Source organism: Mesoplodon bidens (assembly GCF_964165515.1).
Source record: "Mesoplodon bidens genome assembly, chromosome: 4".
Lineage (NCBI taxonomy): Eukaryota > Metazoa > Chordata > Mammalia > Artiodactyla > Ziphiidae > Mesoplodon > Mesoplodon bidens.
The window spans coordinates 31,134,756-31,378,548 of record NC_138160.1 but is presented as its reverse complement, the minus strand read 5'-3'; the positions used below and the strand labels follow the sequence as shown (position 1 = coordinate 31,378,548).

Genomic DNA, 243,793 nt, shown 5'->3' with positions numbered 1-243,793 from the left:
AAATGGTGTGTGGAGGAGGGAGAACCATACACCTTCCTGGTTAAATTCACTTTCTAAATGAACGTATGATAAATTTGCTTGCTGGTCATGAAATCTATTGGGTTGGCCAAAAAAGACTTACCTGTCTTCACGAAATAGACTACAGTTGTTAAAAATTGCTGTGTGCTTCAGTTTACCTGCTAACAATTCAAATACTCAACATATTAATAGAATAAGCATATACTACTTTCCTCTAAAAGTTCAGAATTTCTTCTCCTAGAGATTACTAAATTCTATTTTCTGCATTTGTATCTTGGTATGGATTTTTAAAAAACGACCCATTCATCAAAATAATAACAAATAATTTAAATAAGAAAATATTAAATTTCATATTAGTATAAAAAGTGAAGGCATACTGAGAAAAGTTCATTTCAAATATAACCTCTTTTCAATACAAATCAATAAAACATGGTACAGCTTACTACTTATCAACAAACTATAGATTGAAATTTGTAAATTCCCAATACACTTCAAAATTTTGATTTTGTACAATTGACTGCCAAGGCCTTAACTTATTTTAGTGTTAAGACCTAAAATCACATTTGAGAAATCTACTTTTTGAAAACCTTGGTTTGTATATTTAAGGGTTTCATCAATTATATCAATATTAATATATTAATAGCTAAAATATTGGAGCTTAGAATAGATGGCAAATTCCTGAAGACAGCAATTCATCTATGGCCAAGCTAACAGAAGCAATACTCTAAATAGGATCCCCAAGTATATATACTCCAAGGATCCTTAAGAACTGGTTTACTTTCAAAAAGTATCATCTCCTTTAATGCTTGATGTTCAATTAGCTTAGAGTAGTGAGATGCAATTACTCCAACTCCAAATTTAAATCCTTATTATAACATTTAATTTAAGCAGATTACTGAATCCTGCTGAGCGTGTTTTCCTTATCTACAAAATGGGGAAAAAAGATTTAACTAGCAGAGTTTTTGTAAAAATTAAAAGACACCATGGGGACTTCCCCGGTGGTGAAGTGGTTAAGAATCCACCTGCCAATGCAGGAGACACAGGTTCGAGCCCTGGTCCAGGAAGATCCCACATGCCGCGGAGCAACTAAGCCCATGTGCCACAACTACTGAGCCTGTGTTTCTAGACCCTGCATGCCCAAACTGAAGCGCGCGTGCCTAGAGCCCATGCTCCGCAACAAGAGAAGCCACCTCGATGAGAAGTCCATGCACTGCAATGAAGAGTAGCCCCCACTCGCCGCAACTAGAGAAAGCCCGCACGCAGCAACGAAGACCCAACACAGCCAAAAACAAACAAATAAATGTTCCTTAAAAAAAAAAAAAAGACATCATGCATCACTGAATGTCGGCATTCAAAACCGGCTATTTTTTTTTTTTTTTTTTTTTTAACCCACAACTCTATTCTTTAAAACTCTAGAGGCTGGGTTTTACATTCTACTTTTCCTAACTGGTATATATTACTCTTATTGATATATCATTGTTGTTTTCAAAAGCCACCTCAAATCTTTTGCTGATAAAACAAACTCCAAAGGTGAAAAAACCCAATCTATAATAGTTTTTCCCCACGTAGTTCATAGTAAAAAGGAAGAGGAAACATGCAATTAAGTGGAAGAAAAAGAAGAATGAGAAAACATTTCCTTCAAGAAAATGTTCTGAAATAATTCCACATAGAAAATGGATCCTGTAAAGGTATTTTCATAGTGGTTTAATAGGTGTTCACAAAAAGATATTTTATGGCAATGTCACTCTTCCTCACAAATTGAGTATCTTCATTTATTGGCCAATTTCATAAAACTTAACATTCTAGAGGTCAGATTTTAAAAAGCTGACTTAAAAATAGTACATATTTTTAAAAAGACTTAACTTTGAAACAGACCTCATCCCCTGTAAATTTTAGGCATTACTATTTCTCAGCATCAACTATGCAAATCAACTAATTAAATACCCACCTCCCCATCTGTAGTAACAGATAAACGACAACTGCTCCCAAAAGATGTATAAAACATTTAGAATAGAAAATGAGTAAACATCTCAACTAGTAAAATTACTCCTTTTTCAGCATTAAAAAATAACTTGTGAAAAATGTAATGTTATTATGAAGTGTCATAGTCATCTCAATTCTAGTTTGAAAATAACACATGGCATAATTTTAACTAAGAGAAATGCTAGTTTTCCAAAATAGCATGATTGTTCTTTCCCGAAGACTGTTACCTTTTCCCAAGATTTAAAAAATAAATATTACCATCATGACATTACTAGAAAGAAATTGAAGCATACAAGGAATAAACTATAGTTTCTTTTTATATCAAAATGTACTCTTGAAAATGTGTTTGGCACAGTGCTAAATCATATATAGTTAATACTAAATATTGCAGGATACAATAAAACCCTGGAATTAATTGTTTACACCCTCTTATGGGAATGAAAATAATAGATACCAATTATTCAGAAGTCAGCCTATACAAACTGTATAAACAATATTTTATGTTTTGTTCTGAAAACCAGTGATATAATAAATTTTACATAAAAGACTGCAAAATAATATAAATGGATTTAAACAGATCTTTACAATAAGAAATTCAAATGGAAACAGACAAGTAACAAAGAGAAGTAAAAAAATTTATTGCAGTATTCGCTCCACCAGATTGCCTGGGGATCCCTTTTCTTGTATTGTTTTCAGGGTGACCTAATACATCAAAATCTACATTTACAAAAACTCCTTCTGCAGATAGGTCATAGATACTGCATGCTTTTTTTTTTTTTTCCAACAGAATAAATTATATATCCAGGAGATTCTGCCATTTTACAGCCTGGAAAAAACAATGCTTCCCTGGAAACTGGGCTAAGCTAAAGAAAGCCATCCGCTGCTAGGTTAAACTCCAAGAACACTTTATTAAGAACATTAACAGACTAATTTCCAACATTCACTTGTTTATTTTTTAAACAGAAAGTTTTTTTTCCAAGATATAAACAATTTTTGTTAAACTATAATACAGTGGGAGTAAAAATGAACTGAGAATCTGTTTCTGCTGCACAACAGCGAAGGGAGCTCCCACAAAAATGTTTTGCCCAACATTTCCTTCTTTTGTTCCTGCATCCCAGGTTCCATTCTTACTCTTCATAAAACTGATTTTTTTTTTTGCCAGAATGTTGATATTTCAAGTTTTTCTGCCTTTAAAAAAAAACTCCTGTAAATTTGGCTGCATGTACAAATTCATTAGCTGGAAGTCCCGTCCTTGGCGGCATACAGGGATCGTAAAGTCTGAACAACTTTATTAGTCAGCTTATTAGCACTCGTTAGAGCAATTTTTTTGTAAATAATGTCTGACTCTTTAATAGTGTCTACCCAAGGCACCAGTTTGCGGCCATCACGGCGCTTAGCCTCAGTCCAGGAGCCACTGTAGGAGCCTGCCATCCACTGAACACTGAAGCCATTGCTGGTTTTCTGTACTACTCTTGCAATTTGTGGTCGATCTTTGTACTTTGGACAGCAAATAGCGATGACATCCATGACGTCAACACTTTCATTCATCTGTGCTGCCAACTCCGTAGAGTCTGAATTTCGTTTTGACCTTCTCAATGACTAAAATATTGGGAGGGGGGAAAAAAGACCAAGTGTTACACAAAATAATTTTAGTGAAATTATTGTTTTTATTGCTTTTAATCCCTTGACGCCGGGAGTTGGGATTTCCCAGCACACTTCCATTGCCGGCAATGAGACGCACCGTGACCGCCAGCGCCAAGGGGTTAACATATACTTGTAAAACCATGTAACTCTTAATTTGTACCCGTGTCTTTACTCTTATTGATATATAAAATTATATATACATATGAACCATAAAGCTACATAAAACTTATCAACAATAAAAAAGGATAACACACATTAATACAATCCAAAGAAAAATTAATAACCCTTTATGCTGGATAAATCTCATTTCTGTTTTTTCTTTTTTATTGTCTTTTATGTTAAACTTTCTACAAAAGGATGTATAAATGGATAAGTAGAGAATTTCTATCTACAAAATGTTTTCTCTCATAAGTATTACATTACTTGGTGTACATTTAATAGACTGACATATATAAGCACATAAAAATCATTTTACGTAATACGCTGCGAAATACGTTGACTCCTCCTCCGCCTCACCCCTGAAGTGCCTCCTCCTCTATCCTCCCCATCACTTTCATCATCTTCTGTCTCTGCTGCTGCATTATTTTTAGGGCTGCCTCCTCCAAGCAGCGAGGTAATTGCTTTGTTCCGAGCATTTGTGCTAGCTGACACCTCCCCTTCTTCTTCCTCTTCATCAGGGTCCAGATGTTCCATGAGAAGTTTGAACTACAAAAATTAGATATTAATTTAGAATTTTAAGTATATTTTTTCAAACAAGACTGACAAATTCCTAAACGTTTCCTTTATTTAAAAATTTTTTCCTAAATGTTTTCCATGGCAGTTGTTTGGTGTGGGTGAAAAAGACTTTAGCTATTGTCCAAGTTGGGGGCTGGCAAACATTTTCTGTAAAGAGCCAGATAGTAAGTATTTTTGGCTTTGCAGGCCAAAATGCAATACAAAAATGAATGGGCATGGCTGTTTCAATAAAACTTTATTTTACACAAACAGGCAGTTGGCCACCATAAGCCAGATGTTGCGGACCCTGATCCAAGTTATCAAGCAGCCAAGTGATTACTAATTATTGACAGACTATTAAACTTTTCTGCCCCCCATTTTCTGCTCTCCACCAAGATAAGAGGATACAACAGGAAACAAAAAATGCTGAAGAATTTTAAAGAACTAAAATAAATGGCAAATTTAGAGTATAAGGTTTGCAGTCTATGAATAATATGAAAATCACTGTGTACATTACATTCTTGGTCAAAAAAATCATTATTAGTTGTGTTCAACTACCAGCTTTAAGTAGATTAAAATTAAAGACTTTATTTTTACTTTTTAGGACAATCTCGAAAATTTTTTTAAAACGTTAAAAAATTTTTATTCTGGTAAAATATATATAACATAAAATTTACCATTTTAAAGTGTTTAATTCATTGACAGTAAGTATATTCACACTGTTGTACAATCATCGCCACAGACATTTCAAAAGCTTTTTCATCATCCCCCAAAGAAACTCAATCTGTACCCATTCAATACTCCCCCCCCCCATTCCTGAGACAGTGGATGCAAGAAGAACTACAATCCTGTAGCCTGTGGAATGAAAACCACAACCACAGAAAAGAGAGACAAAATGAAAAGACAGAGAATTATGTCCCAGATGCAGGAACAAGATAAAGCCGAGAAAAACAACTGAATGAAGTGGAGATAGGCAACCTTCCAGAAAAAGAATTCAGAATAATAACAGTGAAGATGATCCAAGATGACCCTGGAAAAAGAATGGAGGCAAGGACTGAGAAGATGAAACAAATGTTTAACAAAGACCTAGAAGAGTTAATGAACAAATAGAGATGAATACAATAACTGAAATGAAAAATATGCTAAACGGAATCAATAGCAGAATAACTGAGGCAGAAGAATGGATAAGTGACCTGGAAGACAGAATGGTGGAAATCACTGCCATGGAACAGAATAAAGAAAAAAGAATGTAAAGAAATGAAGACAGCCTAAGAGATCTATGGGACAACATTAAATGCACCAACATGTGCATTATAGGGGTCCCAGAAGGAGAAGAGAGAGAGAAAGGACCAGAGAAAATATTTGAAGAGATTATAGTTGAAAACTTCCCTAACATGGCAAAGGAAATAGCCACCCAAGTCCAGGAAGTGCAGAGTTGCAGGCAGGATAAACCCAAGGAGAAATATTCCAAGATACACAGTAATCCAACTGACAAAAATTAAAGACAAAGAAAAATTATTAAAAGCAACAAGGGAAGAACAACAAATAACATACAAGGGAACTCCCATAAGGTTAACAGCTGATTTCTCAGCAGAAACGTTGCAAGCCAGAAGGGAGTGGCACAATATATTTAAAGTTATGAAAGGGAAGAACCTAGAACCAAGAATACTCTACCCAGCAAGGCTCTCATTCAGATTCCACAGAGAAATCAAAAGCTTTACAGACAAGCAAAAGCTAAGAGAATTCAGCAACACCAGACCAGCTTTGCAACAAATGCTAAAGGAACTCCTCTAAGTGGGAAAGAGACTAGCAACTTAAAACAATCTTGTACATATACAGACTGCTATATCAAAACCTCATGGGAACAGCAAACCCAAAAGCTACAACAGATACACACACAAAAAAAGAAAAAGCAACCCAAACACAACACTAAAGATCCCGTCATCAAACCACAAGAGCAGAGAACAAAAGAGGAAAGAAAGAAGACCTACAGAAACAAACCGGAAACAATTAAGAAAATGGCAAAAGGAACACACATACCGATAATTACTTTAAATGTAAATGGATTAAATGCGCCAACAAAGACACAGGCTCACTGAATGGATACAAAAACAAGACCCATATATATGCTGTCTACAAGAGACCCACTTCAGACCTAGGGACACAAACAGATTGAAAGTGAGGGGATGGAAGAAGGTATTCCATGCAAGTGGAAATCAAAAGAAAGCTGCAGTAGCAATACTCATATCAGACAAAATAGACTTTAAAACAAAGAATGCTACAAGAGACAAAGAAGGACACTACATAACAATCAAGGAATCAATCCAAGAAGGTATAACGATTGTAAACATATATGCACCCAACTTAGGAGCACCACAATATATAAGGCAAATACTAACAGCCATAAAGGGAGAAATTGACAGTAATACAATAATAGTGGGGGACTTTAACACCCCACTTTCATCAATGGACAGATCAGCCAGACATAAAATCAGTAAGGAAACACAAGCCTTAAATGACACATTAGATCAGATGGACTTAACTGATATTTATAGAGCACTCCATCCAGAAGCAGAAGAATACACATTTTTCTGAAGTGCACATGGAATATTCTCCAGGAATGACCACATCCTGGGCCATAAAGTGAGCCTTGGTAAATTTAAGAAAACTGAAATCATATCAAGCATCTTTTCTGACCACAACGCTGTGAGATTAGAAATAAACTCCAAGAAAAAGACTATAAAAACACAAATACGTGGAGGCTAAGCAATATGCTACTAAACAACCACTGGATCACTGAAGAAATCAAAGAGGAAATAAAAAAATATCTAGAGACAAATGAAAATGAGAGCACAACGATCCAAAACCTATGGGATACAGTAAAAGCAGTTCAAAGAGGAAAGTTTATAGCAATACAACCTTACTTTGGGAAACAAGAAAAATCTCAAATAAACAACCTAACCATACACATAAAGCAACTAGAGAAAGAAGAACAAACAAAACTGAAAGTTAGTAGAAGGAAAGAAATCATAAAGATCAGAGCAGAGACAAATGAAATAGAGACAAAGAAGACAAGAGCAAAGATCAATGAAACTAAAAGCTGGTTCCTTGAAAAGATAAACAAAACTGATAAACCTTTAGCCAGACTCATCAAGAAAAAAAGGGAGAGGACTCAAATCAATAAAATGAAAAATGAAAAAGGAGAAGTTACAGCTGATACCACAGAAATACAAAGGATCATAAGAGACTACTATATGCAACTGTATGCCAATAAAACAGACAATCTGGAAGAAATGGGCAAATTCTTAGAAAGGTACAGTCTCCCAAGACTGAACCAGGAATAATTAGAAAATATGAACCAATTACAAGCACTGAAATTGAAACTGTAATTTAAAAACTCCCGGGCCTCCCTGGTGGCGCAGTGGTTGAGAATCCGCCTGCCAATGCGGGGGACATGTGTTCCAGCCCTGGTCTGGGAAGATCCCACATGCCGTGGAGCAACTAAGCCCGTGCACCACAACTGCTGAGCCTGTGCTCTAGAGCCTGCGAGCTACAACTACTGAGTCCATGTGCCACAACTACTGAAGCCCGCATGCCTAGAGCCCATGCTCTGCAACAAGAGAAGCCACCACAACGAGAAGCCCGTGCACTGGAACGAAGAGCAGCTCCTGCTTGCTGCAACTAGAGAAAGCCCACATGCAGCAACAAAGACCCAACACAGCCAAAAATAAATAAATAAATCTATATATTAAGAAACCCCCAAATGATCATCTCAGTAGATGCAGAAAAAGCTTTTGACAAAATTCAACACCTATTTATGATAAAACTCTCCAGGAAATGGGCACAGAGGGAACCTACCTCAACATAATAAAGGCCATGTAAGACAAACCTACAGCTAGCATCATACTCAATGGTGAAAAGCTGAAAGCATTTCCTCTAAGATCAGGAACAAGACAAGGATGCCCACTCTCACCACTTTTATTCAACATAGTTTTGGAAGTCCTAGCTACGGAAATCAGAGAAGAAAAATAAATAAAAGGAATCCAAATTGGAAAAGAAGACGTTAAACCATCACTGTTTGCAGATGACATGATACTATACATATAAAATCCTAAAGATGCTATCAGAAAATTACTAGAGCTCATCAATGAATTTGGTAAAGTTGCAGGATACAAAATTAATACACAGAAATGTGTTGCATTTCTATACACTAACAATGAAAGATCAGAAAGAGAAATTCAAGAAACAATCCCATTTACCACTGTATGAAAGAGAATAAAATACCTACGAATAAACCTACCTAAGGAGGCAAAAGACCTGTACTCCGAAAACTATAACATGCTGATGAAAGAAATCAAAGAAGACACAAAGAGATGGAAAGATATATCATGTTCTTTGCTTGAAAGAATAAATATTGTCAAAATGACTACACTACCCAAGGCAATCTACAGATTCAATGCAATCCCTATCAAATTACCAATGGCATTTTTCATAGAACTAGAACAAAATATCTTAAACTTTGTATGGGGACACAGAAGACCCCAAATAGCCAAAGTAATCTTGAGAAAGAAAAATGGAGATGGAGGAATCAGGGTCCCTGACTTCAGACTATACTACAAAGCTTTAGTCATCAAAACAGTATGGTACTGGCACAAAAAGAGAACTACAGATCAATGGAACAGGACAGAAAGCCCAGAAATAAACCTACCCACCTATGGTCTATTAATCTATGACAAAGAAGGCAAGATTATACAATGGTGGAAAAACAGTCTCTTCAACAAATGGTGCTGGGAAAACTGGACAGCTACATGTAAAAAAATGAAATTAGATCATTCTTTAACACCATACACAAAAATATGCTCAAAATGGATTAAAGATCTACATGTGAGACTGGACATTATAAATCCTCCTAGAGGAAAACACAGGCAGAACACTCTCTGACATAAATTGTAACAATATCTTTTCTGATCCATCTCCCAGAGTAATGGAAAAAAACCCAAAAATAAACAAATGGGGCCTAATTAAACTCAAAAGCTCTTGCACAGCAAAGGAGACCATAAACAAAATGAAAAGACAACCCACAGATTGGGAGAAAATATTTGCAAATGATGTGATCGACAAGGGATTAGTCTCCAAAATTTAGAAACACCTCATGTGGCTTAATATCATCAAAACAAATAACCCAATCAAAAAATGGACAGAAGACCTAGACATTTTTCCAAGGAAGACATATGGATGGCCAAGAGGCACATGAAAGGGTGTTCAACACTGCTAATGATTAGAGAAATGCAAATCAAAACTACAATGAGGTATCACCTCACACCAGTCAAAATGGTTATCATCAAAAAATCTACAAACAATAAATGCTGGAGATGGTGTGGAGAGAAGAGAACCCTCCTACACTATTGGTGGGAATGTAAATTGGTACAACCACTATGTAGAACAGTATGGAGGTTCCTTAAAAAACTAAAAATAGAGCTACCATGTGACCCTGCAATCCCACTCCTGGGCATATACCCAGAGAAAAACATGGTCCGAAAGGATACATGCACCCCAATGTTCACTGCAGCACTGTTTACAATAGCCAAGACATGGAAGCAACCTAAATGTCCATCAACAGAGGAATGGATAAACAAGATGTGGTACATATATACAATGGAATATTACTCAGCCATAAAAAAGAATGAAATAATGCCATTTGCAGCAACATGGATGGACCTAGAGATTGTCATACTGAGTGAAGTCAGACAAAGAGAAATATCATAATGATGTTGCTTTATGCGGAATCTAAAAAAAATGGTACAAATGAGCTTATTTACAAAACAGAAATGGACTCACAGACTTAGAGAACGAACTTATGGCTACTGCAGGGGAAGGGTAGAGGGAATGGATAGTTAGGGAGTTTGGCACTGACATGTACACACTGCTATATTTAAAAAGGATAACCAACTAGGAACTACTGTATAGCAAAGGGAACTCTGCTCAATGTTATGTGGCAGCCTGGATGGGAGGGGAGTCTGGGGGAGAATGGATACATGGATATGTATGGCTGAGTTGCTTTGCTGTGCACCTGAAATTATCACAACATTGTTAATTGGCTATACTCCAATACAAAATAAAAAGTTTAAAAAAAAATCTAAAAAAACCCCACCCAACTAACCATTCCTGCCCCCACCTCCCCCCGTAACTTCTGTTCTATTTTCTGACTTTCTGAATTTGCCTTTTTTTGGGGGGGGCGCTACACCACAGCTTGAGGGATCTTAGTTCCCTGACCTGGGACTGACTGAACCTGGGCCCTCGGCAGTGAAAGCGCAGAGTCCTAACCACTGGACTGCCAGGGAACTCCCTGAATTTGCCTATTCTTAAAGACACTTTAAAAGCACAATTTATACACTCACATACTCACTCACATACTTCTTAGGTGGGTCTATATGTAACAGATACACAAATATATACAAACACACACACACACACACACACTTGTACAGCTACTGTAAGAATACATGAAAAAGTAGTCATATTGGTTGCCAGAGGGAAGAGGAATAGAATGGCTAAAGAAGGCAGGAGGATGACTTTTCATGGTTTTTCCTTTGATGAAATATAAACCATGTAATCCACTGAATTAAAAAAATACATATATGGGCACAGCTTTTCTCTAAAACTTGCCTAAAAACTTTGCTTTTCACTAAAATAAAGTTAGTGGTGGGCTGGTATTTCCTAAGAAAAAACAATTGTAGTGCAATTGTAGTGGGTGAAATGGGAAAGATAAGCTTAAAGTAACTCATTAAAACTACATAGACAAAAATAATGAGTGATGGGTCGCGAAGCATACCTTCAATGAAAGGAGGTAGCTATCTGTCTCAAAAGAATTTACTTTTTAAAAAAGCCATTATCAAAATGAAATATATTTTGGTTTTACTACTCACATCTAGATACTGTTTTACTATACTCCTCTTCACATCTTCAGTGATTTTGGAATTAGCCATATCACTCCGCAGGAAGTCCAGTGTTTGTTTGGGATGAAAATGAACTCCTGTTTTTCGGTTTATCGCTTTATCATACACTTTTGCAGATTCAGATGGAGAGTATTTCTGAATTTTACTGTTTTGGGAAAACAAAACCATTAACTTAAAAAAAATTTTTTAGGCATTTACATTTAAATTGCTTCTAGTTAAATTTTATTTAGTTATAATTAAACTGTTTGTTATACAGATTTTAACCAGTGAAATTGTATACAAAATAAATATGATTTTAAAAAGGGAAGTAAAGACACAAAATCAAAAGATTAAAAAGAATAATATTCTCTTGTTTCTATCAGTATTTGTCTTGAATAGAGGCATCATTTAAATGAAAGTAGTTTCTCATGTCTATTTCTTAGCACCATGATTGTGACTGTAGGACAGTTTTAACATAATTACTCAATACTACCTAACTGGTTTACCTCCTTCTACTGTTTTGTGCCCCAACTATTCATTCTCTACACAGTGACCAGAATTATTGCTTACAAACCTGTTTCACATTATTAACAACTGTTTCAAAATCTTTCCAACTCCTTAGCACTGCCCCAAGACTTTACAAGGTTTTAAATTATTCCGAATTACAGGCGTATCTTGGAGATGTTGCCGGTTTGGTTCCAGACCATCGTGATAAAGCAAATATTGCAATAAAGCAAACCACATGAATTTTGTTTCCCAGTGTGTATAAAAGTTACGTTTACACTATATTATAGTCTATTAAGTGTGCGACAGCATTATGTCTAAAAACATATGTATCTTAATTTAAAAATATTTTATTGCTAAAAAATGCTAACTATCATCTGAGTCTTCAGTGAATTGTAATCTTTTTGTAACAGCAATCAAAGGTCACTACAAAATATAATAATAAAAAAATTTTAATACTGTAAGAATTACCAAAATGTGACACAGAGACACAAAGTGAACAAATGCTGTTGGAAAAATGGCGCCGACAGACTTGCTTGATGCAGGATTGCCACAAACCTTCAATTTGCAAAAAATGCAGTATCTGCGAAGTGCAATAAAACAAGGTATGCCCGTGGCTGCCAATATTTAACATCAAGATAGTTCTCATTAAAATCTGGATTATCTAGCTTCTCTTGAAAAGATGGAAGCTCTGGCCACATTGTTCCCACTCTCTTCCATGGCAACAAGCTGATGAACATCTGAGTAATATCTAAACCCTTCAGAAGAAACATGTTCTTTTCATTTTGCCACTGACCTACCAGGTCTACTTTACTAATTTCATTATCTGTCCCTACGAACATGTGACTTCATAGGGTTTCAATGAATGTGAAAAATGTCCAAAATTCCATGGGTACAGGCAGAAGACAGATACCTACAGTGATTGACAATGGGTAAAATTATAGGGCAGTCTAAGTTATTAGTACTTTTCTATCTCTTACTTGATAGTGTACATTAAAGACTGCTGGACTGTTAGAACTTAGCCTAGTTGGTCTGCATCTATTCTTCATTCATAGTTCTTTTTTAAAAAATAAATTTATTTATTTTAGGCTGCGTTAGGTCTTCATTGCTGTGCGCAGGCTTTCTCTAGCTGAGAGCGAGCGGGGGCTACTCTTCGTTGCAGTGCGCGTGCTTATAATTGTGGTGGCTTCTCTTGTTGCAGAGCACAGGCTCCAGGCATGCAGGCTTCAGTAGTTGTGGCATGCGGGCTCAGCAGTGGTGGCTCGCGGGCTCTAGAGCGCAGGCTCAGTAGTTGTAGTGCACGGACTTACTTGCTACGCAGCATGTGGAATCTTCCTAGACCAGGGCTCGAACCCATGTCCCCTGCATTGGCAGGTGGACTCTTAACCACTGCACCGCCAGGGAAGTCCCCACAGCTCTTTAAAAACTTAAATTTCTTATCTATTTTTAAGGTTAGCCTAATTCTCTAATATCTTTTTAAAGATATTAAGGATTTAAGTCCTCTAATTTATAGTTCATAATGCATTATCTCCAATTAGAGGAATAGTTTTCCTCTCTTCAATAACAGAATGGACAAATTATGGTAGATTATACAACAAAATAGTATATAGCAATTGAACAAACTCCTTTTTTAAAAAGAGCATTTTTAATATTCAGCATGCAATCAAAACTGGGTTTCACATTTGTTCATTATTTGAACACAGCAAGTTTTTTCTCTCACTGCTTATGCAAGCTTACCTATCAGAAAATCCACAGAGATTCTTCAAATGTTGTTTTAACATCAGAAGCAATAAAATACCCTGGGAGACATTTGCAAACTCAATTAAAGGAGCTGAATTTTCTGGCAAACATTTCATCACTGAATTTATATCATCTTCTGAATCTGAATCTGAATCTGAATCTACACGTTTCCGTGACTTCCGAGGCCTGCAGACTTCTTCTTCACTCTCGCTTGACTCATTTTCCTTACCAGGAGATGATTTTCTCTCTTTCCTTTTGTCTTTTACCATAGACTGAAAAAAAAGAGGAAATTATTCTGTCTGAAAAATAATAAAACAAAAATACCACTACAACTATACATATGCTCCATTTAACAGCTTCAAAAGTATCCTTATATTAATATTTTATATATTGAAACCCTCTGATTTTCCATAAACAACTGGGGACGCTACCCTTGGGGGAAAAAATTATGCTCCAAGACTAAATGAAATTCACTCCTTCAACCACTGTGCCACCCTCCCTAAACCATTCTGAAATATCATTCAAAGGGAAAGAATCTCCTTATAGTAATGAAAGATAAATTAGTTATAGAAGTAACAATTTGATATACAGGTAAGCCATTATAGAGGAAAATAAGTAATTATAATTTTTTTTTTTTTTGCGGTACACGGGCCTCTCACTGTTGTGGCCTCTCCCGTTGCGGAGCACAGGCTCTGGACGCGCAGGCTCAGCGGCCACGGCTCACGGGCCTAGCCGCTCCGCGGCATGTGGGATCTTCCCGGACCAGGGCACGAACCCGTGTCCCTTGCATCGGCAGGAGGACTCTCAACCACTGCGCCACCAGGGAAGCCAGTAATTATAATTTAACTGGGAAAATATAATAGGCTTGAATTCCCCCAGCTTCTATCAAACTCTCCCTTTTAAGAACTTTTCAGCAAGATAATGTGCAACTTTCCTTAAATACTTAAATTCTCATTTTTTGTACTTTATGAAACTGTTAGCTTTTAAAAAGAAACAAAGTCAGCTGGTTTCAAGGTGGAAAAGACCAGATTACAAAGCAATATTCAAAATGTAACTGCTAAGAAATAAAACAGGAGAAACAGATACAAGTATATGTACAACAGTAAGTGAAGTAAAATAAGATAACATGATGGATCAAGTTCCTGGGAAATTATTAACCTCTCAAATTTTAATGTGCATATTAAACAACTAGAGATTTTGTTAAAAATGCAAACTCTGTTTCACCAGGTCTAGGGTGGGGTCTGAGGTTCTGCAGGTCTAACAAGCTCTCAGGTGAGGCCAGTGCTACTGGTCTTGGTCTGCACTTCAAGTAGCAAGGGTTTAGATACTTCTGTAATTCCAACCCTTAGGTATTAAAAAGATCTCCCTGATTTACGAGTTTGACCAGGCTGAGTTTTGAGCACTACGATATTGTAAAATGAGATATATACTTATATCATCAGGTACATGAAAATACTCCAATTAATTTACAAAGAATGTAAATTACTGAGTACACCTACTTTGTACCCAGGGCTATATATACCAGGTGCTTTTACAATGAAACCAATTATATTTCCTTCTTAAAAACCATGAAAGAAAAGATACAAAGTTTACAACAAAAAATTTAGTGAAGATTTTGGGCATACAATGTGCCAACTCCATTATTATGCTGGTGTTCAGGGATAAGGAAATCAATAGTATAAATTTTCTGTGTTTCCTTGTAAGTAAGCTACTTATATTTATTCTGTATTTCTTCAAGTGTACTACTATTATCTACACCATTACCAGATTTATAAAATAGCAAAGTGTTTTAAAAATGGGGTTTAAACAAATATATGAATGAACACCAAACACTTAAGGTCAATGCTTGAAGTGAGATAAATAAAGAAGTGGGATGGCTTATCAAGAGAACAATCCACGTGTGTGTGTGTGTGTATGTGTGTGTGTGTGTGTGTGTGTGTGTGTATAAATTCCACCTAAATGATCTGGAATGAAATGGTTTTAAGATCTTTCTTAATGGAAATGAAATGGCAACCCACTTCCTCTCCCCAATTCAAGCACTACCCAGATTTCAGTTAAGTTTTAGAAAGACTTTATATACCTATGAAAAGAATAAAAAGAACAATGAGAAACAAAGCAGTGAAAATAGCATGCCTGTACTTTGAAAGATTAAGAATAGTAATGTGTGTAACTTACCTCCTTGAATGACTGCAGTAGGTTACTACCAGAAACTGAGAGTGTAATGTCTATATGATGCATTATAAACAACGGCTCTTCCTGTGTCTGGTATGGAAAACAGGCTAGATTGTCTGCTATATACAAGAGCATATTCACTTCTGTTTTCTGTAAATTTTAGAAAAAAAGGTACACATGTTTAGTGGATAATCTAGAAATCCATCACAAAAGCCTTTTTAGAAAAAATATTACAGGGCACTTTCACCTCAGTTAATGTTTCAGAACGAGAGAGAGAGAGAGAGAGAGAGAGAGAGAGAGAGAGAGAGAGAGAGAGAGTTGGGGAGAGGGAGAGGGAAGGAAGAAGGGAGGAGGTGGAACAGAAACGGATTTTACAGAATAATCTTAAACCCATTTTAAGAGATTTCATAATGACTTAAACCATGGTACCTTAAGAAGGGAAGGGGTGAACTTTTTTAGTGCACCCAAGTGGGAGTCCCTGAAGTTTTCTTATAGAGTATATAGAATCTTTATGATAAATCCATACCACATCAGAAAGTATACATATGAATTCATAATTATTTGTCATTGTGCCTCTAAAAGTTTAACCCATATGGAGATCAGTTACACACAGTTACTATTCTGCCTTCAAAAGTAAGTGGTAATTATAGTACTAATATGTGGGTTAAAAAAAAATCAAAGTTCATGTACTCATAAAACAATTGTCAGTTTCCTATGTGTACATAATTTAGAATATCTGAGTCATTCTGACGGTGTTACCACAGTTTCACACCAAAAAACTCTAATGCTGGCAAATTATGGTTACTACTAGTTGTTTGCTTTAAAAGAAGTAACAAACTGAGATTTTCAGCATTTACATGATGATACAGAATATAAACAGAAAGACATGTTAATATTTAAATTCCTTTAAAACATTTATAGCTTAAAAAAATAGGCAATTAAAAAACACTCCTTCCTGCCATCTCCCTTATCCTGCTGTCCAAACAACATAAAATACAGTTATCAGCAGTAGTAATAACAAAAATCCCATAGGACAGATGGAATGAACTTGCTATTAGTATTCATGAGACCCCCACGTTTTTATTTTTAAATATGTATCAATACCTACATGTTAAAGTTGGAAAAATACAGACAAGCCACCCTCATCTCCTTCCTGAAACGTTCTTCCTTAGTTTTCTCTTCCTAGCTCTTTGACTATTCCTCTTCTATCTCCTTCTCAAACCAACTCCTTTTCAAACTGCTTTTAGCAACATTCTGTTCTTTTAGGTGCTTAGGACAAAAATATTTCAGTTATCCTTTGACTATTCGCACAGACTCTCATTTAATTTACTCCTTCCTCACAACGTTTCTTCTTTCCTTTCCTACTGTCCATTCTTTTCTTTCCAACTTTCACCGTAACAGGTCAATCCCTTATTACCTTCAATGTGAACACAATGCTAAAAAATCTGTGTTCCTAAAATGCTCTCTGTCACCTGTCCTCATCACTGAATTTAACACTTTCAACAGTTTTCCACTGTCTACAAGATCCTCCATTAACCATGCCTCATTATGATCTTGCTGCTCCAGTTAAATAACATCTATTCATTATTTCCCACACATTCTTTTTTTAAAAAATATTTATTTATTTATTATTTATTTATTTTGGCTGCACCAGTCCTGGTTGTGGCATGCGGGATCTTCGCTGCGGCATGAGGGATCCTTAGTTGCAGCATGCATGCAGGATCCAGTTCCCCCACCAGGGATTGAACCTAGGCCCCCCACATAGGGAGCATGGAGTCCCACCCACTGGGTCACGAGGGAAGTCCCTCCCACACATTCTTATCTTTGTACCTTTATTCATGTTTTTACACCTGCCCTGCCTTAAGAGTAGATCCATCTTATCCCCTAGGCCTTCAGTGATTTGTTCCTCCTCTGACATCCACTGTGTTATGAGAGATGGATTTCCAGTTTAGCATTTCACATGCTGAGGTGACAGAGCATCCAGCTAATGGTATGTAGCAGGCAATGAAACCACGTAGGAATGAAGCTCAGAAAGGAGATAAAGACTAGGGCAGTATCCATACAAACCACCCGGGACTCAGATTATGCTAATCTTAACTGTTAGTTCCTTTATTTAGTGTCCTATCCCTCCAACTGGAGGTAAGATCCAATCAGGAAAAGAGCACTATATCATTTTGTACTCCTATCTAAATATCTTACACACAGTGAAAGCTTAATACTGATGACAGCCCTGATGATGACTAAATTATAGTCCAAGTATTTCTAAAATAGAAGTTTGTTATATTTATTTGTTAGATAGTATATCCAAAAATTCCATGTTGTACTTAAAAAGAAGAGGTCTAATAAGACATCTACATTCTGGTAATTTAAATTTTACTTTATTGAAAAAATCTGGTGTTGGAACAGCAACAAAGTCAAGCTATCAAGTGATTAAAATAAGAAAAAAATATTTCTTTTTTTTCTTTTTAAAGCTTTACACAATACACTAATTGGTAAGCTCTATGTGGAAAGATACCACATCGGTCCCATTTACTATTTTATCTTCATCTCCTAGCACAATGCTACCATAACGCAAATAGATACTGAATAAATATTGATATAAAATGAATGAAAAAATTAAGAGATAAGCTTAAAGAACAGGATGTTTTATTTTCTTGCCTTATGGTCCTGGCCCATGCAACTTGTCCAATAGCCCCCTTAAGGGTCAAAATTGTAATTACACAAAAGTGGGCTCTTCATTAAAGGCGGTCAGGTTGAACAACCAGGGATCTCAGCAGCCAAAACCCTATTAGAATAGTTACTCTAACAGCATTCAAGTCTGACAGAAACAAGCAAAATTCCACTTCATCCATCTATCTATCTATCTATCTATCTATCCCTGGAAGTGACAGATTAGTAATGTAGCTTATTTAAAGGTATGCTTAAAGCAATTGCTATCAAAGTTTATAAGACACACAGTATGGAAACACAATTATACTTTATCCCACAATTTTACTTTATCCCTCATTGTGTTTATTCTCATGCAAAATTTCCCCTTCAATTTTGACTGTAGACCTTGCAATTAACATAGACCTAAATAAACACACTTAAGATAGCCTCTGTTATTTACTAAAATGGTAATATTTTTAAAATGTTAACTACTTTAGGCATAAAATTTATAGAACACTTATTTTCTTAAAATAATAAGTCTTTAATACTTACTGCTGTGTCATCAAACAGGTTGAGTAAAGAAATTAGAAAGGCTCGTCTGTGTTGGCGGTTTCCACGGATCATGGAGTAAAGGTGTGAACACAAAGCACTAGAGGACTCATCTTGTCTGAAACCTCTTACAGGATCTTTTAGGCATGTATTGATTGCCTGTTGTACCTGGTAAGACATCTTCATACCAGCCACCGCTTTCATCTGAAATCAATAAAAGCCTTAGTTTTGCCACAGAAATTAGAAGAGTCAAATTAAAAATATAATTTTGAGTATTATAGTTCGAGGCAAACTTCATTATTTGGTTTTCTTTAAAATAATAAAAGTCATAGAATGCAAGTGCTGGAAGGAATACTGCAGATCATCTACTGCAATCTGTTCATTTTATAGAAGAAACAAATGGAGACGCAGAAGAGCCATCACTGCCAAGATACACAGTAGGGACTAGAACCCATGCATCCTGATTTTTATCCTGCGTGCGTGCTGTACTGTTACCTCTAGCTCAGTCTTAAGAGTTAATTTTAAACTAAACACCCTGGGGGACAAACTTAGTTGCATGTTTAAAAGTAACTACTAAGCAAAATATTTTATTCTAATATGAATCTGAGCAGAACATTTGCTAAAGAAATGGTTTACCAAAGAATGATGTTTAAATTTAGGTTGCACAATTTAAAAATACATACATGAATAAATCCAGCATATTTTTTGTCTATTTCCACAAGCTGCTGATCAGCCTTGTTCCGCATAGCTGGTTCTGGGTCTGTGCCCATAGCAATTAAATAGGGTACACACTGGAAATAAAAATAAAGAATTCATAAGACATCACCGTAGTAAAAGCTCTATATGTATCTTGACATATGTTAAAACTTGCTATATATCTGGGACATATGAATTTAGCTTTATAGGCCTTCCTATAAATGCCATGGTTTAGTGTTTTTTAAAAAACTATTCATCTTCCCTTAAATCTTTCCCTTAAAGCAAAAAAGCACTGGAGTATCAGCAAGAAAATGATGTGGTGAAATTTAAGCAATTTCAGTGTGATTTTAAGGTTCTTTAAAACTAAAGGGCTCCCAGACTAAGAATATCCACTTAAGATTATGATATATACTACAAATGTATAATTCAATAATTTCTCAAGCCTGACTGAATTTTCTATGTAAAGATAGTTGAGGGGAAAAAGTAATTTGTCTTCCATACTCAAAACTAGAAAAATATAAATTTTTTCTCACAAAGTTGATTTTAAATATGGCTTCAACGGTCAGACAGTTGGATAGCTAGTAATTTGGTAACAGCCATACTCACTGTACACTTCTAAAAGTCAGGAAACTCCACTACTATGTTAAGTGAATCTGAATTAGACAGAGGTGAGGAGGTGAGAGAAATAACAACAAACAAACAAAAAACTTTAAAAAAGTAGACACAGCACTAACTGAAATGGGTCATCACCAATTAAATCCTGAATTGGGGTGGGGTGGGGGGGAGAAGTCCACAAAGAATATTATTAGCTTAACTTACAAAATATGAAAATGAACTATATATTAGATAATATTGTATCAATGTTAAATTTCCTGAATTTGATGATTGCATTATGATTTTGTAAGAGAATGTCCTTGTTCTTAAAAAAATATACGCTGAAGTGTTTAGAGGTAAAGAATCATGATATGTGAAACTACCAAATGATTTGGAAAAAAGTGTACATATGAAGAGAGAGAAAGCAAATGTGGCAAAATGTTAACAAATGGTGAAATATAGGTGAAGAGTATAAAGAAGTTTATTGTACCACTCTTGCAATTTTTTTATAATTGTAAAATTTAAAAGAAAAGCTTAAAAAAAGAAGATATAATAAAAGCACAACCACCTGAGACCATTTAGAATACCAGCAAAGAGCCCTAAGTATCTAAAAAATTCAAGAGTATCAACATAGTACTGTATACTTTATTAAGTAATCTTGCCCTGAATCATGAAGAATAGGCTAAATACACATTACTGTGTTTTGTTTCCGGACACAGGGAAGAACACAGCATAACAACATAGAGCATATTTTAGAAAAGTTCCACAAAACAGAGCCAAAATAAAAATCTTGAGGGTACAGGCTTTGGTTATCTAACAAATTTACTTTTGCCCCCTGTGGCACTCTCCTGAACATGTCAGATGGTGAATACTACAACATCAGAAATAGCTGCCAATCCCTTGTAGTACTAATATGTCTTGAGTACATCATCTAGTCTACATATCGGTGTTTTGAGGTGTTGGGTACTTGATATTACTTCCAGTTCAAGATGAAGAAACTGAGTTCAGATTATATAGGTTATTCTTCTGTGGACTAAAATCCACCTTGTTTAAGATAGATTATACTCTTAACCCCAGTTACATTACATATTTGACAGTATATACGATTGGTTCTTAGAGATAAGAGTAAATGTCAATTAAAACATATCTATCATTTCAGAAGAAATAATTTGGAGTACGTATTCTACAAATATAAATTGGAAGTTTGTTTAATAGAGACGTTATGAATATATGGGTATTTTGCAGTAAAGACAACCTAAAAGATGGACTAAAACTTGTATTCTTAAGAGTTTGGGAAAAAAAAAAATCAACAACTAAGAGGAATAAAGAACTACTTATTTTCTAATCACCATGTCTTCAAATGGCAACAAATCTGGCTCTTTTGCTAAGTGCTGCTGCTATAAAACATACTTACCTGAACTGGATGAATAAGACCTTGGTTTAGAGTCAATGCAATGACATTTAGGGCAAAGTGGCGTACACTTGATTGGGTGTGAAAAAACGCCTCGAGCACCTGTTTGAGGTAAAGCTGCATGATGGAACTACTCATCCCTGAGGAAACATCACCCATTTCTTTTAAATCTTCCTGTTTTGCAACCTTCTTCCCTACAAAAGGAAGTAAACATACTAAGAACGTGTATATTAACTTTACTAAATACTCTAAATTAGGCCACAACCAAAAGCACAAAATGTTATAGCTGGCCCAATGGTTCTCAAATTTTTTTTTTTTTTTGGTGGGGTATCTGTTAGAGACTCCTTTGAGAACCTGATGAGAACTATAATCTCTCTCCCTCCATCAAAATGTTAACGTCTGCACATATATTAAATTTTATAAACTACTTCAGGGAGTTTATGAAGGATTCTTCTTTAACTGAACTCCTTTACCTAAAATTCCTTATCTATTAGATATCTGGATTAAAAAAGAGTCATAGATGGTATGCTAACTGCAGCTACACTGTGCATGTTTGAAAGTATGTTTTTACTTACAGTCTCTATCTGCCTGCTGCATACGTGTGTCTTCTTCTTGTAGGTAGGTCTGGAGGTTTTTTAACACCTGTATTTTTAAATTTACTGAGGAGTTTTTATCAGATAAAATATTATTGTATAGATTTTTCACCTCTTGCTCAAACATTAGACTTGGATGCTGAATAAAGGCAAATCCTAAAGAAGAGAGAAAACAAAAATTCTCTTGATATATTCATATTAAAATTAAATATAACATTTAATGAAAATGTTGATAAATTATATAAACAGCTCCTTATTTCAAAAATTAAAACTTAAAATGACTGGAAGAATATGCTGGTGGCCTTACCTAGAGAAGTATTAGAGCAGGTACTTCTTTCCCCATGAATTAAAAACAAGAAATTGTATTTCAAAGGAGAATTTCACACAAGAGGAAACCTTGAGGAGGGAGCAGGGCCTAGTGGCTAGGGGAGTGGATTAGGAGTCAGGAGTCTTGGGTTCTATTCCTGGCTCCACCACTGACTTGTAGTGTGACCTTAGGTGAGTCACATAATATCTCTGTGCCTCAATTCTCCATCTGTAAAATGGGGACAATAATATTTACCACCCACCTAACTCAATGGGATATTTTCAGGATTTAAGAGGTAATGTCTGCAAACATTTTTTAGATCCCTAGCAGAAGGTACTACCTTGGAGCTATTAAAAATATATATATTGAAATATATTCATTTGATGAAATGGAATAATTCTAAAATAAAGCTTAAAATCTTCTACTTATTTCTCATAGGTCATTATAATTGAAGCCACAATGCTGAATTCTACAACCACAAGCTAATAAGCAGCAAAATAATACTGTCCATGTTTATTTGTACAAAATGCTTACTTATGTGAGATAAAATGAAGATCCTTGATGATAGCAAGTATTATGGATGCCAAGTAACAAACTAAATTCAAAGCACAGAGTGATCAGATAACTAGCCCAAGGTGACACAGGATAACTATGGCCCAGGCAAGATGTCTTTTATTAACAAGTCTAAAGGCACTATTTTCTGGACAGTGCTGCAAGTTAAAATTTACATTCTTTGTTCTCTGAATTAGATGTAACACTATTAGCTTTTGCCACTTTATAGAATGTATGTCCAGATTGAATATTCAAAGGTATACATTTGACTTAAAAGATAATACTCGGGCTTCCCTGGTGGTGCAGTGGTTGAGAGTCCGCCTGCCGATGCAGGGGACACGGGTTCGTGCCCCTATCCCGGAAGATCCCACATGCCGCGCAGCGGCTGGGCCCGCGAGCCATGGCCGTGGAGCCTGTGTGTCCGGAGCCTGTGCTCCGCAACGGGAGAGGCCACAGCAGTGAGAGGCCCGCGTACAGCAAAAAAAAAAAAAAAAAAAAAAAAAAAAAAAAAAAAAAGATAATACTCTATCAATATAACTCTCTAGTAAGTGATATCTGAATTTTTACTATATTTGCTATATGTAATTTTCTGAAAGAGATGAAGAAGGAATAAGATATTAAGATTTAAATTTATTGAAAGAAATCAGTAAACATTTAATGAAGTTTGGGTGACTTAGAAATATCAGCAACTGTCCATGCATATTAAATTATAAACCTTGCTAATGCTGCCAAAATAAAATTTCTAAATAAGTTGTTAACCTTACTGAGTAGCTTTACATGTATTTGTACAAAACAAAACAAACAACAACAACACGAAAACCTGGAGAGAGTGCTCTTCTAATTTTTTTACAGTGCATTCATTTCAGGTACTTTAATTCTACCCTTCTCATATTTCTCCCATATACCAATATCTTTCCAGATAAGCCACAAAGACCTAACTTTCTGCAAAGACATGTATTTATTACATCAATGATCCCTGAACAGTAATACAGGAAAAGTATACATCCGAATTGTTCCTGTGGGGTTGTTTACCCTGTGCTTCTAAATAAATAAAAGTTTGGGTAGACTGCCCATTGTTTTCACCTTAGAAGAGGCAGACACATATAATGACAAAACTTTGCAAAGAAAAAGAACAATTTAAAAAATATGCAACAGCACTAATTCTTCTATATTACCTTTCTTTATTAAAGTATTTTAATGAATGTTTCTATGAAACCCTATGAATTAGGGGTAGAAGAATGTATTGTCGTCTCTATTTTACTAATGAGGAAACTGACAAATAGAAGTTACATGACTCGCTCAAAGTCAATGGAACCCAGTTGTTTTAATCCGCAGACTTATATTCAAGATACCAGATCCTACTTTAAACAGAAACATACATAAGTAACTCAACAATTTAAATTCACAACATTTTAAAATTTGTTCAACCTCTCAAACAACTAAAAAATATGAAGAAATTTAGACTTATCTTACCTAGACCAATGATAGCTTTTGTTTGTACTTCTTCATCTGAATGCTTTGTAAAATACATCAATAGTTCAAGTACCTTATCCTTTATGTTAACCTAAGGTGGGGGGGGGGGGAAACCATGTTAAAGTGTATAAGGAAGAGTTAACTTAGATTGGTTTTCAACTATAAAGGAAAAAAATACCTAAAAGCAAACAATGAGAACTTCCACATGTGAACTTTACTAAAGAATAATTCACCAATACATTTATAAATCCATGAATTTTAGAACAGTGGCATTCATTGAGAATGTTAAAAAAAAATGAACTGCTGCTGACATAAGCAGTGTGCCTACTAACACAAAGCTGATATAACTTGTGTAAACTTATCTTATTATGGACCGGTAACAAAGAGTTCATGGATCAGATGCCAGTCTGAGGACCATGCTTTGAGTAGCACTGTTTCAGAATTAAACCAGACTACCCTAATGCCGCCTTCATCCTGAGTCATTATAGTCATTTTCAATGCCCACGGTCACACAGTTCTGTTTTTAAAGCATACTAAATAATTAATATTAAGATCTTTACCTTACTGTTGCCTTTAAAATCTTCCAGATCAAAATCAAAATGCCGACATAGTGCTCCAACAGTGAAAAGGGATCTAAGAAGTGCTGGTTTGTTTGTTAGCAGTGAAGTGTTATTTGGGTCTTCTTGGTGCTGACTTTTTAATTTTGAAATGGCACCTAATAAAATAAGTAATATTTACTTATAACAAACCCTGTATCCTTAAATTGTTATGTTCAAATAATTACTGCTAATAAATTAAAATTAAATTTTACTAACGGTTCTAAGTATTAAACGTCTAGAAATATAAGGGCATTCCATTGAGCCTAAAAGAATTAATGTAAGAAAAAAATGATATTTAAATTTTATTTTACATAGTAGGCAAAAAACTTACCAACATTTACTTATAAGGAGATAAATTTCTGAAGTAATCATACTGGGTTATTAAGAGAATGTAAGACACCAGAAAATATTGCTTCTGAGAGTAGACCGGAGAGGACAATCATCACACCTCTTATAATTCCCTTGATACTACCTTTTATCAGATGTGTTAAAAAGGAACTGTATACACTGCAGGATCTAGCAGAATAATTTTAAAGCCCAGGCACTGAACTTACCATAGTATCTATTGAAACAGGCCCACACAAATTTAAAATTTTGTGTCACTTTATTTACAACTGCCCCAAGACAGCTTACACAATGTTGCACTACCTAAAAGAGAGAAAATGTTACTGTTTAGACAAAAGTTAAAGACAAAGGTAAAAACACATGATTAAGTTATCATTTGTGAATTATACACTGATCAACACAGAGACGTAAAGTGAATGCTTACAGTCATGCCATATTTGATGATAAGCTTCATTAGATCTTCTTCAATAGTGGCAAGGAAAGTTTCACTCGGATGCTCCATCAGTGGTACAACCAGCTCTAGGATTTTTGCAACATTGCAGATAACCATGAAATCATTTTGTGTCTATAAGGATAAAATTAGTGCTTTATGAAAAACAAAATCTGAAAACAAACTATATACAGCTTTACGTAGTTGGGAGGTTTGGTATTATTTATATATATGTATATTTATATAAAGTTTTTTTTAAAAAAAACCATTATTAGGAAAGAACTTCTTTAAAGAATGAAGGGAAGAGCAGCAGATAGTGACAGGAACCTGGATTCTAGCTCTGTCACTAACTTACCATGTGATCTTTGGGTCACTTAATCACAATGCTACAATTACTCTTTTTCTTCCTAAAATGCACTAACAGTCAATTCTGAACAATGGGGTTTAACTAACAGAGTATTTTACCAAGACTGGTATCGTTTTCAAGATCAGTATTTTTCAAACTAGGGTATGTTAACTCAGTAGTTCTCAATTGAGGGTGACTTTGCCCCCCAACGGATATTTGGCAATATATGGAGACACTTTTGGTTGTCACAACAGGGGCACGGGGGTGCTACTGGCATCTGGTGGATAGAGGCCAAGGATACTGCCAAAAATCCTACAATGCTCAGAATAGCTCTTGACAACAAAGAATAATCCGGCCCTAAATGTCAACAGTGCTGAGGTTGAGAAGCCCTGTGTTAACCCTTCTATGATAGATGAAAATGTGGAATCCCAGAACTAGGTATAAGGCTCCTTTATTTTAAAATTTAAAATATGATATTACAATTATTTTTTAATTTTAAAAGTTTTAAAGCTGATTAAAAACTAAGCGGTTTAAACAATAGGTAGAACATTAAGAAGCAAAAAAACCAAAAAACAAAGGGGACTTCCCTAGCGGTCCAGTGGTTAAGACTCTGCATTTCACTGCAGGGGGCGCGGGTTTGATCCCTAGTCGGGGAACTAAGATCCCACATGCCAGGCGGCACGGCCAAATAAAACATCTTAAAAATAAATAAATAAAGTAAAAGCTAGTGATTAAAAAAAAAAAAGGTATTAAAGGATTTACAGTAAAAAGTCTCTTTCCTACCCTTGTCCTCCAGTCACCCAGTGGTGTCCCTGCCCATAGGCAAATAAAGTTACTAGTTCTTTCTTTCCTTTCCTCTTCTCTCCCTTCCTTCCTCTAAGGTTTTAACATATGTTTTTTTAAATCTAGCCAAGTTATCATTCCTTATTCTTTTTTTTTAAAGATTTATTATTTATTTGTTTTATTTATTTATTTTTGGCTGCGTCAGGTCTTAGTTGTGGCACGCAGGATCTTCGTTGAGGCAGGTGGGATCTTTCATTGTGGTGCGCAGGCTTCTCTCTAGTTGTAGTGTGCGGGTTTTCTCTTCTCTAGTTGTGGTGCACAGATTCCAGGGTGCGTGGGCTCTGTAGTTGTGGTGTGTGGGCTCTACAGTTTGTGGCATGCAGGCTCAGTAGTTGTGGCACGTGGGCTTAGTTGCCCTGTGGCAATGTGGGATATTAGTTCCCTGACCAGGGATTCAACCCGCATCCCCTGCGTTGTAAGGCAGATTCTTTACCACTGGACCACCAGGGAAGTCCCTCATTCCTTATTCTTAGCAACAGGTTTTTAACACTCATTTTGAACTCTTTGAGCTTATTATTACCTCACTGGTTAAAAACTTTCTGACCTTACATTCATCCTTCCTTTCAGGATACACAGAGGATTAAATAAAAAAATAGGCTAAGGTGAATATTTTATTTCTAAGTAACACAGATATCCTATTGTTCTCTGCCATCTCCCACTCCCACCTCCTTTAAGCAACAGGGGATGAGTTAAAGTGGGTGTAGGGATAAATCAGTTTTTGTCAAGTAAGATAAATTCATTTGAGAATCACTGCAGAAATTTTATTTAAAAATATGTAGTAAAAAATTTTTGAAACATAACTGGCTTGAAAAATCAAGTAAATGAAGTATCTTAAATTCTGGAAGGAAAATTTAAATGAAGACGTAAATCATGAAGGAAAAGAGCTGTAGAATATAAGAAATATTTGAAATGAATATACATAAGATAGTTCAGTATCTTAAACATTTAAAGAGTTTTCAAAAAAAGGTCCACAATTCAAAGGTAAAATGGGCAAATGATAACAACAGTCAAATCACAGAAAATCAAGTCCAACTGGTTAATATCATAAAAAAGATGCTCAACCTTCTTAGAAATCAGGGAAGGGAAACTGAAGCAACAATGAACTATATTCTTTTACACCTGTTAGACTGGCAAAGAGTACAAAAATGACACAGATTGTCATTTACTGGTTTCCAAAGAGGCTATGAAACATGTCCACCAGCAATCTGGAAAGATCTATTCAAAACCAAAACCAAAACCAAAACTAAAAAAAATTCCTTCAATCTGGGAAGTTAATTCTTCAGAATCTATCCCAAAAGAAAAAATGCACCAGTATTTAGAAGTATATGAATAGGAATGATTATTAAGGAATTGTTTGTAGTGGCTATCAATAGGAAACAATGTAAATAAATACCTGCCAAGATGGGAAATGGTTAAATAAATCACAGGACGTCCATAAGATGAATAATATGTAGCCATTCAAAAGGATGAATTAAACATATATCAGTTGTTTTGAGATTAGTAAAAATGCCTAACAGATATGTATATAACATGACCTGATTTTTTAAAAAATCTGGTCAACCATTTGTATATGTGTCTATGTGTGCGTACAATTATAGAAACATGGATAAAGTGGCAAGGATATTCCAGATTGCTTATCTTGAGAAGAGGAGGAATAAAGATGGGGATAGGATATAAAAAACAAAAACAATTTTAAAATGTGTCTGTTTTATTTATGAGATGGCCTTATTTATATAAAACTTTACATTGGTGTATATATAAAATATGTATATATGCATAACAAATTATACAAAACGTTTTCAAAGTAACCTTGCTTTAAAAAAATATTGACTGAAACGAGGACAATTTACAAAGGTTCCATTATAGTTCAGATTCTAGAGGCAAGCCATGGTGTTGAATTCTAGTTTTGGGACTTGTTAGCTGTGTGACACTGGGCAAGTTAGTTATATTCTCTAAGCTTTTGTTTCCTTATCTGTAAAACTGAGATAATAATGGTACCGACTTCACAATGTAAATGAGATAATGTATGTAAAATTCTTCAGTGTTTGGCACTGCGCTCAATAAATATTATCTATTATTATTAGCCACAGATTACATATTAATCAATTTATTTCTGGATCTAACACCAAGATCTAAGCCCTGAAGATAGAATTAAATGTTGTCTTAAATGTTGTTTTCAGAAGTACTATATATTGTTTTTTTAAATAAATAAATTTATTTTATTTTATTTTTGACTGCATTGGGTCTTTGTTGCTGCACACGAGCTTTCTTTAGTTGTGGCTAGCAGGGGCTACTCTTCGTTGCGATGTGTGGGCTTCTCATTGTAGTGGCTCCTCTTGTTGCGAAGCACAGGCTCTAGGCATGCAGGGTCAGTAGTTGTGGCTCACGGGCTCTAGAGCGCAGGTTCAGTAGTTGTGGCACACGGGCTTAGTTGCTCCGCGGCATGTGGGATCTTCCCGGACCAGGGCTCGAACCCATGTGCCCTGCACTGGCAGGTGGATTCTTAACCACTGCGCCACCAGGGAAGCCCTATATATTGTTTTATATATTGCTTTTAATGTATTTATCTTCTGGTACTTTCCTCAGTCTTTAAAATTTCTCAGGACATCCTGAAGATTTTCACCTAGAATTTGTTAACTTAGATTGCCAAAAAAACCTGACCGTGGCAACAAAACAAATTTAGTAAACAGTTCAAATTAGCTCCTTAGGAACACTGGGAACATAGTAAGTAAAAAACGATTTACATTTATAGGTTTTTAGAGTATTTTAAAATTTAGTGTTATAATAAGCCACTTAACTCACCACACTGTCATGTTAAGTTGCTAGATTATCTTACTCAAGTAATATTTAATCTTCACATTTGATTTTAGGAAAACATAGTATGTGTAATATTAACTTAAAATAACAGCCTAGCATCTCTGATGATCCTAGGTCTTCCCATATTCAATATACTGATATGTTATAAAAATAAATAAAATATATCAAAAATGACAAATGAAAAGCAAAATCAGAATCCAAAAGACAGTAAATTTCTCAGTGACAGGAACTCTGTATCATTCACCTTTTAAGTCCTAACAATAATTACAACGGTTATTAAGCATTACTGAGGATTTAGCTTGAGGAGTTCACAAAGAAATGGGACTTGAACTTTATGTATAATACATCAGAAAAATGATGTTTGTAGATAACTTGCCACAAATATTAGAACATACATTTGAGTACATAACCCAGTTGATCTGTCAGTGAAAATGACTGTCATCTGTCAGTGAAAATGTGGATGACACAATGTGAATTTTAAATTTAAAATATTTACTACATGGTTTATATAAGAGAAAAATAGGACAGCTCTAATACTTACACTACATTTAGTGGTAAGATATGGCTGCATAGTCATGGCATGTTTAACCATGAGCTGGGGTCTTATTTTGCTGAATAAGAACAAAGTGGTTATGCAAGCTACCAATCGTCCAGAATTCACACCTTTATTGTCAGAGTCTGGAAAAACAAACAGAGAAATAAGACACTAAAATATGACAAGGCAATGGAAATTATACAGAATATTATTTAAATTACTCAATACTATCCCCTGAATAGATTCAGTACATGCCTGAATACAACAGATTAGCATTTCTTATGATGCTAGACTTCCTGCATTTCATTTTTTCTTTGTTATATAATATTACATATATTAAGGATAAAGGACAAGGAGGCTGCACTAGGGAAGGCAAGTTTTACACTGAGGGGAGTAGGACTGAAGTTAAAAAGTAGAATGAAAAGTTGGGAAGTTTAGAGATGGAATTTTCAGAATAAACATGGTGTTGATTATATCTAAAACTGGATGGAAATGAGTATGGGAAAGAAAATTAGCAAAGGAGGACAAAGACAATTTAGCTGAGGTGATACTGTGTTTAAGGGTACTGGGGAAAAAAAGAGATGCCGTGGGAGAATAATGTTAGAAGACAGGAATGATAAGAAGGTGGGCCAGTGCTATATTAGAAAAGTAAACAAAATGCTGTTCAGGTGAGAGGAAAATGTTGCTAGTTAGGAGATAAAATGTTTCTTGGTTCTCAGGAGTTTTTAGAGGAGATTAGAAACTTTTTAACATTAAGTGACAACAGTATCACCCTTAAAATCTAGGATAGGGAAAAGTAGGGGAAACAACAAAATATACAAAGAAAAAGAGGTAAACATGGAAAATGAAAAAAAAATTAAAGAAAAAAAACTGCAATAAAAATATAAAGAATATCAACAATTTTACCATAAATGATACCTCTGTATAGAGGCAACTGGCCCCCAATTCTGAAAACTGACTGAGGCTGACTATTGTTCCTCATTAACGTACATTAGGGGATGGGAAATAATGTTAGTCTTGTGTGCTTTTAAGCAATAGATATCCATTATGACTTTTATAAGTTTTATATAATTATTTATATTTTCATTAACTTCAATTTTGTGACAGTGTGATAAATAATATAAAATATTAAATATTTAAGGAATTTCACAATTAAAAAAATATTAACAGCTTTCTAGGTCAAGATTAAGCACATTTTATATAATAATTATAAATGATATTAGGTATATACTAAAAATCTTTTAAAAACATTTTTATAATAATTAAAACAATTTCATTTTGATAAAAATTTTATATAATTTAAAAGATATTGAACAGTTTTTGGATGAGTGCATTTAGCTAAATACATATTAGCCCCTGGACTTACTTTAATTCCTGTTCATTATGACATCTAAAATTATGTGCTATTGAAAGATATGTGGAAGAGATAAGTCCTATGCTTTTATTGTACTGCTCTAGATAATATTACTCAACCATAACAATATAACCTAGGATTCAACACCAAACAAAAAACAGATTTCATTTAAAAGTGAAGTAGTTAATTATTAGGCTAAGCAGAGCTAGAGGCAAAAATGAGAAATGTGCCCAAAGTATTTTAAAATATCTTATAAAATCAACTTAACGACCAATATATAAAATGTCTTACCAGCTAGAGATTCCTCATATTTAAGAATGTGCTCAACTAGGTTATCAACAAGTTGAGTACAAGCTTTCTTCACAGGTTTATATGAGGAATCCTCTTCGGACTTCAACAACTATATATGTATATATATAAAAAAAAAAAATCCCAGTATAATTATTCATTAGACAATAATAATATAAACGCATTAAATGTGTCCATAAGTAATAAGCTTTTCAATTGGTTATTAACAATTTAATACTGAAAATGCAAATTAATAAACAAAAATATGTAACAAATATTTAAAAATATCTTATAAACCAGTAATTTATAGATACTTTCAAACAATTTTAGTATGAAGTTATTTAAATTGCTATGTGTAGGACTTAAGGTAGAATATGAGAGACATGAGAACGGTGACCTTCCCTTAAGAGTACCACTCAATGTTAGTTGGAATGATTTTAAAGAATGAGAATTCCATTCCTTATTATTTCAAGTTCTTTGATGTCTCAAAAAAGTATATTATGGGTTAATTACATTTTAAAAATAATTGTAACTACATCTGAATTGCACCTTATAATTCACAATTATAAAACACAAGGCTGGATTTCTTCCCTGTGTTATCTCTTACCAAGTTATTAATAAACAATGTTAGAAAAGTGTTACGAATAATGATATGAGGAAAAGAGATCAGTCTAACTATAGCCAAAAAATAAAACCAATCCAATCTTTCATAATAATCAGAGGTCAATGGTAAAGTCATCTAAGGTATATCTGTTTTGTTAATAAAGAATAGCTAATACAATTCTGGGGCTATTAAAGAAACTGAAATGTTTAATTTCTGTCAAGAGTTCCAGTGCTGTCCAATGTAACTTTCTACAATGATGGATATGTTCTATATCTGTGCTGCCCATTATTGCTGCTACAAGCCACATGCAGCTACAAAACACCTGAAATGTGGATAGTATAACTGAGGAATTAAAAGTAAATAAAAATTCAAGTTAATTTAAATGAAAAAACACGTGTGGCTAGTACAGGACAGCACAAGTTTAAACTTTCACTACAATATGCATGGCTGATTAAAACTGATAGCAATCAGAATAACATATCACACACATTTCCCCTGCTCCCTCCAATTTAAAGAAATAAATCAAAGCAAGGAAACTTCAATTTACCCAGTTACAACTCTGAACAGCAAATTCTCCTTGTTCTGCTCTATAACTCAACCTTAAGCAGCTATTAAAATTATATGCTAGTCTGGTCTTTTTCAGGCAGGAGTAGAAAACAATCTCCTCACCCGTTTTTTCTTTCTGCTCTCCAAGACATCAAGTATACATAAAAGTATTAACCATAAATTTTAGTTCATGGCATTGCCAATACTGGTTATGTACCCTTTTACTTATAAATATAATGATGCACTATGAACCTAACTCAAGGATATTTCCAATAACTTATATTTCCCAATGTGCTCCTTCCTTTATCCTATCTTCCTGTTTAACTTTCAAGGTACCACTTATCAGAAATTTTACCATTTCTTTGCTTTAAAAAAATTGTCTAAGCTAAATACTGTTTATAGTTCTGCTGGATTTTCAACTTTCTGAAAGGTATCATACTGGATGTAGTCTTCTGGGATGTGCCTTTTTCACTCAACATGTCACTAACTGTAATCCAGGTCGTTGCATGAAACTATTCATTTTCACTGCTATACGACAGGCCGTTGTATGTCTATACTGCAGTTCATTTATCCATTCTTCTGAAGATAGGTTAATTAAAATTTTAGTGGCATAATGAACATTCTTGTCTCCTGGTGCACATATGCAAGATTCTCTTGGGTATATACCTTGGCGTGGAACTACTGGGTCATAGGACATATGAATGTTCAACCTTATGAAATAATGCTAAATTTAAAAACTTTTGTTGTAATATTTTCTCAGCACCAGTGTTTAAGAGATGCTATTTAATCCACCTTTTCTCTGTCATTTGTTATCACCGAACTTCAACTTTTGCCAATCAAATGGGTGTAAAATGTGGTCTTGATTTGTATTTCCTATATTACTTATGAGGCTGAATACCTTATAGGCCATGTGTGCTATCTCCTCTATGAACTGCCCATTCATGACTTTCTCCTGTTTTCCTGCCAGGACTCCTGTCTTATACTGGTTTGCAGGACAGGAGTTCTTTACATATTTTTAACAATGATCCTTTGTTAGTTATATGTGTATCAAATATCTTTCCCAGTTTGTGACTTGTGTTTTCTTGATTCATAAATGTTCCTCATTTTAAGGCAGTGAAATTTATCAATCTTTCCAGGTTAATGGCTTTTGTGACTTATGAAATTCTTCCCTAAGAAAAGTCAAAAATATATTCACACATATACTTTCTTCTGTAAGTTTTAAAGATTTCCTTTCATCTATATGGAATTGACTGCTGAGTTGAAGGATTAAAAAAAAAAAAAATCCTTATGGATAGCCACTTGGCCCAGTCTCATTTATTGAAAAATCCATGCTACCTTAATTACTGTATCTCTAAAAATAAGTCCTGATATTTGTTAAGGCACATCAGTGTCCCTGCATTTTCAGAAATGACAATTATTTTCAGCTCTTTACTTTTCCATATACATTTTTTAATCACTTTGACATGTTTGATGAATACTTTTTGTTCTTGATTTTGATGAGATCTTTTAATATCTTTCCATTTTGCATGATTTTCATTTTAGGTTTTATAGTTTATTCTCTGTCAGATTTTATTCCTAGTTTACTAGAAGTTGTCATTCAAGGGTATTAAATTTTATCAACGATTTCTCCTGTATCCTGACATGATTATTTTTTGTTTAACGTTAAATCATACACACCTGTGATGTTGAACCAGCCCCATGATATGCATGCATAGATATATGTATATATGTGTGCATATGTATATGTAAACATATACACATCTCTATCCATCTTTTTGATGCATTTCAAAGTAAGCTGCAGACATCAGTGTATTTCCTCGTTTTTCTTTTTTTTTTTTTTTTTTCGGTACACGGGCCTCTCACTGTTGTGGCCTCTCCCGTTGCAGAGCACAGGCTCAGCGCCCATGGCTCACAGGCCTAGCCGCTCCGTGGCATGTGGGATCTTCCCGGACCGGGGCACGAACCCGTGTCCCCTGCATCGGCAGGAGGACTCTCAACCACTGCACCAGCAGGGAAGCCCTCTTTCTTCCTTTTGAGATAAAATTTACATGAAATATATACAAATCTTCAGTGTATACTCGCCCGGTTTTGTTAAGTGTATTCACCTATATAAGTCAAACTCCCTATCAAGATAAAGGACAGTGTTTCTCCATCTTTAACTTATATCAGAATCATCTGGAGACTTTGTTTAGGTGGGCCCCTACTTCAGAGTTATGGATTAATTAAGTCTGGGGTAAAGCCTTAGAACTTCACTTCTAACAAATCACAGGTAATCTTGATAACTTTTAGAACCACTGGTACAGATTATTACCATCGCCCCTGAAAGTCCCCTCATGTTCCTTTCCAGTCAATCCCTGGCCCCCTGCAACCACTCTTCTGATTTTTTTCCAATATAGATTAGTTTAGCCTCTCCTAGAGCTTCATATAAGTGGAATCATAATATGCATTCTTCTGTGTAAGGCTTCTTTCGTTCTGCATGTTTTTATTATTTACCTATGTTGCTGTATGTATCAATAGTTTGTTCCTTTATGATATGGTATACTATCACGTTGTATGGATACATCAGGGTTTTTTTAACCCATTCACTGGCTGATGGAGACAGAGACAGTATTTGACTGTAAACTCAGGCAGGAGAAATCAAGCTGCACCTTCAACACTTTGCTTAGAAATCGCCTCAGCTAAACATTCAGTTTCATCACTTGAAGGTCTACCTTTCACAAAACACTGGAACAGAAACACAATTTAGCCAAGTTCTTTGTCACGTTATAACAAAAAGTCACTTTTCTCTGTTGACTGATAGCATGTTCCTCATTTGCATCTGAGACCTCATCAGAATGGCTTTTAACCATCCATATTTCTACCAACATTCTGTACATGATTATATATATGCTTTAAAGAGAAGGAAGCTTTCCCTATAGCTCTTCTCTTTCTGAGCCCTCATCAGAATTGCCTTTTAATGTCTTCACAGCAATATCAGTTTTTCTCTAGTATGCACCTCAAAAATCTTCTGGTGTCTACCAACTACCCAATGCCAAAGTCACGTCCACATTTTTAGGTATTTATTTCAGCAGCACCTCACTTGTTGATACCAATTTCTTAGTATGGGCTGCTTTAACAAATACCATAGACTATGTGGATTAAACAATAGAATTTATTTCTCATAGTTCTGAAGGTTGGGAAGTGCAAGATCAACGTATGGTTGGTTTCTGGTGAAGATCCTCTTCCTAGCCTGCAGAGATGGCTGTCTTCTTGTTGTATCCTCACACAGCAGAGAGCAGACAGGTAATTTCTCTCATGTCTCTTCTTAGAAGGACACTAATCTGATTCATGAGGGCCCCACCCTCATGACCTAATTATCCTCCAAAGGCCCCATCTCCTAATACCATCACACCGGGGATTAAGCTTCAACATTATGTATTTTGGAGACACGAACATTCAATCCACAGCATTCTTTGAAGAATCCTCTTGAGGAAGGAGTTCCATGCACTACTGAAAATTTATACTGTTAATCCTTTCTCCAACCTTCCCTAAAGGAACCTACAGTCTTTTACCAGGTTAACTGTGCATTGGGGGAAAAAAATTATTAGACCTTTAGGGATTACCAGACACTGGCTCTGAACTGACACGAATTCTAGGAGACCCAAAACATCACTGTGGCCCACCAATCAGAGTAGGAGCTTATGGAGGTCAGATGATCAATGAAGGTATAGCTTAGGTCTGTTTCACAGTGAGTCCAGTGGGTCCCCAAACCCATCCTCTGGTTATTTCACCAGTTTCAGAATGCAAAATTAGAATAGATTTATTCACAGGCTGACAGAATCCCCACATTGGTTCTTTGATCAATGGAGTGAGGGCTATTGTGGTGGGAAAGGCCAACTGGAAGCCACTAGGACTGCTTCTACCTAGGAAAATAGTAAATCAAAAACAATACTGTATCGCTGGAGGGACTGCTGAGATTAGTGCTACCACCAAAGACTTGAAGGATGCAGGGGTTGTGATTCCGACCACATCCTTATTCAACTTGCCTATTTGGCCTGAGAAGACAAATGGATCCTGGAGAATGACAGTGAATCAGCATAAGCTTAACCAGGTCGGGACTCCATTGCAGCTGCTGTACCAGATGATGTATCAGTGCTTGAGCAAATTAACACGTCCTCTGGGATCTGGTGTGCAGCTACTGATCTGGAAGATGCCTTTTTCTCATCCCTGTCAAAGGCCCACCAGAAGCAGTTTGCTTTTAGCCGGCAAGGCTGGCAATACACTGCACTGCCCTGTCTCAGGGGTACATTAACTCTCCAGCCATACATTATAATTTAGTTTGCATGTTCTTGATTATCTTTCCCTTCAATAAGATATCACACTGGCCCATTACATTGATGACATTATGTTGATTGTATGTAGTAAGCAAAAAGTAGCAACTACACTAGACTTATTGGTAAGATGTGCGTGTCAAAGTGTGGGAAATAAATCCAACAAAAATTTAGAGGTCTTTTACTTCAAAGAAATTCCTGGGGGCTTAGTGGTGTGGGGTATATTGAGATATTCACTGTAAAGTAAAGAATAAGATGTTGCATCTGGTCCCACCTATAACCAAAAAGGAGACTCAATACCTAGTGGGTTTCTTTGAATTTTGGAGGCAACAAATTCCTCATTTGGGTATATTATTCTGGCCCATTCACTGACTGACCTAAGAAGCTGCCAGTGTTGAGTGGGGCCCAGAACAAAAGAAAAGGCTCTGGAATAGGTCCAGGCTGCTGTGCAAGTTGCTTTGCCACTTGGGCCATACGATCTAGCAGACACAGTGGTGCTTGAAGTGTTAACGGAAGACAGGGATGCTGTTTGGAGTCTTTGGCAAGCCCCCGTATGTGAACTGCAGTATAGGCCCTTAGGATTTTGGAGCAAAGCCTTGCCATCCTCCATAGAAATAGCTCTTGGCATGCTACTGGGCCTCAGTAGATACTGAATGCCTAGCCATGGGCCACCAAATTATCATGCATTCCGAGCTGTCATGAACTGGGTGTTTTCTGACTCACCAAGCCATAAAGTTGGGTGTGAAAAGCAGTACTCTATTATCAAATGTAAGTGGTATATACATGATTAGGTCAGAGCAGGCTGAAGGGCACTTGAAAAAATGGCCTAAATGCCTGTGGTTCCCACTTCTGCTATACTACCTTCTCTCTCCCAGCTTGCACCTATGGCCTCAGCTGACCATGGGGAAGACCCTAGGGTCAGTTGACAGAGGAAGAGAAGACTTGGGCCTGGTTTATAGATTGGTCTGCACAATATGCAGGTACCACCCAAAAGTGGATAGTTGTAGCAATACAACTCCTTTCTGGGACATCCCTGAAGGACAGTGGTGAAGAGAAATTTTCCCACTGGGCAGAACCTGAAGCTGTGCATCTGGTTGTTCACTTTGCTTGGAAGGAGAAATGACCAGATGTGTGATTATATACTGATTCATAGGTTTTGGCCAATGGTTTGGCTGGATGGTCAGGGACCTGGAAGGAACATGATTGAAAAGTTGGTGATAAGGAAATCTGGGGAAGAGGCATGTGGAGACATCTCTGAATGGGCAAAATCCATGAAAATATTTATATCCCACATGAATGTTCACCAAAGGGTGACCTCAGCAGAAGAGGATTTTAAAAATCAAGTGGATAGGATGACCTGTTTTGCAGATACCTTCTCTGAGGATATCAGCCTCTTTCCCCAGCCACTCCTGTCATCACCCAATGGGCTCATGAACAAACTATCCATGGTGGCAGAGATGGAGGCCATGTATAGGCTCAGCAACATGGACTTCTACTCACCAGGGCCACACTGGCTATGGCTACCACTGAGTGCCCAACCTGCCAGCAGTAGAGACCAACACTGAGTCCCTCATATGGAATGATTCCCTGTGGTAATCAGCCAGCTACCTGGTGGCAGGTTGATTACACTGGACTGCCTCTATCATGGAAGGGGCAGCATTTTGTTCTTACTGGAATAGACACTCTGGATACAGATTTGCCTTTCCTGCATGCAATGCTTCTACCAAAACTATCTCCTGTGGACTTACAGAATACCTTATCTACCATAATGGTACTCCAAACAGCATTGCTTTTGATTAAGAAACTCACTTCACAGCAAAAGAAGTGCAGCAACAAGCCCACGCTCATGTTCCCGACTATTCTGAAACAGCTGACTTGATAGAATGTGGAATGTCCCTTTAAAGAGTCAGTTACAGCACCGGATAGGTGGCACTATCCTGCAATGGCTCAGGCAAGATTCTCCAGCAGGCTCTTATGCTCTGAATCAGCATCAATACATGGTGCTGTTTAGTCCATAGCCAGGATTAGTCCAGGAATCAAGAGGTGGAAATTTGAGGGGCATCACTCACTATTACCCCTAGTGACCCATTAGCAAAAGTTTTGCTTCTGTTCCAGCTACTTTATGCTCTGCTGGCTTAGAGAGAGGTTCTAGAGAGGGAACGCTTCTACCAGGAGACACAACCATAATCCCACTGAACTGAAAGTTAGTACTGTCACCCAACTACTGTGTGCTCCTCATGCTTCTGAATCAACAACAAAGAAGGGAGTTAGGGTCTGGATGGAGTGATTGATCCTGACTAACAAGAGGAAATTGGAGTACTACTCTCTAATGGAGGTATGGAAGAGTATGTCTGGAATACAAGAGATCCCTTAGGCCATCTCTTAGTATTATACCAGCTGTGATCACGTTACCAGTTATAGAAATAAGGACTTTAATTGCCATGAGTATTTCCTACTTATTTTGTCATGAATACATTTGTGTGTGTGTACATGTGTGTGTATTGTGTGTACAGAGGTGGGGGAGAGGGAAAGGGAGAGAGAGATCGAGAGGGAAAGTGAGAAAATATCTTTCTTCCCCCCCCACCTTATTCCTTTATCACATAACATAAAGTGTACTGACTTCATATCATAGTATTTAAATGTTGTTAATCTGACATCACAGTACTTAAATTATGGGATATCAAGAAGAGTAAACATCACTCAAGGACTTCTTCTGGGGAATGGGTTAATGCATTTTTGGTTACATGCATGATAGTTGTATCATGTTAGGTAGAATCATGACCTTGTTATTGTCTTTATTTGGAGATTTAGTATGGTTTAAGGAGATGTATATGGGTACCAAGTTAACAAAGGGTAGAACTGTGACGGTTAATTCTAAGTGTTAACTTGACTGGGCCAAGGGATGCCCAGTTATCTGGTTACACATTATTACTGGACGTGTTGGTGAGTAAAGGTGATTCTAAATGAGATTAGCATTTGAATTCGTGAACTCAGCAAAGGAGACTGCCCTCTCCAATGTGGGTGGGGCTGAGTAGAACAGAAGGTAGAGGAAGGGAGAATCCAACCATTCTCTGAGTACTTGAGCTGCGACACTGGTCTCCTCTCACATTTGGACTGGGATTTATGCTATCAGCTTCCGTGGTTCAGGCCTTAGGACACAGACTAAACTACATACTAGGGGCTTTTCTGGGTCTCCAGTTTACAGACAGCAGACTGTGGGATTTAAGAACCTCCATAATGACATAAGCCAATTCCTTCTAATAAATCTTTTCTCTGTCTCCCTTTCTCAGTATCTTGTTGGTTCTGTTTCTCTGGAGAAACATGACTAATACATGTCCCTTCTGAGTCAATCCCTGGCCCCCTGCAATCACTCCTCTGATTTTTTCCAATACAGATTAGTTTTGTCACTCCTCGAACTTCACATAAATGGAATCAGAGTATGTACTCCTCTGTGTAAGGCTTCCTTCATTCTGCAGTGTTTTCATTAACCGTCTATGTTGCTGTATGTATCAGCAGTCTGTTCCTTTAAGATGTGGAGCACTATCAAATTGTATGGATATATCGGTTTCTCTATTCATTCACTGATTGATGGCAATAAGAGTATTTGATTGTAAACTTCAAGAAGTAGATCTTGTTCTGGACTACAAAGGCCAGGAACAGATGAAATATAGTTTATTCAAGTTTTTTCATTGCCTGCATTTTCTTGTAAACTAAAAAAAAGGCTGTAGTCTTAGATCATAAGCGATGACAATGAGTGGCTCTGTAAAATTAATTTTGTGTACCCACCATAGGCTATGATAGTGGTTTAAATTAACTGAACCACTTTTTAGAAATAAAAAAAATGTAAGGACTTTCATGATAGAACTTTTTCTTTCACATACTACTGAAAAAAATCACAAAAAAGCTATGAATTCATTAAGTTATAAGGGAATTGAATTTCCATACATTTACAAAATGTGTATATGTAGTTTAGTGGACAGAGTTTGATGCCTGTGTAAATATGAAACTATTTCATGCAGTACTTCAAGTTTCCCTAGGAAATCATATTCCATGAATTGGGAATCACTGATTTATACAAAGCCGACCCAACATAAAAATAATAATGAGAAATATCTGAAATTGGACAGAATGGAATGTGTGTACATGAATCCATGTGGAAACAGTAAGGGTGCTAATTATTTTTGATTCAAGAATTTCAAACAATTCCAGTAGTCTCTTCTTTGTATCCTTCCCAGCTTCTCTTAAAATTTATGCACAGTGCTGTTACAACTGCTAAGACTGGTTATATCTCCATCAGATGTATTTATATAAATATTTTTTAGTTTTCTTTATTTCATTAAACTAAACTCTGCTGGTCTAATGACTGTATCAGAAAGTCACAATGTCATTTTGGTAAACTAAATTGTTGGCAGAAACTAAAGTAGGAAAGCAATGAATAGGGAGCAACAGAAAGCAATGAACTAAAAGTGGACTAGAGAGTAAAGATATAAAGAATATAAAACTACTGCTAAGAGGTTATAAATCTAGTGTTCTCTTTTCTACTTCCAACTTGCTAATAACACATAGGGATATTATCTTAGATTCTTTTTATTAATACTAACTAATGACATTTCTGATAGCTATACTTAATTCTTACTTTAACATTTATTACAATTATCACATGAAACATTGTTGTAGAGCTTTCTAGAAATTATTATGCCCCCTTTGGAATGGCTGACATAAATATAACTAAGATGGTCATAAGGCTCTATAATATAGAGCTAATTATGTGACTTAGGAGGGAAAGGATGTCAAATATATCATGTAAAATTATAAAATGGAAGATGATTGATGAAGAGAGTCCAAGATATTACAGACTGGATAACAGAGGCAAATACCATGAAGATGTTTAAAAAAGGCATCTTAAAAAATTTTTAAAAGCAACATATTACTACATACTACCAGAGGGCTAAAGTTAAAAAGAATGACAATACCAAGTACTGAGGATGTGGAGCAACTGGAATATTGCTGGTGGAAATGCAAAATGGTTCAGCCATTTTGGAAAAACAGCTTGGCAGTTTCTCACTCACCACATGACCCAACAATTACGATCACAGGAATTTACCCAAGAGAAATGAAAACACCTACCCCCACAAAAACTTGCACACAAATATTCATAGCAGGATTATTCATAACAGTCCAAACTGAAAACAACCCAAAAGTCCATAAATTTGTGAATAAAGGAATTATGATACATCCATACTATTGACACTACTCAGCAATAAAAAGGAATAAAACATTAATACACCAGCAACATTCTGCTAGTTAAAAGAAGTCAAACACAAAAGACTACATGTTGTATGATTCTATTGATATGAAATTCTACAAAAGGGACAACTGTAGTGACAAAAAGTGAATCAGTGTTTTCCAAGGACCAAGGGGAGAGGATCAAACTACAAAGAGGCACAAGGAAGCTTTTAAGAGTGATATTCTTTACATCACTGTAAATAATTATTAAAGTTAATAAAAATGTACACCTAAAATTGGTGAAAATTTTTGCATGTAAATTATGTCTCAATGAAATAATTCTGATTGATTGTTAAAAATATTGCTAGGGTTTCCCTGGTGGCGCAGTGGTTGAGAGTCTGCCTGCCGATGCAGGGGACGCGGGTTCGTGCCCCGGTCTGGGAGGATCCCACATGCCGCGGAGCGGCTGGGCCTGTGAGCCATGGCCGCTGAGCCTGCGCGTCTGGAGCCTGTGCTCCGCAACGGGAGAGGCCACAACAGTGAGAGGCCCGCATACCGCAAAAAGAAAAAAAAATTGCTAAATACAGTTTTATTACTAAAAGTATTTTTAAAAATAAAAAAGTAAACAAATAGACTTAACAGACAGTAAATTGTTGACATAATCGAACAGAAAAAATTACTTCATGATAGACTTTTAATGGTATATGTTTAGTGAGCTACAGATAAAAAGAAATGCAAAAAAAATCCTAAACTGTATCCAGTAATCTTACTGTTAATATAGTAGGGCAAAGCAAATAGGAAATTATGTCCATTTCCTTGGAAATAAGATTTTTAGCCTAAAGGAAATAATAAAATCAAAGAAGCAGAATCTCATAATCTTAAATTTGAATTAAAAATATCAATATAAATTCTTGATTTATTTTTTTCTTTCTAAGAAATATGTATCTTTTAGCTCTATCCTCTGAAAAGCCCCAAAGCTATGATAACCCGTTAGTAATGAACATCCACAGCACCCAGATTATTCCCACCAAAGGGATTCAAGGCTCTTTGGAAAAACGGTTGATTTCAGGTTTGGGACAGAAAATGTATAAGTTGAGTCTAGGGCATCTTGTAGAGGCAGAAAGTAATCAGGCTACAAAAGAGTAATGAGTTTATACCAAAAAGATACAAGATCCATTTGAAGGGACTACCACTGGGCAAAGATGGGACAATTTGAGCTCCAAAAAGAATTATGATTGCAATAAATTAAAATACAAAGATACAAAAATCTTTTAGTTCACACTGATATTGACAGGAAAACTCATTATTCTGAAACTTGATTAAGTAATGGAAAGAATAAAGTATTTCCCCTGCCCTTCCTGTACAAACTATATATTACAGTAGCCAAATATTACGACAAATTCCTCTTTAAAGAAGAGTCCTTGCTAATTAATATGGAATAAATAAAATAACTAGAAAAAATCAGTATTTTGCAACTTCTAATGAAAATAATGAATCTACGTAATGATCATTTAAAACCAGTCCTGAAAGACTGTATAATAGATGTACCAGGCAATCAAAATCACTGAAAATGTAACAAGCAAACATTATGTGCCTCTTGATGTGAGGCAATAATATTTACCATTGCCTGTGAAGTATTTCTGTCTATACTCCTAAAACTGAACTTCAGTATTAGTAAACCTCTAGATCTAACTTAAGAGTTTACAGAAAAAAATGGTGGACAGAGGAACAACTTAAATGACACCAGAAAGAAGAGGTCTATGAAATCCAGAATGTGGGACACTCTACAGGAAAACATGTAAGTGGCATGAAAAAAGGAGTGAAGGGTTGACTATTATAGACTAAGACTTAACAGTCATGTCAACCAAAGCAACTGCAAACCAACTATAAAAATACATTTTTGAGACAATCAGGGAAATGTGAACATCGACTAGGTATTAAATATTAGGAAATAATTTTATTAAGATTTATTTTGATATAGATGATAAAGATATTCTGGTTATTTTTTAAAAAGTCATTTCTGTTAGAGATCAATACTAAAGTATTTATGGGTGAAATGATACAAAGTATGGGATTCTCTTTAAAAGTATTACAGCCAAAAAAAAATTTTTAAAAAAAGATGGGGGAGGGATAGAGATAAATAAGATATTAGGAAAGTGCTAACAATTTTTGAAGCTGGGTGATGGGTACTTCTATCTATCTGAAAATTCTTAAATAAAAAAATTCATATTTCAACTTATAAAATTTTTAAAGAACACTAATTGTGGTTTAATCCTGTACTACTATAGGAAATTCTACATATTTTATAATATGTCAAATAATGTAAATATATATTTAATGCAATCTATATACCTATTTATAGATCTCATGTCTATCATCTAGATTAAAGGGATAAAAAAATTATCTAGAAGGATGGGAAGACAGAATATCAATATTAGTGATTTAGAAAACTTACTTGTAGCAAGCAATTGAACAATTCATTAAACAGGGATATTAACCAAAACATTCAGCCTAATATATTGAAGTAAATTTTCCCTACCACAAAGTATATACTTAAAAAATAACTGAAAAACTTCTTTTAAATCATAAAGTCTACAAAAACTCACATTTTGAAGAAGTTGCTCAAACCAGTCATAGCCAGTATCTCTGCATGCTGCAACCTGAGGGGAGAAATATGGTGAAACTATCAGTCAGAAATTTACTTTAAAATATACTTTTGCTATGCTATAGCCTCAAGTATATAAATATCTAAAGTCCTAAATTAAAAAAATTATTTTTAGAGTAAACTATTTTTTCAGTGAGCCAATAATTTACCATGTTAAAGGACTTTATTCTAAAAATATCTTAGAAGACATTCAAGAAATTAGTTTAATGCATTGAAATTTTAAAAATGGTATACATTCTGAATGGTATTATTGAATCACACACTATCAGAAAAATCTGTAAGGTCTAAAAACAATAAAAATGGAAATGTTTGCTTCTTATTTTCCTTCGAGATAGAAGATTTAAAGACATCAGTGAAACAGAGTTGATCATGTAATCCATAATATAAAATTTCTTATGTTCAAAACATGAACAGTATTCTGGGTCAAGAAAAATTGTAGCTTATGTGTATAATTAAACATAATGAAACTAATCTTAATTCATGTTTTCTGAAAAAGGTAGAAATTACTATCTCATTTCAGGCTGCCATCCATGGGTTATTGTTATCTTTTTATCCACTTCTCCTTTCCCTTTCAGTTTTCAATCATTGGAAGAATCTGGAGAATTTTAGTATCAGCGCTTTAACTCAGTGGATGCCAAAAAGTGGGGCTAGGTGAAAACAACACTCTCATCTTACTTGCATCCCTTGAGTACATCCATAAATATAAAGGAAGGGATGTAGTAGAGAATAACCAAATATCTTGTCATTGTCTCTCCCTTTGTAAGACAAGGCAGACCTCAATGAGGTTTGCATCCACAGGGACCACCCTTGTTCCAGTCCTTCTTACCACATCAGTGATATTTAAAATTTTCCTTGTCATTGCTTCTTTGTCATTGTGTGGAGTTGGAGTAAACCAGAGTTTTTGGAATGTTTCATTTACTAATTTCTAGAAGAAAGAAAAATTTCAAACTAAGTAACTACAACGAATGTGGCAAAATTCGTAACCCCCTATTCTCATTAAAGCCCAAAACAGATTAAAAAAAAATCTATAAATAACTAAACAAAACACAAATTACCAGAAACTATTGGTATGACATCCTCAGTTTTTTTTTTTTAAATCAGCAATTAACTTACAAAAATTATAACCTTTTTCAACTTGGCAATGATTTTAAATGGGTAATACGATGCCTAGTATAGAACTTCTGGAGAGTACACATTCAAATGCTTTTAATCAAACTAAAAACACATTTTTTTTCTACTTTTGGGGGAGAAGTTGTTAAAAAACAAAAGAAAAAAACCCCCAAAAGAAATATAGGGACAATCATATATACATAAATTCACTAATGAACTCAGGATTAAACTTTCAACAAAGTACTTACTAATTTAGAAAACCAAGCACATACCATTTGAAAATCAAAATAAATTTAATTTGATAATAAACTTCCTATATACAATGCAATCTCTACAATGATATTAAATATTATAATTGCTAAATTGGTTGGGTAAGATCAGAATTTATTAATTAATGCAAGATATAGAAATAAAAATACCTAAGTATGTCTTTTTCTTGAATTTATAATCTAAAATGATGATTCACTTGTAAAGTTTATATATATGTAAATTAACAAAATTTATGTAAAATAAACATTTAAATTATCTAAAACATTAATTAAAAAATGAATTTTAAAGTAGTCAACGTTTTTATCTCACCTTAATGCCCTCTTCATCATTCACTCTGCGAATCATTTTTACACACATTTCTGTAATTTTTGGAAATGTTGGTTGTTCAATACAGATGTCTCTTAGAATCTTTATTACCCTTTTTCGGACACTGATACCAGTATCCTAGGAATAGAAAGGTATTTTAAACGTCAGAAAAATTGAGATGCTTAGGTGTGTGAAATTTGATAAAATGAAATCAGAAAATACCAACAAGCAGTATATACACTATTTATTAACATGGTAAACATGGTCTATATATTTCCTTTTTATATGCTCTTTTATTAATGTTACTATAAATTTAAGTTATTTTATTATGTTGTCTTTGCTTTTAAAATATAATATCTAATACATGGAAAAATGTAAAATAGCACTGAACACAAGACTAGAGTATAAGCTTGCCAAAATTAAATGGGATAACAAACATGAAACTTTTAGGACAGTGTCTGGCGCTTAAACAGCATATGAAGTATATTTAACAAAAATGTTTAACCTAACTCTTTCAAACCACTGTCACTATATTATGATTTATAGTAAATATAAGAAACAAAGGAACAGATTAAATGAAACAAAACCATGAGGAAATAACAATATTGGCTTGGCCATTTTATTTTATTTTTATTTATTTACTTTTTAATGATATTTTCCTTTTTTAAAAAGATTTTTTGATGTGGAGCATTTTAAAATTCCTTATTGAATTTGTTACAATATTGTTTCTGTTTTATCTTTTGGTTTTTTGGCTCCAAGGCATGTGGGATCTTAGCTCCCTGATCAAGGATGGAACTTGCACCCCTGCATTGGAAGACAAAGTCTTAACCGCTGGACTGCCAGGGAAGTCTCTGGCTTGGCCTTTTTAAATTAGTCAATGTGGATGTGTGTAAAAAAGAGCTAGAGAATACTCTAAATAAAACAGAGATGAGGGACTTCCCTGGTGGTGCACTGGTTAAGAATCCGCTTGCCAAAGCAAGGGACACAGGTTCAAGCCCTGGTCCAGTAAGATCCCACATGCTGTGGAGCAATTAAGCCTGTGTGCCACAACTACTGAGCCTGTGCTCTAGAGCCCACGAGCCACAACTACCGAGCCCGCATGCCGCAACTACTGAAGCCCATGTGCCTAGAGCCCATGCTCTGCAACAAGAGAAGCCACTGCAATGAGAAGCCCACGCACCGCAATGAAAAGTAGCCCCCGCTTGCCACAGCTAGAGAAAGCCTGTGTGTAGCAACGAAGACCCAACGCAGCCAAAAATAAATAAATTAATCTATATATATAGAAAAAAAGGTGAAATATTGTGGTGGATACTTGGGTGTTCACTGTACTATTTTTCTTTAACTTTACAAATTTTCATAATTCAAGCATTTTTAAAATAAATAAAAAGCATTGAACACTTATTGTGTAAAATTATTTCCATTATGCAATTTAGCAATTGTGAAAATATTTTAGGATACATTACTAAGGCAGACACTGTCAGAGTTCATTATATCTGAAAATCCTGAGGAGTTTGTCCTTCACTCTTGAAAAGAGTGAGGCACTAAAATGGAAAAAATTATTCCACTCTTTCCTTAAAATTCTTTGTTTCCATCAAGATTTTATGCTAGCTGAAGATGAAATTATCTGTAACTCTCAGTCCCACTGTATTCTAATACTGGGCTAAAGGTGATAAAATAAACTCTTGTCATTTCAGAAATACCTAATCCTGTACCTAATGCATCTCTGTTGAGTTACAGAAGAAGTCAATATGTCCGCAGTGGGTGGTATGAAAATTCTACAGATACTTTGTAATGCCAATGTTTCATTTTTTCATTCTTTCATTTTCCAGGGAAGAATTCAATGACATAGAAGAAAAGAATATCTTAGAACAGTGTTTATTAAGTTTGGTCTTAAGACTCAAATGACTTTCTTGTTTAACTTGCAGGTATCTGAGCTTGTCATAATTCAGCTTTAAGGAAACATGTGAATATATAATGGCCAAAAATACTGTCAGACACCAAAGTTCTATACCTAGTTCTCACTGAAACAATTCTTCCTGTTTATATATATACATATATAATTACTCTAGATTCCTGTCCAAAATATTTAACTATGCCATGTAGCTCCTATCATTTACTCATTGTAAACTGGTATAATCAAAAGGCAAGAGTAAGTGTAAAAAGGAATCCAATTTTTGCCAATGATTTGTTTTACAATATTGAGCAGCCCTCCTCTTGAAATATGTCCTTCTTTAGAAAGTTGCTATAGTTTACAGATTAGGTAATATAAATACATAATTGATATCTACATTTCTAGCTTAACATTTTTAAAAGTGACATTAGGAAGGCAAAATTATACTCATAAATGACAATAAAAATGACGTAACAAACATACCAATATTCTTTCAATCAGCATATCATAATACTGCTCAGCAAGCTGAGGTCGACAAAGGACAAATCGACCTAGTAATTCTACTGCTGCTTCTCTGACACTAGTGGAGTTATCCATCAATCGTCCATGAACTCCTCGCTGCATATCCAGCTAAAGAAAAATAAAGCAAATGTAATTTATACTAAGTAGAACTAATATCTTAATTTGAATAGAAAACTCAAATAAAAAGAATCATCTGTGCTCCTCTTTACCCTTGCTAGAATACTGGGGTCTACAGCAACAACCTCAGATAAACACTTCATGGCTTTTGTTCGAACGGCAATTGCGTTTTCACCAAGAACTCGAAGGATCTGCCAAGCAAATATTGACATTTTCATCAATTTTAGAACACATAACATTTAACAAAATATAGAAAGAAAACATGAAAAGAGATTAAAATAAATATCATACTCACTTTCCTTTAATTTTTATATAAGTGAGTAAAAGATCTGTTATCTTACTGATCCAAAGCTTTAACTTAAAACATAGTAAGGCATTCTATGCTTTACGGACTTTCCTTTATCCAGGCATTCTCAATTAAACCTGTTTTTTATTGCTATGTTGCATCTGCAAGAACCTGTAGCCCCACTGAAACCTTCCTATCTGTAACTTTAATCAAGGATATTTAGTGTCATTTAAATAATAACTTGAAATTGAATATTTTTATTACATCCATCACTCTACCTATATACCATCACTCTACCTGTACCATACAGATACATATCCATTTATCTGTAAAACAAGAATCAGTAGGTAAAAGACATGCAGAACAAAGATATTTTAACAAATATGGAACACAGAAACAAATGTTACTTTCATGATTTTTTAAAATATCTGTTCTCAATAATGATAGACATCCTACTCAAACGCAAGTAACCAGAATTAGAAAAATTAATTTCATTGTATAAGGAATTCTGGTCCAGTTTACCTGTGTCAAATAAATATCAAAGCTCTGGGCAAACGGCCTCATAGAGGCCAAGTATCGAACAATCAAACAAGCATCATCATAGTCCACAGTATCAGAGTTCATCCTGCAACAAAAAGTCATTAAATTTTAATTTATTTAATTATTTTGTAAAGTAGGTAAATAGATATCAAAGAGATAACTGAAAAAGTAAAGATGTTTTCACTTTGGATCTTACTTTAATGTGCTGAACTGAGAAGGTGTGGTTTTGATAATGCTTCTAAGGAACTTTTTCCGATTTTCAGCTCGATGCATAATTTGACCAGTTGTCTCAACTTCCTTTGCATGATGTGTTCCTTCAGATGATTCTTCATCTTTTTGTGATTTCATTGCTTTTTCTGTTTCCAGAGTTGTATCACGGAACCACTGGGCTATATAGAATTTACGAGAAAACTGGAAAGAAATTTGGTGAGATCTGAGTTTGATGAAATCAGTAACAAAATTTCCAACCTACTGATAAAGTGCTCACAATCAGGAATACAAATATCAAGGTTTACTTTCAAAAAACTTCCATCAGATAAAGACAGATTTTAAGAAAGCCAGAACATTTAGAATATCTAAATGATAGAAAACTTATTATTTTACTTTGTCCTAACAGTTATATCAATGATGCCAAAAGATAATTTTATAAACACAACTGTATTAAGTCTACAATACTACTATAACTACTTAACTAAGGACGGTATCACACAACGAGTCAGTAAAATTAGAGAGATGATGGGTCAACTAGAAAAGTTTAGAACACATGGATAAAATGCTGAAGGTAGAAGACTATAGTTATTTTCAAAATTTCACCTTACGTCTTCAAGAAATACATAGCCAATTATTATTGAAATACATTAACACTAAGGCACACCTATAATCTGTTCCTTTTAATCTGTTCCTGTTTTTTTCACTTTTATTGAGAACCAATTGACATACATCACTGTATAATCTGTTCCTTTTCACAAGGACTGAAAACCTGCAGTAGTTGGCTGAACAGCTTAGTTATCTCCAACCTCTTTAGATGCATATCCCATCAATTAAAAAAAAAATAAAAAGTGCCCCAATATAGTGTATAAATTTTACATATAAACTTCTTTTACTAATATTCTGGATACCTTATAAAAAAACAGAATTAAGGATTATAGCTAACAATAAATGTAGACGTAAAATTCTAATATTCTTTTTATATGTTAACAGATCATCTCATGCACCACCTGGACAAATGATCTCATTTGGTCTCAAAGATAACCTATGGAAAGATTTCCAAATATTTCCCATGTCACACAATTTTCGTAAACTATCTACAATATCTGTACCAGAATTCCATTTAAGAAAAATCATTCCATAATCATTATTTTCTGTTTAGACTATCATGCACCTGTTTTAAAAATCAAGATTCCAATACAACTTTCCTCTTCACAACACTTCTCAATTTTCTTGCAGAACAAGTTTGAAACAAACATGTAAACTCTCCAAAAAAAGGGGAGAACAGAATCCTACCACTAGTGAAGGATCAGTCTCAGTGTTTTCATCCAAGTAATCAAGCAATGCTTTTTGTAACTGCTGGATTTCATCTTCTCCTCCTGAAACCTACAAAATAAACCAAGTGGTAACGAAACAGATATTACTAATGTTCTTTAACAAATCATCCAGTGGCGTACACAAATTTGAGGGGAAAATCTGATAAATGATAAAAATAAAAATATAAGTATAGGAAGAAACAGAAGAATACTATTTTTGAAAAACATTATATATTGATAGCTGAAGTGTATTAATAGCTGAGGTTAGCCTTTATTTTTATGAACTACATGTTAACTTTCTTTAAAGAAGCTCGTAAGTAGCTGACATAATAATTATTAGAACAACATGTATGTAAATCTTCAGAGGTAGGAAGGTCCTAGCACTAGTTTTCTGTTTGGTAAGCGGTAACTCCAAACTTTTAATCTAGCAAATGGAAACTAATTATTGTCTGAATTATTATGTGTTACAGGTGTCTTTGGGATATTATTTTAAAAAAACATTCTGAAAGGGAAATATTTTTATTTGCAATTAACATAAAATAGTACTTTATTTCATGTAGGATATTAAATATACAGTAGGTATATTTGAGCTGTGCATTTGACCTAGAATCAGAAAGGGACTGAGTCTTTGGTTCTGTCAAGAACAATACAGAAGCAGAAATTAACTCTGAGTTGACATTAATGTCTGTAGCTTATTCTCTGGTTTACCATGTGAAATGCCAAATATATGGTTTAGAATATATCTAAGTAGAAAACAAAGATTAGAATAACCTATGTTCTTGGAGTATAGTGAAATGGATACATTCAGAAATTAGTCATGGAACTGTAAACTAGTACACTATAAAGTTCCAAAGGCTTTTCGAAGTATGTCATAAGAGTCATAAAAATATTTACCAAGGATCACTCCCCTCAAGTTTTACAGTGTACGATACATGGCCGTATGTGGCAAATAAGAGGTCCTAGGTCTACTCTCAGAAATACTGAAAATCACCTAGTTACCATTCTTCAATGAAAGGAATCAGCAATACTTGGAGAAATGGCTGATTCCAGGGCTGGCACAAGGAAAGTAAAAGATGAGTCTGAAACATCTTGTGCCACAAAGTCCTCTAGGAAAGATGGGAAGATATCAAAAAGATACAAAAGGCAGTTTAAAGGGGCTCCCACTGGTCAAATCTAGTTCAATTTGAGTGCTACAATAATGATAGCAACAAATGATAATCTATCAAATACGACAGGAATGGTAATATTCCATTAAATGGTAGTATTATATTAATGGTAATTTCTTGCTTTTTCATAGCTGTGCTGTGGATATTTAAGTGAGAGTTCTTGTTTGTAGAAAACATACACAACGCAGTGGTTCTCAAACTTCAGCATTCAACAGAATCACCTGGAGGGTCTGTTAAACCAGACTACTTGTCCCCACCACCAGAGCTTCTGATTCAGTAGTTCCAGAGAGAGTCCTGAGAATTTGCATTTCTAACAAGTTCCTAGGTGACGTAAAAGTTGGTGCTGCTTGTCCAGAGAATCACACTTTGAAATTCAGGGGTCATGGGGGCATCCTGTCTGCTCAAAATGGTTCAGAAGAAAATAAAAATGCATATACAGATACACATGCGTGTATATTTTGAAAAAGAATGATAAAGCAAATGTCAACCACTAAGGGATCTGGGTGAAAGATTAATGGGAGCTTTTTGTACTATTCTTAAAACTTTTCTGTAAGTTTAAAATTATTTCAAAATACAAAGTATAGTAACAAGAAAAAAAAATTAGAGGCATTTGTCATGGCCAGCAATGGATATGGTTATGGACATTAAAAAAAGAAAAAAGAGTAGAAAGAAAATGAAAACATTGTGCATTGTGCATGGTAGGATTAGAGATTATTTACCTATCAATTTTCTTAAGTAACTTTTAGTACTACTACCATCTCGTCCATAGTTTAAAAAAAAAAAAAAAGGTATTGTTAAACCAAATAGAAAATAGCATCATGCATTCATAACAGTAGTTCACCAAAAGTAAATTAAGGATTATATAAATCATCTGAAAGTTCCTGTTACACATAATTCACCCTACGGTATAAATTTTCTCAGTGGAGCTTTTGAAAAAGCCCATTTTTAGGAGTAAGATTTTATTCTGAATCTACAAAATGAAATGCAACACTAACATAAGAATATCTTTAAAAAGTACTTAACTATTACTTATCCCCAAAATTCAATTTCTTTATCTCAATACCTGTTTTAAAATTCGTTCTATAGACCCTTGATCCATTTTGCTTGTAACAGCATCTTTCCTCAGTCGTGCAGCAACAGTTCCAAGGTAATCAAGAGATGCCACTCTTAAAGCCATCTCTGTTGACTTGTTACTGAATTGATGAACCTACACATGAAAAATAATTTTGTTTTAATTTAACCAATTCATACTATTTTTAATAGCAACTTATAAATTCCAAATCTATGTTGTATTATTTGAAATTTAAACACTTTTTTCCCCTGTGATATTGTTCCACAAAGTAATTGACTTTTTAAAAATTTTTACTCTATTTTATTTTTTTGGTTTCACCCCAGAGTGTATGGGATCTTAGTTCCCTGACCAGGGACTGAACCCAGGCCACGGCAGTGAAAGCCCAGGATCCTAACAACTAGGCCACCAGGGAACTCCCAGTAATTGCCTTTTGAGCTTCTGGAATTTTTAACATTTTCATTAAAAGAATATATCTATATCTATATCTATCTATCTATCTATAAAATTAAACCTTCCGAAGAACATAGTCACTTTCTTTAAATGTAGGCTAAACTCTATAAAATGGGATTATTACTGAGTAAGAATTTGTTAGGCTGGAATTCTGATGCCTATGAAAAATTATCTTGGTTTCAGAATAGTATTAAGTTTTCCAGCTGACAAAAAAGTAAGGTCCCCAAAACTTTGTAACAATTGCAGAAGTCCAAATGTAGTCTAAAGATAAAAAGAAAAATCACAATAGTATTTCTTTGCATTTCCCTAATACAATATTACATTAGGACTAAAACGTGTCATGTTTTTAGAAATACTCTTAAAGATGACAGAGTTCACATTAATCAGTTTCATGCTTTGAAATGAATTAACTACAATAACTTATGACTCAGTGTTGAGATGCTTTTAACTAACAATACCTCCAAACAAAACAAAACAAAACAAAAAACAACAACAAAAAAAAGTTTTTTAAAGCACTGTTACCTTATGTAATGAAATGAAAGCACTGAAAGTCACAACATCTCAAAGTTTCTACAAGGTACTGACAGTATTGTGTACAGTTATGCACATGCAAAAATAGAGATGCAATGGTCATATTTCCTTACACATTTTTAAAGAATTCATCATCTGTGAATCAGAGTACATCCTCATTATGTTGTCTTCTAGTAATCTAATAATCTTTAAATGCTATACTCTTACCAACAGTCTCCCTAACAAACTAAGGAGTAGTTCAGCAGCTGGCCATTCAGGCTTATTGACTGTTGAAAGAAGGTCTTGAACAAAATTTTCAAATAGTGGTCTGTAATCTTCTTCACCTTGCTTACTACCACATCTGTTCAAAGATAAATAATGGAAAGGCTGTGAATTTAGAAGACATGTTCACCAATATGACTAAAACTTTGTTAACTAAGTTTTCCTCTTCTCTCATATCTAAACATGGTATAAGACAGTACATTAAATAAAATATGGTTTAAAATGAATCTGTTTCTCAATCTTCATTTTTTCCCCTACTACAAGGAATTCATTTATTGACATTAACATAATTTTCTGGCAAGTGTAACACATTTTAACTAATGACCACTGTCTTTCTATGAGATTACTATAAATTCTTATAAAAGTTAAGGAAACTTCTCTCCCCAAACTTTCCTATTCAATTAGAAAGTCCCAAAATTCACTGAAAAAAAATTATAGAATTTCAATCTAGAACTTTAACTTTGGTAGTTCAACATATGAGCAAGTTCATAAAATTTTAGATTTTTAATATTCTAATTTCCTCATTTTAAAGATAAGGAAATCAGGGGTCAGTGAGATATAGTCGAGGTTCAGATTATGGCAGGAAGTTGGATTAATCTTTTACATAAAATAAATGAACTATTCTCTATATTGCAAAAATAAAAATCAGATTATGTTAATTTTACTCACTTTTTAAGGAAGATGGAAAGGAAGTTTTGGGCTGTTCGCATGGCTGTTTCATAAGAATTGGTAATGACAACATCTTGGTCAACCTAGATTGAGAAAAATGAATTTATACAGATGTAAGAAATAACCAACATACAAGTTATTTCAGTTGCTATAGCCATGTTATTACTGAATATAGGGGCAATACATTTAAATACTAAAAATCTTAACTATTATATATAAAAAGAGAAGCTACAATTAGCCTACTAAATATATTTCAATACTTCATAAAAACTAAATAAAAATATTGATAGAGTCCATTTTTATTTATTAAAATATGTTAAGAGTGACAAATGTGTTTAACAAATGAAATATCAACAGTTGTTTATCATGATCAGAACAATTTTGATTGAAAATATCAACACAAAAAGAATTTCAAAAAAAGTTGGAAGCTCCAAGCTTATGGAATGCTAGAATATAATACTAAAAAAATTCAACTCCTTCATTAGAAATTTAAAGACCAGGATATAAATAGTTAATTCAAATTTGTGGAAACCCAAAAAGTGAATAAATATATGAAAAAGTTCACTAGTAACCAGAAAAATGCAAAATAAAACATGGTATCATTTCATACTAACCAGACTAGGCAAAATCAAAATGTAAGAATGTAAACTAGAACACCACTTTAGTGAGAAAACTGACAAGTTCCAGTGAAGTTAAAAGTGCATGTACACTATGATTTAATATTCTATTTCTAAGTATATCTAGAGAAACTTTTGCTTCAAGTTGTTGTATGTCATATATGATGTGTTTAACCTAAATCAAAAAGAATCTAGCATTAGTTACATGTATTAAAAACAATGGTGAGTGAAAAAATTAGCTGTAAATATGTCACTATATCATTTATGTAAATTAAAAAATTCTGTATCAAATTTATACAGAAAAATAAATAAATAAATGGATGAAGATAAACATTCACCAATGGTAAGGAAAGAAAAACTGAAAAGAGAACAGTAAGATTAGGAGAAGGGGAGAACAGGGACCTCAACATTTTTGATATTCATTTTATACTTTATTAACCAGTCACTTTATTATTTATTATTATACACACAGCCACGACTATAACAGAATTAGGAAATAAAATTATCCCTCTTTCTTTTGAACTTCTTTGAGGTAAAACTATAAAACTTAGAAAAATTTTAAGTGTTGATGGGTAAGAGCTACAAAACCAAAAGCAAATCTTAGCTATAAGTTACTCAATAGTGAGGGCATAAACTCATTTTCTGCATGAATTTAACATTAATTATATTAACGATTATTTACTGTATGTGATTATAGATACTACATATTATAATTATAATATTATTCACTTTCACGTTCAATATCTCACTTGAGTCTTACAACTTGTAATAGTAGGCTTGTTAGGTATTATCATTCCCATTTTATAGCTGAAGAAACAAACTCAGATTAAAATGATTTGTATGTTTCATGACTGGTGGATATAATAGTCAGGACAAGAACTCAAGTCTCCTAAAACTTAGTTTAACGCTCTACAACGATCTGTAAGCCCAGTCATGAAGGCCTAATTAAGAACTTCAGTTTTATAACAATGGCAGAGAATATAGCTGCTTCCTCCTATAAAAATACAGTTATAAAACTTACAAATGATTCCTTACTTTTTTATTTGAGTCCTCTTCTGAATTAGAGTCCTTCTCTGATGATGGTAAGTGTACCACACACTGAATTAGTTGTAAAACCAGTGCTGTAACCATCTGAATATACATAGGCTCTCCATCCATATCACTACTGTTTAACCTTTAATGGAGACGAAAATACTTAAATCTTACAGAGTATGAAGAGAATTTCATTTTACATGTCATCTATGATCTGAAAGTTTCAGGATGCTTTCTTTACCAATATTTCTAGGCATTGTCTTTACTGCTTATAATAGTGTCCTTCAGTCTAATTATTTCTAACTTATCAAAAAACCAACTAAATGCCTATGCATAGGTAATTAAAATAGTCAAAGGAAAAATGCAGTATTTAATATAAAATTCTATACTTTATATATGTACTGCAGATATTCTGAAAAATATCAATATTTTTCAAAATGATTTTTAAAATGAGAAGTCTTCAGGATTTCCCAATGCCCAGGCATTCTGGTATTCATTTTCTTATTAAAATCTGCTACATAGGGGCTTCCCTGGTGGCGCAGTGGTTGAGAGTCTGCCTGCCGATGCAGGCGACACGGGTTCGTGCCCCAATCCGGGAAGATCCCACATGCCGCGGAGCGGCTGGGCCCGTGAGCCATGGCCGCTGCGCCGGCGTGTCCGGAGCCTGTGCTCCGCAACGGGAGAGGCCACAACAGTGAGAGGCCCGCGTACCACACACACACAAAAAAAATCTGCTACATAGTCAGCTCCTGATCATATGTTAGAGTATGCGTGACATAGAATATATTGTATGCTATAGAATATTTTATGACATAGAATATAAAATATCAACTTTTAAATCTTTTTGTTTAAAAAGATAGTTAAAAACGTAAGAATTCCTTTAGATGTTGACAGCTTTTCTTCAGGTTTTAATGGACAATAGATGTTTATCAATACACAGTCTAAAAAATTAAGATAAAAACAATTATTTTACAGAAGACAGCCTTCAAAGCAATCTAAATATAACCCTATATGCTAGGTCAACACATTTAATCAGCCAGGAATATTATAATGATAGTTATGAAAATGATGATGATTACCTATGCCAACAAAGGTAATAATGCTGACCACAGCAGTGGATAACATTCCTTAGTTACTCTGTGCTTAGTGATTAAGAGTGTTTAATCATCATGTCTATTTTCTATACTTCTGTTAGAGTAATTTTTCAGCTCTCTTTTTAAAATATTATGTAACGACTTACTACTGTATAAAGGATTAAGTTCAAGTTCCTTCGTAAGGCTTATAAAATCCTTGAACTGCCTCTGACTCTGGAGCCGTATTTCCTATTGCTCTTCTCACAGGCCAATAGTTCTTAACCAGGGATGATTTTGCCCTTCAGAGGACATTTGCCAGTGTCTAGTGAAAATTTTGGTGATCGTAATTTGAAAAGGTGCATTTCTTTTGGTATCTATTAGAGGTCAAGGATGCTGCTAAGCATCTTACTATGTACAGGACAGCACTGCAAATAAATTATTATCTGGCCCAAAATGTCAATAACGTCAAGACTGAAAATTCTTGCCCCAGATCTTTACACTTGAGAATCACTGAACTTCTAAGTCTCTAAAATGTGCATTGTTATTTCTCACACCTAAGGTATTCTTCACGCTGTTCTGAGACTGAATTGCCTCTCTTTTATTTGATCATTAAAATAAAAATCAGACAGAAATGATAAAGAATTAAAATATGATGGCTACAGTACAATGGAGTTCTTCATTATACTTGGACTTTGCTATAGTTAGTTACCTGAAGTTCCTTAAGCTCCTCTTGCTGGTAGGTAATCTTGCAAGTGACGTAAAAATTTCTTCCAAAATTAACTGCCTATGTTTTTCATATCTTGAGAATACCTATTTAGTAATTATAAGATTCCAAATTAAGTTTGTTATAATTATTTGAAAATAAACAAAAATGATACTATACCATGTGATAAAAAATATTATCTGCCATTTAGAATGAAAATGTTTTCATCATTTTCGATGGCAATGACTTAATTTGCTCAACTTTTCTATCATTAATTATGACATTCTTGTAGAAGTCATAGTATGCTAGTTTCATCTAGAGGAATACGATATCTTGGGTATGAAACGTAAGCCAAGATTTAAATGATTTAAAATAATTGATTTTATAGTAAATATTAAGAAATTATTAACTGAAATATTTTAAAATATTTATAAGTGTTTGAAATCTAAGGCATACTAAAATAGTCCTCACGGAAAACTCAAATCTGCATTAGTTTTTGCACATTTGGATTGAACGATACCACTGTTATTTTTCTGAGAGATAACTAAAAACGTGAACTGATTATACTTACTGCAGTGACTAACTTAATGGCACACAATTGTAATTCACTGACATTTTCCACAAAAAATGGTGTTATTCCCATTGATGATACCTGCACAGACACAGACAGTAATCAGTACACATCTGTAATAGATTTCAGGACCATTCTACCTTACTAAATCCCAAAGCATTCATAAACTTCTGGAAAACACTGAGAGCATTTTCTTTTCCCTCATCAATCAGCACCTAGTTTCTCCTTTTGTTCCCTTTCACCCTCAAGCAAATTAGCACAGACCTTCCTTCATAGCTGCCATTCCTCTGATTTCTAACTTCTGGATTGATAAATGTCACAGGAATGTAAAAAACAAAAAATAGTTCACTGTTCTGGAAGAAGCATCCTGACACATTTTAAAGGAAATGATCATTTATCTTTCAAATAATTTACAGTTTAGAATTTATACTACATTCACCTGTCTTCTGCCCCAAATGTTTCTTTTAAAACTGCCCTAGACTCTTATTTCTTCCATTTAGATTTAAAATACTATGAATGGAAAAAATTAACATAGTGCTGGTATTATTATTGAGTGAGAGAGGTTATACTGAACTCAGTTAGGTCCCTTATTCTCCTTTATTTTTTTGGTCTAGAAATATGGAAAATGCTTGAAAAAAACTTACCTGAAGAATTGTTGTGTCTGTAAGGAGCTGTATTTCTAGTAGTTCTGATAAGCTGCTAACAATGTCACAAACTTTATTATAAAGCATTACTATTACTCTTTGCTTATGGGTAGAACATTTAGCCCGTTTTGCCTTTGAACTTAATAAGCCTCCTAAAATGAAAAAAAATTCAAAACAAGGAATATATCAACTTTTAATAATGTTTATTAAAAAGTAATAAAACTGCTTTCTGAATTAAAAGAACACACCTTTCCCCCCCCCATATAAAAGTACAATCTGGCAAATAAAGCTGTCTATTTATTAAAAGAGAAAATTATTCTTTAGGGAATATTCAGTTAGAAAGTCAACATTCTTATAACAGATAATTCATGGTACATTTCAATGGCTATTAAATTCTTGTATCTTAAGGATTACTTTATTTCTATTTTTTTCCACTGACTGGAGCAGGATATTAAGATTATATTTCCCTTGAAATCAACTTGCAATAATTAAACAACAGGTAATTAACGGTAGGTATTCGTGATCCACGTTTACCTTCCTCTCTTTAAATGTATACATGTTAACATACATGACTAATTTATAAAGATTATAAATAAGAGAAAGAATTATATATCTTTAATCAATCCATTTTGTAGATAATATTTTGGATAAAATTTGGGGGGAGTGATAAATGGAACCAGAAGCTACTATTATCTGGGAAAATCTCAGACCAGTAGAAATTACTTCTTATTATATGTAAGTAGTTGCTAAAGAAATTATTACTGAACAAGTACTGGATTAAAACAAGTTCTATATTCTAGTCAAATGTAAGTCAGTGTTTATTACAATTTATATAATCAAACAATTTTGGTGCCATTTTAAGTCACTGCATTCTGACCCATCCGACGTGGTAAAATTATATAACAGGTAATTTTGATATTATACTAAAAAACTATCAGTATAAAAGGGCGAACTAACCTCCATGAGGATCTAATCTGTAAACAGGATCATACTGAGGATAAAGTGTATTCTGCAAATGAAATTTAGTGTACTGTATAACTCTTTCGATTACATCCTCAATATATACAGCTTTTGGCATGTTAGGGGATGTCATAATGTTGATAGTCGTAAGACAGGCATCTGCTGATTTTGTCACTCTCTCCATAATAAGGTCTCTCCATAACCTTTCTTCTTCTTCAGTATCATTATTCTATAAAACAGTAGATTGTTAATGAAATGGAAATAAACACATTTATAGGTTAAAATATTTTTTAAAATTATAATATATTTGATTTTCACAGTTGAAAACTTGGTGAGAGTTATGGTGTGTGTATATTTAAAGAATATCAGGAATGAAGTACAAATACTTATATTACATTAAGTATGATTTTTGTTTCAATGTTTTCAAACATAATGTACTCTTATCTCCTAATTTCACCACTAAATGACATTCCAATAACAAACTTATAGTTAGGTTTATCTTCTGTGTAATTTATGCAAATCTACGATTTTAGCTAAAGATCATAATTATACATAAATCATTTTGTGTTTGGGGTTAAAAACATTATGATAATATTAAAGCTTTTTAGTTCTGCTTGCTCTTGTGAGACAAAAACAAAAATTAACAACAAAGGATAGACCCTTATTTAAAAGTAGTAAAATGTTATCGACTCAATCACTCCTAATAACTGTTTTTCAACAATACTGTATTTTTGAAACTGAGATTAAAAAGTGGTGATTATGTAGACTACTGAAAACATAATTTATTTTCTAAAATAGGTAATTCAACAACTGACAGACTATATTTTAATTTACACATCAGCAACCTGCATTACAATTGGGAAAAAGTGCTTTTAATCTTACTTTTAAAGTGAAAATTCTTCTATCACATCCTTAGTTAGCAACTTTATGTTCTAGGAATACTTGTGTATGCATGCTATTCAAAGCTTATAACATTGGGAAAAGGAATAAATAAAAGTATAATATTTGTAAAACAGAGAGGGGCTTTCTAAATCACTAATGCCTAAAAACTCTTATCTCTAACTTTCTTTCATTTTACTACTTACATACCTACTTAAAAAAATAAATAACTTTTCTTTGATATTGAAATTGCCATTTCAAAGAGTCAGTTTAGGAGGTTCATCACTCGTATCAAACATTAAGGCTTAAATGCAACACACTAAATAGTGCTCAGGTTTTCAGGAATGAAAATAATTTCATTAAAACTGAGTCAGCCAGTTCTCCAGAACTGTAGATTCTTCATATTTACCACAATTTCTTGCCAAAGTGTTTTAAATAAAACTTGTAGTTAATATGTTGCCACTATAGGTCCTCTAATCCCTTAGTTTCTATGATTCAAAAACTAATTTAAAAAGGGCACTGGAAAAATATGGATATATTTAATAAAGCATAGAAATACCACCTGAGATTATTTCTCTACATTTTTAAATTCCATGTAGATCACTTAGCACTCCTGTGGCTTCTGCAAACATCAAGAACATTTCCCTCACGAGATATAATCCAGTGCATGTGCTAAATACATATAGTATGTATGTACATATGAGAATGGAAGTATTATCTACCAAAACTGTTAACAGTGGTTACTGCTGGATGAAAATTGAACCTTTCTGTTTTTTGTGTTTTGAAAATTTTCTATAATACACTACTTTTGTAATCAGTCATTTAAAAATAAAGAAATTTCATTAACTCAAAACATTCCCAAATCCTTATCTCTTACATTAAATTCCTATAAGCATTAGTGTTTGAATTCATTAATGTTAGACACCAAGATCAATTCAAATGCACATATGACTTTGAAAGTCTGCTATAATGCTAGGAAGGTAGATCCCAGTTCATAAATCATTATACCACGTTGCCACTGCTTTTGATAAAACATACTAAAATGTAACGACAGTTGCAGTTAACATTTATTGAGAACTTATAATGTGCCAGACATTGTTAAGCAGGTTACATGAATTAATTTATTTAACATCCTTTCAACAACCATTTGAGCTAGATATAAAAACAATACATAAGGATTAACATTTTAGGATACATTAGGAAATCACCATAAGGTTTCCAGCTATTTATTTCTCCAGGGAAGGTCAATGAAAAGAATTACTACCTACTAACATTTTATAAATGAAAAGACATTTTAAACACTCATCCACTTACAAAAGGATTAAGATTAAAGAATGGTCTTTTGAATTGAATGAATTTACATCTGTTACTATTCTTATTTGTATCAAAGCTGTGAATTGATAATGTGTAACATTAATTTTAAACAGCTAAAAATCCAATTCTAACTGCAAGGCTAAATGTGAACTAGTAAATGTGGTAACAAGCTCAAATTAATGAAATTTGGAATTTTCCCTATAAATCAAATTCCATATGAAAAATGTTACATCTTAACAATAGAAAGGGTAAAATTAACAACATGGATCTTAAACTTACATGATTTAACAAAGTGGAGAGCTTTGACCCATCTTGAATATTCTTCTCCAAGATATTTAGGACTTTCACAGTTTTGTCAGTGGAAAGCTAAAATTGAAGCATAAATTCTTTCATCAATCATTGGTAAATGTAATAAATTATTCAAGAACTATTCTGTACAATTATTCCCTTTGGCCAATGGAATATACAGCATTAACACCCTCTTAAAGAGTGGAAAAATAAAACTTTCCTACTTAGATCCTCTACTAAAATGATTATGTAGAGAACTTAATTACTTGTTTTCGAAAGACAGATAGCAAACACAGAATGGGCACGTATGTATGTTATTAACTCAAATCTTACCACATAGCTAGTTAAGACTGAATTTGTTCTGATGTCTGGTCCTTTGCTCTTATGACAGTGACACTGAACATGCATACGAACACACAGGCACAAACACACACTCTCTAAACATTTCATCTGTTGAATTAATTATAACATGGTTTCCACACTACAATGTTATTTAGCGGGTGTCTTAAAATCCCAGGTAATATTTTGAATAACAGAAGCCTGAATCTGAGAATGAGAAAAGTTACAAATGTGATAACACTGCTTTATTTGGTAGAAATTTTTCTTATTTTTAAAATATCTGTTTCATTTCTTACAAATAATGTTTTCTATATTTAAAAAATTAATAGTTGATTTAGAGGTTCTGCGAGGAAGCAACTGTTACTCATTCCCTTGATTGAATAGGTCTCCTTTTAGACTCTTATCATGCAGCTAGGACACTTACTGGAATGAGCCAGGAGAGTCAAATGGGAGCATCAATAGAATAACCTGACATTAAGTACATTTTGATTATTCCTATGCTGGCTTCCAGAAAAAATTTCCCCCAAATATTGCTTTAGATAATTTCACAACAGATTAAACTACTGAGACTTTTGGTAAACTGTCCATGCTTTGAAAATATTCAGCAAATTCACCTTTTGAAATAGAAATATTAGCTACATGTAACTATAGAACTTATGAAATAAAACCTAAGATTGGCATTGGCACTTCAGAAAACTGAAGCCATATTCCTGTATACAAAAGAAAACAACATGTCCCTCACTGCACACAGTAACAGAAATGTGAACTAATAGTACATTAATTCTTGGTTAATTATGTGATATGTCTGTATAGCTTTAAAAACCAAACTCAAGGAACCTTTGTGCATGGTTGGTAGGAATGTAAATTGGTGCTGCCACTATGGAAAACCAGTATGGAGGCTCCTCAAAAAATTAAAAATAGAACTACCATATAATCAAACAATTCCACTTCTGGGTACATATCTGAAGAACACAAAAACAGTAACTTCATAAGCTATATGCACCCCCACGTTCAGTAGAGGATTATTTACAATAGCCAAGACATGGAAGCAACCAAAGTGTCCACTGGTAGATGAATGGATAAAGAAAATGTGGTGTGTGTGTGTGTGTGTGTGTGTGTGTGTGTATTCAGCCATGAAAAAGAAGGAAATCTTGCCATTTGCAACAACATGGATGGGCCTTGATGGCATTATGCTAAGAGAAGTAAGTCAGACAGAGAAAGATAAATGCCATTATGATCTCACCTATATGTGGAATCTAAAAAAAAAATAATTCATAGATATAAAGAACACATTGGTGGTTGCTAAAGGTGGGAACTGGGGGTGGGTGAAGTTGGTGAAGGTGGTCAAAAGGTACAAATTTCCAGTTATGAGATAAGTAAGTCCTGGGAATATAATGTACAGCACAGTGACTATAGGTAATAATACTGCGGTTTATATTTGCAAGTTGCTAAGAGAATAGAACTTAAAGGTCTCATCATAAGAGAAAAACTGTAACTATGTGTGGTGAAGATGTTAACTAGATTTACTGTTGTATCATTTTGCAATACATACAAATATTGAATTGTTACCTTGTACACCTGAAACTAATATAAATGAATACAAAATGAATAAGTGATTATATCTTAACTTTGGAAAAAAACGTTCAAATATTTCCCAGTCTACTTTAAAACTCAATAAATAAGTTTAATTTGTTAAGAGGATAAATTCTTCAGGTAAATATAGTCTTCTATTAATTCTTTTACTATTCTTGGAGAACAAATCATTATCTCTACATTATAGACTAAGAAACTTAAGACGAGTAGATAATTCTATATAAGAGGAGCCTGATTAGAAGAGGAGGAGAGAGGATTTGTCTTGAAATTATATTTGCATAGCAATCATGCAGTGGTTTAGGGGGTGACTGGTAGCTCATAAAGATTATGGGAAGCTAGGCCTTGATGCTGCACTATTGTTTAAAGTTATTATTAATGAAAAAATATTCTGCTATTCCATTAGTGTAATGAGACTACTCAGCAACACAGAGCTCAGAGGAAAGACAACTCACGAAAGTCATTATAAAGCCTACAGCAATGAGGTTCTGTACTTATTAACAATTAATGTGTTAACAGACATAGAGAACAGACTTGTAGTTGCCAAGGGGGTGGGGGAGTGGGGAAGGGAAGGATTGGGAGTTTGGGATTAGCAGATACAAGCTATTATATATAGGATGGATAAACAACAAGGTATAGCACAGGGAACTATATTCAATATCCTGTGATAAACTATAATGGAAAAGAATCTGAAAAAGAATATATATAGATGTATAACTGAATCACTTTGCTGTACAGCAGAAATTAACACATTGTAAATCAACTATACTTCAATAAATAAACTAAAAAAACCCCCAACAATTAATGTGTTAAAACCGTGGCTTTACTCTTTCACCAATGTAAATGGCTAAAGGAAATGTCAAAGAAAAATTTAGTGTATTTCTGCATTTAAATCATCTAAATACGTAAGACAATGAAAAAAATAAACAGTGACAAAAATCCAGGACTATGCCTCTTTCAATGCAAAAAATGATTTTCTTTCGAATGATTGCAGAATATTTCTTTGATTCAAGCTTTGTTGTTTTTTTTTTTCCTAAGAAATAATTCTGGGGACTTCTCTGGTGGCACAGTGGTTAAGAATCTGCCTGCCAATGCAGGGGATACAGGTTCGATCTCTGGTCTGGGAGCTGTAGAGCAACTAAGCTGTGTGCCACAACTACTGAGCCTGCGCTCTAGAGCCCGAGAGCCACAACTACTGAAGCCCATGCACCTACAGCCCGTGCTCCTCAACAAGAGAAGCCAGTGCAATGAGAAGCCTGTGCACCACAAGGAAGACCCAATGTAGCCAAAAATAAATAAATACAATAAATAAATTTATTTAAAAATAGTAATAATAATTCTGTTACACTCTCAGAAGGCAACCATGAATTTTCTTTTCATCATTACTTAATGTAAACTTTGCAATTTACCTTTAAAACTTTAATTTCAATTAAGTTATAAATTTTACTTTAGTAGATACCTTATCCATTATACCCATTGCTTTAATTTTAGCAGATTCACTGCCAAGTTCGTTAAGCTGATGTTTTCCTAACAGCAGTTCCTGAGGAATTTCATCATCATCACCTGAAAAACCAATCCAAACACACAGTTTAGGTAGAAGAAACAGCTCAAAATAGAAAGCTTTACTTCTTAATAATTTCTGGATATACAAACAAACTAAAATAACATCCTAGGATGCCTCTGTAAACCTCAAGCAAACCCTGAAAGGGGGCAGAGGTTAAAATTAGAGCTCTGACTAAGATGGGAAGATGAGATATCTTATCTTTACTACTTTATGACCCTTCTCAACCAAACTGTCTGCCCCAGGAGGCTGACCTGTATGGACTACATCAACAGTCTCCCATGCCCTCTGGCTTCTGTTTGGGTTCAGCCAGTGGGTTGCCCTGTCAGAAGATCAAAGAGAAGGAGAGTGAGGTCAGGGTATTTATATCCCTGACTCCTTCCTTGCAAGGTCTGCTCACGCTGCCTATGTCCTCTGACCAAAAGATTACTTCTTTTTTCACAGCAACCTATTCTACAACTTTTTTTCCTTTTCCTATTGACTGAGTTCTGTTGATTTCACTTTACCCTTGTTCCTTTGGGTGTAGGGATGGTAAAAGTTCCAAGTCTGGGTTTTGGCTGTATTCTGCCCCCATCTTTGTAATCAGTCTCTTTGTAAATAACTCCTTCTCAAATTATCCTAATTTGAGAGTGCCATATGACATCCTGTTGGGATCTTAAATGACATGGGAGACAGTTTCCCAGCACAGAATTGGAAAGCTTTAGAAATGATGAGACAGATATTTCAAATAATGGGGAAATGCATTAATGATTCTTAGGCAAGTAACTGTCACAAAAACAAATACTTTTAAAATAAAGGGTAATATACCTTTTAATGCATTTTCAAATAGATGTACTAATATCAGAATTATTGTACGCCATCTAGCTTTTGTATAAATTAGTGTTTGTATCTACTGAAAGTGGCATAAAATTGTTGAGAGTAGCTCTAAACACTGTAAGCAGTGTTTATTATAATCCTAACACCTTTAGATCTATAGATATGACCTTTACATATTACCGTAAATGTAATATTACATTAATCCTACTGTATTCTGATTGTTTTTCTATTTTGTTTTCCATATTAGATTCTGTATTATTTAAAGCCAGGGGTTGGGGTATTTATCTCTGCAGCTCTAGCACTTAACATACTACTGACAAACAGTAATTATTTAATAAATATTGGCTATTAGAATAAATAAAATATGTTCCTATTTCTGCATCTTTGCTCATATTAGTACCCATCTTATCTAGGGCCCATTCAAGTTTCACCTGCATAAAGGCTTCCCTAATTATTCTAACCTACTGTGGTAGCTGCACTCTCAGGACTCTTAAAAAAACACTATCAACACTTAACTAATATTTGATTTTTATATCAAAGTTTTCAGTTACTTGATAACAGACTAGACTTGACTCCACAGCTAGGTTTCAAGTTTCTTAAGAGCACAAACCATGCCTCTGTATCCACTAGGGTAACTGGCAGAAAGCTTAACACATAGGTAAATAAATATATCTTAAATTCAGTTTATATTTAGAGGTAAATAAATATATTTTAAAATGATTTTACCAAATGCAGTAAAATCCATATCTTCTAAGTTATCCAGAATATTCTCTATTGAGGCTGTGAATCTCTTAAAAGTTGAAGAATCCATCATTTCTGGAACAGAGGAAAAAAAAACCCAAAGCTTATTATCCACATTCCAAGTAGAAAACTGAAGTTGAAGACTATGAATAAAGACAAACTAAAATGTTACCTTCAGGTGTTAATTTTGGTTCATAAGCTTTCCGCTTCTTCTGTTTTTCTTTTTTCTTCATTTTTCTAGCAACTAAAATGAACAAAAAGAAATACTGAAATGCAGTAATTACAACTTAAAATATATGTATTTGTTTCACTTTCTTCCTGAACATTAAATACTTCAACAATAATCATTGCCAATCCAAACTTTTGTCTTGATTAAAAATTAGTTGTTAATTAGTCCATAAAAAAGGTATGAAAATTCTTCAAAGTTAAAGCCCTAAATTTAAAATCAGTTTATGTAAGAAATCCGTTGACACTGATGAATTACCCTCACTAAGGCTGGGAGGAGGAGAATAATCTTCCATGTCAGAATCTGACGGGCTTCGGTTTCGATAACGACCACCTGAACTCCTTCTTCCTTCATGAGAATGGCCACTTCTCCTATGATCCCCAGAGCTTCTTCTGTCACGCTCTTCATATTCCCAAGCTTTATCATCATCTTTTTTATGTCGTTTCCTAGAGGCTAGAAGCAAATCCCCATGACAAATAATTTACCTCATTTAAAAGACTATTAAAACTTGTACTTTAAAAATGAATTACATGGAAGAAAAAATCTTCATTGGGTGGGTCTAGGAAATTCTGAATCATTCTGTTTAAGCAGAAATATAAATTATGGTACAGAAATGGTATCACTTATTTTAGTATTTATCTAGATTTTGAAAATTTTACATGAAATGGGTTTGCTAATAAATGTAGAAAGGAATGTTCTGGGAATTAAACCACAGTGCTCATTTCAAAGAGGTATTCAGTGAGTCAGTAAACATAATATCTGAACTTCAGGGTTAATTAAGACATATAAAACAAACTTTATCTAGAGTTTGGATAAAAACCAGAAACACCTTTAAGCATTTGGATTGTTGATGGGGAGTGGGGTTTGGAGGAAAAGTAAACTTTTGAGAAAGTGTTACAGAATGTGGGTAACCATGCATACTGTCAATTAACAGCCAAGTTAAGCCCACAACTCTGCTATAAATTCAACAAACTCTGATAACCTAACATCGCAAACTACAAAGACAGAATAAACCTGTATAGTTGTAAATACTCACATATTGAATTCAGTTCTCCAACAACATACTTGCTTAAACCCAAGGAGACAACTTGTAAGCTTATGCGTGCTAGGTAAGCATATTTATGTATGTTACCTTCAATCCCTTCCCCATTCTTCCAGAGGTATAAGCATTCTGCTAAAATCATCAGTACTGACAGGAGCCTCTAGGCAGAACTGGCAAACAGATCTCATCTGACACATCAACTCTGATCAACTGGTAGTAGCTGCCTAAAGCATAATGTTGAGAATAATTCTGAGCCCCGAGACAAAGCACCATATTTCAGCAAGAAAGACTGATTAAAAAATGCCTGTCCAGTGAGAACTGGAGGGAATACAAGTGAAAAACATTTACTATATCTGCTCTAGAGTATAAGCACTACCACATTAAAACCAGGATAGAGAACTGATATGTTCTACATCTTGGGATCACACACTGGTTGTTGGAGTGACCACTTGTTGCTGACAGTGAATTACTTTCTAGTCTGTTAATCTGAATCTGACTCCCTTGCTTTCTTGTGACTCGCTTCTATTCTGAATCCTTAACTATGATCAGTACCCAAGTAATTAAGACAAAACTCTTGCTTGAGTCCCTAGTCCCCCACTTGGCTTAGATTTAAGGATGCCAACCTTTGGCCCATGCACTCTATGCTTATGCCGATGTCCCTTCTGTGTGGGTAATGTGTCTATACCTTGGCTAATCTTACCTTTATATGCTGCCCTAGCTATTCCTATTCAAGAATCTACTGACAGCATGGCAAAGATAATTTTGTTTCTTCTTCTTTGCGGTCATAGGTTTGGCATAGCAAGAGGACGAATGTAAATGGATGTATTTAAATCTTCAGTGATTTTCTTTATAATTAGGCAAAAATTTGACTATGAAATATATGAAGGAGAGGCAGGATTTCCCCCCTTTTATGATTAGTGTACCCCGGAATATTCTCTTAGTGAGGGGTTGTCTCATATACTAATAAAAGTAGGTGTGTATGCATGTGTCAGAGAAACAGGTCATTTATGTATAGCATTCACTAAACTTTTTTTCAACAATTACCGAAATACCTACTTTGAGAAATGACAACTAACAAGCAAACTTGTTCAGAAGGTAGTATTCTATGACCTCAAATATGACTTAGTTAGTCTTTTTGAATTTTAATTAATTTCATAAGAAATCTATCTCAATCCTTTAATTCTATGAGTAGAAAATGCTTGAAAAATCTTATAGTTAGCAAGTACATACAATATGCTGTATCGGTGGTAATTTTTATAGGTCTTGGAGATTTTTTTTCACATTCATTAAACTAAGCAATTTGAAAGAAAAGGGATGGCAAATTAAGGGAAAAAAGAAACACAACTTCTATGATACACTGTATGCTGCAATAAGCTTCTATCAGGATCCCAATTCATTATGACTAGTCTGTTCATTCTCTATATGTCTTGTTACCCTGGAAGAAGCAGGGGAAGAATTCAACAGAAAGGTATGTAAAATATGACTTCGGTGTTTTCCACCCTAACCCTTTCCAAATTTCACCCGTATGTCTCTTTAGCTTCTTATATCTCCCCTCCTTCTTCCCCAGCAACCCAGAGACTTTGTAATTGTGCTATGACTATCCAAATCTTTGTGGCCCAACTTTCAAAGTTAACCATCAATAGTTCCCCCTATCTTTCAACAAAACTATTTCCGTAGTTTTAGATTTTTAGGAAACCAGCTTGATTAAACTGCAATAAAATTTTGTTTCAAAAAGGTCTCTCTCCCTCAAATCAGGATAATGCTTGCTACTTATGTTCTCATAATATTTTTACATTTTGCATTGTACTCTATCTTTATTACATTGTTTTTGTTGTGGTATAATGGCTATTTGGTTGTTTATGTCAGCTTCTTTCGTCACTCATTTCAGTGGCCTCAGAGTCAACTTTTCTATAGTTACTTGTACAGAAATAAACCCCCCCCAAACCAGGGAACTATATTCTAAGGTCTCTTGAAAAACCCAGAGAAACTTCCGTTTTTCCTATCAGGGGCTGAAGCTCAGGTTCCCTAACTAATATTAGCTTTCAATATTTTGGGGCATAGATCCATGGCTTTTAAGATGAAATTATGTGCTCCCTTAAGATGAGACAATATCTCTCATCACAGAAAGCAAACAACAGAGGCTGCAATGAGGACAAACATGAGGCATGTGTGGCTCTCTCCTCTATTTTACATTTGGTGGGCTTTTTCTGATTATGCTACCCTTTTTACTTAACTGTGAGGTAGCTACAAAATTCTCATCAGCTTAGCAATGCAGGCAGCCACTCTCAATTAACTGGAGTTGAAGTGTGATTTGAAATCAGTCTGCAATTAAGGAACTCCTTTTTAGTTATCCCCTTTAGAAATGGGTGAGGTATCAGGGGAAAGGAAGGAAAGTGAAGCAGAGGCATGTATATAAAGGGGAGTGAGTTTCTAGGACACCAGATCTCCTTCCTCCTCTCTCTTTCCAGATCGTATGTTCCCGTATGAACAGAATGTTTGATTATAATAAAAATATTAGCTTTAGCCATTGAAATATACTGCATGTAAACACATCTCATGATAATACAAATTATAACACTAATACATATAATTAAATGTCAGATTAATTTTGCCATATTTTATTTCAATTTTAAAACTTTGTTCAGATTTGTTCAGTATTCATAATCTACTGCTCATAGCTCAAGAGCTCACAATTTTGAGAACATCAGAGTAAATGAACATAGATTAAAAACTCTGGAGGTGAAGGGCTTCCATCAGCGATATACATTTTAAAATGGCAGCATGCATCTGTCCTTCCTGCCCTTGCTTGTCACACCTCAATCTACGGACACTAGGTGGAAAAGGTAGAACACACTGGCAGTCTTCCCACTTCTTTTGGTCATAATGACTAAGTCAGTTGGCACACAAGTGAAGATCTCTCCCATAGTCTGTTTCCACTGAATGCCGTTTAAGTCAAACAAGGTTGCTGACCCCTCTTGGCTAGGCTCAATTCTCTTGCTCCAGTAGAAGGAAGATAGGGATAAAAGAGAAGAACTTTTTCAGTGGACCAGTAGGAAGACAGGCGAGGTATAGCAAGTCTAGTGCAAAGACAGGTGATCACAGTGTTGTAGAGAGGTAGCTGTGTAGTGAAGAAGCCAGCTCTGGAAAACAGTGAAACAAGGGAGGAATTCCAGGACACAGCTGGGCAAAAAGGAGAAGCCAGGTCCAAACCACACAGATAATTGGCAATGTGGCTAATCCATTCACAAGTTAGTGATAGTATGGTTTAAAATATTTCTTCATCTGGCTATCTCCTACGTGTCCTTCAAGACTCAACTCAAGTGTCACCTCTTCCAGTAAGCGTTCTCTGAACCCCAGTATAATTTTGATGCCAATCCAATGTGCTCCCACAGCACCCTGGATTTACTATTATCATTGCACTCTTCTCACTGTACTACAATTGTTTACATATTTCCCCCATTAGACTGAAGGCTCTTCAAAGATAGGGGCCACATCCTATTTGTTATATTTTTATTCTCACTGCCTAGCATATAGTAGGAGCTCAATAAATGTTTGCTAAATGCATACAGAGGCATACCTGTGTTATCTGACACTAATTATAACTCATTAAAAATTTTTTTCTTGGTGCCAACTGATCTCATCTTTCACACATTTTTAAGTATAAAGAAAAAAACTTGCTATACTATATTATTAAGAATTGTGATCACTGTACTCTTGCTAACCCCCCCAAATTAAAATGAAACAAACATATCAATCTGCTTTTTAATTCTAAAGTAATAATAAAGTTATATGATACTTACATTCAAAAGCTTCATCACTATCATTATCTTCATCTGAACTGATTTCAGCGTATTTTGGTTTTTCATTAACTGTGCTACGCTTGCGTTTATTCATTTTCACACGTTCACAAAGTGGCATGGTGGATTCAATTTCTGCCAGGAGTTCGGGGGGTAATTCTTTTAACACTGATTGATCTATACTACCTATTAATAAAAGGTAAGAAAAAATATAAATCTGAAGATAAAAGGGAAATTTTAACTAAATTAAGCACAATGAAAATAAAATACTAATATTTATGTAAGTTTTCTAAGTCACCTTTGTATTTTAATAAAACATGTTCACATTTACAACTGTAACAGTCTTAACCTTAAACTGATAATGCAGCTTTTAATACATGTATCATCATATAGCAACTTTAAAAATATATACTGATTATCACAGCAATGGAGGGTAGTTATATCATCAATTTTTGCTACAATTAGTGCCTTCATTTGTCTTCATTGACTAAAAACTTTCTGAAACTAGAGATCCACTTGCATTATAAGGTGTATTTGTAGTTGGGGGTATATCTCACATTCTTGGTAACACCCAGATTTGTTTTATAGAGGCCTGGAGCAGTTAATTTGAAAGCAATGCTATCCATCAGTACAGATGAGAAGAGTTGAAGACACTTATCACCTCATTCTCTTCTACTTAACACCTGCTTCTCATGTGCTATCATCCTGGTGGCCACGTGCGGTGGCTGGGACAAGAGTTTTATATGCTTTTACCCATCACTGTCTATTTGTGAGGCACGGTAATGCCTTTACTGTTACGGAAAATTTCCTCAAACAGATAAATCAAAATATGCATTTAACTGAACATAACAGGAACATGAAAGGCAAGATAAATGGAAAACAATACTTTAATATATAAATGTCAGTAACTGAAAAGAGTAAATTCAAGACTGTTATGAAATAAATTCATATTTTTCCATGGAAGAGTAAAGACAGGATAAACATATATCAACATAATATAATTAGAACTATTAATATAATATTAACTATTTAATCCTACACACATATACACAAACAGCTGCTATGAAGAAATAAATCCATAACATCCTGTTGAGAGCTTAAAAATAAAGTAGAACTACAAAAAGTTATTTATTCAGGATAATTTGTCCTTGATGACTACTAAAGATGACGATTGAAACTTACCCATTCAAATCTTTGAGTAGAAGTATAAAAATGATGTCTTATCTGCTAAATTTTAAGAACTGGGAGCAAAGAGTACCTTAGTGGTTTACAGCAGGAAGTATTAGTACCTATAATCAACATTAAGACTAGGACATTCAAATGATAATAAAGAATAAAAATAAATCATTCCAAAAATAAATGGGTACTGATTAAGACAATTTAAAAGCCTCAAGAATATACAATACTAATAATTTAAGAATATGAAACATAAATTATTAATCTCAAATGAAGAATAATCCTTTCTTTATTCATCATGAAACTTTTATTCAACATCATGAAGGAGTTATTTCAGTAACTGTTAACCTCTATTCTTCTAAGGACACGCATAGCAACAATTTTACCCAACAAAGATGTAACATTCGTGACTAGTAATATTCTAAAGACTTCATTGCTTGAAATTGTGACACATTCATGTTCAGTTTAACTTATCTGTGCCATTTTCAAATCATGTTACATTTCTTTGTTCTGTCTTTCTTAATTTAACTGTATCTTATCAGTGAGCTCCACTTTTTAGAATATTAGTAGAGGTAAAAAATCAACTTTAGCTTTGGATCATCAGTATCTTCAAACCCCAAGGTAAACACACTCTTCATCTCATTTAGAAGTCCTTAATGCTCTGAGCACCTCTAACTAAATATGTGGTTTTTTGATGCAAGGATCATGTCTTCTAGTATGTATCTTCCCCTTTCCACATGACCTATAATATTAAGTATGTATATATAGATGGTCAATAAATGATTTCTGACTCTTTGCTTCACAATTTCTTATGTTCACTTACAGATTACTTCCTGTATAATTTCAGAATTGCTATATTTTATACAAATGAAGACAGTTCCAAATTTTTTTAATGGAAATTCTTTTTTGTACTACATGAAATATAACCTTTTGGGGTCTATAAATATGGACAACCCAAAGTATTTGGCTTTTAGTTCACCATGAGATTTTTTTTTTAAGAAGCAGATTTATCTAACTGTTATGTTTTGCTTAAACTTCCATTCACAAAGATATGCTGACTTGATAAAATATCAAAGAATTATTCTGCAGATAAATATACAATAAATAATCAAGGGTTAAGATATGTATGGGTACTTGCACTCTCTTTACAGTGGTTTATTATATCCCAAGAACAAGGACTCTGCTCTCTTCGTTCTCTCTTTAAAAAAAAAAAATCAGCACAATAGCCAAATATAAAAATTTATGTCTTATATCTGATAAAGCAGGTAACGAAGTTTATTCATTGTAGTTTACCATTTCTTATTCCCTAAATTAAAAATAACACTATCAGATTTAAGAGCTCTACTATTCTGTACATCATTTTAACCTCTGTACAACTCTGAAAGTTATGGCGGTATAATTCAAAGACCAACTGTTCCACTTCTAAAGATGACCAACTTAAAAAAAAAAAATCCAGCAGTGGTTAATGTCTCTCAGCATACTGTCCTCCAAAAGTGGACTGCCTCATTTTGAATAGAAATATCTCTTCCACGGTTTTATGTATTTTCTGTATTTCTTCCTTTTCATAAAACACTTTATAAATTGACTCAGCCAGGTCCCTTGATTATAAAGGGTAAGCAATAAAATGCTTGACATTCCTATACTCACACTCAGGATCTTTAATACATGAAAGTTTGGATAACTGACTCAGCTTCAACAGAAATGAATAAAGGTGAGTACTGCAAATGATCCCTAGAACATATCTGGTTACATTCTTTTCCCTGAATTAGGTAGGAAATAGTCCTTTAAATAATGCAAATACAGTGTTTAACTGGCTACCTCTTAATACGTTGATAATTTTCGAGATTATTGTTGTTTGCTGAGCTATTTGTTCTTAAAACCTTCAGACTGCTAATACTTTATGATTATCTTTCTCACCTCATTTCTCTCATCCCAGCTACTTTATGCTTTAAATCAGGTTGTTTGAAATACCACAAAATTTTAACTTACTGGCTTGAGGGATAATGCCATTTAGTCACAATTTTGTTTGGCACCACACTTCTGTAGATATATATTCCATTAGATACAGTGTATCTCTGTTTTCTGGCTCTAATAAAGCTAAAGAATACATTTAATTCTAGATGTGTTACATTTTAGCAACCTTAGTTTTCCAGTATAAATCACTCATACTAGCTAGCACATTTATCAGATTATTAAAACCAGAAGTCATCAAAAGACTTAAAAGTCCCAAAGAGTCACTGATTTGATAACACTGTGTTTTGTCTGTTTCTTTAAATGGGGAAACAACCCTGAGATTAAAATAAATCACTTCAATCAATGAACTCTTTAGGACTGAAGCTTCAGACAATGGAAGCCAGTCCTGTTCAGAAACAAACCAAGAAACTCACATAAACCTCCAAATTTGGTAAGTCATAAAAAAACCTTAAGTAGGCATAATGTAGTTCAGTGACAATCCTTCCAATAACCTAGCACAAATGGATCTTTTACTTCAATCAGGGGCAAAAAGAAAAAAAAAGTTCAGAAGTGCAGGTTGTCAATCTGCCCCTCTTGGAATCCTAAGTTAATATGGTTTGAAGACACATATTTTTTGGTGCAAATGGTTTCTAAATGCAAGTCAACTTCTTTATTTGCAGCCACTGATAGGAAGTGCATTCAAAGAGTATGAAATGCTGATGACACAGCCTTGAAAAAAGTTAACATTTGGGAGGCAGAAACAAAGGGAGGCAACGTGAAGAGAAGCCGAAAAAATGTGGGGCTTAACTATGAGACCAGAACATTGAATGTTCCTTCCACAGGCACCCCCAAGGTTACCTAACCTGATGCAGAACAAGGGGGGAAGAGGAAAACTGTGCACTAGGAGCCAAAATCCAAAGTGAACATAGGGACACTGAGTATTGATGAATAAAAGTTTTGAGGTCACAGAACACTGACCTTAGACGAAGAACTCTGACGTGTATTTTATCAATTATTTGGAAAGAGCAATAGCAAACTAGGAGAAAGGAGATATTACTTTTTGGTGCTAAGGCTCCTTGGTTGAGTGAAAATGAGGGGAGTGAAATTTACATCTTCTACAGTAGATGTTAACAGTCATCGGGATAATAAGGGGGAGGGATCTGTTTATAACTGAAGAGGAAAGAGGGGATCAGGTAGTCTACACCCTCTAGAAGAAGAGGGTCAAGAAATAACTGAAAGGTATGCTTTTTTGTGATGGTTCAGGATAAAAAGAAATGATGCATAATGATAATCAGGTTTAAAGTTGTCATAATTTTGGTAAAGAGGCAGAAATCCTAAGCATTAGCTAGAAGCTTGTTCAGGATTACATTTTTTTTTTTAATTTAAAAAGAAAGACTAGTTATTCATTTGTGGCTATGGAGCAGTCATCAGGGTCAAATTTGAAGCTATACTCTTCCTGATGGTCTTTGAGAAATACTCCTGAAACTAATGTAAATCATCATTATATAATCACTATATAAAGAATGCTGTAACCTAAGAACTGGCAAGTCTCCCTTTAAATTTTAGCCAGCAATTTTTCAAGTTGCAGATTGTGACCCATAAGCAAGTTGTGGAATCAGTTTTGCAGGTGTTGACTCGCAATGTGTTTAAAATGAAGTAGAAGATGTTAGTGTTATGCCTGTAGTAAAGGTAGGTGTTGTTATTATGTGTTTGTATGTGCATATTAGGTCACAACATGCATCTTATTTGTCTTAGGTCACAATCAAAAAAGTCCGAAAGCCTTTAAACTTTATGGTTGCCATATTTCTCAAAACAGGAATCAATTCAAATTGAAAGGTCCTTCTAACTTAATCTACCCAATGTTTCTTTTTTTTTTTTTGGCCATGCCAGGCAGCTTGGGGGATTTTAGTTCCCCAACCAGGGATTGAACCCATGCCCCCTGCAACAGAAGCGTGGAGCCCTAACCACAGGACCGCCAGGGAATTCCCAGCCCGTTGTTTCTTAAACTACAGGTTCAGTGAAAAATAAACTATAATTTAAATAATATACTCAAATCAAATTGATTCTACTCATTATAAGCTGATAGAATATTCACTACCTTGTATCAGAGAACTTAATTATCTACATTTTTAAGTCTGATATAAAAGTTGCCAATACTACACTTTTGAAGCCCTGTTACAATAAAACCTTGGATTACTCAGAAATTACTCTTTTAATTATTTTTATGTAAACCTTTCTAAAAAAGCACTTTATGCATCTTTTTTTTAACAAGACAAGTTTCTTGACTCATGATCATCATTGAAAAGATCAAGTTTTCCACTATGCTTTACATGGCAATGCCTTTAGGAGTTAACTGCTATGCATAAGACTGTTCGAAATGATATAAAATGATCTATGCTTCCTTCTGAGTTCTGTAGGTCTGCTTGCAATTTGCTGAAATGTGTACACTCAGATTCTGCTAACAGTGTAGAATATATAACACACAGCAAATGGTGTTCAAATCCTTCAACCCATTTATACCATTCTTGGAAATTTATTCCAAGAAAATTTGTATAACAAAAGGTTCTATGAAGAAAGATGTTTAGATCAGTTTTATCTATTGTAATATCAAAATGTCCAACAATAGGGGATCACAGTGGAAGAGTAAATCATATTAAGTATAATTATGAAAAATGTTAGTACAGAGATAGTAAATGTAAAGAAAATAGAATGCAAAATGATAGGTATACTACACTGCACCTTTGTAAAAGATATTTGTAACAGGAGTTGAAGGAAATGAATGCTAATATACCAACTTGAGATGAATTTTCCTAAAGAAATAAAAGTTATACTCTATGGAAACAAGAAAAAGGTCAATGATTATTTGTGAGATTAGGAGGTATTTCATGAACACAGTGGGTTTTCAACAGAGATGACGTGGAGTGAGGTGGAGGATGGAGAACAGGGGACAAGCACTAGGAATTGGTAGCCATTTTAGAGCATTCCAGCTCTGTCTGCTCTGGACAGAGCATGATATTCAATAGGGAGAAAAAGTAGGTAAGCCCATAAAAGTAGGTGGGGTTTAGATGTTACAGTCTTTTTGAGGAGGGACAGAATCAGAATGTACTTTAGAAATGTTACTCTAGCAGTAATTTGTGGGATGGACTGGAAGGGGAAAGACATTAGAAAGGAAATCTTCTAAGAGATATTCAACATGTCTCAGGAGAAAAGTAAGTAATGCCATGAATTTAACCATTTTCGAAAAGTGGTAATGTTACTATTATATACTTATCATGCCAAACTTTAGAAAGGAATATTTAGCTCAAAATAATATTAACTATTTAACATGTTTAAGATCACGAAGAAACCAGAAAATATGAAATCAAGGACAACAAAATTCACTGTTGATATGTTATTTAAATATTTTAATCAATTTGATCAAGTATTAAACTATGTTTATTAGGTATTCAACTAACTACTATTACATTAGGTTGAATATGTAGAGAATTTTAGCAACATTTATTTTATAATATTCTAGAAAAACAACACTAGGAATGGCATATTTTCTTATTATTTTCTTATTGTTTTTACTACTAATGGCTGTAAAACAATGTTTAATTTTAACTAATCTACTCTTACCTTACTTCTTCCACATTGTACTCTAAATGAGCCAAATGTTTTTTTTTTTTTTTTTTTTTTTTTTTTTTTTTTTTTTGCGGTATGCGGGCCTCTCTGTTGCGGCCTCTCCCGTTGCAGAGCACAGGCTCCGGACGCGCAGGCTCAGCGGCCATGGCTCACGGGCCCAGCCGCTCCGCAGCATGTGGGATCTTCCCGGACCGGGGCACGAACCCGTGTCCCCTGCATCGGCAGGCGGACTCTCAACCACTGTGCCACCAGGGAAGCCCGAGCCAAATGTTTAACTTCTCTAAACTTGTAGTGCTTTTTCCTTCTACCCTTGTGCTAAAAACACATGTGATTCCTTATTCCTCTGGATTCATATACACCTTTTTTCTTAAGAATATTACACTGTCACTGTATCTTTAGTTACCCATATCCTCCATGAGATCATAAGCTTGATAAAGTCACAGACTTGTGTTCCAGCTGCATCATCTAGCAGAGTGCATGGGATGTTGAAGATGGCCATAAATATTTATTGAATGATTAGTGTAATCATTAGAATAAATTTGTGAGATTTTTCAAGAAATTTTTCCAGCTGAAAATTCTTTTTTAAATCCTGAAAGCAGTTCTTAGTTGTTCTATATTGACAATTATAGAGAAGTTATCCACAAAATGAAAAGATGGGAGAGAAGATTTCATAATTGACATGCAACAAGTATAAAATATTTAAAGGTAATTTCAGCCTGTATACACTTGTTATATGTTTATATTTAATATATCAATTACATATTAATATACTAATAACATATATAATTCTACTACATAAAAACTAAGTGCTCAATATTAAATATCCTGGCAAAAATATTATATTTGGCTAATTTCATATTACATTTATAAATATTGGATAAAAAATAGGAAAATAATTCAAAACTCTATCTAGATCAGTCTTTTTAATACTCAAATGATAGTGTGAAATACAAATTTTGAGTCTCATTTGCTACAGAATAAGGAATCTAGTTATCAGATGCACCTATATAAAATTTCAATTTTATATTTATATTATGTTCAGCAAACTAAAGCCTGTGAGTCAAATTTGCCCTATCACCTGTTTTTGTATATAAAGTTTCATTAGAATACAGTGACACACAATCATTTACATATTGTCTATGCCTGTTTTTGTACTACAATGTTAGAGATAAATGGCCTACAAAGCCTAGCATATTTTACTATCTGGGCCTTTACACAAGAAGTTTGCCTACCCCCAATTTATATCCTGTTATACTTTATTCAATATGAAACAAAGTGCCACCCACCCTGCAAGTGCAGTCACTATATATTTATATTCTGCACAGTTTAGGCCATTGCAAATTGGTTTATTTAATGAAGACAAAATACCAAGGAGTTGGTTTAAAGCAACTGAAAGAAAGAACACTGTTACAAATGAAGAATGCACAAGAAGAGATTTAAAGAAAACTCTTGTTTTAAGCATCATGGTTTTGATACTGTGCAGTTGTCAAATTACCATGAGGAGGAACTACAAAAGGAAACATTTTTTTTAGAAGTTTTTAATGTAAATGACAATTTACTACTACCTAATATAGAAACTAGAAGCAGGGATCATAAGATCCTTTCCTTAATATATATACACAGTGAGAAAAAGAAATGATAGAAGCACAACCTAACTTGCTTCAAGGAACTAGAAAAAGAAGAATAAAGTAGAAAAAGAAGAATAAACTAAGCCCAAAGTTAGTAGAAGAAGGAAGGAAATAACAAACACCATGGCAGAAATAAACAAAAATGACACTAAAAAGAGAATAGCAAAGATCAATGAAAGTAAGACTTGGATTTTTGAAAAGATAAACAAAGTAGACAAGCCTTTAGCTATGCTTACCAAGAAAAAGAAAAAAAGACTCAAATAAATAAAAACGAAAGGTGAGACATTACAACTGATACCACACAAATACAAAGGACTGTAAGGGATTACTATGAACAATTATACACCAACAAATTGGACAACCTAGAAGAATGAATAAATTCCTACAAACATATAATCTACCAAGATTAAATCATGAAGATATAGAAAATCTGAACAGACCAATTATTAGGTGACTGGTCCCAAAAACCTCCCAACAAAGAAAACCCCAGGACATATGACTTCACTGGTGAATTCTACCACACATTTAAAGAAGTAATAACCAATTCTTCTCAAACTCTTCTAAAAATAGAAGAGGAGGAAACACCTCCAAGCTCATTTTACGAAGCCAGCATTACCCTATACCAAAATCAGACAAGGGCACTACAAGAAAAGAAAATTACAGGGCAATATCCGTGATGAACAGAGATCCAGAAGTCCTCAACAAAATATTAGCAATAAAAAGATCACATACCATGATCAAACGTGATTTATTGCAGGGATGCAAGGAAGGTTCAACATCCACAAATCAATCAATGATACACCAGGTTAACAAAATGAGGATAAAGATCATGATTATCTCAATAGATGCAGAAAAAAACATTTGACAAAATTCAACATCCATTCACAATAAAAACTCTCAACAAAATGGGTACAGAGGGAATATACATCAACATTATAAAGGCCACATATGACAAGCCCACAGCTAACATTATACTCAATGGTGAAAAGCTGAAAGCTTTCACTCTAAGATCAGGAACAAGATAAGGAGGGCCACTCTTGCCACTTTTATTCAACATAGTACTGAAAGTCCTAGACAGAGCAACTAGGCAAGAAAAAGAAATAAAAGGCATCCAAATCAGAAAGGAAGAAGTAAAACTGTCACTATTTGCAGATGACATGTTATTATACACAGAAAACCCTAAAGACTGCACCACAACTGATAGAATAAACAAATTCAGTAAATTTGCAGGATACAAATTCAATATACAAAATTCAGTTCTTTTTTGATACACTAACAATAAACTATCAGAAAGAGAAATTAAGATAATTCCATTTATAACTGCATCAAAAAGAATAAAATATCTAGGAATAAACTTAACCAAGGAGGTGAAAGATCTGTATACTGAAAACTGTAAGACATAGTTGATGAAAGAAACTGAAGAAGACACAAATAAATGGAAAAATATTCCATCCTCATGGACTGGAAGAATTAATATTGTTAAAATGTCCATACCACCAAAAGCAATCTACAGATTCAGTGCAATCCAATCCCTATCAAAATTCCAATGGCATTTTTCAGAGAAATAGAACAAACAATCCTAAAATTTGTGTAGAACCACAAAACAGACAAAGAGTCAAGCAATCTTGAGAAAGAAGACAAAGCTGGGGGCACCACAGTTACTGATTTCAAACTATATTACAAAGCTACAGCAATTAAAGTGGTATGGTGTTGGCATAAAAACAGAGACATAGATCAATGGAAGAGAACAGAGAGTCCAGAAATAAACTCATGCATATATAGTCAATTAATTTACCAAAAAGGCACCAAGAATATTCAATGGGAAAATGACAGTCACTTCATTAAATCATGTTGGAAAAACTGGACAGCCACATGCAAAAAAATGAAACTGGACAGCTATCTTACACCATACACAAAAATCAACTCAAAATTTATTAAAGACTTGAATGTAAGACTCAAAACAATGAAATTCCTAGAAGAAAACATAGGCGGTTAGCTCCTTGACATCGGTCCTGGCAATGATTTTTACCAAAAGCAAAGACAACAAAAGCAAAAATAAACAAATGGGACTACGTCAAACTAAAAAGCTTTTGCATAGCAAAGGAAACCGTCAATAAAACAAGAAGACAACCTACTGAATAGGAGAAAATATTTGCAAATCCGATGCCTGATAAGGGGCTAATATCTAAAACATATGAAGAACTCATACAACTCAATATGTAAAGTAACCAAACAATCCAATTAAAAAATGGGCAGAGGATCTGAACATTTTTCCAAAGAAGACATACTGATGGCCAAAAGTATATGAAAAGGTGCTCAATATCAAATCATGAGGGAAATGAAAATCAAAACCATGAGATATCACCTCACACCTGTTAGAATGGTTATTATGAAAATGACAACAAATAAGTGTTGATGAGAATGTGGAGAAAAGGGAACCCTTATGCACTGTGGTGGGAATGTAAATGGGTGCAGCTATTATGGAAAACAGTATGGAGGTTCCCTAAAAAATTAAAAACTACCATATGATTGGGCAATTCTACTTTTGGATATATATCTGAAGGAAATGGAACCATTATCTCAAAGATATCTGCACTCCCATTTTCATTGCAGCAGTATTTATAATAGCCAAGACATGGGAAAAAAACCTAAGTTGTTTAGCTCATTGATGGGTGAATAAAGAAAATGTGGCATATATGCACAATGGGATATTATTCAACCAAAAAAAGAAGTTAATCCTGCCATTTGCAACAACATGGATGGACTGTGAAGGCATTATGCTAAGATAGATAAATAAGTTAGAGAGGGAAAGACAAATACTGTATGATCTCACTTATACGTAGAATCTAACAAAAACAGAATTCAGAGAAGCAAAGAACAGATTGATCTTTGCAATCTGTAGGAGGTGGATGAAATGGGTAAAGGCAGTCAAAAGATAAAAACTTCCAGTTATAAATAAGTTCTGGGAATGCAACGTACAGCATGAGATGATGGATGTTAACTAAACTTACTGTGGTAATCATTTCACAATAAATACATATAGTCAGCCCTTCATATCTGTGGATGGGGAACCTGCGGATATAAAGAGTTGACTGTATGATACCATTTTATATAAAGGACCTGAAAGCATCTGTGAGGGGTCCTGGAACCAACTCCTTGTGGATACCGAGAGATGACTGTATATCAAATCATTATTTTATATACCTTAAACTAAAACAATGCTATACGTTAATTTTATCTCAATAAAACTGGAATGAAATAAATGATGGCAGCAATGTTTTCAGATATACACTGAATATAAAGTATGTGTACACAAGTGAGACCTATCTTTAAAAATTACTTTATTAGATATATTCAATTAAAAATGGGATGACTGCATTTCTTTATATTAAAAAACTAGACAAATTTTAGCTCTGACTATAAGATTCACTTCGGTCTTCATAACTGCACAAAGTAGGAAAAAAATTGGTTTCTCTATTTTAAAAGTGAATGAACTTTGAATCAGAGCTTTGAAAGGCTATGATTTGTTGAAGGCTCTGATTCCAGTACTCTTTGAACTACAATGTATAATGGGCTTAACGGAGAATTGTCAAAAGTTAGCACGTTAGTAGTCAAAGAATGCTATTTTTTTGTGGGTGCAGAAGAGGATCCATATTATAAAATTCTTATCATATTGTATCATATTATATCATAGTACAGTACAGCATATACTGTTAACTCTAATATATATTACTCTAACATACTGAATTCTTAAAAAAACTACTGAAAACCTCCCCATACGAGAACTTGACACAGATATTAAGATAATGAATACTTACTTGATATACTATAATACATTATAATATGTATTATAACATACTATATTATACTATATACAATAATATTAAAATATATTAACTATTTAATATAATACTATGATATACATACAATGTTACAGTTATCAAGTAGGTATTCATTATCTTAATATCTGTATCACACTCTTGTAGGGGTGGGTTTCAAAAGCATTTTTTAGAATGAGAGAGAATTCAGTATGTTGGAGTAATATGTATTTCTTCATAAATAGTAGCGGGTTCTCTCAGAATTAATCATTTGTTTTCTCTCACCCTTCAACCATATATCTATTTCTACAGATAAGAAAACCTTATAGAAGCTATGTCCTTAGCTGGCCTGAGATAATGAAGGGGAAGGAAAGAGAACACTGCTAGCCAACTTTAATACATTTAATTTTTATGAAAAACTTCTACTTAATGAATCTCTTTAAATCAATATTTATATCAATTATCTACTAAGTAATATTTGAACCAGAGAAATTCTATAAATAGAAATCATGGACAAAATTTTTCAAAGTATTGCTCTAAAATCACAACAGCCAAGTGTGTATTATGCCAACTTCTGTAATAAATATTCTCCAAAAACTTCCTAAAGATATAACTAATAATAAAGTCTTTACGGAAACTAAAAGTTTTATTTTTTTAGAAGAGTATTTTATATATTGTTCAAATGAGCCAAAGTAAATTTCTACTGCAGCATAATTAAGGATTCTGAATATTATAATCATAACTACTTTACTGAGAATTTCTCGATTTAGGAATTCATAAACTATGCCAAAAATTCACTCTCAGAAACAGTACTTTCTCTCAGACTTACGAAGCCTAGAGTCCTAAACACAATCCAATGCTACATAAAATATGAATGCTACATAAAAGGCAAAAACTAATTTTAGTGATCAACAGTTTACTACAGTAGTAACTGAGGTGAAATAACTGCCTCTAATAATGACTGCCATCATTAACTAATCAAATGAGCACTATATTTTAAACACTGTTGACTATTAGAGCTGTTAGATAACTTTTTAGTTTAAAGGCCATGATCTCAAATAACAGATGGTATGTTATATTCTTGAAAGCAGTAAGTGCAAATGATGGAAAACAATACACTATTAAGAAGGAAGTAAGGGGAGGAAGAAGAAAAAGTGATTTCCTTGGATATAAAGCTTAGGTATTTTGAGACACTCAGGAATTGTAAAAAACCCAAATCAAATTGTTATAGTGTGTAATTACAAATAATACACTGTTAGCAACACATACTGCAAATTAGTTGATGATCATGCCCAGACTTAAAGATGGTATAAGTTTATATTTTAATTGGGAGACATACTGTACATTAGGATATATTAGGATAATATTATAAGTCAAAATATTTTAACCATAAAGACATTATTTTTGCATTTAATATACTGCTTGAAGTATATTTTAATAGATATAAGATATTTTTTTTAATTTAAAGTTTTTACAAAGGTTATGTTGGTTCTCCACTCCCATCTCCCCTTGGCAAGGAAGAAACAAGGTGATGGTAAAAAGACTGGGAAGATAACAGCCCCAGGAAATCAGAACAGAATGGATTCTGAGCCAATCTTGTAACAGCTATAGAGCAAAATAAAGGTAAAGAATAAATTAAACAGACATGAATATGAGTAGGTCTCCTTTGGAGCTTAACAAAAACTAGTAGTTGACAGGGTGGAAAGAGGTATTACAAAGTTCAGGGAACAGCTGAAAATTATGTAGCTTTTGAGCTAGGATCTACAGGTGGGAACATAAAAGATAAATATACAATTTTAATCTGCACACAAAAGCCTTCTCTAACATTGTAGCAATACAGTCTATTCATTCAACAGGCATTTAATATGCTCTTTTTATGTACTAGGTATTATGCTAGGTACTAGGGCATACACAGATCCCCACAGAAATAAAATTAAATGTTAACAATGTCACTTTACATTTAATAAGTTCATACAACAGACAAAAATAAGTAACCTATACTGGGAGTCATAAACCTATATCCCTACCATTCAAAATTTACCAGCTTAAAGCATATTCAAGGAATTTAAAATTACCCTAAAGGATGGCTATTTTAAATATGGATATCAGATGAAATTTTATGGCTCTACCAAGAAAGGAAAACCTACCAAGAATTCTGGCCCTAAGAATCAACAAAAAAGTATTCCAGCAATATTCAGTTTTTACTTAGAAAACACCAATATGTCAGAATATGTGACTTTCTGTGACTCTCCGAAGAAAATACCAAGTAATGTGTACTACAAAGGGTCAGTAATCCACAACTGGCCTTCCTATGCAGGTAATTTTAAAAATCCACAATTATATACCTCTGCTATTGTTAACTTAGTAGCAGAGATCTAAAATAAAACCAAAGTTAGTACATTACTGAAAAGCAGATATTAATTCTATGGTATAAATAAAGCCAAAAAGATATCTACGTGGGATCCTGAAATGAACCTAAGCATTGATGAAAAGGTTCACTTAATATAGTTGCATATATATTGATATATGTGTGTGTATATACATACATGCACATGCATACACACAAACACCGTACTCTAACAGGCAGACACACCCAGATTAGTTACTCAGTAACATCAACATATCAAGTATATACATTTGTGTTAAAGGTATATTTAGGAAAAACACTGGATTAGTACTAAAAACTTTGTATTCACAAGCAATGAAATTACATGTGGAAAAAACCAGGAGAAATAATACAGCAGTTACTAATTAGGAGCTATATTCATTTCTTGATATTCAGCTGTAAGGATTCTTTGTTAGAACAGAGCTTAGAAAAGCAAGGCTGGCATAAATAAGCTGACAGAGGGCAGGGGAGAAAAAGATGGTCTAGATCAAGGGGACAAGAGGGTACCACTTTCCATCTTTCCATCTGACTCTTCTACAGTTGTATAACTTATACTCTTTAGTTTATATATATAAGCCACTCCCAAACTTTCAGTGAAAATTAATAAAGACAATCTTTATCTAAAAGACAACAATTCTAGTGCAAGCCACTACATTCTAACAAGCTCTTTTACCTAAACAATTCTGAAAAGATGCATTCAAGTTAAATACTAAAGACTATTAATTAAAGCTAAAATCTTAATTAATTTTTATAGATCTGACAGCCGTGATTTAAAATCTGAAAGCTTCATAAAATAGTGCAAATATTAGTGATTCAGAGGCAATCTTTTTTCATTTTTGAAAGACAAAACCAAATAAATTAACAGTGAGACAGTAAACGTTTGAGGAGACAAGAATAAAAACAGATTAGTCGTGACACATTATTTCTTCGAATAGAGTTCTTAGTAGTAATACTATGTTTTCAACGAGCTTTTTTTGATAGAGATGGTACAACGGCATTTTACAAAACTAATAACCAATACACCTTCTGTGTCTCCTAATACGTTAAGTGCAGTTACACAACTTTCTGTGATGATGCAAATGTACTCTCTCTGCGTTAATAAGGTAAACAAACACTTGTCACATGTTGCTACTGAGAATATAAATTTTTAATTGTACATCGTTTAAACTTAATAGCCTAAAAAGGCTAGTGACTGTCATATTGGACATCATAACTCTAGAGTTTCATGTATTTGTTAATAAGTATAAATCTAAGTTCTTAATGAACTTCTTTCACAGAACGTGAATTTAAAAATCATATAAACTATCACCTCTGTTGCCTTAAAAACTATATCCCAGGGCTTCCCTGGTGGCGCAGTGGTTGAGAGTCCGCCTGCCGATGCAGGGACGTGGGTTCGTGCCCCGGTCCAGGAGGATCCCACATGCCGCGGAGCGGCTGGGCCCGTGAGCCATGGCCGCTGAGCCTGCACATCCGGAGCCTGTGCTCCGCAACGGGAGGGGCCGCAACAGTGAGAGGCCCACGTACCGCAAAAAAAAAAAAAACAAAACCTATATCCCAATCTATTTATATTGCACGGGCTAAACAGGTCTTACCATACAGCATCATTAAGTTTTATATATACATATATAAAAAATAGTATACAAAGGAACACAAAATTATATTTTCTATACAAACTGCCACTGTATTCTCAGCACTTCAGACTTTTTTTTTTCCCTCCTGGAAACAATACTATTTATGTAACCAGAGAATTTAACTCAGAACCATGAGAAAAAAACCCACAAAAAAACCCCAAACCAAAAAAAACCCAAACAAACAAAAATACCAAAAAACCTTTAAAACTGATGATTTAACCCAATTTAAGAGGTAACTATCATTCCCTATTACTCTTCCATAGACAAGGGCAAAACTACATATTTTAAAAAATAAAACATTCATAACTAATCACCTCCTACACAAAAAGATGAAATAACCATTTGCATAACTTTCTAAACTATATACACTCAAACTATTCATCAGTAATTAACTCAGGGATAGGTCTGTGAGAAAACAATATTAAGAAACACTTAATATTCTTAAAAGAATTTATAATATTGAGTTTCGTATACCACATAGCTTTACTGAGACTTTAGAAATTAAAACTCAGTCAATTCATTACCTCATTATAGAGAATGGATCCTCTGTACAGTCAAAATAACTTTTTAAAAAGTTGATAAATACATCTATTTCAGTCATCCATTCGAATCATTCACTTGATTAGCAAGCAACTTACAAAAATACTGAAATAATTAAACAGCATAAGGAACTCTTCTCTGTGAACCAACAGTAAAAATCACAACTACGGTGAGTAGTAGGGGTGGGAGAAAAAGAATTTTCAATGAGAACTTTTTATCTATATTACTGCAAATAATTTCACTGTTGTTTTATACTGTTCTTTTTCCATGCAGTAGTGTTTCAATTTTTGTAAATTTCCATTTTTTTATCCATAGTAACCCTAAAACTTAAAAGAAAACTCACTAGAACACAGATGACATCAGAGTAAGTATTCTTACCTTTATTTGACTTTGATGGTTTATTCTTGATAGGTTTAAGGGAACTTCTTGATTTATCCTCTCTATCTTTAATAAGTTTCTGAACGTCATCCAAAGACAGTTTTTGCAGGACTACTACAGGCTTAGCTCCTTTATTTAGATCTTCAACTAATCCCATTTTTTCTACTTTGTCTTTCTGCTCTCCTTTCATTTCCATTTTCTTTGTCTCCTGAGTAATATTGCCATCTTTATCCCTCTTGATTTTTGGAATGACAAAATTTTTCAATGCACCAGACCTGCCCCCCAACAAATAACTTGGAAATTCTGCCTTATTGTCAGGGTGTGTTTTATTACTGTCTACTTTACTCTTGTTACCCTCTGTCCTTCTGTCATCTTTACTATTTGGTGATTTAAAACCAGGCTTATCAGATCTTGATTTATTAGAATCTCCTTGTTTAACACGAGGACTGTCAGGTCTTGCTTTCTGCTCCCCAGAAGATGGTCTTTCCCGTGAGTCCCCTGATTCATGTCTGTGTTTTCTTTCTATTTTATCAGGTTTTGAACCATCAGATTTAATGCCATGTTCATTTCTACTAGAGGATCTCAATGTTTCTGGCCTTCGAACCCTGGATTGATCCCCCCGATGTCGTTCAGATTCACTCCTGTCATCTGACTTTTGTTTACTATCATGGTCACGTCTTAGTGACTCAGAAATAGATCGCCCATCAGGTCTCTGCTTTAAGGCTTCAGCTCTTTCTGATTTTAACCGAGGTGAATCAGATTTAATGTCCTGTTTATGTTTAGACACTTCAGGTTTTTTCTCTGTTGATGGCTTTCCAGAATCCCTCCTATTTTCATGCCTATGTTTTGGTGTTTCAGGCCGACCTTCAGTTTTTTGCTTTGGAGTTTCAGGTCGGCCCTCACCTTTCTGCTTTGGAGTTTCAGGCCGTCCATCACCCTTTTGTTTTGGGGTTTCAGGATGCCCATCACTCTTTTGTTTTGGAGTTTCAGGTCGGCTTTCACCCTTTTGCTTTGGGGTTTCAGGTCTTGACTTTGTTGTTTCTGATCTGCCATTATTTTGTTTGTTGTCATTTAACTTTGTGTCAGACACTCTGTTTTCATTCTGTTTAGGCTCGGCTGTGGTGCTCTCATTTTGTCTGGATTCGATCATTCTGCTCTCATTCTGTTTAGGTTCTTCTGTTTGTACCTCAATTTTAGTTTCTATCTTACTTTCACTAGATTTTGTCTCTACCAATCTGTTTTCATTTGGTTTTGACTCCGCCAATCTACTTTCGTTTTGTTTCACTTCACTCTTTAAAAGCTCAGGATCAGACTTTTTTTTAGGAGTCTCAGGATGGTTTTCTGGTGCAGATTTAAGATTTCCAATAGTATCTTCCTGAAGAACAGACATAGGTGCATCATTACATTGTTTGATTTCTTCAGGCTTTTTTATGGAGTCTGAATCCTGAGTTACAGAGGCCTGAGAGTCCACTCTTCCTGCCTGATGAAGATCAATGCTAACCATTAATGCTGGCCTTGACCCATTTCCCGTAGAACCCGTCTCCTGAGAAGCTGGTCTATTACCTCCTGTAGCACCCCCAGCCTCCTGTGGGTAAGAATCTTGTTTTCTTTTTTTCAAAGGCTTATCTGAAATTCAAAGATAAATATTCAGTATCAGTAATAGACATATATTCTTATCTTATTAAAAACCATATGGACTTTGACTATTTTTTAAAGTCACATTTTTAAAAAATGTGGTGAATGCAAATGTCAATACGCATATATAAAAAAGTAGGCACGAATGGCATAATACTTTTAAACCAAGGTTTGAGGAAATATTCATGCTTGCTGTACCTCAATAAATATTAGCGAGTATAGTATAAAGATCATTTAAACTGCTAACTGAATAAAAACTACAAAGAGCCCCAAATCTGCCAACATACAAAACAGGGTGCTTTTGTCACATGTAAGAAAAGTATGGAAAATAATAAAACTCAAAAGAAAATAGAAATCATGCCACTGGAAAAAAGGTAAATGAGGAGAGTAAGAAAAAAAAAAGAATTTAATAGTTTGTTATTAACCTTCGATCCAGGATTCAAATTCTTCAAGGTGTCAACAGCACAAATGGAATTTAAAAGCTAACACACAGTTAGAAGTAACTTTAGACAAGGAAACATAACTATAAAAATGAGAAGCATATAATAAGAACTTTTTAGATAAACGCTATCTTTCCTAAGCAACTTCAACTGAAGAAAAATGCTTCAGCTCTTCAACATAAAGTTCTAGGGGTCTATATACTGGCTTAATAAGAAATTATTTACAGTATTTATGTGCAATTTAAAGACAAAAATACACACAAACACAAATCTACCACTATAACAAAATGTCATGGTATTTTTAACAGCTATGTATTTCTGTGCATGATTCCACTTGACTCAAGAGGCTCCTAGGTCATTTTCTATAAATTGAATTTCCAATTAGGTCTTGGGAATCATAACATGATATATAACTATAATATTATAGCACCCTGAGGCTCTGCCTGCTTTAATGCTACTTGCTGAATTGCCTGGCTGTTTTAAAAGTTATTTTTAATCTTTTTCTTTTATTCAGGAGAATCTTTAGATTCTCTTATACTACTCATTAATGTGATACAGTATCATTTAAGGAAAAGATCACAAGGTGAAAAGTCAAAATGACCACTAAAAACAGCTCCTTAATATTAGGGAACCAAGTTCTGAAAAAAATGTTTTTAATAGTAATGATGCTTTTATACACCAAAGTTTCATCATTTTGTTTTGAAAGTGAGAAGTAGCAGTCCCTTACAGCTTACAATCTAATCAAATATTACTAAAATTTACTTCAGATATTTTCCAGTAATTTTTTGAAGAACTAAGCCATTCTGCTTTTTCAGTAATTCAGAAGTCAAATCTATCATCACATATACTGCACTTGCAAAATAACTACATGATGATAATAATAAAGTATATTATCATTAAACTGTTTTCCCTAGTTAAAACTAACCTGGTAAGAACTTATATGAAGCTTTCTGCATCAATACCTAAGAAAAAAGCACTTAGAATACTAATTTATAGAATTTTGCTTTTGAATGTTCTGCCACACAAAATCATCTTTATATCTTGCCAAAGGGCACACCAAATAATTATTACCTCAAAAACAGGATGCTTTGTAACCTTATACTTATCCCTTAAACTTTTATGATAAGCATTTAGAAAAAAAGTTTTAAGGATCTAGAAATTGAAATAGTATAATCTAATCTAAGATTTTTATATTTTTCAATGAAATATGATTCATGAAAGTCATTAAAATGGTAACCTAAGCATACTTAAGAACTATTAATAACATAGATCTCAGGCATCTGAAGATCTCTCTTAGGAGATCTGTGGCTCATCCTTCTATTAGTATGAACAATCTGTCTTTCAGGAGAACATTAAAATAACTTGAAGGCTAAATTTTAAAAGATTACAAAATACTTAATAATTAATAGATCATTAAACTCATTCTAATTTATCTTTCATTATTAAAATGGAAATTTAGCAAAGAGTTTAATTTCAAAGAAATTATCATGTTCGATTTAGTTATCTTTATAGACACTATGATTATTTATAATAAAAATATGAAAAGCATTTGCACATGAGTGATGTATGAAGATTGGGGGAGATCTTATAATTTTCTCTACTATGCATAAAATATTGCTAAATACAAAGTTTTAATTTTTCAACTATTGAAAGGTACTACACCTCTTCTGTAAAACCTGGAAAAATTCCATTACTGCTGCAAGGACTCTTGGATACGTTAAGAGCACGCAGGTTCTGATTCACTTCATCTGATTCAGTTCCACCATGAACTTATTCCTGTAAAGTGGCTCTGAATCTGCACAGGCCACTTCTGTCTATTCACTTTTGTTATCAGTCTTCATTACATAATAATCTTCACCTAATGATGGAAAGCCATCTCTATGAAGAATAATTTTAATATTTGGGACACTATTACCTGTAAGCCCTCTAAAGCACTGGGAACCATAAAATTAGCTATCAAAATACAGGTGTTCCTGAAGAAAGTGCATACAAAAAGATATAATTTTAAGACCAACAACACTTGTCATCTTGATGCTGGTATTTTGAAAATAGTATCTGGCCCTTAAAGAAACTGTGAACTCAGTTGTGCTTGTACGAAACAAACTATATCACTTGCCTAAATCTACAAGTGATAAATGAAAACACTTAAAGCAAAAAGCAGAACAACTGTACACACAATAGCCAATTATAAAAAATGAAAAAGTCCCATCCCTAAACCACAGTACAGGCTAAGTGACTAATTGTCCTATTCCTGTCCCAAATCCCAGTCTCTTATTCCAAATGACAATCTATAATAATTTAGTTCTAATCAGGGTTACAGTGCAAGAGTATTTTAACATCATAAAAAACATTAGTGACGCTAGACCATTCCTTATACTTGCTAACATGGAAAGTGGACCTTGGGAAAAGATGAAACAGGCAAAGATGAACAAAGAAACCCCCTCTTTAACAAGAGAAAGCAGGAATTTTCAGCACATGGAGATATTAATGTCTATGACAGCTCATCCCAGAAGCAAAGAAAAAGAGCCTTTTGAAATTAATTTATGTAATTACAGATGTTAAAAGTTTGAGCAAAAGATTGAGAAGGTCCTTTAGGAATATTATAAAATATTAGGTTGCACAGAATTAACCTATCAGTGTTTATAAATCTCTCCAAAGAAGAGAGAACAGGCCAAAGGAACATAAATATCTAGCAGCCAGAAAAGTGTCTTCTGTGTGTGCAACAGAGGTGTATTAGGTTATACCGCAGCCAATGTAAAATGTTTCTAAGAGCATTCTATCTCTTTTCCTGAATTCCATAGTTATCCAACAACCATGTCTGCCAAACTTTCTAATCTATTTACAAGGTACAGTTTTTTGATTTCTGGTCTATTGAGGGGAATGCTTCATTCATTCGTAACAAATGAATATAATGGGAAACAAGCTCAGAACCTAGAGCAGAGTGCTCGGTAAAACCATGTATACCACACAAGTAGTCTCGTTTGCTCCTTGCCACCAGCAATAAAATAGTTATAAAAAAAGTACTCCGTGCCAAACCTTAGAATACAGTAAATATCAATCTTACAATATACAGTAGTGCTAAAATGTAGTGGTAACTAGTGATAAATTCATTTCAAAGAAGTATTTCATCTCTCAAGGGCCGACTGTAAGACTACCACTTCAGAAAACTTTACTTTTATTTATGACCTCACCTACAAACTTAGAGAAACATACCCGCCCTTTAATCTTTCCAAAATCTCAAGATAACTACTTATATATAAAACACTATCTCATCATACAATGCAGAAATTGAATATAAAATGACAAGATACAAATGTTAGCTGGTACCTAAAATTCCAAAGGTTTTCAAATAAAGCTGTCAGAAGGCAAGTTAGAGATGACAGCACCAATACGAGGTCGGCCAAATCTGCATAACCGATTTGGGAAAAACCATCTAAACCAAACTGAAAATCAGATAGTTCATCTTTTCCCTTAAATCTTTATAGAACCAGACACCTCTGTAAGTCAAATTACATTGTTTCAAAATTCTAAGTCAACTTTGCTCACTCAACTTTTCAATTATCTTTGTTATAGTCACACCATCAGAGATTACAGAGAAAACTGTTACATTAAAATTAAAATATACATAACAAGTGTCAGGAAGAACAGTATGCTGTTTGTCGATTTTGTTTTCATCTCCCAAAGAAAAGTTAGTAGTCTAAAATAAGTTTGCTAACATGCAATTAGCATCCTTATTTCCATTCAGTTTTTAAAAGTAAAAACTTTGGTTTTAACAAATATGATACAGTAAAGTTAAAAAAAGTAAGAAAAAAAAGCTCATTTCCTCTGTTTTCGTCCCTACCAACAATTAGGTCATTAAAAAAAGATTATACGGGCTTCCCTGGTGGCGCAGTGGTTGAGAGTCCGCCTGCCGATGCAGGGGACACGGGTTCGTGCCCCGGTTCGGGAAGATCCCACATGCTGTGGAGCAGCTGGGCCCGTGAGCCATGGCCGCTGAGCCTGGCGTCCGGAGCCTGTGCTCCACAAGGGGAGAGGCCACAACAGTGAGAGGCCCACATACAGCCAAAAAATAAAAAATAAAAAAAAATAAAAAAAGATTATACTTCTTTTAAAGAATATAATTTTCCAAAACACAGATTAAAACGTCATGCAAAAGTTCAGTTCTCAAGGCAACTAATATTTCTTGGTCAAGAAACTACAATTGTATATGTTTTCTGCAAAACTGTCACAGGACTCAGGAATTTTGGTAAGGTTAATATTATTGAGAGCAGCTGAATGATACTGCTCTCTCCATCTGACATGCATATACTTTTATTAGAGGTTAGAGGAAGAGATATATATTGGAACCCATAGAGTTATTTCCTAAATCCCACACTACTAAGCAAAGAGAAAAAGGGCAAGCAACACTTTATTTCATCTTTAACGTCCATGATTTGCTAGTTAAAAACAAAACAAAAAAACACCAGTTCCCTAGCCAATAAAATGAAAATTTCTAGCAATCTCTTTATTTGCATCTACCCGTGATTTATGCACTTAGCAAACACTGTAGTACAACAATTACCAAATACAGTCTGTTTTTCCAGTAACATTAAAAAGAGACAAATGATAGGAAACATAATATGAATCTTCAGCATGTTTCTTAGCAGAGGAACACAATTATCTAGAAAGGATCCTGTCACATAATGAACAAGATCACAGATAAAAATGAGCTCTAGTCAACACCACGAAGTTTTGCTTTCTAATGACCAAACAGAAACTCTAAGAACTATAAATCAATCTAGAATATTTAACTATAAAATTAAATCTTAAAGTATTCTTTGGTTTGAATGGTCAAATGTGTATATGCGTCTACTGTAGAGACATCAAATTCATAAATTACTAATTTCAACCACTGATTCATTAGTCTCTCTAAAAATTTAAGAGATTGTATACATAATGTTCACCAAATAATCAAGAAATTAACAAAACTTACTTTGATTATAATTTTTTATAAAGCACAAAAGAAAGCCCATAAACTCATAGAACAGGTGTCTTGAAAATCCATCCTAATACACTAGTCAGACAAAAGAGAACACTTAACCATAATCACCAACAAAAGATCCCTGATTCTTAAAGCTTGCTATTTCATATTAAAATTCTTTCCTAATTTTTTTACTTAAAAAAAAATTCATATTATTAAGAGATGACAGAATTAGAAACTAAGTGAAAAATCTAATTGCAAAATAAACATACAAACTTTTCTTAAATGTACTGATTCAAAATAATTCTATAGTGTTAACCTTGTTTTGGTAGAAAAAAGGTGAAGATGCAAAATTATATTAACATAACTTGTGGAAAACACATGTAATATAGAAATGCTAATGTTCATTTTAGTAGATAAGCACAGATAAAATAACTTGGTATATAATAGGTGACAGATGTGTTATATAGAGTTACCATATCTCAGACAGTGGTTTTAGATAAAAAATGAAATTAAGACTAACTTCTGAGGGGTGAGCATTTTAGTAATAAAACCATAATTTTGAGGAGAAACATTAAAAATTATAAAATATAATGAGAAAAAAAGAGTTACTTTAAAAACTTTTTTGACATTATAATTAAATATGTGCCGAGAGCATGAAGTGGTAGTAATGAGACTATTTTACCTTTATCTTGAACTTCTTTTGAAAAGCGCTCCCTTTCAATAGCCGATTCTCTCTCTATTCGCTCAATTTCAGCCAATGCATCCAATTCCACTTCATCATATATAGGTCCCTGTTGTGATACCTGTTGCTGATTCTGTACCACAGAAGTCTGGGGCTGTTTTGTAGCAACTGAAGTGTTCTGCTGTAAAACAGGCACTTGATTTGCTGGAAGGAATGCTGTTTGTTCTTGCTGCGACAAACACTGAGCAGCATTTAGTGGGCGGTTTACATCCTGTGGAGTAATGGGTGTTTTTGAAGTCTGTCCTGGGTACTGCACATTAAAAGGAATATCATTTTCTGAAACATTGCTATTTTCCATACCAGAAAGCATATCCTCTTGCTGGTCCATGTCTGAAGACCTTACTCGAGAAAGTCTTAATGTAAGTTTAGTAGAGTCCTTGGATGGAGAGCTAATGATATCATACATTGCAGCTTTCTCACTCTGGTCTTTTTCATCCTTGCCTAATTTCATTTTCTTTTGCTTCTTTTGTTTTCTTTCTGGAGAATCTAACAAGATGTCTGGTGGAACATCTCGAGGTGATGAGCAAGGTAGAGACTGAGACTGTAGGATTAAAGGTGGTCTTGATCCTAGAAAAACAATTCAACAGGAATGAACAGTTGTGCTAGATTTACATTTTCAGACAATGTGATAAACATATTAAATAAGTGACAATACAGTACCGCTAGAAAAAATGTTAAATTACCTCATCCAAGCTACTTATTTACAGAATATGAAAAGAAAGCCTAAAGATGTGTCCCCCATGGTCTTTTAGCTTGCTGGTAGACGATCCAGGTTTGAATTAAAATATGAGTATTCCATCTTCCAGACCAGTATTATTTCTATTTTTTCACGTAAAAAATATAAATACTTAGCTTGAAAATGGCAAAAGACTTCACTATTTCTAAAGATGCAACACAAATATTTGGGGTATGATAATCTCTATTCTCTCACTTATTATCTAGGAAAACTGACATGTCTAAAGTAAAAATAAGACTGTCAAATTACAAAAAAATAAAATAATTAATCCTAGGGTGTACACTCACAGGAATACTTAATGGTATAAGAAAACGGAAGTGGGAAAAATTACAATGATCAGTCTTCACTTACTTAACAAATTGGTAGTAAAGTATTAATTTATACCTTTATGTGGTCTTCTCTTTCTCCCTCCACTTAACATCATTCACATACTCTCTTCAGCTTGCTAATCCTCCTTTTATTAGAAAAATATGCAGGTCCAGCAAATAAAATATCTTCAGCCCAGATCCCATTAAATTAAACACTATACGATATAAGGAAGTGTTAAAAGTAAGCTAATCGAATGGGAAAATTTTTCCTAGTTAACAAGCTGTCAATGAGGAAGAACTGCATCAATATGCTTCAGAAATAAAAGTATAATTGTATCTGAATAATATATACATTTCTTTGAATTAGATTATAAAAATTTTAAAAACCCATAGGAAATTATAAAGATCAGTCAAGCTAAAAGTGCTTTATATGGTTGGCCAAAAAATGTTCGTTCGGGTTTTCCATAACATCTTACACATCATATTGCCTTTTTATTTAAAGTTTACATGTCACATTATATCTATTTTAGAACAAACTTTAAATTCCAACAATTTATCTAAAAATTAAACTAGGCTAATTGAAGATGCATTCAACCTTCAAAACTAGTTGGAAAACCACCTCACAAACAGATATAGAGGCTTCTGATGACTAATGTGTTCGTGAGGTTAACTGTTCTAAAGTTTTCTTCTCTTTCTATCTAAAGTTATCTATCCACCTAACAATCCATTCATCCATTCACTCATCTATCCATCCTCAACAGTTAGAGGAAAAATGGTCTGGTTATCTAGAGCAACCAGCTATCCCACTGTTATTCCTCCCTGACACTCTGATTATTTCTTACTCTGAAAATACTTGTGAGATACGTACCTAACTTTGATACCTAAAGTACAAATAGAGTTACTCTGGAAGTTGTTCTCTCTTTCAAAAGCTGGGTTATTTCTATGTCTGGAAATTCATAGAATTATAGAATTAGAATGGCTCATAATTCTAATTATTGTATTAGAATGGCTCATAAAAGTTCGACTTTCACCTCATGAAGAATATCCCTGGATCAAAGAGTTGGAACATAATCTATGAAAAAAAAAATCTTTACAATGAGGCAGACCAGTCCATGTTTTAGACGGCTATAATTAGAATTTCTCACAGATAGATAAAATTTGTTATCAGCTATATTGCAATTTAAAGCTACTTCTCTAAAGCGGATACAATATTCTCTTCCAACAAACTTGGATGACTCCAATTATTAGACCTTAGTTTTAAGTATTTTAAATAATAGCTCAAACCTGGACTCAGAATTTTTTGACTCTATTATACACAGAAGACCACACAAGGTTCTTTGGGAATTTGAAGATAAATAAAATAGAATTCATGTCCATAAGATAGTACAGGATAAGTTATTAGAAAAACAGAAACAAACGGCTTGGGGAAACCAGGGAAGGGTCCATAGAAGATCACCCATTTAACTTAGAATTTGAAGAATTAATATGATTTTAATAAGCAGAAATGAAAGTAGGTGTAAGAGATCTAGTGAAGTAATTAACATAGAGCTGGCCATTTTGATAAATGACTACCTAAGAAGAGAAGACTTTAAAGATAATTCAGGATTTGGAATAGCATTAAGAGAAGCAGGAATGGCAGAAAGAACAGTGAGTACAATTTTGAATATGAATTTGAAATACCAGCTAGATATGAGGAGGTTTTGTCCAGAAATGAAAAATTACAACTTGGGAGACAGGACTGGAAGCAAAAGACATTGATTTGGGAGTCCTGTTCACAAAAGTAACAAACGCTATTACCAAAACTGAGTAAAATAGCCAAGGAAAAAAGTACAATGGAAGATTAAAAATCTAATGATAGAAATCTTGAGAAATGATAGAGCAGAGAAAAGAGCTAATGAAGAAAAAAAAAATCAATGAGAAAAGGATGAGGAAAATAGGTGGATTCAATACAAAATAAGTTTTGGGGGGAGGGTGAAGATTGGGGAAAGCTGATCAATAATTTCAAATATTTAAGAAAGATGAAAAAGACTGTGGTTTGAAAAGACCACTGGATTATTAGTAAGAATGATACTGTATATATCTGAAAACAGTATCAGTAAGTACAGGTTCATTTTTTTCTACAATAAGTGAAAAACAATAGAGAATAATTTTTGGTAACTGCATTAAGAAGTCTGAATTCTTTACTCAATTTGAAATGTGAAAAATTTAAGGAAATTTTTGTTACAATGATACCTTTTGGAGTTCCATCACTTCCAGCAGGGGAACATACTGGCTGTGGAGACCTCAAGGGAAAAGATGCAGCATTCCTCATTGTTGAAGAATCTCCATCCTAGGAATAGAGTATAACATTTATATCTTGAATGATAGAAGAGGTCTTATAGAAATCTTAAAGAGAACCAATAAAAGACATAAATTACTGACAGGTAAAGTGTTGGTATTCAAAAGCATAATTCTTCTGCACTTTCCTGTTTTCTTCGTGGTATATCTTAGAAGAATTGAAATTGTATCCAAAAGAATCAACAGCCTAAGCATAGCAATGAATAAGAAAACTGGTATTACTAGTATGCTTCATTTTTGTTTGCTATTTTCTACCAAAGGAGCTCTGAACATCCCACCAGGCTGTAAATGTAAATGTCTTGAGGGCAGAGTCCAATGTCATCTTTGTTAAACTTAAACACATGTAACTTATGCGATAATACCACCAAACCAAGACAGATTTCCAGTATGTGGAATATTTCAGTAAAATTAAAGCAACATTAAATTTCAGGGAAAAAATTTCTGTACAAGTCTTAGAGGGAAAAAGAGCTAAGCACTAATAAATAGAGGCTCATTATTTAAGAGGACATCTTTGTGTGAGCAAACATTTAAAAATGAAGTATATTTCATTAAGGACCTAAACCTCTAGACCAGAGGTTGGCAAACTTTTTCTGTAATGGGACAGATAGTATATATTTTAGGCTTTATGGATCATATACAGTTTGTCACATAACGTTCTTTGTTGTTGTTCTTTTAAACTCTTTATAACTGTGAAAATCAGTCTTAGTTTATGGGTCAGACTACTGGCCAGTTTACCAACCCTGCTCTACAGGTACAGCTAGATTCTCAGACCCAGTATAATCCTCAGTAAAAGGTAGATATCCTTCAAATTACAGAACTGAAATACTAGGTTATGAGACAAATATTAGAACTATTTTATTACCTTAATGATAACTAATATATTACATACGTCACTACTTAGCCTGTGCACCATGTGTAGGTAGTCGTCACTTGAGCCATGTCTAGGATTATCAGCATGATGATTAGCAGAACTGCCAGACAACGAACCAGAAACTTTATTATCATGTAGGTTTCTCAAACCACCTGCAACAATGGGACTTGATACCGATGCTGAAATTAATAAGAATTTTAAAAAAGCTTTATAAAAATAAACTTAAAATTCTTACAGGACAATAATAATTGTTCACAAGTAATATTTTAGCATACATAAATTACAAAGACTAATATAATGAGCTGACTATCCAGAGCTTGATCAAATCTTAACACTTTGCCACAAGTCATTCAGATTGATTTTTGAAAAGAAATAAGACATTAGATATGGCTGAAGCTCTCCATATATCTGCATATTCCTCTCCACTATTTCCTTCCCCTTATTCCCTAAAAGTAACCACTATACTGAATTTAGAGTTCACTCTACCTATGAATACCTTTGTACCTTTGCTATAAATCAATATACTCTTAAATAACACACAGCACTGTTTTGCACATTATAATTTTGTATAAATGGTATATGTATTGTATATAACCTCCTATAACTTGCTTTTTAATTCAATATTGTGTTGAAATGTGTCCATTTTTATATATGTAGCTTTAAATTCATTTACTTTGAATAAATAATTATATATATTCTGCTGCATAATGTACATACTTTATCCATCCTTGTGTTAGTAGTTTATTTTTTTATTTTTTAAAAATATTTATTTGTTTGTTTGAGCCAGGTCTTAGTTGCAGCAGCCGGGATCCTTAGTTGAGGCTTGCTGGCTCCTTAGTTGTGGCATGCAAACTCTTAGCTGCAGCACGCAAACTCTTAGTTGTGGCATGCATGTGGGCTCTAGTTCCTGGGCCAGGGATTGAACCCGGGCCCCCATCATTGGGAGCGTGGAGTCCTAACAAGTGTGCCACCAGGGAAGTCCCTTGTTAGTAGTTTAGATTGCTTGAGTATTTTTGCCATCATAAACAATGCTGTAATGTATATTCTTGTATATGACTTTTTTACAAATGTGTCTTAGGAGTGAAGTTGCTGGATATTCCTGTTTTTAAACCTTACTAAATATTAACGAATAGCTTTCCAAATTATTTATGTCCACTCTACTGGTAGTAGGTAAGTGTTCATACTGCTCTATATCCTTGCCAATGATTTTCGTCAATTTGAAGATGGAAAATGTCTCTGACAGCCACTTTAATTAGTATTTCCTTCCTTAATTAACAGTGAAGCCAAGCATCTTTTCATGTGTATTAGACATTCAGATTCCCTACTTAACATAAAATCATAAAAATTACTCTGATATTTTCTTTCAAAAGTTTCATAGTTTTGTTTTTTCACACTTAGTCTTTAATTCATGTAAGAACAGAGTATCTTTTCCATGAATGCATGCTAGAACTTGAGATAAAACTGCCTGAGCATTTTTATCCCCACCCCTACTTGTAAGGGAGATAGATTTTTTTTTTTTTTTTTGCGGTACGCGGGCCTCTCACTGTTGTGGCCTCTCCCATTGCGGAGCACAGGCTCCAGACGCGCAGGCTCAGCGGCCATGGCTCACGGGCTCAGCCACTCCACAGCATGTGGGATCTTCCCGGACCGGGCCACGAACCCGTGTCCCCTGCATTGGCAGGCGGATTCTCAACCACTGCGCCACCAGGGACCCAGGGAGATAGATTTTTAACAACTGAAGGAGGTATATGTATTTTAAACTGGAACAGATATTGTCAAACTGCTCTCTAAAATGGTTGTATCAATTTATGTCCCTATGAAGACTGTATGAAGTTCAAATTTCCCCACACACTATAAAATGTTACTAATCTGATAGATATAAAATTTTATTTCAATTAAATTTTGATTTGCATCTCTTTAATTGTGAGCCAGGTTGACCGTACTTCCGTATATGTATTAAATCTTTCTGAATCCACTTTGCTTTTCTTTTTCAGTAAATTGTTTAATTCTTTAGTTTATTGTTGTCTTATTCTTATCAACCTGCATAAGATCTTGCTATATTTAAATTAATACTTTGTAATAAATATTGAAAAAAAATTTTTCCCTAAATTTACTTGTCCTTATTTGTTCTCTCCTATTACACAGAAATTTAGAATTAATCTGTTTTTTTTTCCATTTCTAGAATCCAGTCCTGCTTAGAAACAAGGCCTTCTCGACCCTAAGGTACCCAAAATTCACCCCATGTTTTCTTCTTATAATTTCTTTTAAAATTAATTAATTTATTTTGGGCTGCAATGGGTTTTCCTTGCTGTGTGCTGGCTTTCTCTAGCTGCGGAGAGTGGGGGCTACTCTTCGTTGTGGTGTGCGGGCTTCTCATTGAGGTGGCTTCTCTTGTTGCAGAGCACGGGCTCTAGAGCACAGGCTCAGTAGCTGTGGCACACAGGTTCAGTAGTTGTGGCTCGCGGGCTCTAGAGCGCAGTCTCAGTAGCTGTGGCGCTCAGGCTTAGTTGCTCCGCGGCATGTGGGATCTTCCCAGACCAGGGCTCGAACCCCTGTCCCCTGCATTGGCAGGCAGGTTCTTAACCAATGCGCCACCAGGGCAGCCCCTTCTTTTTATAATTTTATGACTTAAAATACAAATGTAAATAGTTCATCCATCTAAAACATTTTTGCTCTAGATGATCTAGGAATCCAAATAAAATTTCAAAATGCCTAGCCAACCAATCCAACATGATTTATTAAACAATCCATTATCACACACTGATTCAAAATACCATCTTTAGAATGACAAAATTGGAAAATCACCATTTTCCAATGACCAGTGTAAAAACTGATGAAAAGAGAATCATTATTGGATGGTAAACCCTTTAGGATAAAGATTAATAGGAAGTAGGACAGTTACATGATCTCAAAATATCACCTGACAGATTGCTCACTGATTGCAAAGAAATATTATGTTCCTTATAAAAGAAGACATGGAGTAGTCATCACCTAAATGTCACTAATAATGAAGCCACTTGCCATTATATGCCCTCTGATGTGATGTAGTATCAAGTGTACAACGTTACTTATTTAGTACCCTTGCCAAAAATATACAACTAGAAACTAACAGAGCCTTTGAAGATAACTTCCAGATGGTAGGAAATATAGGAAGTATATAAGCAAATTAAACAACACAATGAGGAAACAGTGAAGCCTAGAATATGGGATATTCTACAACAAAAGTAGCATAGACTCCTCAAAAACACAAAAATTACTGTCATGGGGAAAGGGTATGGGACTGTTTAGATTAAAAGAGTCAAAAGAAATGTAAAAACCAAATGCAATGTGTGAGAAACTAGATTAGATCATATGTGGGGGAAAAAAGGTTATAAAAGACATATTTGAGGCCAACTGGTGAAAACAATGTAGATGGTATCAGATGATACTACAGAAATGTTCTTAATTCTTTTAGGGGTAAATTATTACACTTGGTGTTTATAAAGGAGAATTGACTTCCTAGCAGATGTATTTAAGGACAGAGAGGCAGAATGCCTATTGGTGAAATGGTTCACTGTGCTATTCTTTCAACTTTTCTGCATGGTTAAAATTTTTATAATATAAAGTGGTTTTTTTTTATAAAGTGTTTTTTAAATATTACCTTTCACAAACTCTAAATTCCCACAGACATCTGCCTTATTTCTGGACCCATTTCTGTTCCATTTACCAATCTATTTGTTCCTTACCACATTAAATTTTCTTATTTATAACAATTTTGGTATCTGTGTGGGGCTAATCCCTAGTATTATTTTTGGTCTCTCAAGTATCTGAGAATTTCTAAGAAATGACTCATTACTGAATAGGCCCTCAAACTACATTTTTCTTTTGATTTTGTGATTTCAACTTATTCTTTTGAAAAAGCTGGGTTTATCTTGTTATAAAACAACAACAGTGTTTAGAATAAAAATTTATGGTTTTTTTCTACACATATTTATGTGGATATTTCCGTATGAAGCAAATGTGTCCTTTCAATATTTTCCCTCTTATTAATTACATTTAAAATGTTTCACATAACTTTGGCATACCAGAGTAGAAGAGTAATATTTCACAAGTATCAAGAGCCCATATACACGCATACTTCTGTTCAGCACTTACACTAAATTCTATAATTTTGCAGGTGTCTATTCCAAAGGTGTGATTTGTCTCCAAGTTTTTCCTTGACTTACTGTATAAAATAGGCTCAACCTACCATTTCATTATCTAGCTTTGGAAAACCAGAAGTTGGCTGTTTTCATAGATGACACTCAGTTAAAAGTTTATAGGATAAAAGTTTATAAATGAAGCATGTTTTGATCCATGCATAATAAAAAGCCAAGAATACAAACAGGAACTAATGACTGACTGTGAATGTTAAAAATTTGCTGTTAATTATGAGGGATAAAAACACAGATATCTGTTATATTATCTTTTGTACTTTTCAAAATTTCTCTAAAAAAGTACAATATACTAGTAAATACATTATTTAATAGCCATGACATAGATCCCAATGCAGTATGATCTTAAAAAGACACCGTATTATCAACAATTGACTTCAAATGAGAACTAGTAATCTAATCCCAGAAAATTTTAAATCCAAGTTATTAATTTTCCTCTACCAGTACTGTATCTACTAGATATTAAAATTTTCACACTACATATACTTTACTAATTAAAACGTAATTCTTCTTTGACTTAGTGCTACTGTAAGAAGCCCAATTAAATAAAACAGTTCCTAATTTCATAACTAGATATACTCAGTTGTATAAAATAAGGTAATCCAAAGTGTCAAATTACACTGATCTTTTTATCTCCCAGATGACTTCCCAAGTAATAAATGTAACATATTTTTAATAATATAAGCCACAGCTTAAAAGAAATGTTCATTGACAAAAAAGTATACAGTTTAGTATTTGTGTTTTAAAATTTATAAAAAGAAAAAAATGAATTTGCTGGGAACTAGAGGCATTCCCTGTAAATAAACAAGCAACTTTCTTACCTTGCTGCATTTGTGGATGTGTTGTATAACTTGAAGGATGGGAATATGGCATGTATCCTGCAGGGCTTTGTGGGGCATATGGACTAGGCACTGGGCTGTTTTGTTGTGGCATAAATCTGTTCCCAGAGCTTGTCTGTGGTGGCACAAACCGGCTAAAACCCAAAATCCAAATAAACAATATCAGGAAATGAAATAAATATGATATTCCTTGATATTTCACTGTCATAAAATTCTCCAAACCCTAATTTGTATAAAATAAAATATATGTACACAGAAAAATTCTGAAAAATAAATAATGTACAAAAATCATTCACAATTCATAATCTAAGTTATATTAAGCAGTTTGTAAAAACTGGAGTAATTCATTTATTTCACATGCTCCCTAAATTCTACTCAATTAATTTTCTTATTTATCTCAAACACGCTGGTTATTTTAACACATTCTTTTGTTTGTATGAAATTAAGTTCCTATTTACTTAAATTAGTATATTAGAGCATTTCCACATATAACATTTTAAGGCAAATATTCATGTGGGTTACTATTTAAGGCTAAGCATCTAAACTTTTTAACTACACGTAATTCACCATTACCTAAATGTATGTATACACTGTATATTCCCAGGCATATTCACTACAGAAAACAGTACTTAATAAAATGATATATACATTACCTGGAGGGGCTATGTGAGATAGTGGTTTGTTGATAATTGGAAGATGCAGGACTACTGTGCATGGAATTCTGAGAAAGTTTATACTGAGACATCATCATTCCTACACAACATACAAAAATGGTAAAACGTTATTTTCTTCCAATGGTAAAGCATTCTTTAAGTGATTTATATCAATCATTTTTTCACAAACATTCAGAAGTTCTTTCTGTTCTTTTCTTTTTGACCAACATGTTAATTTTGAAGAGCAAAATACAGAAACTATAAATTTCAAGTACAACCCATTTCACCAAAACATCCTTTTAGCATATAACTAATCCAGGGACAGAGATAGAGATATAATTTTTTGTTTTTAAATTTACTTGCTTACCTATTGTCCTATCATTTAGCCTTAGAATTGAAAAGAACTTTCAGAAGTTGCTCTATCTAACCTCTTTCCAAATACTACACACTTCTGTCTACAACAGGCTTTTGGATGGTTTTCCTATTACATGGAATACTTTATTACATACATCTCCCACCTTAGCAGCTTAATTTTACAACTCTATTTATTTCATTGTGATTCAGACCTAAGTTTTTTTTTTTGTCTTTGTCTTTCTTTTTTTTTTTTTTTTGCGGTATGCGGGCCTCTCACTGTTGTGGACTCTCCCGTTGTGGAGCACAGGCTCCGGACGCACAGGCTCAGCAGCCATGGCTCATGGGCATGTGGGATCTTCCCGGACCGGGGCACGAACCCGTGTCCCCTGCATTGGCAGGCAGACTCTCAACCACTGCACCACCAGGGAAGCCCCGGACCTAAGTTTTAAAAAGTACTTTACTTAGGGGCCCAAAGTCTGAGGTATTGTAATTACCATCTGAAAGTCTGTTAACGAACAACAGAATGCTCCTGTTCTTTCTTCCACAGTAATTCTTGCCATGAAATAGGATTAAATGAATATTTGTTTAATGAATAAAAATGTGAGAAGAGCTTTCAGATTCTCACATTTCTTTTCAAGTTAGACATTGTTCCTTCAACTGTTGCATAAGTGGCATTTTGTTATATAGGAGATGCAGGAAAATTCAGCTATTTAGACACTCTAAAATCAAAGATAAAAATCTATGATTAACTTTGACCTTTCTTATGATATGTATAGCCAATCTTTCTGGGAGTTTCGAGTATCACATTATTTCCCCAAATTTCATTTCCTGCTGCTGATATGAAAAGTGTCTTTCACCAGAAACATTCAAACAGAAGTTACATGTTCATTTGCCAGGAACTACAGAAAGGATTCTAGCTCTACCACAGTGGCTGAATGAGATGAGAGCACCTCAAAGTCTAACACTAATAGCGTGTTTTCTATGTAGTCTAAATTTCAATTTACGGATTTTCTCTTCCAACTCAAATTCAGTACCAAATCATATATTCCATGGCTTAATAATTTAATTGCTATAACTACTGTTGCTGAATTTTTTGTTTTTTGAGAGAAAGGGGGCAAGACTCCATGAGATGGGAATTAAGAAGTATTTTCTCCTGAATTAACAGTCATTACTGTGACAAGCTGGAATTACTAGTTTGGAGGCAGTGGCTTTATAAATAAAAGGGGCAAATGAAATACTAGTAGTCCTTTCTGATTCTCTCAGAGATCCAAAGAACTATGAACGAAGTGATTTGCACATTATTAAATTTTCTCCAAATGTGTGACTCACATTTATATTTAACAACCCAAAATCACCTTTTAAGATTTTAAAACCAAATGGAAAATGCTTAGAAAAAAAAAATCACAACATGCAATGAATCAATTCTTAAATGCTAGTTTGTTTTTACAAAGTAGGATATGGAGAAATGAAACAATGTTTCAGACTAAAAAATAAGCATATACAGTAAAAACCACAAAATATGTGACTGAAAGGTGAATACTCAAAGTTTCTTATTAGAGATATGTTATAAAAATGTAATATAAATAGCCTTGGAAGACTTCCTTTATTCAATCTTACATTTATTTACGTTATCCTATACTCAGTGCCCTTATCCTATTTCCTATTACAGGCATACCTCGGAGATATTGCAGATACGGTTCCAGACCACCGCAATAAAGCAAATATCACAATAAAGGGAGTTACATGAATTTTCTGTGGTTTCCCAGTGCATATAAAAGTTATATTTACACTATACTGTAGTCCATTAAGAGTACAAGAGCATTACGTCTAAAAAAACAATGTACATACCTTAATTTAAAAATACTTTATTGCTAAAAAATGCTAACCATTGTTTGAGCCCTCAGTGAGGTTGTAATCTTTTTGCTGGTGGAGGGTCTTGCTCAACGTTGGTGGCTGATGACTGATCAGAATGGTGGTTGCTGAAGGTTGAGGTGGCTCTGGCAATTTCTTAAAATAACACAGCAATGAAGTTTGCTGCATTAACAATGAAGTTTGCTGCATTGATTGACTCTTTCCTTTCATGAATGGTATCTCTGTGGGACGCAATGCCGCTTGACACCATTTTACCCACAGTAAAACTTCTTTCAAAATTGGGAGTCAATTCTCGCAAACTCTGCTGCTACTTTGTCAACTAAAGCTTATGTAATATTCTAAATCCTTTGTTGCCATTTTAACAATCTTCATAGCATCTCAGCCACAAGTAGATTCCACTTCAAGAAACCACTTTCTTTGCTCATCCACAAGAAGCAACTCCTCATCCATTAAATTTTAATCATGAGATTTCAGCAATTAAGTCACATCTTCAGGCTTTACTTCTAATTCTAGCTCTCTTGCTATTTCTACCACATCTGCAGTTACTTCCTCCACTGGAGTCTTGTACCCCTCAAAAGTCATCCATGAGAACTGGAATCAACTTCTTCCAACTCTTGTGAATGTTGATATTTTGACCTCTTCCCATGAATCATGAATGTTCTTAATGGCATCTAGAATGGTGAAACATTTCAGAAAGTTTTCAATTTGCTTTGTCCAGATCCATCAGAGGAGTTACTATCTATGGAAGCTAGAGTCTCATGAAATGTATTTCTTAAAATAATAAGACTCGAATGCTGAGATGACTCCTTGATCCATGGGCTGCAGAATGGATGTTGTGTTAGCAGGCATGAAAACAACATTAGTTTTGTTGTACATCTCCACCAGAGCTCCTGGATGACCAGATGTGCTGTCAATGAGCAGTAATATTTTGAAAGGAATCTTTTTTTCTGAGAAGTAGGTCTCAACAGTGGGCTTAAAGTATTCAATAAACCATGTTATAAACAAACATGTTTGTCATCCAGGTTTGTTATTCCATTTATAGAGCACAGGCAGAGTTGATTTTGCATAACTCTTAAAGGCCCTAGGATTTTCAGAATGGTCAATGAGCACTGGCTTCAACCTAAATTCACCACCTGTATTAGTTCCTAGCAAGAGAGCCAGCCTGTCCTTTGAAGCTTTGAAGCCAGGCATTGACTCTCCTCTCCAGCCATCAAAGTCCTAGGTGGCATCTTCTTCCAATAGAAGACTGTTTTGTCTACACTGAACATTTTTTTTTTAGCACAGCCACCTTCATTAATTATTTTAGTTAGATCTTCTGGATAACTTGCTGCAGTTTCTACATCAGCACTTGCAGCTTTGCCTTGTACTTTTATGTTATGGAGATAGCTTCTTTCCTTAAATCTCATAAACCAATCTCTGCTAGCTTCAAATTTTTCTTCTGCAGCTTTCTCACCTCTCTCAGCCTTCGGAGAATTGAAGAGAGTTAGGGCCTTGCTCTGGATTAGGCTTTGGCTTAAGGGAATGCTCTAACTGGTTTGATCCTCTACCCAGACCACTAAAACTTTCTCCATATCAGCAATAAGGTTATTTAGCTTTCTTAACATTCAAGTGTTCACTGGGGTATAGCACTTTTCATTTCCTTCAAGAATTTTTCCTTTGCTAGGTGGCTGTATGGGACAAGAAGCCTAGCTTTTGGCCTATCCTGGCTTTTGACATGGCTTCCTCACTAAGTTTAAGCATCTCTAGCTTTTGATTAAAGTGAAAGACATGTGACTGTTCTTTTCACTTGAACACTTAAGAGGCCATTGTAGAGTTATTAATTGGCCTCATTTCAATATTGTTGTGTCTCAGAAAATAGGGAGGCCCAAGGAGAGGGGAACTGCCAGTCCTGCCAAAACATACATTTATTGATTACACTGTCTTACATGGGCGCAGTTCCTAGTGCCCTCAAACAATCACAATAGTAACTTCAAAAATCACCGATCAGAGATCACCAGAACACATATAATAATAATAAAAAAAGTTTCAAATATTGTGATAATTAACAAAATGTGACAGAGACACAAAGTAAAATGCTGCTGGAAAAATGGCACTGACAGACTTGTTCAACGTGTGGTTGCCACAAACATTCAATTTGTAAAACAGGCAATATCTGAGAAGCGCAATAAAGCGAAGTGCAATAAAACGAGGTATGCCTATAGCCTTTCTTCCAATCAACATCTCTCCATATTTCCTTTCATTCCAACACTCTTCCAGAGTATGTGTAATTCTAACTTTCCTTTCACCATTCCCATCTGTCTCTTACGACTGCCATCTAGCTTATTAGTTCTGATGAAGATACAGTCTTGCCCTGCATGCCTACCTTTGATTTCCTGAAAAGAAATTGCCCTGGATTCACTTTGGGAAATGGATAGTAACTATGCAATTGCTTTAAAAACACAGCTTACACACAAATATAAAGAATCAACAAAGTAATACTATTAAAAAACAAAACTAAGAAATGGAATGGCAAGCTTCATGGAGGTACTGTCAATAAATGTGGTAATATTCTTGAATACAAGTAACCAATTAAATAAACTAGACCTTCCTGGGTTCTCTAAACTATTCCCTTCTGACTGTTTTAATCTTGAGAGGGAAGCAAGTACTTAGGCTTGCCAGATTCAGTAAGCTTCAGACCAGAACAATGCTCCTAACTTAAAGGTTCTTCTTGACTACAGAAAAATCATATCTGTGTTGGATATCACATTTTTATGGGTTTTCTAATGCTTACTATAAATAGAAGTTTCCTTAATAGTAATACTTATTATACACCTTGTTCTATTGCTAAGGCAACAGAAGTGTTAAACCAATTACTACATAACCATGAATATAGTCACCATCGATACTAAAACTAATACATGGTATAATTATTTATACATGTACTACATGTTGAGAAGCCCTGCAGATATTTTTATTTATTATTTGATTAATGAAAAGACTCCTTTCATATCTATTCTATGATTTTTTTAAATAAAAAAAATTCCTAAAGCTCTTTCATTGACTGAACTAATAAAGTCTGAAATATCTAGCAAACCACATATTAAGCCTTGCCTAATTCCCAAGAAATTTAGTTACATATTAAACTGTAAGAATGTTAACATCCATTTAGTTTCCTTTTCATTCTTGGCTTCATTCAAGGTATCAACACGGCATTAACAGATGACAAGCTAGCTGTTAAAGGACACACCTGAATTTAATTACATGTGAAACAAGTTCTAATACAGGACACATTAAAAATATATATATTATGAAATTCAATTATTAAAAACCTCACCACTTTGTACATATCTGTTCTGCATACTTTTCTCCCTGAAAACGTTAGGACTCCTCGCCAGGATGGCCTGCAACAAGACTGGTATGTCGCCTTCTGGATCATCACTGCCAAGGTTATCTTTCAACTCTCTGGCATTGAAAAAATAAATACAAAACATTAAAACAGTGATGGATGATTAAGAATTCACCAGTGAAATTCAGAAAATGCTGAGGCAGAAAATCAAGAAGACTTATGGTATAAAAATAAATTACACAAGCATGTCTAACAGTTTTGTGGATTTTTGAAGACGCTAATCCTAGAAGAAAAAGAATTATCAAAAAAATGACAGAGGGGAGCTCTTCTATGGACTTCTTCCCCCCCCCATTTTATTTTAAACAGAAAAAAAAAAGAACCCCAAACATTATCTTATGGAACTATAAGTTTATTTAAGAATGTTCATATTAGTTTCAAAGGAGAAAATAGTGTCTATTCTAAACTATTCAAAATAATGGAAGGGTAGGGGTGATAACTGTGCACAGAAGTTGATATTTGGGCTTGGAATATATTTTCTCCCTTACATCTGAATGTGAGTGGATCTGTCTTTTTGAGAATGTCCTCTGAATGAAATAATGTTGCCACATTGGTTAAGACAAGACCCAAGGTTACATAATTTTCCCCTCTTTATTCTGTTCTCAAATAAAGCCATCGGGGAAAAAACCCAAGTAAGTGGTTAAGAATAGCTGCAATTAGTAAGTAGCAAATTAAGTTCACAACTATGGAAGGTAAATGATAAAAAAAATTAAATATAGGCAGTATTTTAAATCTTATATTTTACACGTCACTGTTCCACTCATTAAATCTAGTAAGATTCATAAAGATGGTATCCAATGATAAAATTAATTTCTGGGGGCAATCTTAAAGCAGCTCTCCATATAATAAATCATAACTATACATGTGCTATTTTATTTCCCTTATCTCTTTAAATATGTGGTGAAAACTTTTGATTAAGGATGTACATGTATAAGAAGTGATATAATATTTAGACAGTGTTGAATTTCTGGAGTGACATAACCAATCATTTCTCAGTTTCTCCATCAGAAAATTCACATTTAGTATTTCACCTAAATTCATCAGCTTTAAAAATGGCCCTAAAGTATGTGCTACAGCTAATGGCAGAGACCTCTCCATTATAATGTGTTTTACCCTCATTCCCCTAAATAATGAACTTTAAGTTAAACAACAGTAAAAGAATGGAAGGACACGTGAGTACCGCTGAGTAGTGGGTTGTGAACTTTTTTACATTTTTGTGTTGAGGTATTATAAGTATATACTGCTTTTGTAGTAAAAAGTAAATTTTAAAAAGTATACTCGTGCAAAAGTTCTGTAAATAAGCTATGTAATTTAAGTGCATATTATTTTAAAAGTCTATTGTGTGAAAATACACACCTATGTTTATATTGTATGATAAATCCTGGAAAAAAATTAGTCCCAAATTCTGTAGTAGCCTTCCTTGAAGTTAATCTTTGAATCCTTGTTATACTTTACATGAAAAGCATATAAACCTACTCCAAATAAAGCCAGCATTAAAGTCCCTAGTGCCTGGGAATTCTAACTACTCCAGCAATTCCAGGAAAAAGGGAGCTAACTTCGCGAGCAACATTAGACCTCTGCACAGATCCATCTTGATGAATCCCAAGATTATTATAAGAACCGAAAAGATCCTCATAGAATCACATGGTCAGAACTACTGTCTCAAAATAACTATGGTCTATTTAAATCTCATTAATATCTCATCACAGTAAGGCTATATTCTCACTTGGATATTCAAATAATTTAAAATAAACTATGCATTAAAAATTTTTTGAAATAAAACCAGGAATACTGATTCTCTTAGTAAGACCAAAACTTTTCATTTTATTTTAGATTGTACTTACATGTGATCTGTTGATACCTGGTTGAGGCTATGGACAAGCTGTGAAACCAAATTATCATCCCTACAGGCCAAAAGGCAGTTCACCTCTTCTGCTATTCGTGCATTAAAGAGAAGGCTCTTTGTAGTTGTAGCAGGTAAAGGGGATGGAAGAGGCAGCTGGTTCAGGACTATTGGGAATAAAATCAGATTATTAGAAACTGAGTGACAGAAAGAAATCTCTTTAGTGTTTAAATGTATTTGGGGATTAAAAATAAGTTATAAATATAAATGTGACAAATTTATTAAAAGGCATTCTGTCTCTCCCCCAACAAACCCCAAACAACTCTATTAAAACTCTCCAAACGTCCCTTGGACCATAATAGATTATATTACTCTCTAAGAATAAAACTCTGTGCTAACTTTTCATGTCTTAAATCTTTATTAATTTAATAAATGAATAAAAAAAGTAGGGTTAAAAACTAAGTAATTTCCAAGAATTGAGACTATATTAATTATTTCTGTTATAAGATTTATCAGAATCAAATAAATAAACCAAGTAACAATACCTGACTCTTCACCAGATAGACAAGTAATGTGTGTTTTTTGTTTGTTTGTTTGTTGTTTTTTTTTTGCGGTACGCGGGCCTCTCACTGTTGTGGCCTCTCCCGTTGTGGAGCAACAGGCTCTGGACGCGCAGGCTCGGCGGCCATGGCTCATGGGCTTGGTTGCTCCGCGGCATGTGGGATCTTCCCGGAACAGGGCACGAACCTGCGTCCCCTGCATCAGCAGGCGGACTCTCAACGACTGCGCTACCAGGGAAGCCCTAATGTGTGTTTTTAAAAGCTTAAATAAATACAAAAATAAAGAGCTCACTTTGGTAGGAGAACAACGTCCCCAGAATAGGATTCTGAAGGAAGAAAAATATCTAAGGAATTTTGCTTTAAGTTATAAATTACTAAATAGTCTCTCTTCATTTTATTCTGACAGCAAACAAAAGGGCATAAATGTTTTACAGTAGTTTAAATTCAGTTATTTAATGTCTTCATATAAATGAAATTTGTTCACTTGTCTAAACTAATAGTTAAGAAAGTTAACTACAGTGTCTTTGTTTTTGGTTTAATTTCTAATCACCTATATAGTATAACTATCATGCCACTCAGCCACAATGGGTAATAACAGGGTTTTTATTAATAAAAACACTGAAAACAAATGATTACTTAATAAGTAGGGCTTATTGGGCAAATTTTTAAAATGAGGTACAGCTGAGATAACGGGCAGACCCCCCCCCCCACCCCCAAAAGAAATTCCTGGTAGTATATTTGATTCTGTACTCCTACATATTACATGAATTTATGCCTTACCTATAACAGAGTGATAACCAAAACTAAAGACTGTTTCAAAAGCTTTCTTACCTGAGTTATTCTAACCCTACTGGCTACTTTCTTGTTATGTCGGATTTTGTAAACTAGCCCTGCTGCAAAGCTGTAGGCTGTTATCTACTTTACCCCACTTAAACCAGCTGGAAATTAATAACAGAAAAAAATAGTATTTGGGGGAAAACAGATGAAAACATTTCTTGAAGTTATTTTCTTATAGCTCCTTTTATGAAGCCCCATATCTTGCATAATGCTTGCTATACAAAGAAAACTATGTCATCTCCTCACGGTCTACCCTCCCCCTCATATCTCTTTTTCCCTTTATTCAGGTAGGATAAGTACTAACATTGTGAGGAGCTTTTTGCACCATTACCCAGGGACTAGGGATTAGAGTTGCCTACCAAAAGAATGAGTCCCTAAAATATTATGCTACACTAATTAAATCTCAGGAGAATGAAGATGTTCTTAAACTTAAGTGTTCAGGGTAAAATAGGCTCTTGACATCTATGACAAACTCCAAAAGATTACTAAACATGACATCCAAAATAAACGTCACTAAGAAATCAGATTGTGTTGGGTTATCATATTTTCTTCTTTGAAAGGCAGTTTCAGTTATCATTTCCATAAACGCTTTTTTAAAAGTCTGTAATAGTTCCTCTATGCAAACCCATGCTTCTTTGGTTTTGATTTTTCTTAATGCTTTGTTTCATCTTCTTTGATCCTTACTTTTGCATTTATCCCTTTATCATATAAGACCTTTAAACAAACACACACTACCATTTCTTAATGGGTCCTTAGCATGAAACGGAAATTAAGGTCTTATCTATTATTAGTTGACTACACTAATTCTGTTACTTTCACATTTATGCCAATAAACCAAAGAAAATAATGTTGTGTGTCATTCAAAATCTAAAATCTTTACACATTTTGTTATTTATGACGCTGCAATAATTAATGTTATAGTCTCTTTAAAAATCAATGTCAGAGTAGAACATAGATAGAATAACCAAACTTACGGTCTGTGAGACTAGCAATCCCCGCAAGAGTAGTGATGGGGACATGGGGCATATCCCCATTCATCCTGAAGTTCTGGAATGGTGTTGCCTATGAAAGTACTTAGTTCAGGTGCCAGCTGTCATTACTTCCCATTTCCCAAACACTGCAACAAAAAACAAACAATTATTTGTAACAATATGTCAAATATATTACTACTAGGGAAGTGCTTAAAAAATAAAATTTTCTGCTTTTCTTGTTTGCTCAAACTATATAACAATAATAGCCATCATGCATATACTACTTACTGTATGTTACACACTGCAAAGTGCTTTGTGTACAATAACTCATTTAGTCCTCACAACAACCAACTAAAGTAGGTACTATTATTTTCTGCATTTTACTGATGAGGAAATTAATTTACATGAAGTTTCAAGTAATTTGAGAGCAAAGATTAGAACCCAAGCAATCGGGCTCAAGAGTCTGTGTAACTAGTAGGCTATATTACCAGACAGGGATACTCAATTTTGACAAGCACTATTTTCTTTTCCACATCATAAATACATAAAAATTTAGCTTCAACTTGCCTTTCTAGTAAATAATGTGCACATTATTAAAAGATTTGTCTTATTAATATAGCTTCATAAAATAAACGGCAAACAAAAGAAGTCTGCTCTACATCAATTATCTAAGACAGTGCTAAAATAGAAAACTGAATTGTAATTTTTAGTTTAAACAGTTTAAATGTTTTTTTTGAGGTTATACCTGCTAGTCATTAACTTTTAAGAGAACCTCTAAGTTTTTTTAATTAAAAACTTCAAAACAGTGTAATGATATAATAATAATAACTCCCCTTACTCCTACATCTTAATGCAACTTTACAATTTAAGTTTTTCATTAAAAAAGTAGAGGTATATAAGTAGTTAAAATTAAGAACTTTCTTTTTCCTCACTTTTATTATAAATATGAGATATACTGAGAAAACTTCCTAAAACATATATGTATGGTTTAACAGTTAAAAAGTAAGCTTCCATGGAATCACTCTAGCAATCTAGCTCCTTCTAAAGATAACAACTATCCTGTCTTTTTATCAACAGTAGTCATTTCTTTTTCTTTTTATTCCTTTAATGACTTTTATATGTACATTCTTTTCTAGTAGCTGGCTAAGGAAAAAACACTGTTTTCCTTTGATGAATGACTGACACAAAACTTGCTAGTAGAAGCCCACTATAGGGAAAAGGCACAGGAAATAGTATAGGAAAGATATAATTACTACTGGCTATCCTCTATTTTTCCTTTTGCTACACGATGGACTTTACACTTTGAAGTAATTAATTTGATTATTTAATAATCACTAAAGAAGTTTAAGGAAGCACTGCATATTTAACAGTTGCATCAAGCACTTAAAAAAATCAGTTAGAATTTAAAAGCTGACAGTCATCAAAACACAGTACAGTTTTTCTAAGTTTAGGTTAATAAGAAAGTTCCATTTTATGATTAGTAATTGATGGGGAAAAATCATTGAATGCAAATTATGTATAGAACAGCACAAAACCTCTTGTTATTCATATATGACTCACTATTGAACATGTAAATTGCCATATTCATTCAAGCAGATTAAGTAACAAGTGACTGTGTTTAAGTATTTAATTCAGAGGATAGGAACCCATAAAGAATAATACGCTAGGGGATTCTATTGTGGGCTATTTGACTTTATTCTATTTTCCTAAATTTCAGATGAGTAACATGTAAAGTAGACCCAACCTTAGGCTGGAGGTTTTTTTAGCCTAAAAAGATTTACATATTTAGTTACCACGTGTGAATTGGAAGATTAATAAATCTAACCATAATATTTTTCTCAGTTGATATAATAAAGGCATCTAAACACTCTGATGTCAACTCAAAACTGGGAGTAAGGGGGGCGAAAAGTGGGGAGCAACAGTGCTTGCTTGGTGCTTTAACTATGAATTAAGTATTTGGCTACTGACAAATATTTACACCATACTGCTGAACTGTGACAATTTCATGTAATCGAAGATTTTGAAGAACAGAAGACTTTGGTAGAAACAGACTTATAATTGTAGCTAAGGTCATAGATTTTAATGAATATGAGTAATCTATAGAAATGTTGCTGCCTTATGCTAGAAGGTGACCAAAGACCATCAAGAAACAACATTCCTAGAACTCTAAAAGTGAATATACACACTCCTAATTAGACATGGCATTTCTGGCTCTGGATTGGGCAGTGTTTGGTTCACCTGCCTCTGTGAAAGTACACTGTCTTTCGTGAAACTACCAAAACTGAAGCTCAAAGTCATTATCTCTGAGGAAGAATGTGTCCAGAATGAAATGGTAACCAAATGGTAAAGGTTATAATGAGTGCTTTAGAACTGTCGCTTAAGGCAGTGCTTTATTTAAAATCTGTGAATGGTGACTGATCAGTAGATTGTAAAATAAATTTAGTGGGTTAAGATCAATACTGAGAGAGGTGGAGAGAATAGAACTGTAAGGCTACACTGCACATTGCTTTGAGAGTCTAGGTAACATGTCTTACTAATGATGGGTCACCAAATCAAAGCAGTTTGAAAGTTGCTGATTTAAAGAAATGGAAGGGTAAAGAAAGTAGCCCACTGCATAAGTGGTAATGAGAATGAAATAAAATAATGCATGTAAATCACTTGGCATACTACCTGGCACATAGTAAGTGATCCAGAAAGTTAACAATGTTACTGCTAACTGGAAAAACACTTCCGGAGAGGCAGAGGGGAAACACAGGTGCATAAGGGAAAAGGGGTCTTTCAATACAAGTACTCCTTGCTTCTGAAAGACCTACTAAAAATTATTATCCAGTATATATTTCACTATAGTATTACAAATATGTGTAATAGTCCTAGGCATGCTCACCTACAATTACTAATCGCTAATTAGTGGAAGATATTTTGGTAAATTTCCATTTCAGCCCATTATATGAGTCTAAAGGGAACTTCTAAGCACTTGCTAAGATCTTTAAAGACCCTAGTCTTTCACTCATTTAATTTAACTTCAAAATTTATGATTTCCTAATGTAAATGATAGAAATGAAAATAAAACAGTATTGGTAAAAGTTATAATAATAATATTTAAATTGAAATGGATTTGGAATAAAAGGCAATCTCATAATCTGATGGTAGATAAACTTTCCTGGACAGCCACTTTGTACCCCACAGCCCAAAAATGTGTATAATCTGTCTCAATAATTGCACCTTTTTAGTAGCGAAAAACTGGTAGAAATGATAACTAACATTTGTTGAGGACCTACTATATAATAAAAACTGGTAATAAACACATAAAACGTACTCTCATTCAATTCTTATATAAACCTGAGGTACTAATATTCCAGTTTTATTTAATGAGGAAACTTCTTGATTTGTCCCATTATCTCAGAAATCTTTCATAAATGCAGATATGTCTCATTCTTTTTCTAATATTATTTTATAGCTCGACTGAAATATCAAATTTAAATGAATGTTATTCAGTAAACTATACCATGTAAATATAAAGTAAGGTGACTATGGCTTTATGGAATCAGACTCCTTACTTGATAATTTATAACCACGTCTATTTTGTACTTGGTTCACATTTTATGGTACTTCAAGTACTCTTACTTTCTTCTTGATCAGACTATAGAGCAGTAAGCAAAACTCACGTTGAAGAAAATCAGTCTTTGATAAAAGATTGTAAAGAATAAGTTAACACCCTCATACTTTTTATGCTGAGTTAATAACTTCTCAAAATTGGCATAATATAATAACATTTTATTAAATATTGTCAAGCACAAACCCCTTATTTCTTCCATTTCTGAGCATATCATAGATGAGATAAATGTATGCTAAATATAAGATATCAATTTGGTAACTTTTCCCATAATAGCCATTCAGTCTGCCTTAAATTAGTAAGTGAAATTCCATTAAATTGTACTTTGTATTGTTCTCCAGAAAATATGTGTCACCTTTTTTTGGACCTAACTAAAGCATTTTCCTTTTACCTGATAGTTAAAATAGTCTCAAAATGTCATACTAGGTTAGATCAATAGCTTATCCAAACCCACACAGCTAGCTACTCCTTGAGTTATAAATGGTAGCCAAAAGAACACACTGTGCTTCTATAGTATTGAGCCCTTCATGACGATGCATCCAAAATACGTATTCTGTGTCACACACTATGCTAGCCAAGCAAAGTGCAATGGTTAACAAGATGGCAACAGTCTCTATCCTTCGAAATTTGAGTCTGGCTATGGGAATGTTATAAAGGGAGTATATCTTCCAGGAGGAGAAAAGGAAAAACAATAATTGAATTAAAACCTGAACCATTTGTGACAACATGCACCTTGAAGGCATTATGGTAAGTGAAATCAGTCAGAGAAAGACAAATACTGTATGATCTCACTTATATGTGGAATCTAAACACATACACACACACGTGCGCGCGCAAACACACAACAAAACAAAACTCAGAATAAGAGATGAGAGTTGTAGTAAACAGACACGGGGGGTGGGGGAGTGGCTCGTGAGATTGGAGGAAGGTGGTCAAAAGGTTCACATTTCCAGTTATAATTAGTAGGGATGTAATGTACAACATGATGACTATAGCTAATGCTGTTGTATGATATATAGGAAAGTTGTTAAGAGAATAAATCTAAATCCTAAGAGTCCTCAGCACAAGGAGAAAAAATTTTTTCCCTTTTTTCTTGCTTTTTTTAAATTGTATCTATATGAGAAGACTGATGTTAGCTTCTCATATAGTTACTGCAAACTGAAAATAATATCAATGTGTACAGTTCAAGCCCATTTTTGCTTAAAATACATTTTCATACAAATGATAGGCATGAAAAAAGGTTCTTTATATTTTTTAACCATTAACAATGGTTGGGGGTGGGATGTATTCTGGTATTTTGGGGAATTCCCATTTTTGTAATACTTATATCTGTGTTGCTTGGATTAAAAAAAAACTATTAGACAATTATTTTATAAGTCAGAAAAACAATGATATAAAATATGTATTAAAATGAAAAACATTAAATGAGCCTTCTAATAGGTGCTGCTATATGTACACAGATTTCTCTGGTATATTTGTATAATTATCTATGAAACCTATGTTAAGAATCTACTGTATGAAGACCCTGTGCTAGGTATTAAAGACTAATAGAATATGCAGCGTACATTAATAAGCACTTTGGCCAGAGCATAAGGCCAGAAAGATGAATTAGACCCTGCAAAAGTATTTGCTATGAAATGTTGATTTTTTAAAAAATATCCTTGATATAAATGAACTTAGTAAGACTAAAATAAGAGTGATAAGGAAGATGCGGTGGTAGAGAGTGAAAATAGAGGCAGAAAGTTGTTGGAAGAATACTGCAATATTGAAATATAATGATGGTCTGATTTTGGATTCATTCAGATTAAAATGCCAAAGTAACATCCAGTTGTTGAAGATGTCTAAAGTAGGAACTTGGAAATTCTGGAATCGACAAAAGAGGTCAGAACTACAGTTATAAATATGGAAGTGATCCATAGAAGACTGATAACAGTTAAATTATAATAACAGATGAGACAGGCAAGAGACCAGGTAACTTTTGTAGTGGAAATTTTTTTAGCACTTCTTACAGGCCAGACATTAACACATACATTTCCTTAACTACCAAAGTCAGAGGATTGTGAAGATGATCTCTATTTCAGAGGTGCAAAAATAAGGCTAAGAGCCTAAATGTTTTGCCTGTGGCTACACAGCACACAGCAGAGCTGATGTGTGAACTCAGGTGTTTCTAACCAAACCTTACATTCTCAAGCATATCTGAAGGACATAAAACTGGGAAATATCTACATTGCTATGACAGAAAAGACAAACCAATAAAAGGTAAAGGAAATGTTCCTCAGAGAAGCTAAATGTTTGTTGAAGGTCTCACAGCTTGTAAGTGACCTAGTCAAGACTACAAATGTTTGGATTTCTAGTTCAGTATTCTTTATACTACACTGTCTTACATGATTATAACATTATTTTGAATAAACCAACATTTTATATGTGTGGACTATTTAGGTAATTAGCACTTTTCTTCCTTAGTAATGTTAATTTCTTTTTTTCCTTTTTTCTTTGGTGAGGAAGGAGGGAGGGAGGGCTTAAAACTAGTACATTTTTATTGTCTCAGTTTATATTACATTTAATAGAATAAGCTGTCTCAAATTCTTTTGGGAAATAGGTGGCATGTAAATCCTACGTAGCTAGATAAGTAGATAAATAAATACGTGTTGTACTATTTACTATTTTAAATAGGTAACAGTGACTCCCTAGAGTGGCACCTCTCCAGCAGAATCCTTTCACTTTATCAAGCTACCTCCAGATTCCTTTTTGCTGCCTACTATTTAAGAATGAATTTTTCACATTCTGTTTAAAGACACTTCCAAAAGACCTTCTTCAAATCCTAGCTCAAAAACAGTTCCCAATCAGCTGTCTGTAAAAATTTTCACTTCTTTAAAACATTTCTCCCTTTCTATAGTTCTAAATTATTTCCATTAAAACAAAGCTCTAAATCTCTCTCTAAACACACACTTTGCTTTTGGAATCCTAAGCTCTCTGCAGCCACCATGCTGGATACCAATAACCATCTGGATACCAATAACAGTAATGTTGTTATATCTTAATATATTTAATATGTAATAGGAGGATATATTTACATTATTGAGTACTATTATGAAGGGAAAGAGAAGTCATTAAGAAGTAAATCCGGTTGACATTTAGGGTATCTCAAAAGCACTTTATAGAATATGTGTATGTTCATTGAGAAGTAAAACAATTAGTATAACTTTATATATTTCTCTAATCAGTCTTGTTCCTTGTTCTTATCAATGTATTTCACATGCATTTTTATTTGAACTGACTTTAACAAAAGTTCATATTACTTTAAAAGGTCCCCCTTGATTATAACAGTTAAAGTGACTTACAGAGGTGCAGAGTAGTTACATGATGTCTAATGATAACAAAATACACAAAACTGCAAGCTTCATCAGGAGAAAAATAGTCCTGAGCCCTGGAATTTTTTTTTTTTTTTTAAACATAAAGGCCATGGAGGAAATTTCCAAGTCCTACTATGAGTTATCTGGGTTACTAGTACACCTCCACATCAAAAATTTTATTTCTCACATTCTTTTCCACTGCAAAAGAAAGAGCCTCTCTCAATATAGTTTAAGACCGATTATTATATCACAAGATGATTTCCTATACAATGGTATTAGAAATGCAAAAATCAAACAATAGTCATTTTATTTCTTTCTAAATGAGGTTGAGGTCTTAAAGAACTATAACATTTGGATGTAGGTCTAACCTATAACTTTTGACCATTACACACTTGATGATACACAATTAATTTAATCTAAAATATGAGAGAAAATGCTTTTATGTAAAATTACTGAACAGTCCACAAGAGGGCACACTTTCAACTACTGTAAAAATTTTTAATTCACTTTTTTCTTTCTAGTGCATCAAATATATTGGCCAGGTTCTTCTGAATTGATCATTCAACACCACTAGAAAGCAAGAGATCCTGAAGTCTGTAATTCTTTTTGTTTAAACACACAGAAGCAAATTTTTTGGATGCATATAAAATATAAGAAAAGCCTGAATACATGAAGACTTCTACATTAATATTAAATGATAAAAGTATGGAATAGTCTTATTAGCCATCTTGGTCCTGTTAGCTATTTGGACTTTGGCTGCCCTAAGAATCTTTTCAAAAAAACTCTGGCTACTTGGAAATTTATTTTTTATTACCGCAATAAGTTTAGTGAACATCTATCATCTCATACAGAAACAAAGAAAAAGAAAAAAAAATTTTCCCTGTGATGAAAACTCTTAGGATCTACTCGCTTAACAACTTTCATATATAACATACAGCAGTGTTAATCATGTTTATCGTGCTGCACATTACATCTTTAGTACTTATTTATCTTGCAACTGGAAGTTTGTACATTTTGACCACCTGCATTCAGTTTCCTACCTCCCAACCCCAGCCTCTGATAACCACAAATCTGATCTCTTTCTCTACGAGTTTGTTTGTTTTTGAAGTATAATTGACCCATAACACTATGTTATTAGTTCCTGGTGCACAACATAATGATTTGATATTTCTATACATTTCAAATGACCACCACAGGAAATCTAGTTACCATCTGTCACCATACAAAAATCTTACATTATTGTTCACTATATTCCCCACACTGTACATTTCATCACTGTGACTCATCTATTTGGTAACTGGAAGCTTGTACCTCTTAATCTTCCTCATCTATTTCACTCATCCCCTCACCTCTCTCCCCTCTGGCAACTACCTGTTTGTTCTCTGTATCTGTATCTCTGTTTTTGTTTTCTTATGTTTGTTCATATGTTTTGTTTTTTAGATTCCACATATAAATGAAATCATATGGTATCTGTCTGACTTGTTTCACTTAGCATAATACCCTCTAGGTCCATCCATGTAGTCGCAAATGACAGCAGCCATAAAAAATGTGTGTGTGTGTATACACACACATACACATAACCACATCTTCTTTATCCATTCACCTATTGATGGGCACTTAGGTTGCTTCCATATACTGTAAATAATGTGATGAACACAGGGTGCATGTATCTTTTCAAATTAGTATTTTTGTTTTCTTCAGAAAAATACCCAGAAGTGGAATTGTTGGTTTGTATGGTGCTTCTATTTTTAATTTTTTGAGGAACCTCTATACTGTTTTCCACAGTGGCTGCACATTCCCACCAACAGTGCATGAGAGTTCCCTTATTTGTTGACTTTTTGATAAGTAGCCATTTTGACAGGTGTGAGGTGATATCTCACTGTGGTTTTGATTTGCATTTCCCTGATGATTAGTGATGTCAAACATCTTTTCACATGCCTGTTGGCCATCTATAAGTCTTCGTTGGGAAAATGCCTATCCAGGTCCTCTGTCTGGTTATTTTGATCCTCATTACGTGACATATTCCCTAGGAACAATAAATCTTTAAGACACTCAGTAGGAGAATAAATGGATATGTTTCAAGTACTTTAGGAAATTCTTCCAATTCAACAGTTTAAGATCATTACTTAAAGTACCTAAAAGAACAATTGAGGGGCTTCCCTGGTGGCGCAGTGGTTGAGAGTCCGCCTGCCGATGCAGGGGACACGGGTTCGTGCCCCGGTCCGGGAAGACCCCACATACCGCGGAGCGGCTGGGCCCGTGAGCCATGGCCGCTGAGCCTGCGCGACCGGAGCCTGTGCTCCACAACGTGAGAGGCCACAACAGTGAGAGGCCTGCGTACCGCCAAAAAAAAAAAAAGAACAATTGAGAAAGTGTACACACAGAAGATATACAAAAAAATCATGATCACTCATGCATAATGTGCATTAACGATCCGTCTTCTGCCCTAACCCATTCAAAGATGTCACTTCCAGCAACTCTCTTCTCTCTCCTGTAACAATTTTCCCTCTTATTGGATCACTCCAATCAGCATATGAACATCTATATGTTGATAACTCCTACTACCCCCCCCAAAAAAACCCCAAAACTCTTGACTCCTATACCCTCCATCAAACAACTGCTTAATTTTCTGTTTCCTTTCACAGCAAAATTCCTTCAGTTGTCCATATTCATCTCTAATTCTTCTTTCTCTTGAAACCACACTGTATGTGTTTTTATTCTTATCATTCCACCAGAAGTCTTGCCATGGTTAGTAATGGCATGCATCTACATTGCTAAGTGTGATGGACAAACCTCATATCTCATCTGATTTCACTTAGCATTCAACAGAGTTGATCAATCTTCTGTTTTCCAGAACAACATACTCTTCTGGTTTTTCCTCATAGGACACAGGCCACTCCTGAATCCTATTTTGGTTCCTTCTCATCTTCCTGTCCTACCTCTGCTGTTGATCTCATCTGATCTCATGATTTTTTTCATTCATTTCTAAATTTTTTATTTATTTATTTTTGGCTGCGCTGGGTCTCTGTTGCTGCCTGCAGGCTTTCTCTGGTTGCAGTGAGCAGAGGCTGCTCTTCGTTGCGGTGCGCAGGCTCCTCATTGCGGCGGCTTCTCTTGTTGCAAAGCATGGGCTCTAGGCACGCAGGCTTCAGTAGTTGTGGCAGGTGGGCTCATTTTTGGCGTGTAGGCTTGGTTCCTCCACGGCATGTGGGATCTTCCCGGACCAGGGATCAAACCCATGTCCTCTGCATTGGCAGGCGGATTCTTAAACACTGCACCACGAGGGAAGTCCCTGATCTCATGATTTAAAAATAGCACCTGTATGCTGATGACTCTAAAATTTATGTCTCCTACTTTGACTTCTCCCCTGTACACTACACTCATATATCCAACTACCTACTCAACATCTCTGCTTTGATGTCCAGTAAGTACAGGTCTAGAGTAGAGGTTGGCAATCTTATTGCTGACTTCTGAGAGCATGACTTATATGCTTTAGATAAAAGTTTTATTAGATACTATTTGAAAATATTTTATCATCATCTTTTGCTTTGCCTTTTCATCCTCTTAATATCTTTTGGAATTTTGATGAAGTCCAACTTATAAATATATGCTTTTATGATGGTGGTGGTGGGATGTGATTACAAAGAGGCATACAGAAAGTTTCTGGTGTGATCAAAATGTTCTATATCATGGAGAGATACTGGTTACATGAGTATATCCAAGATTTCTATTTTTCAATATATCTAAATATTACCAAATTCCAAAATACTGCAAAAGTAATAATGATCATAATTTAGCAATGGTTAGAGAATGGGTGAAGGTATAGGTGAAATTAAAATGACAGCATGTTGATTACTACGGAAGCTGAGTGATGGACACTGGGCATTCATTATACTCTTCTGTTTACCTTGCACATACAAAGTTTTCCATAATAAACAGCTTTTTTCATATGTATCTTGCTTTTTCTTTTTTTTCTTTAATTTTTACTGGAATATAGTTGATTTAAAATGTATTAAGTTTCAAAATTTTTTTTAATTAAGGGAAATTTTTTGTTGGGTACAAAATATCATTGTCTCATATTTAAGTCAGAATTAAGTAAAGCCTTTTCTTTATCAGCCCTATTACTGCTAAATCATGTGCCATGAAGTGAATGTCTGTGAACACCCCCCCCCCATTCGTATATTGAACCCTAATCCCCAGTGTGATGGTATTTGGAAGTGGGGCCCATGGGAGGTGATCAGGTCATGAGGGTCAAATTCTCACAAGTGGGATTAATGTCATCACGAAGGAGACTTCAGAGAGCTCCTCTGTCCCTTCCGCCACATGAGGAGACAGCAAGAACACAGCCATCTATGAACCAGGAAGTGGGTTCTCTCACGAGACAATGAATCTGCTGGGAACTCGACCTTGGACTGCCCAGCCTCCAGAATTGTAAGAAATAAATTTCTGTTGGTTATAAGCCACCCAGTCTATGGTATTCTGTTATAACAGCCTAAATGGACTGAGACACCATGTTTCCCTCAGACTCTATTTCTGTAATTGGTACTTTTAAAAAACCAGTAAAAGAATTCAAGAGACCCAAATATAATAATTATATAACTAATGAATGTGGAAAAGATATTGGGGTAACTTTTCAGGGAAGATAACCTTGTAGAAAGTCAATTAAGACCAATAACAAACAACTCCTTATTAAGGAGCTCAATATCAAAATTATTTTAAATAGTTCAATTTATAGGAAAAGAAACAATAAATGGAAAAAGCAATTTCTCATCCACATTACCTACAGGAAGCTTTTAAATAATTTCCACTAGGTCCCTCCCACTATGCCACTTTATAGGACATAAGTATATAAATTTAAGATGTATATTTTTGAAAAATGAACTAATCATAAAATGCAGATTTTTATAACATCAAATGCCATATCCTTTCTGTATATAAGATGAAAACAATTTTTGGTTATTTAAATTCTCTCATTATCAGTCTGACTAATGTTCCATTAGGAAAAATGGATTTTTAAATTTTAAGTGGAGTTTCTGATTTATATAATGATGAGTTACACAAAAGTAAACTTTCTATGAAAGTTTACTTAAAAAGAAAATGTAACATCAACTATATCCTAAGGTAGAAGGTTAACGGAAATACAGAATAAAATGACTTTGTGTGTTATAGAGGACTTTTATAATTGTTTAAGATATCTAGGTAAAATTGGTGGGGAGGAGGGAGGTGTGCAGAAAAGAGGGATGTAAAAAGATAGGTTTGGGGACTTCCCTGGTGGTCCAGTGGCTAAGACTCCGTGCTCCCAATGCAGGGGGCCTAGGTTCGATCCCTGGTCAGGGAACTAGATCCTGCATGCATGCTGCAACTAAGAAGTCCGCATACATGCCACAACTCAGCCAAAATAAATAAATAAATAAATAAAATATTTTAAAAAGTTTTTTTAAAAAATAAAAAGATTGGTTTCTCAAATAATATTTTGACACGTCACTATTACACATAAACACAAAAGCAAACTAAACTTAAAATGGAAATAAACACTTTCAATTTCAATCAGAATACTGAATTGCCTGGACTTGAGGAAGTAGTTTAGCTTCTCTTTACCAGTACCTGATAATATTAAGTATGCCTATCAGTAGATAATGAAATTTGTGACTCATTTCCTTTTTCTTGATGACCGCATTTCTTGATTTTTAAAACATTAAGTCTTTATGTATTCACTCTTATGCACTTAGCACCTAACACCTAGAATAGGAGCTGACAGATGGTGGGTATTGAGTATAATGTGGTAAAAAAACACCAAAGAAACAAAACCAGACCCGGTTAATACCCTCATAGAGCTTAGAGAGTCCAGTAGGAGTGATATCGTGAATAATCACCATGTAACATATAATTACATATTGTGATACATTTCACAACAATAATAATGGATGACACAGCATCTAATATATGCCTGGAATTGTTCTAAGGGATTTATATATTTAATTTCATATTAATTTATATTTAGTTCATTCATATTTACATATTTAATTCAGTTAATCCTTATCCTATCAGACAGGTACTACTATTAATTTCATTTAAGATAATAAGACCTGAGGCATATAAAGGTAAGTGACTTGCCCAAGGTCTCATTCCAGAGTCCCTGATCTTAACATTCTGGAGTCCTTGCTCTTTTCCTAAATGAAAAGAATTGGGCACTTTGAAAGAAGAAAAGACTGTAATAAGTTTATATTGGAGGGTGGGCAGTAACCATGCCTCATTAAGGAAGTCTCATGAATAAGAGTTAGATAGGCAAAAGGAGAAGAAGAGATGGGGACAGGGTGGGGGGTGGGTAAATAGCATGTTAAAGTCCCTACAGAAGGCCAGAGCCTAGTACAAAGGAAAAGAAGATTATGTGGCTGTACATAACGATGGACTGATACAAGATTAAGGAGAAAAGGTACATACAAATTAGATCATACCTAGCCTGAAGGGACAGGTCGAGGGGCTTTTGATTTCGATTCATGCCACTTAAAAAAAAAAAGTAATTTACTGGCCATTTACATACATATCTTAGTTACTGAACACAGCAACTGCAGTTGCTTAATTTTTGAATCCATTTCTCCGTTTTCACACAGACTCTATTTGGTCCTTATTAACTTGAATGCATGAATGGTTAAACAAACTGTGATAAATCTATACCATGGAATACTACTCAACAATAAAAATAAACTATTCATACATACAACAACTTGGATGGATCTCAAGGAAATTATACTGAGTGAAGAATGACAATCTCAACAATATATACTGTATGATTCCATTTATGGGACATTCTTGAAATACCAACATTATAGAGATGAAGGGCAGATTAGTGGTTGCCAGAAGTTGGTGATGGGGAGTGCAGGTGTGTGGCTATGAAGTGATCGTACAAGGAAGTGGTACTTGTGGTGACGAAACAGTTCTGTATGTTGAGTACGGTGGTGGTTACATGTAACTACATGTATGATAAAAGTTCATAGAAAGAGAGTACAGGCACAGCTGGCTAAATCTGAATAAACTGCTGGATTGTACAAATGTCAATTTCCTGGCTTTGAAACTGTAGTAAGGTACAATGTTACTACTGGGGGACACTGTGTAGTATGGGTGCACATGATATCCCTATACTTTTTTTTTTGCAACTTCCTATGAATCTACAATTATTTCAAAATAAAAAATCATTAAAAAGCAATTATAATCTGTGTGTTCTATACAATCCCTAGTTCATTCACTTTGCAGGTTTTTATTATGGAACCAAGTTAAAAGTTCAGACTAGCTGATTTAGAAACTTTGCAAAGCAATTTATAGGCATAAAGTTTTTTAAAAAGTTTTTCCTAAATTTTTTAAGGTTTTTTTTAGGTTGAAGAGATAACTTTTAAATTTGGTATAATTTCAAACTTACAAAAAGTTACAAAGTTACACAAAATTGCTATACAAGTACAAAAAACTGCCATAACTTTTACCCAGATTCACCAACTGCTTACATTTTGCCCCATCTGCTTTAACTTTCACAATCCCTCTCTCCCCCCTGCCCTACTGTGTGTGTGTGTGTGTGTGTGTGTGTGTGTGTGTGTGTGTGTGTGTGTGTGTGTGTGTGTGTGTGTGTGTGTGTATCCCTCTGAACTATTTGAGAGCAAGCTGGAGATATCACAGTCCATTCCTCTAAATACTTAAGTACGTACTTCCTAAGAACAAGAACATTCTTTTACAAAATCAGGAAATTTATCATTTATAAAATAATATCTAATCCAATGTCCTTATTCTGTCCATTGTCCCATAATATTCTTTTTTAACTGTTTTGTTCCCCTTGGTTCAGGAACCAATCCAGGATAACATATAGCTTTTAGTTGTCATGACTTTTAGTCTTCTTGAATCTAGACTACTTCCCTGAACTTTCTTTGTATTTATTGACTTGTTTTGTAGAATCTGTAGATTTGAGATTCAGGTGATGCGTTTTTGGTAGGTATCCCATAAAGGTTCTTAGTGCATTAAATCAGGAAGCACCTGATACCAGTCTGTTTTGCTAATTTGGTGATGTTAACTTTGGTCACTTTAATGTGGTGTGGGACATGTTCTCCAGTATAAAGTTACCCCTTGCAGTTAGTTAATAAGCAATTTGTGGAGAAAGACTTTGAGAGAGGCTATTAAATATCTGATTCCCATTGAACTTTTACTCCTGAATTTTAACACTATTAATGATTTTATATTTATTTGTTGACATTCTACTGTGATGGAACATCCCTTCCTCCCTATTCATTCATTCATTCATTCATTCATATCAGTATGGACTGGGAACTTTTTTAATTGAATGGGTTACAATCTATTATTATTCATTTATTTTGATGCTCAACTTGTCCCAGATTTGGACAGTGGCAGCTCCTTCAGGCTGACTTCCTTGTCCTTCTGTTATGCCCTATCATTCTTTAAGAGATTCCTTACTTTCCAGTGCAAGAAGATGTTCCAACTTCATCTCATACTTTCCCTATCCCGGGAGTGGAAACCAGCCTTTTCTTGAGGGAGGCGCTCTGATTCTATTTAGTGAAGAATGATATTTAGATACAGTGCTAGTTGTGCTCTCTGCTACTGGTGTATCGTTTGTAAGTCAAGCACATTAAATGAAAAACAGAGAATCAAGAGAAAATAAATATGTAAAAGCATGGGTCCCAGAATAATACAAACGTGAAAAGCAATTCATAAATTCCAGAATCATACAATTTCATAGGCAAAAGATTTCTCAGGGATAACAAACTCTTGTATTTTACAGGCAAGAAAACCAAGACCTAGTGATGTTAGGTATCCTGAATATGGTCACAGAATAAATTATTAGCCAAAGTCAGCAAATTCTCAATTCAATGCTCATCAAGTTCTGCTCTTACACGGTTTATTCAGCAAATATTTATTGAATGCCTACAATGTGCAATGCACTGTTGTGGCTAGGGATACAGCAGTGGACAAAACAGACAACAATCCCTGTATGCCCTCACAGAGCTTAGATCATAATATGGAAAACTGGATCAATTTTCCATATGAAAAGGTGCTTTACTTTATTAGTCTTCAGGAAAATGCGAATTACAACCATAATGAGATTCACTTAAGATTAAAAAGACTAACCAGCTGTTGGAGTGACAGCACTGTAAACAACAGGAATGCTCACACAAGGCTGGTGGGAGTCTAGAAAATGGGTACAACCACCTGGGATAAGGGATGTTATCTGCTAGGTGATTACCCTAGGCCCTGCGATTTCACTCCTAGGTATATACGCAACAGAAAACTCAGTGGCTTAAAACAATAGTCTCTCAATCTCCTCCTAGAACCAGTGGGCCAGGCTGGACATGCTGGTCTTCAGACATGGCAGAGGCACCAAAAGTGTAAGCCCAATCCTGCAAATGTTTTTACAAGCCTTTGGCCATGTCACACCCACTAATTCCAATGGTCAAAGCATGTCCTGTGACCAAATACAAAGTTAAGGGGCAGGGAAATATTCTCTGCTTCTTTAAGAGTGGGAGGAACTACACAGTCACTTGGGAAAGGGCTTGGATGCAGGGAGGGGTGAAGAACTGGGGCTATTAATACAATGCATCACACCCACCCAACCCAAGACTTTTCAGAAATGGAAGCTGATATTTTAACAAGCCCCCACCCCCCACCCCCGGTGATTTTGATGCATGCTAAAATCTGAAAACCAGTGGGCACCACGGATTGCTGGGCCTCATGCCCAGAGTTTCTAATTCAGTAAGCCTTGAGTAATACCCAAGGATTTAGCATTTCTAATAATTTTCCAGGACGATGCAAATGCTTCTGATCCAGGGACCACACTGGTAACTACTGGGCTGGGAGACATCTTTTCAGAAAGATGTCACCTGTAATGAATTTTGAAAGCTTGGTAGGAATTGATGAAGAGTGGGAAGGGTGTTCTGGGCAGAGGGAAAAGCAAGTGCAAAGGTAGATAGGTGTGAAACTGCATGACAAGTATGTGGACTGAGGAGAGGTTCAACAGATGTCAGATCATTAAAAAGCCTTATGTGCTAGATTAAAGAGTCCAACTATAACTGGACTGATACAGGCAGTCGTAGAAGATTTTTGTATTAAGAAAATGATATGAACAGATTTTGATATTAGAACATGCTCTAAAGCAGCACTGTGGAAGAGGAAAAGGTGCCAGACTTGTAGGAAGGTGCCAGAAGGTAGGCAGAACAATAAGGTAGGAAATAAAGTAATGAAGCAATGAGACTTGAACCAAGACACGGCAAGGTAACAGCAAGGAAGGGATAGATATACAGAGATAAAAGAGATAAATCTGGTGACAACTTGGATGTGGAGAGTAAGTGAGAGGGAATCTAGGACAATTTACAGCTTCTAGCTTGGGCAACTGAAGGTGCAATATGCACATACCCTTTCATTCATAAACACAGATACCACATCCTGCGTTGCTCCACAAGGATTTGAGGCAGTTTAACAGAAGAATACATAGGATGAAAAATAAATAGGTGAAGGATTCAAGGCAAAAGTTACACTGGGATAAAGAAAATAAATAGACAAAGAAAATAAATAAAAATAGCACAGAGTAAAGCACAGTATATTGCTCTCCAAAACTCCGAGAGTTGGCCTTCAAATGTGGCTTAAGCCTCCTAGTTAGCAAGGCAAAGAAGAAAATATACAGTGCCTGTAAAAAGTGAATCAGTTGCTCAGGAGAAGTACAGCTTTTCTAAGATACTGTAATCTGAGAGAAGTTTCACCAGTGAGTCCTCATAAAGAAGATTCTGGATGATATAATGGAGAAAGTCCTTGAAAGCATCCCTAAAAAAACCAAAAACCTGTTTTGAGTTAATTTTTTTTATGTCTTTAAAAAAAATCACATCCTAAATGCACAATTCAGTAAAAGCAAATCTACAAGGGGCCAAAATAATGCAATCTATCCAAGTACACAGATCTCTAACGGTATGGTTTAACCTAGGAGTAAAATTTTAAATATTCAGAGGAATAGACAGAATATCGCCATTAAGCAGTCCTCCATTAATACATTTTCTCAGAACTGGGCTTTTGAAAAACTGAGATGGTCCAGAGTACATGGTGGAATACAAACATGCAGTATTACTAAGGGCAGCAATATATGTTTTATCAATCAAGGCAAGGAAAATGAAGAGAAGATAACATTATGAAGTTTAAGAATTTTACCCAAAACATGTCCCACTTCTACATAGAAACCTCAGGCAGGTTAGAATCTTCTTATTCAAAAAGAAACTCTGATGCTGCTCTAATACATGGATGAATGAGCAGATCATGGTGCCAAATTTCTACTAACTATAAATTATGCAAAATGTTATTGCAATTTTCAGAATCTGAAAGCCAGAAAGTTAATAAAACATCTTACTCTGGGCAATATTGCCTATAGTATTTAACACATCACAAATTCTCCATTATAGAAGAGTCCCCCCCGCCCCATACACTTACTAGACTGCTTAATTGTAGGCAGTATATGGCCTATATTCTGCAGCATATAGGGAGAGAAAAAAATTTGTATCTACCACTTGGTAGTATGTGCTGGGCACTGTGCCAGTTGCTTTTCCTCTCCTTTTATTTTTCATTTGATCTTCATAATAACCCAATGAATATGTCTCATTATCTTCATTTTAAAGATGAGAACAAACTTAAATGACTAGCCCAAAATATAATAATTAGTTAAGATGTGGAATCAGTATTCAAAATCAATTTGTCATCATTTCGATAGAAAAGTTATAGAATGGCTCTTAAACACAAAAAAAGATGTTCAGCCTTACTCTTAATATATGAGAAATGTGAATTAAAACTACACTGAGAAAGCAAGTTTTTGAATAATAGCCAACCTGATAAATGAGAAATGTTAAGACACTATTGTGGAGGCTGTGGAGAAACAGGCAATCTTATACATTGCTGGTAAGAATGCAAAATGTAGTTGAATTTAGCATATCTAACAAAAGAACATATGCATTTACAAAAACTTTTGCCTCAGTTATCTCACTTCTAAAAATTGACCCTCCACAAATATGTGGAACATATACACACAATGTTATTCATTAAAGCACTATTTGCAACATAAATATTTGGAAACATTCTAATGTCCAAGCATGGGAAACTGACTGAATAAACCATAGTACATCTGCATCATGGACTATTATATAGCAGTTAAAAAGAATGACAGATAACTATGAACCAAGACAGAGTAATTCCCAGGATAAACTAAGCGGAAAAAGCAAGGTACCAAATAAGTATATACAGAGTACAATCTTTCTCTAATGAAGAAGAAATGAGACTATATATAGGTATTGTTTAATCATAAAAAGAAATCAGGAAAGATAAACTTGAAGGTAATGAAATCATTATCCATAGGGAAGGTGCAAATGGGATTGTAGCAAGACTTCTGAGTATACCTTCCTAATACAGTGTTGACTTTTGAACCATGTAAATGTTACATTCAAAAATCAATATTAAATCAAACTGAATAAAAAAGCAAACCCTAAAATCAAACACAGGCCGCATAACTATACTATCAAATAATAACATCATCACACACACAAAAATTTAATCCAAGTAATTCTCACCACAGTGCTCTTACTGTAAACCATTACTGGGTGTGGTGGGTTGAATTGCGGCCTCCTCCAAAATATGTCCACCTGGGACCAATGAATGTGACCTTATTTGGGAAAAGGGTCTTTCAAATGTAAGAATATAAGACTCTCAAGATCATCCTGAATTTAGGGTGGGCCCTAAATCAGGGCCGATAAGGACACGTTCATCAGAACATTCTGATGAACGTGTCCTTATGAAAGACAGAATTGGGAGACACACTGACACACAGTAAAGAAGGCCACCTGAAGATGAAGGCAGAGATTGGAGTCACGCAGTCACAAACGAAGCAATGGCTGCAGCCACCAGAAGCTGGAAGAGAGGCAAGGAAGAATTCTTCCCCAGAGCCTTTGGAGGGAGAAGGAGACTGCTACCACCCTGGTTGTAGACTTCTGGCCTCTAGAACTGTGAGAGAATAAATTCCTGTTGTTTCAAGCCACCAAATTTGTGGTAATTTATTACAGCAGCCCTGGTAAACTAATGCACTGGGATATATTCTAAGGACAGAAAAGATTGAAGAGAAATCCTGAAACATGCCTGGTGTGTTTTATTTTGGCAGTGGTGTTAATAAAGCAATTCAAATACAATATGGTCTTGGAAGTCAAGTGAAGAACATCTTCCACTGTGTCACTTACTACTGAAGTCTGAGAAATGACCACTGGACTTGGCAGCATGGAAATTACTGGTAACACTGAGAAGACCAATTTAGAAAGTAAAGGAATGTAACAGCAAAAACTTGTTTAGGATAGGCTTAAGAAAAAATGGGAGGAGAGGAGTAAGAGTGAATTACAGACAAACTTCTACAAAGGGGAGCTGAGATTTTGAGCAGTAGCAGGAGGGTCAAGAGAAGAGGAAGTTTTTGTTTAAAATGAGAGCTATAACATTATGTTTGTATGCTCATGAAAATGAATGATCAAGAGGGAAAAAATGACACAGGAAAGAGGGGAGAATACAGGAGTGTGATATCTTTGAGTACACGAGGGAGTGAGACCCCAGTGGAAGGGCTGGATTTAGGAACTTGGACAGCTCATCTACAGTGACAGAAGAGAAAACAGAGTATACATGTACTCTATAGCATATATAGTATAGAGAGTGGTAAGTAGATAGATAAATAAATGTGATGCCAGGTACTTATGAAAACTCTCTTATGATTGCTTCAATATTCTCATTGTTACAGAAAGTAAGTTCATCAGCTAAAATTAAGGTGAGGGAGAAAATGCTGAAGGTTTTAAGGATGGGGAGAAATTATGAAATAGTCACCTAGGAAAGTGAAAGGATCAAATAAGTGTGGTACAAATGCTGAGAGCATTAAGAGTATACTGTTGTTGTTATTATTTTAGAGTAAGACCAGTCATCATGGTTTTACTATTTTTCTCCAGTTCTTTCTATTCAGCTGTTAAGAGCGAAATTTAACCATAGTTGTAGCTTTGCCAAGACAGAGAAGGCCGAAGGAACTGAAAATGTATGCAAGGGAGCGAGTATGACTGACTTATTTATTTATTTATTTTAAATTTATTTTTATTTTTAAATTTTTTTTCACATCTCCATTGGAGTACAACTGCTCCACAATGGTGCGCTAGCCCCCACTCTACAACAAAGTGTATCAGCTACACACACACACATATATCCCCACATCTCCTCCCTCCTGCATCTCCCCCCCCACCCACCTCCCATCCCACCCCTCCAGGTGGTCACAAAGCACTAAGCCAATCTCCCTGCGCTACGCGGCTGCCCTCCACTCTACAGCTGGTAGTGTACACATGTCCATGCCACCCCCTCACCTCGTCCCAGCTTACCTTTCCCCCTGCCTGTGTCCTCAAGTCCATTCTCTACGTCTGCATCTTTATTCCTGTCCTGCCCCTAGGTTCTTCAGAACGATTTTCTTTCTTTTTTTAGATTCCATATATATGTATTAGCATACAGTATTTGTTTTTCTTTCTGACTTACTTCACTCTGTGTGACAGACTCTAGGTCCATCCACCTCACTACAAATAACTCAATTTCATTTCATTTTGTGGCTGAGTAATATTCCATTGTATATATGTGCCACATCTTCTTTATCCATTCATCTGTCGATGTACAGGTTGCTTCCATGTCCTGGCTACTGTAAACAGAGCTGCAATGAACACTGTGGTACATGACTCTTTTTGAATTATGGTTTTCTCAGGGTATATGCCCCGTAGTGGGATTGCTGGGTCGTAGGGTAGTTCTATTTTTAGTTTTTTAAGGAACCTCCATACTGTTCTCCATAGTGGCTGTATCAATTTACATTCCCACCAACAGTGCAAGAGGGTTCCTATGACTACTGACCTTTGAATTTAAGGTATAAGATGAGAAATAGGGGTATCAGGGTAAAGAAAAACAGTACTGAATTGAAACATTCAGTACAGCTGACCCTTGAACAACACTGGTTTGAACTGTGGGGGCACACTCACAGAGTGGATACAGTACTACATCATCTGCAGTTGGCTGAATCCACAGATGCAAACCTGTGGACTCGGAGGGCCTACTATGGGACTTGAGTATCCACGGTGGGTCCTGGAACTAATCCCCTGTGGATACCAAGGGATGACTTTGCTTGTGAATAAGTCTTTCCATCCTGCAATAATTTAATCCTTTGATTTCTGTAACCCTACCTTCTCTGTACCTTATTGATTAACTCTTCACTGATTCCGCTTTCTCCAATGGTTTACTACCTTTCATCATTTCTCAAGTCTAGCTACTCGACTCTCTGTATACTTCCTCCAAAATTCATTTACTTTCATGGGATTGTGAAAGACCTGTATGGCTTCATTATATGAGAATTCATTCATGATTCTTCATTGGCACTTCAAACTCTTACAGTACCAATGTGTCAATATGTCTGACATTCAACAATCATCTCCCTCAAAGTGTCAGGACGTTGACAGTGATAGAAATTATAAGATTACAGGAATTGATTTTCATTTTAGAAGTGTTATTTGTCAGGACTTTGACATAAATCACAGCAAGATCTTTTTCAATCCACCTCCTAGAGTAATGAAAATAAAACCAAAACTAAACAAGTGGGAACTAATTAAACTTAAAAGCTTTTGCACAACAAATGAAACCATAAGCAAAACGAATAACACTTCTAAAATGAAAATCAATTCCTGTAATCTTATAATTTCTATCACTGTTCCCATTCATAGTAATCCAAACTCTTGGTTTATAAGCATCAAAACAAAACAGAAAACAAACAAAAAAATCCACCCAAACTCTAACCCGCATTTTTAAAAAATCTCATTCTCAGGCACCTGGATTATTCTGATTACCAACGAACTAGTCTTTTTTTTAAACTTCCGTGCTTTTCTACTTTCAGCTGTCCTTCATATAGGTATGCAATGAATTGCCTTTAAACAACTGTTTTTATTATTTATTTCCATAATTAACTATAATAAAAACATCTACAAACTTAATTCCAAAGCCTTTATCCTCACATTTAATCTTTTCCATAATTTAGTTTTTTCTTCAATTATGTTTTCCTTTATTCCAACATAAACTGTCCATTCTTGCCAGACTGGTCTTTTCACTATTTCCAAAACATGCTTATCCTCAAATCTTGTACCAATACATTTCCTTATACTGTTCTTTTTCCTTTCTATACCCAACCATTTCAACCCATTCTTCAAGCTCCTCTTCCTTGAAATCTTCCTCCACTACTGTACTTCATTATCTTTTCCTTTAATGAACTCCTGTGTTACATGCATACAACTCAGGATCTGGCCATGCATAGCTATACTCTCTCTAATCATTTCATTGGCTCCTTAAGGGCAAAATCTTGTCTCATTAATTTTTTCCATTTTCCCATAATACCTAACAAAATGATGGTCACATGGTTAGTAGGTTAAACAGAAATGAAAACAGTGGGAAACTGCTAGAAGATGAATTAGACAAATAACTCAAGGCCTTACAGAATCAAACACAAGGTAAAAAGAATTTGAAATATGGATGCTGAGCAAGTTCATATATAAGGTGATGACAGCAGGGAGTCATAATTGAACATAATCAGATGACCTTAAAACAATGATCTTCACATGTTAAGCTTATATTAGCAGCCTCATATCTGTTTTTATTCGAAAAGGAAACACATTTTAAGAGAAACCTATCAGTTAAACTCTAAAATTCTCCTCCCCCCTTTCAATAACCTTATTAAGGAGAATAGAAAAATTAGAGTTGAACTTTTACACAAACTGATAATTTAAAATCCTTAGGAAAATCTAGAATAAAGCCCCAAACAGCTCCATAAGAAGCTAGTAATATTACTAACTTCTTACTTAACAAACATAAACGCTGTGCAGCTGATGAGGGAACAGGAGGGTTAAAAAAATCAAATCCCCTTGGTATCTTATCTGTGCTGAATTAAATGGACTCTGGTAATTTTCGCTATTGATTTCTGAAACCACAACTAAAATCTGCTCAGTCTTAGATTTAATTATTACATTAAAAAATTAAATTCTTTAAAAAAAATTAAATTCTTTATCGAAAATTACCATTAAGTTAATATTAAAAACAAACTTCTACTTTTGGCATGTGATGGCTCCTAAATTTACAAGCCTCTTTTTTCTTTTTGAAATTAAGAGATTAAGTTCTCTAAAAGCAAAGCCCAGAAATGTCTCTAGTGCTATCTGATCAGATATCAGCCAAAAAATGGGTAAGTTTTAAATAACCACTATGCAAATGTTTCAAATTAAATATTATAATTTCCACAGATCTTTTGATTAAATAGAATCAGAAAATTTTCAAGGTAGCAGAAAAATTAAGAATTACTAGTCCAGGGCTTCCCTGGTGGTGCAGTGGTTGGGGGTCCGCCTGCCGATGCAGGGGACACGGGTTCGTGCCCCGGTCCGGGAAGATCCCACATGCCGTGGAGCGGCTGGGCCCGTGAGCCATGGCCGCTGAGCCTGTGCTCTGCAGCAGTGAGAAGCCCACGTACCACAAAAAAAAAAAAAAAGAATTACTAGTCCAACTTGCTTATTTTACATAAGGAACAGGAATGCTGCATATTTACAAAACTTTTGGGGGGCAACAGTGTGCAGAAATATCATTACTACAGCTGTTGTAATGGGGAAACTGGGAATTTATTGTAACTGTGAAACTCACATAATAACAGAACTCAATATAGCTTCTGATACCACCTTTAACTAGATATAAATTCTATTAAATACTGACATATGGGACTTCCCTGGTGGTTCAGTGGTTAAGACTTTGTGCTCCCAATGCAGGGGGCCCAGTTTTGATCCCTGGTCAGGGAACTAGATTCCATATGCTGCAACTAAGAGCTCACATGCTGCAACTAAGACTCAGCGCAGCCAAAAAAAAAAAAAAAATACTGACATGCATAGTTAACTACCATGGAAAACACACTAGAACAATATCATAGCTTAGAAATCTAAAATAAACAAAATAGGGAGAAGACCTGAATAAACATTTTTCCAAAGAAGACATACAGATGACCAACAGGCATGTGAAAAGATGCTCAAAATCACTAATCATCAGAGAAATGTGAATCAAAACCACAATGAGATATCACCTCACACCTGTTAGAATGGCTATCATGAAAAAGACCATAAGTAGGGGACTTCCCTGGTGGCACAATGGTTAAGAATCCACCTTCCAATGCAGGGGACATGGGTTTGAGCCCCGGTCTGGGAAGATCCCACATGCCACGGAGCAACTAAGCCCGTGCGCCACAACTACTGAGCCTGCGCTCTAGAGCCCGCGTGCCACAGCTACTGAAGCCTGCATGCCTAGAGTCTGTGCTTTGCAACAAGAAAAGCCACCACAATGAGAAGCCCATGCACCGCAAAGAGTAGCCCCTGCTCACCACAACTAGAGGAAGCCCGCGCACAGCAACGAAGATGCAATGCAGCCAAAAAAAAAAAAAAAAAAAAAAGACCATAAGTAACAAACACTGGCAAGGATGTGGAACAAAGAGAATTCTTGTTTATAGTTGGTGGAAATGCAAATTGGTGGAGCCACTGTGGAAAACAGTATGGAGCGTTCTCCAAAAACTAAAACTAGAACTACCATATGATGAAGCAATTCCACTTCTGGGTATATATCCAAAGCAAACAAACATTAACTCAAAAAGATATAGGCACCCCAATGTACACAGCAGCATTATTTACAACAGCCAAGATATGGAAGCAACCTAAGTATCCATCAACAGATGAATGGATATTTTGCCATTTGCAACAACATGGATGGACTTGGAGGGTATTATGCTTAGTGAAATAAGTCAGACAGAGGAAAACAAATACTATAATGATATCACTTATATGTGGAATTTAAAACATAAACTTGTGAACATAACAAAAAAGAAGCAGATTCACAGATATAGAGAACAAACTAGTGGTTACCAGTAGGGAGAGGGAAGTGGGGGAGAGTCAAGATAGAGGTGGGGATTAAGAGGTACAAAGTACTATGTATAAAATAAATAAACTATAAGGAAATATTGTACAGCACAGGGAATATAGCCAATATTTTATAATAAATATAAATGGAGTATAACCTTTAAAAATTGTGAATCACTATGTTGCACACCTGAAACTTAAACTATGCCTCAATTAAAACAAACAAAAACACAAAACAAATAAAAAACACAATAAAACAAAAAAAGAAATATAAACAGAATCATCATTGTATTAAAAAAATGTATGATTATTCAGAAAATACTTTACGACTACCATTCTAGACAAATCTAGTTTTAACTTTCATTTTCCACTACTCTATTGGGATAAAAACTCAACTATAAAGGTAGACTGTGATAAGTTGAGATGCATATTGTAATCCCTACAGCAACCTCTAAAAAAACAACTCGTAAAAGTGGCAAAAAAAAAGGAAGAATTTAAATGGTACCCTAGAATAATATTTAACACAAAAGAAGGCAGTAAGATAAGAATGGCAGGCATAAATCCAATCAATAATTACATTAAATGGGAATAGACTGAACATGTCATTCAAAAGGCAAGACATTAAAATAATGGATAAACTACCCAGACCAACTGACATTACTTCCACAAAAGACACATTTTAGATTCAAAGATACAAACAGGTTGGAAGTAAAAGAATGGAAAATTTATTCCATATAAACAGTAACAATAAGAAAACTCAAGTGGCTATTATTAATAGCAGGTGAGATAGACTTTGAGATAAACAGTACTAAAGACAAAGAGGGAGTATTTCATAATGATAAAAGAGTTAATAAATACATCAGGAAGATATCACATTTACAAATGTATTCACTCATACCTAACAACAGAGCTGCCAACATGTGAGGCAAAAAGTGACAGAATGAAATTGAATGAACAAACAGAACTAGAGAAAATCAGCAAGGATGCCAAAGACTTGAGTAACACTATCAACCAGCTTAGCCTAATTTACATTTATAAAACACTCCACCCAAAGACTGTTCAGAATACATTCTTTCTTTTTTCAGAATACACATTCTTTTTAAGCACACACAGAACATTCTCCAAAACTGACCACATGCTGGGCCACAAACAAATCTAAACCAATTTAGAATCATAAAAAGGATGTTTCCTGATCATAACAGAATAAAATTAAAAATCTGTAACAGAAATATATCTGGGAAAATTCCTGGGTCAAAGAAGATAGAAGAAGGGAAATTAAATATTTTGAACTGAATAAAAATGAAAATACAATACATCAAACTTTATAGGATACAACTAAAGCAGTATTTATTGGAATATTTATAGATTCAAATGCCTATATCAGAAAAGAACAGTCTCAAATCAGTAACATAAGTTTCTATACCTTAAGAAACCAGAAAAAAGCAAATTAAACCCAAAGCAAGAAGAAATAGTAGTACTTCCCTGGTGGTACAGTGGTTAAGAATCTGACTGCCTGCTGGTCCGGGAAGATCTCACGTGCTGTGGAGCAACTAAGCCCGTGGGCCACAACTACTGAGCCTGTGCTCTAGAGCCTGCGAGCCACAACTACTGAGCCCATGTGCCACAACTACTGAAGCCTGCATGCCTAGAGCCCGTGCTCCGCAAGAGAAGCCACTGCAATGAGAAGCCCATGCACCACAATGAAGAGTAGCCCCCGCTCACCCCAACCAGAGGAAGCCTGCTCACAGCAACGAAGACCCAACGCAGCCAAAAATAAATAAATAAATAAACTCATTTTTTAAAAATGGTAAAGATTACAGTAAAAATGAATGAAACAAAACCCAGAAAAATAAAAGTGAAACATCAATGAATTCAAAAGTTGGTTCTTTGAAAAAAAAAATCAAGAAAATCGACAAACCCTCAGAATGAAAAATAAAATAAAATAAAATAAGAGAATGGCAGATACAGATTACCAAAATCAGAAGTGGAAAAGAAGAAACCACTACCAACCCTATAGAAATGAAAAGGATCACAATGGAATATGATAAACAACTTTAAACCAACAAATCAGAGCACTTACATTAAAAAGTAGAAAATCCTAGAAAGACACAGCTACCAGAACTGACTACAAGAAATAGAAAATCTGAATAGATCTATAACACTTAAGGACACTGAACTACACACTAAAAATCTTCGCACTAAGAAAAGTCTAGGAACAGATGGTTTAACTAATGAAGCTTTTGAGATATTTAAGAAATAACTCGTTCTATGAGGTCATTATTACCTTATACCAAAGCCAGACATAAACACAAGAAAACTATAGATCAATATCCCTCATTAACATAGATACAAAAATCCTTCTTAAAAAATTAGCAAATTGAATTCAACAACATATTAAAATGGATTATATGTTATCACCCAGTGAGATTTATCCTAAGAATGCAAGGTACGTTTAATGATCTGAAAATCTATTAATGTAAAACATCATATTCATAGAATAAAGAACAAAAACCACATGATCATTTTAATAAGATGCAGAAAAAGCATATGACAAATTCCAATATCAATTCATTATAAAAAATGCTCAAAAAACTAGAAATAGAAGAGAACTTCTTCAATTTATTAAAGGATACCTATGAAAAGTCCACAGCTAACATCGTACTTAATGATGAAGGCTTTCCCCCGAATAACAGAAGAAGGATGTCTGTTCTTACTCCTTCTACTGAATGTTGTACTGTAGGTTATAGCCAGTGCAGTGTTGTCAAAAAATAAGAAACTTTAAAAATTAAATTTAAAAAATCAAAGAGAATAAACTGTTATTACCAGATGACATTATCCTGAATACGGAAAATCCTAAGAAACCATTTAAAAACTACTAGAACCAATAAGCAAGCTTAGCAAGGTCACAAGATATAAGATCACAGTACAAAAATCATCTGCATTTCTATATTCTAGTAAATATGTGAAAATGGAATTAAGGAAACAATTCCATTCAAAATAGCACCACAAAGAATATTTAGGAAAAAAACCTTTAAAAGAAGTTTCAGGGTTGGAGAAGGGAGGAGTGGGAGTTAGGTAAGGGCAATAAAAGGGATCCTTGTGATGACAGAAATGTTCTGTACCTTGACTGTTTTAATCTCAACATCTTGACTGTGATACTTACTGTACTATAGTTTTGCAAGTTGTTACCACTGGGGGAAACTGTAAAGGGTACAAGGGGTCTCCCTGTAGTATTTCTTAAAACTGCATGTGAATCTACAATTATCACAAAATTAAAAGTTCAATTTTTAAAATGTGAAAAAAAGGAAGTATAAGATTTATACAATGTTACAAAATACTGCTCAAAGAAAAAGATTTAAATAAACAAAGAAACATTTCATGCTTATGGACCAACAGACTCAATACTGTTAATATGGCAATTTTCCTCAAATTGATCTATAGATTCAACACAATCCCTTTCAAAATCCCATCTGGCCTTCTTAAAAAACAGAAGTAAGCTGATCCTAATTTTATAGGGAAATCAAAGGACTGAGAATAGCCAAAACAATTTGAAAAAGAACAAGGAAGTTGGACTTTTACTACCCAATTTCAAAACATAGTATGAAGCTACAGTAATCAAGACAGTGTAATATTGGTATAAGGATAATTCAATGAAGAGAATGTGAGTCCAGAAAGACATCCTTATATTTATGTTTGATTGAATTTTCACAAAACTGCCAAGATAATTCAATGAGAGAAAGAACAGTCTTTCAACAAATGGTTTTGGAATAACTGGATAGCACTTGCAAAAAAAAAAAAAAGAACCCTTACCTCACACCATTCACAAAAATTAATTCAGATGGATCAAAGACCTAAATGTATGAGCTACAACAATAAAACCATTTAAGAAAAATACAGGAGAAAATTTTTGAGTCTTGGTTTAGGCAAAGAGTTCTTAGATAACAAAAGTATGACGAATAAAAGATAAAACTGATAAACTGGACTTCCTTAAAGTTAAAAACTTTTGCACTTTAAAAGACACCAACAAGACAAGAAAAAGACAAGCTACAGACTAGGAGAAAATAATAAGCAAATCATATTTCTGGCAATACCCTTGTATCAGAACACAGATAAACTCTCACAACTGAGTAAGACAACAATCTAAAAAGAGAAAAAAGACTTGCTTGAATAGACATTTCACCAAAGAAGACATATAAAAATGACTTATAAGCACAAAAATATGCTCAACATTATTAGTCACTGGGAATATGCTAATTAAAACCACAATGAAATACTACAACACACCCACTAAATTGGTTATAATCAAAAAGACTGGGCTTCCCTGGTGGTGCAGTGGTTGAGAGTCCACCTGCCAATGCAGGGGACACGGGTTCGTGCCCCGGTCCAGGAAGATCCCACATGCCGCGGAGCGGCTGGGCCCGAGAGCCATGGCCGCTGAGCCTGCGCATCCGGAGCCTGTGCTCCACAACGGGAGAGGCCACAACAGAGAGAGGCCCGCGTACCGCAAAAAAAAAAAAAAAAAAAAAAAAAAGACCAAGTGTTTGAAGAATGTGGAGAAATTAGAACCCTATACATTGCTGGTAGGAAGGTACAGCTACACAGTTTGGCAGTTTCTTAAAAAGCTAATTTATTATACGACCCAGCAATTCCATTCTTGGGAACCTAAGAGAAGTGAAAACATATGCCCACAAAAAGACTTGTCCATGAATGTTCAAAAACACATTATTCATAATAGTCAAAAACTGGAAATGATCCACATGTCTATCAACTAGTGAAAGAATAAAATATGGTATATTAACACAATGAAATATCATTCAGAAATAAAAAGGAACAAAATACTGATACACACTATGCCATGACTGAACCTCAAAAACATTTTATGCTAAGTGAAAGAAGCCAGGTGCAAGAGACTACATGGATAGTATGAGTCCCTTTAGATCAAACGTCCAGAAAAATTTATAAAAACAGAAAGTAAAAGTAGATCAGTAGTTGCCAGAAGCTGGGGAAGGGGTATAGGAGTGAGAACTGAGCACAGCTTGTGGGGTGTTTTGGTGGTGATGGACAAGTCCTAAAACTGGATTATGTTGATGGCTGCACAACTCTAAATGTTTACTAAAAACCATTAAATTGTATACTTGCAACAGGTGAATTTTATATCATGTAAACTATACCTCAATAAAGTAATAAAAATGCAACTGGAGAAATTACTCTCCCTGAGCTGGCTATATATGTTTTTCCATAGTTCAATATTTTTTTTCTTTAAAAAGATAATGATACATAATTTTTTTAAAACATTGTACATATTAGTCATATACTAACAATTTCTGGGAGTTCAAATACAGACACTGATTTGGTGGCATTAACTAGCTCTAACCTGCACTTGACTAAAACTTCTAGTGAGGAATAAGGAAAGCAATCATGTTATTTAAGCAAGTTCACTGTCACGTGCATGTGAAGACTATTTCACTTACCCTATGATGGCAGTTACATTCAATACGATTACCTTACTTTGAATAGAATCACTGACACTTAAGAGTAGGAAGGCATCTTTATAAATAACCTAGTCCAATACCTTTGTTTTACATATGAGCAAAGAGATAAAATGACACATTCAATAGCACACTTTTGAAAGTTAATTGTAAAGCTTCCCAATCTTTTCCGGTCTCCTAACTTTCCTGCTCTTTCTGTGCACTGACTATGGTTTTACTGAAAGAAGAAAATGGTAGAAGATTATAAAAAATAATCACAGGGAAAATATCTAGGCAACAGCTAAGCAAATGATTAATTTTTCACCCTATGAACAAATCTCTTGTAACCCCAATTGTTGGTTCCTTTTGTATTCTACAAACAAGGAAGGAAACTTTAGAGAGCCTTCTACATATTTATTATCTCATTTAGTACTCAAAACATCCTCATGAATAGAATTACCTTATTTAATAATTGGAGAAACAGATTCAAAATAGGGACTTCCCTGGTGCTCCATCCAGTGGTTAAGACTCGGCACTCCCAATGCAGGGGGCCCAGGTTCAATCCCTGGTAAGGGAACTAGATCCTGCATGTTGCAACTAAAGATCCCGCACACCCCAACGATGATCCCGTGTGCTGCAACTAAGACCTGGCGCAGCCAAATTAAAAACAAAACAAAAAAAACCTAACATTAAAAAAATTATAATAAATTGCCATAGTTACTAGAAATCTTATAAATAATAAAGCCAAAATTTAAAAGAACTAAACTTATCTGATTTCAAAGCCCATACCCATTTTTCCACACTTCTTTCAGACACTTCACAGCAGTGATCTCCAAACAATTCCTTTCAATAAATATCGTTTGTGCTTACATCTCCAATATACAAAAATTATGCTTATTAGAAAAGCTACAATACAGACATTTTAAAAGGATAAGATTTTTTACATGTCTACAGGTTCTAATTTCCTTTGCACAATAAGCTTAAATTACTTTGCATATCCCTAGTCCCACCATACTACACCTTTTCCTGTACACGTTCACCACTTTGGAAACCACTATTCTAGATATTATTGTGTTATTCCAGAACTGAATACCATCCTCCTTTGAAATTTTCTTCTATTCTTGAAACTTTACCCTCATTTAAAAGCTTTAATTCCTGTACTTCTAATTCAATTAATGCCTCTATTAAACTTGTGTTTTTCTATTCTTACTTTTTGCCTAGGCTCTTGAATTGGGATTATATCCACTTAAAAGCTCAAATAGCTCCATCAATAAAGCTGGATATTCTTACTTAAAAATCAGAGTTTTTAAACAAATGTGAAGAAACTGTACAAATAATTGAAAATTATGTTTCTGATAGACTGAAATTTTTCTGTCAAAAGGTTTACAGTGTTTAGGTAGGGAAAAAAATTTAGGTAACGAACAACAACAACAAAAATATATTTCCATAATACTAACACTGGATTTTAAGTAAAAGCAGCAAGTAATCTGTTAACCTTACAAATAATGTTTGTTTTCTGAGCTACAGAAAAATCACTGAAACAATTGTTGACAGTGTTATATGAAACCAGGAAGGTGGCAATCAGGTTGCAGTATATGCTTCATTAGAAGTATGCTGTAAGACATTTTTTTATTTTTTGCGGTATGCGGGCCTCTCCCGTTGCGGAGCACAGGCTCTGGGCGTGCAGGCTCATCGGCCATGGCTCACAGGCCTAGTCGCTCTGCGGCATGTGGGATCTTCCCGGACCGGGGCACGAACCCGTGTCCCCAGCATCGGCAGGCGGACTCTCAACCACTGCACCACCAGGGAAGCCCTGTAAGACATTTTTATGTAGCTTAAGATGATTAAATAGATTTGGCTTTGGATCACCTTTTACCAAGATGAAGTGCAACTCAATGTAAAGTAAAATATTCCTTCTCAAATTCAGCTTTTGCTGTCCAATTCCTTCCAGATGTTAGAATCTTTCTCCTACCTAATCAAACTTGTTCTCTTTCAAATTTGACTTACAGCCTCTGGTTATAAACCAGTGTTTCTCAACTGTTTAAGAGTCCCCCTTGCCAACCAATTTTCAGCCCCTTTGGGGTGGTATCGCCCCCCATTAAGAACACATTTTCTAAATATCTTTCACAGAACTTTATACTATAAAGTTACAGGGACTGACTTTTTAAACAATTTGACAAACTAAAGATAAAGAAAGCATCTGTTGCCCAAGAGAGTCTATCTTCCTGAATAAATTCCCATAGTATTTTCAAAACATGAAAGAGCCAAAAGCAAAGTTGGAAAAGAACTGTAGTCAGGGAAAACTTAAGACAATTACAGGTTAAAAAAAAAAAAAAAAAAAAAAAAAGGAAGGAAGGAGGGAGGGACGGAGAAGGGGAGGAGGGGCCGGAAGGAAAGGAATGAAGGAAGGAAGAAGCGAAAGACATGACTGAGGAAGTTTTTAAAGCCCAAACCACTGATTTTCAGAATACCTCTCCGTACGTGGCCTAATCACTTGATTCCAACAACGTTATTGTAGTTCTGTCTGTACTACAGTTATCTCTACAGTAGATAGGAAGTAGCACTGTCAATAGTTTTAATACATTCCTAATAATTTTTACTTGGTGTGTTACTATATACGCAATAACTTACTTATCAGGCATCTTCACACAGATCTTCACGGGCAACTCCAATTACAATAGTGCCAAAGTGATCATCCTGCTCTATCTACTTTTTAAAAACCACTGCCTGAGTTATTCTTCTAAAACTGATTTGTTTGTGTAATCTCATGCTACCTCTTGTATCTATGGAGTATTTCTATTTTTGCATTTACACCATGTAATTATTTACAAAATTGAGTTTCATGTTAAATTGTGAATGGCACACACTATCATTTATTTTTATATTCCCAATGCCTATCACAATACCCGGCAGTTATACATGCTAAATAAGTGTTATGCTTGTTGGCCTATTAAGTACTTTACCACAAACATATACGATACGCAACTAAACTAACTTCTGAAAAGGCTTTTTCTAATTTTCTATCAAAATAGCATTATCTGATCATGAAAAGCTCTTTTCCTTGTGTTACCTGTGCTTAGGCATATAAATGTTTAAAGTAGGGGTTGTAAACTCAAATGCCCAGTGACCATGGAGTCACTCTAAATGAGTGAAAGCAAAGATGGATAAGGAGAAGGAAGAGAGAATGAAGAGAAGAAAGTGGGAAGAGAAGGAAGTGGCAAGCTGGAGACTGCCCAAAGCAGCAACTCCACTCGATTGTAGACAGATTATTTAGTTTGGTTCAAGTCTGATTATTTAGTTTGAATTCAAGAATTCAAATATTGCTTTGATTTTTAAAATTTACTTCTTGCCTCCTTCCTCAGGCTCATATCCATGCAACCCTTTCTATCTTTCAATATGATGCAACCACATTGCCTTTTAGTTCCAGAAAGTCTTCTTCCTGCTTCACTGGAAGCCTGGGAAGAAGCTACCTGCTCCTTCAAGTATAAACTATTCCTTCCCCAATCCCTCATGCTATCTTATTTCTACTCTGGTCACTGCCTCAAGAAAGCATTCCATGATCTTTCCTGGACTCGATTATGTCTTCTGTTAAACACATTCTCAAGTATTCTGTGCTTTTCCCAAAAGCATTTGTCAAAACTGTAATGAAATAACCATTTCTGTAACTAGTTGTTTAATTCCTTCTTAGACATCAAGTTCTAAGAGGCCAGAAAATGGGTACATCTTATGTGTTACTATATTCTGATCAAGCATAGCATGTGATAGGCATTAATAAATATTTGATGGAGGAAGGAATTAAAGGGTCATTTCTTACTATAAGATAAAAAACGGAATTAGGTAAAAGATAGCAAAATTTGAACGTTTCCTCTGAGATTAACGGGGAGATTTCCACTTAAAAGTTTTGAACCTCTGTATATCTCTTTATTGAGCTTGTTACCTATTCTATTTAATACCTCTAATCTTCCTATTGTGTCTACTAGATCTGTCTAGTATTAAAATTTACTAAATCTCCATAATATATACATATCTATCTATCCATCTTTTTATACAGATACACATACATACATACACTGTACAATTGTATTTTATCAGGTTGTATTTACATTTCAAAAAATCTTTTGCTTTATATATTTAACTATTTGCTGGGTTCATGAAAGTTTTTGCCTGATTTCCCAAATGTCTGATACCTGATTTAGTATTTTAACTTTATATTCAACCCTGTCCGGCATTTATACTACCATTCTTGTCTTCCTTTCTTACTTTCTTTCACATCCTTAGTCCAACTCATTGTTTTCATCTCCATAACCACCTTCTTTCTTTACTGTCCCTTGGTGATTTCCCTGTCTCAAGGATTTTAAACATCATATATGCTTATGACTCTAGCTTAGACGTCTCTCCTGAACACTAGACTGGTCTATCCAACCGCCTATTTGACAACTACATTTGGATGTCTAATAGCCATCTTCACCTTGAATATTTTTAAAACAAGTTCCTTATATTGTTATTCTCACCAGTTCCTTCTGCAACATTCCCCATTTTGATTAACGACAACTCATTCTAGTTGCTTTGGCCAAAAATCTTGTTATTATTCTTTTTTTTTTTTTTTTTTTTTTTTTGCGGTATGCGGGCCTCTCCCGTTGCGGAGCACAGGCTCCAGACGCGCAGGCTCAGCGGCCATGGCTCTCAGGCCCAAGCCGCTCCGCGGCACGTGGGATCTTCCCAGACCAGGGCACGAACCCGTGTCCCCTGCATCGGCAGGCGGACTCTCAACCACTGCGCCACCAGGGAAGCCCCTTGTTATTACTCTTGACTTCTATCTTTCTCAACCCACTTTTGGATCATGAGCCTCTACCTTCAAAATATATCTGGAATTCAACCATTTCCAAGCCGCCTTCCTCCCTCATAGGCTTCTAATTGGTCTTTTCTAACCTAGCCACTCCTTGTCAATTGGACACAGCAGCCAGATATTCTGTTAAAATATAGGTCAGATCATGTCACTCCTCTCTGATCAAAATCCTTCAATAACTTCCTTTCTCATTCAGGATAAAAACCAGAATCTTTAAAATGATATACAAGTTTTGAATAGGAATTATAATATTTCTTAACCAGAAATGTGCTTTAATACTCTTTTCTTCGCTCAGTAAAATACTAGCCTGCATCTTATTTTAGGAAACATTATTTATAATATTTAAGTGTTATATAAATTGGTGAAAAAGATATAATGTTGGCTCAGAAGCTAAGAAATGGAGCAGGGGATTCTTTGTCTTTCTTCACATCCCATACAGCTAACTTCTTGAACTCAAGACATGTGAGATAAAAGTGTAGGGCTTTATACTGTTATTTTAAAACAAATATTAGAGGGAGAATACACACATTTATAGGAAAAAGGATTTATAGTTCTAATGTTAAAAAACCATCGCCTTTCAAATCAAACCAATAAACATTTTGCTTGAGTTCCAGGAAAAGATCAACTTCAGTTATGGCTGCTCTAACGATAATCGTTTAAATCTGTTCATGGTAGAAAATACATGAAACCATTTGCCCTCTCTACAACCAATTCATTTTTCACTAGAATGTGCACAATCTCAGATAACTGGTGTGATTCACTGTAGCAGATTAAAAATGGCCACAGATTCTTTGCTAGATCTCAGATTGAGGTGAAGTCTAATATCCCTCCCTTTAAATCTGGCCTGACCTTAGTGACTTTCATGACGAATAAAATATGGCAAAAAATGACCTGAGACTCCCAAGGCTAAGTTATAAGAAACCTTACAACTTCCACACAAGCATTTTATTATACTCCCTGGGCGCTCTGATCCACTATGTCAAATGTCAGACTACCATGAATCAGTCATGCTGGTGATACTATGTCTGTGATTCTGTGCTCTGGTTGATGTCCCAGCTGAGCTTAGCTTTCTGGCCATCTCCACTAAAGTAGCACTCATTGGGTGAGCCCACCTTGGACCATACAAACCAGTCAGTTGAACACCTCCCAAGTAATCTCCATCAACACCACATGAACAATGCTGAGCCCTACCTCAATTCTTGACACATAAGAAAATGATTGTTAATTTAAGCCACATTAAATTCTGGGGTATTTTGTTACACAGCAAGAGATAACTGAAATAGTAACATTTTTATTAAATCAGCAACAAAGGAATTTAATAAACCTGTGTTTTCTTTTCCTTTTTTCTGGAAACCAAATATATGTACTATTTCTAACTTATTTCCCACTTTACTCCTTAAAACTTAAATGACAACATATAACTGCTTTAACTTTTAATTTTCTGCGATTATGACAGCAAATTTCAATATGTAATAAAATATTCTAAGGTTTTTGTAAACAGCAAAAGAACCATAATCTCGTTTCTTTTTTTTTTTTTTGCAGTATGCGGGCCTCTCACTGTTGTGGCCTCTCCTGTTGCGGAGCACAGGCTCCGGACGTGCAGGCTCAGTGGCCATGGCTCACGGGCCTAGCCGCTCCGTGGCATGTGGGATCTTCCCGGACTGGGGCACGAACCTGTGTCCCCTGCATCGGCAGGCGGACTCTCAACCACTGCGCCACCAGGGAAGCCCTTGTTTTGTATTTAAAGAAAATTTTGTACAATGAGCAATTTATAAATTACAAAGAAACAAGCAACTTCTCAACATTTAAAAATATTTAATCAACCAAAGCATAAAGATGTAACTTCCATCTAAAAAACAAATGATGTGATTAAGAGAAAGTAGTACTACTGCCCTAGGAAGAAGGTAATGAAGTGATACACAAATAAGAAAATAATGAGAATAATGAATGAATAAAAATGCAGAGTCCACTGTCATAATGCTATCTAGCCAACTGGTTTTTAAAAATTACTTGATGCATACCTGAAAAAAAGGTTAAAATCCAGAACATTGAAATACCAAATGCTGGTGAGGATGTGAAGCAATAGGAACTCTTATTTACTGCAGGGGGAATGCAAAATAGTACAGCCACTTTGGAAGCCAGTTTGACAATTTCTTACAAAATTAAACATACTATTATCATACAATCCAGCAATCGCACGCCTTCATATTTACCCCAAAAAGGTGAAAACATATGTCCACACAAAAAACCTGCACATGGATGTTTATAGCACTTTTATTCCTAACTGCCAAAACTTGGAAGCAACCAAGATGTCCTTCCATAGGTAAATGGATAAACTGTGGTATATCCAGACAATGAAATATTATTTGTGCTCAAAGAAATAAATTATTAAGCCATGAAAAGACATAAATAGAGCACAGATAATTTTTAGGGCAGTGAAAATACTCTGTATGATATTATAACGATACGTATATGTTATTATACATTTGTCCAAACCCATAGAATGTATAACACCAAGAGTGAACCCTAAGGTAAGCAATGGACTTTGGGTGATTATGATGTGTCAATGTAGGTTCATCCTTGGTTTAAAAAAAAAAAGAAAAGTACCATTCTGGTGAATGATGTTGCTAATAGGGAAGGCTACACATGTGTGGGGGAAAGGGGTAAGTCTCTGTAGCTTCCTCTCAATTTTGTTGTAAACCTAAGACTGCTCTTTTAAAAGTCTTTTTAAAAATTGCTTGATTTAACAACCAAATAATGGTAATTTAAAAATGACAAGTACCTTAGTGAACGTTAGGGGATGAACACCAAAGAATACAAATATAATACACATATTACTTATGCAAGTCAATTAACCATGTTGAGGTCTATTTCTTTATCTGAAAGCTAGGATAGTTGCCACAACCTTACATGGTCACTGAGGATCAGAAACAACATACACAAAAGCACCTTGCACGGTATGGGCCCCAGTGGTGAACGGGAAGTGCAGGAAGTCAGCTTTAAATTATTACTATTACTATTAGAAAAAGGCATAAAAGGGCTTCCCTGGTGGCGCAGTGGTTGAGAGTCCGCCTGCCGATGCAGGGGACACGGGTTCGTGCCCCGGTCCGGGAGGATCCCACATGCCACGGAGCAGCTGGGCCCTTGAGCCACGGCCGCTGAGCCTGCGCGTCCGGAGCCTGCGCGTCCGGAGCCTGTGCTCCGCAGCGGGAGAGGCCACAGCGGTGAGAGGCCCGCGTACCACACACAAAAAAAGAAAAAGGCATAAAATAATATATAAGACTTATAACATAGCAATCAAATAATTAAAAACAAATTACAAGGCAACCAAATTATATTTTCTCTAAAATGTAACTAACATAAAATGCTGGAATTACTGTCACATTCATTTGACTAGTATTCAGAACCTACTATAATTTCCAGGTACAATGCTACCATAAGAAAGGCACAGACTGACAGAAGCATTTTAAGGCTAACTCAATTCTAGTTTAGGTTAATCTAAGGGAACATGATAGATAATTATAGAAGCGGCTTTTTGTCACTGACAAAAGTGAAATCTCCAGAAGAAAAAGTGTAGTTAACTAAAATCAACATCAAATAATTAATTTCAATAAAAAGAAACAATTCTCACCTGCAAAACAGGTTACTAAAATGTCAACAAAGATGCATCTGACAAGTGCTCAAAAGTGGATGATTTTTGTGGAGAGAGCCAAAGGGATTAAGTCAGGAAGGATGTTTATTCTCACAGGAATAAGGGGATGAGGAAGGTACTGAATGAACTGGACTTAGGAATGCATATGAGAATGAGAAGAAAATATTCATAAATGAACACCTAGCAAAATAAGCAAAGTAGAAGATTAAAACAAACTTATGACCTAGAAATCTAGAAGATAGAGTATGGAATACTGTGTTCTTGGTCTATTTGGAAAGAAGGAAAAAAAAAAGAAAGCAGGAAATATGAGTGGAACATGGGAAAATGAACATAGAACAGGAACCAAGAATGTACCTACTTTCTCTTAGCTCAGCCTCAATAAGAAATAGCCTTCAAACCACATGGAATAGTGGCAAGAACAGAGGTTTTAATTATAATTCCGCCACTTATTAGTGAATGACTTTGGATTATTTACTTAGCCTCTTTAAAGGTTTTCTCAAATATAAAGTGAGGATAATAGTACCCAATTCACAGTTATTTTAAAGATTAAATGAGATACTGTATCTAAAAATCAGTGAAGACAGTAAACATTGTTAATAGTTTTGAGATGATACAGTAGAAAAAGTGTGTTTTAACTTTTCCACTTTACATTTATGAAATACCTGTGTACACAGACAAAATAACTTGCTTAATAACACTGTAAAACATTTTCCTTTAAAAAATGCAGTTATTCTCTCTTAACCTGATGATAGTAAGGATATAAGATATATAAAATTACATTAACAAAGATACCAGTGTGCTGAAAGTAAGCAAAGAAAGGGGGCTTTGGCAGAGGCCCCTGGAAAATATAGAAAACTGAAGCAAAATGTAAACATCTGGGATGAGGATGGGGAAAAAAAATCTTGAGAGGGAACATGAGATGAGAATCTAAGAAAATCTATTTCATGTATTAGCTAGACTGGGAGTTTTCTGTTATTGTTGATAACAATGGCAGCTAATAACTCCTATGAAAGATACTAGCTGCTTTATATTCATAGCACCACTTAATTTTCATGGCAATCTTGCAATGTAGGTATTATTCATCATCAAAACTTTACTGAGTATCTACTAGGTGCCAGACACTGAATACAACTGTACACAAGACAATATAGTGTCCCTGCCCTTACCAAGCTTGCAGACTACTGTAGAAACTGAACCTCTTTCAAAGAGGTTAACCAATTTGCTTAAATTCATACAGCCAAAAGGGACAGAGTGAGGATATGGACTCAAATCTAAAACCCATGCTCTTAACCACTTAACACAATTTTTCAAAAACTTCTATAATGCTGACCAACTATGAAACTATATGAACTTATATAAAATTTCCTTAAGAAACATAAAAAGCAACCACATTATTCAAATGTTTTATTAATAATTTATAATAAAATAATTTTATTTAATTTTTTTTCAATAATATTCTGTGCTAACTTGTTTTAACACTTAAAAGATTAAAAATTCAGATATTAGTTCAGGAGAAAAATAGCTGTTATCCAAAGTTAAAAGCTATATTCATAGAATTCTGTATTATCTGATCCAGTTTGATTAATCACTTAAGCAAACATTAATAAATCAGAAAGTCCTAAAGATGAAAATAAGGGATCTTTGTGGAAAGCAAAGGCATGAGCAAACAAATTATAACAATGCCATCTATAGGACAATTATTAGAATGCAGACAACTAACTTGGAACTTGCAAACAAAATTCTTAACCACCTTCATTAGGAACTTCTAGAATGGAAATTAGTCATCAATAAAACACTCTCAAAACTGGATCTCACCTTACACCTTATAAGACTAAACACTGAAAAGACTCTATTTGTAATTCTCATATACTACTATATTTCAAGTTTCTACAAATAGTAGTGAACACTTTGACACCTACCAGTGTTAGCTGGGTTTTATCACTTATTAATAAATATCCCTAGTCTCATATTCAAGCCAAACAGCTGGCATATAACACAGACTTTACACAGAAAGCCAAAAGAGGTTAAAAGACTGAGCTAAGTTATAAGTAACTTCTGTGCCTGCAGAAAAGGATTTCTCCTGGATATGAGTTTTCACAAGACGAGTATTTATAAGAATACACCTAAGTTGTAAAGTAATATAACCAAATACCGTATGTTTCAGGTCACAGAAAAAAGAACTATACAAGAGAGATACGGTCAATTTCTGCAGATGACCCTGATAAGTAGTTTCTAATAAAAATTTTTTTAAAAATGTAAAAATAACCCAGTTACCAAATTAAGAGGTATCAATAAAGATAATACCCTCAACTTAAGAGAACAGCATCACTGGCCCACAGAAGCCAACTTTAATCAGTTTAGTTATAACAAATATTTTCTTTCAAATGTATTTTTCTTTAACTCTGTCTACAGAAATATTACTGGGAAGTACCTAAAAGTACTGAAAGGTGGTGGAAAGAAAGCGGTAGTTCAAATCTACAGACATACTGCCTACCCTGTCACCACTCACATTCTTTAAAATCCCCTTTTATCAAAGGAAGGGTAAAGAAGATAAACCAATTTACAAGGGTCTGCGTTTTGACATTTCATTTATCTTGTCAACAAAACTGCCATGATCCATAAAATTATCAACTCTAGGCATAACAACGCTTTCAGATAAATTAGGTGATATATTAGAAAAGCAAAAAAAAAAAATTAATCTCAGAGAGACTGTTACTTGCCCAACTTCATAAAATGAGTAAGCAGGAAAGTCAAATAAAGGACTTTCTAGAATAAAACCTAATATAAGTTTTATTTCACTGTGTAGTAGTCCCAAATACCACAGAAAGAAAGCCAGAGTGAGCCCAGAGAAATTAGATAGAAGTGTGCTTGATACTTCCCACAGCTTACCCTAGTTTAAGAAGTGTAACACTCGCTAACAACCAAAGGAAAATTGAACTCCAGTTTTCACACGTAGCTCTTAATAGACTCAAAAATTTCTTTCTAAGAATATACTCCCAAATTGGGTAACCTCAAAATGAGATTTAACCTATACTATGAATAGCAGATTTTCCTTATTCAAAAATCAAACTAACAGGCATATTTACAGTAAGAGACAAGTACAGAAATTACAATAAAGAAATTACAATTACAATTTTTAAGAAATGGGTCAAAATCCAAGGTCATATGTAAAAAACAAGAGGGTAGGAAATGGGCAGCAATAGAAATTTTACCTGACTCATGGTAAAATGTAATTTACATAGGCCCACAATGACAAAATCAAGGGATAACTTTGCAGTAGTTAAAACAAAGAACTGGAATGGAGAGTAAAGTGCCTATGGCACATGTAGAGAAGAGGCTGGGGAATATAGATCTCTATTTCTGAGTCTAGGTATGACTTAAACATCTTCAAAGTTTGATTTAAACATTATGGTTAAACCTTATGGTTAAATATTATGATTTAAGCTTTTTCAAAAGTTGCTAAAACTAGTCAACAAAGTACTTGAAGATGAGAGAAAAGGCTCAGGTGGTCTTTGAAGAAAATAGGAAACTAACAAAAAGATATGTAAGATCCCAGACACAGGTTAAAGATGCCATTGAAAATATATAAGGTAGCTTGGGACATCCCTGGTGGCGCAGTGCTTAAGAATCCGCCTGCCAAAGCAGGGGACATGGGTTCGAGCCCTGGTCTGGGAAGATCCCACATGCCGCAGATCAACTAAGCCTGTGCACCACAACTACTGAGCCTGCACTCTAGCACCTGCGAGCCACAACTACTGAGCCCGCATGCCACAACTATTAAAGCCGGCGCGCCTAGAGCCTGTGCTCTGCAGTAAGAGAAGCCACTGCAATGAGAAGCCCGCGCACTGCATCGAAGAGTAGCCCCTGCTCGCTGCAACTAGAGAAAGCCCGCGCACAGCAACAAAGACCCAACGCAGCCATAAGTAAGTAAGTAAATAAATAAATAAATAAATAAAAATTGGGGCGGGGGGGGAGAAAGAAAATATATAAGGTAGCCAAGCCATTGAGATGAGGAATGCAATGGTGGTGGTGGCCATGGCAACAAGCAAAGTTATTCTTTGCTGGAAAACAATTATTAAATGAGTCTATTAATAGCCAAAAAACATAATGTGCTGTGTCCATGCTTCAAAATAGATATGAAAGTCTTGTAATTACCATTTGAGAACACTGTTTCTTGTTCTACATTAATGTGTTCTTTATTATCCAAAGAATAGCAGTCAATAAATCCCAAATTCACCCCACTAAAAAATTAAAGTATCAGCTCTAAACTTTCATAGTCAAATATCGAAAGTTGAGAGTCACATATGTCCTAAAACGTTCACTTCTAATGCAAGATTTACCTGTAGGACTTCACCATATCTGAGTATCATCTGTGTACTATTATTTACCTAATGTTTTTCTTTAAAATGGCTATTTGTTGAAATGCTTGCATCACAAATCGATAAGATGCTTGCAACAAGTGCTTCTTAAGTGACACAAATCTAAATGCCTTTCAAGTTCTGCCATCAGATCTATTTATGTCTTCCTAGTCTTTGAAAATGTTTGCATTTGTGTCACTTGTGAAGCTTTTTCTTCTTTTAACTACTCCTTTTTTACCTATGAAATCAGGGACATAATGTGCAATATTTATATTTTTCCGATATTTGCATCCCCTATCCCTTCCAAAAAGGCTACCTAATGTAACAGCTAAAAATGATGAGAGCCTATATCCTGAAAATGGCAAAAGAATATTACTAGTAACATCAAATGTGCAAGAGAAATTTTAGTGAGTTTCAAATATAACAATCCATTTTATCCAAAGTTTCATATAATTAGTAAGTGACAGAGCTGGGATTCAAACCCAGGAAACCTGGCTTCAGGGTCCAAGTCATTAAAGACTACACTATATGGACTCCCTGTCACAATCCATTTTAGAATTAATAAGATAAACTAGAATATCTGACAACAAGTTTTAAAGGATAATTTTAGAAGATAACCAAGATAGTTCTGTTAAAGTCTGTACTTGGCTTAATGGGTATTCAGCCCAGTATTGATGGCTACCAAACACCTGGTTTGTGTGGTACTTAAATTCTATCCCTGTGAACACTGCAGTTAATGAGAATCTGTATGTCAATGTCATCAGTGGATTTTTCATCATGCATATGGATCAATTTGCTGTGTTAGGAAAAAAGCAGTGAATTCTCTGCTTATGTAAACAAATTTACTTCAAATGAAAATATTGTGTTTTACTAGTCATGTACTTGCCGCATACTTTCCCTACAAAATCAAAAGCTCCTTTTCTATTGCAATAAGCACTGTAAAGTTCATCACAAGATACGTTCAAAATCATGCTTTTCAAATAAGGATGAAAATAAAGTTCACGGAAGCACATGGTGAAAAGAATAAAGATAAATGCAAGACATAAATATATCAATGTGATACTGTCAACTAACATATGGAAGGACTGTCTTTGATTCTGAAGTTTTATCTTTCCTACTTTACCCTTTTTGTGTTAAATATGTCCCCTCCTGGGGGGAAGGGAGGTTAACAATTCTGTCCCACAATTTCATCTAGTAAAACACTGGTATTAAACACCTTGACAGGGGCTTCCCTGGTGGCGCAGTGGTTAAGAATCTGCCTGCCAATGCAGGGGACACGGGTTCGAGCCCTGGTCTGGGAAAATCCCACGTGATGCGGAGCAACTAAGCCGTGTGCCACAACTACTAAGTCTGTGCTCTAGAGCCCGTGAGCCACAACTACTGAGCCCGCATGCCACAACTACTGAAGCCCACACACCTAGAGCCCATGCTCCGCAACAAGAGAAGCCACCGCAATGAGAAGCCCGTGCACCGCAACGAAGAGTAGCTCCCGCTCACCGCAACTAGAGGAAGCCCATGGGCAGCAACGAGCACCCAACGCAGTCAAAAATAAATTAAATAAATAAAATTTTTTTTAAAACTTAACAAAAAAAAAACCTTGGAATGTCCAATACAAAAATAAAGAGATGGCTTTACTTTGGCGAGGTGCTTACTTGTATTTTTGAAAGTTTCAGAGAAAGCTGTCAGTTTCTTCTCAATTAAAGCAATACTTTAGTGAATAACTTCGAAAATAGGGGTCATCTGTCTAACTTACCAGAAAAACAAATTCAAATATCAAAATGAACTTGTACCTTCCAGAAGGCAATTATCTACTTTTACTAGGAAACTTCAAACTTGGATAAAGTATTCTGAGAGAAGAAATTTCACTAATTTTCCTTTTCTTCAGGAAATAGATGGTTTGGGGGGAAAAGAAAGGAAAACTGCCACAAATAAAATGACAATGACAATTCATTTGCAACTGAGTGCAGTCATTTCACATATATTTTCCACTGAAGATAATGCTCTGGGTAAAGAAATGGATACCAGCTGCATTTCTTTTTAGTCTGTGTCCTACCAATGATAATAACTGATGAAATATGATTTCACTGACTTATAAGCTAACAGTTGGATCCTTAGGGAGTCTGATACAAATGCAAGGAATTTCTGATGTGTTCAGTCAGCATCACTTCCACAAAAGATGAAGGCGTGCCATGGAGAGCCTTAGGCATGTGTTACCGCATACTACCATTCGATAAGATTTATACCATCTTTCTATGTCAAAAGAAAGGTCAGAAACTACTTAAATGAGAATGATGAATAGGAGTGGCTATTTTTTTAAACTCCTCTTTTGACTATGAATGAACAAAAGGTAAAGAAAGTTACTGTTTCAAGCATATAAACCTTAATACATTCTTAGTATTAAAATAATCATCTCCCTTTGATTCTACAGTTATGATACAGCTCCAGTGTGTTTTCATAAGGGTATTGTTTTGAGAACAAAACTCCCAACAAGAATTACTGGGGCAAGGCTTCCCTGGTGGCACCGTGGTTAAGAGCAACTAAGTCCGTGCACCACAACTACTGAGCCTACGGAGCAACTAAGTCCGTGCACCACAACTACTGAGCCTGCACCCTAGAGCCCGCGAGCCACAGCTACTGAGCCCGTGTGCCACAACTACTGAGCCCATGTGCCACAACTACTGAAGCCCATGCACCTAGAACCTGTGCTCCGCAACAAGAGAAATCACCGCAATGAGAAACCCGCGCACCGCAACGAAGAGTAGCCTCCGCTCGCCGCAACTAGAGAAAGCCCGCGCACAGCAACGAAGACCCAACACAGCCAAAAATAAATAAATTAAATAAATTTAAAAAAAAGAAAAGAATTATTGAGGCAAAAAGACTGTACTGAACCCATACTGACCTCAGAACTTCACCTAACAAGAGCTTTGGCCTATAATTTACCTAATTTGGTCAACCAAGGAGTCTGGTTAACTGATTTTGTTTGTAATAGATTTAGAACAAACATCCTAAGGTTAGATATTCAAAATGAAGTTTTCTATTATTTGTAGTTCTACCCAAAATTTTATTATTAGAAATTAATTTTGAACCATACCTCAGAAATATGTTACTAAAGTTTATATAAGTTTAATTAATCTATGTAGCCTTTTCAAATGCATTTAAGATAAACATTTTGGATATTTGTTCAGAAATACATTAGAATGTTTACCTCTGAGAAATGTCAAGTTAAATGCCTAAGAATAAAGGAATAATTATATACAGGGTTATATACAAGTGGTTGATAGACCACACTGAAAAAACATTACCTAATGCTAGTTTAAATGTAAATAACGCAAATTTTTAAATAAAAAATAAAACCTGAGGAAACCCCCTTTTTAAAAATCTCAAAAAAAGTCTGAGGTTAAAGTAGTATTTAAAAGTAGCTATCATTAAAATTAAAATGGCAGGGACTTCCCTGGTGGCGCAGTGGTTAAGAATCTGCCTGCCAATGCAGGGGACACGGGTTCGAGGCCTGGTCCGGGAAGATCCCACATGCCGAGGAGCAACTAGCCCGTTCACCACAACTACTGAGCCTGCACTCTAGAGCCCGCGATCCACAACTACTGAGCCCGCGTGCCACAACTACTGAAGCCTGCGCGCCTAGAGCCTGCGCTCCGCAACGAGAAGCCACCACAATGAGAAGCCCACGCACCACAGCAAAGAGTAGCGCCTGCTCTCCGCAACTAGAGGAAGCCCGCGTGCAGCAACAAAGACCCAACGCAGCCATAAATTAATTAATTAATTAATTTAAAAAAATAAAATGGCAAAGCAAAATCTCAAAACACAAGTTCTCCAAATGATATACTCTGTAACTGGGCAAATTACTAAACTTCCCTCAAATTCAGTTTACATTTACTATACAGTTTTGAAGGTAATAAATAAAAAAGGGTTATGTGAGAAATAGTTAATATAAAAGTAATAAGCTACTTCCTGACACTAAAAGTAATAAAAACTTTTCCTACAGTTTAATAAGCAGAGTTATGGCAACAATGGCCATTACCCATAGGTTTAAAGACTATCGACGCTCACTACTTCTTGAGGTGAGCTACAAATTTTGAGACATTTATTGCTCACCAAGTATCCTTGTGCTGTCCACATGTCCCAGACCCTTACCAATAGGGTAGGGCCATATAATTGGTTCTGGTTAATGGGCTACAAGTAGAAATGACCTGTTTATCATTTCATGGCTGAAATATTTAAAAGCCAATGGAAAGTTGGAAAACTAGACAATTTTATGAAAATACATTTTCACATAAGTAAAAAACCTCTTACAATACAAACCCAATTTGTTTTACACCTTTCTCTTTACCTATACACTCTCTTTTTTTGTATGCTGAACCACTTGATTTAGTTTCACTATGACACTTCACCCTAAGAAAAAGGACATTCTCCTGCACAATAATAAATTATCACACTTAAATTTAATGTTGATAAAATTATCTGCTATATAGTCCGTATTCAAATTTCCCCAATTACCTCAATAATGTCCCCTAAAGGGGCAATCCAGGATCATTCAATCAATTAACCAAGGATGACATTATATTTGGTCATTGTCTTTTAGTCTTCTTTAACCCAGAACCGTTTCCCGACCTATGTTTTTAATTTTTCTTGGGGGGGGGGCGGGGGCGGGCCACGTGGCTTGCAGGATCTTAGTTCCCCCGAGCAGGGATCAAGGATCAAACCTGAGGCCCTGGCAGTGAGAGCACCTAGTCCTAACCAGTGGACTGCCAGGGAATTCCCATTTTTAATCTTTCAAGACACTGGTATTTTGAAGAGTTAATGTCAATTGTTTTGTAGAGTTTTCCTTAATTTTAATTGCTTTGCTTTTTTTCCTCATGATTACAGTCAACTTAAAAGAGATTGTGTTTTTATAAAAAAAATATATAGAAAGTAAACCATAACAAATCTTGGCTAGTGGGGTCATCACAGAAAGCACTGAAGAAGAAACGGGTTTTTGAACTCTAGAATACATACTCTCCAGGCAAACATTAACCACTCTTACTTTGAAACTGCATGCTGATGACTCTCCCTAAGCCTGAGGCTTATATAACCAACTGACTGTTGGGTATCTTCAACTGGCTGTCCTACAGACAATTCAAATTTACAGTATGCTCAAAACTCAACTCAGCCACAAAACTTAATGCTACTCTCTCCTTCCTCCTATATTCCTTCTCTAAGTCAAATATCAACACTTCATCTAATCTCTAAAGCCCAGTCAAGACACTTCTCTCTGCCTTAACCCACATCTACTAAGACACCAAGATGACCTATCAATTTAATCTATATTTCTTTTTTTAAAATTATTAATTAATTTATTTATTTTTGTTGTGTTGGGTCTTCGTTTCTGTGCGAGGGCTTTCTCTAGTTGTGGCAAGCGGGGGGCACTCTTCATTGCGGTGCGCGGGCCTCTCACTATCATGGCCTCTCTTGTTGCAGAGCACAAGCTCCAGACGCGCAGGCTCAGTAGTTGTGGCTCACGGGCCTAGTTGCTCGGCGGCATGTGGGATCCTCCCCGACCAGGGCTCGAACCCGTGTCCCCTGCATTGGCAGGCAGATTCTCAACCACTGTGCCACCAGGGAAGCCCTAATCTATATTTCTTAAATCCATTCTCTTCTATCAAACTATACTGCCTTTGTTCTAGAATTTTAGGATTTTTTTCTTTACTAGACCTCTTACGATAGCCTAACTGGGTCCCAGCTACCATCTTAAGATATACCTTCCTCACTGTAACAGTTTAATGTATTCAAAACACAAATTTGATCAAATGACTCACCTCTTAAAACCTTTTGATGGTTCCTCTTTAAGGAACATAACAGAGTTCACACTCCACATTACCTACACGGATTTACAAAGTTGATTGCCTATCTACATTTCTAGACACTTCTTGACTGGCACTGGCACTTGTTTCAGTTACATCGCTCTCTTCACTTTAGTCACTGGATAACAGCTTTACAATTTTTGCCATAATTTTCCTCTGGGGCAAAAGACATTTCATGGAGATAGAAGAACAATGACATTTGAAGTTCATGAACTTTATGTAAATTTCACAACAAATACTTTGATCAGGAAATATTTGCTTAGCCTCTACAGTATGTGCAAGGTATTGTATTAAGTACTATGAGAAATACAGAAGTTAGATATATGCCCTGCTCTAGCAAGAGTTTCCAGGACAGAACATAGATTTTTTTTAAAGGTACACATACAAGTACAGGTAGGCAGAAAACTACCAGGGTCATAAATAAGATCCAAGTAAGTTCAGAGGAGGGAGAAATTATTTCTGAGTGGGAAAGGCTGGAAGGAAGTCAGGGAAGATTTCCTAGAAGAGGTGGCAACTGGCAGCCTTGAAGAATATGAAAGGTTTGGGCATGAGTGTGAAGAAAATAATCGTAATTATTGCCAACTCACTTTCTCTAAGGCAACTATTCTAAATCAGTTTTCTGCCCCAACATGCATGAGGAATATGACATATTATTTTAGTAATAATGGCTCATTAAAACCGATTCTCAAAGGGAGAATGGTAATAAATGGGATGCCATCTCAGAATCTGCTAAGTGTCATTTGGGGAAAAGCTCTTGAGGTTCTTTTGCCCTCTAAATGAGAATCTGCTCTCAAAAGGACACCTGACCATTTCTAAGCAAGTTTCTCCAGATTTCTAGTCTTCATACAATGCTAGTCAAGACACAGATCACAATAACAAAATCCTTTTTTCCTCTTAGTTTAGCTAAGAATTCCACAAAGGGAAGATGAATGACACCAAAAGAATAAACCAAACCAAGACTTTAAAAGATATTAAAAGAGCAGACATGCTTATTCACTATAGCATTTCTATCCTAAAGCACAATTCACCATGCAAGCTCTTCCCATAAATAAAACTACTTTAAATCTTGGTTATAATAACATCCTTTCCTCCTGGAAGAGCTGAGTTAGTGTATAAGCTTATATAATCATTATTTAGGGATGGAACCCTGGTACTGAAACACAGTAGTAACAGCTTCTATATCTCCCTTTTCTTTTACCTTTTCTCCCCACTACTAAAAAAGGTGAGATAAAAGTTTATTTCTTTACAGAGCAAAGAGGTACAAATTGCAAAAGCAATATTTTTTATTGGGGTATCCTGTGCACAGCTGAAAATACACAACACAAGACTGCTTCTGCAAGTGCATTTAAGATAACAGTACTAACCCTGACTATCATATGCTCAGAAGTCACTGCTTAGCAGGGAAATGGAATGGGCTGAAGCTGAAAGGAAACCAATTTCATAGGCTACTATAATAGTCCAAACATAAAGTAATGAGAATATGAACTAGGGTAAAAGCAGTAAGAACAAAGGTACATATGAGAACAATGTTTTGCAGGTTGGACCCAGAAACTGAAGTGAAGAAGAGGTACAAGGAAAGATAGAAATAGTCAAAAAATAATTTTGAGCCTAGGGTGCCCGTGAAGAAAGTGCTGACCCATTAGCTACTAGATCTTTTTCAAGCCTTCTGATGTAGAGATTCAAGAAGCAAGCTTTTCTATTGAATGTAATTGGGTTCTCTAAAGGAGGAAAAGGATGAAATGAAGGTTAAATGATAGGGGAACTAACTGTATGCTAGAACAAAGAAAGTATTACACTGTCTCTTTCTCAACCTTTGAAAGTCTTGGTTCTACTTTTTTTTTTTTTTAAAATATCTTTATTGGAGTATAACTGCTTTACAATGGTGTGTTAGTTTCTGCTGTATAACAAAGTGAATCAGCTATACGTATACACATATCCTCATATCCCCTTCCCTCTTGCATCTCCCTCCCACCCTCCCTATCCCACCCCTCTAGGTGGTCACAAAGCACCAAGCTGATCTCCCTGTGCTATGCAGCTGCTTCTCACTAGCTATCTATTTTACAATTGGTTGGTTCTACTTTTTAATTTATTCATTTAAACAGTATCAAAAATCACCTTCCAGGCTTGGGCTTCCCTGGTGGCGCAGTGGTTGAGAGTCCGCCTGCCGATGCAGGGGACACGGGTTCGTGCCCCGGTCTGGGAAGATCCCACATGCCGCAGAGCGGCTAGGCCCGTGAGCCATGGCTGCTGAGCCTGCGCATCCGGAGCCTGTGCTCTGCAAGGGGAGAGGCCACAACAGTGAGAGGCCCGCCTACCGCAAAAAAAAAAAAAAAAAAAAAAAAAAATCACCTTCCAGGCCTCATATATACTTGAATGCACACACAATTTTATTGCAAAACTGGGACTGCAATAATCATACTGTTCGAACTTGTTTTTTTCCTTTAATGGTATATTATTTGCTAACAATTTATCCAGTATATAGAGTCCTACTTCCTTTAAAAAAAAAAACAAAGTAGATGTACAGTATATACTATCAACTATTTAACTGCTATTTATATCTACTTAGTTGGGTGGGGTTTTTTGCTGTTGGTTAATTGTTTTTTTCAACTTCCGTGTATTTGTACTGCGTTATTACCAATACTGCAAATGCACATCCTAAAACATGAATTTTTATGCCCTCCAAGATTTCTATTGGCCAGATTCCTCAAAGTGGTGTCAGTGAGTAATGGACATTTAAAATTTAGACTGACACAGTAGTGCAAAATCACCCTCCAAAAAGACTGTAACAAGTCCTCTCCTGCATTTCTAAACCATCAATTGTTGGAATGAAAAAAGAAGACGCAAACCCCTCCCAATATACTGAACTCTAATCCTTTTCACTCATGTCCAATGTGAAGTTTCAATTTAAACTCTACAACATTAAGTTAATCTATTTTTTAAAGAGCTAACTGGCATTCTTCTAGAGACAAGACTGATAAATTCTCAACGGAAGGTGGTACTCACTCATCAACCGACAGAAAACTGTGAGAGAGCATTTTTGGTATTCGTAATACCTGAGGGATGCATCTGGCAATAGTGAGTGAGACACTGAACCACAGAGCAGTCCAGCACAATGAATGTCTTGCCCAAAATGCCAACAGAACTCACCCAACCTGTGGTTGGGAAATATACAGTTGGGGTATGCTGCTCAATTTCAGGTTTAAGAAGCCTGGAAAGACAGTCGAAGAGGTTCAAGTGGGGACACAGTAACAATTTGAGCTTTGTGAACTATCTGCAATATTATAAGTTTCTTTTCCTTTACCTAGTTCCTTAGGTAAGGCTTCAAGTTTCTAAAGAAACTGCATCTGACTTACTACTTCTGAAATTCCCTGCTTCAACTTTTGACTGCTGTGGCTTACTGGCATAGGTTATTTCTCTTTTTGCGCTCCAAGATTTAAGGTATATGTTTGTCAGTGGCTGCACTATTTTGGATGCAACCTTGGATACTGGAAAGAAGAAACTGAAACCAGAACTTAGAGATTATTTTTTAAAGATGCCCAAAGTTCTTCAGTCATTTCTGAAGCAATATCTTTAATACCTTTTTATTTCTTAAAATCTTAATTTCTTTGTGGTCCTAATTCTGTGTTCCCTACACAGTACCTGGACACTAACTGTACCACATACAAAGTCAGCTCAGAAAACCTTCACTAGGGGATTCCCCGGAGGCACAGTGGTTCGGAGTCTGCCTGCCAATGCAGGAGACAGGGGTTCGAGCCCTGGTCCGAGAAGATCCCGCATGCCACAGAGTGGCTGGGCCCGTGCGCCACAACTACTAGAGCCTGCAAGACACAACTGCTGAAACCTGCATGCCTAGAGCCTGTGCTCCACAACTAGAGAAGCCACTGCAATGAGAAGCCCGCACAACACAACCAGGAGTAGCCCCTGCTCGCCGCAACTAGAGAGAGCCCTCACGCAGCAACGAAGACCCAATACAGCCATAAATAAATAAATAAATACATATATACACACACAAAACCTTGGATAAAAGATTGGCTCTTTAATATTAGGAAATTTACAAACAAATCTCGATGAAAATTGGTTTATTATTTAGGAAACTTCTATAGGACATAGACTGAAGAGGGCCAAAAACATAAAAACAAATAAAACCTAAGCATCCATAATATATAAAATGTGGTTTGTTCACCCTATAGTCAGAAGGCTATCATATGTAAAATTAACTTAGACATACTTGATTTTTTAAGTTGAAGAGACAGTTTGCAAGATTAAATAATTTTTTTGGTAAATATTAAAGCATTTTGCAGTCTCATCTCTTTACACTCAAATCAGGGCTTTTACTTCAAAAAATTGTCTTTCAGTGTGTAAACATTCTGCATAGTGGCAGCTGGAGTGTGTACAGTACTTTTGTATTTTATTGCCATTATATTAAATATAATCTTTCTTTGCATTAACCATATTGCCTTTCAAAAGGCTGCAGAGTGCCACCAGAAATTAATGAATATATTAGCTTTGCTGTACCTTGTCAGCACTGGAAATCAGCTCTAAAGCACTTCTTTTAGGAGAAAGTAGGTACCTATTCTTTGCTCATCTATTGAAATCTTGGTGATTTTCATATGAATTGTCAATTATTTAGGCAGGCCTGTTCTTCAGAGGCATTTTTGAGAAGTCTAAGGTTTTTTTCTTTTCATTGTGAAGGTAATATATGCACGTTATAAATATTTTAGACTGAAGATAAAAGGAGAAAGTACCTATAATTCTGTCACCCTAATGTACTGTAACTGCATTATATTTTGGAATATTTTTTTCTGGTCTTTTATGAGCAAATGCATTTCATTTTTAGCCATATTGCTCCCACAGTATTTTGTTTTCTTTACCTAAGGGGACAACATAATGAAACGCTTCTTAAAGTTCTTTTACCTGGAGTCTTAGACAAAGCTATAAAAAAGTATGATTTTAATTTCTGGTAGGTACCTAATTTTATTTTTCTTCTCATCACTTATCTGAATTTTTCATAATGAACATGTCCTACACTCTTGCAGGTGTGTTGTGAAGTTTAAAACAGAAAAATAATATGGGACTCACTTAACAAAATATCTTGCAATTATGAGACCAAGAACAGAATAAAGTACTTTTTGAATAAAGACATCAAAACAACTAAAGTCTATCTAGGCAATTTAGTACTCTGGAACCTTGCTACTCTACGTGTGGAATACAGACCAGGAGTATCGTACCAGCTGGTAGTTTGTTAGAAACGCAGACTCTCGGACCCTACTCCAGATTTACTGAATCATAATCTGCATTTTAAAAGATGCTCAGTGAGCACCTCTCAAGAGTGTTTCTTAAACTTGGCTACATACTTGAGTCACTTGGAAAACCCTAAACAGGTACTTGTGCCTTGGGTACCACCCCTGTATATATTGATTTCACTGTTAGGAGTATGGGCTGGGAACCAGGATTTTAAGTCACCCTCCTGGTGACTGTAACATGTAGCAAAGTTTGAAAACCACTGCTTCAGAATGCAGACACCTGAAATGGCTCACCAAGACAGGTGGAATCTATAGTTTACCACAATCATTACCTGTGCAAAGAAACACACCACAGCATTTTAGCACTACTCTGAAACTCATTTGTATTTCTTTTTTTTTTTTTTTTTAAGTTTTTGGCCACACCCCGCAGCATGTGGGATCTTAGCTCCCCAACCAGGGATCAAACCCACGCCTCCTGCATTGGAAGGCAGAGTCTTAACCACTGGACTGCTGGGGAAGTCCCTCATTTGTATTTCTTGTGGATCAGGTTTCCCATAGCAATACAGTGCTTAATAAGCTATCATTCCCTCAAAGAACATAAAGGTTAAAGTTCTAGAAAATATTCAAAATCTAGCACTCTTCAATTCTGTGCCCTTTTCTCCAATACTCAGACTTAGAAATCACTAAGTATTAACTATACTTTCTATTTAAGACTTAGTGAGAAAGATAACTACATACTGACAAAATAAAAAGTCAGGTTGCAACAAAGTCAATTAATTGGTTTTTTTGATCAATGTAGGTAGTTAATTTAAGGAAAACTATTAGAGAGAGAGGAAAAGTCCATATATTGTAATCAAATGTTCACCTCACTTCCTTCTGCAAAGAACAATTTTAAGCTAAGAATAAATAAAACAAAATCTGTTCAGGTTACAGTGGTATGTTTCATATAAACAAACAAATAAATAAATACAGGAGAAAACCTTGGGTCTGAGGCTACAGTAGAAGAAAGATTACCTAAGAGGACTACTGGCTTCCGCCTCTAAGATCATTTTAAGACCACTGCTGAAGCTATATAGCCTTATACTGTATACTGGGCATCTTTCTATGCTGTAAGCTGGGGGGTGGGACTTTGAGAACCTGAATCATTTTAACATTATAAATCTATTTCCCACTGGAGCAAGACCTGGAGCTGAATGGAACAGCATCAGGTAGATCCTTGGTTCCTGGACATCTCACTTTGCCAAAGAAGTTATTTACTGAATAACTTTTAAAGTGGTTAGTGGAGATGGAATCCGAGTAGACAGCAGTGAAGCCTCGGAGCCACCAAGACTGTTATTTTCATTGATACATTCAATGAACACAGAATAAATTTTAAAAAGCCACTGCATTAGTAGTTTGATAGGGAAAAAAAGTCATTCTTAATATAAAGACTAATAAAGACAACACAATGATTTTAACAGAGGAAAAATTACATAAGCAGCTCCCAAGATTATGCCTAACATAAATTATTCTTTTTAAAACTAGTCTTAAAACAGTCCCAAGATATCATAATATTATTAGTATCACCATCATTATTTAAAATTGTTCTGGGAGAGCTAAAAATACACAATTCCTTTACATATTTTATGTATATTTATTATATATTATATACTATATATTACATATTATACTGATTATATATTTAACTAGCAGAGATAAGTTGATAGTAGGATTTATTTTAGGGTTGTTCTGTTCCACTGACTTACCTATCATGATTTATTGTATAGTGATGTTTTAGCTATTGTCACTTGATAATATGCTTTAACATATGGTAGAGCATGTCTGTTTTCCCCTCCCTGTTAACTCATAGTTTTCAAATTTTTCTTATTTATTTTTAGATAAATTACATAAATGTTATTTCAAGTTTCCCCAACACCTCACTGAATTTTGATTGAAAATGTATTAAACCAAAAAATAATTCAGAAATAGGTATCTTCAAAATATTTTCTGTATTTGCCTTTCTCAAAGTTTTAAAGTTTTCTTTATAGGTCACATACATTCCTCATTAAGACTAATTTAGGAAAGAGGGGAAAAAAAGCACAAGGGAAACTGCCCTTTTCGTACGTGAAAAACTAAATTTAAGAAGGTATTCCATAGTCAAGTCTAACCCTGATCTTATAAGCAAACTGTAGGCTTTTCTGCTCAGTCACCCACTATTAAGTTTCATATCTTCAAATAAGAATCCTCCATTAATGGATCTCCTTCAACCAGGAAAACACTTCTATATCAGAACCAACACAGAAACGAGAAATGTATACCAAGAGAGGACCCTATTCCACGAAGGCACACTTTGTAGTAATACTGTCTTTAAAGTTAGATTACTCAAATTCACTCCTTATTACCTTTTCCAACTGATTCCTGACAAACTACATATTTTTTATCTTGACTAATAATTTTAGGCAATTTATCCTTTATGCATTAAAGCATGTTTAAAAAACTCAACTTGTTCCTTTTTTTTTTTCCTTGGCCACACCATGTGTCTTGCAGGATCTTAGTTCCCTAACCAGGGACTGAACCCGGGCCCCAGCAGTGAAAGCCCCGAGTCCTAACCACTTGGACCACCAGGGAATTCCCGACCTGTTCTTATTTTTGTTGCATTTTTTAACTTTTGCAATACTCAAATCCCTACTCTAATCCCATAGGGCACTGTGGTAGGAAGTCTCCAAGATGGCCCCCAATGATGCCATCGTCCCAGTACTTATGCCCTTGTGTAACCAACCCCCTCGTCTTGAGTGTGGGCTAAACCTAGCGATTTGCTTCTAACAAATCAATAACAGAAAAAGTGACAACATGTCCTTCTGAGGTTACATTATAAAGAGCCTATTGCTTCTGTTAGGAGAACCCTCTCTTACTCTAAGGGAGGTCAGCTGCTGTATTGTGAGCTGCTCTACAGAGAGGTCCATATGACAAGGCACAGAAGTCTCCAGCCCATAACCAGTGAGGAACTTGAGGCCACCAAGAGCCAAGTGAGTAAGCTTGGAAGCAGATCCTCTGCTAGTCGAGCCTTGTGATGACGGCAGCCCCCAATGATGCCTTGACTGTAGGAGGAGTGTAGGTATGGGAGACACCCAGAGTTTACATGGCACCCAGCTAAACCAGGAATTGGGAGATAATAAGTGTTTATTGTTTTAAGTTGTGCAATTCTGGAGTGACTTGTTATATAGCAATAGGTAACTAACATGGTTTTTGACAAAATTCCTAAGAATCATTTAATCTACGGCGCCTAATAGTTTAATAAAATCCCTTTTGCAGAAACTAACATATAGCACTATCGTATTAAGCACTTCTATTCTTATTGTCTCTACTGAACCTCATAAACAATTCCATGTGCAATGTGGTATGTGTAAGAACAAATGTAATTCTGACTTATGCCCTGTATTTAAGGATCCTAAAATTTAATCTAATATACTCCTCTCTATACTCAAATTCTTAAATAACTTGTTCATTCCTAGATATTTGGCTTATCTATGAGCACAACTTTTATTAAGGTTTTTCCTCCTTTCTTAAATCTTTTTCCCCAAAGGGTAAGGATGTCAGAGAACTTCTTAGAAAGCCCTAGTAACAATCCTGAGATACTACAGTATCTCAATTATTATTTCTGAAAGAAAGCAGTTTAGAGGAATGATTTTTCATAATCTAAAGTCACAAAGCAAATGACGGTAATTCAGAGAGGAAAGCATTGAAATAAAGTCCCTCAACATTCACCTACAAGTCTACTTTTAGCTTGTTTGTATGAAATCATTCAGCCCCAAACATTTAGTGAGCACCTAAAGTGCCTGAAACTATACTCATTGTTGAATTTAATTGTGATGAATAAGACACAGTCTACCACCACCCTTCTCCTGACCTATAAGGATTCCCAGGATAGGGGAAGAAGATATTACAATATGATATAATAGGTATTATAATAAAGGCTAAACGGAAAAAATGGGCAGATAAAGAATGGAACAACAAATCTTGCCTAAAAGCGACAAGAAGGGGTAATAGAAAAGATGGAATTAGTTGGAACTTGAAAAATGAACAGAAACGTGCCAGGTACACTGCCAGATACAGGAAAAATGGTGATCTAAAGAAAAAGAACAAGTATGCAATGCAAATGAGATTTGTATGGATTCCGTCCAGAAGACTCATGGCTAAGGCTAATGAACCAGCCTCTCACAACCTCATTTATTCATTTAAAAAAACTAAGTATATACCATACGTCTGGCACTTGTGCAAAACTCAAATCCCGTGTTAGGTAATACAAACATAGCAATAAACATGATATTAAGCTCTCGACCTCAGGGAGCTTAGAGTCTAATTCAACTTAGGAGAGCACATTTTCATTTTAATTATGCCAACTCCAAATTGCTCATGAGATTTCCTTCCCTCTCTTATCCTTTGGGCAAGTCACATTCTTTGTAAGCATCAGTTTCCTAATTTGTAAAATGGGGATAATACTATATGTATACTTCAAAGGATTGTAGTGAGAATTAAGTAATGCAAGTAAAATATTCAAAGCAGCGAGCTCAATAAATATTAGCCATTATTGCTTTTACTATTATTATCCTCATTGCTAAGAATAAGGCAATTAAAGGTTTTAGTAAAGAATTCTTCTGTTTTCTAAATCATTAAGGAACTGAAAAGGACACTTTTCTGTTTCGCTCCTTCTAGGTTTTACAAAGTATAGGAAGTAATAATGTCATCAACCAAGGCACTAAGTACCCCTAGTCTGTCACAATGTCCCCCCAAAAGAGTACTAAAAATAACACCTAATCTATCAGCAGACATAGTCTCTGATGATACAATCTGGGATTGATTCTATTAGTAGCAGGACTTTAACCTCTGTGTATAAGTTTACTTAAGAAGTAATACTGGACTGCCCTCGTGGTGCAGTGGTTAAGAATCTGCCTGCTAATGCAGGGGACAAGGGTTTGAGCTCTGGTCCGGGAAGATCCCACATGCCGTGGAGCAACTAAGCCCATGCACCACAACTACTGAAGCCCGCGTGCCTAGAGCCCCTGCTGCGCAACAAGAGAAGCCACTGCCACGAGAAGCCCACGCACTGCAACCAAGAGTAGCCCCTGCTCGCCGCAACTAGAGAAAGCCCGCGCGCAGCAACAAAGACCCAACACAGCCTAAATAAACAAATAAGTTTATTTTAAAAAAATAAGATTTCCTTAAAGAAAAAATATTGAAACACTGTAAAGCAACTATACTCCAATAAAAAAATTATTTTAAAAAAGAAGTAATATTGAATAACAGACAGAAAACCTTAATTAATTCACTATGGGCCTAAAATCTAAAAAACTAAGAATTAAAAATAAGAAGCTGATATATATTGGAAGGGATGTTCTGAACAGTATGAAATAAGAGACTTGTAGTAATTGATGAAAAAAGAGGAAAGGAAAAAAATAAACAAATAATCACTGAGGCTTCAAATTGAAAAAGTTCACAAAATCAGGAGCCAAACATGTCTCTGACCCAAGATTCAGAAAGCAATCCTTTGGAAGGATTATCAGTTATTTTAAACCTATTTAAAAATTCATTTTTAAAAGGGCACAACACCATCCAAAGTTTTGGATGATTCCTTTAAGCTAAATTTCAGTCTACAAAATCCTATTGTTCAAAGCTCAACAAAACCAAACTCAAAACAAAGATGTCCACTGAATGTGGAATTCCGCAAGAAAGGTGTAACAAAAAAGCAAATGATATAAAACTTCCAGAGGCTCAATCAAAAAGAAATATAATACATATTAATTTTTAAGTACTTATAAGGTAACCACATTACACTTATTTTTTTTTACTCTGGTTAAGATCTAAGGTAAAACAAGTTTTCAAAACAGAGAAAACTCGGAATTCTTTTACCCTTAACTTTTACCCATCATCTCTTTAAGCTAAACTTCTCATCCTAAAATTATTCAAGGAACTCTCCCAGGACTTCCTCTTTTACTGAGTCTATTCGCTTCTGGACTCAAAGCCTGACTCCGTGAGTTTTAAGAGCCAACTTTCCAAAGTGAGGACACTAAAGAAATTTTTGAAACCACAAAAACTGAGTGATACAGCAACATTAAAAGAATGGGCAAACACTATATTTGATTTCCAAAAGCAAAGACTTGAGATTTTTCTGAAGTAAAATTAAAATTCAACTTTAAAATTCTACTTTAAATCTTATTTAATAGTTATTTATAGTTTAAGGATCCAAGGAGTATTATGTATAACATTATCAACCTCAGTGTAGGCTCCTTCCTCAAAGGAACTGGAGAAGCAGTATTCGTATAGTAGTTAAGATTTCAAAACTAGGCTTTAGAATCAGAAAAACTTGGGTTCAAATGCTCCTTCCTCCTGTGTAAGCTGCATAACCTTGACTTCCTAAGCTTCAATTTCCTTACCTGGAAATGCAAATAATATCTACTCCAGGAGGTTTTTTTCTAAGAGTGTTAAATATGACAACGAATAATATATAGAAAATTTTTGATAAATGTTTGTTTAAAGAGGGGGAGGGAGAGCAGGGGAGAACTACCCTACCCATTTTTATATGTATTACAACACCTAAAGGTTAGTGATAAGAACAGTATTAATGTGAATGGAAGCTAAAACTTATAAGAACAATTTTAAGGTACTTTTGCATTTGATTAATCCTTGTTGATCAACAGAACACATCATAAGCTAACTAGAGTATACCTCTTCATTTCTCTAATTGCCACTGATGATGAACATCTTTTTATATATGTACTTGCCATTTTAGGTTCAATTCTGACTCAGGTTTAAAAAACAGAAGTTTGAATTTGAGGAATAATAATGCACTATCACTGTTTCTCTTCTTTTGTTTCTAATCAGCAGATATATTTTTTATATCATTATATTGCTTGTATTAACAAAAGTCAACTTACTAATCTTATCTCCTTGCCTCTCTTCTCTCTTACCTTCTTTTCCTCTTCCCTAATACTCTTACCCTCTTTGCCTGGTCATTCTTTTTATGCCCCCACCCCACATCCCGTGTAGTTCAAGCTCTCCAGATGCACTAATGAAAATCACTTATTGACCAGTGGAAGACAAAGACTTTAGAAATTACTAACCAACAGAATTTATTCTGCATCCATATATACACATAGTTATCATAAGCATTTATTTATTCCCGCAACAAACATTTGAGATGGCCCTTACTACAGGTAAAGCACACTGCTTTAAGTTCTAGACCACAATTCCTCAATTTTTAATCTTATGCTATAGCCAGATAGCACTAAATGAAAATTTTGACATAACGTGACCATTATTTTTCTTCTGAGCTATCTAATCTTACTTTCCATATATGTACAAGTTTGTTTTTTTCCCAGCCCACAAAGCAGCAGAATTGGACAACAGGAAAAATTCTGTCTTGTAACTACTGTTGGCATGTAGTGTCAATGGAGAACAGAATGAACCATATTGAACAAATGTAAATTGTCCCTAGAGAAAGGAGTATAAGTTAGAGCTAATAAAGGAGTTCAGCAAGGTTGCAAGATACAAGATCAATATATAAAAATCAATTGTACTTCCATACACTAGCAATGAACAATCTGAAAAATGAAGTTAAGAAAATAATCCCATTTACAGTATCATCAAAAAGAATAAAATGCTTAGGAACACATTTAACAAAAGAAGTACAACACTTGTACACTGTCCACAATACTAAAACAATCTGGAAGAAGAACAAAGTTGGAGGACTCATACTTCTCATTTTCAAACCTTACTACAAAGCTACAGTAATCAAAATAGTGTGATATTGGCAAAAGGCGAGACACACAGATTGATGGAATAAAATTGAGAGTCCAGAAATAAACTCTTATATTTACATTAAATTAATTTTTGGCAAGGGTGCCAAGACCATTCAATGGGAAAAGCACAGTCTTTTCAACATATTGTAATGGCACAACTGGATAGTCACATGTAGAAGAATGAAGTTGGATCCCTACCTCATACCATATGCAAAAAATTAACTCAAAATGGATCAGACTTAAAGAGCTCAAACTAAATATAGGTGTAAATCTTCATGATCTTGGATTAGGCAATGGTTTCTTAAACACGGTATCAAAAGCACAAGCAACCAAAGGAATAAAACAGATAAATCAGACATCAACAAAATGAAAAGCTTTTGCACTTCAAAGGATACTATCAAGAAAGTGAAAAGATAATCCACAGAATGGGAGAAAATATTTGCAAATCATACATCTGATAAGGGACATATCCGGAATATATTAAAATTTTAATAATTTAAGAATAAAAAGATAGATAATCCAACTTAAAAATGGGCAAACGATTAGAATAAACATTTTTCCAGAGATATATAAGTGACCAATAAGCACAGGAAAAGATGCCCCAAATAAAATCATAGCCAAAATGAGATACCACTGCACACCCACTAGGATGGCTATACTCAAACAGACAATAGCAAGTATTAGAGAGGATGCCAAGAAAGTGTAAACCTCAGTGTTAATGGAAATGTAAAAACCCTGTAGCCTCTTTGGAAAACAGTCTAGCAGTTCCTCAAAGAGTTAAACATACAGTTAGCATATGACCTAGAAATTCCATTCCTATGTATCTGCTCAGGGTAACTGAAAACACAGAAGCTTTATTCATAATAGCCAAAAGGTGAAAACAACCCAAATGTCCATCAACTGACAAAAGGTTAAGCAAAATGTGGTATACCCACACAATGGAATATTATTTGGCCATAAAAAGCAGTTAACTAGTCATGCATGCTACAACATGGATGACCAAGTGAAAGCAGCCAGGTACAAAAAAACCACATTGTAAGATTTCACTTATATGAATAAGGAAATCCATAGCAACAGAAGGTAGATAGTGGTTGCCGCGGGCTGTGGGAAGAATGGAGTGGGACTGCTAATGGGTATGGGGTTTCTTTTCGGGGGAATGAAAATGTTCTGGAACTAGATAGTGATGATGGTTGTACAACTTTGTGAATATACTAAAAACCACTGAATTTTTACCACTGTTCCCCTTAAAAGAGTGAATTTTATGGTTTTTAAGAATGTGAAATAGTTTCCAAACCTTTTCAAGCTAGTTCAGATGAGCCACTTAAATCAGCAAACACTTGCTAAAAGCCTGCTCCAGGCAAGACATTTTATAAGGTACCACAGGCATATCCTGCCCTCAGAGAGTTTATAATCCGATTGATAATATAAATAATGTGAAAATGAAACAAAATAAGCCGTAGCTTGATATACAATATGAAAATGTGATGAGTCAGCATATAACTTACATTACTAACTCCTACACACAGGTATGTATTAGAAAAGGAAGAGATCACGTGAATTGGGGCAAGAGCAAAGAGAGAAAATGTAAGCTTGGGAAAAAAAAAAAAAAACCCACAAAAACCCCAGGTGACTCTAATATGCTACCTCCCTCCATTACTACCCAAAACCCCTAAGATCTTGATAGAAAGAAGGTAGAATTTGGATAGATGGAGAGAAAAGGAGGTAAATGTTCTGCCTAAAAGGTGTGAAGCTGGAAAATACAAAATGAGCTATCAAAATATAGTGGATATATTTGTATATATTGTATATATATGTATATTGCCATACACAGCAGTACAGTACAATACCTTTAGAGGCATAATTAACTTTAGATAACAGAATGAGTTAAATCAAGTTCCTTGTATAAGTAGAGTTATTATTTGGGATACTTCACTTGATTTGGGGTATATAGCCAAGTTGTGTTGTGAAGGAGTACTTATCACATTTCAATACCAGATGAACTTGAGTTGATTGGATACCTTTCTGTTTCTTATCCAATACCTTCCTAATAATTTATTATGTCACAAACTAGCAGACTTTTATTTAGAAATATACTTGACAAGTACGTTTTTCATCAAATCACCAATTAGAAAGGTAGCTGTCAACAAATAAAAAGAATAAATATTTGCTGAGGACTTACTGTAAGTGCACAGCACAGTTCCAAGCATTTTACACATCACTTTGTAAGAGTGTATATCCAACATATACCAAATAAGGCACTGTGACTTTTGAGTAAATTTTTTCAACATAAGCCACCGTTACGAACAGATCAGTCAGTTCATCACTTTTTATTTTATTCTAAGTACTGTTGCTAACTTGTATTTGAGTTTTTAACTTCAATTTTTCTCACTAATTATTTTGCCAAATTCATTTGTAGTATCTGCTACTCTTCTTCCCTTGATTCTACTACATCCTCTCTCGTATCCAGAAACTCCACTCCATTCTACCTCTATTTTTAATTTTAAGTCATTAATAACTCTGCTCACCATAGTTCTTTGCTCCTTTATGCCTTGCAGATGATATTTTTATAAAATAGAAGAAAATAAAATAGAAATAGAAAAAATAAATAAAATAGAGGCATCTCTTAGGCAGCCATGTAAACTTTGAGAGGGAGGCTGAAAAAAATTCCAACATCAAATGCCTAGAATTCATTGCTGAGAGCACAATAGTTATTCAATTAATACTTGTGGAATGATTACTAAGGAACTACCTAATAGAGAAACTTATAAAACTTACCTTACATCTCCATAAAAGGGTTATAGTTCGAAAAAGTTCCCTAGGTGATTCTGACACACCACCTCTCTAATCCAAAAAAAAAAAAAAAAAAAGTACATTTACTTAAATGTACTTAGATCCTGGGAAAGCACTCATTTTCATTTTGATATTGACCTGGTAAATTATTTTTGACAAATCAGTTTGATTCCTTCATAATTATTCCTGCATATAATAATTCTGAAAAGCTACTGCTTTTCATTTTTTATTTAATTATTCTAAAAGCAGGCCTTAAATTATATCTGTAAAGACAATCCCCTCATGAGCAAAGCAACATAGTTCTCACTAAAGATCTCATAATATGTATGCATTTAGTATAAAACCAACTAAAGAAGCAGTCTTCAGATTATGTTGGATAGAGAAATACACCAGGAAGGCCCTAAGAACAGCCTTATACAATAGAAAATAGTCATACAAGAACATTCATTTTGTTATCCTAAGTTCATAGTAATAGTCAATACACTGGAAAACAAAGCCATAAGAAGAAATGGTATTATTATCTTCTGGTAATTTACACCAAGTAAGATTTTTTTTTTAAATACTACTTTTAACCCTGATTTAAGACTGTTTGGAGAGATCTAGGTCAGCCTTGAAAGAAATTTTCAAATAACTATTAGTATCTACAACAATTTGACAAGGTCACTACATTTTTTAATATCCATTCCATTCCATTCCAAAATGTGAAAAGTGATAGTGTTTGGTAGACTGTATTCTTATTAAGCAGCCAAAGTTATTCAACTTATGTTGGCTTTAAAAGCTACATGCTAGTGGGCTTCCCTGGTGGCGCAGTGGTTCAGAGTCCGCCTGCCAATGCAGGGGACACGGGTTCGTGCCCCGGTCCAGGAAGATCCCACATGCCGTGGAGCGGCTGGGCCCGTGAGCCATGGCCGCTGAGCCTGCGCATCCAGAGCCTGTGCTCCGCAACAGGAGAGGCCACAACAGTGAGAGGCCCACGTATCGCAAAAAAAAAAAAAAAAAAAAAAAAAAGCTATATGCTAGTAAGTCAGAAAGAGAAAAACAAATACCGTATGCTAACACACATATATGGAATCTTAAAAAAAAAAAAAAAAAGGTCATGAAGAACCTTGGGGCAGGATGGGAATAAAGATGCAGACCTACTAGACAATGGACTTTAGGACACAGGGAGGGGGAAGGTTAAGCTGGGATGAAGTGAGAGTGGCATGGACATGTACACACTACCAGATGTAAAACCGATAGCTAGTGGGACGCAGGCGCATAGCACAGGAAGATCAATCAGCTCAGTGCTTTGCGACCACCTAGAGATACGGGGATATATGTATATGTATAGCTGATTCACTTTGCTATAAAGTAGAAACTAACACACCATTGTAAAGCAATTATACTCCAATAAAGATGTTAAAAAATAAATAAAATAAATAAATAAAAGCTATATGCTAATTCTGATTTGTACATCTATACGAGAACTATAATAATAAATTGAATATTGCCTTGGATATTCTCAGTTAAGGTAATAAAAGAAATTCTAGGATTTCAACATGGTTTTAAACTTAAATTTTACATATCCTTTTTAAAAGTCTACAGATTTAGAAATGTCTTCATAAAAATAATTCTCTAATAGACCAATTCATAATTATGACTTTGCCAAAGAAAAGCCTAATGTCTTCTCAGCTCTGAAGTATTGAGACTCTCATATCTACCACAAACCTGAATGTCCCACTGACATGCCTAAAACTGTAATATCATCTCCTTCCCTTCCTCTACAACCCCATCTTCCAATTCTTATAACCTTCTCCTCTTATATTCCTGATCTTTAGTGAATGGAACTTTCATACTTCAAGGCCCAGAAATATGAAACTTGAGAATCAATCCTCAACTCAGAAGCCAATGCAGAATTCTTAAAGGCATATACATTCCTTCATAATCTGGACCCTGCCCCTCTCTGTAGCTTCGAATCTTTTTGGCATGCTCCTTTTCCAGCCCTATGCTCCAATAATCAAAGCATCTGCAGTTTCCAAAATCAAACTGTTGCCCCAGACTCCCAAGTCTACTTAATGGCCTTCTAAACTTACTTTATACACCACCTCTAGCCTAAATTAGGTGATCCCCCTCAGTGCTCCTACTGTATCCTCTTTGTTAATCTTGATATTGTAACAAAATCTTTGTTTACCTGTCTATTATTAGACTGTAAGATCCTTGAAGGCAAGAGTGAAAAATTTTATTTCACCACTTGTAATGCCTTATAGTTCCTGAGATAGAGGAAACACTTGATGTTTGATGAACAAGAGAATGAATGTGAGATCACAGCCAAGTCCACATCACACTAGATGTTTCATATCTCAAATATTAAGTCTAAGTAATAGGACCTACCAAAAAACTGATTTTTCTTTTTCATACGTTCCAATCTAAAATCTACCTACTACTTTTCTGCAGATAAAAGACTGATGATGCCTTAACTATAACTGTGTCTCTAGGACCTGCCTACTCTCTTCTTTCATTTATCTAAATTCCTTTTTTTCCCCTTTGCTTTGTGTTTTTATTAGTCCACAAAAATCCTAAAACCTGAGAACTCCTTCAGTTTACAGCTGAAGAAATGGGCTTAATGACTAGTCTAAATGTCACTTGGCTAGTAGCTAGTTCAGACTAGATTCTATGCTAATTTCACTATATAATACCTCCAAATGATATACCCAGTATGAAAAACCCATTATTTTTATTACGAAGAAGTTCAAAAATATATTGAAAAGAGACCACAGCCACAACAGTGGAGAAGGTGAGCATTTAAATGACCTAAGAATAATCTTAATAGGAAAGGTGCATCATATGAAAGAAATGAATTCACTGAATGAATTATGACATGAATGAAAATAGAGATTATGGAAGGGTAAAACTACTTTTGGAAATACATATCAGGCGCCACAGAAAGGTTCAAACCTTTTGGCCTAACTACCACTAACGGAATTCTACTCTAAATGAATAAAGTCCCCAAAGGGGGAAAAAAACTGTACATATAAAGATGTTCCACTGCCTCGTTTTCGTATAGAAAGTGACAGCAAGTAAAATGTCCAAAGTAGAATACTAAGAAAATTACGGTTCATCCACTGACAAAATGTTGGGTAACACTTTAAATATTTATGAACACTATATAAAAGATTAGGAATATCTTTATGATAAAACCTTAAGAGAAAACAGGACTAGGTACATATATTTATACCATAAATACATATTTAACCATAATTACATTCATATAAATATTTTTATTAAAAACCTAGTAGGGAAAAACATAAAATATGAGATTATATATTTTTTTCCTATTTTCCAAATAGCATGTAGTTTTTTTCCATACTGCTTCTATAATTAAAGGAAAAGAGAGGGAAAAGCTTTAGCTTTGAGATTCTTAAAATTTTTTAAGCTCTAAATCCCAAATTTAGCCTTACCTAACATACCAGCAAACTATAAGGAGTTTTGGTTCCCAAGAAAACTAAGGGAATGGAGAGTTGCTGAAGTATGAAATTTTTATAAAGAACATTAAAATTTTGGTGGCTATTGTCTAGTTGAAAACAGAATCACTAAAACCATATGATAATTAGCATAGGTAGCAACATGGCTCAACATCGAGGTAGCACAGTAACAAGCATGTTGTAATCTCTAAGTCGTTTTAAATTCTAGTGTTTAGGCCCCCTCATCTCAATACTGAGGACAATGGCACTTTGACATAAGCTAAAAACCATGAATAATTGGAAACGACTGAAGAACTATAATATCTCTCTCCCTTCCCCACCAACACCTCCCATGTCCTAATATGCATATCTGGATTATGCAGGTCATTTTATCCCTGAGCCTATTACATTGTCCCTTACCACTGAAGATGGAAGTCCAGAGCTAATACTTGAAATCAGAAGCAAAACTGGAGTGGGAATAAAAGAATAGAAAGAATTCAAAAACACTTCTGTACATAGATCTTCCTCTTATCCGGCTAAACAAACCTTATTAGCCAAATACAAGTAGTTAAATTACACAATTCCTTGCTTTAAAGGCTGTCCTACCTTTTACGGGCTCAGTGTTCTCTTTCTTCTATCAAATTTGCTTAATATTTAGCAAGCCCCACCTATCATCTGTCACTCCAACCAGTCCTATATCTCAAAACTAAAATATAATTCAAATTCATGTATTCAACAATTGTTCGTTGAATGCTTACTATGTGCAAGCCACCACAACTCAATAACTAGGCAAGGTTCTTGGTCAGTCTTTGTGAATAGCCTTTGGATTGATCCCATTTTCTTAAAAACATGGCAATTAGCACTAGAACAAAATACAGCACCTATTATTTCTTTAGTTATAAGTTCTAGATACAGTGAAGAAAATGTTTACTTCATTTTTCAAGGTAGCATCACATTTTAAGATGCCCTTCACAAGAGATACTTAGGGTTATTTAAATCAGTAACTCTAAGCATACCCTTCTGTTCTAACTGGGGAATAAGGAGATAACTTCTTATTCTAAGGAAGAAACATGGCAAGGTTATACAAAACCATGAGCAACAACTTCCAAACTCACAAACAAGTAATACAGCTACAGTATATGTGACTCTTGCCATTAAAAATGTTTGCATGCCTAGCAACTGAACAGTATCATATCCCAACTGCATTTGCTTCTTTAGTTTTGTTACCTTCAATAAAAATGAAAATGTTATTCAAGTAAACTTGCTTCCACAGTACAGGAAAGTCAATTAAAAAGCCTTCCTTTGCTCCTACATTCTCATTTTCTTCTCAATTCAGACTCTGCCCCTGAACACATAAACATGCAGTATTTAAATGAACGTACACATCCATGAAATGCAGTGCTCTAAAAGTAAGGTATGGAAAGAAGACTGAGTTCAAACTGTTCTACTTGATACACTGGGTTCTAAGGTAAGAAGTTCTGGATTTTAGATATGGAAATGGGTACAGAAGACACTGACATGAAAGGTACTGAAAGTTACACCTTAATTTTAAATATCAGAGCCCAAGCATATGGGCAAAAAGTATCCTAACACTAAATACATCTTTCACAATTACCTCTAAATCTTTCTTAAAATGCTATAAGTTATTCCATCCAACAAGCTGTATGTACACGCCCACTCTCAGAATCAAACTGTAAAGGAGGGATGGATTCAAGTGATATTGAGGGAGGTGCTATGAATGGGTAAACAACTGGGTAAACAACTCGTTTGGAGATACACTAAAGAAGGGTCAAGCATTATCACCAAGTTTCTAGTTTAGGCAACTTGAGTTAATGATGGGAACATTAACCTACTTCACATAGTTCTACGAATACTTTTTCTTTTTGAGTGGGAGGGGATAAGGTGAGGGGAGAACTGACAGATGAGTTCAGACTTCTACACTACTTTTGAATTTATAGTATTTATGGGACATCAGGAGGTGCCTGGTAAGACAGCTGGATCTGTCTCAGAAGAAAATTATATTCTGGAGATAGATATGTGAGTCATCAGCATGTATAAAAAGTCAAATGAATAGATTAAATCAATAGGAAGAGAGAACAGAATGAAGGTTGAAGAACCACCTTGGGAATACCAATATTTAAGGAGTGCGCAGAGATGGAAGAGCTAGCAAAGAGAGTCTACAAATGAGAGACTGATATTCTTGAACTCAAGAGAGAAGGCGGTTTCAAAAAGGGAGGAGGGAGGGGGGACAAAATAGGTGGTCAAATAAAATAACTCTTTTTCATCATTATCTGCCCCAACTTTCAGGAAATAGCACTACTTCTCTAACTTTAAGCATTAGAGGAGAAGCAGTGACTGTTCTTCACTATAACCTATGCTCTATTTTTAGTATAAACAGCAGTTTTATACTAAAGTGTAAACTCAATTTCTGGATAAATTATCACTGCACCATTGTTCCAGTTTCTATGTGCTGTATGTTCAAAATACACGATGCTACCTATTTTAATTATGATGAAAAAGAGGGCAATGTCTATTTTACCTACTTGGTAGAGCATCTAACCTAACAGAATTAACTAGTATAAATGCATGCCACTCAACAGTAATGTAAATTACAAGATTTTTGGAGTTGAGGGGTAAACATGGGCAAGTAAAATTATGTCCATTAATAAAGCAGCTGCAAAATCTGAGACAAATTCTAAAACCATTCAAAGTATTTTTTGACAGAGTAGTACCAAAGTTAAAGAGTATATCAAATTCAATGTCAAAATTCAGATACCAACAAACTACTCATACAGGCAACAACATGGATGGATCTCAAAAGCCTTATGCTAAGTGAAAGAAACCAGACCCAGAAGCCTATATAAATATGATTCCATTTACGTGACATTCTAGAAAATACACAACTACAGGGACAGAAATTAGATCTGGCTGCCAGGGGCTAGACTAGGGGTAGGAAACTGATTACAAAAGGATATAAGGGAACTTTTGGGGGTGATGGAAATATTATATGTCTTGATTAAGGCAGCAGTTGCAAGATAATGTTTGTCAAAACTCATCAAACTGTACACCGGCAATAGTGAATTTTATAGTGTAAATTATACCTCAATAAGCCTTACTTAAAAAAAATTCAGTCACCATATCACTATTATATTTAAACAGCATTTTTAATGTGCTGTAATGTATTTCTAATTATCTAAATTGTTATTATATATAATACTTAAATTAGCAAAGAAAACAAAAACTACAATAAATCAATCTTAAGCTTAAAACAAAGTATTTAGATACTTTCCCTCTTACAATAAATCCCAGTATCTTACTCTCAATTCTACTGCCCAAGGGAGCAAAACAAATGCTCCTTCCTATGCTTTACAATCTTAACAGCTAAAAAAATAACTGTTTTAAGTTTTTCTTTGATTCTTTTAATACATAAGTTATATGATGTATGTATTGATTGGGATATATGTAAATACTATCATATAGTTTAATTCTAATTAATCAGTTCAACAAAAATGTAATGAATACCTATAGCACAGGACAAGCACTGTGATGATGTTATAGACATAAAGATGGAAATGTCTCCTTGCTCTCATAGAGCTGGTGGTTTAGTATGTCTGAAAAACATAGGAACAAATTATTTTATCAAGAGATATAAGCAATAAACTGACAAATGCTATGAAATTAAATGGCCAGGGAAACTTAAACAAAAAAGGCCATGCTTTCTCTTTCTCCTTAAAAAAAAAATTCTGGTCCTTGAGCTGACGTTTTGAGAAGTAACACACCTCCAGAACAAAGTAAGAATGCTACCCTAATATACATGTTCACAGTTAGTGTCAATGCTTTTTCACCAGCAATATTTTGAACTTATGACGATCTCAGAATCTGAGGCCTTTTAAACTGCTCTAGGTTTCATTAACATTAACAATACCACCTATATTCACCAAGCTGTGTAAAAATCTGCTTGGGGGGGAGATAAAGACTGGACACTGACAGAGAGAGAAAGAGGTATACAAGAAAAGGGAAAGAGAATATTAGTAGAGTTAAATAAAAAGCATATTGCATATATGTCTTACAGGATAACCCGGAGTAGGTTACAGCATGAATACTGGATTCTTAATTCTTTTCTCAAAGGGAAAAAAATGATAGCAGTAGCTTTTAGGCCATTACATTTCAACTTTCAACCTTAAGAGTTTTCTGAGACATAGGCAGAACCCTGGGGAAAAGATTATGTTATGTGCAACAATTTTTTAAGAATAGTACTTTTTTTTTTAATGGGAGTTAGAGCCAATATATACCCATGTAAAATTTCAATTTGGTCATTACCAAAGAAAAACTAAATTATGTATAGCCTATACTCATCATCAACTTCTTTAGGTAGAAACTGGCAATCCTATCAAAGAAAACTAAAAGCAGATTTTAAAATCCTGAAAGGGTTAAAATAGATAAGCAACAAGGATATACAGGATAGCACAGGGGATTATACCCATTATCTTATAATAACCTATAATGGAATATAATCTGCAAAAATAGTGAATCAATATGCTGTACACCTAAAACTAACACAATATTGTAAATCAACTATACCTCAATTTAAAAAAAAAACAAATAAAATAAAACATAGCAAATATAGGAAAAAACCAAGCAAAACAACAAATAAAATAAAATCCTGAAAGGGTTGCCAAGTAGCAGTGCTGAGAAAACTGAGTGTTGAAAAAACTCCTATTTCCTTACTAGGACTAATTTCAAGGACTTGTTTGTTGGTAAATAAAAAAATTAAATATACCATCATAAATATTAATATTTTTACAGTAAACTATAGTTTGAATTTTAATAATTCATTAGTGTTTCAAGCACTGCTAGTTTTTAAGGTATCTAGAAGCAATGACTATTTTTAAAAAACAGTACTTATGAAGTACATATGCATTTTATTGGCACAAGACTAAAGAATTGAGAGTATAAGTGACCCAAATGTGTTCATTCTAACGAAAAGGAATCCAGTATTTCAAAATTATGTCATAGCTTCTGAATTTCTCAGGAGAGGTAAAAGTATACAAAATTATTTTAATAAATAAATTAATCAATGTTGCTAATTCCATGTTTTTCCATTCTGTTAAAGTTTTTCCTTTCTGCCAAAAGGCATATACATACAAAAGAAAATTTTTAAGCGTTTGCTATATCATGTTAAACGTTACACACACATAAGATGGCAAAAAAATTTACCTACATTAATTATGTTAAAAATTTAGTGTATTCTTGAGAATATTTTTTAATGCTTAACGTTTTTATAAAAAATAATTCAAGAATCACAATATTAGGAAAATAAAGTGGCTTTTCCACACTTTCAAAAAATACAGCATGCATTATATTTAACATCAATATTCTATTTAAATGCACATCTGTACATAGAAACATTTTGTATATTTTGTATAGTGTAAAGTTAACAATGTGTGTTTTAAAAGACTAATCAGATAATGAATCAGCTATAACTGACCAAAAAACTTTAGAATTGCTCTTTTTAAGCCACAGGATAGCTTTATAAGCCACACAAGAAAAACAAGTCTCACTACTTTATAATCAAGCCTACTATTTTTTATCAAAACAAACAAACAAAAAAAAGTATTATAAATCTTGAAGAGACAGAGTGGTAGAATGGAAAGAATAGAAGTTTTAGAATTAGACATATTTGAGTTGGGATCCTATCTCTAACACTTGCTAGAACCGCCACCTTTGACAGGTTATTAAACATGATGAGCTCCAATTTCCTTGTCTGTGAAAAGAGAACATTATCACTAAAGTCATTGGATGGTTGGGAGGTAATCACGATAAACAGTGTAGTGGTTAAGGTGGGTGGGTGAAGCATCAACTCCGGAGTCCTTTCTCCACTTTCTTCCACTTGTTAGCTGTGTGACCTTAGTCACTTAATCATTCTATACCTTAGTTTTCTCAAATATCTTAGAGTAATAAATATAACCAAACTCATACTATACCTTGAAGAATTGAGAAAATCCATATAAAGCTCCTGGCACAGTTTTTGGCACATGGGAATCACTCAATAATATTACATATTACAAATGTAAGGCACTCAACACAATGCCTGACACAAAAAAGATTTTAAATCTTAGCTTTCCTAAACTAAGTTCTAAATTACTTTTTTACTGTCTCTAAAATTCAAATTCACCCCTGAAGATAAACATATGCCATTAAGGATGAGAAAAAAATACTAGCTCAAGGTCTATAAAGGTATTCACTAAAAGACTCCCCATAAGAATGTATGTAATGGCAACAGCTCTGGAATAAGTGCACAACTTCCCAAGCTGAGAACTTCAAAACGATCCACATTCTTTGGCTATATAAATACTAGAATTTTTTAAAAGTGCCAGTCATACTAATTTATAGATTCATCTACTACAATACAAATTGGTCATATACATTTCTATGAATAAAATCACTCTAAAGCTCAATTTTCCCTTTCTAAAAAGATGCTTTGACAGTTTCAACTCAATATAAAAAACTTAAAAGAAGTAAAAACTTCAGATTAACAAACTCAAAATTAAAATGTAAGACAGTAAAGATGTGCTGACTTCAAAATTACTGAAATTATTATTAATATATATAGCATATATAGTCTGGATTCTATTTTAGTTCTATGCCTAAAGTACATTATTTCCCTGACAACATGACTTTTAAGTACTGATTCAACTGAGCAACTAAAGGATAGTAATTAAGAATTTACTAAAACTAGAAATGTGGAATCCTAAGTCCTTAAGAACAAATATAAATCAGACTGATCATACTAATAAGACAACAGACAATTTTCTGACATTTTCAGCCTCAGTTTCTTCATCTATAAATTGTGGATGATAATTGTTTCTATTTCAGGAGCCTGTTAGAAGAATTAAATGAGATAATATTGGGGGGTCATACACACGTTAACACAATCCCTGGAAAATAATAACCTCTCAAAATCCTACCTAGCTGGCAATGCTGTAACAAGAAATGATCTCTCCTAGTAATATCACTTTGGGAATAGAAAGAAACCTGCCTTAAAACATAATGCAATCCGACGAAACTCAATTCATTAAAACTGACTGCAGACTTGGTGTTTAAAATAGCATTTAAATCAATTAGAAACACTAAAATTCCACTCTGGCAGTTAAAAAACAGAATAAGAATAAAACTTTAAGGAGTCATTATTTACTACACATACAGTTAATTCACTTACACTCCTGAAGAGGGACATATGTAAATAAACTTAATCACCTGAACACCAAATATATACACACAAGGTCAAGATTTCTAATGTAAAAGTACTATTTTCATACCAGGAAAATACAACCAAAAGACAAGTATCATATCTCTCTATGGAGATGAGAAAAGCACCTTGGACTCAGATAATTGAAAAAAATCACAAATGGTATCAGTGTCAGCACTGAGCAATACCTAGCTTCATGACCAAAGCTCACAGGTTTCTTAAAGCAACATAATCTAATAAGAAACTCTTAAGAGTCAGAGAATACCTAATCTCCCACTGAGTCACTACATGAATCTCTACAAATCATGTGGCCTCTGAGTTTTTCATCAAAAAATGGAAATCACACTGGTCGTCTACCTTGCAGGGAAATGAGAATATTTATGAATGAACTCAGGTCACCCTGAAAAAGGACAGATTTAAAAATACAGAGAATAATTATTGGCATCCGCTAAAAATAGAAAAAAACTTTGTTCAAAAAGTATATTTTTAAATGATTTTTAAAAGCTACGTAAGACCATACATTACCACCAAAGCCAACTTAGTATGCTCAGGATATTAAAGATGTCAACTAAACACTTAATTACCAGGCTTCTATAAAATGTTCCTAGTCAGTAATTTCCTATTCGTTTTATGGCAAATAAATGTGATAAACGGAATTGAAGTTACATTTCTATGAAAAGAATTTTTATTTACCTCAGTCTTCCCAGTCACTTTATATAGAACTGAAATCTAACATTATTTTAAAAATTTCAGAATTACTTACAAATTATGCTTTTCCTAATAAGCAACAGAGTGCGGAAAGTTAAACGAAACTGTGTAAAACACAAACTCTTTAGTTTTTATTTACTCTTTATTATTAATTTTTACACCTTATTTTGGAAGAGTAAAAATACCACAATAGAGTATGTCAAAATATAACACAGATGGGTTCAAATGTTTCTATAGCAGTTTGATGATGAATTGGTACCAAAAAATTAAATATGAAATTAGTTTAGGAAGCCTTAGAAAATACATGTTTGAGTTGGGTAGTCTGGCTCCAAATAAAGAAAACTTCATGTTTGAATTGGTACAGCTTTGCTCATAATATTTTGAAATTTAATAATGATCATTATGCAGAAAACCAAAACTAGGCTTACTACCATACTGAAAACTTTCACTTTTCATCCCCAAAGAGAATCTGAAATAGCCTTTCTTCGAAGATAACTCTTTTCTTCTTAAAGGTGGACAGTATTATAATGATCCGTAGCACAGGTTCAAAAAGCTTTCGAATAACTTTAGTAAACAAATTTGTTGAATGGCTTTCAAAAGGAAGCATCCAATATACTCATCTCAAAACACTAGAAATAATTATTTACTATTCAACTTTAATTTGATTTACTAGACTTTCCTGATATACTTTAAAACTACTTCCTTTTCAAGTAATTATTATAAGTTACTGGTAACTCTGCAGACTCAAAAGAAACAATAAACCATACTGTTGAAATTTCCTCTAAGTATATTATGAAATATTTATCCTATAATATAACCAGCATTACAAGATTTCTGGAACACTTATAGTTGTTTCCTTTCGCTGAATTAAAAAAAAAAAAAATGGAAATACAAGATTAACCACGGGTGACTATCCCGACCAATACAGGGGAGGTCGAGCAGACTATTCCTAATCTCTAGGGAAACACAAATTATTCCTTCCAACTAAGTTATCAAAAAGGTAAAGCTCAAGTTTAGGTTTTACTCAAGTTTCACAATGTCTCCTTTAAAAATAATCTATTTAATTGGTTTGGACTGAACAAAAAATATTTTCAATGTAATTTAAAGAAATATTTATGGTATCTGAACGAAAGCTATCACACAACCTATATTACTTACAGATTACTAAATATGTAGAATTAGGAAAATAAGGTCTGATAAGAACTAATTCACTTTAATTCCAAAGTCACAATAAAAAATCAGTCACATAAACAGACATCTAATATACTGATTTAAACATCTGTGTAAGAAAGCTCCCTTTAACTATATAAAACGCTAAAGATAAGTTGTTTCTGCTGATGAAAACTAAGCAAGCAGAGCTCCTCTTTCCATTACCTTTAGTAGAAGTATGTTCATCCCTTGACATAGGTCTCAGTATTTTAAGTTGTAAAGACAATCGCAGGTTCATAAAGGGCCTTTTAAACATTTACATTGAAGCCCTTACCCCGCCTCCCACCCCCAAATCCTCCGCTTAACAAGTGAACTGTTCCTACCTTCTGTATTCTTCCCCCCCTCCCCAGCCCCCATTCGCGTGCCCCCCACCCAGTGTAGGCCTGAGGCCCTGTAGCAAACAGTGTCTAACAGGAGCAGGCAGCACAAAGACAGGAATGGGAGATTAGTGGGAGGGAGGGAGGCCGGGATTGGGGCTCAGCAGGAGCTTCAGGCTTTTTAAAATTCAAACTGCTCCCTGACCAATACAAATCACGGACACGCTACTGACTACTACACGGATTTATAGCATTAAAAACATGCCTCGTACGTGACAGCTATATTAACTTCACTCTTTTTAACATTTATCCATACGTTTGCAGGAAATGTGGAACAATTTATTTTAAGCAGAGGGCCAAACTCAAAAACAACCTTCAGAAAAGTTACTCCTACAATGACAATAATAATTCAATGAGACACAAAAAATTCGAACCAATGTTAACACCCACTAATAAAACAAGGGACTTTTTTGATCAGTGTTGCTTCATTTTAAGCAATGAAAGTTTTCCTTCAGTGACTATGAGACAAAGTATCAAAACGGTCTAACCCAAGTACATTTATTTTTCTGTGCAACTTGTATGGCTGAGGACTTTTAAATTGGTTTTTCCCTAATGCCAACCTACATTACCAACGCCTCCATAAGCAAGACCTAAACACTTATTTGTGAACTAGAATTTAAGATAGAACTGATCTTTTTCTCCAGCATTTACAGATACATTTGACCTATTAAAATGACACCTCTCTCATTACACAGTCAAACATCATGGGCACAAACAGCCAATGACAATCCTGGGACCTCAAGAAGATCTGCCCTGACATGAAAGGATGGCACCTTCTACATTTTTTTTTAACCTCCCAGGGATTTTAAGCATAACTTAATTTCTATCCTTCTAAAGAAAATTGGTTGTACCTGTATCTCAGCACAATTCTCAGAACATTTAAAAAATCTTTTTTAAGCTTCTACACGTTTAGATCAGGAAGTACCTAAGTGTGTTATGTATAATCGTTTAAAACTGTCCTTATACAACGCACACAAATATAAAGTGGCCGGGTAAACCTGTCAAGTACTTTATACTTGTCTTTGAATAAAAAGTCCATGTGCAACACACTGTCAAACACCAACATAAAAGCTCTTTGCGTGGGTGGGGGTCATATGCAGTGTCTACCACACTACGGGTTCCTATATGAAATATTCATGTGGACGACTTAATTCTTTTGAAAAAGAAAATGAGTCTTTATTAACTTTCCAGCGTCCAAACAAGTTTTACACAGGAAAAGAATTACCACTGGATCCGTGTCTGAGTATTTACATTTGTCTCACTAACTGAAACTACTTCCTCCCTTCATGGGGTCACAGGGGGAAGAAGGGGGGTTGTTTGTTTCACTGGGACGTTCCCCACTCCCGGACCAGGAAAGTTGTAAATATGGGGACGGTCAACGCACATTTGCTGTTAGTTGTATTGTTTCCGCCTCCTCACTAGCTAGCTACGGCTCTTCTCCCGGGCGAGGCCTGTCACCGACCAGCAGTAGCTCCGCTCAGCCCGAAGCTCTCCTAATCCCCGAGCTCAAGTAGATTCCGCTGGCCCGCGGCCTGCACTCTCCGCCGGGCCTACGCCTCCCCGGCCGCCCGGCAGGAGCCCAGTCCCCGCCACCGGAGCCGGCCGGGAGAGGGTACCAAACCACCGCCACCCAGGGCGGCTGCCACCAGAGAGGAGCGAACTCTAGACTCGCCCGTGGAGGAGACCTGGGGCCGCTAAGGAAACGGCGGGGAGGGGAGCGAGGAGGAGAGACGCTGAGGACCTGGCGCCGCCGCCGCCGCCGCCGCCGAAATAAAGAGCAGGAATTTACCTGGGCGAATCGGCGTCTGAATCCAAGGGGAGGCCGAGGCCGCTGTGGCGAGAGACTATAATCCGGGCCGGGAGGGGGGGTGGCTACGGCTCCTCTTCCGTCTCCTCAGTGCGGGGAACATGTAGAGCCGGGGGGAGACCAGCCGAGAAGACAAATCGCTGCTTCTTCTTCCTCCTCCTCCTCCTTCTCCCACATAGAAACACTCACAAACACCCGACCGGGGGCCCGAGCTACCGGGGGGGCATCGCCGCCGGCCCGGGAACCAATCCTCCAGTCGGCGGGGGCGTCCCTCCCTGCGGCTTGGTGGTGTCGGGTGAGTCGGTACCGACGGAGGGAGGGGGGGAGGGCGGGGGGGGAAGGAGCCCAGTGTGTGTGTCTCTCTCGTTTCGTCTCTCCCTCTCAGAACAAAATGCCGACCGGAAGTGCAGCTGCAGGAATGACTCCCTCCGCCGGCGCCAAACACTAACAACCACCCCCTCTTCCCCACTCCACTTCCGCCACCGCCGCGCCGCCGCCGCCACTTCGGCTCGCGTCTTCGGCTGCGCCGCACCGCACGGCCCGCTCCGCTCCGCACCGCACCCGGGGCCGGGCGGCGGCCGGCAGCAAGGCGGCGGCGGCGGCTCTCCTCTACGCTCTTCTCCTCAGGGCGGCTGTGGATGTTACCTTTTAGTGTCGATCCTGCGGAGCGGCGTTTTCGCTGCGGCAGGGGCGGGCCGGGTCTTCCCGGTCTTTATTTTCCTGGAGGCCGACCGGAGCGGGGCCCGAGTTCGGTGGCGGTTGAGTGCGTGGGGGGCGGTCAGGCCCGGACCGTCTCGCAGCCCGCGCACGCCGCCCCAGCTGCTCGTCTTTAGCTCTCGGCAGCCGAGCTCGGGGCGGCCACGTAGAGGACGCCCGCTATCCGACGGCGACCGAGCATTTTTTAAATGGTGTCCCTGCAGCCGGGTGGATGGATGTATCGTATTGTACACCTTTCTCTCCTTTGAGAGGCCAGACTTTACGCCCGTCTCTGCTTTCTTTCTGAGGAGTGAGAACGCAACGCGTGGAGGAGACGAAGATTCTCAGCTGGATTGAAATGGAACCATGTTTGTGATGCATATATTTCTGGAAATATGTGGTCTTTTCTGGTCTTGCATTTTGTTGCCGGTGGTTTTGGCTCTTGCCTAGCAGTCGGGAGAAGGGCCTGTAGGCGACGCTGTTCGAGCGAGGAGCCGGTCCGCGCCCCCCTCTAGGTGTGGGTGGAGCCGAGCACGCGGGGAGAGCCGGCGGAGTGCGGGCCGCGGGGGGGCCTGGGGCCAGCCGATTTCAGACTTCGTTTTCCTTTAGGTTCGAAACAGTGCGGTACTGGCCAAGGCTGGAGTACAAATGTGATTATGTGTACAGTTCCAAGCCTCCTGTAGTCTCTGACTGAAACACGTGAAATAACTTTACCGTACAGGTCACTATTCAGTTTACTTCTGTACATTAAAAGGGGGCTATTCTTCAGGTAAAAAGTGCATAGGTAAGCGAATTTTACTCAAACGGGACGAAATTTGTGTTATATTTTCATGAGTTTACTTAAATGGTATGTTAATTATATATGCATATGTACCGGTACGCTGAAAGTAAATAGGAAAAATTTTCCCCACAGGTTATTCCTTTTGCCTCACATCACTCGAAGGACTAAATCAGGTCTTGTCACTCCTTGACTCTAGACCCTGCTATTGTTCAGCTGGGAGTAAAAGCCAAAGCCTTGACCGCGGCCTAAAGGCGGTGCGCGCGGTGGGGCCGGGGGAGGCTGCCTCGGCCGCCTTGCAGGCAGGACGTCTGTCCTGGCTTTGCCTTCGGCCAGGCTCTTTCCCCAAGGACCACAGAGTTGGCTGCCTCACCTTCAGGATTTTGCGCAACTGTGTCCTCGGGGCTCCGTGGCCACTCTTTAAACTGCAAGTTCCCGGTCCCTTTTCCCCATTTTTATCCTTCAGGCGTTCTGCATATCTTACATGTTTATCTCGTTATCTGTTTTCACCAATAGAATAACGTAAGCTCTAGGAGGGCGAGGTTTTTTTTTTTTTTTCTCCACTGTTGTTTTGTGGAGAAAATAATTCCTGACACACACAGTAGATGCTTAATATTTGGTTAATGAATGAATGACGATTGTAAGGGCCCTGACCCCACCCACACATACACCAGTTTCTGAACTCTGTCCCTTACATATGTATATACTTACACACTACAGAGAACTTTATGAAAGGTTTGTGGGGAAAAAAAAAAAAACCCTAGGGAAAAAAAAGCAAGTTTATTACAAAGTTCTAGGAAACGGTACTACTTCTAGACATTGAAAGCCGTCCACAGCAACACCAGAAGCCCACAAACTGTGATAATTATTTGTTTTGGGGTTTCTGTAAATGGGCTTGCTAGAGGACAGTGCATTCTTGGATTATATGATCGTATGCATACTGGGGCAGTTAGCTTTCTCTCTTCCTGAATGACAACCTGCGTTCTTCATCCAGTCTGTCCTCTTTCTTGCAAAATCGTTTAATCATTTAATCACTAAATTAAAGTCTGAAAATTTGGTTGGCTTAGCCCAAATCCAGCACTACTGTAAAAGTTCATTCAGCAAGTATCTATCGGGCACAAAATGTGTGCCCGGCACAAAGATTCAAAAGGTGCTGTGTTTCTGAGGCTTAAAGGACCACATATGGCTACTTCGGTTACTACTCAGTTATGCTGTCAAGCAAAGCAAACGCTAGTGAGATTTATTTTTACAGTTTCCTTCTGAAGAAAAGGTTCAGTGAATGCTGAGGTCAGGCTTAGTGTGGATATTTTAATCCACCTCTTAGTTTGCTGCTCATTTACATTTACTTACTTTATGATAAGCACCAGGTATACCAATAAATTAATTGATAAATGATTTTTGAAAACTGAAACAAATTGAGAATTTTTATTTTCTAGTGGTTGGATTAACAGGGCTTTTAAATTAAAATACAAATGCCAGGAAACTAACAACTATGTTATAAGCCTTTGGCAGTGATATTACAAATAATCATATTTCATGTATGGAATTTTTGGACAAGAAAAGGTATTTTATAACCATGAATACAATTAATTAGACACTGTTTAGTAAATCCGTTTGTTCATTATAAGTGTACCTTTTAATCTTAAAGAATAGCTTTAATATATGAATGGTTCAGAATATGTTTTTTGTTCATTTTCAAAATACTAAAATTTCAGTTTGCTTAGAGAAGCACCATTATCTTCTTATATACTTCCTTAAATGTTACTGGTAAGCTGATAATTTTGCATGTCCAGGTAACAAAAGTCTTGGCATTATTGTAGCATTTAATTTAAAATTGTAGATATTTTTTAGTTTCTTCCCTCATTTATTAAGGACTTAACTAGGTGCTATAATTAGCTTTACAATAGGCACCTCCTAAACATTAGTGAATTAAAAATAGACAGGGTCCCTGCCTTTAAAGTGTTTTAACTTGTATATAGTTTATACCAATTTTTTTCCAAATCATAGAATTAATGAAATTGTTTCAATGCATATCAGGATATTTCTCCATTAAATCAAGTGTTTTGCTTGCCTAAATTTAAGTATCCAAGTTGAGATCTTGTGTAGACTATTAATATAATCTTAGTTTTCTCTATTTCATTGCTTTGTTTCTTGGTGTTTGTTTTTTGGGGGTCTTTTTGCTTAATAATTATTTTCCTCACCACCATCTATTTATTTTGCTCTTACATTTTAAAACCTTTATGTCCAAAATCAGTTGATTTATGGTGGGCTTATGTTTCATTGTTAGATCATTGATGTATAAATTCTTAGTTTGTAGGGTAGCCCAGTAAACCTTTAATCTGACCTAATATTGCCTCCTTGCTTTAAGTACTGGGTTGCACTACTCATTTTATTTGCCAAGGAGATTCCTGGATATTCCCGTATGTATTCTTGATCAATAAACTGCAAAAGATTTTAATAAAATATTTTAAAACGGATTTTAAGTATTAACTACTGAATGTCATCAACAGGAATTGGTACAATTGGCAAATTATGAATTATTTTTATTGAAAATATTTTTCTTTAAGATAAATACAATTTGCCATAAAATGATAGGAATAAAAAATTTTAGAAAATAATTTTCTTCTCATTTTTTTCTACCAGTTTTATCATTTGTTAGTGATAAAATTAACTTATAGGAACAGAGTTTGAAAAACTAGACATGTAGTGTATATACGTTTCATAGATTATTTCAAACTACCAAAATTATTTCACATATCGGATAATTAAAGTTACTTTTAGGATGATTTTTATCTTAAACTTTGACAAAGTATTAATTATAGCTGTTGATTTGAGGGTGAGCTACAAAAATATCAAATAGTCTGTAAATATTTCTATTCACGTTCTCAAAGTAAATACCTCTATCAAATTTGTGATAGTGTTTATGAAGGTTATTCAACATATCTTATCCATTTTTGTTAAGGTGATAGAAATGAATGGTTTTTCCCCTGAATGACTTAGTTCATGTTGGCCTTGGAGAACAGGCTTTGTCTTTTCATGAATCCTTCTCGCCTCTAATTAAGGATTTTCTCTAAATTCATAGATTTTATTATTCATGCTATCCATTTATAATCCTGTGACTTTCCTATATTGTTGTTTATATTTTTGTGTAGCTATTCCTTATGTTCCTGGATCAAAGTGACTAGTTCTGTGTTATACTACATTGCAAGTTTCACTGTGCATTGCATTACTGTAGGGCCCTCAAAAAGTGTACTTCTGAAATATAAATTCAATATAAAATTATTTAGGGTCATTAAATCATCATGAAAGCCTCATCTTAATGGAACCTATGCATATGCTGAATGTGAACCAGAGAATTAAACTCTACACACATTTTAATACTAAACTAATCTGGAACAACACTGTTTAAAAAAAGATTTTATCAATGAAGGAAAAATACAAAATCCATTAAAAACTTAACATCTAAAATAGGTATGAAGGGAGTGCTTATTATGCACATTTCAAAGCACCTCCTCTGGACCAGTGTTTTAAAACTGGGTCATGTACCATTATGGGTCATGAAATAAATTCAATGGGTTGAGACTAACGTTTTTTATTTGAAACAGAGGAAAGAATAGAAAATCTAAGAGTACATCACACATGGTAAAGTCTGTATTTATAAACATTCATTCCATTTATGTGTGTGCATGTGCTGAGTTACCTTGTAAAATATATTTTTTATTCTGGGTATAGGCCAGAAAAAGTAGTGTTTTATCTACCGTTCAGATTTTCCTTTACTTCCCCCCTTAGAAAATGAAAAAGAAAAATGCTAGAAAGTTCTGATTGCCTATGAAATAGTGAGGAATTTTAGAGGAGGCACTAGGATATTTTAGAGAAGTTTGATATTGGTTACAGAAAGGTGATCTTAAGGTAAGAGGTAGGTAATAAACTATGTATCAATGGAAACATCAAATTTGGTTGAAGTTGTGAGAAGGAATTATTTTCCTAGTGGAGCTAAATTTGGTGTGTTTAGGTCCATAACTATTTTCTTACTGATTTGTTGTAGCACATTTTCTAGTCTCAGATGCCCAATACAGCAAAATAATAAATAAAAGGCAAAAAATGTTTATCTGTTTCTTCCCACCTTCCCTTCAATCTCAAAACAAATATTAACTAGTCATAGGAGTACAAAGCAAACCGCTACCTTCACAAAGTGATTATCATACAAACAAGTTATTCCCTGAAAATGAAACTCCTCCTGAAAAATAACAAACTTTCAATAAGGTTTTTCTCTCTAGCCAAAGTAAATAATTTCTTTAAGTAAATAGTTAACTTTCATTTGCCACCTAGCTCATCTATATATTTAAATAAATGTACTTAAAACTGTGTACAGAATTTAAAAGGGAAATTTTAAAATGAGAGAATTGTGTATAGAATTAAAAGGGAGGCAATATACTGTGATCAGTGGGATGAAAACTACCTACCAAACAGAAAATGAGAATTATGTTATACTGAAATGTTTTAATAAAATTTAGACATTTTGAAAAATAAACATTTCATTACCATTTCACCTTATTTCATTATAGATTTCAGTATTGTAATGTTGGTGAGCATTAATGACATGTTTTTTTCAGACATATGATACCAGCTCCCTTTTGATTATAGATGTTTAAGGCCTAGTTTGATTAAAACCTTAGCTAAACACAGTATTTTCTAGAGAACTGACATGAGAATCTCGAACTCAATTATTGAACCAAAGCTTATTCACCCCAAATATTTCACCAATACAAATATGTATCCTATTGAACTAAGAAAGGAATTATATTACTAACCAGCAGAGGGAGCCAAGTCAGTCCTGAAAGATAGGAGTGTAAAGAAAGACCACATGACTTCCTGTTGTGAGTTTGTTGTGGCAGCTGTTCAGTTTAGTCTACCAAAAAGCCAAGTAGAAGGCTAAGAAGGCTACCAATGTATCAGATGTGGATAGGGTGACAATTCTGTCAAAATTACGTTGCAGGAAGCAAACTGAAAGGAAACACTTATGCTTAAGTTAAGGGCAGCCCTGCGAAGAATGTGTAGCATAAGAATTCTTTAAAAACAGATGTTAAAAACTAAATGAGTAAAATACGCAAACTAACTGGTTTTCTTTCTACTATAGGTGGTGAAACTTAGGTGGATCAGAACAAAGTAATGATAAGCTTATCAACCATTAAGCAGAAGCAATTCAAGTAGAAATAGAAAAGTGGAAATGTCTCGGTATTATAACCTAAGATGGAAAACCAAAGAAAATAGTACCTAGGGCCATGATGAATTACTCACTAGATGTAACAGTAAGCCATTTCTTAATAATTCCATCTTTATTGAAAGCTGAAATTAGTCTCTAATAGGCACATTATAAAATGATCAAGTTGGCACAAATAGATTGATCTTACATTAAAATTGTATGTACTTTGATAATCTAAAAAACAAAGGATAAATTTTAATAAAGAATGATTACAGTGAATTAATGAGGTGATTTTTCACTTTAAAAATAAAAAATAGAATTGTTTCCATTACGCTTTATAAACAAAACAAAAAGTAATACCTTGATTTGTGACATGTTTGGAGGAATATAGTAGCTAAATGACAGTTGTATTGTCAGCTTATTTAATATCTTCTAAGTACCTCAAAATCCCTGATAGAATGATTATTCAAAGTAAAATTGTAAGAGCTGGGTGTTAGCTAACTGTATTAAAATTTAAAAATTTAAAGGCCCAAACAATTTTAGTTTAATAAACTAAATAATGGTAGTCTAGCCACTTACTCATTGTAAGGTTTGTGGAAACATACTGTCCAAAGCATAGAAGGACAATGGATTCAGGGAGATTTTAGCTATAGGTATATTTACTTATGTGTTTGTTCATTCTAAAAATATACTTCTTGAACACGTACTATCTCCACAGGACATGGAGCATGTATTCATTATGAACTAGACAAAATTCTTACATCTTGTTGAAAGATTTCATTTCATTAATATTATGTGAATAGTCATAGAAATTCAATATGCAGCCCATTGAATCCAAGGAGATGGCACTTAGAAGTAAATCATTTAATATTGAGTACCAGAAGATAGACTGTAAACCTCTGTAAGTCAGTTCTTTTATAATACTACATTATACTGACATTATATATTGTCATCTGGTGTCAAATCAGTTAATCACAGCAATAATATCCAATAAGTAAAATATATCTAATAGAAGCCGTAGAGACATTTTAGTGCTAAAGAAGAATTCAACCAGTATTACTACTAATTATGTGCTTCTTTTACACATAAGTTGTTATAAATATGGGCTATTAGAATTGCATAAACTGACTTCCCTGGTGGAGCAGTGGTTAAGAATCCGACTGCCAATGCAGGGGATACGGGTTCTATCCCTGGTCTGGGAAGATCACACATGCTGTGGAGCAGCTAAGCCCGTGAGCCACAATTAGTGAAGCCCGTGAGCCACAACTAGTGAAGCCCATGCTCCGCAACAAGAGAAGCCACTGTAATGAGAAGCCCGCGCACCACAATGAAGAGTAGCCCCCACTCGCCACAACTGGAGAAAGCCTGCGCGCAGCAACGAAGACCCAACGCAGCCAAAAATAGATAAATAAATAAATAAATTTAAAAAAAATTGCATAAACAGCCTGACCTTTTAATTATATTTTAAATTTTGTTAGTGTTTTCACCCATGGAAAATGCTATACTGATCTTTTAAAAATTTCATTAATAAAGTGGCAATAGCTTTGCCGTGAACCATTTTTTTATTGATAAGCATAATAATGGGTTAATTCATCAAAATTCAATAAAAACTATTAACTTTGTCACCAAAGTCAACATTTCAGAGTCTAAAATACGTAGTATGTTTTTCTGCTTTATCTAGTTTTTATTTAACAATCTAAAGCTCTGTAAAGATAAAACCAAAAGAAGGAAAGAAAATAGCTCATACCTTATCTTATTCCAGAGTAGGGAATGGTGACAGATTAGGAAAAGCACCCAAACACTGACTTCCAGTGAACAAAATGAGGTCTGAGTAAAGAATTTTGCTTTCCCTAAAAAAAATTAAATACAACATTTTAGTCAGGAATTTATACCCACACATGAATACTGTTTTTAATGCTGCACTTGAGACATTTGAAATATTTTATTTTCTCTTTGAAAAAACAACACCAAAATCCAAATTGCTTTAGTAGTCATGTTTCTAGTTTATCAACTTCTTTTGGTCTTACACTGTTGAATTCTGCATCTCTTCTAAAGCACCTCTCTGGTGTAGCCTCCTCCCTAATTCAATCATCAACATTCATTAGCTTTCTCCAATATATTCAGCTGATTTCTCATGATCATATCCAGACAAACTATGTAACTTTTGCTTTATGTAAGGAGAAATAGCTTATTATGAATTTAGAAGAGCTATAGTAGTACTTGACAATACTTTATATATGCAAAAGTATTTTTAATTTGAAGAACTTACTGCACATCTTGTAGGCGTTATGTAAAAAATTTTAATGTCTATTTTGTTTCAGTTTAGAATTGATAATGATTTAATGTTTAATCTTGTGTTTACATTAAATATTTTGGGCTTTAATTCTCCCTATAATATTACTGTAAAAACATCATGGTTGTGAAATCTCGGTTTAATAAATGCTCACCAGAAAACCGGTTTGAAATTATTCTGACTACAATGTAACTATTATATTCAGTATGGCAAGAGTTAAGTGTGACCTCTGAATAAATGTGTCTTTAATTCTGAGTATCAGAAGACAAGGTGCTTCTTAAAGAAATTTTGAATTTGTATATCCAAAGTTAAGAGATAAGTGTTTTTTACTTACATTTACAACATTTTTACTGTAGATCCTTCATTTGACAAGCATGTACCCAGCACCTATCTACTGGAAACAGTGAATCCAAATGAATAACCTTGTCTCTTTCTTCATACAACTCACAGCCAAGAGGAAGACTAGATCAAATACCCTTAAAACAGTGAAATAAATGACTATGAGTTGTATCAAAAGTGCTATGAAAGTACTAAAGATACCTGGAGGTTTTGAGAAAAGCTTCACAGGAGAGGTAAAATTTGAACATTAGTGGAGGAGAAGTAATTTTCCAGGCAAAGAAAGACAGGAAGAAAGGAAATCAACCATTCTAAAGAGGAAGAGGAACATATAAAAAGGTATAAAATTGGGAGATTGGGATTGACACATACACACTACTATATATAAAATAGATAACTAATAAGGACCTACTGTATAGCACAGGGAACTCTACTCAATACTCTGTAATGACCTATATGGGAAAAGAATCTAAAAAAGAGTTGATATATGTATATGTATAACTGATTCACTTTGCTGTACAGCAGAAAGTAACACAACATTGTAAATTAACTATACTCCAATACAAAATTTTTTTAAAAAAATAAAAAGGTATAGATGCATAAGTAAGTTCCTTGTATTTCATAATCTGAAAATTGGTTTGGTTAGAATGCAGGTTAGGTAAGGAGTCTGGGATCTGCTTACTCCAGTATAAAGTGTTTGGATTTTATCCCACACTCAACAGGTAAACATTAAAAAATTTTACACCCAAGATAATATGATAAAATTTGCATTTCAGAATCACTCTGCAAATTAACATTAAAAAGTACCTATTGGGGCTTCCCTGGTGGCGCAGTGGTTGAGAGTCCGCCTGCCGATGCTAGGGGACATGGGTTCGTGCTCCGGTCCGGGAAGATCCCACATGCCGCGGAGCGGCTAGGCCCGTGAGCCATGGCCGCTGAGCCTGCGCGTCCGGAGCCTGTGCTTCGCAGCGGGAGAGGCCACAACAGTGAGAGGCCCGCATACCGCAAAAAAAAAAAAAAAAAAAAAAGTACCTATTGCGTTACAAAAAAAATAAAAGTATGAACCTGCAAGTTTCATACTATTTAGAAATATATTCTGAGTATTCATACCCTTTGTACTCATACTCTTTGACACAGAACTTTCTCACTTGGACTCTTGATGTGGCTTTTTAAATTTCAATTAAAGCAGAAAGAAGCTTAGGAAACTGAATGAAGGAAAGATGCTATGTGAGAGAGGCTGGAGAAATGTGAATAAGAAAGCTAATGTAATTATTCAAGTGAGACAACGAAGGCTGGGTTATGGGAGCATGGCTAGAGAGATGGAGGTAGATTTGAAAGATAAACTAGAATTGAGGACTCCTTGAACCAATGAATGTGTAAAGTAAGATAAAGTGGGGAGGGGAGGACTCAAGGATTACTGACAATTCAGATTTAGTTCTTTAAAAGGGCTCTGGTGTCAATAAATGAGATAATACATACAAGAGAAAGTGCAGGCTGAGAGCAGAGAGGAGTAAGAATAAATTTGGGTTAAATTAAATCCAAGTTGCCTATTAGACTCCCAGTAAGAAATATCCAATAGGCAGCTGAAAATATGTGTGGATACTTGGGAGCTAGGGATAAAGACGTGAGAGTCATCTTCACATAGATGATAGCTGAAGCCACAGAGTTGAACCCAGGGAGAGTTTATAAAATGAGAAAGAGCCAAAGAATTATAAGGACTACGAAGGAAAAAGCAAGCTATCTAAGTTTGCTATGGCTTAATAATCCACCACTTTCCCCCTAAAATATTTGAAAAGAACCCTTTTTATTTATAACACATTTAGTTAAATATTATTAAATATTATAACAGATGCTTGGCTCTAAAACCAATAACCTATAAAATATTACCTAATCTTGGAAGTACTCAATTACTGTCTCTTTCTCTTACATTTTACTTGGAAATGGGGGAGTAAGAGAACAGAGGTTGATTTCTTAAAAGAGATAATAGAAAAGGTTAATGACATTTTATTTTTAAGAAGCAAATTATTCTTAACATTATATAATATTTACAACCCAGATCTAGAAAGTTTAGTAACAGCGTCCAAACTTTCCAAGTAGTTTCTGCTATACTAGCCCCAATGTGCCACTCCAGTCCAATCCGCAAGCCTATCTACCTGACTATTCTTGCTGTTTTCACTTAGATCATTCCTTCTTAATCCCTGTTTCTCTTACGACTAACCCTCTCATAATATCTATCTAGTCATCATCGGTTTCCACTGTCTCCACACATTTTGATTCTTTTAGTCAAGGGTAATATCACAGTCTTCGTTGTTCCTGCCACCTAATTTAGTAAGACAGAAAACTAGCATAACAGGGTTGAAATGAAGATTATGCAAACATAGCATAGTCTAGAGATATCCATTTTTTCAGTAGTGAAACACAACAATCAGAAATCCATAGGGCTTCCCTGGTGGCGCAGTGGTTAAGAATCCGCCTACCAATGCAGGGGACACAGGTTCAAACCCCGGTCCAGGAAGATCCCACGTGCTGCGGAGCAACTAAGCCCGTGTGCCACAACTACTGAGCCCGGCTCCACAACTACTGAAGCCCGTGCGCCTAGAGCCTGTGCTCCGCAACAAGAGAAGCCACCGCAATGAGAAGCAAGTGCACCACAACGAAGAGTAGCCCCCACTTGCCGCAACTAGAGAAAACCCACTCACAGCAACGAAGACCCAATGCAGCCAAAAATAAATAATGATAAGTAAAATATTTTTTTAATCTTAAAAAAAAATCCATATATCTCTGGGCCACATACATTTTAAATCATAAAAATAATGGAATTATAATCTATTAACTTTTCAAAAGTATTTAGCTTTATAGTGTCCAAATAGTTTACTCAGCTTTCTTCATATAATAGTCCAATTATGGGCCAATTACTAGTCTTCAATCAATTTTAAAAAGTCAATGAGAATATTATTATACATCAGATCAAACTGTGCTCTCAAGAACAAAGGGCTGTTCAACAAATGGTACTGGGACACTGAGATGGCCACATGCAAAAGAATGGAGTTGGACCCTTACTTCATACCGTATGCAAAAGTTAACTCAAAATGCATCAACGACCTAAATGTAAGAGCAAAACCTACAAAACTCTTAGAAGAAAACACAGGGGGCCATCTTTATGACCTTGGATTTGGCAAAGGATTCTTAGATATGAGAAAAAAGCACAAGCAACTCCTCCCCCCCGAAAAAGATAACTTGGATTTCAAAATTTAAAACTCTTGTGCTTCAAAGACACAATCAAGAAAGAAGATGGGGAAAAAAACCCATAGAATGGGAAAAAGTACTTGCAAATCATATAGCTCATAATGGATCTGTGTCTAGAATATATAAAGAACACTTACAACTCAATAATAACATAACGAATAACTTGCTTTTAAAATGGGTAAAAGATCTGAGTAGATATTTCTCCAAAAAAGAAAAACAAATGGCCACTTAGCACATAAAAGGATGCTCAACATCATTAGTCACCTGAGAAATGCAAATCAAAACCACAATGAGATACTACTTCAAACCCACTAGGATTGCTAGAATAAAAAAGTCAGATAATCGGGCTTCCCTGGTGGTCCAATGGTTAAGACTACACCTTCCAATGCAGGGGGTGCGGGTTCGATCCCTGGTCGGGGAGATAAAATCCCACTTGCCTTATGGCCAAAAAAACCAAAACATAAAACAGAAGCAATATTGTAACAAATTCAATAAAGACTTTAAAAATGGTCCACATCAAAAAAATATTTTTAAAAAAAGTCAGATAACAATCATTGGCAAAGATGTGGAAATATTGGAATGCTTATACACTGCTGGTGGGAATGTAAAATAGTGCTGCTGCTTTGGGAAACAGTCTGGCAATTCCTCAAGTGATTAGGCCTCTAGTTACCATATAACCTAGCAATTCTACTCTTAGGTATACCCAGGAGAAATGAAAACATATGTCCGCCCAGAAATTTGCACACAAATGTTTATAGTAGCATTATTCAGAATCACCAAATGGTGGAAACAACCTAAACGTCCACCAACTGGCAAATGTGTAAACAAGATGTACTATATCCATACAATGATGTATTATAGGGAAATCTATAGGGGCATAAAGTAAATTAGTAGTTGCTTAAGAGCTGTGGGTGTCAGGAATGAGTGAATGGGAAGGGTGATAGTTAAAGGGCATAGGGTTTCTTTTTTGTGGAGAAGAAAATACTCTAAAATTAACTGTGGAAATGACTGAACATATCTGTGAATATACTAAAAACCATGTAATTGAACACTTCAAGTGCGTGAATTGTATGGCATATGAATTCTATCTCAATAAAGATGCTAAAAATTATAAAAAACAAAACAAGGACTCTATACAGAGACGACACATCTCAATTTTCACTCCAGGTTTATATTACTGAAAGGGGCCCTCAGATTTGATTTCCATGGTTTCAGGAAAGGGAATATAATACACATTAGCAGAGTTGGAAGACTCGTATATTGCAAGAATTTGGCCACAGAGCCAGATATTTCATAAGGGTCACTTATGATGTATATATTCATCCTCAATATCCTAGAGATTCTAAGGGTTCTTCGTGGACCTAGTTTGCTTTCAGCATAATCAGTACTTCTTTAAGTACAGCGATGTTACAAGGCAGAGGCTTAAAAAATTCAAATACATCACTCTAAAGTCAGCTGCAGAAACTTAACGCATAATTCATGCTAATGAAAATTTGTGAATTTCTTTAGAAACCTTGATTTTATTTCTACTACATAGCTCGGCAGTTCTTCAAATTTTGTGATTCCATTTAGCGCAAGGCAGTTCTGATATGGGACATGAATGCACACTCCAAGTAACATCTACCCACTCCCCATGTTCTGCTTTGAATATTAATAAGTATAGTTCTTTCACCAACTCATCAGTTCTTTTATATTTTTCCCTGCAGTCTCAAGCTCAGTATATTCAGTTACCCTGCTTGCAATACCAAACAAAATATAATCATGTTAGCTATTTGGGCTCTATTATGTACTGAATGTTTGTGTCCTTCACCAAAATTTGTATGTTGTAGCCCTGACCCTCAATATGATGGTATTAGGAGATAGGGCTTTTGAGAGGTAATTAGGATTAGATGAGGGCGTGAGGGTACAGCCCCTATTATGAGATTAGTGCCCATAACACCCCTCCCTTTCATCTCCCGGCCACCCCACCAATTCAGTCAACCACCAAATCTTCACTTTGTCTTCAAAGTATCTGTTGAAGCTGTCACTTCCCTGTCTCCAGTCTTTGTCACTAGTTATCATTGGTAGCCAGAAATGATTGCCATCATTTCTCACCTGTTACTGCCATAGCTTACTTTCTGGGCTTCTGGCATCCACAATGACCCCCCTCCAACTCTTTCTCCTGCTGCCACGGCAATCTTTTGAAAACATGAATTTGATCATGTAAGCCTCCTGCTTAAAAATCTTTAAATGGTTCTCATTACTCTTAAGATAAAGATTAAAATTCTTAATGTGGAGCAAGGCTCTGCATAGTGTGTCCTTGCCTACCTTTCCAGCCTCATCTCCCATTAATCTCTACCTTGCAATCTGTGCTTTAGGCACCCTGGCTCTCTTCCCAGTGCTTTGAATGATACCGTGCTCCCTGCTGCCAAGGACCCCACAGTTCCTTTCCTTTAGGGCACTAATATCAGTTTGCATTTATTCATTTACTGGTATGATTATTTGATTTATGTCTGCCTTTACCATCTAAACTGTGAATTCCACTACAGCAGGGACCATGGCTGGTTTACCAGCACCTAACAATATATACTTGATAAACATTCACTGAATGAATAACTGAAAAATAAATGAATGAAAAAAAACTAGATGATCATATTCACTAAAATAAGTTACAGATAAAATTCTAAATTTTAAATGTAAAAAAAAAATAGGTCCACTTAAAAATTATAGATTACTTGGGTAAATTAACAGAACTCAGGATGTGAACAGACTTTTTAAACAAGTATTTTGAAGGAAATCATAAAAAAACAAAGCACTGCTTATAATATCAAAGATGTAAAAACTTAAATGTCTACCAATTGAATGTTATAAAAAGTATATATCATATTTTTAATTAGATTATAGGAGAATAAGCACATAATAGAGTATAAAAATCAGAGTATACATATATATATGCATAAATATTATAATTCCAACTTTATAAATTAAAAATTCGTTAAGAGAAATACACCAAATGTTATCTCTGAAAGGTGGGCTTAAAAGTAATTTTCTTTCCCATACTTTCTTTTTAAATACAAACTTTTTATTATTGACCAAGAACAACCAACCAAAGATACATACTTTTAATGTTATTTGAAAACTATACTGAAATATTACTGAGTCTTGACAGATCATCTTAACTTTTATGGAATGAAGGATTTCTATGTTTATAATTAATTCAGAACTTAAAAGTGATTTAAATTACCCTGTTTACTTTTCTTAGACTAATAGAATTCTGAGACTAAAATATGACCAAAATTTCTTAAAATGGACACTAAAGAAAATCCTCAATTAAATACTAAAAATCTCAATTCAATAATTATTTAAAGAATTCACCATAATAATTATGCTCATAACAGAATTGCAAAGATGTGAACTTATTAATATAAAATATAATACATCATATCAATCAATTAAATCAGAAAATATACAGGATCATCTCAACAGATGCCCAAATCGGTATTCATCATCCATCACATGTACAATCACTTTGAAAGCAAGACAGCAGGGATGAGAAATTATTCAATAAATGGTGCTATGAAAACTGACTGGACATCTGAAAAAATCTATTCAGTGTCTCACTCATTTCCACATACCAAATTCTACCTATTTCAAACAGGTAGAGTTGAAAATCAAGCAGTACAATATGGATTAATGGAACAGAATAGAGAACCCAGAAAGACAGTCCACACGCTTACAGTCAATTAATCTTTGACAAAGGACGCAAGAATATCCAATAGAGAAAAGAAAGTATCTTTAGCAAGTGGTATTGGTAAAGCTGGACAGCCACATGTAAGTCAATGAAGTTAGAACACTCCCTCATACCATACACAAAAATAAACTCCAAATGGCTTACAGACTTAAATTTAAGGACACCATAAAACTCCTAGAAGAGAACATAGGTAAAACATTCTCTGACATAAATCGTACCGATGTTTTCTTAGATCAGTCTCCCACAGCAATAGAAACAAAAGCAAAAATAAACAAATGGGACGTAATCAAACTTATAAGCTTTTGCACAGCAAAGGAAACCATAAACAAAACAAAAAGACAACCTACGGACTGGGAGAAAATATTTGCAAATGATGTGACTGACGAGGGCTTAACTTCCAAAATATACAAACAGTTCATACAAATCAATAACAAAAAACCCAAACAACCCAATTGAAAAAAGGGCAGAAGATCTAACTAGACACTTCTCCAGAGAAGACATACAGATGGCCAATAGGCACATGAAAAGATGCTCATCATTGCTAATCATTATAGAAATTCAGATCAAAACTACAATGAGGTACCACTTCACACCAGTCAGAATGGCCATCATTAAAAAGTCTACAAATAACATATGCTGGAGAAGGTATGGAGAAAATGGAACCCTCTTACACTGTTGGTGGGAATGTAAATTGGTGCAGCCACTATGGAAAACAGTATGGAGGTTCCTCAAAAAACTAAAAATAGAACTACCACATAATCCAGCAATCCCACTCCTGGGCATATACCTGACAAAACTATTATTCAAAAAGATACATGCACCCCTATGTTCACAGCAGCACTATTTACAATAACCAAGACATGGAAACCTAAATGTCCATCGACAGATGAATGGATAAAGAAGATGTGGTACATATACACAATGGAATACTACTCAGCCATAAAAAGGAATGAAATAATGCCATTTGCAGGAACATGGATAGACTTAGAGATTATCCTACTAATTGAAGTAAGTCAGACAAAGACAAATATCATATGATATAATTTATGTGGAATCTAAAATATGATACAAATGAACTTATTTACAAAACAGAAAAAGACTAACAAACATAGAAAACAAACTTATGGTTACCAAAATGGAAAGGGGGTGGGAGAGGGAAAAATTAGGAGTTTGAATTAGCAGATACAAACTACTATATATAAATAGATGAACAACAAGGTCTTACTGTATAGCACCGAGAACTATATTCAATGTCCCGTAATAAACCGTAAGGGAAAAGAATATGAAAAAGAATATATATATTTACATATAACTGAATCACTTTGCTGTACACCAGAAACTAACACATTGTAAATCAACCATACGTCAATAAAAAAAAAAAAAGCATTACGAATCTTGAAGAAAATATAAAGGTTTTACTCCAAATATTTTAATGAGGAAGGATTTCAAAACTAAAAGAAAAGTGTGAAATATTTTTAAAAGAGAAAATATGGATAAATTAAATTATAATATTCATAATCATAGGCCAAAGAATCCAACATTTTTGGGATTAATGATCAAAAGTAATCTAAATTCTAAGTAGAAAATTTGTCCTAGTGGTATAGGCTAAGCAGACTTTTACAGTAAGTGATAAATCAGAGACTTTCTTCATTTGTTCCTTGGTAGTTTGTGCAGGACTTAACACATACATATCAATATGTTCTTAATATACCTACTCTTTTAAAAAAATATATCTTTTCCCCCAGCTACTCTTGTAGTTTCAGTAGCAACACAGTGCTTGGCTAGGCACTCAATAAATGTTTGTTTAATGAATGACCCCCAAATAGCCACATTTCAATAAAAAATTAAGAGTTTCTGTTTTTTTCCCCCAGGGCAAAAAATATTCCATAGCTTGGCATAAAAACTAGGGAGAAAAATCAAGGACTGTAAATTGGGATAAGGCTTACTAAATTATACATTTTGGCAAGTCACTAACTTTTTTTGTGGACAGGTTGACAATATGATATTGCCTGTGCCTAATCAATTTTAACATGGATTAACTAGACTGAGTCACTATAACACTATTTCCCAAATTAATTTACAGAACATTAGTCCTGCAAAATGATCCAGAAATAAAGGATTCTTAGGACTTCTCTGGTGGTCCAGTGGTTAAGATGCCGCGCTTCCGATGCAGGGCGTGTGGGTTCAAACCCTAGTCGGGGAACTAAGATCCCACGTGCGGCACGGCCCAAAAAAAAAAAAAAAAGATTTTTTAGCCATATTTCCATCTTGAAGATTTATCATGCATATCAACATATTGAATGTTCTGAAAAGTTCCTTGGTAAAGAAGCCTGTTGTTAAATTTTGTTTGACACAACATTTTTGGTCATGAAAAGTTTTTGTCATATAACTGCTCTTAATATCTTTAACATTAAAGTACTTTTTTGTGGAAAACCACATGGAGTGAATAAACATTGTTCAAAATGTGTTTTTTTAAATAAACCAAATAGGCCCACATTGTTAAAACAGAATTGTTAACTACATATTGTTAGAGCATATGGAGTTTTGCTATATAAATAAGCTATTATTTAAGTCAACACATATTAACATTTACTGTTATTTTTTCAATACTTTTAACAAATTAAACCTTCAGTTTTAAGAGTAAGTTGTGGACTTCCTTGGTGGCGCAGTGGTTAAGTGTCCACCTGCCAATGCAGGTGACACAGGTTCGAGACCTGGTCTGGGGAGATCCCACATGCCGCGGAGCAACTAAACCCGTGCGCCACAACTACTGAGCCTGTGCTCTACAGCCCACAAGCCACAACTACTGAGCCCGCGTGCCACAACTACTGAAGCCTGCATGCCTAGAGCCCGTGCTCCGTAACAAGAGAAGCCACTGCAATGAGAAGCCCGCGCACCGCAACAAAGAGCGGCCCCCTCTTGCTGCAACTAGAGAAAGCCCGCGTGCAGCCACAAAGACCCAATGCAGCCAAAAATAATAAATAAATTAATTAATTTTAAAAAAGTAAGTTGTGCAAATGTAAGTAATTTATTCAGGTAAAATCAATAAGATTTTTTAAAAAAATCTGAGGTGGCAGGATTTATACGGAAGGAGAAATACAATATTGTAAGAACGGGTCAATTTTTAGCCTATTTTAATAAAATAGAAGCAAATGTTATATTTTAGTCTAATCTTTGTTATTGAAATTTCATTTCTAAAAGAGAATTTCATCAAGCACACACTGTAAAAATTTAGATTTAAATAAGTAATTGATAGGACTTGGGATAATCATTTAACTCTTATCGATAAGTCATTTAACTCTAAACCTTTGTTTCCTCATCTATAAATTAGAAATTATAGTTGTGGCTAACTCACACGGCTAAGGGTACAAATTAAAGGACATAATACTTGTAAAGTTTTAGCACAATGCCTGGCACATAATTCTAAATAAATGTGATTATTGGACTATCTCAGTTTTCATTCTAACTCTGATATTAGGCAAATTACCCAAAATAAACCAGTGTTCATATTTTTTTTGGTGTGGACCATTTTTTAAAGTCTTTATTGAATTTGTTACAATATTGCTTCTTTTTTTTTATGTTTTGGTTTTTTGGCTGAGAGGCATGTGGGATCTTACTCCCCATCCAGGGATGGAACCCGCACCCCCTGCACTGGAAGGTGTAGTCTTAACCACTGGACTGCCAGGGAAGCCCCCCAGTGTTCATATTTTTAAAATACTACCTAGATCATAGGACTGATGTAAATATTTTGCAATGAAAAAACAATATTTAAAAAATTATTAGATACCACTTGAGAATTTAAAAACTGCTTTCCATCTTTGATTTCTCCCCTCCTCCAAAAATAAAGATTAGCAATTAACCTTTCACAGATTTTTCTGAATCATTCCATGTTCCTGAAATTATAAACCAAGAAACATCCTTGGCTTTACTAAGAAATGAAAATGCAAAAAAAAAGAAAAAAAAAAAAGAATATGCTGTGACTAAGCTACATAAGATCATACCAATTTCACTGATGAATAAACTATTTGAAAATGATTGGCCCAAGTCACAGAGAATTTATATAAAAGGCAAAAAGAAGCTGTGCAAGTCCTGATACTCAACTCATCATCACATGAAATAAAAGCCCAGGCTATACACAGCTACTTATATCCAAGTTCTCATAGAAATAGTATATGTACTACTGCATTCTTGGTTATTGCTTATTATATGCTCTAGAGAAAAAAAAAAGATTACTAATATTCTTGACTTAGTTGGTTCAAAGGAAAGGACTTAAAAATGCTTTTCACGTCTTCAATTCTGCTTTGGTTAAAAGCAAATGACAAAATGGTATAATTAGTATATGCTGTGATGGAAAAGCATCCTGAATCTCAACATCTATATTTCATTTTGGTTCTACGATCAACTAGCAATCCGACCATTTAAAATTGGTCTTTCTGGTTAAATTGTTTCAACTTAAAGCAAGGTAGATAACCTAAGTAACTGCTGCAGTCCTTTACTTAGAGGCAGCAGATATTGTGGAAAAAGCATGGATTTAAGGAGTCCGATCTGGGCTCCCATCCTTATGCTATAATTTCTACTAGTTCTGTATCTTCCAGCAAATTAACTTCCCCAAATGAAAATTTTCAGTGAACAGTAAATAAGATAAAGCATGTAAAGTCCCAGGTAGGTGCCCAAGTAGCTACTTGAATAAAACTTAATATCTCCCTGTCAAACCTACATTTCTCTCTTTCCTTGTAGAAACCGCAAATTTGGGGGTGGCGCGGGGTCTGGCTTCAGCTAATAACCAAAAGTCTGGGCACGTGGATATTTTTCTATTTATTTTCGACATTAAAAGACATAAAAATCAAATTACATTACATTTATTTACACATTTAACAGGTAACCTTCGTTGAAAACAATACATTTACGTGAAACCAGGTCTATCCTGATAAATCCAAGACGTATGGTTTTCCCCCTCCCATAGTACACAGCCACCTCGTCAGGAGTCTAAAATATTTCAAGTGTAAAGTTTAAATTCAGGTTCTATGTACAGTATGGGAGCACATCCCACGTGCCTGCCCAGCCCTGACCTTCTGCACACCTGAGGGACGAGGTCCAGAACTCAGCATTTCTGTTAGCTGTTGATTGTTTGGGGCAAATTCATGAAGAGGGTCGCAGAAGTGCTTGTATTTCTGGAAGCAGACACACTAGCAGGACCTTGGTGTTATTAGAGAATTATCTAATTAGTAATAAGGAGGAAAAAACTGTGAAGTCGCTTACCTGAGCGGGACGCTTCGGATTAAACCATTCTTCCTAACGAGTTCCTGTATTAAGAGAAAGAGAACACCAACTTCAATTTTTTACCTCAGATTTACTTATTTTATTGCACAACTTGGTTTGACGCAATTTATTCTACTGATTTCATTGTTTCTAGTGAAGTTATTTTCTGAAATATGGGGATAAGTAAGTTATATTTCTAAGAAAACCTCCCCCCACCGCTCGGGGAAAATGGAAGCGTCCACGAGCTGTGCTTGCGGGTCCACGCTGTGCTGGGCTAGTAGTCCCACGTGTGGCTCGCTGGCTGTAAGTTGGTCTGTATTTGGTTACGTGTGAGTCTGGGCGGGGGGCTCTGTGTGTGAACTGGGGAGCAGGAGGGCAAGAGGCTGTAAATTATACTAAAGCAAAGACAGTTTTCTCATTTAAAGAGTTAGCTCATTCTAAGAGATTTTTTTTAAACGTAAATAATGAAAAAAAAAAGGAGGAAAATATTAAAAAAGAAATCGTACCGGCATTACGCTACTCAAAGTACAATGACCTCGTTTAATTTTTACTTTTTTACATAATTGACAATAATAAGAATTAAGTGGATTTTCATGAATAGTTTTCTAAATATAAAGCATTTCTAAATATAAAGGTAAAGCATAAATTTCATACTATGAAGCATATAGAGTTTAAAGTTTGCGAAAAATAAAACGTGAAGTATATTTTTTCAAATGAGAATGGCTTTATATTTTTCTGACTATAATTATAATACGTGATCATAGTTTAAAAAAATCAAAACACAAAAGCATAAGAGAAGAAAGTAAAATCACCTGAAATCTCACCACCCAGTGATAAGCACTGCTAAAACTTTGTTAAACAATTTTCTAGTCATCTTATAATACACACACACACACACACACTCACACACTTACGTATAATTTTACATAACTGGACACTCTATATGCATACTGCTTTGTACACAGCTTTCTAATGAAATAGTATGTTGTGTATATCTTCTTACATCATTATTTTTCATAACTGGGTAGTATGGTTGAACAATAAGTTGTTTAATCAACCCCTGTTAAAGGATAATTAGATTGCTCCCAATTTTTTTATAGTAGATAATACTGTAGAGAATATCCTTATGTATAATCTTTGAGTACTTGTTAGGTTATCTCCTTAGGATAAATTTCTAGAAGTGGAATTGCTGGGAGCAAAAAGTTATATCCATTTAAAAATTTGGTACATATTTTCAATCATTCCTCCAGAAATACGATATCAGTTTACAATCCCACCAAGCACAAGAGAATATCCATTTCTCAACACTCTCAATGTCGCTGAGTATTATAAATCCTCTTAAACTTTAACAATCCATCAAGTCTGTCTGTCTTTCTTTCCTTCCATTTCTTTTATTATTAATTAAGCTGAATATCTTTTCTTATATTTATTGTCCATTTGCATTTCATCTTCTGACATTTTTCATGTCATTTACATATTTTTCTATTATAGCAGCCATCTATCTCAATCATTTATAAGAACTCTGTATATTATAATCTTTAACCTTTTGTTTATATTAACAAATATAAACATGCTTTTCTAAGTTATTTACATTATAATTTTGCCTATGATGTACTTCTGACATATGATGTACTTCTGACATATATTTATTTAAAGTGATCAAATCTGTATATTTTTACTACCCTTACTACTTGATTATAGAGTTGTATTTTAAAGTACGAAAATACATGGATTATGAAGTAGATACCTTTCCTTGGGTTGTCAGCGCCACCATTTTCTGAGGTATGTCATGGTGATTCGTTTGACTGATTTATCCTTTGCCTCCTAAAAGTATTTTTACAAAAGTCTTCCCATTAAAATTTCATTACAAATTAGGGTTATCATAAAGTAACCCTAATCTGAGGGATGGCTTACATACAATAAGAGAGAATTCATTTTCACATTATTTCATCTTTTCCAGATACTCAGCACCTTCACAAGGACTCTAGTCTGGCCAAGGAAAGCATCCTACCCTGAAGCCTCCAGCCCCAGAAAAGCATACCAAGCTGTAGAACCTCTCAACCTTTTATATCCTGAAAAACATCACCAGGTCTGTGCCTCATTGCCTTAGGACATTAATAGTCACTATCAACTGCCACCTGAATAGTTTTATGAAAAATTTTTTCCTTCTTTTACGTTGTCTTTGAAAAAAATCACAAAGGTGGGATTGTTGGATCCAAGGATATAAATATTTTTTTAGCTCTTGTTATCTTGTACTATATTTTTCTCCAAATGGACAATACTACTAAAATTGTTTATGTTTTCATTTCATTTCAACTTTAATAGTTTTGAGTACTATTAATAATTATTTTAGTTAGTTTAATAAGTGTAAAAGAAGTGATTATAGTTTTACATTCATATTACTTTGATTTTCCCACATGCCTTAGCTGTCCATTTTCTTCTGTGTATATTTTATGTTAGTTTTTTTAAATCATGATAAAATTTGCTCTGGATCTCTAGAGATTTAAACTATGCAGGAAAAAACCGGAATAATCCCATTTTAAAAAATAAAGAAAATGTACCTTTCTGGGCAGAAAAATAATAAAAATACAAAACAATACATTCTAGTCTCAATCCCTGGATTCATTTTCCATTAATCTTTGCAGGCATTTTACATGTGTAATCAAATTTAGAATTGAGCCTAAAATTTTCCACAGTGCAGCTAGAATGATCTTTTAGAAACACTAGCTTAAGACCATTAAATAAAAGTCTCAAATCCTAAGCATTGCTTTTTAGCCTCACCATGATCCGACCTCTGTCTGCTCTTCCAGTTTCACTGTCAATCCTGGCCTTCTGTTATGTTAGTTCAGGAAATCTCTTGTCGTTAGTACCCCATACACTATTCCTTCTGCTTGAAAGCTTTTCCCACATCCTTTTTACCAAACAGATCCTCATTCTTCAGAGGGCTCTTGGAATATTGTTTAGTTTGGTGAAGATGGTCAAGGAAGGATCTCTAAAAAACATGGAGATCATGTTAAGAAAAATAATACAGAAACATATACCTTGCACCTCTCCCAAGAAGCCTCATGCAAATAAAGGGTCCTGAAATTTAATCGTCACAGTAAATCCACCTCTGGGTATTAATACCTGCTTTACCTTTATTACAGGGTCATAGGGATCAAAAAGATAGCATATCTGGGTACAAAATGAAATTTAAATTATTCAATTTAAAGCAGTTATCACTTTTCTTAATATTTTTCTTTTTATAGGGACAACACAATAATGAACATTTAATCTCAATAAATTGACAGATTTTACCTACGTTGACAAACAAAGCTGATTATCATTTGTTCGTTTAGTTTATGGACCACTCTAGTCTTTAGGAGATGTTGACCTGTCTGTACTGTGCACAAGTCAGCCACAAGAAGAAACAAGAGGAAAGATGAGTAAGATCTTGGCATGTTTCAGGAACAGTAAAAAAGCCATTTTGTTTCTGAAAGAGTGAACCAAATGACAAATCCCTGTTCTCCTGGAACTTACACCATACCAGGGGGAGAGAGACAAATAGTGAACAAACCATCACATAAGTATATGTTGGGTGGTGAGAAGTGCTATGAAAGAAAGAGCAGAGCAGGAGAATGAGGAGGAGAAGAAAATGAGTGCTGTCTTAGGGTGGGGAGAGAAGGCTCCTTAGAGGAGATAACAGAAGCTTCAATGAAGAGGGGGAGCGAACCACGCAGATATCTAGGGAAGAGTGAAACAGGCAGGAGAACAGTGAGTGCAAAGGCCCTGAGATGTTTAGAGAAAAGCAAGGAGTGTGAAGGAGAGTTTGCAAGGAATGAAATGGTAGGAGATGAGGTTGGATTCGTAGCCAGGGTCAGAATTGCTTGGTGCTTGTAGGTCATTGGGTTCATTCTCAATGAGATGGGGTGCCAGTGAATAGTTATAAGCAGAGGAGTAACATGATATGACATATTTTAAAAGGATCACATTGCCTGCTGTGTTTAGGGGATAAGAGTGGAAGCAGGGAGACCAGTCAGGAAGTCACCTGAGTACTCTAGATGGGAGGCAAAGGTGATTGGATTATTGGAGGTGGAGGAAAGGCATCAGAGTCTGGATATATTTTGAAGATAGAGCTGACAGGATTGAAGAATGGATTAGCTGTGGAGTGTAAGAAAATAAGTACCAGTTGGAAGGCACTTGAAAAAATCCAGGTAGAATTATGTATTTATAAATGTAATTCAGTTTGAAATGGTTACATTTTAATTATTCAAAGATGTTGTTAATAACGCAAATATAGATTTGACGAATCCATTCATCTAAGTTCCTCTAAATGTGAAGGTCTGATTAAAATGTGAAAAACAATTCTCTGGTTTTGGCTTTTATTTAGCATCTGGCCATAGGAGTAACACTGAAAGTTAAACCACTTGGTGACAAATTCACCAAATACTTGTTGAGCTTGGTTGACACTGTACCGAGAACTAAGGACATATGATCCATAAGGTACCAATCTGGATTCATATTTAATCTTCAGAATTACTATTTTTTAGGTAGATACTCTGACATTAATATCCATGATAATGTCTGTGACATAGTATTATATAACACCACAGTGTACTTTTAAAAAATAAAAATGTTTCCTATTATAATGCTGATGAGAAATAGGACTACCTCATAGGCTGACTTAGTTATTCTGGCCTTTATTTGTAAATTGCTTTAATTTCCTTGGTATAGAGTTTGATTTAAAATCCGTGTAAGGGGACTTTGCTGGTGGCGCAGCGGATTGCCTGCCAATGCAGGGGACACAGGTTCAAGCCCTGGTCTGGGAAGATCCCACATGCCGCGGAGCAACTAAGCCCGTGTGCCACAACTACTGAGCCTGTGCTCTAGAGCCCGCAAGCCACAACTACTGAGCCCTTGTGCCACAACTACTGAAGCCCACGTGCCTAGAGCCCATGCTCCGCAACAAGAGAAGCCACCACAATGAGAAGCCCACGCACCGCAACTAGAGAAAGCCCGCGCGCAGCAACGAAGACCCAGCGCAGCCAAAAAATAAATTTATTTTTAAAAATTCATATAAGGTAATAATGAACCATATGACAAAGAAGTTTTTGTGTACATTTGATTCAAGTTAATTATGCCTGATTTAGGTTTCTTCTAAAGTGACCAGATAGGAATCCTATTTGAAAGTAATCCGTTACTATATAACTTTTAATACCTAGCCAAAATTGCTATGTAATTATTTTGGTAACATTCTTAATTCATCCTGTGATTATTGCGCTACCTTTTAGAACCACATCTCTTTAACACCACAGTATTTTCAAAGAAATATTTCCTCACTTTTTTTTTTTAAATAGTGTCTATAGTATCATTGCAGGCCCTCTTTTTCTAACAATGGTATGCTATCTCAGTGAATGCTTCTGTTAGTGCTACTTAACTAATTGTTATGGTAAACTTAAGTCCAATTTTAGCTTATTTTACCAAATTACAAAGATAAGGTAGCATATATTTTTAATAGATAGATTTCTTTAAAAAATTCATCTGCCCTTTATTTTTGTTGTCAGTCTGTACTAATCAATGAAGAATTGTTTTTTGATGAATGATTTAGAGAGAAAAAGATAGGTTTAGGCTTATAATGTATGCCTGTCATGCTTCTAATGGATACTTTGTGCATTGTTTTTATACATATTATAGGGCCAATTAATATTGGGCAAGTGTTCAAATTATTAAGTTTTTCTTTAGCACTTGTGCAATTCTTTTTTTAGCATAATAATTTATCTGGAACTGGTTTGTTATTCTGATACAGTTACTGTAAATCCTTGCCTATCCAACATCCATTCCTTCAACAACTCTGAATCTTCAGGTACAACTCTTAGCCCATAATTAAAGTAAACATTACAGAGAAAGTGTCAAATCAGAGCTTATGCTTATGCCTTCTGCATCATGATGGTTGGATTGACCACACCAACCAGCCAACAAACAAACAAAACAAAAAACCACCAGAGTACTCTGATTGATTAATCCCGCCCATAAAAACAATCTTGCTAACTTTTGCTTGTTAAATCCATGAAGCAGGGGATTAGTGGAGGGAGTTAGAGAAGAAAGAAGATTGGAGAGTAAAGGTAGTAACTGCAAAAGTGGCAGAGGTTAGAAAGGGCAGAAATGATGAGAAGAAGCTGTGGGCATGGGTGGCAACAGAGAGCCCTTAATGAGTGAACAGAGATTAGTCAACTGCAGGCCACCTTCTCTGGAGCTCTTGAAAGCATACGATACCTCCTTCATGGACTGTTCGCAGGAGAGAAGAATTGCCATGTAGGCATAACCTTTCTTTGTTTTTTTTTAATTGAAGTATAGTTGATTAACAATATTATATTAGTTTCAGGTGTACAGCATAGAGATTCAGGTTTTTTACAGATAATACTCCATTAAAAGTTATTACAAGATAATGGCTATGATTCCGTGTGCTATACAGTATATCCTTGCTGCTTATCTATTTTATACATAGTAGTTCTTAATCCCATTCCCTTAATTTTCCCCTCCCCTCTTCCTTCTCCCCTTTGGTTATCATTGTGTAGTTTGTAAACTGTATATATAGTTTGTTTTCTGTATCTGCAAGTCTGTTTCTGTTTGCATATACATTCATTTGTATTATTTTTTTTAGATTCCACATGTAAGTGATATCATGCAGTAGAGGCATAACCTTTCTAAAGGCACATATTGTATATCTGTAAGATGTAGTAAATTTCTTTCAAGCTAATATGAATGAGAGCCATGCTTTTTTCTGTGGTTGTTCAGTTGATGAGAAATACCAAGTAATACACAGTTTAATATTTCACAAATAATTATATATGCCATGCATTTTTGGTGAAAGAAAGCACCTGTAAATGTCTTCCTTTTTTGTAGAAATACTAACCATAAATAAAACAATTTTCTCTCCTATTGGCTAAATGCAGTGTCATAAATGGCCAACTTTTAAAGTCTATCTGCCTTAAATAATATTTGTAGAATAAGACAGGGTATAAATAAATACAAATAAATAAAATCATGCTAAATGTAATTTGTATCCTTTGTAACTAGCTCCATAACTTTTGTAATTAGCCAGCCAAAATAAACATTTTTGTACTTAGCTTAAAACCTGGACTGTACTGCCTTCCTTTTTTCCCCCCTTTTACTATGTGACATCTTTTAAAAAAATATATTAATGTGAAAAAATCGGTTTGTGTATGATTCACTTTTCTGTAATCCACTAAAACGTCATCAACTTTCAGTAACTAGAAAAAAAGTTAGTAATGTTTACCCTAATACTGTGGCTTTCAAAATGCTGTGTTCTGTGGAGCTGTGGTAGGCAGAATACTGCCCCTAGCCTACCAAAGATGTTCGTGTCCTAATCCCACACTTTGCAGATGTGATCAAATGTATAAACTTTAAGATGAGAAGATGATCCTGGGTTATCCCGGTAGGCCCAATGTAATCATGTGAGTCCTTAAAATTGGAGAGAAAGTTCACAACAGGAGAAGGGTCAGAGAGACGTGATGTGAGAAGAACTCCACCCCCTGTTGCTGGCTTTGACAGTGGAAGAAGTGAGCCATGAACCAAGGAATGCAGACAGCCACTAGAATTTGGAAGAAGAAAGGAAACAGATTCTCCCCTAGAGCCTCCAAAAAGGAATGCAGTTCTTCTGACATCTTGAATTTGACCCGTGCCAGACTTCTGACCTACAGAAATTTAAGATGATAAATTTGTGTTGCTTTAAGTCACTAAATTTGTGGTGATTTGTTATGGCAGCAATAGAAAACTAATGCTGTTTCTCAAACCCAGCTTGGAGAAGGGACTTCTGATCATGATGGAAAGGCCTGGGGAAGGCCACAGACCCACCCATGATCTTCCCACTTTCTGCTTGCATCTACTTGTCCCTTCAGTCACATCTTATCTGCTTCATAATGTTATTGGAATTCCACATGAGATTTATTTTGGGGGAAAAAACCTACCGTTTAAAATTAACACAACATAAATACATATATTGGGTTGGCCAGAAGGTACCTTCGGTTTTCAGGTAAAAATAAAAGACACATTTTTCATTTTTAGCAAGAATTTTATTAAACAACGTATTCACCATTTTGTTCCACTAACTTCTGCCATTTTCAGGCAACTTCATAATTCCATCTTCCCAAAACTTTTTATCTTTTTGAGCAAAGAACTGTTCCAGGTGCCATTTACAGTCTTCCAGGGAATTGAAATTTTTTCCATTAAGAGTATTTTGTAGAGACCGAAATAAATGGAAATCCGAAGGTGCAATGTCTGGTGAATACAGCGGATGAATCAGGACTTCCCAGCCAAGCTGTAACAGTTTTTGCCTGGTCATCAAAGAAACATGTGGTCTTGCGTTATCCTGATGGAAGATAATGCATTTTCTGTTGACTAATTCTGGACACTTTTCGTCCAGTGCTGCTTTTTAGTTGGTCTAATTGGGAGCAGTACTTGTTGGAATTAATTGTTTGGTTTAACGGAAGGAGCTCATAATAGAGGACTCCCTTCCAATCCCACCATATACACAATATCACCTCCTTTGGATTAAGGCTGGGCTTTGGTGTGGTTGGTGGTGGTTGATTTCACTTGCCCCACGATCTCTTCTGTTCCACATTTTTGTACAGTATCCACTTTTCATTGCCCGTCACAATTTGTTTTAAAAACGGAAAGTTTTCTTTATGTTTAAGTAGAGAATCGCTTGCTGAAATATGGTCAAGAAGGTTTTTGTCATTTAACGTATGTGAAACCCTCACATCAAAGCGATTAACATAACTAAGATGGTGCAAATGATTTTCAACGCTTGATTTGGATATTTTGAGTATGCGGCTATCTCCAGCATGGTATAACATTGATTGTTCTCAATTATTATCTCAATTTGATTGCTATCAACTTCAACTGTTCTACCCGACCATGGAGCATTGTCCAGTGAGAAATCTCCAGCACAAAACTTCGCAAACCATTTGTGACACGTTCGATCAGTCATAGCACCTTCTCCATACACTGCACAAATCTTTTTTTGCATTTCAGTTGCGTTTTTGCCTTTCTTAAAATAATAAAGCATAATATGCTGAAAATGTTGCTTTTTTTCTTCCATCTTCAACATTCAAATGGCGACACAAAAATTCACCAATTCTGATGTTTTTTTTTTTAATGCACGCTGATATGACAGCTGTCACAATACAATCTAACAAAATTGTTTCGAATGAAGTTAAAGACACCTAAGCACTGTTAGAGCCATCTTACGGAAAAAACTGAACGAACGTTTTTGCCAACCCAATATATGTATATACAATATCTATTCATACATGTATTTATTTATAAACATTTTATTTAAACAAACATTATACAATTTAAAATAATAAGTACATATTTTGTTTCCCTGCAAAAGTGGTTATAATTAGTAACAGGGGCTTAGACTTCAGCACTGTACTGACTTGGATTCAAATCACTGCTCTGACACTTACCAGATATATAATTCTGAATCTCAATTTGTTCATATGCAAATTGTAAGTAATAGCAGTACCTATCATTTATTGAGCATTCTATGCACTCAGCACTGTCCTAAGCATGTTTTCTGAATTAATCATTTAACCCTCCCAAACTAAAACTAGTAATAAGGTGGTAGGTACTCTTATTATCACCATTTTACAGATGGGGAAACTGAAGAACAGAGGTTAAGTAAGTGGCAGAACCAAGCGATCTGGCTGTGAATCCTGAGATCTTAAACAAATATACTTTCCCTGGACTTTGCCTCCTCCTATGACATAACTAAACAGAAAAGAAGCAGCAACTGAGGCACTCAGGCCAACCACAAAGGTAAAATTTTCTTCACCTCACACATCTGAGCTGGAACCAGCGCTGGAGGGGAAATGGCCTTGACTCAGGAGATGACGGAGCACTAAAATTGGCTGTCATCACCAGAAAGAGAAACTAGTCAGGGCTGAACACAATGAGGAATTAATGAGATGATCATAATGACTAACATGAATCTAATACTTACAATATGTCATGTACTGAACTAGATGCCATACATATATTATCTCATTTACTCCTTAAAGCCTATGAGATAATTACTACTGTTTTCTCCTTTATACAGAGAAGGAAATTAAGCCTCAGAGAGATTAAGTACCTGGATTAAGGGTCAACCAGCTAGGAAGAAACAGAACAGAGAATTTAATTGAGATTGCCTTACTCCAAAGACTGGGCTCTTGGCCAGTTCTTTACATTGTATTAGACTGGCAGAGTAGAAGCTTGCAAATCTATGAGCTCCTCATCCTCCCAGCCCCACCCTGTGATTTGGGCAAATATGAATAAATGTGATGACTGAGCAAGACCTGTGGAGTCTGAATCCCAGGAATCCTTAAAATATATCTCCTATTTGCTTGCTAGTGCATGAATATAATGTAGGTAACTATCTAATCTGGCTTGATGGGATCCTTTAAAATGCCTGAACTTAGCTACGCAAAGTGCACCAAGATTTTTCCAAGAAGCATCACTCTGGAAACTTAACAACTGTCACCTTAGTACCGAACCACAAGCTTCTCTTGCTTGAATCTTGTGAGGAACCATTGTGAAGTTGAGACTTGTCTCTGTTACTTACTTGCTGTGTGACCTAGTGCAAATCATTTGTATTTCTGAGAAAGTTACTTGCCCCATCTGAAAATGGGTGTATAAATACCTTATATAGAGCAGTATAAGGGTTAAAGTAAGATCATAAATTTGAAAATGCCTGGCATGTAGTAAATGCTCAGTAAAATGAATTAAATGAAATAAAATGGCCTTCTTATTTCCAGCCTCGAACTGTTTTTCCAGCCTCGGACTGTTTCTCCAGCCTGTCTCTGCTTAAGTTCGGTCTGACCTGCAGTGATTGTTCCATCTCCCAACTTTTTTTCCCCTCTGGCAAACTCTGCAACCACATTCATAGACAACATGGAGGAAGGCCTGGACTCAGGAATAGAACCTCCTGACTCCTGAGTGGGACTTAAGTCTTTAAAACCTAGTTCTGACATGTTTAATTATGGCATTGCCTTTAAAAAACATAATGTACTTCCATTATTTTTCCAAGTGAAAAATTTTCTAAACTTAATGAGAAAAGTTGGAAAATTTCAGAAAGAAAAAATCCCACCATAATCCAGTGACCTCTAAATAAACATTATTAACAGTTGGAGGCATATATTTAAGTGTTTTTATTGATATATCTTGAGAAAGGGAGCCTGGTCTCTTTTAAAGATTTTATTCTGAATCAGAAATTCAGCCATAAAAAAGTTAAATCAGCCCAAATTAGCATTTGATATGGAGGACCTACTGTGTGTGAGACATTTGACTAATAGTCTACAGAATTTAAAGTGAAATAATCAGTGTGTTACTTCAACAAAATGTAGAAAGGCAGACTGGAGCACACTATGAAAATTTAGATGAGAAAACAAAGGGCCAGATGGTAATATATACAAAAGTAGGAGAAATTTCACATGGCAACTCACGAAAAAATTCCCAAATGAGTGATATCAATAGTGAGTACTATGAGTTCAAACTTGCCAGGATCTTTCAGCGAACAAGAGCAATTATGAAAAGACGAAGTTTCTGATAATAAAATGAGAATAACATAGGTCCTGTGTCAGGTTGGGGGTAATGTCTGAAGGCTTTTCCAAACTAGAATAAACAGGTTCAGACTTAGAATTTAGATGCCAGGGAATCCATTGATTTGAAAAAGACTTGGAAAGAATTTTCTAGGCTAGAAATCATTTTTTTCTATATTAATATTTCAATCTTATCCTCCTGGGTCACAAATAAACAGAGGGAGCTGAAGGAATAGTAGGGGATCTTGAAGGATAAAGTCAACTTTTCATTCAGTTTATTGGATGTTTATTGAACACCTACTATGTGCCAGTCACCTAGAGAGCAAGGTGCCATGTATGTACACACATAGACTATGACCTGATTGTGCAGTACACGATCTATACAACTGTTTGTGATAACCCTGCAATAAAGATACAGCAGTGAACAGGTTCCTGCTTTTGTGGAGTTTACAGCTGAGGGAAGAGTGGGGAAACTAACAATAAATATGTCAAAAATAAGGGCATTTCAGACAGTGATAATTGTTTTGAAGAAAGTAAAATAGGGTAATGAGATAGAGAGTGATGGGAGCAATATCACAAGAAAAGGCTCTTTAAAGAGGTAACATTTGAGTCGAAACCTGAATGACAAGGAGTCAACCATACAAAGATTTGAGAGATGACTATTCTAGGTAGAGGAAAAAGGAAGGGCAAAGTTTCTGGATGGGAATGATTTTGCCATTTATTCCAGTATGTCAGTAACATAGCGAGTGAGGGGTAGGCAACAAGGCTGTAGCAGTAGGCAGGGACTAAATTATGTAACTATGGTAAGAGGTCTAGATTTTACTTTAAAAGAAATATTAAACCTTTAATAATATATGATAAGAAAGAGTCAGATGCTCCATGTTGGGGTGAAGATTTGGGTGAACAAAAATTCTAGCAGAAGGATGGTTATAATAGTTTTGGGGGTTTTTTGTTTTGTTTTGTTTTGATTTGATTTTTGGCATTGAGCCAGCCTGGCTAGAGATCTTGGAACCAAGAACAAGCTGTGGACCAACTGCTATTCCCAGGTCACCCCATGAAAGCCTCAGGTTTGGTTACATTGACTAGTGATGCAGTAGTCTAAAAGACTGGTGACAAAGGTATCTATACAACAAGGAGATAATACTACACACCCATTAGAATGTTCAACATCCAGAACATTAATAAAGTCAAGTCCTGGCAAGATGTGGAGCAATAGGAATTCTCATTCATTGCTCTGGATCTATGACTCTGTTTCTATATTGTTATGTTTGTTCATTTGTTTTGTCTTTTGATTCCACGTATAAGTGAAGCTGTACAGTATTTGTCTTTCTCTGTCTGACTTATTTCACTTAGCATAATACTTTCTAGGTCCATCTGTGTTTTTGTAAATGGCAAACTTCCATTCTTTCTCATGGCTGAATATTATTCCATTGTAAACAAATATACCACACTTCTTCATTTATTCAACAAATGAGAGTTCATTCAATGGGAATGAAAAATGGTACAGCCACTTTGCAAGACAGTTTGGTGCTTGCTTACAAAACTAAACATACACTTATATGATCCAGCAGTCATGCTCCTTGGTATTTACCCAAAGGAGTTGAAAATTTATGTCCACACAGAAACTCGCACATGGAGTTTAGAAAAGATTTATTCATAATGGCCAACACTTGGAAGCAACCAAGATGTCCTTCAGTAGATAAATGGATACGTTAACTGTGGTACATCCAAACAATAGAATATTACTCAGCACTAAAAACAAAGGAGCTCTCAAACCCTGAGAAGACATAGAGGAAACTTAAATACATACTGCTAAGTGAAAGAAGTCAGCCTGAAAAGGCTATACACCGTATGATTCCAACTATATGACATTCTGGGAAAGGTAAAACTATAAAGACAGTAAAAAGATCAGTGGCTGGCAAAGGTTGGTGGGGGAGGAAGGAATGAATAGGCAGAGCACAGAGGATTTGGGGGGCAGTGAAATTACTCTGTATAGTGGTAACAGTGTACACTACACTACACTGTATAGTGTAGAAATTACTCTGATACTATAGTGGTGGATGCATGCCATTACAAATTTGTCCAATCCACAGAATGTACAACATCAAGAGTGAACCCTAATATAAACTATGGAAGTTGGAGGATTATGATGTGTCCATGTAGGCACATCATTTGTAACAAATGTACCCCTCTGGTGTGGGATGTTGATAATGAGGGAGCCTATGCATGTGTGCGGGCAGGGTGTATATGGGAAATTTCTGTACCTTCTGTTCCATATTGCTGTGAATCTAAAACTGCTCTAAAAAATAAAGCCTATCAAATACTAATAAATATATCTTATTATACTTCAGTGTTTATATTTCTTTTAATTTTGCTTTAAATTTTCTTTTTAAATTTTATAAACCTTTCTTATTCTCTCAGCTCTTCTATCATTCTAGTAACCATAATCAGGTATAGATTTCACTAACGTTCTCTATTTCTCTAACTTCCCTTTCTGTGTGTGAAGACCTAAAGTGGCCCTCCAGCTTTGCCACAGGGCAAAGCCTCCTTCCTTACTTCATCAGGAAGTGTAGAAGAGTGTGGACTGCATGCTTGCCAGCAGGGTGACTCTGGGGTTCTGACTTTTGGACTAACAGAAATACAATATGAGATACATATGTTACTTTAAATTTTTCTAGTAGTCACACTAAAAAAGTAAAAAAACTAAAACAGAAACCAAAAACCCCAAAACAGGTGCAATGAGTTTTAACTATATTTTATTTAACCCAATATACCTAAAATATTCAATACTATCATTTCAACAAGTAATTAAAATAAAAAAATTATTAATGAGACATTTTATATTCTTTTTCATAACACCTTCTAACTCCAGTGTATGTTTTAGGTTTATAGCCCATTTCAATTCAGACACATTTAAATGCTCACTAGCCACATGTGGCTAGAGGCTACTGTGTTGGATAGGGCAGTTCTAGATCTTACTTCCATTGACTTTTGAGGCTTGGTGATTCCAATCTACTTTGTCCTGTGGTGACTGGGCCTCTTGTCTTGGCTCTGACGTGACTTCCTGTTTCTAGATTTCTGTTCACCTTGAACCTTAAACTCCTGAATTGCTGATACTAGAAATGGTCCTTTGCCTGACTCTCTTACTACCTGCTCCCTGGGACTAACATTGCCCTGCTGCTACCTACTAGATGCGACATGAGTAATTACCTAGACTTTTCTGCATTAGAAGAGAGTTCTATTTTATAGAAGTATCATTGAATGGAAAAACATGCTGAATTCTCTGTGGCTCACTTAAATTAATCTGTGGGGAGATTAACTACTTAGAACATAAAACTATTATCTAGTTATCACATCCACCTGTGGCTGCTTACTGCTTGCTGGCATTGTAGACAGAGGAAAACCATTTTTGAATATCAGAAGCTGAATATTACCTTGGTCTTTCTCTTTGAATTTTTTCTGTGAAAATTCCTAATCTTTACCCCAGGCCAATGGATGATTCAAACTTTCAGGTAAATTAGGGCCAATGTTATGTGCTCAGAAAGGCAGAAAAAAACAAAAACAAAAACAACACAATAATTTCCAAAATATACCTAACTCGACCCTTCCCGGTTAAGTTGGAAATCTCAATAGTCTTTTACTCTGCTATTTTACCTTTGAAGGCAAAACTCTTTGGTTGCAACTGTATGCTCAAAGGTGAAATTCAACCCTGAAAATGTGTTTTGTTGGCACACACAGTGTTTAAAATTGTTTTGGGCCACTGTTTAGAAATTAGGAGCTTTCACATAAACATTCAGTTTTCTAGCTTCCCTTAAAAATTTTGAAGACTCATTCACATTGAGCCATCTTCTCGCATTGTACCTTTTGGCTGGGCTAGATTTGAGAGGCTCTATTCTCTTTCTATCTTGATATGGTCAATTACCCCTGGCTCATTTCTTCTATATAATAGATAGATCTGTCCTCATCTGGGCCCTTGAGTTGGCAACCTCCATAACTCATCACACCTGTCTGCCCTTTGTCTTCCACTATTCTCTAGGGTCCAGGCTGTCTTCTGTTTTTTTTTAAATTAATTAATTAATTAATTAATTTATGGCTGCGTTGGGTCTTCGTTGCTGTGCACAGGCTTTCTCTAGTTGCAGCAAGTGGGGGCTACTCTTCATTGCAGTGCTCGGGCTTCTCATTATGGTGGCTTCTCTTGTTGTGGAGCTCAGGCTCTAGGCACATGGGCTTCAGTAGTTATGGCACACGGGCTCAGTAGTTGTGGCTCACAGGCTCTAGAGTGCAGGCTCAGTAGTTGTGGCACACGGGCTTGGTTGCTCCACAGCATGTGAGATCTTCCCAGACCAGGGATCGAACCCATGTCCCCTGAATTGGCAGGTGGATTCTTAACCGCTACGCCACCAGGGAAGTCCCTGTCTTCTGTTTTTGAGAGGCCTTCTTTTTAGCTCCTGAGTCTTCTGAAGATCCAGGGGGTGCAGAACAATGGAGATAAACTGGTGAAGTCATTTGGGTATCTAAGTCTCAGGTGCAACTCAGCCGAATTCCTTGATTGCCATGTGTTTTAGGGGACTTTTTGGCCAATGATCTGGGGAAATTCCTTTTCCTTGCTAGATCCCTGGAAATAATTGGTCATTTTGTAAGCTAGTGAGTGAAAGTTTCAGATGTCAGTCATAATTATTTTTCAGCAAAGTCTCTTTATTGTCTGCTCAATGTAATATTAATGAATAATGCAATATTACTCATATTAGTTACTCAACCCTCTGGTGGTGAAGTCTCTTTTCTTAAGGGTTGAACTATTTTAAAACACCAGAAATTAGGGATCCCCTGCTCTCTATCCCACCCCAACCACTTATCTTAGGGGAGGCAGAAAGAAAAGAGATTTGTCTAGGTAGAAAGCCATATCCACAAACTGGTTGTTGCTTCCTTCCTAACAATCTTTGATTAATAGTTTTACTTTCTCATGCGGAGCACTGAAAGTCAGTTTCTATCAGAGATGACCCAATGTAAGTTAAAAGAAAAATTAGTGTTCCATGAACTATGTTATTTCCTTGTTATCATTTATATAAATAACTTCATTAGGAGGGGGAAGACTTACTGTGCTGTACTTTCCTGATGAAAGTTTAGAAGTTTGTAGGTTCACTGGCAAGGAACTTGGCAAACGGCCAAGAAAACCCCCAGCTGGCCCACTTCAGGATTATTTAAGGGTCTCAGGCATCCCATCTCAAAGTCTCCTTTACCTCTAACCTAACTCTATTCAAAATAAGTCACCTTAAGCCTGTGATTCTCAATCTTTAATGGGGGAGCTTGTTAAAATACATATTCCTGGGTCCCACCTTTAGAGACTTCAGTTTCACCAGTTCTAGGATGGGACTGAGTACTCTGTTTTAACAAGCCCTGCAGGTGATGCTGATGCAGATGATCTGTGTATACACATTGAAAAATCACTGCATAAGGGAATCCAGCATCTTGATTTTAAAATCATACTAAGGTTATAACTATCTAATATTCCTTTCTGAAAACACATTCTAATCGTGGTGGTGGGGTTTGGGAGGAGACTGAATACTTTAAAACTTGGCATATCACAATGGTAGGGGAAGGGTACTTAAAATGGGGACTTTGCATGTACTTAATTCCTTATGATTTCATAAAGCTTCCTTTCTAGTAACAAAATCTTGTTAGAAACAAGAATAGGTGCACAGCATAAGAGAGGAAAAAGAATGGGAGATGAAAACATTTCTCCTCAAAGGGGGTGTCATTAAAAGTCTTTAGATAATGCTTGAAGTTAGGAGGAACAGGCAAGGTGTCATCTTTTAATTTTCAAAAAATCAGTTAAGGGGGCTTCCCTGGTGGCGCAGTGGTTGAGAGTCTGCCTGCCAATGCAGGGGACACGGGTTCGTGCCCAGGTCCGGGAGGATCCCATGTGCCGCGGAGCAGCTGGGTCCTTGGGCCATGGCTGCTGAGCCTGCACATCCAGAGCCTGTGCTGCGCAACGGGAGAGGCCACAGCAGTGAGCAGCCCGTGTACCACCAAAAAAAAAAAAAAAAAAAATCAGTTAAGAAGATTTCTGCTGCAAGTAACAGATTACCCAGCCATTAAATCTATAATCCATAATCCATAAAGACATTCAATTATCTCAGAAAACAAGGAACCTGCCTATAGGGTGTTCCAGATGTGGAGCTCAATGATCCAGGCTCACTCCTCTCTGTCATCCTCAGAATGTTGTCCTATTGTTCCAGACTTATCACCTCATGGTCACAAGATGGCTGCATCTTCAAACTTTCAAGGAAGAAAAACAGGTTCATCTTTCTTTGAGCAAAATTCTTCCCTAAAGTGCACCCAACAGATTTCCCCTCATCTCGTTGTTCAGAACTAGCCAGAACTGACTCATACCAAACATTAACAAAGGAGAATGAGTTTACCCTCTTGGTTTATGAAAATTATGGTCCATGTCCTGGCCTGGAAGGAGAGTCCACCTTCTATGAAAATGCTGCTGCTAGAAAAAACTCAAGGTCTCTTATATTGATATATAAACTATAAAGAATTGGTGAAATAACAATAGATAGGCAACTAATCATATCTGCCTTGATTTTTAATTAGCCTTAGGATTTTAGTGGTTGCAGAATCCTAGGAATGCATTGAGAATGGGGTGGTAGAGTGGGAGGGAGGGATTATGGTCAGAATTGCTTCTGAGGATGGTGGGAGGGTGGAGTGGGATGGGAGTGGGTACATAGCAGATGACCTGGAGAAACAGTTGGCTTTCTTTTTTGATATTTTGATCAGTCATGCCTTAGTTGAGGATGCCTTGGTAAGAACTAGAAGAGTTTGTAAAGCTTGTATTGCCACAAAGAATAATAAAATAAAAGTGGCAGCAAACTTGTAACTCTTCTGTAAGTTAATAATCTTTAATTATATTTAGTTATATTTAGTTATATTCAAACCCTATCTGTAAGATATTGCTTATTGCAATAATTTAGTATCTTACCACCTCTACTTGAATATAAAACAAAGTATTGTTTCAGCTTCTTACAACTCCCATGAGAGACTGTGGTAAATAGAACTGTACAGTGTTTGCTTTTATCTTCAGCTCTGGAGATCACACGAGGCATTTAGACATGTTGGGGAAAAAATGTCAGCCATATATGTAATGCATTTGTTTATTTTATGCTTTGCCTTGTTCCGAAAATACTTGAAGTGGCTTAAAAGAATGCACCTAATACGGATAATAATAAGTAGAAATGTCAGCCTATCACCAAAGTAGGAGAAGGTTACTATTTTTAAATTATATATAATGTAAAATGATAAAAAATGCATTTAATCTTTAAAAAATGAATTTAGTCTAACTAATGTTAGACTTTCAAGGATTATTCTTTCAAAATTAAAATGTAAATTGTAATTGGGAAGTCTTTGCTTTCAACTTTGTTCTCATTAGAGTTGTTTTAAACAAAGGACTTTATTTCTTTTGTAACAATTTCAGAATAATAAACATGAACATTAATATTCGTGTCAATATACTTAATGGTTATTGGAATTTTTACTTTATAAAAATTGAATTTCTATTTCAGAAATAGTATATTTAATAACTATTGACATTTTAAGCACTTAAAGTCTCTATTGATATGAACAATATTGAAAAAATAGGTATTGGTTTATCTGACATTGTAATATCTTAATAGATATATTTTAACATTTTATGAGGAAGTTAAATTTCATTTAAGTTAACTGGAAATTACTGTTGCATCAAAGTGGTACAATGCAATATGCTTTAACTTTAATAACTGTTTTAACAATATCTTGAAATATATTGAAACAATATTCTTGAAATATGAAAGAAACAGACAACACTGTGTAATACAGTCATTTTAAGCTAAAACCTTGCCTTTGGAAAATAAATCCTGGAAAATGGCCCAATAATAGGGATTCTCTTGAAATTTCTTTCAATTAAACAGCGGTAAAGATTTTAATCTCCTTTCCCTCAGGAATGAAAAACATGCCATCTGTGTTAATGGTTTTAAAATTTTAACATTAACATTTTGAAATGGTTAGAATATCAAGTTCTTAATACTGGACTTTAGAATGAAAAACAAGTTAAATCTAAATTACAGTGTTTTAATATGTGTGTGTATATGAGTCTCTGTGTGTGTGTGTGTGTGTGTGAGAGAGAGAGAGAGAGCGAGAGAGCGAGAGAGAGAGATCTGAGAAACTTTTCATAATCATTTGAAATATGATTTTGAAGAACTGAAAAGTGAATTAATTGAAATAGCTATCTGATTAATTCTCATTTATTCAAGAGCTTTTAAAATTATTTAGGCTAATGACTGACAAAACCAAAGCACATAAATCAAATAGCATAAAAAGTTAACCTATGGAGGTTGAGTTAAGAAAAGAGCATTCTAATCAAGTCTGGGCAAATGGTTAGATTAAGCACTGACTCTTGAGAGTTAAATGTTAATGAGAAATGCACTAAAGTGTCTATATACTTTTTTCTTCAAAATTTACTGTGCATGATATTTATCATTTCACTTAGTAATGCTATTGAAATATAACTATTTTATAAGAAGTTATATTTTGGAAAAGGGGAAAAAGGGATTGGAAAATTCACTATCTAACATGGTTCTTGGGTAAATATACCTAGGGTAAAAATATCATGTGACTGATACATAGTAGGCGCTCAATAAATACTTATTGGAAATGAATGAATATGATGGGTTAATTTGGGCAGCAGAGCTATATGCAGATTCAGTTCTTCTTATTTATGAATAAACTCCCTGAACATTATTAATGATAGTAATATCACTATTACCGCAGGGCAGCCACTGTATTACAGTTATTTGACAATGCCATACTTTAAGGAAATGAAGAGAAACACTTGGGAAACAGAAAGAGATATTATATAATTGTTGAAGAGGGATTTGCCCAGAATATCAGAAGTAGTAGTTTTTATTCTTCTATCTAATAATGTTTGGCATGGTTGAATCATGTGTATTGCAAAGGCTGGTAATACTCAAATTATTGTAATCATGTTAATCTTATTTCAAAGTTCATCTGATATACATGTGATGATAGTCATAATTGTACTATGCTACCTGATCTTTAGGCAACAGTAGTGACATAGGGATCACAAAAATGGATATATGAATTATTATCCATCTTACAAGATTGGGCTAGGGTTAGCAGAGGTGGATCAAGGGGATGGGAGGTGGTGGACAGGGAGGAGGGTGGGGCAGTGACGAGAGACTGAATGATTCAGGAAGTTACTTAATATCTAACTTTCTCAAGAACAGGAACTGGGAAGTCATAAAACTTCCCCTCCTCCTCACCTAGGGTTGTGTTTACTTAAAGGAGAAATCTGTTTGATAAAATTAAGCGTTGTTCAGCTGCTCTCAAATTTCCAAATCCAAGAAGGAGCGAGAAAGAGATCCCATGGGTGTTAAGGACAGAGGAGTAGCTTTGGGAAATGCACTGAAATATCTGCAGGTGTAAACATGCTAACACCTCTGAGAGATCGAAAAGGAAGTTTTCATTCATTCACGTTTCATTCATTCCTTCAGTGAGCATTTATTGAGCACCTAGTATTTTCTCCAAGCCACTGTATAGATATAATGCAATTCCAAGGAATCTAATCTCTGTTGTCAGAGGCCAAGAGGTCACTATTTGTGTTTGCCATAAGACTATCCCTTCCTAGATGTCTTCGCTTACATCTGTACGGAAAAGAGGAAGCCCTAAAAACATTACTCCCTAATTACAGCTTTGCCACCAGTATCTGCTGTGAACCCACAAAAATTAATTTCATATTATAACTGCAAGTAGCCCCAGACTCCCCTTCCTAATCATTTCCCACTTGAATTCATACACTGTTCACACCCTCTATTTAACTTCTTTCTCCCACTTCTCCCTGACTTCTGAAACCTTTAACACTATGTCCTTTGGAACTTATGGATCCATCATCAACAATTTGTTCTATATCCTCAACCTTCTCTGAAGGTTCCCCTCACTTCCTTGCTCTAATAGAAACCTGACTCCCTCCTGAGTCTACTTCTACACTATCAAGTGATAAGATGTTTTTTCTCCCATAGGATTGGGGTTAGGGTGGGGGGAGTATGTGGCCTACTCTTTATCACCACTTTTAGAGCATTCTCACTCTCCCTCTTCCCTAAAAAATACTCAGATGTGAATCTCATGTCATCAGACTATCCCCACTACCTCCCTTATTGCTTCCGTCTTCTGGCCCCCTGGGTCACAGCCCATCATTTCTTAGTTTTATCTCCTGACCCACTGTACACTACTCCTATCTTAATTCTTGGTAATGCCAATAAACATGTGGGTGATCCTTCCAACCTTCTGGTCACTTAGTTCCTTCACATCTCTCTTCCAATAATCTTGACCCTACCTTAGTTCCTCATCCCATAATTATAGCCTAGACTTTCTCATTACCAATAATTGCAATGGCTTCATAATCTCAATTTGCTGCATACTATTCTCTGACAACCACTTTTCTAACTCATCTCTCTGTACAGTAACTTTAACAAGCTTTGGATCTAACCAGAACCTCAGTCCATTGATCCTGTATAATCACTATGTAAATCACTATATAAGCACTATAATCACGTACTTTCATTCATCCTCAAATCCCTTGCCCTTCTCTCTTACCTCATCACACTGCCATAGCAAAACCACAACCCTGATTAATCTAGCCATTGCTGCTGCGTGCCTGAAACCCCACAACTGAACAGAGCTAGGAAACAACACACAGCTGTGCTTTTGGTCTCAATTGAAATTCATGATCATTAACCTCATTGGGCCCTTAATGATTTTTGAGAATCGTCCTGTGTTCTCCTAGTCCATTCACTTTACCACTCTCTTAGGTGACAAATTCATACCTTCTCTTTTCTCCTCAAACCTCTAACATCTCCTTTCATATC

The 243,793-nt window shown here is 35.1% G+C and overlaps 1 protein-coding gene across 2 annotated transcripts; it reads right to left on the bottom strand.

Annotated features, from left to right (window-relative positions):
• Positions 1 to 2,620: 2,620 nt before the first annotated feature.
• NIPBL (NIPBL cohesin loading factor) lies at positions 2,621 to 200,060 on the bottom strand. 2 transcript variants are annotated; one of them, XM_081232739.1, is made up of 47 exons: positions 199,734 to 200,060; positions 119,023 to 119,165; positions 116,653 to 116,818; positions 114,740 to 114,867; positions 109,201 to 109,300; positions 108,530 to 108,681; positions 103,534 to 103,694; positions 102,540 to 102,636; positions 99,204 to 99,830; positions 91,484 to 93,109; positions 74,353 to 74,535; positions 69,769 to 69,963; positions 69,457 to 69,528; positions 69,270 to 69,359; positions 67,626 to 67,729; positions 64,229 to 64,315; positions 61,754 to 61,985; positions 60,797 to 60,948; positions 60,153 to 60,233; positions 59,588 to 59,688; positions 57,809 to 57,947; positions 56,157 to 56,239; positions 55,434 to 55,566; positions 54,237 to 54,380; positions 51,988 to 52,077; positions 50,681 to 50,895; positions 50,467 to 50,569; positions 49,751 to 49,849; positions 49,503 to 49,649; positions 47,132 to 47,266; positions 46,269 to 46,367; positions 45,384 to 45,437; positions 32,095 to 32,203; positions 30,456 to 30,592; positions 25,903 to 26,043; positions 25,688 to 25,781; positions 25,095 to 25,249; positions 24,535 to 24,625; positions 22,185 to 22,358; positions 21,613 to 21,803; positions 19,592 to 19,699; positions 18,912 to 19,112; positions 15,714 to 15,860; positions 13,536 to 13,810; positions 11,286 to 11,460; positions 4,162 to 4,350; positions 2,621 to 3,600 (listed from the first exon to the last, which is right to left on the bottom strand). In XM_081232739.1, exons 2-47 carry the CDS (start codon positions 119,084 to 119,086, stop codon positions 3,235 to 3,237), a joined length of 8,412 nt encoding a protein of 2,803 aa, XP_081088865.1. In that variant the 5' UTR covers positions 119,087 to 119,165; positions 199,734 to 200,060; the 3' UTR covers positions 2,621 to 3,234. The 2 variants fall into 2 exon arrangements, with proteins under 2 accessions (XP_081088865.1, XP_081088866.1); XM_081232740.1 differs by having other exon boundaries at positions 3,470 to 3,600; positions 4,121 to 4,350.
• Between the last annotated feature and the right edge of the window lie 43,733 nt (positions 200,061 to 243,793).

Coding starts and splice junctions, on each gene's coding strand:
- NIPBL (XM_081232739.1), bottom strand. CDS start 119,086: ATGAATGGGGATATGCCCCATGTCCCCATCACTACTCTTGCGGGGATT. Junction 47,267..49,502: donor TGCTGATTGAAAGAATATTG/GTATGTTTGTTA, acceptor TTCTATTCCTAG/GATACTGGTATCAGTGTCCG. Junction 46,368..47,131: donor ATGATGAAGAGGGCATTAAG/GTGAGATAAAAA, acceptor TCTTTCTTCTAG/AAATTAGTAAATGAAACATT.